Source organism: Prinia subflava, chromosome 7 (assembly GCF_021018805.1).
Source record: "Prinia subflava isolate CZ2003 ecotype Zambia chromosome 7, Cam_Psub_1.2, whole genome shotgun sequence".
In the NCBI taxonomy this organism is placed as follows: domain Eukaryota; kingdom Metazoa; phylum Chordata; class Aves; order Passeriformes; family Cisticolidae; genus Prinia; species Prinia subflava.
In genome coordinates this window covers 33,481,583-33,752,001 of record NC_086253.1, presented here as the reverse complement: position 1 = coordinate 33,752,001, position 270,419 = coordinate 33,481,583, and the positions used below count along the sequence as shown (strand labels likewise).

The 270,419-nt window shown below is 41.2% G+C and overlaps 5 protein-coding genes and 1 long non-coding RNA gene across 13 annotated transcripts; 3 read left to right on the top strand and 3 right to left on the bottom strand.

The window, feature by feature from the left end:
• Window positions 1–1,462: 1,462 nt before the first annotated feature.
• RWDD4 (RWD domain containing 4) lies at window positions 1,463–37,427 on the bottom strand. Of its 2 annotated transcripts, XM_063402156.1 has the most exons (7): window positions 37,270–37,427; window positions 36,945–37,025; window positions 34,440–34,549; window positions 34,215–34,359; window positions 33,335–33,449; window positions 30,991–31,040; window positions 28,501–30,820 (listed from the first exon to the last, which is right to left on the bottom strand). In XM_063402156.1, the coding sequence occupies exons 1-7, from the start codon at window positions 37,291–37,293 to the stop codon at window positions 30,782–30,784; spliced, it is 564 nt and encodes a 187-aa protein (XP_063258226.1). In that variant the 5' UTR covers window positions 37,294–37,427; the 3' UTR covers window positions 28,501–30,781. The 2 variants fall into 2 exon arrangements, with proteins under 2 accessions (XP_063258227.1, XP_063258226.1); XM_063402157.1 differs by lacking the exons at window positions 28,501–30,820; window positions 30,991–31,040; window positions 33,335–33,449; ... (2 more) ...; window positions 36,945–37,025; window positions 37,270–37,427 and adding exons at window positions 1,463–2,600; window positions 3,231–3,435; window positions 4,027–4,073; window positions 4,260–4,369; window positions 5,262–5,739.
• A 150-nt stretch (window positions 37,428–37,577) lies between these two features.
• On the top strand, window positions 37,578–60,983 carry TRAPPC11 (trafficking protein particle complex subunit 11). Its single transcript, XM_063402146.1, has 29 exons — window positions 37,578–38,008; window positions 38,982–39,151; window positions 39,566–39,636; window positions 40,519–40,633; window positions 42,921–43,020; window positions 43,765–43,838; window positions 44,060–44,156; window positions 44,938–45,071; window positions 45,387–45,534; window positions 45,980–46,073; window positions 46,417–46,496; window positions 46,594–46,672; window positions 46,755–46,809; window positions 47,848–47,993; window positions 49,039–49,100; window positions 49,201–49,333; window positions 49,933–50,063; window positions 50,569–50,724; window positions 51,231–51,418; window positions 51,622–51,770; window positions 53,332–53,453; window positions 54,111–54,230; window positions 54,594–54,659; window positions 54,759–54,915; window positions 56,484–56,592; window positions 56,844–56,935; window positions 57,873–58,006; window positions 58,373–58,540; window positions 60,005–60,983. Exons 1-29 carry the CDS (start codon window positions 37,802–37,804, stop codon window positions 60,047–60,049), a joined length of 3,402 nt encoding a protein of 1,133 aa, XP_063258216.1. The 5' UTR covers window positions 37,578–37,801; the 3' UTR covers window positions 60,050–60,983.
• Window positions 58,554–77,140, bottom strand: LOC134552942 (uncharacterized). Of its 2 annotated transcripts, none has more exons than XR_010080977.1 (3): window positions 77,008–77,140; window positions 68,292–68,462; window positions 58,554–59,381 (listed from the first exon to the last, which is right to left on the bottom strand). It is a non-coding gene; the product is annotated as an uncharacterized LOC134552942 (long non-coding RNA). The 2 variants fall into 2 exon arrangements; XR_010080976.1 differs by lacking the exon at window positions 58,554–59,381 and adding an exon at window positions 61,106–62,629.
• A 159-nt stretch (window positions 77,141–77,299) lies between these two features.
• On the top strand, window positions 77,300–110,629 carry LOC134552941 (storkhead-box protein 1-like). Its single transcript, XM_063402158.1, has 2 exons — window positions 77,300–77,840; window positions 110,243–110,629. The coding sequence occupies exons 1-2, from the start codon at window positions 77,468–77,470 to the stop codon at window positions 110,275–110,277; spliced, it is 408 nt and encodes a 135-aa protein (XP_063258228.1). The 5' UTR covers window positions 77,300–77,467; the 3' UTR covers window positions 110,278–110,629.
• A 38,498-nt stretch (window positions 110,630–149,127) lies between these two features.
• STOX2 (storkhead box 2) lies at window positions 149,128–219,549 on the top strand. Of its 6 annotated transcripts, none has more exons than XM_063402149.1 (5): window positions 149,579–149,711; window positions 193,498–193,631; window positions 200,011–200,163; window positions 207,093–209,358; window positions 213,867–219,549. In XM_063402149.1, exons 2-5 carry the CDS (start codon window positions 193,559–193,561, stop codon window positions 214,060–214,062), a joined length of 2,688 nt encoding a protein of 895 aa, XP_063258219.1. In that variant the 5' UTR covers window positions 149,579–149,711; window positions 193,498–193,558; the 3' UTR covers window positions 214,063–219,549. The 6 variants fall into 6 exon arrangements, with proteins under 6 accessions (XP_063258217.1, XP_063258219.1, XP_063258222.1 ...); XM_063402148.1 differs by lacking the exon at window positions 149,579–149,711 and adding an exon at window positions 193,039–193,175; XM_063402147.1 differs by lacking the exon at window positions 193,498–193,631 and having other exon boundaries at window positions 149,128–149,711.
• Window positions 219,550–222,287: 2,738 nt separating this feature from the next.
• On the bottom strand, window positions 222,288–265,275 carry ENPP6 (ectonucleotide pyrophosphatase/phosphodiesterase 6). The gene is made up of 8 exons (XM_063402145.1): window positions 264,566–265,275; window positions 254,552–254,731; window positions 248,669–248,780; window positions 244,360–244,501; window positions 243,292–243,471; window positions 240,879–241,016; window positions 236,663–236,786; window positions 222,288–235,861 (listed from the first exon to the last, which is right to left on the bottom strand). Exons 1-8 carry the CDS (start codon window positions 264,819–264,821, stop codon window positions 235,632–235,634), a joined length of 1,362 nt encoding a protein of 453 aa, XP_063258215.1. The 5' UTR covers window positions 264,822–265,275; the 3' UTR covers window positions 222,288–235,631.
• Window positions 265,276–270,419: the final 5,144 nt, after the last annotated feature.

Sequence of the window (270,419 nt, the reverse complement as noted above, 5' to 3'; positions counted from 1 at the left end):
CACTTACTGGAGAAGGGGAAAGATTTATTTCCTTTTTTTCCTGTCATCATGCCTGTTTTATAGTACATGCCATGAAAGAGTTGAAAGAAGTTTGAAATTCTCTCCTGTGATAATTTTCTGATTACTTTGCAGTCTTTGGAACAGCTTGAGGATTATGCATTGCCACTACAGCTGGGCAGTAAACAATTGTATTTAGTGAAAATTTGGGGAAATTTTTAATAAAATGAAGCTCTTATTTGCTTTTGAATCCAAGTCTCAAGGTCAAGTTAAGATTTCATCTGAATCCTTTCTAAATTTTTGGTCAGTAAGAGTTCTAAAAGCTCAGTTTAACAAATTCTGCGTTTTTCCCACCTAGATCTGCATTCTTTTCATTTACCTGGTATAGGCAAGTTCAGTTTTAAGTCAGCCATTAATGTTTTCACTGCAAGTATTAAACTGAATTGCACTTCTGTTCTACTGCAGCTATGTTCCAGCAGAGCATTACTGGCTATAGCATGGCCAGTTTTGTACTTCTCAGAGATGCACATCAGGCTTTTGGATTTTTTCTTAAATACACATCAAGAGAGTTATAAGTAGCACAGACATAGATTCAAACTGTAATTTCTGTTTCAAAGGCCTGCTTTCCAGTATAGAGATTAGTGTGTGCATAGAAAAAAAATCCTCCCTAAAGCTTTGCTTTCATATACCTACAGAATGCCTTCACTGAAAATGGAAGAACTGGTGAATGAATTTCACTACAGTGATTAGCTGTGCACATTAAGATTAGAAGAAAGTTACAGTTTATAGTAGAAGGAATGGAGGGGAAGCAACTTGGGTACTTTTTAGGTTGAATGTAGTGTAATATAAGAATCTGGAAAGGAAACGTTCATCTCCTGAGAATGAGAAGAAAAAGAATGAATTCTAGAACCTTTGATACTAATGCTAAGCAGAAAAATTAGGATTAAATCCTGCCTCAATTTGAATAAAATTCTATTGAGCAGGGTTCTACCCAGCATACTGATTTCCAGCTTCCTTTGACTAAAGCCTAAAAAAAGATTAAAGCTCCATGGCAACTACTATCTTAACTCCTGACAGCCATAGTATAAATTACATCTTGGAAAAACCTAATACTGAAAAGTTTTATTCAGGTCACCAGTCAGGCTAGGAAATGGAAGGTTTGTGGATGCCACCCCAAACTTCGTTTTGTCCCCCTGTGGTATCAGTGAGGCTGAGATTTTTGTGGTAGGCAAATTGGATGCATATGCAGTATGAATAAAAATCTGACAAGTTTTAGGTGTGTAAACTTGTTTCATACTTCTGGGGGAAAGACTGCAATTTACTTGCAACTGTAACCTTCAAGTAAGGAATACAGGAAGAATAAGGAACTGGGAGACAAGAGCCCAGATAGGGTCAACATGAGGTTGTCCCAGTAGTTGCATTTGCTGGCAGTGGAGGAACAGTATTGAGTTGGGATTTTTTTGGCTTTGGGTTGTTTTTGTGGTTTGGTTTTTTGTTTGTTTTTGGTGGGGGAGGGGGTGGTGGTGGTGTTTGTTTGTTTGGGTTTTTGTTTGGTTTTTTTGTATGCTTAGTTGCTCTTGAGGTTTTGGGGTTTTTTGTGTGTTGTCAGTTTGTTGTTGTTGGTTTAGGGGTTTTGTGTGCATTTTTTTGATTAGTTTCGGTTGGTTTTCTCTTGTTTATTTTTAATGAGATGGAGGTTGTGAATTCATTTGCCCACAGGTGTTTCAGTTGTGCTACAGAAGCAGAATCTCAGACTTGTCTGTAGATACTGCTTTCTTGTTGTTTAAGGTTAACAATGCATAGGGTATCAGTGGTGGGAATGACATTAGAAGTCTAGAGTAAACAACAGAACCTGTGGTGAACAACAGTGCAAGTCCCCCAAATTTCTATTCACATAAAAATTACCTGGTACTGCTATTTACTTAGTTCCCTTTTCTTGTTCTGTGACTATCTTTGACCCTATCCTCTCTGGATTATGTATTTTTCTGGCCTTGAGGAATGCCGTTAATTGTCTGAGGAATGCTTTATTGGATCCATTAAAATAGCCTGGATAGCCTGGTGGCTGACAGAGGGAGGGATTGGTAACCAGGATCATGGATCCTGCCCTGCAGTGCAGGGACAAAGCAGGGCAGAGGCAGTGGTTTGCATAATCCCTAGCCTGTCAGCTGCTGCTGGGCAGACAGAATTATTCCAAGGCTCTTTTTGACCTCATCAGATAGCAAAGTTCAAATCCTCAATATTCTGTTTAAAAGAAAAAAACCCCATCGTTTCTCAAATAAAACCAAGATAATATCAAAATTAGAGATGTACTAGATATGTACTACTTGCATTAAAAATGTAGTAGAGTTGCAGCCCACTGCATTCCTACATTATTGCCTATGCAGAAATTTTGCACTGAGAATGTTTAATGGTAACATGCCATCTATTACTGGAGAAAGATGAGAAAGAAGTAGTGCCAGTATAATCAGTTTTATATGCCTCTAAGTAAGATTGCTTTTGCCTTTTCCTCCAGCAGCTGGAGTTTGATGGTCATAATATAACGTACTTCTTCATAAACTGGATAAATTGTATCCTCATGTTCAAATGGATCCCAAGCTTTTTTCCTGTGAACAGATAACAAGAACATACTCAAATACAGATAGATAGTAAAGTATATAAGAAAAAAACTAAATATATTTTTTCCCAAGGGTGTAATAGTTAGATAACAAACAACTGCCAGTTGAACACAGTAAGTTGTACAAGTTAACCAGTCGAGCTGGGACATAGGAGATAATGTCACTAATATATGGCTTTGGGGAGGGCTTTAAAATATGATAAATGATTTTGTATTTCTGAGTATCAGATCATCAGAATTTCTGCACTGGTGAAGAAGTATTTGTATTAATTTCATAAAACTTGGAAATGTTGAATAATACATGAATTGATATGGAAACAGACAATTGAGATTTTCTAAATAAAAATATATACTTTGGCTATGATTTTCAGTCCAGTAATCTGCAATCTAATGATAGTATGCACCAGCATGGCAAATTCATCTACAGTATGATTACATTTTATGTAGCAATAGAAGGTAAGAATAATTTTGAGTCTTTCCCCTCTTAATTAAAGAGGGGAATTTAAACAATCTAATATTTGTAGTAACAGTTTTTAACCAAGTATTTGTAGTAAACTGTAAAGGTTCTTCTGGATTGTTTTATGTAAAGAACATGTGATAGATGTAGTGATTATCATACCAGAGTAGTCCAGACTCCACTTCAGAAGATGGACTTGCTCCTTTCCAAAGCTGCCAGACCAGGTAAGTTAACAGAGGTGTGTCCACTCTTACCCTGTGCAACTTTTGGCCGTGCTCTCTGTGGGGGGGGTATTTAATCATTGTCTGATGAAGCTTTACAGCTGCAAGATTTGTTTTCCTGTAAACATGCTCTGCGCTTTTGAAACCTGCTTAAGAATAAAATATGATGATTTCTTGAAAAGTGACATTTTAAATATGTAAACTTTTCTTTAGAAAAATCCCAAATGTTTTGTCACACGCTTGTGGCTGTTGCCACAGAGAAAATAAATGGTTTGGGTGAAGCAGATCAAAGATGAGTCTCATATTAATTAATTTTTTTTTTTGCTTACAACCCCCTGTCTTGTATTTAATGACTTTTCATCTGTACTTGCTGGTATGAGGTGCAGTAGCAGAGAAGAAAGCATCACAGATTTAAAAGGCTTGACTTTGTGAAGTGTACCAGAGTAGCTGAACTGCAGCTTCAGTAACTGCCAACTGTAAAAGGCTGCTAAAATTTAGAATTAAGTTAAACAGAAAAGAAATTTAAAACCTACTCATAATGATTCAAATCTTGCAGATTCCTCAGAAGAGAAATGTCCTGAGAGTACCCAGAAACATTTCTGCATCAATTCTGTTGCTGGATGAAGGATTTTAAAAAAAATCTCCTCCTATTTTTGAAATACAACTTTGAGACAGAAGTTTAGTCAAAAAGCTCAGTAGGAAAAAGTTGTTAGCGAGTTAAGGTCATGTTAGTATACCTGCCACTTGGTAAGGCTCCTCCTTGAGCTTTACGGCCAAAGAAAATCTGCAAATAAAGATACATAAAATGTGCCCCAAATACATTTCGAGTTTTCCTTTTTACTAAATAAGGCACAGATTTTAAATGGAATTACCTGATGAATATAAAAATGTCATTCTTCAATTTTTTATAACTCAAACCAAGTTCCTTAGGCTGACTGTGCTTTCAAACACCTTTTACTTTCCCACTTACCTTAACTGATACTGTTTTCTAAGAACTTGTGCCTTTTCACTCTGCCTCTTCCTCCAAAGGTGGTGTGCAGACATGCTCTTCATCAGGTGCTTTATCTTCTATTCAAAAGCCTGTAACAGGTAAGATTGCAGTGAAATTTTAAATCATGGCCTTGGCAAAATATGGAACCTGCACCTAGCAGCTTCTGTCTCTGTTCAAGGACTGGCTCTATTAAAAAAAATCAAAAGCCATGAATGCATAATGCTCTTGAAAGTGGAGGTTTTTTGCCTTGAATAGCAAAAATAAGAAGACACACTGGCTGACGCTCCTGAACTAAAGCCAGGCATGCAAATACTGAGTAATGAGAGGTAAGTTCATTCCTGTACGATACTGCTTGTGTTTTCAGCAAAATGGCCAAGTTACTACTGAAGGCTTGGCTGCATCCTAACTAAGGTATCCTACTTGAAGTCATCTAACTTAAGGTTCTAAAACATGGCTGACAGAATCCATTAGGCATCATGGGTCACTCCATGGGATGTATCTGAGTCGGTAACTGTGGTATTGCTATTTCTGCCAGCCTTTTGAATGATGTAGGCAGGTATTTAATGGAATATTATGAGTTTCAGTTGAAGGTGGTGCTGATATAGGCAACTCCATTAAAATAGACTATATAATAGTTTTTTCATAGTTTTATTTCAGTGTATCATTTCATGAAGTTCTCTGTTTAAACAAAATTCATCAGAGATCACCATGTGAGCTGTTAGGCTTGGCAAGATCATGAGACAGTTGACTGGTCTTCCAGTAGCTCTAAATAAATGGCATGCATTACTTCTCTCAGCTGTCTCTCCTTGCTACTGTTCATGCATTAAAAATACTAAAATTCTTCTAAGTCTTATTGTGATATAAGTATAGCCACTGGAATCATGTCACCTCCTACTGAGATCTCACTGGGTAGTTGAAGATGCCTGGCTGCATGTATCATTAAATTTCACTAAAGCTCTTTATTTTGTTTGATGCTTGTACCTTCTTCAGTCCAGGGCCTCCTTGTGTTGTTTGTGTCACAGTGTTCGGATTTTTAGTCCAGAGTGGAATGGTCATCATCTACTTCAGCTGGGAAAAGAGGGAGTCATTCACAAATAGTCATACCTAAAACCAGAGTCCCGTGCACTGCTTACTAAAGATGACATAAAACAAAGCCTAATTTCAAATAAATCATGCAACTCCTTGTTGATGAGAGCCCAACATTCCTGCTCATTTTCGATACAGAAGATGAGAACATATAAGTAGAAATATTTGTGTCATTATTTAAAGTAGCAAAAACCTGGCAAGATGACTGACCATGGTTTTATCACAGTGAAAGGATGCAAATGAGTGGACAAAAATTACATGGGAGTAATTTTTTTTAAAAAGATAAGTTGAAGTAATTTTTACAAACATTATAAATCCTTGACTTATCAGCAGAAGCACAGAATCTATTAACTTATTCTTTGCATTTCGTGAAGTTACCTTACCAGCATTAGCCAGCTTCCTCATTTTTCCTTTTTGACCGAGTGACATGGTAGAAGAATTTGATGGTTCTGGAGTGTACCATTCATGTAAGAAAAAAGAGGAACATATTCAGGAGTTTACCCATTTTCCATCATGACTTGAAATCCACTTCTGGTGTCATATGTAATTGTCAAGCAGTACAAGTCTGGCTCATTCTTCAGTAATTTTCAAACTTAAATTTAGAAAAAGTAGTAATTTAAAATGTCTGTCAGATAAACATATCTAATATTATTTTGATACTAGTGTTAAGGAACAGCACTTCAATGATTATTTAATATAGTACAATAATCAATAATAAAACCCCCTAGGAGGTGAAGAGATTAAGATCAACACGTTGCTGATTCTGTGCCATAGCAAAAAAAAAAAAAAAAAAAAAAAAAAAAAAAAAAAAAAAAAAAAAAAAAAAAAGCTGCAACAACCCACCAAGCCTTGTGAGATGAATAAATAGGAATTCTGTTTTCAGACGTTGAGTAATTACATGCTATTTAGATTTGGAAATCACACTTAAAGGTGGAGGGAGCTCAAACAAACAAGATAAAGATATAGAAGACAATGACTTCTAATGATAGAACAGAGCCTAGAAATGAGAGGACTGAGGTCAGGAATCCTCAGTAAAGTGAAAGTTTGCTTTCAAGAGGAAAGGGACAATCTGTCTAAGTGAAAAGGACAATAATTAATGTCCCTTAGATGGAGCACTGGAAGTTTAAATAAGACACTAGGGAGAAAACAAAACAAAAACGTGAGCTGTTTGTTCAACCATAGTGACAGTGAAACACTGGAATATATTACTTTGGAAAGTAAAGAACTCTGGTGACGAAGATGCTACAAGGCAGGCTAGACAATTATGTTGACATTGGCTTATTGTAATTGAACCTGTTCTTGGGCAAGGGAAATGGACTGGATCAGGAGTTCTTGAGCTGTAGGAAGACAGTGACATATCCTTGGAGGCCCAGGTAAAGCTCCAGAAAAAATTAATTTGTTATTTCGTTTTCTTCCAACCTTTTCCCTTAGAAGTTCTCTCTCTGAGAGAACTTTTTTGTTTTTTAATAACAAAACAATTATGTTTTCCATAGTCATAGAAAATCTGATGTTCAGGTATCTTAAGCAGCAATCCTGGATACTTTGTTTTAGTTTCAACCTTTTCAAGAAACACTGGAATAACATTTCACAATATTTTATTTGGTAGGTGTTAATGTTTGGCGGAGGGAACCAGCAAATTGAGAATATGAATTTTTAGCTACTTATTTAGATAAGATAGTATGTAATCTTTACTGTGCTAATGATTTCTGGGTAGTGTCATGCAATTACCACTCAAACTTTTTCATAATATAGCAGTCACTTTTTAAGATGCAAAGTGTATTTAAATTTAGAAAAAGTAATACTTTGCATTCCAATTTCTATGTTTGATAGAACTGATTTTGTATCAAACATTTTGTTGGATAAAAAATCAATTGTATTTGTATTTTTGTTTCTGTGTATGATACAATTGATTTTCTCCAGTGTATCAGGAAAGCACCACATAGGGGCCATTGTAAGTCAAGATAGTAATGTTAGAAAGAAGATAGATGGGCTGGTTTCAAGAAGGCAGAGGCTTGCACACTGAACTCAGAGACATGGTGTACATGGCATAAACCCACTGATCTAAGGAGAGCAGACCATGTGGCAAGTCAGTCACAAGCTCAAAAACTTTTCTACAGATTTGTCTGCACTTTTCTATCTCATTTATATGTAATTAAAAATATGTACCTTTTTCTCAATCTTAGCACATTTACTTACATTTAAGTGGCATTGGTGGTGGTCAGTGAACCTTAATACTAAATATACCTCTAGGCATAAGGGATGTATAAAATATTTTGTCTATGTATACACATGCACTTGTAATAACTTCTTCAGCTGATCTGTTTGTTGACCAGATGCAGTGATGGCTGAGAAAAACCAAAGTGAATCATGTCAAATGAACACAGGGCTGAGAATACCTACAGCAGGTCAGATAAAATGCTCACAGTAAAGCCAAGCACATTAAATTAAGCAATTAAAAAGTGGCCTTAATTATGGCTATGACCCCAGAACACTCACCTATTCTTCCTGATACCAGAACTAAGGAGTGAAATCAATACAGAAATTAGTGGCATAATAATAATTAAAAATGGAAGACAAAGTTGGACAAAATAGCTTCTCAGATTTCTAACAGTTGTTACCTAATATATTCATCGGTAAGCACAATATTTTGTGAGCTGAGAGAAACTGTATAAACTTGATCCATTAGGATATTGTTTTACACCTTTTCATCTTCACTAAGCAGGAAGGGTGCAAATTTACCTAATAGGTCGTCACTACAAATATAAGGCTTCTGCAAAACCTGCTTCCTTCTCATCTTTTGTATATTGTAAGCACGTGGTGGCAAAATGCACCCAAAGTAAGTACTGTGCACTGCAGTGGGAGATTAAGTCAAAACATGCTGTCTGTAATTCCAGAACTTCATGAGGTGAATGGAAGTAGTGAAGAAATTTGTCAGTATGTTTACCTCCCATTAATCCAGGACTGCCTTTTCAGTGAAGAAAACTTATGGATGATGGAAAAAAAAGATTGGAAACTACCAATTTAAACCCATATCTAAATGCTGCTGAAATAGTATTTAAGTGAGGTCAGTTAAAATCCCTCTTTTTCACTTCTCAGGCAGCTTGAGTCACTAATTCTTGCAGTTGAAGGAATATAATAATTGCACATCAGTCTGGTCTTCATCTCTTTGATGTCCCAGCTTCAAGACAAGGACAGTCTGGCTTTAGGAAAGGTTAAAATGACCTCATTTAGTTATCTGAGTAATTCATATTTCAGTGTAAATCTGTAGCCTGGACAACTGATGTTTCAGCTTCAGCTCCGCAGTGTTGCAGAAGTTAAAACTGTCACTTGTCTCTCTTTTGCTCATTTTCCTTTTGGGTGGGACCTGCTGGCACAGCTCCCTGGTGGCCTTTGACTGAAGATGGCCTGCCAGAATAGGTTGCTCAGGAGTTTTCTTTGTATTGCAGCTCAGCCAACTCTTTGCAGGCCCAGCCTCTAAATTCCTGCTGACAAAAAGGTCCCTGGCAAAACATCAGGATTCTTTGATATCACATGAACCATGTTCTGGGAACAGCACCAAAAGATCTTATCCAAACATTTCTCACAGACCTCACAAACACTAGGGAAAACCAACTCAGTCCAACAGGCACAGGGAAGAATGAGTTGCATCTTTCTGCTCCAATGAGGTCTTTATTACTATTAGAGGGTTTTATTTCCAGAAAGCGATTTCCTTTGTCTCCCTCTATTTCTGGAAAATGGGGCCTTAGCTCCTGTTTCAGATCCCACAGTAGCTTTGAAACTAAGAAGTAAAGCTGACCTTAACCAGACTTAAAGTTTCTACTCAGTTTCACAAATGTACACCATACAGAATTAGTATTTTCAGATTTAACCTTTGTTTAGAAACTTCCATGAGTATCTGATGGATTTTTTAACTCTTTATGCTAATAACTGTTGTGACTCAAAAAAATAAAATTAAGATGGTTAACTCAACAATCATTCTAATGAAAAGTATTTAGCAGTTACTTGTATGGAGAGTGAATATATGGTTTGTTCTATATATAAAACTTGGTGGATGCTGCAGCCAGAGACAAACTTCTACCTATTCTCAGAGAGGCCAAGCAGTAGCCCTCCCTCAAGAATCCTGTACTCTTTACTTTGGCAAGGAATGACCTGATTGTTTCTTCACATACTTTTTCAAAAGGTCATAAGTTAATGGAGTCTACTAAAAACATGTTTTTAAAATGCCTTGCCTGCTTTGTGCAATTAATTATCTAAAGACATGTATTGTTTAGTTAAGTTCTATAGAAATGTACAAAAAAATTTCCATAAATGTGCACATCTGTTAAACTTACTTTCTAAATTTGTGTTTAGCACCTGAAAAATGAGAGAGAAAAATGTTAGAGAACCTGGAAGAGAGGCAAATCCCTTGTTTGCAAAGACAAAAAGTTTTGTATCTCTCATCAGCACAATTTCAAAGCTTTCTACCTTTTCCATTTTAACAGCATGGCGTTCTGATTTCCCTGTGTTTGACACTGTAACCACTCCAGCAGTGAGATTCCTGCATACATCTCTGAGACAAAAAAAAAAACAAAACCCAAAAACATTCATAATTTATGACTAGTAATTATTCTGCCTACAGAGTTGGCACCATTGTGTTTTAAAGTTTGAAGTTTGGTTTATGGATCTTCTCACCAATTCCATGACAGTGATTTCCAACTCCCCAGCACAGATGTATATGTATCCATTTGCAACACAGGGCTGAAATCCTGGCCTCACTGAAAACAGTGGGCATCAGGAGTTCACTTTTGGAGTTCTGAGCTTTCCTAATTAAGAAAAAAATCCTTTTTTTTTGCTATAATTTGGCTAAGACATGGCCTAAAAAAGTCACCACATCAGGGTGCTGCAAGGATGAGTCCTTTGGCTAATGCTTTATGTTCAACTTGCTTTTAAAGGAGATGATTTCAGCAATGCTCAGCATTGTGTTAATCTACGTAAGTTCTGAATCCCATTGCAGTGTGTAAACAGGCAAGGCAATTTAGGCAGAAATTGCAGAAAGTAGTACCTCTTGTGTGTCCTTTTTAGCAAAACCACTCTTTAAAGGTTTCCGTCATGTTTTCAAAGGCAATATCATGCTTTTCATGTGGTCTTGTCAGCTACCTGTCCTTATCTGAAAGGAAGGCAATGTTTGAACATCAAATACTGATGTATCTTGAACTTGCCTGGAACAATTTGGTGTAGTCACAATTTCTCAAATTCCATTTGTGCTTTTTGCCTGGTTATTGATCTTTTCAACCAAGTTCCATTTGAAGGTAATCTCTCCATCACAAAAAGATAAACGAAGAAGTTCAGGAGAAACACGTACAAATTTGAGGTTAAACTGAAAAAACCAGCATTTGTAGCACAGGAATAGGATATTCTGCATTTAACATGTGTCTGTAGTTGTTCTACTGGGACTACCTTGGGAGTTTGCTTAAGAGTCTACCTGAATTTTGCTGTACACCTTTTTGGTAAGTACATAAAAGCCAGGTACACCAATGTTTGCAGTGGTGAACATTTCACTTTCTAAGTGAAATACAGGGTGCTGACCACTATGTGTAAAGCCTGATGTAATTTGGCTTATAGAGAAAGTAGAAATCAGCAAAACTTTCTGTCTTCAACTGTCTTACAACAAAAGCTGTGTTCAGAAGGAATGTTTCCAGGTAAGCTTTTCTGAGCCAAGACACACAGGGCATTTTTTAAAACATGCCATGGTTTTATGACTGTAGTGCCACCAAATACACAAATTAATCTCTTATTATTTATTAGAAGATCTAAATGTAAATTCAATTATAGATCTTTGATATCAGTATTCATTTTACTGGTAAACTATTGAGATAGAAACAGAAGCTTGAAGTCAGCACTGAAAAGCATACCTTGTTTCTAGAATGTGGAGATTTTTAGGATTAGAATACATTTCATTGATAAGAAGCATTCCTAACATTTGGAACTTAATTTAAATTATCTTAAAATTCCACCAAAAATCCACATTAAATTTGGTTCATATCTGTTGTATTCTCACAATGAGTACATTCTTGCATGAATACACCTATTCACAACTTAAGCCCATCTCCTTTCTCACATGATTTATTCCAGAGCATTCAGCTCATTTGGTATAAATTTCATTAATCAAATAGCATGGTGGTTTTCATTGCAACTTTGTTACAGATGTTAATGTGAAATGGTGGGAAATTAAATAATGTACCATGGTAAAGTAGAAGAGATTACTGAAATAGAATATGGAACGACAATAGCAATAGTTTGAAATTTCCATTTGCATGATCCTTTCAGAAATCAATCAAATCCAAAGAAACAATTCTCCTTTATTAAGATATGGCAACAGAAATGAAACCACTCACCTCCAGGGAGAACTGAAAGTAACTGGGCCATATGCCTGTGCTCTTCACATTCCACATTATTATCTCAGTACTGTCTGCAACATGGATTAATGCCATGAGCTGATAGCCCAGATGATTAATGAAGCAGGTGCAAATAAAGTCATTGCAGCAACCCTGAAGAGTGTGAGAGTAGACAGAGGTGCTAACACTGAAAGGTTCCACTTGCTGCTTTGTAAGGAACAGCAGTGACTCCCTCCAGCTATTCATAGCAGGAGGGAGGCACTTTATAACAGCAATTGTTTTAAACTTTCTAGGACTATTTGAAAAGAAAGCATGCTCTATCAAGAATATTTTAGGGTCAAACTTATGTCAGGGTAAAGTGAAGGCAGCCCTGCTGGCACTTCTGAAAGTAATGGAGTAATACAGGATTTGCTCTTGGAGCAACTGGTGGGCGTGATAGGATGCAAGTACCAGAATCTGGAAGGTTTAATGGATGTGTGAAAAAGCTGAAATCTCCTGCCTTCAGAAAAAACACACCTGGATGAAAAAAATGTGCGTAAAAGTCCAGACTTTTGGGAAGAATTAAGACACCTAAAGTTGTCGACAGGTTTCCAGTGTGGTTTTCAAAAACTCAAGAAGAATTTAGAAAAGATACTCTTGAAGACCTCATGGGCCACTGCCAAAATATTTTTTAAAATCGGGGACAACTTCCTTTTCTGAGGAAGCAAGAATAAAGTTTCTAAACATTTATTAGCTAAAGATCACAGGGAAGTAGTCATTAGTTACAGCTTCTCCCTGAACAGCGGCCGCAGAATCCCAACATATCACTTTAATCCCATATCTCCTTTGCCAACACTGAATACCCAGGCTTGTTTTCTCTTTCTGTACAAAAGAAAAGTTAATTAAAAAGAAAAAACCATACCTGTAGCCGTAATGTATCACAACACTAAATAAGACCTGAAGACTTAAGTGCATATACAAGGAAGACTGAACTGTTTCCAGATGTGTATGTGCTCAACCCACTGCAAGAGTTATGTGGCAATGTCAGCTCTATACTGTCAGAATCAACCAGATGAGCAAGGTTTAGAATAACCCCCACATGCTCTGATGCAGCCAGATGTGGACTTTTCATACCAACTATGACATGACTGGGAAGGGGAGGACTACTCTGGCAGTGACAGTTCAGGAATAAAAACTATCACATTGCTCAATATTCTAGTTAACTGCACATTTTAATGCTATAAAAGATAGTCATGTATGGTAGTTGGGATTTTTAATGTGGTTTGATTTTGTTATTTTCAAAATATTTTGTCCCATCTGTATCTGCCTGCACTGAATCTAGATGCAGTGTTCATTATGATTTGCTGTCCTCTGAGTGTCATCACCATCTGCAAGTCTAGTTTTATATACTTCAGATGTTACAGTCACAAAAAACAGGACTGAATAAGGACCAGCAGACACTTTAGATGATTCCCTTTACAAACTCTTGTATGTATGGTCTATTGCTTCCTTCCTTTTTCATCCATTTTCTTTCTAACACTTTGTCTTAACTCCTAGCAATTAACTCCCGGATTTAGTTTTGCAAATTATTGCTGTCTTTGATGTATAGATTATTGCCAGTGATATTTGAAAAATCAAATTAATGTGAGTGGCAGACACTTGTCCTCATCATTCAAGTCCTGTCAAGCATATTGCATAAGTAATTATGACCATCCTTTCCTAGCATTATATGCTATAGAAGTGGCTACCCTTAGGAAACATCAATTTGTTACATGACTACAGTAAAGATTTATAATGAACCCCCAGCTGACACTGGGAATATGACGCCAACTGAGAGAACACTCCTGCACTGCATTAGCACAAATCTAGTTCTCAGAAAATTCAGTCTGACAATGTCAACAAACATAAAGCTGCATGCCAGATTGGTGTATCAAACCAGGAAAGAATGCTCTTCAAATTATGTCTGGAAGAAGTACTTGAGTAGCAGTTTTTTAGTGGAAGATATAGAAGGTTGCTGAAGAGATGAGAGAACTCAAACCTACAAAATTTATCCCTGGAATCCCTTATAAATTTGAATTTGGTTTATATAATGACAATATATCAATTATATGGAGCAATGATGGAGTAAGTATAAAGAAATTATTAACAGACCTGACTTCTCAAAAAGATAATGTTGGAAGGCTGATATTCAGTTGAGTTATGAAGAGGAACTTTTTAATCCTGAATTCTCAGTGGTGAAAAACATTTTCTACCAGTCTAGAAACACATAGAATACAATCTTTCACTGAATTTCCTGATGTAAGTATGGAGCAATTCCTGTGTATAGTAGTATCTGCTGAAGAAATAAGTATTTCATGAAGCATCTGGCATGCGTCCATCAGATCAAAACCTTGAAATAAAAAAAAAAAAAAAGCTATAGAGCTGAGTACATTCCCTGAGTTGGTAGCTGGCATGTATTCCTTTCCTTTTCCTGACCTCAGAATGAAGTATGAGGCAATAAAATTCTAAGGGGAAGGGAAATCAAATAAGAAAACAGAGAATGTGAAAATTTAACCCACACGCAAAGCAAAAGAAAAAAATAAATCCAAACAAGAGAGAGAATAGAAACAGAGATTGAAATGACAGCAGAAATGAAGTGCAGAGAGAGAAGTAAAAAGCTGTCAGAAATAATTAGGAAGAGCATAAAAAGTAATAAGAAAACCCCTAAAAAAGCGAAGTGAAGGGTCATTTTATAGCTAGATAACTTCTGAAAGAAATTATTATATAACATACCATGTCTTCCAAAGGTGTTGTGGAATTTTCTCTCCATTTTCTTTAATTAAGAAAATCCTTAAGTGGACATACAAAGTATGTGTAATTTATCCAACAGCCACTGCTGAAAGACACAACTGTAAACTGCATAATTTAAGCTTTGTTTTGGTTTTGAAATTAATGAGTCTCCTGCTAATATTTTTTAAATTTTTACCTTTCTCTTTTTATTTTCTACATTTGACAGATTCATTCCCATTGAAATGTTGGAAAATACCTATTAAAAGTCCCAACAAGTTATCCTATTATTAACTAAATTCATAAGCAAAATAAATACAGTAATAAGTCCTCCTCTCTGAAATGCTGAAAAAATGGATAATGAGCCCTTCCTAAGTTAGACATTAAAAAAAAAATATATTAAAACCTCCAGTATATAAGGCAACCTCTAATGGAGGAAGCCACTAAGCAAAGTCCATTAGACAGCAATTTGATATAAACGATCTTGTACCTTCCTTTAAAGGACATGACAAAATACTATCAAGGAACAGAAATCTGAGCTGAAACTAAGGTTATTTGATGAGACTTACCATTTTTGCAAGACGAGATTTTGAAACTGAAAAAAAATCCCTTAGGAAGTCTAAGAAGCTGTTAAACCATAATTGGTGGTGTAGAAAGCAAATTTAACTACTGCCTAGGGAAGTTTCTGTCTCCTGTCAGTCACAAGTCTCATGACCAACAGATTAACCATTTTGCAGAAGTCAAAGGATGCCAAGGCACTGAAAATTACAAATGAGTTGAGCAAGTAGCATAGAGGCAGTAGGAACTAGCTTTGTATCTAATTGCTCAGCTATAATTAGCTATGTGAGTTTTCCTGCCTTTTGTGGTATAAAGAAATCAACTCCACCTCTTTCTAAAGACTGTTTTTGTTTGTGTGGTCAGCTACAACTCAGAAATGGTATAAGAAGCTGTTCTTTACCATCTCTCAGCTGTTAATCTCTGTCTCAACATCTGGTTACTTATCTGTGGATGACTTCTTCCAAGTGCAGAAGGAAATGTGTTGAAATAAGCTCATGTGTCCACAAGGACCAGCACTCCTCCCATACTGTAAGTCAAAGGAATATTTATTTTTTGATGAAATACAAATTGATCTTATGATTTAACGAACTAGAACAAGAAATCCCCTTTCACCTTTACCAACTGTTTAGCAAAAATAAACACCCCAAGGAGTTTCTGCTTCATTGCCCATGTCATTACTGGCATACAGTTTGTAGTCAAGAATTTTGAGAGATTTCCTTTCAAGGACTAGGAGAACCTATCCCTATTTTATTCTACCTGGCCTAATTTTCTTAGGGATGACTAGTTTATTCTCAGTCATTCCTATTTTGTACAATTCTGGTGTCTTTATTCATGTTACAAGAACATACATAAAAACCAAAGAATGATGACCTGTACATCACAAGGTTTTGCTTTGCTTGCTTTGACACTGAAGTGAGGGTTCCCAAAAGAGGTAATAACTTAGCTTAAGGAGGCAAACTTATTTCCTACCTGGTCACCATCTGCTCTCAAGCTAACTTGAGGACAAATGCCCAAATCCAAAGCTCTGTGAAGCGTAAGAGATGACTTTCACCTGGCAACCTCCTGGGTATTGAAAGTTGCTCCAGAAGATGGCAGATTGGATTTTGGGAAAAAATTCTTCACCAAAAGGGCTGCCAAGAATTGGCACAGGCTGCCCAGGGAAAAGGTAGACTCACCATCCCTGGAGTTATTTAAAAGACATGTAGCTGTGACACTTAGGGACATAAGGGCTTAATGATGGACTTGGGTTAATGGTTGGACTCTGTGATCTTAAAGGTCTTTTCCAACCAAAATTATTGTATGAGCCTATGAAAATCAGACCTGCTCTTGCTTTCAGCTCCCTCTGGTGGATAATGCACACTCCAGAGACCAGCAATTACTGCTAAAGGTAACGACCAAAAATGAAAGAACCTGCAGGTTGCTATATTTTTCTTAAAATGCACATAAATACACCGGATGAACAATGATTACAACTGGGATCAGAGTTAAAGCTGCAACTTCACACATTTGTGCTGAGAATTAGAAGAGGCAAAGTTCCTGTCAGAACAGAACTCCCTTTGAATTCAGAGGAGATGGATATTTCAGCGCAGGCAGCAATCTCACACATTAAAATGAAGAACTAGTTAAACACTATTTGTTTTTATGAGAACATTCACTTGGATTTCTGTTCTTGACTGATACTTTGAGCTGTTCTGGCTTCAGCTGGGATGGAGTTCATTTGTTTCCTGGTAGCTGCTGTGGTGCTGTGTTTTTAATTCAGTATGAGAATGATGTTGATAACACACCAATGTTTGGTTGTTGCCAAGCAGTGCTTACCCCAAGTCAAGGACTTTCAGTGCCCCAGGCTCTGCCAGTGATGAAGTGCACAAGAAGCTGTGAGGGAGAATGGCCAGGAGAGCTGACCTGAACTGGCCAAAGGGATATTACACACCATGGAATGTCATGCTCAGGACATAAACCAGGGGTAGTTGGTCAAGGGCCACTGATGGCTGGTCATGGATAGGCTGGTGGTGAGCCATTGGACTCTGCACCTCTTGTCCTTGGGGTTTATTACTCTCTCTCCTTTTCACTACAATTATGTTTATTATTACTGTTATTAGTAGTATATTTCATTCTTTTTCAATTCATCAACTGTTCTTATCTCAACCCACGAGTTTTGGGGGTTTTTTCACTATTCTTCTCACCTGTTGGGGGTTAGATTTGGGTTTTTTTTCTTCTCACAGAATTTCTTCCCATAAGTTTCCAAGAAACCTTAATGACTACTTAGTCAGAACAAAAAGGGGTACTTGAGGGATATGGCAGCACGAGGCTACACCTATTGTTTCTGAGTCCCTGGGAGTGTCCCTCAGAGGGGAGAGATGATGAGCTTTGGGAAAGGCAAAAAGACAGATCTGGGGGAGGGGGAGGCACTCTTGCTCTCAGCACCGAGGAGGACGGTCAGGCTGCCCTCTGCCTCTGCCTCGTCCTGGGAAATCTACAATCATCTGCTGTGTACCCGGGAATCCTGAGCTCGCTTTCTCCAGCCTCCCCCCACCGCCGCTGCTCCTTCGGAGCTTTGAGGTTCCCCTGCTACTCTGTAGCCCTGCCCTGCCCAGCCCTGCCGGGACACCCCTGCTGCTCCAGCTGCCAGCGCAGAGCTCCTCACCTCATCCACCAGCCCAGGACTCTCCTCCCTTCCAGCTCGGCCTCTCGGAGCCCTGCAGGGGCACCGAGATCAAACTGCTCTGGGCTTTTGTAAAGGAAAGCCTTCAAGGTTCTTGGTTCTGTTTATTATTGATGCTGTAGTTGTTGTTTGTTTGTCGTTTTGTCATATATACTAGTAAAGAACTGTTATTCCTATCCCATACCTCTTCCTGAAAGCTCCTTTAAATTTTTTTAATCGGAATAATTTGGAGGGAGGGGATTTGAATTCTCCATCTCTAGGGAGGTCCTGCCCCTTCCTAGCAGGTATCTGTCTTTCAAACCAAGACATCACCATGGGGAATGCGTGGAGTGATGGAGCATTCATGTGATACTTAGTTGTTAGCTGGGATTAAAGCACAGCAAAAGCATAAAGCTTGATGGCCTTTCTAAAAAGCATTTTGTGGGCAGGATTCAGAAAATATTAATTATTTGGCAAATCTCATATCCCAGAGATTGTTTGTTAAAAGGAATTTCGTTTCAGTGAAAAAGAAAACTATGCTCTTAAATCTGTGATATCTTACCTACAAAACATGTATGCCCACATATTTATCTGCTGAAATAACTGAAACTTAAAGCATGTTTTATAATTTATATACTTGGGCACAAATCTAAATCCTTCTACAAGAACAATGTGCAGACTGTATGGCAGTATCCCAAATACATTGGTTATGATAATGGCAGCTTGTGGTAATTCTTATGTTAAAATAAAATCAGTAATCTCTCCTCTAGAAAACAGTACTTAAATTTTGATCACCTCATAAACATGCATGGAAATGTTGCAAACATCAGCAATCTGATAGAAGAGGCTTTGAATGAATCATACTTTTCTGCTCTCACAAATGGCACCAATAAATCAAACTTTAGTCCTTGCATCCCTGTGTTGGTTTTTCTTTCATTCAGAAGCTTGCTTGTTGGTCTGAATCAAATACTGACAGTTGTTTTGGAAAAAAGAAACCCAGTGTTCCCATCAGAAAACTGTAATTGAGTATGACAACATTTGGGATAAGAATGGTCACGTAAATTCATGTTCTTCAACAGACCACAACCATATTGCTCAGGCTGAGGAGCAACTTAAGCAACTGTATAGCCTGTTCATTAAACTGCTTATGGAATTACATTACATTTAAAGACAACTCAGTGGATGAGTGGCTGGACACGACCTGGCAATGTGCACTGGCAGCCCAGAAAGCCAAACATGTCCTGGGCTGCATCCAAAGCAGTGTGGGCAGCAGGGCAAGGGAGGGGATTCTGCCCCTCTGCTCTGCTCTCATGAGACTCCACCTGGAACCCAGAGCATCCAGCTCTGAGGTCCCCAGCACAAGAGGACCTGTTGGAGCAAGTGTAGGGGAGAGCCACAACAATGCTCAGAGGGCTGGAGCACATCTCTTATGAAGAAAGACTAAGGGTTGGAGTTGTTCAGCCTAGAGAAGAGAAAGTTCTGTGGCGACCAGATTGTGGCCTGTCACTACCTAGAGGAGGCTTCTAATAAAGATGGGGACAAATATTTTAGCAGGGTCTGTTGTCCTAGGACAAGGGGTAATGGTTTTAAACTTTAAGAGCATAGATTCAGACTGAATATTTAGATTTTTAACGATGAGGGTGGTGAAATACAGGAACAGAGAGGTGGTAGATGTCCAGTCCCACATTCAAGGTAAGATTGAATGGGGCTCTGTTGAAGATGTCATTGCAGGGGAGTTGGACTAGATGACACTTAAAGGTTCCTTCCAACCATTTTATGATTCCTTGATAACTGAGCTGCAGGCATGTGTTTTACATCCTAACTTTCATTCTGAAAGAAACTGTAAAACTTACAAAGGACATCTCTTTCTTACAAATATTTTTCTCCTTTTAAAAAAGGAAACCATCCAATTTTCAGGTACAGATAAGACCCTGATATCAGAAGCTCTTTACAAGACACATAATTTTAATTGGAATTCTAAGCAATGGATAAAATACCCTAGAAATATCTTCCAGAATTATTTTAATTAGCTCTTCTCCCCTTATGCTGCTTCATATGTTTGCACTTATTTTAAGTAACATAAGGTTTTTATGAGGTGAGGGGCTTACACACAAGTCATATACAGTACAGACAGACATGTTTGTAGACATGTAGGACTGAATCCTCCATGTGGTCTCTGCTGGCTAATTAATCTGGAAATTTCTGAATTCTCCTGCTTCTGTATCATGGATTGGAGACAGTGCACATTTCAGTGAACCTGCTTACAACACTCATAGTTCTATGCTAAGAGAGAAGTACTAAGTGACTTCATTAGCTCTGATGTACAACTTTGAACCTCTGAGAAAATATCTGATTTTCCTTTGTTCTTAAAATAAAACCCAGAAAAGAACTGTTTGTAAGAAGCTCATGAAGTCTGTGGTTTAGCTGATAAATTATTATTGTGTTATTAAGACTACTCTGCAGTAGTAATTTTATTCTCTGCAGTTAAACAGCATTTCACAGCCTGTGTTTTATTTTATTTGGCAAAGCTCCAGGCTTTCTGGTCCTCTAGTAGATCCTAAAAAGTTGCCTGCAGACTGTAAAAAGAGTTACATATGTTTAAGTGGATTAAAAAGCACATTGAACAGGAAAAGGCATTTACAGTTATTGAGACGTAATGTCTATTTTACATATTTATTTCAGTGTTAACATTCTCACTAAAGTATTGCTTGTGCTACCACAAAATTCTGAGGAGTGCCAAAACTGATGACGTCTTCTAACTTGTTTTATTACCAAAAGTAATCTGTTCCCCTCTTTTAGGAAATCATATATTGCTGATAATTCTGGCTGAATGCCCTTCTCCTAATTTGGGGGTTCTAGTCTCACCTGTCTCCAGAAGCTCAGCAGATGCTTCCTCCCCGAGAGCAAGTGGAGCACTCTCTTGAAATATGTCATGCAGTTTCTGGAAAGTGCTCAGCCATTTGCTCTTAGCTTGCTGCCTGTGTGCAGATCTCTGCTGAAAATATTCCTGAAAAATGTGTTACAAACATGACTAAAAGACAAGCTGTGAGAACGTACTGGAAAGTTAAGAAGCTGCTCTAATCATAAAACATGATTAAAGAACACTATTACTTCAGGTAGGTGCAGCTCTAGCCTACCAAATTGCTGCACAGCTTGGCAGATGGACGGATATGGGTTTGAGACTTATTACCTCTTTTTTTAACAAGTATGTATCTCTCAACAGGCAAAGCTACACACCATCTCTAAGACAGGATAAAATCTCATATGCCTACTACATGACAGTGTAACCAGCATCATTAATAAAGGCTCAGGGAATATTTTCCTTCAGATAATATCTTGCAATGCTGTACTTCATGCTATAATGAGAAAAGCGCTGCTGCTTATTTAAATATATGATTCATTTGCACGATAAAATGTTGGAGGAAACTCTTCAGACTCAGTATTTATTCCTGTAAGTGCTTAGCAATTAGATTTCCATTGATTAAAGCAGTGAATCACCTTCAGATTAATGAAGAATAAATTAATCTCCTTAACAGATTGGAAAGAAATGCATATTTATTCCTCTACTGAACAACTTCTGAACAGAAGGAATTCAGCACTCACCTCGTAGGCTGCAGTCTGTAAGTACTTGCAACAAAATGGACACGAGAAGAGCAGATTTCAGGTTACTCAGGGGACTAGTAAGTGAAATCTCCTGGGAAAATGTTTTTGCAGGTGCTGCGATCCATCAATGCTGGTCACTTTTTAAACATCACCTCCTAAGAGCACAAGGGCAACAATTCCCAAATGTTGGAAGTCAGACAAGGCAGAAGGCTAGTTTGGCTGAACAGGGACCTTCTCTTGGAAATAAGGTGAAAAATGCCCAGTGGAAGCAAGGTCAGGTGACATGGGAAGAAAACAGAGAGTGGCTTCTTGCCTCTGTAGAGAGAAAATTTGTGCAGCCAAAGCTCAGTTGGAGGTGAAGCCCAGAACTGTGGGGGATAATAAAATGTTTTTGTCAAATACACTAATGGCAGTAGGCAGTGGAAAGTAACACTGGTCTGTTACAGCTTGAGGATGGCCACCTCCCAAACAGGGACAGGACCAGGCAGAGGTGTTCCACACATTCTTTGCCTCTGTCTTCAACACAGATGATGGACCAAGGCGGTTTCAGTGCCTTGAGATGGGGGATCAGGGCTCATCTCAAAAATGGTCAATTCCCAGTTGACCCTGAAATTATGCAGGATTTGCTGCTTCAGCTGGATCCCTAAAAATCTATGGGGCCTGATAGGATTTATCTGAGAATTCTCAGGAGCTGGCTGATGTCATCACAAAACTTCTCTTGATTTTTGAGTGGTTTTGGGAATACAGAGAGATGCCAGTGGACTGGAAGCTGGGTGATATTGTTCTGATTTTCAAGAAGGGCAAGAAGGAGGACCCTGGAAGCTACAGGCATGTCAATCTCATGTCAGTGCCTGGTAAAATCATGGGAAAGACTATCTGGGAGATATTGACAAACACCTGGAGGACAATGCAGCCATCAGTCCCAGCCAGCACAGCTTCATGAGAGGGAAGTCCTGCTTGACCAATCTGATTTCCCTCTATTTCAGCTTCCTTCTGTTACCTTCTACTGAGGGATGAAGATGACACATTAAACACATCCTGCTCATCTGAAATGTTTGAGTCTAATTCTCTGTTAGAATGAACTCCATTTACACTTTGATGATTTGTTCCCAGAAAGTGTTGAGTAACTCCTGCCATATGTCTGCATTGCTTTTTTGGTCAGAACTATCTCTTTTGATACCTCAGGAGATGCAACACAACAGTGTCTGCTTTTGCATCAGTTCAGTTAGCTTAATTCTTCTAATTATACCTTTAAATAATTATGAGATTTTCTTTCAGAACCTTCCTGAGATGATGGGATATCAGGCTTTTGACCCATAAAACCCGAAAACAATGAAAAAACCCCACATACTCAAGGACACAAATACAAACCTAATCTACATACAGCACAAACCTACCAGGTTTCTTATAGTGTGCATCAGTCAAGACTTTGTATTACCGTCCCTTCCTCTTTTGCATTCTAGATTTACAATATGCCCTATTTTTACATACCAAAACTAATAATGCACTTCCTGTACAATAGGAGTATAAATTCAATAGAATTTCAAAACTAAAAACAAGTATCTGGAAAACCTTACAACAAATCTTCGATATCTCATCTCAGATACTTCCTCAAAATTTCCAGATATGGTGAAACACGACGGTGACGATTTCTGACACCACCTGGAAGACCCCACCTCAGGTCCATCAGCTGGAGTTACAACCTCTTTCTTTAGTAGTAGTAGTTACATAATTGAGGATAGCATCCTTCCATTAATGCATTTCTTTCTACCTCTTTTTGCAGAAAAATTTGTGATTGTAGCAAAAATAAGCATAGTGAGATCAGGTTGTTGTAATATAAAAAAATCATTGCAGTTTTGATTATTTTGCTGTGTTTGATGGCAGAAGCTTTGAATGAGTCAGATATTCTTAAACTTTGTACATTGATACCTTAAGTGAGTTGATGTAATGATGTACCTCACCAGGACTGTATTTATATGCATATGCATGGCAAATCACATTTTAACCATTCTGCTTACAGGACACACATTTAACTGGAGATTTAATTACTGATGAGCTGGATGTAAATTTGCAAAATGTACATCTAAATCCAAATTTCATATACTTTCCTTCCTTCCAGCAGATAAAATTCTGAGCTTTCAACACTCAAAATATTAAACTATTCAGAATCTTCATTCAGAAAGATGAAGTGAGGCTTTAGAATTGTCTCCACTTTTTCACACAAGAGAAACTGCATTTCTTGATATACAAAAATCCCACAACTTCAAAATTTCTAGCTTTGTTCCTGTGTATAACTTTTTTCTGGTGATATTCTTTCCTCCCCTCAAGGGTTTACTATTAACACTTTAAAAAATATTTTTCATCTTTTAAAATACTGTAAGAGATATTTTAACATACAGTGAAACAATGTATGTTTATTAACTGTAATTTTTAGAAGACTAACCAACCATGTTGGTTGATTAATCAACCATGTCTTAAGGCTCCAGACTCAAGGAGGAAGCTGTTCCTTCCTCCTTCTTCTTTCACTCACTCTTCACTTCTACTGTCATATTTTCTCCCTAAACAGATCCAAAGAAGTTGAGTATATGTTTTTCATATTTAGCATGTCTCCTCATAGAATATCTTTTCCTGATCGTGCAAGACAGTGACTTGCCCTGCTTCCTCTGTGTTCACCAGTACAGGATCTAACAGAGTAGAGCTTGTGTCTGTGAAACAAAGATTATTGTGATGATCACAAAGAGATTCTGCCCAATTTTCACCAGTCAGAGACTGTAGTAGAGGTCTCAAGTACATACATTTAAACAAGGAGAAAATAGAAAGGAATGAAACATTGCACCTTATTGTAAATTATATTATATGCAACATGACACAGATTATTTTAACTCATTCCAGGCATGAGGCATAAATACCAGTCAGTAGTTTACATTTCCTTCTTTCCCCACCCAATACACCTTTCTGTATACAAGCTATAAAGGAAACATACAGTGATGCTGAGTACCTTTTCTTGCCCATGCTAGGAAGAAAACAAGGGAGGGATACTACCTGTAGGAATGCACCATGAAAAAGGTTAGAGAACGGTCATCATGTCATGAAATCGGGAAACACAAGGTAACTGTTCTTGCTTATCTGAGTAAACAGTTAGTTACTTTATACATATCCACTCTAAGATAATAAACTAATGTACCACTTGCACTGTTAGCATTTTAAACATCATAACAAGAAAGTTTAAAAACTTAAAGTTTAAAAGTTTAAAAAAGTTTAAAAACAAAACCAAAAGACAACAAAACCAAAACCAAACCTAGGAAATAATGGATCCATCTTAATATAGGCTACTACAATTATCTTGTAGAACTTCACCATTTTAACTCCTTCAGACTGATTGTAAACCACGCTCAGACAGCCTTTTGTTGACAGCATGCATATGAAAATCTTCCACCCACAGCATTAAGATTGTATCTCCTCTCCTTCCCTCAAATGAAAAGAGATGGAACTAGAGCTCATTAATAGTATATTAGAATCTGCACTGACTTCTGTAACAGACATTTATTGAAAGCAATGGTTAAATCACATGGACTGTAGCTGCATAGTCAAGCTAAAATTATCCACAACCATTTGTAAGTCACAAATCCACCACATGAAGACAGACTCTGAAGCAGACAAAACCACTCCGATCCAGTCAGTTTTGTTAAAGCAAATTAATGTGCCTCAATACCTGGCCATCCTGTTCAAAGGTGCACTTTGTTCCAGGGACAGTTCTGTTACTTTATTTGCTAAGTGAAAACATTTTTCTCTTTTGAGCCTTAGAAGAATACTAAAACTCAGTTTTTGTATTGCTCTCCCACTAGAAGGAACACTAGGAAGAAAAGCACTAACCATCTGCTTGGACTCTACTGGGAAAAAAAAAAAACCAAACCAAACCACAAACAAACCCAAAAAAACACACAGTCACAGAAAAAAATCTTCCTATGAATTCTTTTTCATATAAACATCACATAGGCAGCTTTAATTTTGGCACATCCTTACTTCTGAGTAGGATTACTTCCTTTCCTTTAATTTTGGAAATACATTTCTATATGACATCCTGTACTTTTATAATCTTAAGACATATGGCATGAGGAAGGGAAAGGAAAATCATAATTATGCAATATGCCAGTTAACTAAAACCTGGTAATACTCTAGTGCTGATCTTCACGGAAAAATATAAATCTGATAATGCTGGGCAAAATTTGTTAACTGTCTACAGAAGCTGTGTACTTTTTATCGATGGGCTGCTACCTTTTCCCTGAGCTACTATAAAATCTGTGTCTTCAAAGTCAATTGAAGCATCATTTTCCCTATAGGTAGAGATCAAATGGTTCTCTACAGTGGAACAGCAGCTCTTCACATAACACTTTCTTCACATTTGCCTTACCTGCAGGAAATCATAACATGCACTACTGACAGAGATACTTGATTTAAAGTAAGATTCTGCTCTGAAGAGCAAATTCATGCAAGGCTGCATTTATTGTCTTTCAATGACATCATAGGAGATGTTTGAGAAACAGATTTCTTTCTTCCTTCTGTTTCACTCCTTGGACAGTATCTTCCAAAGCCAGGCTTTCCCTTTCTGATCATCAGCACTAGCACAGATACTGCAGAAGAAACACTGCCCTCAGAGACACCCACACAACCTCACTCCTCTCCAGTAAGGCTCTGCACTTACAGCTTGGCTTTCTCTCTCATTGCTATCACCTTTATCCCATCTCACAACATAAACAACTTGTAGTAGCTAACCGCAATAAGAGTTTTCAAATTTCTGCCCTATTTTTAACATAAATACAATACTCAGACACAGTAGTGAGGGACAGCTATGTAACATTTTCAGCCTGACACAGGACACCAGTGCCTATGTAGATTTTCATATGTCTTGTGTAATTAAGCCATTTGGAGTCACTCCTCACTTTGCTCTGAATGAAGAAGAGAGAGGACAGTTAATGATTTTCCAGTGCCTAGTCAATGTTTTGTCTTATTTCAGAGAGTACACCAGGCTTTCAGAGGCTGCTTACATGGGCTCAGAGAGAATAACAGGAAACATAACAGTCAGGCAAACAGAAATTCTTCTCACAACCACAAAACAGACTCATTCTGAGATGAAGCCAAATCCATGTTGGCGAAAGAAACCAGAGCAACAGAAAGAAAATCTACAATCCTAAATCTACAGTCCTCTTGTCCTTTACCATAGCCCAAACTCAAGCCAGAATTTAGCTTTTGTTTTGTTGTATTGTCCTGCAGCAATGAAAATTTATCCCCTATGCTCTTCTAATTTTGCATGAGGGTGTTTTCCCCCATTCTCTTCCTCCTCCAATCCACCCAGAACTCTCATAATTCTGGTATTTTCTCTGTTGAATGAACATCTCCCCACTTCATTCTGTTGTTAACTGCAAGAGCTTAGAGTGCCATACTGTTGAGGGAAACAATTTCCAAAGGGAAATTATTCCTGGTTCAGACCAGTTCAAGGATTTTCACAACACAAATTTCACAGTATAACCCCAAATCATTTGTATTGCCTCAGACGAGAGGAGGATAATATCCTTACCACAGGTCCTCTATGGAGAAATGCTGGCTTTTTTCCTACTGGTCTGTTACTCACCAAAATGTCATTGCTCATCAGCTGGGCACTCTTTATCTATCCACCCCACATACAACCAGTCAGAGCAGGACTGCAGAAATTACCAGCCTTGATTTCAATGTATCCGTGTCAGGCTGACCAAAGAGGTCAGCAGGATATGCTAGGCACACACTGCTGAATAATCACAGCTGTCACCTCTCTGTTCAACATACTTAAAGGCAGTTTGCATTACTCCTGGAATTTGATACATTAGAGTGCAATGGGACATCTTTGGTCATGGTACTGACAGCATTCTGGACATTTGTTACCTTTAATTTACTGTTACTAGTATTGAGGCTTGTCTTCTCAGACCAAACAAAGCTCTACTGCAAAACTCACGACTTTGAACAGGTCGTGTAGCCCTACAATCAAGAGACTCTCATCCCACTGAGTAATCACTGATTTTCCACTGCCAGTAGGTCTTCATTAAAAAAAAAGAAGATGGCAGTGGATTTTTCAAGAGTGTTCAGAATTCCTTCAGGAGTCATGATCTCTTATTTACAATTGTGCCTTGCTTGATAAGAATCATTACATATTTCGTTTCCCTCATTTATCACTGCTCAGGCCTCTCCGTAACAGCAGGTATCCAGATTCTTTAAATGATCCTGTTTCAGCCATCACAGCATATCAGAAAATGGTTAAAACTACACAAATTACCTTTCACAATTTACAAAGAAGCAAAAAACTTGTACAACATTTTCCAATGTACAATATTTCCTGTGAAAGTAGACTTCAAAGTAAAGACATTTACTAACAGAGCCAGAGGAGTGTCTCAGATATCTTCATGAGAGCATGTGATTTACAGGCAGACTAGGAAATGAAAAATCATGGATTTCACAAGGATAACAAATTAGGCACAGTAACACTATAAAAAGGAAGAGATTTAGTTCTTGTTTGTGCTTCCCCCATCCTACCTAACTAACCTGTTCAGATAAATTATCATAGCAACTTGATTTAAGTACCAAGGATGCCAGCAAAGACGTGTCAATACCCCTTGAAAAACTCATTAATAGAGCCCTGCCTGTCCCGGTGCTGACAGAGACTAAAGCTAAAGGCCTTTCCCTGTTACAGGTTCAACGTGTACTGCCAGAGCAGCTTCTCCCAGCACCAGCACCCCATGCCGGGCACTCTTGGCCAGACTGCAGCCAAGAGAGCCTCCCTTACATCAAAGGCAAAGCTGCATCGCTCAGAAAAAGTCCTCCCTTTTGTACTTTACAACATTCTACTACTGCATGAGAGTAGAGTTTAGAAAGAAACCAGACTTTCTGAAATGATGGCTGGTGTACAAAGTGGAGCGCTCTTCCAAAGGGACACTGGACTTGCTGTGTGTGTACTGAACAGAATGCATACTGTCCCATGCTCCTGGTAAAGTGACTGACCCTCCTATCAGTAACAAACACAGCCACCCTGAAGATCATGTAAATGTATATCACAAGAGGGAAGATAGAATTTTTCCAGCAATTTTTAAGAATGTTTTCTTTGTGACAGAGTCCTTTCAATTTCAAATTTGCGAAGTGAAAAGTGCAGTAGGCAATACAGAATTTAAAACAATAAACACATACCACGGCAGATAAATAGGCATTTATTAAAGTTCATCTCAAGACAAACCAAAATAATAAAGGACATTAAGGCATCTTGTATTCAGTAACAGTTCATACAGTAAAGATGACTTCTTCTTCTTATACAAGAGGGCAGATTAGGAAAAAAAAAGAAAAGAGCTCTCACAAAGAAGTTCTCCCAGTACGTTTGATGGATTGCTAACTTTCACTGTCCCACCATTTAGTCAGCAAATCCCTCCAAAGAATGCCTATTTCTCCAATGAAGCAGCTACAAAATCCCAATCATTGAGACATGTGCAAGAAAGCACTTCTGCCCCTCTTCAGACATCCCACTGTCTGTAAAGATGCACACTGGAGAAAGACCAGCAGATGGGATATCGTGGAGAATAAAGAAGCTGCACTCTTGCTATAACCATTCATTTTTGAGCAGACTAGAATATTTGGCCTTGCTTTCACTAGTATTTACTATTTCAGCCAGTAACTAGTAAAAACAAGACCATAAGCTCTAGCCTGTTAGGCAGTGGAACAATTTGTATATTCTCCTTCTAGTTCATACTAGATAAACAAATGACAAAGGTCTTATTTCCATGGAATAATTTATTTTGATGAATTAAGGTGTCAGGTGACCAATCACTGTTATAGTGCTTTTTTCTTCAATTGGAATAAGAACATCAGGAAGTGTTTACAGTATCACTGGGTTCACTATAACAGGATTTTACTACAGACTAAATATAAATTAATAAACACTTCAGCACTATTCACTTCACCACACTGGCTCTCCATATCCTTTGTCACATTCTAACCTTCATTTAAGGCAAGTTTGTTGGTTGATTTTTCTGAAGATGACCACATGGTCTCTAGATAAACTTGTGTGACTAGATTTACAAGTTAGGAAATCGAGCTTTATAAAATGTTTACTTCAACAAATATGAAAGTTATTAAGAGAGATGGTGACCCAGAATTGCACTGTATTAAAAGGTGGAGTTTCCTTGTACCAAAGTCCTTTATTCATCATCTTTAGAACCAGTTTTGCTTAACTATAAAAGAGACACAAAAAGAAAGTATTCAAAGTTTAGACTGCCATTCCATTTATTAGGAAACAAGAATATTATTTCCATCTCACACTGAACATGTGTATACTTAGTTAACAATACAGACTGATTGTGCTACTGTACCAAGAGACTTAAAAGCATCAAAAATTAATTCTTAAGCTTAAGCACTAAATGAGCTTATTTCCTGATAATGAAAGTTGAATTAAAAAAAAAACCAAAAAAACCCCAAATGGTAACCAACCCCAGAAAAACCTCAGGGCACTGTTTCTATTTAATTTGAAGGCTCTATCACTAGCTCTCAAAAAAACAAAAACAAAAACAAAAACAAAAAAAAAAAAACAAAAACAAAAACAAACCAAAACAAACCAAAACAAAACACAAAAAACCCAAACAAACAAAAAAAACCAAACAAAAAACCAAAACAAACAAACAAAAACCCCCAAAAACCCCAAACAAACAAACAAACAAACAAACAAACAAACAAAAAGTAATGGAACTTTATTTTCACACGTCTGAGTGAATTCCCATATAGAAATTTAGACAATATAAAAACAGACATTACATTTAACTTAGTATTTCTCAGCTTTTAAAGCTAGGCTGATAATTATTAAAAGTAGATTTCATGCCTATCATGAAATCTATCTGAAAACCAAGACATCCACTATAAATGGCCACTTGTGACTCAGAAAGACTCTGCCCAAAGCAATCTTCCTCATTTACTTGCTGTTATCTAACAACTGGAACTGGTATTAGGTCTTACAGTGAAAATTACTTCAGTTGTGTAAAATAAAATAGTTTGCTTTAAAAACTGTCAAGCAGTGATTTTCACTGAATCAGTAAAGCCAAGTGGGTAGAAGAAATCAATACTGAGGGCACAAGTAGAAAAGAATTATTTACTGCAGGAGCTGCAGCAGAGAATGAGGCTCATAGGAGACAGTAAGGTGCTCCCACTTGGGACAGCTCCCTTTTATTTCTTACTTATCCACTGCCCTCCAGAACCTGGCAGCACTAATAACTTTATTTCAAGTCTTCTTGTTAGATGAAGACAGAATATTTGCAGTGCATTTGGTTAGCAAAGCCCTCTCATCATAAAATTAAAATTGCTCAGTAAATAAAAAAAACAATGAAGTTCAAAGAGGGAAATCCTTCAGACTAATATTCAGAAGAACTAACTTTTTAAAGCTTTTGAGGAATTTGTAAATTAGAATCCAAAATAAGCAGCAGTTCTTACTCTTTCTAACAGTAAAAAAAAGAGAACTTGAAAATACTTACATGCTGGACACATATAGAAATTAATCAGACATCATAGTCAATTCCAAACATAGTTGGAAAGAAAAGCAAGAAAAAAATTTATCAGATCAGTTTTCTTCAGATATAAGTACAAATAATTTTTAATTTACATACACAGCATGTTCACAATACTGTATATAATACATTCACTTTACCTTGATTACATCAACCCAGTTCCATCCTCGTGGAAGTTCCCCTTTGTTATCTGCAGAAAAAGGTTTTAATTTTAACACACAAACTAAGGGGAATATTTATATTCCTTCAAAATCAATCCACAAAACATCCAAACCCCTCAATTTCTGCACTCAGAAGCCACGAGGACAGAAACACATTTTAATGTCTTAAACACAGTGTGTTCTTTAACCAGCCTCAAAGTGAAAGGAGGAGATGGAATGGCCTTAAGCTGTGCCAGGGGAGGTTTAGATTAGATTTCAAAAAAAACATTTTTCACTAAAAGAGTAGTTAGGTATTGGAATAAGTGGTCTAGGGAGGTGGTAGAGTCACTGTGTCTGGAAGTGTTCCAGAGGTGTCTGGATGTGGCACTTGGGGATAGGTTTAGGGGTGATCATTAGGTGGTGACGGGTTGATGGTTGGAAAGATGAACTTGAAGGTCTCTTCCAACCTTAACAATTCTCTGATTACATAATTCAAAGTAATTCAGTTTAAATAAAAATGTCTCAGTCCACCTGAAATTTAGTTTGGAGCTCAAATATGAGCTGGGCTGACCAGCAATGATGAATTCTGTCAAAGAACTAAATTTTATGCAGCTTTTCCTCTACACAGTTAACATTAAGTGTGCCAATTATACATGAGGTTAAGTAGATTATATGCAGAAATCGCTATCAAAGGGTACAACTTATTGCTATAATAGGATAGTATTATCCAGATGATGACTGAAAACTGAAGGTGAACATGAAAGAGCCATCAGCAAAATTAACTGAAGTAATCAACACTTTCAATCAAAATCCTTCTATTTCACTGAAAGCATTAAATATTTGCAGAAGCACTTCTATTTCTAGAATCCAAACCAAATTAGATGTTTTACTTTGGGTTCCAAAAGAAATACTTCGGTTTAGAAATTACATTTTTAATAATGTGAATTATGTATGAGAGCCCATCAACAAACTGCATTTTTTGGAAAAAAGGAATTTTTAGAGGAAGGGAAGGGAAGGGAAGGGAAGGGAAGGGAAGGGAAGGGAAGGGAAGGGAAGGGAAGGGAAGGGAAGGGAAGGGAAGGGAAGGGAAGGGAAGGGAAGGGAAGGGAAGGGAAGGGAAGGGAAGGGAAGGGAAGGGAAGGGAAGGTTTGGGAAGGTTTGGGAAGGTTTGGGAAGGTTTGGGAAGGGAAGGTTTGGGAAGGTTTGGGAAGGGAAGGTTTGGGAAGGTTTGGGAAGGTTTGGGAAGGGAAGGTTTGGGAAGGGAAGGTTTGGGAAGGGAAGGGAAGGTTTGGGAAGGGAAGGTTTGGGAAGGGAAGGGAAGGTTTGGGAAGGGAAGGGAAGGTTTGGGAAGGTTTGGGAAGGTTTGGGAAGGTTTGGGAAGGTTTGGGAAGGGAAGGTTTGGGAAGGGAAGGTTTGGGAAGGGAAGGTTTGGGAAGGTTTGGGAAGGTTTGGGAAGGTTTGGGAAGGTTTGGGAAGGTTTGGGAAGGTTTGGGAAGGGAAGGGAAGGTTTGGGAAGGGAAGGGAAGGTTTGGGAAGGGAAGGTTTGGGAAGGGAAGGGAAGGGAAGGGAAGGGAAGGGAAGGGAAGGGAAGGGAAGGGAAGGGAAGGGAAGGGAAGGGAAGGGAAGGGAAGGGAAGGGAAGGGAAGGGAAGGGAAGGGAAGGGAAGGGAAGGGAAGGGAAGGGAAGGGAAGGGAAGGGAAGGGAAGGGAAGGGAAGGGAAGGGAAGGGAAGGGAAGGGAAGGGAAGGGAAGGGAAGGGAAGGGAAGGGAAGGGAAGGGAAGGGAAGGGAAGGGAAGGGAAGGGAAGGTTTGGGAAGGTTTGGGAAGGTTTGGGAAGGTTTGGGAAGGTTAGGGAAGGTTAGGGAAGGGAAGGTTAGGGAAGGGAAGGTTAGGGAAGGTTAGGGAAGGTTAGGGAAGGTTAGGGAAGGTTAGGGAAGGGAAGGGAAGGGAAGGGAAGGGAAGGGAAGGGAAGGGAAGGGAAGGGAAGGGAAGGGAAGGGAAGGGAAGGGAAGGGAAGGGAAGGGAAGGGAAGGGAAGGGAAGGGAAGGGAAGGGAAGGGAAGGGAAGGGAAGGGAAGGGAAGGGAAGGGAAGGGAAGGGAAGGGAAGGGAAGGGAAGGGAAGGGAAGGGAAGGGAAGGGAAGGGAAATGTCATTAAATCATTATAGAAAATTGCTGTGACCAGGACTAACATCTCAGGCAAGAATCTCATCTAAAACAAATAAAATGGAGACAACAGACTTAAAGTAGTTCATTTTATAAACAAATTACAAGTTAGCAAGGTGTCCTTGCTATAAAATTTGGATTTTCATACTGATCAAAGCAAAGATTATTATAGCAAACAAACCTGTTTTATCAGCTAGTTTTCGTTTCTGGGTTTTGGATAACTGTTCCTTTTTCTCTTTTTTCTTACTTGGTGGCACATCAGGAGTTCCAGTTGAAATGTTATTGCTTACTGAAGTCTGAGAAGGATAAAAGTGGTTGTAAACATTTTGCATATTAGTTCCATGGATACCTCTGTGTGATGTGATTACTGAACCTGACCTACAGAAATACCTTGACTGTCAGAAAGAAGAAATGCTGTCAGCAGCCTGCTGCTTTTAAACCACATATAATCATGGCTGTACTTTAAAAAAACCTGTGTTAGGGGCTGGAATTATTCTCTTCTAGTTGCAAAGGGCACCTTTTTTTCACTTTTACAAGTTAATAATGGCATGTGATTTAGTCTGGATTCACACTTCTCAAACACAGAAATCATTCGTTCCTCCTCAAAGCAGATCTGCTGCGCCATCATGGCAAACAATGTGCCTACACAGCCTAAAAGCCATAAATTGACCCAGCCTGACTACTTGAAGACCCTGGAGGTGCACTTATGCAATCCCTGGAAGGCTGCAGTAAATAGCCACTTTTTCAATCCTCAGCAGACACATCTGTTTCAGCTTCCTTTAGTTTTGCTTCTGCTCAAAGTCTCCATTTTAGTGTTATCCTGCGGGACATAACAGCAGGCTGCACACATTTTGGTGTAATAGCAAAATAACTATCAAATAGAACAATTATGACCACAGAGCATTCTGGCACCATACTTTGCGTGTCACTTTCAGCCACTAACATGTATAACCAATAAACTGGTTTACAACTTAGAGAGAACTCTGAAGTATTCAGGTTATAATAATCAATTTTTTTTCAGTTTTAAAAGGAAAAATTAAAATCAGAATTTATGTACTTACCACAGTGTTAACAGGTTGATTTTCCATGAATACCTCCTTATTGTCTTTGGCATATTCAAAAAGTGTGTATGTCATTGCAGTTCCAAGATTTGCTTCAACTTCTACCTTTAACTTATCCAATATACTTTGCTTAACAGCTGAAGATCTAAAAGAAATCATTAAACTCAACTGTAAACAAGACAGATGATAAAAAGACAGATGATTGAAGCTGTCACAAGTACTTACATTGTGTTGTTAAAGAAAGCATCCATTGATATGACTGGTGCTGTTTGTGGGTATGTTTCTGGCCAAGAAACTTCTATTAGAAAGGCTTTGGGATCTCCACTTTCACCTATCTGAAGAGAAAAACCACCAACTTTATAAATCAACAGCTTCCACTCACTTTCTGAGGATTACAAAGCCAATACAGAAGCCTCTTTCTTCTTTTAGACCATCAAAATTCCTTGAGACAACTATCTCGATAGTTACCAATTAGAAAATAAAGCTGTTATCTAGAAAGAGAATTAAATTTTGGACATCAATATTTAGCCTTCAGTTTTCGTTCTAGAAGAAGCAGCAGAAACTGTCAAATCTCTTTTTATGGTTGGGGTTTTTTAATTCCTTTATTTAAAAGCTACTTTGTAGTATCTTCAAGCCTAATATTATACTAACACATAGGAGAACAGAAAATATGAAGCCTTTTCTCCCCCTGACATATTTAAGCACAGAGCAACATGAAAAAGCCACAAGACAGAGTTAAAATAAGGATGATAATAAACTAGTAACCTAAGACAGCAAAAATAATGGATAAGAATGTCAATATTTACTTCTCATACCTACAGATCTTTTATTTCTCTGTGCAAAAGAATGAGTAGTAAAAGATTTAAGAAGTCAGTAGAATGAGTCTGCATTAAAAAAAAAAATGCAGCATACTACAGACATACAATCAGAAACAACTGTTTCACACAAGAATTTGGAAGACTAGCACAATAAGGTCTCTAAAATCACCCAAAATTCTTCCTTATTTGTCTCATTATAAAAATCAGCCTTCATCTAATTATGTAGACTAAAGTGTGTTCACAAGAGAAGTCCTAATCAAGGTAAGGCTAGCGTACTTAAAAAAAAATAAAAAAAATTGCTGCTTTCATATTTACAATATCTGTTGCAGATATTGTAAATATCTGTAAATAGCAGACTGGACTAACTGACATTCAAAACCACTTGTTTTGTGGTAATATTATAAATAAGACTTTAAATCAAGAATCTGCAACATTTTTCAAGGCAGATTTACAGTTCATTTTCCACTGCTACCAAGAGCAGAAGTGGCTGCAAGGTTCACAGTGTACTCTCAGGAAAGCACTGTGTGCAGAGCAAATCCTGCAAAGCCATGTGAATTCTATCTTCCCATGCACTGACTTGCATTTTGACTTCTCACAGTACAAACTTTTCTTCATGGGAAAGATCTATCACTGCCTTTGTATGACACTAAATTTTATTGTATATGAGTTATCCTAACTTTTGACAATTATTTTTTGTTTAGTAAAAATCAAAAACAACCAAAGCTAGTAAAATTTAAAATGACATACTTTAAGCTTGTAGGCATGTCATATTTCCCCTTTCAAAGAAATTAAATTTATTAAGAATGATCCAATCAATGAAGAAAGGCTGTTCTTACATGGCTGGGATTCCAAGTGCTATTAATTAATTGAGCTGTATCTCATTACAATTAGTGACATTATTCTTAAGTTATTTCAGAAGTCACAGAAAGGTAATTTTAGATGGTTTCTCCCCAAAACAGGTATATGGCATTTCCAGAAGTCTCCTTTCTGTCCCATGGATGCCTAAGATTTCATCAGTAAAGTTTTCTGGCCATCTGCCTCAGTCTGTGCCCAGAAGAACTTCCAGGTTTTTAAATTTGAGAAGGCTGGGGAGAATTTCATGCCAGTATCTAGCTGTGTACCTTGAGCTCAGCACTCCCTGTATGTCTCTTCTGACCAGACTGTATCAGTGCGCACATCCAAAGCATTTTGTGGATTTGCTCTTTAGCAGGTAAACAAGACATGATCAACTAACTGTCTTTGGTCAAGAGACTGGAACCTTGTAACTGAGATGTTAACAAAGGCTCCGAATTTTACATAGAAACATCTCTATAAATCTCTCACTTTCTGACCTGTTAGGCTAGATATTACAGAGTGGGCTGGCTCCTCAGAGGGCTTGTCAGTTCTGGCTATGCAGGCCACAGGTGGATATGCAAGTGGGATGCCTGGCTCGGGGATAACTGACTTAACCTGGTGCCAAGCAACAGGACAAGAGGCAATGGGCAGAAACTGACGGACAGGAAGCTCCACCCGAGTATAAGGAAGGACTTCTTTACTGTGCAGTGACCGAGCACTGGAATAGATTGTCCAGAGAGGCTGTGGAGTTTCCCTCACCGGAGATTTTCAAGAACCGTCTGCACACAATCCTGTGCTCTGGGACGACCCTGCTTGAGCAGGGAGATTGGACCGCATGGCTCATTGTGGCCCTTCCAGCCGCACCCGCTCCGTGGTTCTGTAATAAACCCATGCTGGGAGCAGGTTCACACACATGGCATCCTGTGCTATGGAGCATCGTTGTACCAAACATCCTGAAAAAACGCTGCCTTCTCTATAGCTATCCTTTACGGCACATCGGATATCTCTTCGGCTTAGAACGCCCTAGGATGGGAAATACAAGGCAGCAAAGTAACTTCAAGGTGCAGTTTCGCCTTACCCTGTACTGGAAGGACACCGGGCTGAGCTCCCTGAAGCACAGGTCTCCCTCGTAGATGGAGCGCAGCGCTTCCAGCTCCATCTGCAGCCAGGGCCAGAGCAGGGGTTACCGACGCTCGCACCTGCCGCGCTCCCTGCGCGACGCCGTGCCGGCCCCACCGCCGCCCGGCCCCGCCGCCGCTCGGCTCCCTCCTCACGCACCCTCGCCCGCTCCAGCGGCCGCCGATCCCCCCCGCCCCCGCCACGGGCGGCCGCCCCCTCTTCCCGCACGGCTCTACCCCAGCCCTGGTTCCACTCTCCCTCAGGCAGCGGGGCCCGGAACTCACCTCCTGGTCCTCGTTGGCCGCCATGGCCGGAGCGCCCCGCTCCCGCCCCGCTCTCTCCGCCCCGGCCCGGCCCCGCTGCCGCCGGGGCTGGGCGGGCCTGGCTGGCGCGGCCCCGCCGGACTCGCACGGACGGGCACCCGGGGGCCCCGCCCCCTACCCTGCCATTGGCCGGCTGCGCGTCCCCCCGCGCTTCCTCCTTCCGCTCATTGGCTGCCTCGCAGTGACGTCACCGCGCGAGCGCTTCTGACTGGCCCGAGGGCTGCAGCGGAGGCGCGGATTGGCCGCTCCCTCTGCCCTTCCGACGCTGCCCGGCGCTCGCTTCCTGAGGCGGCGGCCCGCCCGCGCCGCCTCCCGTGACCCGCGGCCGCTCCCGGCTGGCGCTTCCCGGCGCTTCCCGGCTCCATCCCGCCGCAGTGAGCGGCGCTACGGGGAGCACGGGCCCGGGGTAGCGGGGCGCTCTTGTGGCCGGCCTGGGCCGCCCTCCCGCCGTTGTCCTGTTGCTTGCCTCCCAGGCCGCCGTCCCGGGCGCAGGATGACGCTTCCGACTCACTGGGACTTCCCGGTGGAGCTGTGCTGCCGGCCCATGGCGTTCGTCACGCTCACCGGCCTGGACGTGGTGTACAACGCCGTGCACCGCGCCGTGTGGGACGCCTTCTGCGCCAACCGCAGAGCCGACCGCGTCCCCATCTCCTTCAAAGTGCTGCCCGGCGACCACGAGTACCCCAAGTGCAGGACGAAGGTAGCGAGCGGCGCCGGGCCCGGCTGCGCCCCGTCCTGGTGGGGTCCCAGCCCGCTGCCCCAGCAGGAGCCGCCGGCGGCCCCGGGAGCGGGATGCGGGGCTCGGTGGCTCCCCGCGGGGAAGGGCTGTGCCCCAGTCCGCCTGGGGGGCAGCCGGCTGGCACCGCGCCCTGCCCGACCTCGGCTGCCGCTTACCCCCATGTTGGAGGGGAAACGTGGGAGCTTCAAGTCAGGGAAATTGTGAGGGCGAAGGGGAAGCCCAGGGCATTGTGATGGATGCGCCGTGGGTGCGTAGGAAACCTAGGGGTGCCTTAGCTCGTGATCCAGAGGCAGAGAAAGTCCGTTTGGTTTACTTTTAAAAGTATATGGTACTCTTCTACATAGCATTAAGGTACCTTGTAAAATTTGAGCTTTAGTGAAACACAGAATTTCACTTTGGAGAACGTAGATACTTAATGCATTCTGAAAAAACCCTAACCTATTAAGCTCTTTTTTTTACAAAACTTTTCACTTTAACTGAGTGAAACACAGAAGGAATATCTCTGCTATTCTCCCTGCTTTACAATGGCAAGTTAAGAAGCAATGTCAATGAGTTTAACTATTGGAAAACTACATAATTCCATGATACTGGCAAAGACAAAGAATCTAAACTGGTGTTACTGTTTTGAGACCACTGTTTTCAGCTGAGGCTAGTATTTCATGGTGGTGTATGAGACATGCTCCTGAACTTGACCCTCTTTTCCAGTCTTCCTGGAATCTGTTGTTCTTTGCTGCTAATATCTCAAACATCGGGCCCTGGTGCCTGAGTTATTGAGGGATATGGCTTAATAGGAAGCAAAGGCTCGAGGGGAACACTGTTAAAGGAAACATGACAAACATTTTAAGTGACAAAGTTGGAGGCTATGCCCTTTCTCCTGCTATAAATGTTTGTAAATGGATTTTGTAGCTTACTTCAACATCCTCAATATTTTCAGAGGACATCCTATGAGTGGTATATTCCAAAAGGAATCCTGAAGACCGGTTGGATGAACAAACACCTGAATCTGGTTCCAGCACTTGTGGTGGTATTCTATGAACTAGACTGGGATGAGCCACAGTGGAAGGAGAAACAGTTGGAATGTGCTACTCGAGTTGAAATTGTCAGGTAGACTTTTCTCACTTGGTTCATAATGTACTGCAAGCTAATGTAAGTGTGAATTGCAGAATCTGTTTGCATTCTAGAATATATATATTTTTTTTTAAACAGAAATTAAGGGGGACTTGAACTTTGCTTTTTAATATACACCTTACAGTAAAGAACTTTTGTAATGGTTTATTTGTAGAAGTTACCTAAGTAAAAACAGCTGCTGAAATTTTACTTGCTAAACTCAGCACAATTGTTCTGTCCCAAAAGAGGGAAGACAGGACTATCTGAATGATGGAGCATGTTGTGTTGTTTGGCTTTTTCACCTTTAGCTTTCTTCCAGTGCTTCCATCTAGACTGAAATCTTATTTTATTCTGGTTATTCAGAAATAAGAAGTGAAACCTTGACACTGTGCTATGTTGTCTTTATTTTAGGCAAAGTTTGCAGGGAAGAAATACCAAAGTTGCTGTGGTTTTGATTCAGAAAAAAACACCATTGCCTCCAGGTACTTAAAAACGCTATGCACAGTTGTGGAATTCTCAGTTTTCAGAAGGCCCAGCTGACTAAGCTGACTTTGGTTTGTCACATGATCTGTGATTCTTCAACTGATGTCATCTACATTCATTAAATGCACTGTGAGTGTAGGAAGGTGTAAGGATAAAAAGAGCATTCAGGACAGTTGACCCTAAACATTTGATTCTTTTATCCCTGACTTCTCCCTCTTAAGTCCAAATGCATTTTTTGATGTACAGTATCAGAGATGGTTTAAATGATAATACATCTGGCCTGCCTTCTTGTAAACAAGTTGCATTTTAAACATTCCTTGAGATCAGGAAAACCAGTAAAAACATTGAGAACTTAGAGGAGTATTTGGTACCTACAGAGGTCTTTAATCTTACCTTGGTTAAGATTAAAGATAAATATCTCTGGTAAAGATCAATAAAATTTTGGAGCCATGTGAAACTGTAAAATGTGATACACTTTAACTTTTCTGTAGAGCTACTGCGTGCTTTCGAGTGTCTGGCAAACCATTTCTTGGGTTTTGCTCTACCTGCTATATGTGTTTATCTTTCCTGAATGCTATTGTATTTCTCCAGACATGGGATACTTAATTCTGTGAGAGAGGATAAAAACTTAGATCACACTCGTAATTTTTTTGCTAAAAACTGGTAGAAAGTTTCTGCAATATGTTCTGCTGGATGAAGCACATAGTACTCTGAAAGACGTAAGAATGAATATGCTCTTGGTTTTGTCTTTATTAGATTTTTCAATACTGTTTAGACCTTTTGGTCTACCTAATTTCATAACCTGACCTTAAAGCTTTTAGAACCAGTTTGACATTGCAGCACCACATGCCACTTACTTGTGCTTTCCTTCACTTCACTAGGGGAAGATGTTATTGCATCAGAGAGGGCCGCAGCTTTGTGTAATGCTTGTGACCTTTCTGGAAAATCACTCTTTGTGCTTCCACACACTGATCATCTTGTTGGCTACATTATAAGGTAAGTGACTGTAAACCCCTGTCTTGCTCTGTCTGCTGGTCGTGGGTTGGCTTGCACAGCACCAGGTCTGCTGGCAGCAGATAGTGTACACTTGTCTCAAAGGGGAATAAGGATCTGTATGCAAGAGTTAGCACAGCATACTGGAGGAGCTTTAAACTAGACTTAAAGTGGGAAAGGGATTAAACCAGTTTCACTAAAAATAAACCTGAGGTCAGCATGCCAGTGTTGGACTGTTGGTGTGCTAGCAAGGGCCTTCATTCTGCTGGCTCAGTGGAGGTAGTGGATGGAAATCCGTTTAGTCTGTGTCCAGTTATGGGCACCTCAGAGCAAGGAAGACGCTGACCTGCTAGAGTGTGCCCAGAGAAGGGCAACAGAGCTGGTGAAGGGTCTGGAGCAAAAGCCTTATGAGGATCAGCTGAGGGTCTAGTCTGGAGAAAAGGAGGCTTGGGGAAGACCTTATTGCTGTCTACAGCTCTCTGAAAGGAGGCAGTAGTGGAGTACAGGTTGGTCTCTTCCCCAGGGCCTCCCTTCAAGCCATAGGATGAGAAGAAATGGTTTAAGTTGCATCAGGGAAGATTTACATTGGATATTAGGAACAAAGAGGTAATCAAGCATTGGAACAGGCTGCTTAGGGAAGAGGTTGAGTCACCGTTGAAGGTGTATTTAAAAGACATGTAGATACTGTGCTTAGGGGCAGTAGGATGGGCTTAGTGGTGGACTTGGTAACAGGTTGACAGTTCCATTTGATGATCTTAAAAGTCTTTTCCAATCTAACCAATTCCATGATTCTAACAGAGAATTTTAGAGGTCATAGGTTGAGATAAATGCTATGTGGCATACTCTTTGTAGACCTGTTTGCTGGAATTCTTCATGTTATTCTGATGAACTTCATACAATTTCGTTTCTCTCTGAGGCTGAGTAATGGCAGTCAGAGATGTTGCTTTTGAAGAAATATTATTAGATACCACAAGATGCTCCCCAGGTAGAGGTAAAGTGGGCTTTTCTACTTCTGCAATGATTTTGGCCCTGCTGATTCTAAATGATTTTCCATACAAATATGTTTTTATGTTTAACTCCTGGCAGGCTTTTGGGTTTTCCCCCCTTCCACTTCCTGGCCATGTCGTTCTCTCTTTTTATTTACGCTAAGTGGCATCTATCTGGTTGCAAATATTATGTCTTTGTCATTTTATACATTTCTTTTGCCTTCTGTTTTGATATTTATATGGACTACAAATAATTTAGGAAGGCCTTTCACGAGCAGATTGAGGAAAGGTAGACATTTTTGTGTAGATCTAAAAAGAAGGACTCAAACTAAGGCAAATCATGGTTTACTATAATTAGTTTTAATTTTTCCATGTATTCTCAGGGAGAGGAGGGGTCACAGTCTGAGGCTAACTCTTCTCTCAACCTCATATTTATATATAAACAGTATAATTCTCAAAATAAATTAGTGCTGTTATTGTATCCATGCTGCTCACAAACTGCCACTGGAATTCATCAAAATAAAGTAACCATTACTTCTAGCTTTTCATACTTTTTTTGGTGCTAAATTGAGATTATCCTAACAGAACTGGTACTTCAGCCTTTATTTCCTGCATGTGCCAGTGCTGTTGCATGTATTCCTCTCCTGGTTTCTGATCTTGTTATAGTTGATTTTACTCCTTACGGCTTGATCATACAACATATCCTCCTTAGATCCTCCTCATCCTCATATTGCATTTGATGTTCTTGTCCTCTTTGTCCTCTCCCTCTCTGGGTTGCCTTGGGCTATTTCTCTTGCAGACAAGTTCCACTATTACCTCTGCAACCAAGGTAGCTGTTGATGTTTGGACAGAATGATGAAACCTAGTCTGTGCCCTCATAATTTTATTAATGCTGTTTTGTTGGTCTCACCCCTTCCCCTACAGTCCAGCAAATAAGATCCTGCTCAGACATATTCTGTGAGCCTCAGAAGGTTTTCTTGTTTTGACTTAGGGGCATCTCTCAACTTTCTGTTGCCTTGCAAAATCAGAATAGCTTATCCTGAGACTATCTTAAATTAAATAATAGAGATTCTTGTATGAGAAGTTAGTATATAAAGCTCTCAAACTTACTTGTTCTTTTGTGAAAGGTTTTTGCCTGCAGACTCTTACCCTGTGTGGTGACTTAAAGAGGAGTTTAGTAATACCACAAGGTCCTTTGCCAACACCAAAATAAACATGATTAAAAGTAACTTATTTTGAAGAACTTCAGAATTTCTTTGTATGTGGAAGAAACTTTGTGAAACTTATAAGCAACTTTGTTGCAGGTTGGAAAATGCTTTCTATGAGCATGCACAGACTTACTATTATACGGAAATAAGAAGAGTTAAATCTCATAAGGAGTTCTTGAACAAAACCACTCATCAGGTAATGTTACCCTATTTTTGAAATACTGTGCAAGTTATATTGCATGTTAAAACATGAAAATAATGCATTGTTGCCTAAATGTTTTTTTTTCCCCCTTCCAATTTGAGATGTCCTCTCTTAGTATAGGAAGTAAATCTGGTTCTATTTTCTGCAGTTTAAACTTTGGTTTTGATTGGTTTTGTTCTTACATTTGTCTTTCTCACATCTTCCTTAGAAGAGCTGCAGTGCAAAATTAAGTTCTCAGATTAAAAAAAAAGAAAAACTTCTCATTTATCTACATGGTTTAACCTATTTGAGTGTTGTATCAAGTTATGGGATGTGATTCCCGTAGATAATTTGTACTCAGAGTTGCACTTGATTTCAGTTTTTAACTTTTGCTTTTCAAATCCACTCAGACATTATGTTCTGTTGCGTTTGCCAGCTTCGCAAACAGAACATGGAAGGAAGCTGGAATCCATGTGGTGAGCTCCCAACTACAATCAGCCCTGTTGGCATAGAGATTTTGGGGTGTTACAAAGCCTCTCCCTTGTGCCAGGGTAACAGGCTTTGAAGAGATTAAATCTATTGAAAGGTCACTGCTGCATTGTGGTGGCAGACAGAACTATTAGGAAATCGTTGCACAGTCAGTTTTTCAAGTCAAGTGCTGTATTATGTAAACCTCTGAAGTTACCACCTGTATCTCTTTGTAGGTAAGAAGGTATGTTTGGATGTTAGTGAATGATGTGCACTGGTTGTGTTTTGCAGCTTTTGTTTGTTAGACACCAGTTCAAAATAGCATTCTTCAGTGAGCTGAAACAGGATACGCAGAATGCTCTCAAGTAAGACTTGTTATCTTCCCCCACCCTCTCTGCCCCAAATTACTGCTAAGCCATAAACTGACAAATATTTTCCTGAATGCAAAATCATTTAAACATGTATTTAAGGGGCAAGTTCTTCACTGGGAATAATGCTCTGCTTGGAAGGCTGGTTTTCACTGTTGTCAGTCCTGTTCTGGAACTTTATTATCATGTGTGATTTAATTCTAATTCTTCCTGCTTAGGAATTACAGAACTGCATATAATCTTGTGCATGAATTGAGGGCTCATGAAACAAACATGCTGGAAATCAAGACCATGGCAGGATTTATAAATTACAAGGTAACAACTGTACCTTAAAAGAAAAAAAGTTGATGCACCTTTAGTGGGGAAAGGTTGTAGAGTTCAGTTTTACATTGCTTTTACAGAGATGGATTAGAGTTATCATTGGAACACCAGTTATGCTCAGATTTGCAGAGACTTCTGAATTCTACACAGAAGAAAGATCCTTAACTGAAGTTTGGAATTATCTTGAAGGATTTGAGTTCATTTGAGATGCAGTCTTCTGAAAGACTAGATCTTTACTCTGCACAAGGAGAATGAACATCAGGGCTCCTTGTTCCTTGAATGTTTTTGTCTTCCTGCAAAGCTTAGGCCCATATAGTTCAGTTACTGCTTATTGGAGGGACGAAAGTAACTCTCTAAGAATCAGTCCATACTTCTGTGGTGTTTTGAGGGCTTTTAGGTGAGGCAAAACTATCCCACCACTTACAAGAATCTTGGAGCTGTATTCCATCAAATTCCACTTGCAGACTGCAGGCTTCAAAGTAATGATCTTTCTAGTAGCTCTGAAGTTTCCTGTTATATTTGGCAGTAAGTTACGCACTCTTCCATTGATGTCTTGGGCAAAGAGGGGATGATAAACAGAATTAGATGAAACAGAGAACCACATAGTTTCAGGTGTAGTACATTATGGTTTACTTTATCTACTTTTCTTCCCCTGTTTTTTATGCAATTTTTGCCCTTCAGAAATATGTAAAATTAATTGGGGGAATGGCGGGGTTGAGTGCTAATCCTTAGCAGCCTAACAGCGGTTTTTCATTTTATTTTTATTTTTTCCTAGATCTGTCGCCTCTGTTTTCAACATAATACTCCACTAGATGCTATTGCACAGTTCAGGAAGCATATTGACCTATGCAAGAAAAAAATAGGAAGTGCAGAACTGGCTTTTGAGCATGCTGCCTGGATGTCTAAACAGTATGTTTTGCTAAGTAGTGTTTTAGATAAACTTCAAAAGGTTTACTTGTCTAGACAAGATACAAATTCTTAATTCTCTAAGAGATACATAAGGACGTAAAATACACTGTTGTTCTGTTTTGCATCGATCACTGACTACTTTTCTCTTTGATTGAACAGAATATGAAGAAATGCAACTGTAGAACTTAGATGCAAATGTTCAAATATCTGTTCAAATATAACTGTTTTGAGTAACCAGAACTTTTATTTGCAGGGTAGCTTTCAGTTCATATTGCTGTTCTGTACATAATCTTGGTTATGAATGGTTTTTGACAGGTTTCAGGCTTTTGGTGACTTGTTTGATGAAGCAATCAAGCTGGGATTGACAGCAATTCAAACTCAGAATCCAGGGTTCTATTACCAGCAGGCAGCCTACTACGCACAGGAACGGAAACAACTAGCAAGTGTGCTTTGTAACCATGATGTAAGTTGGGAGGGGGAAAATGCTTTGTAATTAACCAGATAATGAATTCCGTAATGTAGTCTTAAATGGAAGTGGAACAATCTGTAATATGTGTAAATGAAATCCAAGGAAAGGATATGTGCCTTTGTGATGCTTGTTAACATTACATGTATTCATTATGTATGTATTTGCCTCAGAACAAATGCTTTAGTATTTATTTATTTACAAATAATTCTGACATGGTTTTTATTATTTTTTAAAATATACTTTTACATCTCTAGATATCTGAAAACTCACTTTATTTTTCCAGTAACTTTGTATGTGCACTGTATCTGGTAATTTACAGGAAGCAGAGAAACAAGAGCATTAGTATTAGATGTGGGGGGTATTGTTTTAGTATTTTTCTAACTCTTGCCTGGCAGAAAATTAAAAGGAACCCTTTTAATTACTATATTTGAATTTACAGCCCTCTGTGACATATCCCAGTCCGGATCCCCTGGAAACGCAAACTGGAGTGCTTGACTTCTATGGGCAAAGACCATGGCGGCAAGGAATATTAAGTATGTTTCTCTACTGCTACAGAAATATAAGCTTGAATCCTTATTTGAGAGCAGATTAGAAAAGGGCTAATTGGCCTTAACATACACACTTTAAATGTTAAAAGGTGCAGTATAAGGACTAGGTGATTTTATTGTAATTTGCTGATTTTGGGTAGATTCTTTAAAACAAAGGGAAAAATAGTTGTGTTCTAGAGTTTCCCTTCTAGGGAGATACAGCTGCCTGTGAGGCAAAAGAATTTGTGAGTGTGTTTGAATTGAAGCTTGCATTGCTCATGGTACAAATTGTTCCCTTTGGGTCTGGACAAAATTCTAGGTTCATGGATTTTTTCATTGTCTTATGCAGGCTTTGATCTTTCTGATCCTGAAAAGGAGAAGATGGGGATTTTATCCCTACAGTTAAAAGAGAAGAATGTTCTTCACTCGGTAAGTTTTATTCTTAAAAAAAAAAAAAACAACTGTTTTTTAACATGATCCCAATGTTTGCATATATAATGATATCAGTAATGGTTTTATCTGCTAGGAGCTAATAATCACTTTGTTGAGTAATGCTGTCGCACAGTTCAAGAAATACAAATGTCCAAGAATGAAAAGTCATTTGAGTGAGTATAGATCATCAGATGCATTTTTTTTAATTAAATTTTGCACAGGCTTTAAGTAGTGATCTGGAATTTTTTTTTTCAGTGGTTCAAATGGGAGAAGAATATTACTATGCTAAAGATTATGCGAAAGCTTTGAAGTGAGTATCATTCATGATTGCTTCTTTAAGATGCTATCTTCTCACTAAGACCCCACATCTTACTGCTATGGAATAATGTTGGAAGCTTGTGTGAGATGCTCCTTGTGTCTGGCTGTGATGGAAGCACAAGCTATTGAATCTATGAACACCACTTATACTAAAGAAGGTGAAACAGATGAGTCAGTTATTAGAGCATAAAAACTTCCTGCTCTGAACTGTTGTGGGAATTTGCCATATGAGGCAAATATCTATTTCCAGCTCACTGATTGCTATCTGTCTCTCTTGTTTGACGTAAGAGAGGTGTATTTATCTGTTAGTAACTCACTGGACTTCACATGGAAGAGAAGATAGACTAGGATAAGCAGATCAATTTGTGTCAAGCCCGGTTATTCTATGAACAAGCATTTTTTGGTTTTGTTAGGTAGATTTTTTTGAAGTAGGCAGAAATCCTTGTCTTAAATAGCTGAGAAGAGTTTAAAAAAATCACTCTGCTTTGCTAGTAACAGCAAACAGTGATCAGTATTAGGAACTTATTAAGGTATGTGGTTTTGCCTGATTAAGATTGATGCATATGTTGTGGACCTTTGAAACCCTTGAAGGGAGATAGGAAGTAGGAGAGAAAAGAAACATCTTGGCTTAAAGAACACTAAATTTCTTCGGTTTGGAAGGGGACTTTATTGTGTTTGTTTTTCTAAATACTTACTGCATATTCAATAGTAAGGCATATTTTTCATGCAATATTGGACTAAGGCACTTCTGTCCAGTTGCTGTTTTGCTAATTCTTTATGTGAAGACAAATGAGTTTACTTGTTGTTCTCTTGTGAAAAATTTTCTAACTTGAAATAGAAAATTCAGGGAATAAATGTTTCTTTATCATAGTTTCATGCTAATTTCAGTAAGTCTTGTATAAACAGTAGACTTTAATCTAGCTTTCATATTAGTGAAGATGAATTTTGTGTTAATAATACCAAATAAATGCAAGCTTCTAAAGATATTGGTGAGCATAACTTGTTTCCTCTGAACCCTGCTGTGTTGCAGGCTCTTGGATTATGTTATGTGTGAATACCGCAGCGAAGGATGGTGGACCCTCCTCACTTCCATATTGACAACAGCACTCAAATGTTCCTATCTGATGGCCCAGCTGAAGGATTATATAACTTACTCTTTAGAGCTACTGGGCAGAGGTACTCTTTTAGGAATATTTTGATGTATGACATATTGTCAGACACAGTGCTTACAATACTTGAGGTTATTTGACTACATAATAACTATGTACTTGTGCTGGATTTTTACTACTTTCTGTGCTCTACTGGGAGTTGAGTTGTCTTTCTCTTCTGTTATAAAAGAATGTCATTGCATTCAGATAGACTGTGTCAGGATATCTGAGACACACAGCGTCATTTGAGACTGTTCAAATAATGTAACAGGAACTTCTTGAGCTTTGGGATAGCAAATAACTGTAGTATAGCTAAAAGAGAAAAACATTTTTCCTAGTAACAAAGCTAACACGATTTTTCTGGACTTTAATGTCCCAAATATGCTTCTCCCAGGCTGTTTAATAGAACTCTGCTGATGAAATATGTATGCAAGATGTTTTAGGGAAAAAATGTGGCACAGGGTGGCTCCATGATAACAATGCAAGCACTCTGGTCTGTGTAATGCCTGCTCGTTGACATGGCAGAAATAATCCTTCTGGGCCCTAAATTGCTAATGCTACTATTAGTGCAGGTGTGATAAAAATCTGCATCTTCTTAGAGCTACCCAGGCTACTCTGCTTTCTATTGAAGAATAGAAAACAATGCAAAACCACCGTTCTTCAAGAAAAGAATGCTTATTTTAAGTAGCCCTTGTTTCTTCCTGTCATTTTCTGTAGTTGTTTTTTTCTAGTATTATCTGAGCTGGCCTCTCTGCATGTTCTAGACTTGTCTATGCTTTCTTCTGTTTTTAAACATAAACAAAAAGGAGGTATAAGCATTATTCTTCTGAAGCTTTGCTCCAATAAATTACAAAATGCTCGTCTAATCAAAAATATTTTACTTGGTTCCAGTGAAAGTAAGAGAAAACATTTAAAATGAGAATGTGCTTTTTTACTGGTAGATGGATGCTATATTTTTTTTCTCTGGAATGTGTTATTTGAAATATGCAATTTAAGGGAAAGATTTACTGTTAAGTTAAAAAAAAGAGACTCTTGCTTCTGTCTTGTAATCTTTGTTTTGTTCTCTTTATTAGCATCCACTCTTAAAGAGGATCAGAAATCTCGGATAGAAAAAAATCTCATAAAAGTTCTGATGGTAAGGCAGAACTCCTATTGCCCTGTTAAATAATCCTTAGAGTGGTCAGTGGCTGTCAATCTTCTTTTGTTGTTCTTTGTAATCCTTTGACTGCATATAGAATGAAAGCCCCGATCCTGAACTTGATTGTGACACTGCGGCTGTGAAAGCATCACAGAAGTTGTGGGCTGACCGTGTTTCCTTGGCAGGCAGTAATATTTTTACAATAGAAGTCCAAGATTTTATACCATTTGGTAAGTAGAAAAGCAAATTTACACCATATCATAAAGTTGGATGTAGTTATACCTTGAAAATAACTAATTAGGATGAAAATATGAAGGATGTATTAAAACTAACAACAGTGTTCCGGCCTTGCTCTGTTCCTTGTCTAAATTAACAAGAAATTAATTAATTAAGAAATAATGAGAGAAGTCAGCAATCTCTTATCCCTTATATGGATTACTAAAGAATTCCCTGCTTTGTGCAAGACTTCTGACATTCTAGTGTGCTTTGAAGTAGGACTGGGAGGAAATAGGGCAGAATGTGTTCAAAGTAATACTTGCCATTGAAAAGGGGGCATGAGTGACATCCAGGTGTACAGGACTATCTATTTTCTGCTGGACATTGCATCTCCCCTCCTGTGCAAAGCTTTTGGCCAAGTGCTGAAAAGTGGCTTTCTGTGACAGTGTTACTAGCCAAATTTGTCCACTTGCAAAATAGAGTTGTAAGAGTATACACAGAACAATTCTTGCTACAATCATTTCAGGAGTGTGCTTCTGGAATTTAATGTTATAGTTTAACACCTACTTTGTTTCTTTTTACTTTTTCTTTTTCTTCTCTTTTTTAATTCCAGTACAGTGCAAAGCAAAATTTCTTGCTCCTAGTTTTCATGTTGATGTTCCTGTGCAGTTTGATGTGTACTTGAGAGCTGATTGTCCTCATCCTATCAGGTTCTCTAAGCTCTGCGTCAGTTTCAATAATCAGGTACCTCTGTTCTAACTATTTCTGACCTAGTGATCAAAACTGATAATAAAAATGGAATAAGATTTTATTGGTTTTAAACATTAAAAAAAATCAAAAGTTTTTTCCAAAAATTATGTTAAAACTTAAGCTGAAAGATGTTTGGGTTTTTAATGCATTGTCTATCGCTTTTGGCAAGAATATTGATACTAGAATAAGACTCTGAGGTTTAATTAGTTCATTTGTTATATCTGGGTTTTCTTCTGAAGCTTGTTAAAGTTTTAGAAGGATCATTTTAATGTTTTATTTCTTTTGATTCAAGAAGTTACATTGCTATAAAGGATATCTTGTGTCAAAGAATTGCAGTGTAATTGCTTGCTAGTCTAAATTTGATATTGTGAAAAGCAGGAAAAACCCATACAATTTGATCCAGTAACACAGAGCCTTAATATTTGCTATATTGCCATTACTCTCTAAAGATGCCTTCAGCTGGAATGTATGAACTTCTTTCCCCACTCCTCCATTGTAGGATTACAACCAATACTGTGTTGTAGAAGAAGCCTATCAGAAAAGTGATATTCTGGAACAGTCATCACAAGGAACAATGTGCTTAGTTCCCGGCAAAACAAGAAAGTTCTCTTTCAAATTTGTTGCAAAAACTGAAGATGTAGGAAAGAAGATTGAGGTTTGTCCATTTGTTTTGTACCCTTCTTACCATTACATAAAACAAACTCAAACTACAATGTGCCCCTAATCTGGCACTAGTTAAAAAGTCACTGCAGTTCTGAATGTCTGAATTCTTGAAGCTGAGTATCAAAAGTGAGTGAAACTATTGACAATGACACAACACAAAACCACAAAAATTGAAGAATTGTTTAAAAAAATTAAAACTTTTAAAATACATTTTAAACACATTTTTAAATATGTGCAATACTTTAAAAGTGCTGGTATAGTACTATGGGAGGGTAGGAAATTGCAAGTTATTACACTGCTTGCCACCTGAACATGGATGCTTTTTCCACTGCTGTTTCATTAAATGAAATCCTGAGGTGGTGAGGTCCTCAGCTCCAAGCTGTCGGAAGCATTTTGATGGTGCATGTATTTATTACGTCTGTGTATGTTGGACAAGTGTATTTCTACAATAGGTGGTCAGAAGGCTCACCAATAGGTGCTCAAATTTGTGTCTATCAGATCACTTCTGTGGATTTGATCCTGGGCAGTGAATCTGGCCGCTGTGTGATTCTGAACTGGCGAGGAGGAGGGGGAGATGCTTCCTCATCTCAAGAGGCATTGCAGGCAGCACGCTCCTTCAAGCGAAGACCTAAGCTTCCAGACAATGAAGTGCACTGGGACACTTTGACTATTCAGGCAAGCACGATGTGAGTAACTGGGGTTCCAAAATGGTCTTTTTTTATTGAGTTGTTCCCATCATGTTGTTTTTCAGGAGTCTTACATCTCTTAATTTATTAGGCCACCAGTTGTGGGAACTTTTTAAATGATACTGTGTTTTAGCCTCCTTTAAACTAGGCTTAAAAGCAAGTTATTTAAGGAAGATACAATAACTGAGTCTTTTCTCTTAAAGGATTATTTCTAGAGTGCCAAACATTTCTGTTCAGCTCCGTCATGAACCTCCTGCCCTGACTAATGAAATGTATTGTTTGATTGTGACAGTCCAGTCACATGAGGAAACAGTGGCCAAAGATGTCAAGCTTACAGCAGGTTTAAAGCCAGGTATTTCGGGTCATTTTCTTTTAATCCAGCAGCCTCGTAATTGATTCCTTTTTGTGGATGCAATGCAGAGAAATATAGTAAACTGTTCTCTCACAGTAATTAAAAGCCAAACCAAAGTGAAAATTTGGAATGATGAAATACCAGTGGTTAGAACAACAGTGAACAGACTCATTAGTTATGATTATTTTAAGTACTACTTGACTGTGGTGCTTACATGGGTATTTTCAGAATATTAATATTTACAAGTTCAAAAGAAAACATGAAAGCTTTTGTATTCCTTTCTAATTTTTTATTCAATTTGCTTGTAACTAAATTTTTCTTTTCCCAAAACAGAGATCTTTTTCTTGCTGAGCTGAAAGGACTAGACAGTGATAGATAAATGTTTTCTAAGTATAGACTTTGTGGATTTTGTCTCACACCCACCCTGCTTTTTTTGCTTTCCCTGCCCTGGACAGTGTGATTTGGTTTTTAAACCACTTGAAATCTGGGGAACAATGGAGCACTGAAGCAGTATTTCTTAGAGAGCAAAGGCAAAATGCAGATGTTGTATATCCAAGTCCTAGCTATCTGTATATAGATATTGCTGACAGTTTTCAGTGTGTGAACCCCAAATGTTATACTCTGTATGCCTCTTTGTAGCAGTTACCCTGAAAGACAAAGACGTTTTTTAAGCAAATAGCTTGTAGGATGCCATATGTTCTGTGTATTCTGAAATAGAACCTTGTTTTCTATAGAGTTGTATGGTTCATTAAAGTCAGTGGACTATTTTTGAAACTTATTTGGTTGGGTGTTTGAGCTTGGCTCCTGAAGCTGTGTTTAATAGATGGTCTTTGTTTTTCTTAGTTTTTTTTTTTCCCTTGCTCGTTCTAATCTCTTTAACATGGGATATGCAAGGTCAGTGTGGGTTTGCTGATTGCATTAAAAGAACAATTGAAATCTGACATTTCATTTATAGGGAAGGGGATGTATTTTCCACAGTTGTAACTCTTTGCAAGATATGGCTTGTTTTGCTTTGAAAATTATCCCACATAATTGCAGTAATGCCATAATTCTAGTTAAGCTCTGATTGAAGAATGGTGTCATTTAACATCTATGCATTTCTTTTTATGTATTTTACACACTGACTTAAAAGAATAGTTTTAAAAATATGTGAAATCATTAAACCATGTTCTTGAAAACGAAAGAATCACAGAACAGTGAAACTTCCTTTCTACTTCATTATAGAGTATCAAGAAAAACTTGGATCACATAATCCTGCTGTGTTACATAGATGGTAGGGAAATTATATCTAGATATAATTTCTGATTTTTGAGATTTTTTTTTTCCTGGCCCAAAGAGATGAAACCATAAACTTGCAAGGGTGCAAATGATTCAACTTGGAAAATTCTGAGGTGTTGTCAAATCTGTATTCTGCTGGTACTTTTGAAAGATTCTCTTGACAAAATGAACTGTGCTAATTCCTCATGCATTGCTTTTTGAGATTATTATTTTTTTTTACTTTTGGTTTTCATGCTTTGGTGATGTAAGACTGTGTGAATATGAACACTGTTTTTAATCCTAGGGCAAGATGCCAACCTGACTCAGAAAACTCAGGTGACTCTTCATGGAACAGATGCATGTGATGACTCTTTTCCTGCACTGCTTCCTGATATTCCTATAGGAGACTTGCAACCAGGGGAAAAGGTCAAGGCTTAAAACTTTAATTCTATAACACACTCAGGAAAATAGGGACCAACAAATATGACACTTAGACTTCAGTTTACTTTCTGATAGCTGAACCAATAAATTCAATGCTTATGGCATATTTTGCCTGCTGTTTACATGTAGTTCAGTATTCCTTAAATGAGATTACCTTTTGGACTAAATTGGAGGATAAGGTGTGTTCTGGGTTTGATGATACAGCTTGGAGAAATGAAATAAGGAGGCTAATTTCAGCTGCTAATGAAATGCACTGCTTAATGGACAGTAGATGATAGTCAGCAAGTGTGATTCAAGATGGTAGAGGATCAAATATGCACTAAACTGAAGTTGTGACTAGTGAGTTAGAAGTTGGTTATGTCATACATTACACAGTCATGGTTCTTTTTTTGTATTGTTAAGTAACAGGGAAGCATCTGGAACAAACAAATCCAGTGAAGCAGCAGGAGTTGTGCTGCTCTGGTTAAAATCATTTGCTGCATGATCCAGATTGTGCATTGTAGGAGACACCTTATGGTCAAAATAATGCCCATTGTACTGTTGCCCTGTTGGTCCAAGTCAGATGATTAACAACTTTTGGACAGCTCTAGGCCTAATTAATGTAGTTTAGAAATAGCTCATACAGTCTCCTTTGTTTTGCAGCTGGAAAAACCAATATACGTCCGTTGTGGAACAGTTGGTACAAGAATGTTTCTGTTTTACATTTCTTACTTAATCAACACTGTTGTTGAGGGCAAGGAAATCCTCTGCAGGTGTCACCGGGTAGGTCTTAAAGATGCACCATTTGCATTTTATACAGATAAATTTGTGAAATACAAGAAGTAGTCTAAAAGCTGTAATTTTGAGTATCTTAAAACCTTTTCCAGGAGATAGAATAAATGCTAAATCAGCAGTATGGTAGCCCTTTTTAGCATGAGCAGTTCCATAATTATTAGCAGAAGAAAAGTTTTCTATATTTATTCGTAAATATCTTTAAAGATATATTCTTCCCTGGGGAGGACTTGGTTAAAATAATGATTAAAAGTAACTTTACATTAATAATCTTCAACATCAATAGCCAAAAAAATAAATTTTTTTTCCTCTCTTCTTCCTCTCTTCTTCCCATCCCTTTTGTTGCCGCCAAAGGATGAAACTGTAACCATAGACACAATATTTCCTTTTGATGTTGCTGTCAAATTTGTCTCCACAAAGGTATGTGTTTGAAAAGTTGTTCATGTTTTGGAATCACAGCATTTTGGAGTCACACCCTGTTTAGTTAGAAATAGTCAGAGCTTGTGTGTGTCTTGACAGCTGGAGCACTTGGACAGAGTGTTTGCAGATATACCATTTTTACTGATGACGGACATCCTGAGTGTCTCTCCTTGGCCTCTCACTATTGTAACGAGCCAGTTACAGCTCTCAGCTTCCATGACCCCAGTAGATCAACTGGAATCTTATGTGGAGAATGGTAAGTTTTCTTAGACTATGTTCTCCATCAGGAGATTACTTCTTGCATAAATTGGGAGTCATAAAGGGGGACACTTTAAATAGTGTTTGCTTATTGAGCTGTAAATAGAAGAAAGCTGATTAGTACTCTAGTTGCTTGCCAGAATACAACTTGGACAGCAGCACGCTTTAAAATGTAGTTTTGCTTCACTAGGTCAACTAAATAGACTTGGATGATGGATGGTAACAAAATTCTAAATGTAAGAGATGTGAAGGAAAGCACCTGAAGTACTTCTGAAATGCAACTTCTTAGATATCCATATGAAAAGATACTCAATATTTCCAGTGTTTCTGGGCCATGTATACCTTCTGGAATGCAAACACTTCACCTTGTGATAGAGGCAGTATCCAAAGGCCAGTGATGCATGTCCCTGATTGCAGTCACAAAACTGAAAAATGTGATGCTAGAAAGGGTGGATTATAAAGAACAACCAGCTGAAACCATCTTTTTTAATATTACCATAATTGAGTAACTTATTACTTACATTTTAAAAGTTATCTTGAAGATTTCAGCCATTAAAACAGCAGTGTGTTAGCTTTAAAGTTAAATAAGTGGAGTACCTAAAAGTAGAGCTGATCCAAAATCATCCAACAAAGCATTGTCTTTGCATTTGTGGCATCAGAGATGTGAATTATGTGCTCTGGAAAACTTTGGATCCAGTGAGGTATTCTGGGTGGCTGCCTGACTGTGGGAAAGCTGTCCACTCATATAATCAAGGACTTGCAAGGCTCTACTTGCTCTGTTGATTCAAGGGTTGCCTGGCAAAAAGCAATTATTTCCAGGTCCTTTAGTCTTCAAACTATGATATTTCATCTTCAGCTCTGGCCCCTTGTGCTTCATGGCTTCTGGTTGATGCTTCTAAACTATCAGTACATATGAACCCCATAGGTATTAACCATTCAGCTGTTCATCTTTTGGTTGATGGGGTTTTTTTAAATATTAATGATAAATTTTGAAAGACTGAAACCTATTTTCTTAGTACTTTTTTGAAATCACTCTCTATGTGAAAAGACACGATTGGTTTTAGTTTTAGACTGGAGAAAAAGAAAAGAAGAAAAAGTGAGAACTCAGTTTCACTGAAAAGCCAGTAGATTTTTTTTGTATTTCTTGTCTTCCCCAGCTCTCATCCATTTGAGAGGGAGAGGGAATATGTCCATGTTGATTTTAATTTTCAAGCATCAGAGGCTTCTTATGCTGATGTCTTGGAATCTGCTGTAGAAGTGTAGGATTAGGATTGGCAATATTTTGCTTTTTGTGTGTTTATGAACGCTAAATTTGCAATTACTCCTTCTGTGTGTACATTAAAGATATTATAATGCTCTTCAGAAAGTAAAGTGACGTATATTTGTGTATGTTACCCTTTCATGTATTGGAATACTTCCCAGTCTATTGGATTTATACATTATGTAGGTATACTTTGCAAAGCGCTTCAAAGGCCTTTCTGGCTGAATGTTTGTGTTCATGTCATATTGCATTTCTGGACTTAGGCTGTTATTATGCTTTGATTTAAAACAAAATCTTGCTGATAGTTGTTTTACAGACAGATGAGAGTGCCAGTGAGTGCTTTTGCCTTCGATGTCCTCCAGTTACTAATGCTAGTGGAGTGGCAACTGGATGTTATATAATTTCCTGGAAGAGGTAAGCATTTCTTGGCCTTGATAAAGAGAGGAAGTAAGCTGATTTGTTTTTAGGAATGATAGTGGGTTGTTGGGTTTTGGGTTTTTTGGGAGTGGGGAGGAGTGCAAAAACAAACAAAAAAGTTTTGTATTTTCCTGTAACAAGCACTGTCTAGACTTTGGACCTACTATTTACTACTTAGTTTGTATACTTACTTGATACTTTATGTAGTATAATATTCAGCATGGTCTGCATTTGACTTTTTCCTGCAGAAGTTCACCTGTGGAAAGTGTACCTGTTGTTAACACAGTCATCACTCTACCACATGTGATTGTAGAGAGCATTCCCCTCCATGTTAATGCAGGTAATATTAATTTGGCAACATACATATCCCAATTAGACTTTATAAGACTGCCAAAATTTTTACAGCACCCAGAGCTTCAGTTCACTATAGTGAAATACAGAAAAGTGACACTGAATATTGCAGAGCTAGAGAAAGAAACTGCCTCAAGGCTTGCTCTTCTTTCCCCACTTGAAGGGAAGAAGAGGTAGATAGTTACGCAAATGTTGCCTCCTAAAAGCTGTCAGTGGAGCTGACATAATACTCAACCTGTGTTATGTGGCAGCACAGAGACTAGAGTTACCTCTGCTGATGCTGCCTTCCCAGTAGGTTTCTCTAGATGCCTGTGGGTGCAGTTGTTCCATCCACCCACATTCTGGATGCATCCCTGGAAGAAACAGACTGGAGAGCTGGAGATGTTTGTAGGCACGTGAAATGTTTCTCTTCTAGCACTTCACCTGCACAAGAATACAGGGGGATTGAAATGCCCACCAAACACACATAATTTTAATGCTTTCCTTGGCTTGGTTTCATTTGTATTGAGATTCTTCCACAAAGCTCCTATCCTGTTACATTTTGAAGGAGCTTCCTGACAGTATCTGATTAGATTTTGGTAAGCTGAAAATAGTCAGCAGCAATGAAAGTGACTTCCCTAGTGAGTACTCCTGGGCAGTGTTAGCAGCTGGGAGGTTTGTAACTGGATGTTGAAACATGGTACTGAAAATGTAATGAAGCTGCGTTCTGTTGTTTAATCTGTTTCTGTAAAACCCTGCCAGAAGTGCTTTAGATGCTTAGTTCTTGTATCTTTTTTTCTTAAATTTTCACTGCTTTTTGCAATAGACTTTTTTTTTTTTTTTTTTTTTTTTTTTTTTTTTTTTTTTTTTTTTTTTTTTTTTTTTTTTTTTTGAGTGGAACTTGAAGATGTGTTTGGTATTTGAGATTCCTTACTTTCTTTCCAAAGATCTGCCATCATTTGGTCGAGTCCGAGAGTCCTTACCTGTCAGGTATCACCTGCAAAATAAGACCAATTTAGTCCAGGATGTGGAGGTGTCCGTGGAACCTAGTGATGCCTTCATGTTCTCTGGCCTTAAACAGGTACAGAATTGTCACATCAACTAATCCTGCTGGTTTATCTGGTAGTGAAGAATACATTGATTAGACTTACACTGATGTACAGAGAGGACAAACTCATTGTTTTTGGTAAATCCTGTCTGGAAGAATATGTGAATGCAGACTCCATTTTAAGAAAGGGCTAAATGGAAGCCTGGCTAGGAGCTGTTTGTCCTGTCATTTATGGGTAACATGGTGTTCCAGTACAGAAGCAATAGTTTATCTAGAACTGGAAACTAATTGCATTCTTTCCAGCTTCAGAAAGTAACCAGTGCATAAATAGAAAGTAAACAGAGCTTCTGGACATAGAACTTACATATGGTTGTGGCTTTGTTTTCTTATTTTTTTAAGATCCGACTAAGAATCCTTCCTGGTACAGAGCAGGAAATGTTATATAACTTCTATCCTCTGATGGCTGGGTATCAGCAGCTGCCTTCTCTTCATGTTAACCTGATGCGATTCCCAAACTTCACCAATCAGTTGCTCAGACGTTTCATACCAACACACATTTTTGTAAAGGTGAGGCTCTGAGGAGTGACTTGTGTTCAGAGGCTCTCCTTGGGGCTGCTCACATTCCAGGGACAACCACCCCGGCTGTGCTCAAACCTGAGTGTCTCTAAGCAGACTAAAATGTCCAGCTTGTAGCAGGGTTACTTACTTGCTTTGAAAAATCTTGTGTTGTGCATTGGTGTTGTCAGCCAAAACTTTAGGAAATCTGTTTCAGTGCAGTATGTATTTGGTTACCACTAGATGAACGAACTGAATGTGTTTGTTATGTCCCTGTTATTCTGTTCCATGTCTCACTCTGTAAAATGAGCTTCAAAATTGCCTCTCTTTTGAGCATAAGAGTGAGCTAAATAATGTAACACTTTTAATACTATAATTTATAGCACTTCTGAAAAAAGTGTTTGAGCAACCATATGACTGGGTTCAGAGATACTGTAGCATCCCATACCTCTCTAAATAACTTCTGAAAATATGTTCTGTCAGTGAATCAGTCTAGAGTTTTTTTTCAAAAGTGATATAACTGAAGACAGTCCAATCATGCCATGAAAAACAGATCTTTGGATTTCTTAAGATTCATTTAAATCCATTTGCCCAAAACAGTGCTTTCTCATTCCACTGCTGCTGTCTCCAGACTATTTTGTTCACTTTTTATTCACACCCTTAACAAGCAAGGAGCCCAAAGATTTGTTTCTATGATTTGAGATGTACTTGTTCAGACATCAGTAGTCATGTTTCTGGGAAATGGGCCTGGTGTTATTTCAATTTTGTTTTAAACAAAAGAGATAGGCAGAACTTACTTTTTGAGTGTGCTGGTAGTCACTGGCTCTTCAGGATTGGTCGTCAGGGTGTCCTCCTAAGTAAATAGACAAGGCATTTTTTTCTCAAAAGCAAGGTGTTCATAAAATGCCTGTGGACTCTCAAGCTTCAGAATTCTTTGCTTTTGCTCTGGAGTTGTCAGAACCTCAGAAAACCTTATTGTAAGGATGCCTTTTCTTCTTTAAAGCTTCTTCCTTGCTCTCCTGTATCTCTAGTGATGTTGCTTAAAATTCCTTCAAGAAAGTGTCTAATTCCTGTTTTACACATTGATAATTATCAGCTTTCTATACTGCAGTAAATGCTCAGAGCTCTGATCAGCCAGGCTTTGTGTTAAGCTGTGCAGATGTGTGTGGAGAAGGTATTTAGCAGGGCAGTTGAGGAGCTGAGGCCTCTACCAACTACTCATGGGGCCAAACTGAAATTTCAGTTGTCTGTCCTCTGTTTGTGCTGCTACTGGAAACCTTTTGAAGTAGGATAAGCTTAATGCTACACTTGGGTACCAGAGCTACATTGACAACGCAGTGTATTGCAGAGTTAGTTTCCTAGTAGTCTCTCTTTTCTGTCCAGGTTTTTTGGTTGGTTTTGGGTTTTTGGAGGGGAGTTTGTTTGGGTGGTTTGGTTTGTTGGTTTTTTTAATTCTCTGTCTTTATTTTCTTAAAGCCTCAGGGTCGTCAAGCAGATGACAACTCGATTGCAGCTGCCTAACTTTGAGACCTATACCTCTGCACTTAAAGAAATGGGATGTTGCACAGAATATGTACAGCTCACTTTGGAAACTTGGCTTTGATCAAACCATAAGAATTAAATTTTATTTTGAGATTACAACTCTTAGCAGAACTAATGTTTTAAAAAAGCTAGTGTTTCATAGACTTTCTTTAAGGAATAAACACGTGGGGAAATCTTGGTGCTTTATTTAATGGGAACATTCTTTTGAAGTTAATTTTGAATGTCAAACTCTTAAAAGTATTATTGAGGCATATTAAATGTCTTGAGTATTTAAGTGAAGAAATGCTAATTCATTTGACCAAACCTGAAAGGTGTTTTCACAGTTAACAGTTTAAGTGCAAAGTTTGTATTTACGGTTAGAGATTTACAACATTGGAAATTATCATTTTTTACAGAAGCTTGTCCTGTGCCACTTGTGTTGAAGACAGAGCAGGTTGTGCAGTAGCACTGTAAATTACAAATGGTTACATTGTACTGTTGCAATTGAGCAGCTTACTAGTCCTTTAGAACCATAACTCTCAGAAGGCACTATTTCTCCTGGGTAAGCCATACATCTGATTTTGAATTCAGCAGCTAGTCTAAAGAGCAGAGATTCAGTCATACCATTTGGACTATCCAACCTGGAGCTGGTGTGCTTTGGGGTTGTTTTTACACACACAGTTTCCAGGTTAAAGACATGTCTTGGTAGTCTCCTGCTGTGTGAATTTGAAAAATAGACATCCTACTGTTGTACAGCTCTGGATGAACTGGTGTGTAAAGTACAGTAAAATATGTATATATAAAAAATTGCATTGTGAAAACTTGCATTGTTTAACTTTCTAAATAATTACATTTTGATTGCTTGGGAAATACCTTATTTATTGTCAAAGTGAAGTTCTAATAAACTGCTTGTGACAGACTACTTCTGAAACTGTCCCTAATTGCATTGCTTTCACAGTTTTTTCATAACTCTGATCTCACTTGTGGACTGATGCATCCATCTATGGCACTGAAGTCCAAAATAACAGCTGCGATACTTGAAGGAAAGCATGAGTGAAGTCCTGCAAAAATATGTGTGAGGATATACTGTCTTTCCATGGAGTGCAGAGGTAGTTGTATTATGAGGATTTTTCCAAAGTATAGGTGGGGATCAGAAGATGACTGACAAACTGTGCTGGGAAGAAAAAAATAAATCTTCCTTATTGTTTTCTTAAATGTATTGAACTAAGTGGCAGTCATGGAATAGGTATCTTATCTTTCTCTCACTTTTTTTTTTTAAGAGTGGAAAATGTGTTTCTTTTCCAGATGTTTTTTTGTCTTAAGTAGCCACTCAGGTTGCAGCAATGCTGGCACCTCTGTTACTGTTTCTTAAAAGACATGTTGCTGCAAGTAGTGTAAGTGTTTGGTGGAGAATTGGGTGCCTTCCCCCATCCCCAAAGCAGTCTAACAGTGATTTTTATTCCTTTGAGAAAGGGGATGGCATAAAATACTTTCATGGTTACAATAATGTCGAAGTCTTAAGGGAATTTTGTAAATACATTCCTACTTAAAATTGTGAGTAGTAAGAATAATACAGAAATGCAGGAATATCCCACACCATGGAAAAGGCTTGCTACTTTGCCATAGTTACAATTCCTGTTCTTTCATTCACAAAGGGAATCTTTTCTTGTTTTGTATGATCTTACTAGAGCTGTAAACACTACAAAGCAAGTATTTTTGTGTTAATTGTCTCTAAAGTGCTAGGCACACCTTTTATGCTATGTAAATGACTGATGTGAATGAAAACATGCAGCAAGCAGGAACCACCTTGTTAAAAATGCTCGAGAAGTGATTAATGATGACTATCTTTCTGACTCATAAGATTCTAATGCTGAGGGGAATGTTTGTGATTCATAACCCAAATCCCTTTGGAAGTCTTAAGGAGATATATTCACATGTATTTCAGTGTAAGTGCAATTTTTTAATTATTTACTGTATTTTGATGAGCACCATTCATACTTCAGTGTATACTACATAAATGTAGTCTGTTTTAATTGGAACTAATTAAGTATCAAATAAAAGAGAAGCTACCTATAGACTAGTTTAAAAATAGCTTTCAGGGAAAAAAGATTGAGATGAACATGTTCTGCTACTGAGCTGGAGACCTAGACCTAGCACTCCTCCCCTTTTATGCTGCTTGGTGCATGAGATGGGGAGAACTTGTCCCATCTCAGTGCTTGGGAGGGGAAGAACATTTCCCATCATCTGTGATCTGGCCTACAGCGAAGTCTGGAGTGGAGAAAATACTCTGCTCCTTCTTCATTGCTTCGAACCACCAAACTCTAATTATAGGAAGTTAAGGGAAAGTGAAGGTTTAAAAGGAAGATTTTAATTTTAGATTCAATTTTAGGGTCTTGCGTAAAGTATTCTCAGATTGTTGATTTATAGAGGAGTTTGCAGTTCTACTGGCTTCCTTTTTGCATGTCCTAATGAACAGGTTCTTTCTTCATGCTTTCACTGCCTTCACCTGGGAGATTGGAAGCCCCGTGGGGGTAAGAATACTTCTGCTAGGACCCTCCTTCAGGTTTGAGGTTACTTTGTCTAAAGTAGGAAGAAGAAAAAAAAATTTGAAAAACAGCTCCTTCTTTAAACCTCCTCTGCTGCTTCATTTTCTAAAAACAATGAGCTCCTTCCTGTCTCTTCAGGGAAGAAGTTAGGCTAAAGGAGAGCAACATGGATGTCTTACACCAAAGTACCCTCCCAATCCTCTTCTAGGGACAGTTTTGACAAGAGACTTCTAGGGCTAAGAGGAGCAATCCTTGCTGTATTCCAAGGATTAGGCATGCTACCTGGTTAACTGAAGTGGGGGATAGGGAACTGTGCAGGACTTGTGACTGTGTTTAGCTCTCTCAGAGTCAGGATGCCCATGCAGAGTGCTTTGCATCTCTGAGCTTTCAGTGTATCAGGTGTGGCCTGACAGACATGTGGCTTAATGGGCTACTGAGGCAGCTCCTGCTCACCAGGTAGCTTTGTCCCATTGCCCTGCCACACTGGGTTGTAAAATAGTTCATGATTATAGCACTTCTTACCTCACCAGGAATATGGTTGTTGAGTAGATGTAAAGTGAGTTGTCAATATACACTATTTTTTAATAGTGTATATCCCAATTAATCATTGTGCTTAAAGAAAGTTCAGAAGATAAGTTTATATAATGTGTGAAGTAATTTCAGAGTAGTTTCTTTAGAGCTCTCTGCAGGGATGGTTCTGGGTCCTGTAGTCTGATAGAACTAGATAAGGGGGAAAAGTAGTTTCATCTGCTTTGAGGTTTATACTGGAGTTAACCCTAGAGACGAAGAAACCTAGTAGAAGTGTTAAATGCCACCTAGAACCTGTTCAATCCTGCTAAATTTAAGAACTAACATGTAGCTGGGCTACATCTGTCTGCCTGTAAAAATCCACAGAGCTGACTTCAGAAAACACAGAGACTCATCCCAGCTTATTGCAAGTTGGTCAAAACTTACCCCAGATGTTCTCTACTTTTGGATGTCAGCAATATTCTCTACTGACAAGAATGCCATCCATGCAAGTCACTCACTGCCTTTCCCCTTGCTCCCAGAGAGGGTTCAACAGGAGCGAGATCACTGCTTTTCAGGAAAATTGCTTGAAGGTTCCCTGCACACTCAGGCATTTGCCTTCGTGCTTGTTTGCTTACCCATGCAAATAGGTGCTGGCTTCCAGAGGGCACTGGGGCCTTCTCTTTTATGTCTGTATGTTATCGTATTTCTTGACACACTTTTCTCAAAAAGTTCTGCAAATTTCCTCTAGAGTGAACTCTGATGTCTGCATTTAGTCAGGGAACTAAATGCTCTCTGCCTTTCCAGGGCCCCAGAACTCTGTGGCTGTTATGTCCTTGTCACCTTGGATGCCAGACATGCCTTAGCTTTCTGCTTGTTCAGGGCAAAGTACTTCTGGGAAAACCCTTACTTTGTTTCTACAGCAGATCGTTTTGGAACCTCCTGTGAGATTGTGCCCTTGTATTTCCATGATTAAAGCCTTCTGTGAGATAGCTCCCTCAGCCTAGGACTAGGAGTGAATACTGCTTGGCATTGTCCCAAGTGGGAACATACATGTGCACCCTTTTGCTATAGAAATACCTAGGCATGGTGCAGGGCTCAGGGAAGTTTCCAATCTGTACACAGCTCTGAGTCTTGTCTTCGTTTACCCCACAGAGGGTGGTGGATGCTGTGACTGCAGTGCAGCAGGATGAGGTATGGGAACAGCAGCCTTTGTGAAGCTCAGTTTTCATTTGGGATAGATAAGGAATAAATGTTGCAAATAATAATAGGAATGAACAAGATTTTAGGAAACTAAAACTCTACATGTCTCAGTGTTTTTCTGCCAAAGAGGTGGCAAGTGTTGGAGAAGTGAATGCAGGCTTCTATGTATTTGAATAAAAGCTTAAAATACCCCAAAGATTTATATAAGGCAGTATTAATTCCCTTACCTGGACAAAATGTAAATATTTTATTCTAGTTATTTTCAAGAAAGCTATGTCAAATTTTCCATGGCAGATAATTTGTATAATTTGCTGTGGAACACGTTACTGTGCAAAGGCAATCAAGTTTGTATGGCTGTTCTTGTATGTGTTGCATCCATGCAAAACTATGTTAACTATGTGTGTTGGTTACCATTGTCTCAATTTGCCAGTGGGGTGGGAAGATCTGAGAGTCAGAAATTTATACCTGGAAAGTAAATTAAAACTTGTAGGTGACATTTTTTTGCCTGCTTTTCCATTGGATTGTTCAAAGCTGGCCTTAAGGCTGAAGTTTAAGTTAATCTTTCTAGAAGTCTAACTGTTCCTCCTCCAACAGTATTTTTAATTTAGGACATGCACATACTTTCCCCACATAAACCATTTTGCACACAAAAGTTTAACTTTTTTGGCTTATCTATACTCTTTAGCAATTACTGTGGGGTTTTTAATACCTTAAAGTAGATAAGGGTAAATCTTGAACTTTTTTTTCACTTGATTTTTTTTTTGCTAACCAGTGTTTAAACTACTCATTTCCCAAACTATTCTAATAAGAAATTAGCTGAAATATGTTGAATCCAGTTGGTTCTCATTATGTAGCTTTTATATATGCATACATGTATATGTACTCATACATGCATACTCACTCATACTTCAGTGAAATAAATAAATTCCAGTAAAACAACAATGAAAACCCCTTATATTTCAGTTCCCTGTCCCACACAGAAGACATTCCAATAGCCTGCAGCTTGGGATGAGCTTAGCCTGATTTTTCTTCACCATTAGGTTTCATGATGCCATAACAGAAACCTTCTTGGCACCTGTTTTCATGAGCATTAGAGGTGGGGGTGGCTGTCTTGCACCCTTGGCCAGGGCATTCCAAGTGCCTGCTCCAGCCCTAAAGTGTAAACAAAAGGAAGGAGCTGCTTTACAGCAGCAAGTATTTTGTCCCTCCAGGGTCACCAGCTGTAAGCCTGGCATAAGCACATACATACACATACAGATATACAGATAGATATATACATATATATCCTCTGTTTTGTAGCTGACATCAAGGAATCCCATTTCAGCATCTCCTGGAAGCTTGGTACTGGGACATATGTGATCAGTAATGGATTGCTTTCTCAAAATAGTCTACATTTATTATTACACTTGTAATAATAAATATCAAAACATATGTGATCATTACAGAGGGAAGGAAAATAGAAATGTACTCAAAGATATCAGAATGCTCCCTTGTACATACAAACCATTGTATGGTTTTCCATAAAATGGTTTCTCAGTACACCAACATTAGCAAGTTATAAAGCAAAATAAATTTATTTTAATCCAGTTTTCAAGCACCAGCCTCCTTCTAACAGGAAAAATGCCAATTATCTATTACAAAATCACCTTATAAGATAAGACGTTTATAAGATATTTACCTAGCTAGGAGATTGCACAGAGGTCAGACTAAAGTTATCTTTAGCAAAATCTCATTCTCTCTTGGGGTCACTGCTCTTCCATTGAAGACTTTCATGTGGCTAACATAACAATTGCTTGCATTAATTTATGACCTCAGAGATACTCATCACTTAGAGTGGATTTGGACTTGAGAAACTTTTAGTCCGAGTACTCTTACAGCCCAGGAACAAAACGTATGGTGATAAGAATGATTATTGAATTCAGTGAAGGAGCTTTTAAGTAGTGAGAGAGGAATGCTCTTATCCCCTCAGCCATATACTACTATGTACAGGTAATTTTAACAGAAATGTTTTTCTAATACTTAGATTAGTTATTTTTCCCTAAGAGGTCATGCTTTTTGCAGGAGCAACCAGATACTGCTCCACTGACTGGAAAGGACCTGTGCCTATTTGCACGTGGGGAGAGCTGGTACCATGTTCTTTGTGCCATGGTTACTTGGAGAAATAAAGTGTGCACTGCTGAGCAGAGCACATGGGATTTACATGGGCTTTCATTGCTAGAGGAAAACCAGCATTAGTTACATGCATGATCAGATAAGGGCTATCCATGATGGGCAGAGGGCATAGTATTTAATGAAGGGAAATAGAGATGTACAACTATGATTAGGCTTTGTGTTTGTTAATGTAATGCAAATCATTGTGGTGAACTTTGGCTTGTGATTGCTGTCCTATTTCCAGGCAAATTAATTTGATGTTTTATTACTTTATCCATGTGAGGAGATCTACAAATGCAGGCTGTTTGAACTCTGCTGCATGACTTCACTGGAAGTAACCTGCCTTCTTAGACTGTAAAACCAATGACTGTCTCCTGAAAACCACAACCAGGATCTCTTGGAGTTTTCTCTACCCCGTTCACACAGGGTGAAAGGAAAACTGGTTTGATTGAAAGATTATTGCAGGGGAAAACTGAATTCTGGGGTCTGTAGGTTAAACAGCATGAAAGAAAAACCCAACAGGCCATGCAAGAGGACTAGGCAAGGAATTCTGAGGAGCTGTAGACCAGGAGTAGTGATGATGCTGACTCTAAAGCTGAGTCTTCAAGAGTCTGCTTTGGCTGATCCAACCATCCCATCTTTACCCTGACCTGGATGCCACGTCCCTCCTCCCCTTCTTATCCTTTGGCAATGGAGGAGAGGAAGTTAATGAATAGAAACCAAACTCCTAAGACTACCTAAACTTGCACTGGTAGAGCAGTGGATCTGCTAGGATATTCTCAAATTAACTTCTTCCATCCTTGGTTTTCAGTGCCTGCTGGGTGCTCCTGTTGATGTTCTGCTGTCAGCTGTACCCTTTTGTGTTTTCAGGTTTCCCTCAAGGCTGGCCACAGTTAAGGATGAGGGGCAAGACACAGTGCTCTCTGCCTGAGCCCCACGGGTGGCCACAGACTTCATGCACATTGCTCTGCTCATCAGAAAGATCAAGTTTGAAAACAAAAGCTGCTGAGGCTCAGATTAGCAGCAAACCCAACTGTTCCTGCTCCCCTCCATGCAGCACCATCCAGTGGCAGCTGCTGAAGCAGGATTGCCACAGCCACCAGCCAGTAGGAGCAGAGCTACCTCCAGATCTGTTCTGCACAGGGGCCTTTCCAGGTGTACTGCCTCAAGTGTTCTGTACAATGAGTTAGTGTGAGCTAAAAAGAAGCAAGGAAATCCTAAGATTCCTTCTCTCCTTCTCTCCTTCTCTCCTTCCCCCCTCCAATGTCTGGGTTGGTGTGATCCTCGTGGAAACCATCCAGCCTTTGAAAGCAGCAGTAGGTTGGCCTCAAAAAAGGTCAAAAAGTCAAGTGTGGGTTGACCACAGCTGGTTGCTGCAGCATCTCTGAATGTGCCCTTTCAGTGTGTTGAAGAAGTTAGTACAAAAGGTGGCTGTTGGGGTCTGTAACTTGCAGCATTTTTTATGGCAAAGAGAAGGAAAATCCTAAGGAGTTTTTTTTCTAAATTTAACACATACCCTGCCAAAGCTCTTCCCATAAAACCCATGGTAAAAACTACTCATTCCCACCTCTTCTTTGTAAAGAAAGGATCTGATTCTTGGCTACTAACGTGTAACTCTCTTCTGCACATATATGAATTTGAGCAGTGATGTGTCCATTTTTATACAAACAGGAAAACTCATTTCAAAACCAAGATAAAATTGATTTATAGGCATCATCTTTATTACCTTAGCAGGAAACTATATTTTCTCCTGGGTCTGACATTTGCCAATGGAATGGGCTCAGATTTAGTTGCTGAAATGTGCATTGCCAAAGAAATAACCCAGGAGAGCTTACCTGATACGTCTTATGGTCCCACTATTGAGCTCTTGAGCTTTTGATAAAGTTTTCTTTCTGAACTCGACCTTCTTATCCTGGTGGGACTGGGATCTCTCCCCAGAACCACAGCACTGCTGCGGTGATTGAGGTCATACCCTGCTGTCTTCCACAGTGGATCTCAGCTGCATTCTGGAGATGGCAGGGAAACACATGGTATTATTGCATAGAGGTCCCTAGGGAAAGCATGAAAATGGAGGGAGGAGAGAGGAAAGACACTGCCCACCATGCCTGAGATGTTTAGTAAAGTAAGCTGATAATGGCTGATAGAAGAACAAAAGCTAAACTTTCTGGTTTAGCCTGGTGTTTGGTCCATGGATAATCTTCAAAGAGGAGCTACAAAATTTAAAAGGTATTAAGCTCTGGGAAATGTTAAATCTGGCACATCTGGTTTACAAAGGGGTTTGTTGTTTTTTTTTTTTGGATGCTACTGTGTTTTCATTTTTTGTTGGAGTGCCAAAGGCGATTCTCTGTCAAATGTAGACTCTTGACCTTCTAGTTGGGATGACAAGAAAGTCATCCCAGGGTGTGTCCACACCTGTCAGACAATATTAGGCACAAAATAGAGCTGTCTGTCTTCTTTAGCTAAAATGTTTCACAAATAGTTCATAAATGCCTGTCTTCACAGAGAAGTGCCTGTATTATCTTGGTGCATTCAATATTGAGATTGATGACAACTGGGGTCATTGGTTAAAATGTCTAATCCTAACAAGCTAAGGCAAAGAGAAGAGGCAGGAGAGTAGAACAGTGGCTGCTTAAAATTACCTGCAAGAGAGAGCAGTCCTGAGAGCAGGGAGGGCTAGTGAGGAAACTGGCAGATCTTTGCTGTGACTCACTCATTAGATCCCGCTGCATGGAGACACTGCCTCACAGACATGGCTGTACTTGAGGATCAACACTTGGGATACTGGGCAGGTTTACCTCGGCTCCCATAAAATAAAAGCAGAGCTTGCAACTGTAATTACAGCTATTAGAAGGTCTAATACAAGGGAGCAATGTTCAGGAGATGGGAGCCAAATTGCTGTTTATGCAAAAGGCTTAGCTATAATGAAGGGCTATTAAACCAGGAATAAATTCGCTTACATCCACCCCACCACCCCTTTCACCAATTCCTTGTTGCCAAAGGGGGCCGGAAGGTTAGCATCTAGCCCATCAGCCTTCATATTTGTCTCTTTGCTCTGAGTGAAACAAAAATGATGGAGGAGTGAAGAAGCTAGCTGAAGGCTGGCCAACACCCTAACCTGAATGTGTGCCAGTTCTTGGCACTCACCCAACAGGCACAAAACCAGTGCTGGAGGAGCTGTGACAGGTCCTGTTAGAGAAGGGATCTGTTACCTCTCTCCCTGCTCACATGAGCATTTGCTGGGCTATTTTGCCACCCTTCACCAGTTAAAAGAGCAAAAGGCAATGTTTCACAGCACAGTGTAACAGGTATTGGTCTGTTTTTAAAACTCATAGTTGTTTATTGTAGGCGGCTGTAAAGTGCCTGTTTGTAAACCAAACATGGCTTTGACTGAACTAGTTCATCAAGGGGAAGCAATTTAAGGTCTGAAGTGAAAAGAGAAGGTTGTTGAACTGAGCAAACTGAATAAAATTTTCTGTGAAGGAAAAAGAGGAAAAAAGAAACAAACATGATAGTAATTTATTTCTCAGGGATACTTTGTCCTTTCCTAGAGGCATCTGTATCAAGTGAGGAAGCACCAAAAATTGGTATCCTGATCAAGAAAAGGCATAGATGAGTTAAAAGCATGCTGGTGTATTGGTAGTGACTGGAGAAGCAGCAAGAAGAGCAGAGAATCAAAACCCAAAGTGTGCATGTTATCCAGCATTCTTTGATGCCTCCAGCCTTTCCCTACCTGCAAAGCCTGAGGTAGGAGTTGGTTCCACTTCCCACAGGCATTTTCCTATGATTGACTGCAGAAAGCCTCTTCCTGCAAAGCTCTGTGGGTGGGAAAGACAAGCTCTTGGTTTAGTGGGGGGGCAGAGGGAGTCTGTAAGCCTGGGTCACATTTTCCAAACTCGGTGATGGTCAGTGGATCAGTGCACAGGAAGTGGAAAGATGTCACAGGCTGGGTACAGAGAGCAAGCCCATCATTCAGCCTGTGCTTCCCTTCGGGAGGAGCAAGAATACCATGGCACAGGTGGAGCCTCCCTGTATCTTGATATATTGTATCCCTGTGCTGTGTATCAGTATGGTTGTTTGCCTGTCTGTCTGAAGAGCAGGGCAAAATCTCAGCGGGTTTTCACCTGAAACCAGCGACACCAGTCACTTTCCCTTTGCCCAGTCAGAAAGAGAAGCTGCCATCCAAAAACCGGCAAGACAAACGACTGTAGAGCTTTCCCAGCTGGTGATCTGGGAAAGCCTTCCAAAATTTGTGCCACCAAGGGATTCTCAGAGAGGCCAACATGCACCTGCTTGTCCTTCAAGCACCTCATGCCAGCTCCCCCTCATGCCGGTGAAAGTCACTCACCTCTGCCTGCAGGGATGGACTGTGTGGTCCCCACAAATGCAGTTCTTTATAGCTGCAGTTTGAGTTAGACATGTGGGATTCCTACCGTTTTCAAGCTCACATCAGAGCTGTTCAGCTCACACCAATGTCTACTTGTCACACACAGCTGTGCCACCACAGCAGAGCAAAGGCTACTTTCAAAGCCATGCCCAGCTCTGATTCTCTCACCCTGTGTGCTGATCAGCCTGCCTGCAGAGTGCCTTGCGGCACAGAATTCTGTTTTAATTTTTTTTTTACCCCAGATGGGCATTGTAATTGCAGCCCCCGATTCAAATCTTCTGGAAGGTAGAATAGTTCATTTAATTGTCCATTTAGAAGTGGTCAGCTCTGCTTACCTTGCTGTCTTGCTTAGGCACAAAATGTATTTCCCAAATGAAAGTGTGGAGTCACAGGCCATCATTCTCTCCTTTTGGCCCACAGTCTAATGGGGTCCCTACAGGACAACTGAGGCAGTATGGGTTGGAGCTCCTGGCTGTGCATGTTACATGAACAAGGATTTCACTTTATCTCACTTTGCCTATGTAAGCCATTTACATTTGCATACTCTTAGGTGTATAGGTATCTCACTGGAAGTTTTTTCTCCTGATTGCAGTTTTGCACTACCCCCAGCACCTACAGGATTTGCCTTGCACTACATGAAAAGAGACTGTAGGAGGAAAACATTCTATTCAAAGCAGAGAAATTTCAGATTAAAATGCCAAGGCTGGGGAAGAACTTCTGGTCTCCTTGGTCTGACTTTGGTGTCATTAATTTGGAGATATGAGATCTGCCAGGGATTAGTCACATACCTTTGCTAGGCTGGCTCAGGCCACAGGCTGGAAAGGGAAATATGAAAAATGGTGGAGAAATTGATTTTATTGCTCTTTCTTCCAAAGCACTCATGAAAATTAATGGCCATTTCATTCACAAGATCTTTCCATTGCTGGTAGGGGAATCATAAAAACAAACCTTAGTTCTTTTTGTGTGTCAGTGCCTGAGCTGCCTCAATGTGCTTTCAGTGGTTCTTGCAAGGCAACGTGACAAGCAGATATTTTTGATGGCAAACTGGTGTGCAATTTCCATAATTAAAATTGTATGTTTCTTCCAAGTATTGAGTCCTTTATGGGTTCAGTAGAGTACAATTGCAGAATTTGAAATAAATCCTGTCTTGGTCAAATACATCATCTAAGCCCCCACCTTAGTGTCTGACTGTAATCTGGCCAAAAGCAATCATCAATACTGTAGCAGGTAGGGCACAAATCTAGGTCGGAAGGCACATAAAAAACATCTCTAGAAAAAAAAATTTAGAAAGCCATGATATAAACATACCGTTCTTTTGCCTCTATTATTTTACAGTCAAGAATCTCCTGTGCAGAAAATCTATTCTGGCCCCTTTAACCCACGCTGCTGTTGTCATCTGTACACCTTTTTTTTTTTGGTTCAAAAACATCTTCAAGTCTTGTTTCTCTCTTTGCAAATTCATACATAAATAAAATTAAAGGGTGTTCTAATCCAGGTGTTTTAGTGCTGTGTTATTTACATGTCTAAACATGGGCACCTGAGTTTCAGTGTGAGAAACCTGTGCCCTGTATTGCACATGTTCTGTGAGTAAAATCGGAACTTGTTTTCAGTGTCTGCTGGGCGGTGATTTTCCTCCTAGTCAGTTGTAACTTCCCCAGTATGTGTAGGCTATTGTTAAGCAGACAATAGATAACAGTCTACCTACTAGCTCACCTATCCAAGCAGCACTCACCTAGCTGCAAAGGTTTAACACTGTTGCCAAGGATTTTCCTGAAGAGGAAGATAGACACATCTGCCCATAACCTGGGATCTCCTCTCCTCCCTTGGGTCGCATCCTGCCCCCAGGATCCTTCTTGATGCCAGCATGTCTGAGTCAGGTAAAAGCACAGAGCTTAAAAATGGTGCAGTCAGCTATTTCCTTCTCTGTTTATTACTTGGGTGTTTAGTTTGGACCCAGCTCATCACTCTTCACACAGGAAACTCCCATTGACTTCACTGGGAATACTGTCTGAGCAAGGATTTCTGAGCAGGGCTTCTTGATGGAGGATGCAGGACAGGACTGAGCACAGAAGTGCTTGGCTCCTACCAGAGCAGAGCCAGTGAAACAGCCATTCCTGATTTTTGATAGCAGGCTGCCTCAAAGGACTTCCCAAATTTGAGAAGTAATATTATCCCTGTATTGCAAAAACTGGTTACCAAAACAAAAGGGTAAATCTAAACAGAGTAGTGTTTTAGGAATTCTTGGTGGCAAATAAATATCATCATGTGATGCAAACTAGGTGAATGTAGAGCTATATTTACCTACAAAGAATACCACATTTCTGGGAAGAGTTTTATGGAGCAATTACTAGTATGCCCCTTCCAGCATTTTGCTTTCCATTTTGTAAGTCCCCACTGTTCATGACCTGCTATTTTAGGGCATTCACTCTTCTAAGATTGCTCCTGGTTTTTCTCACAGTAAAGAAGAGCAGCATCCAGCCCATGTATTACCAACACACCTGCTGCTGGCCCTTCTCCTGCAGACCTGCAGCAGCAAAGCCAGACCCAGTTTACATTGACTCCATGTCCAGGAAAGACTAGTCAGGCTCACATAAGTCTCAAACGGGGCAGGAGGAGGGCATAACACTTCTCAAAATTTATGATTGAGGTCTGCATTCTCTGGTCCCATCAGGGCTGCAGTCAGTGCCCTTTCTGACAAGAGCATTTGCACTGAGATGTGAGACTGCACCAACAGTGTCTCAAGCTTCAGTCTGCCTTCCACATGGGAATACATGCAGGTATGTTAAAAAAATATATCCTGTCAGAAATATCTTAAAAGACCATCCTGTAGCTGGTGGTTTTGTGCCCAACACACCTCACCTATCTGAAAACCCACATAATGATAAGAGAAGCTTCTTCCCAGGAGTAAGACAACTGGGCTGGGAAGTATCCAGGACTGTCTTGACAGGTGGCAATACTGGATGAACAGTGGGAGGGAAGGTATAATTTCTACTTGTATAAAATGACTAGAGAGATTTTAAAAAAATTTGTTGATAGGAAATAGTCTTTCAAAACCTCTCCTGGAAGGCACTTGCTGACTTACTGCCTGAGTACTGCATCTGAAGCAGACTACTTGCTGACATATGGCATAGGCTGTGAAATTCTGTAGCTTGCCTTATTATGTACAATTCAGGGATGCACAATCACTGTGTATTCCACCTCAGCCTTGTTTTTCCGTTCTGTGGCCTTGGATGGATTCTGGGAGAATACCCTTTTCCTAGGAAGTTTTTAATGAGGCAATGTTTGCAGCAGACAGAGAAGCTACTCCTGAGCAATGGGTCAGTACAGACAGCCAAAGAACACAGCTCGGTCAGGTTTGTTTGACTTTCTGCTCATACCCAGAATGAACAACACCATTTGTTGCAGACCTCCTGCATCACTGATGCATTTCAAAGAGACGTGTCTAAATCTTCTTGGGTTTTGTCTTGTTAGCAACGTAAACTTCTCCCTTTCCAAACACTTCAGAGGCACTTAGGAGTCCCACTTCACCCACTTTCATAATTTGGCCAGAAGAAGATTGTAGGCTGTCTTTCACTTATATTTCTGCTGGGAAATACTGGATGGGCTTTAGTCTGGCTATAGATGTTGATATCTTGGAACAAGTCCCTTGGAGTGAGTGAATGAAAAGGAAAGAGATGCTACTCAACACCAAACCCATAAGCATAAAATTGTAAATAAACAAAAACTAGCCAAACACCCCAAATGACTCAATAAGGAGATGGGAAAAAAGGGAAGTAATGAATGTTGTAGAGTTTACTCTGTTACATATTTGTGTAATGTACATATTGTGTAATGTTACATATTTGTGTCCAGAGCCCATCCCCTGGCCCTGGATATTTCTTAACCAGGCCCTCAAGATCTTGCTTAGGCAATCCTGGCAGTGGCTTCTCTGGGGACAGCACCTAACCCCTAGCACACAGTGTGTTTTGGTTTGTGCCACAGCTTCATCTGGCAAGTGTTGGACAAATTGTTGCATCTCCCTTTCATTGCCTTGTCATCACACTTGTGTGTGAAACTACATCTGTGCAAAACTACATATGTGTGAGCTGCAGAGAGAGGCAGCAAAAAAAGAGGAAGGGTGGAAGGGAGGGAGGGAGGGAAGGAGGGAGGGAGGTCCCTCCTGTGACCAGGGGGGTCCAGCCTGTGAGCACAGAGGCCTGAGGTGGTATGAGGGAAAATGTGCTGAAAGTGGGGTAGGAGAGGACTAGCAGGTTGGGGGCTAGCCTTTACAGGAGAGCAAACCAGGGGTAGAGAAGAGGTTGACAGCCCACAAACGTTACTGCAAGGAGGGGGAAAATGACTATGTGTCATGTTTTGCCACACCAATTGCTTCAGAAATCAGTACTGAAGGGAAAAGGAGCTCAGCTAATGGAGAGAGCTACACTGATGCCGTGTAGACCAAAGGCTGACGGACATGCCACACTGAACATGAGTTTATGTCAGAGGCAGCAGAAGAATCTCAGATTTGGCTAGCACTTGGGATTTGGGGGCTGTAGGCAAAGTGTGGGGCTCCACTTCTAAGTGTTCAGGATGTATCTGGTACAAAAGCCTGAAAACAGTTAAAGGGCTTAATTTGGCTCCTTTGTTCTGCAGGTAGGAATAAAAATGAAAACTCATCCAAGCCCTGAAGTTACCTGGTGACTCTGCTCAGCAGTTGAGATGTCAATGTGATGTACTCCACATAAAAGCAACACAAAGGTGAGCCCTGCCCAGAGAACTGAAATGCAAGTGTGATGGGCAAGATAAAAGGCTGATATAATGCAGAGGAGGAAGGCACAAGGTAAGAATAACACGAATATGACAAGATCATGACAGTAGTTTCAACACACTAAGACTAGGTCTTTCAACAGACAGCCAGTGGCTCAGTTGAACTTTGGGAAGCATTTTGGAGGACAATGAGGGTGCCAGGGGGGTCATCTTGCAAAGCTTAATAAAAGAGGTCCTTTGAAATCCTGACAGCAGCAACATCAAAACTACTCCTGGCTGCAGTGCCGGGCCTCTTGAGATCTTGCTGTGCTGGAGACTTGGGAAGGGATAGAGACTTGCAAGCTGAGTATTAATATTCTCTGCTCCTGGCTCAAAATGACTCATGGTGTTTCTGGATAATTTATTTAACCTCTGATTTCCCCTTTGGAAACATGGGTTTCATACAACTTGTTTTCTTGTAAAACTCTTTGGGATAGTGGTAAATTTGACCTTCCACAGTACAGTGACAGCACTGAATGAAACCCAGAGAAGGAACTGGATGAAGCCAGCTGGAAAGTAGCAAGGATTTGACTGAGATTAGAACCAAATGGGTAATAGTTTATGGGGGACAAATATGTCAAGGGATGTTGATGTGAGTGAGCTCAGAAGCAGCAGGTAAAACATTACTGTTTGTGCACAGCATGGAGTGTTGCAGCTGTAGCAGCTCTCATATTGCTGCCTGGCAGAGCGGCTGCTGCCTGCTCCCTCCTCTCACTCATCTCTCTTCTGCCTCTGCTCTTGCCCCAGCTTCTCTGCAGCTCTTTCTGGTGCATTCTCATGCTTCACTGCCCGTGGCCCAAGTGCCATGGTGACCTGGTCCCTGGGGCAAGGTGAGAGTTGCTGCTGAGGCCACCCAGAATTCACACACCACCAAGGTGCCAAACAGCTACAGACCATCCAGAAACTCAAGCTCTGTTCTCAGAATTGAGACTCAGTTTTGCTGTGGGTTCCTCTAGAAGATAGGAGTGAAGTTCCTAAATCTGCCTTCTCACAAGCATGACCAGCACCTTGCAGCTCAACAGCCACCTCCCACCTTGATGCACAACCCAGCTGCCAGCCTTGGGCTGCCAAGGACCCCTCCAGCTCTGCTTGCACCTTGCTCAGTTTGGCTGAGTTCTCCCTTGAGCCTCACAGGCAGCTGGTGATCGAGAACACAGAGGTGACAAAATATTAAGTCGCTTGAAAAAAGCTACAGAAGTTAAGAATGAACCTTACACTTGCTCCACATTTCAATACCACTAAGACACAAAGTGGCTCAGGATTACAGTGAGTGAAGAGAGAGGCGTTTGGACATAGCAAGGTCAATGCTGCACACTGTATATGCCACTTAGAGATGTATAGCTACAGGAAGAAACAAACCCAGAAGGAATTATAAAACTTACTGGGATAATCTGGATGTGGCTGCGACATACTTCACTCGTGGAAGGAAGGGTGAGCGTGTCCCGAAGGTGGGGAGGGAGGTGATGCCGGGAAACCTAAACCACCGGCCGGGGCAGTGACCGGGCTGGTTTCCTTTCTAGGGATGGTGCTCCCGTGCAGGGACAGGGAAGCGTGAGGCGGGGAACGCTGGGTTGCCGGGCGTGCGGAGACAGCGGCCGGCCCCCGCTGCGGGACCGGCAGCGGCGCGATCCCGTCCCCGCCTCGCCCGCGGCACCGGACCGCGCCGGGGGTGTGCCGGGGGCGGAGCGGGCCGGGCCGGGCCGCGCGGGGCGGAGCGGCGCGGAGCGCGGACAGCCGGCCGCGGGAGGCAGCGCGGCCGCGGGGGGCATGTCCGTACCCATGTCCGTACCCATGTCCGTGCCCGTGTCCGTGCCCGTGCCCGGCGGCGGGCGGTGAGCGGCCATGCCGCGCAGGGCGGAGAGGTGCCTGCAGATCGCCCCGCACTCCCTGGCCATCGTCCTGGACGCCGCGGCCGGGGGGCGACCGGGGGGCGACGGCGCCAGCGGTGCCGGGGCCGGTGCCTGTGAGGGGCCGGCGGCGGAGCTGGGCCGGCACCGCATCGGCTACGAGATCTTCGCGGACTTCAAGCGGGAGAACATGCAGCACTTCTGGGACCGGCGGGCCACGGCGGCGGTGGCCGAGACCTTCTTCCTGGGCTGGATCGACGAGCAGGTGCTGCTGGTGCAGGGCAAGGAGGAGCACCTGGAGGTGCTGCGGCAGGGCTGGGCGCGCCGCTCCCTCAAGCCCCCCAGCGGCTTCCACATCAAGTGCCTGGGTAGGTGCGGCCGGGCCGGGCCCGCGGAGCTGCCGGGGCGCCCCGCGGGGTCCGGAAGCCGGGCCAGAAAGGGGGACCCTGCTCGCCGCGGGGTTTTAGCTCCCAAAAGTAGGTGTGCGCGAAAGGGTGAGCCGGGATGGGCGCGGTGGCATTACGGGGATGCGGCTAATGGGGTTCTCCGGGAGAGCTGCCGGCCCCGGCTGTACGGGCGGTCGGAGAGACGCGTTCCCCCGTTCCCTTCGGCGGGCGAGGGTAAAAACCTAAACTGTAAGAGTTGCAATATACTCCCTGCAGGATGAAATGCCCGCTGGCCTCCTACTGGCCGGCTCCGCCCGCAGCTTGCTCCCGGGGCTGCTTGGTTCGGGAGTTAAAGTTCTGTTTGGTATTTCCAGGTGTGCTGAAACAATATATTACTTTATATTCGACTCTACGTGCTAGATCAAGCTTGCATCCCAGTGTTGCTGTGAAGGTGTCTTTCACGGCGAGAAGCAGTAGTAGGAGGAGATGAGTAACATGCGGTTGTTTGCAGTGCAGGGCAGGTGGCTTTGGAGCTGGGAACGGCAAGGCTGTTATGCCGTGGTGGGCTGAAGTTTCAAGTTACAGTGTGACTCCCTAAGGGAATCCCATCAATGTGCAGCGGCCTAGGACAAAGCACACCTGACTCTGAATTTTCTCTAGGAAAGGAAAAAATCCTAGCATGGAGAGCAAAAATGTTTCAGCACTTATTTTGACATGAAAAAACTAGCAGGCACAGCCAGAAAACCAACCCAAACCCTCCACCACCTCCAAACCCTAAGATATAAAGCTGGGGCTATTTGGTGGGTATACTGGAGAGCTGTTAAGAGCTAGAGAGCAGAAATTTTTCTTAGTATTTAAGGCATTCATCACAGCTTGAAACATGCAGCTTCTCTCAGAGAGAAGGAAAACTGTAAGAATTTGCTTTATTGCTGTCATGATTACTTGCCATGGCTGCTGCAGTGATGGTAAGTCAAACTATCTTTTCCTTGTGTACAGTTTATATCATCTATGTCCTATGCAGCAGGCACCATGAACAGGTCTCAAAGCTAGAGATGCTCTCTGTGCTGGAAGTTTGAGACCCTTAAAACAGGATGCTTCCATGCATTTCTTTAAAAGAAAATTAGCTAAGTCAGGTTCCTGAAAAGAATAGAACATGAATATTCAAGGTTTCCCAGTTTTCTGTTTTTAATCTTGCTTTTGAATGTTTTTAGCTGCCTTTGTCCTTTTGAACAAGCAATGCAGACTCTTATAATTTATAGTTATTAACAGTCTTGTCCCTTGCTGAGTTGGCAGACACTTGTCTGTCACTCACAGTTTCCCCATCAGACCTAATGAATATTACCATTTATTTTCTGTGCTGAGAGGGAAGGTCAAGGCAACTTACCCTGTTAAAAATGAACTGATGGACTTTTTTCCTCATAATAGGCAATTTTCCTTTGAACCTCAGATAACAAGACAGTGTTGCAGAGCAGGTGGTTAATCCTGTTCTGGTGATAGAAAGGTTTTGTGTGGTCCACCACTATTGGGAGAAGGAAAGAAGCTGAGCAGTGGTTAATTCTAGCTGCTCAGCCTAGCTCATCTGAGCTTTTTGGCTGTAGTTGGATGGAGGATGAAGAGCTTTTGAATTGGCCCTGTCACCTGATGGAGTATCAGGGTCAGTGTTTGATTTTTGGGGTGTTCCTGGACCTTGCTCCTTGGGAACATTCCTCAGCCTGCTGCCCAGGGGGGCTGTGGAAAGGTGCATTCTGACCTTGACTTACTAAAGCCACCCAAGGAATGTAAACAGGTCTTTGTGGCCTATCTTAAAATATGGAAACAAAACTTTTGCTGGAGGTTCACGTTAATAAGTAAGCTCACTGGTGTGCAAATAATACGCATTCCTTTGGGGGGTTATCTTTGCTGCAAATTTACAAAAGACTGGAGCCAGAGTTTTTCATTTGGCTTTAAAAATAGCAAATGCCTCTCAGCATCTGATTAAATGCTATGAAAGAAGAGCAGGGACCTGTTGGAGTCTTGCCTGTTGTGCAGTGCCTTAGCTGTGCTAAATATGATGGGAGGAACTGATTGAGTTTTTTTTTTTTTTTCACTGTTTTTTTTTCCACTCCCAGACTGATAATTCAGGTCTTGTATTTAAGTAGATTCAACTTTCACTTACTGTAAATTTAAAGAATTGTCAAAATAATGGGCTTGGCCTGTGGGCATGAGCATCTGCTTAAATGCATGTAATTGTATTTTTAACATAATTAGGTACCTAATGTGTAAATAGCTGTGACTTATTGAGGAACTCTCTCACACTTCGTTATCTACTTTGTTTCATTAAAGCAGCAAATAACACAGACAAAAGGAAAAAGTCTGAATGCTTTTCAGCTTTAAAAAATGTGGTTGGTATCTTAGGCTGATAGGAAAACTTGCCTGCTGGGAGTTGTAGAATAGTAACATTTTACTCCTGTTAATAAATAACTGGTAGGGTCAAGGGGAAAAAGTGGCACAGTGTTTTTATGAAAGTGACGTTGTTTTCTCTTGCTGTGGTCCAGCTGGTAGTCCCCATGTTGTGGTGGGAATAGGGGGTTGCCATGCCTGGGCATGGGGGTGCTGCATGGGGGGACTGACCAGGGGGGATCAGTCTGCACCCCAGGGCCATTGGAATACCTGGACAATGCTGTGATGAGTTGTGGGGGCGGTTCTTGTCTCATTTCTCAGCTGGCTGTCTCTTTGCAGATAGATGGGGACAGACTTCTGCCTCACCTGGCCCTGGAGTCCAGCTGGGATGGAGTAGCTGAACAACCAGGTCCCTGTCCCAGGGTGGTGTGGGAGGAGCGTCCCAACCTCCTGCTGCTGTCTAGCATGGGACAAGGGACAGAAAGGTCTCAGCTGCACAGGTAGTAGAGAGCCTTGGACAACTCTTCCCTTCCCTTATATTAAGTGCTAACATGACACAGAAATCACAGCTGCAGCCTGACTTTCAAACCTCTGCTGATGTTGCTGGTGTTTCTTTTTCATTTTGGTCCAGAGCCTTGGCTCTGGTGGGTTATGGTGGCTGTGGAGATAATAACTGGAGGAAAAAGTAGCTGGTGAGGAGAAGGGAATACTAAACCTCTAGTGTGCATAGCATGTTTTCTGCTGCTGGAATTGTAAAATGTAAACCAGGAGAGACTCGCTGCTGAATAGTCTTCCCACCTTTAAGTCACCTTGGCCTGATAATGAAAAGTTCATAAAAGTATAATCTGTAGTTAACAGGGACTGGACAATCCTATTGTGCTCAGTGCAGGTGTACCTGAGCCACAAAATGAATGGATTAAAATCCACATGAGATTCCAGTGTCTGAAGATTTAAATTATAAAATTAGACCTTAGAATTAAATACAGCTGGAATATGAAGCACGTGAAAAATTTGCTTATAGCGCTGACATCTTACGGCTGGAGGGTACGAGGGATGAAGTGATTCATGTGTGACTTTTAAACTTACTCCCCTGGCAGTTTTCTTAAACTAAATGGTTACACCATAAAAACTTGCTCAGTGATCAGTTTTGCAGTGATCAAAGTTATTCAAGTATTAGGAAATTGTTGGATGTATTGAGGTTTTTAAGTTGACAGATGGGAGGTTTGGGAAATATAAGTAGTCTTTGAATAAACAGAATCCACAAACCAGCACTTGCTTAATATGTTGATTTAGGGGGGTCAGAGAAGCCTTTATGCAAATCTATGGGTCCAATGATGAAATTCATTGTCTTCGGAAGCTCTCTTGTAACTTTGCAAGACTTTTGCAACTTAAGTCTTTAATGAGCGTTAGTATTTTAATAAGATTTCTCTTTTTGACACACCTTCTATTTGCACTCACTAATATTTGCCATCCTGGAAGCTGATTTATTTTTTTTTTTAACCTTTCAGCTCTTCTGTGCTAGGTGCTGTCAGTGTAGCAGGATGTTCCACCTCATTTTCATGTCTTCATTGCCTTTTGTGCTCTCAGATGAGACTTCCTTCTGTATCTCTTGCTCTTGATTTCTGTGTCACGGACAATGGGCATCTTTGAGAGGTTTTCATACGCTTCGCGGAAGGGCCGTGCCCTTTTGTAAAGATTGCTTGAAAAGCAGTGACCAAACTTTATAATAACCCTTTGGCCGTGCCTAGAGCAATTTCTCCAATTAGAAACTGATGTTTAGATGGAGTTTTTGAGAAATGTATGTGCAATAATTAAACTAACTAGCAGGAGTTATAATTCAGTAAAGTCGGCAGGGCCGGGCTGTTGTGCATTGTTCCTGCTTGGCCAAGCATAGGGGGAAAACTTTTTTTGCCATGCTGGGAGTTGGAGCTAAGTGCTTCCTTTCTTTTCTCTCCGTGCCATATCCTCTCCTGCCACCAAAAAATTAAATTAACACCCCACTAGTTTAGGTTCAGCAATTGTCACAATAAGTTTTGCAGTCATTAGTGGATGATTATGGTGATGTGTAGACTGTTGGACATTAAATGTTATTCATTTATAGACATTTTTAAATCATTAATTCCTTTTTATTCCTCCCAATTATCTCCTTTATTTAATGAAAGTTTCTCTTCAGTGAGGGAGCATTAGGTTTCATAGTAATTAAACCTCCCATGACTTTACCCCATACTCAACTACACTTTTGTTTGCCTTGTGGTATTACCATGGGAAATTCAGTGGATTTAAGTGACAATTTTTTTTTCTCCTTCTCTAGCACTCCAACCTAGAGCCAGTTAGAGATTCACTAAGCACTTTTTGTATCTGTGAGGTGGCTATTGCAGCCTGAAAAAAAAGGGTAAGCTTAAGCTTATGGCAAGGCTGAAGTGCTTTTGAATTTACTTCCAACTCTGACTAAAGAACTTCACTGCTTAAAAGTGTTGGGTTGGGCCTTTAATGTAATTTGTAAAAGCAGCTTTCAGAGGCTGGGGAGACAGAGACAAGAGCTAAATGAGTATGGACTGCATATAAAGTGCCTGATTTCTCAGTATGTGGTTTGTGCTTGTGTTGTGGGAATGAAGTCTTAGAGTCAGAATTGCTTTCTACTCTTTAAAGAAAACTGTGGATGGTCTGCAAGGCTAGTGCTAGTCATCAAAAATGTATTGTGAAAGTAAAAAGAACACAAGGGAAGGAAAGATATGGCCTGTTTAATTTCATTTTTTCACTCAAAGCAGCTTCTCTTGAACAAGCAAAGTCAAATACACAGATCTGTGGTATTCATTGTGCAAGTCAAGGGAAGGATTTATAAGGTTAATAGCCAGCTAATACTGTCTCCCCACCTCCTTCCTCCCCACAAAGAACACCATTGTACAGGAAAGCATCTTTTCCGGTGGCAAGTAAGTCATGCAGCCTTGCAAGTTAAGTGCCTGCTCTATGTGAAAAGCAATGCTGTAAGGGAACCGAGGTGGCTGAGAGCAGCCCTTGGCCATGGGGCTTTGACAAAGCAAGAGATCTCTCACTCTCTCCATCTCTTTGTTTGTGCATGAGGGTCTGGTCTTTAATTAAATGCTCTTCATTCCCTTCCTCAAAGGACCCTTGTCTTTGCCAGGGAGCAGCAGAGTGGATGTGCACTGAATGAAGCCCCTGTCAGGTGTTATTCCAAGCACTTAAGTGGGCTCCTGGGCTGCCAGCATCTTGTGCCACCAGACCAGTCACTAAATTACCTTTCCATCTGTCCCACTCTTTTACACAGTCATTTTTGGATTTAAGAAGCCTGAGGTGAATGAGGTGTCCAGGGGCCATGCAATGGATAACTGTGGAGCTGCTAGTCACAGGCATTTCCATCCTGCCCACTCACTTTTACCATTTTGTGGCATGAAAACTCAGTTGTGTTTCCACTTTTGTCCATCTTTGTAATTTGCTAATAAGAGGCATGTTGTTAAATACTTTACTTACCAAATTCTAGTGATTTTAGTTGACAAAGTACAGGCCTTCTATGCCTGTTGCCTCAGTTTAAAATTTTGCTTTGAATGAATTTTGATTCAAAGAATGGCTTGGGTTGGAAGGGACCTTAACAATAATCTCATTCCAACCCCTGTGCCATGGCCAGGGAACCTTCCACTAGACCAGGTTGCTCAGAGCTCCATGCAGCCTGGCTTTAAGTGCTTCCAGGAACGAGACACTCATAGCTTCTTTTGACAATCTGTTCCAGCACCTCACCACCCTCACAGTAAAGAATTTTGTCCTAGTATCTATGCCATGTCTTTCAGTTTAAGGCCATTCCCCTTGTCCTATCACTACATGCCCTTGTGAAAAGTTTCTTTTCCAACTCTCTTGCAGGCCTCCTTTAGGTACTGGAAGGCCTCCCCAGAGTCTTCTCGGTCTGTCTCTATGAGAGAGGTGCTCCAGCTCCCGACCCTGGAGAAATGTGCATTTAGTGCACAGAGAAAGGTGCTAGGAAGGGTCAACTGTGTCTGAAAACACTGCTGGCCCTGGGCTTTTTTCCAGCTCTTTTGTAAAGTTAATGATAACAAAGTTGTGCTCTCTCCCAGCAATTCTGGTGCTGTTTCCTCAAGCCGTGATCTTGGATTGTAAATCTCCTTTCTGCAGGCCAGGAGAATCACAACTTGTCCCCCAACAGAATGTGCCAAAGCATTACCACATTCTTGTCTGCATTTTAGACAAACTTTTGGAGAGTAGCAAAAAAGTTGCAACCCAGGTGGATGGCACATCCTCCAAAAGTCATGGCATCAAAAGCTGCTTCCCAAGCAGCATCGCTCCTTCCCTTGGCTATGGCAAACATGATTGGCAGGCTTCTGTTTTCTTTCAGTAGTCAAGGAAAGCCTGAAGTTCTCAGGGAAAATAAAAACTGCAACCCGATCATGGTTTCCTCTGCAGAACTGAGACTGTGAAATGTGAGGATGGAAGGAACTTCTTAATAGTTTTCTGCCATAACAGAAATTTAACAAGATTCTGAAAATTCAAGCTGTCTCCAAGCTTTTTCTTTTTTGTTTTAAATATAAAAACATAAATGTTTTGATTATTTTCTAATGATGTTGACTGCTGAGAATGTTATTGCAGTCTCTGGTTTCCAATATTGAAGCTGCTCCCTGGGTGGGCCAGATCTGGAAAGATTTTTAAGGATATCACATTCTTGGAATAAAATCCCTTCACCTAGTATGTAAACATGCCTTCCTCTGTCTGCTGTACTTGATCCCTCTATTTATGACCTGGGATTTCACCTGAGACCTGAGATGAGAAGTATCTGAATGTAAAGAATGTACAAACACATATATTTTGATGAAACAAAGTGTTTTCATGTTGATATTTGAGCAGGTCTTCACGCTTCCTTTTTAAATTGAGGTCCTGTTCTGAGCCACAGTAGCAATTGAGCCCACATTCAAAGGTCAGTAAATACCCAGAGAATCTGAATAGGAGTTCTTCTAGTTGCATTTTTTTTTCCTGTAACAGAAAAGCAATGGTGTAATATTACCATCAGCACTTATTAAGCTATATTTGGTTTTCTTAAGAAAGCAAGTTACTATTCTGTGCAGTGAATTAATGCACAGGGCAGAGTAATGACTTCTGTAATGTATTTTCTGGACCTGGATATAATTCTAATCCATGTAATATGAGACTTTGTTGTTGTTCTTGCACATGAGGACAGGATGGGATACCAAAATAGCAGAAGTTGGAGCAAAACACAGCAGCCTCTTAGCTTAACCTTGAATTCCACCGTCAGATAATTAATAAACATGCAGGTGTATCAAAGATTGCTCTTTTAGAAGTGCAAACCAGTTCACTTGAGCTCTTGGAAACAACTCCAAATTTGGTTCTTTACAGAATCAGTATACTGTGACTGTGTAAAATGCTTCTACCCAAAGAGCTTGGTTCGGTATATTCCAGAAGCTTTAGTTTTAAAGCAATTTCTGGTAACTGTTAGTGCTTCAGAGGGTACATATGCTGGCTCGTGCATGTCTTTAGAGGGGGATGAGAATGCTGAAGGATGCATTGCTGGCCCCAGTATGGGGAATCCCACTGAGAGAGCAGACCGGGCTCTTGCATGGTGATGCAGTGGCTTTCACAATTACATGGCCTAAACCACAGAGGCCTGTAGGACTGGGCTGGCCATGGGGCAGGCTGTTTCTTCCTTCTGGTGCCAGCAGAAGGGGAGTAAAGGTATGTGCTGGAGCTGGTTTGTGGCTGAGCAAGTGTCTCAGCTCCCGCATTGGTAGCAGGGCAGTTCATTGGTGTGTCCATCCCCATCATAACTGCAGCTCCAGTTACTCTTGCTTATCTGCTGCCTTGCAGTTGCATGTGCTGCAAGAGTGTTCAGAGGCTCCTGGGAAGGAGCAGAACTACAAGGACCATGTTTTCACTGGAGCTGTAAAACTTGCAATGTATTATTAGCATTAGAACAAGCTGGGTGCTGTAAGTGTATTTGAGATTTAGCAGCAGAGTCTTAGGTATTACTGAGGGGCTGAAAAATGAGTATTTCTTTGCTAAAAAAGGAAACTTTTTTTTTGTTCTTTAAAAAAGCCCTATCACAGGTCTAGCAAAACTTTTAGCTAAAAAAGAAAAATTAATATTCACTTTTTCAGATTACAGTTGTACTTTCCACTTTGGTCGTAATATCTCTGAATATCTTTCTACATGCAAAAAATATGGAAGAAATAAATTTCTAGATGCATCAGCCTTTCTCCAAGTTGTTGGGAGAAAGGCTTAATGGCCTAATAAATATGTCATGTCTACTTACCTTGTGTTAACAGTATCCTTGGGTGCAAGAGGTTACAGAGTACTGAAACTATGCCAGTAACAGTACATACAGTTTATTATTTATGTCCCTTTGCAAAGAGATCAGTTTGACATAAATAAGGTTTTTCATTGCCTGTTAATTTACTGTGTTTGAATTCTAAAGAAGTAACTGAAGTCCTATAAGCTCCATGTGATGCTACAGTGAACTTCTGTATGTTTGGTGGGGCTTTTTTATAGTTTTAGGGGTGGGGGTTAGATTTTTTTGGGAGGGTTGGGTTGGGGTTTTTTTCTGTTTTTTTAAGGGAAAGTGTTTTATTCAAAGGGTTCACCATGTGATTTTTGGGTGCCAGTAGTCCTTAGTCTGCCCTTGAGCCTTCCAGCCACTCTTCAGCATGTGTGGAATTGAACCATGCCTTTGATTCCCACTCTGGCAGACCAGCATTAAATATTTGCTCTCCTGCTTGTGCATATTGCAGGGCTACTGCCCAAACAAGTTCCCTTTTCACTGACAGATGAAATAACAATAGCTGGCATTAAGAGAAAGCCGAGTGTTTTCTTTGGGTTTCCCTGAAGGGCCTCCTTTGTCTCCATGTCTCTGCTCAGGGAAACATGTAACATTGCTAAATCTGAGGATGCTGTTGAGATGCTCTGGCTTGTGAAGTCAGGAGCAGGTCAGCACCCATGTGAAGATTGCCATCCACTTGGTGGGATGGTTGACTGGTGTGCCTGCTCCTCCTGGTAAGGCTTTGCAAGTAGTCCCTGTCCAGTGGGGTGGTCCAGGCTGATGTGGGCAATCTTGAGAGCACAAAGCAGAGGGTGAAGCATCCTCAGCACCAGGAAGGAGAGTAGAGGAAAGGGTCCTGGTGGACTGCCCCTTACTCTGTGCTTATATGGCTCAAAGAAGGAGAAAATTATGGACAGCTGAATGAACCTGAACAGATGTTTACAGGTGCCTGATATCACCTGAGTGGCCCTGGTTCAGCTGTGGGAAGTCAGCAGCTCACCTGGGCTATAGGGATGTCCTAATTAGTCACATGCTCACAAGGTGGTTTAACCAGTTGAAAACCAGGATTTTAAGATCTATTTTAAAGCAAATATAGTATCTAACACAGTAGTAATTATTAGCAGAAGGGGTTACTGAAAATATAAAATGGGGAAGGAATTCTTTCCCTGGTTTAATCATAGAAAAAAGAATTTAAAGGGAGCACATTCATCCACTGTCCCTGAAGTGGGGAGGGAAAAAGCTTTGAGGACACTAGACTTTGCTGCCATCATTGCTGGTTTATCACAATTATCCTATTGGCTAGAAAGAAATATCTTATTGGTGTTACTGATTGAAAAATCCAAAGCAGCTTGAGGGAGAAATTATAGTTTTGTGAGAAGCTGCAGAGAAGAAAAGTCACAAAGTGCTAAAGAGTTGACAAAAACAGGGAGAAGAAAAATAATTCCAAATCTCTGCAATCTTAGATGTTCTAGAAAAAAAAGGTTTTTTTCAAACATTTGTCTTCAGAGCAGATGTCAGCCTTGTAGGGAATCCTCCTTTATGAACATGGAAGTCTGTAAAGAGTGGGAGACCAGAAGAGAAGGGAAGCCAGCCAGCCTTTTAGTGAAATGAACACGTGACTTGGACATAGTGCTTCATATGGTCAGGAGGCAAGGTTGATAGGTGTCAGGTCTGTTTTTATGAAAAGCTGAGATTTTAATTGCACTTAATTCATTTTCTTAGGTGGTCCAGCTACATGATATCTCCATCTTTAAGGAGATTGGGACGTGTCTGCAACATGGGGATAGAAGAACATAGGACTTATAGGGCCATGAAGCTTTGCAACATTTCTCAAAGAAATATTGTGTGCTTAAGTATTCCCTGCTGGAAGATCAGGGCAGTTTTCAGCTGGACTTGCTTGATATAGACATATGTGTGAGGGTGTATATAGTGTTTTAAGTGCTCTACGAACAGAAGTTTTCCATTATTTTGAGTGGTCTTTATTCAACAAGGTACAGATACCCACATGTGGTTATAGTAAGTTAAGTTTCAGTCTGGTGGGAGGACTCACATTTTTGAATATAGGCACATCATATATTCTTGCATTTGCATGACTGTTGGTAAGACATTTGCCAGAGGACTCTCTTCCTGGTTAATCCCAGAGTGGGTCATCTGTGTCTAAACCAGGAGTCCTTTGAGAATTATGCTTAGGAATCTAAGACTAATATTCTTTGCATTTTTATTTTGATGTATATTGTACTCTGAGAAATAAAGAGCAGAAGAGCTTGCCCAGCTTTTGTAGATGACTTTGGGAAAATATAAAGAAGTATTAATTAATGCTTCAACAAAAGTGTGAAGAGGAAGTCTTAACTAATTTCTGTCAATAGAGATAAAGTCATATAAAGTAGGCAACTTGACCTACAATCATTTTGATTTCTTTCCTTGGGTAGGAATTAATGGCTATCATGTCATTTTTTATTTATGGCAGTAGCTTGTAGCCTTTAGCTTATAGATTTCTTATTAATTCAAGGTTTTTGGTTTTGTTTCCAAGGTATTTTTCTATCGTTTGTCTTTGCTAGAGGTGTATGGATAGAGCTCCTCAGTGAAGCTGATGCCAAATAGCTGTTGGAAGGTCTGTAGGGACTTGCTTCTTGGCTGCCTTTCAAGTGCAGTATGACTGTAAAATGTTTTAGTGTCAGAATCACTACATCTATCATTGTTCTGCTTTTCTCTGTCAATAACTAGTTTCATTCAGTGACATATTTGTTCTTAAAGGGGGAAAGTAGATTCATCTGTGTGCCAGCATATGAGTCTTTTCAGTTTTTCTGCTCAGATAATAATTTGGCTTCAGGATTCAGTGGTTACTTAAATTAATCCCAGTGATATCTTTCCAGTCTCTTCAATGTTTGTGTTGAGAGAAAGGCTGAAACATATCCTGTCTGTTGGGAACCACTAGACACCAATCATCTGGTGAGATGGAAGAAAAGTCAGCTACAGTCTTCAGTGTTGATTTTTGTGATGAGTGACTGGGGTAAAAAGGAAATAATTTTGACAGAACTTTTCCCACTACTTAGGGCAATATTTAACAACTGGGATGAGTTATTTCAATTTTTCCCTTCTTTTTGTGCTGGGAGCACTTTTGCTTGTTGGCTTGCATACCCATTTGGGCCATTTATGCTGCTTCCTGTCCTGGTGAGTAACAATCCACTAGTGTGATTATCCTCACCTTTCTTTAGTTCGCAAGTTGCTGAGTTTCCAGTGAAAATACAACAGATGTAAGCGGTGCTTTTCATTTTCATCTTTTTGTGGACTGTTTGGAAAAGAGTACAAATCCCTTGGGGGCCCGCAGACTCCAAGTTGAAAACTCCTGACCTCACCAACCCCAGCATTTTACACCTCAATGTGTAGGTAAACTACACAGCTGAAGCTTGTGCTCCCCTACCAGAATGCTGCAGAGTTACCAAACTTTCCCTTCAAATACTTCACAATTTATTATTTATGACAGTTACCCTCAGCCTCTGCACATTTTCCTCATTGTCTTCAAGGATACCTGTGGTGGTAAGTTTTGGAGCAGCAGAGATGGCTGGGAGTTTGATGACTGCAGGCTGGAAAGCTCAGTCCAAGCATTGTTCCTTGCCTTGTGTTTGAGAGCACAAGTCTTTTGGGACAGAGAACTTGGTGGCTCTGTCACATTGATGTGCTGGGCACTGCAGTGCTGAGCTGGGGCTAAAGTCATTAGGTGCTCTCACAGTGCAAAACCTTATATAATAATACACACTTATGAGGTTACTCTTGAATGAGAGGTAATCTGTAAATAGGCAGCCAGGCAAAGAATTCTTGCTCAAAACCTGCCTGGATTTGCTTTACCTGTTTTCTCACCACTTGGGCAATAGTAATTACTTTTTGTGGCAGTCCTCAGTCTGCTCCATGAATGAGTTGCATGCATAAGTCTTTAAGGCTTTAGTAGAGCTGTGGTGAGTTTGCAATTGCAGATACTTAGATATATGTTTGGCTTCAATCTGGAGCCATAAATGTGTAACAGTTCATAAATGGCTATCCTTGCTTTATTTGCCTCAGTTGTTAACTAATAAAATGAGAGCAGGGCCCAATGGGTCAATAGGTGAAAGAGGAGATGTGTCATACTGTCCCGGTCTGTGGTCTTGGTACACGACATGTAAACACTACCTGTGACTGCACAGAAGGGAACTGGAGCCTCTCATGGTTTATATGGTGTTTCTTTTCATAATCTGAAAGATAGTGATTCTTGTGTGACAGTACCTGTAGCTTTTAGTACTGTAATTGTCTTCTTGCAGGCTTGTTCTTTCCTAATTGTGGTAAGAGAAGATGAAATTTGCCCCTCAAGGCATCTCTGCATCTTCTACTGAAGCAGGTTTGTCAGTGCCATCCTTTTAAGGTTTGTCGGTCGGGTCTCTCATTTCCGTGGCAATGCCCAGAAGTACATCTGTGGTAGTGACCTACTCTTGTCCTGGAAAAGCAGAGGTGGAAAGAGAAGTGGTATCTTGTGGGGTATCTTTCTTTTCCCTTCCTGAAACCACAGGTCTCAATGCTTCTTCAAGACAACTAAGGTTTCTTTCAGCCTTGGGCTCCTTGGTTTTTCCTGCATGTGTTTCAGCCGAACATAAATATATCTGAGTTAGTTTTGAAGTAGCCAGCTCAGGTGTGGTTTGCATTCTTCAACTCCAGCAATAATTATGGTTTTCAGCAGCATCTAACTCCCCTTGCTGCTCAGGGAGCCTGTGATGAGCTGCTGCAGTAAGAGACTTGAGTTCCTAGATTAAAGCCAGCTCGGGCTTATCTAGACTGCAGTGCTGGGATACAGTAACTCTCCTTTGCAAACTGAGCTATTGCAGTGAATTCCTCAGGGCTTTTTGCTTCCTGCCTTTTGAATTTCTTTTTCTGTGAACTTAGCAAGTGTGGCTTTTGCCTTTATCCATGACTGACCTTTTCTCAATGCTATCTCTCTACTTAAAAGCTCATGCCAGCATGTAAGCTCTTGTTATCTTCTCCAGCAATGGCTTTGTGCCAGGATCACACCATCTGATAAAGTGCCTTGAACAGCCTGTCCCGTCTCAGCCTACCTGCCTCACTGCTTGCAGCATCATCGTTCTTCTGTTGGCTCTGCTCTGCCTGCTTCTACAAAATCCAGCTTCTCTGGAGACATCTCGTCTCTTCTGATGGCTCCAGAAATTTCACTGGCTGCATTTGGTGCTAGCTGGGGCTGAGCCTTCAAAAGTTGGCTCTTGGAATGGATATGGTGATACTATGCTTTGAAGTCAGACCATGTGTTTTGTAAAAGGCATGTTTTTGATACTTAAAAACGTGAGATGGTTAAGGCAAGGCATGATGCTAAACAGTGTTGGAAAAATGGGGCTGAGAAAACAAACTGGGACGTACTGGGGTAGGTGTGGGAAGTGCTTGAGTCAATCTGTGCCAGTACTGTCCCTAACTTGCCTTTTTTCTTTCTGTTCACACTTCATTGAGTAAGGCACAGGTCCGTTCCCAGATGTTTGACTGCAGTACTGTAGCCCTCCTTATACTTGGCAGGAACTGAACTTCCCCTGTAGCTGCACTGCCGCAGTGATTTGAGCTGGTGTAGGTCAGCACCAAGGAGGTCACGCAGCCTTTGCTCTGACACGGGAGCACTGAGCCATCTCAAAGGCAAAAACCTAACCTGGAGTGGAGAGACAGGAAAAGAGAGTTCAGGCTAAATTACTGTGGACTTGCTGCCTTATCTTCACTGGATTATAGTCTTCAGACAAATCTGTGTGGAATCACAAGGTAATTTTTGTAGGAAGAGACCTCCATGGGTCTCTGGTCTGACCTCCTGCTTACAGCCCTGACATTGGGTAAATTGTTCCCATTGTCTAACCTGTAATGCCCCACTGAAGGCAGCAGCAGCTCACAGCAGTTCTGGTGGATCTTGTGGGTGGTTTCCCCAATTCCCATGTATTTTGCTGTGGACAGGTCCTTTGGAACCTTGGCCCCTGCCTAACAGGTTCCCCTGGTCTTTCTGCCTCCAGTTGCTTTGTGTAATGGGGACCCGGGAGCACCCAGGGCCGTCTGGCTGTCTCTTCCACCCACACTGTTTGGACACTGGATTTCTGGAGGCAAATGGAATACCTTTTTGAATGCACAGCTCTGAACAAGATTAGGCAGCTGTTGCCTTTAGTTGAAATGTGTTTGCCTAAAAAAAAAAAGTGTAACTCCTCCTTCCCCAGCCTGCCTCAGATATATTTCTGTGTTTTGACAGATCCTTGAGGTGATTGACAGACCTATAGTTGCCAGTAGCTTTTTATAGGAGCTTTTCTTACCCTGCTTGTTTTGGGAAAGCCTTTTTTCTTTTTTTTTTTTCTTTTTTTTTTTCTTTTTTTTTTTTTTTAAACCACTTAATCCATGGTTTAAACTTTTTTTTAAAGTCCCAGCACTAGCTGCTTTAGGTTATCTTGATAGATCTTTTGAAATGTCCAGTAACCCTGCCCTTTAATTTTAAATGCTGAGAAGTTAGGTTGTAATGACGTGGTGACCGGAAATTATGGAAGACATATCATCAAGTGCTTTTTCTCCCTCTCATAACCTCATTTTTCCACTTCTTTTGTGACTTTTCTGTCTGCAGTTGACCGGCTCCCTGTACAACTGCAGTCATTTTACTCAGCTCATTAAATCATGTTTTTCATCAGAGTTTAGACTCTCAAAGTACTCTTAGACAACATTTCCTTCTTATCTCCGTACTTTATTCTTACCTCAGTTGTAGCAGAAAGCACTTTAATAGAGGCTGCAGGCCTTGAAGTTGGTCTCAGAATAGAGGGGAGAGAGGACACGTTGGCCATTCATATTTTTCATACCCTAGATATATATTTTTGCATGTCAGTAAACCCACAGAGAACATACCAAGTTTGTGACCATTTTGGCTAATCTGCTAGAATTTCTAATACAACAGATCTATTAATCTGCTCCTGGTGAGACTGGCTGTGTTCAGTGTGCCTGGTCAGTGGATTTGGGTATTGGCACCACAGCAGAACTGAAAAGGGCCTTGGTAAAAGAAGCAGCAAAGTAGGTGGGTGACCCTTGTGCTTTTAGAAGCTGTCCCTTAAACCCTGGTGGGTAATTGGAAGAGGCAGGCTCAGAAACTATAGACCTTCCCATCCTGTCTTACACGAAAGATCCAACTTTTATTTCCACCAGTGGGAATTTCCTACTGATAGTAGAAGGTATTTTTAGTGAAATGAGAAACAGAGATGCCTCAAGCTAAGAGGAACACAGGAGAAAAAGAATATATGAAACGTAGATTTTGCACTTTGTCTGATTCTTTCTGTAATATCCATTTCCTCAGTTTTCTATTATCTTTTACACAAAAAGCACTGTAGCTTTCTTTGTGGTGTAGAAGGGACAGTGGAACAAAATCAAGGAATTCTCTGTTCATGTGTCCTAGTTACTCTGTTTTATAGTTAAACAATTGAGAAGTTTATATGTGCAAGCAAAGTTTGCTGCCAACTGAGCAAGATTATAAACCCTTTCTGATGGTGCATCTCATACAAAATACACTGTCCAAAGCATTGCTAGAAATGTGATATAGTGGCATTTGCAAGCCCAGGCAAATATATACAGGATTTTCTACATTTCTAAATGTAGAATTCAGAGCTGCCTGTCTGACTAATACATTGGTAAGGGCATGCCTGAATTTATTAGATAGGAGTCTGTGTTTTGTTTTCATTAGATGACACTTTTTTTTTTTTTTCTGACTAGCTAGCAGTGTATGGGCAAGATATCTCACACTGTTAGCTCCTGACTTCTTGAAAGTAAAAGTTTCATTCTGTTTCTTTGGAAATTTGCAAAATTTATTACTGTGCATTATAAACAAGGAGGTGAAATATAGATATTGTGTTAAAAGGATTATTATTGATGCAGTTTCTATTTCCTTCTTTCAGTCCACTTGCCACTCATTTAAATAACTTCCTTACCTGTTCCATGTTTGTGTTGGATGTCAGATTGTCTGTTATTGTTTGTGGTGGTGGCCTGGGCACCCACACTCCTGGCACTCGTGACCAGAAGTTCATGCTGACGACTGGACAATGCTGAGAATGCAGATGCACAACAAACGCAATTAAAATGTCTTCTTTCCTTTTAAGAACATGTTTGTTAGGGTATATTTAAAGGCAAGTGTGCGAATCACCTTCATAACTACAGTTAGGTTTATTTTTTTCTTTGAAGGTCACAGCTTTTCCACTGAGGAGTTCTAGTATTTATTCTGGCTGACCAGACAACAGGACCAAAGGTTTTTGCTCAGCCTTTTTTAGGCAGCAAAGTACTTAGACATTTTATGTCTAAAGAATAGGAAAATATTTGAGAACATACTCAAGTTGATAACAAAAAGATAAATGGAATAGAAATAAATAGAACAAAGGCAGGAACTTAAGCTTCCTCTTTGATTTTTGAAACTTAGTGTTTTGCCGGTTTGGTTAGAACTTGATGTATACTTAGAAGTTTTTTTCCGGCAAACTGATGGTTTAAGAAATAAGTAATAAAATGGAAGGTGGTAGAATACCAACTAAGAAAAGCCAGAAAACAAGAAAGGATGTAAGGACAGTTATTTTAGAGATTTGGAGAATCATTGTTGCTTGTAGCAGCCATATTGTGGAAGCTGACTGAATTATGAATCCTGGGAGAAAATGAATTGAGCAATTATGTTTTCCTGTTTGTTTGTTTGTTTTTTCCCCTGATGTAAGGATTTGGGAGCATCAAATTAAATTTTAGGAAGTAAATCTGAAACAAACAAAAGAGGTGTATTTTCAGAAAACATAATAAAACAATGAATAAACAATGTCTTAGATGTTTTGTATCTTCCATATCTTACATGAAAGATTTCTTGTAAAAAACCCAAACAACAGAACAGCCTTTCTCTCCCCAAACCTGAAACATTTCTCTTCAAAAGCAAATGGATACAGTCACAGAAGAAAAATTTGGCATACACTAGAACTTCTTTGTGTGCTGCCAGACCATTCCTAGCTCCCCTTGTGACTAATTTGGAGCTTTTGTAGCCACAGGTGGCTCCCAGCAGAGTTCACGGGAGCTGTGTGTGGAGATGCTCCCTTTTCTGCTCTGTGTTGTGCCAGTGGCCAGCGAGTCTCAAGGGCCAGGGGAAGCACCTGGTCTCAGAGCCGTGCGAGTTGACTTGGATCAGAGCTGGGCAGTGGGCACAGGATTCAGGGGCCCCTCCTCGATGAAAACCAAAGCACGGGTGCATGGAGCAGAAGATGCCAGCCTGGAAATGCTGGTTTGAGTTCCCATTGTGGGTTGAAGGGGGTCAGTGCACTGGTATGCCGCCTATTATACGATCTTCCTTCTACTTTTACAGACGCATCATTTTCTTCGTCTGGTAATTTGCTTCAAGGACTAGAAAAGTGAGTTTAAGGAATTTGCCCCCGTTGCTGAAAGAAAAACCTGGGGACCTCCCGGGAGCTCATTATAGGGTTGTAAGGACCTACATGGAGCCAGGGGTTCTTGGAGTCAGGGGCTCCTTACAAAAGGAGATATTTGCTACAGTATTGATTTCGAAATGGGCTGTTTTATTTAAAAATGCTGAGCTTGGAACAAACTGAGTTCAGCACATTAGTGGTTTTTGGGTCCTGATCTCTTCAAATGCCAGAAGAGGAAATGAAATGCCTCTTCATAGGGATACTTAAAATGACTGTTATTTACTCATGTGAATATTTTCTATAGCATGACTATGAGGTACAAATATTTGGAGTAACATGCAAATCTAGGGAAGTGCAAAGAATACTTTTGTCACACCTGTTGAATAGCATGAGCAAGACAAGGATAGCAGTTCATTAACACCTCCAATACAAGAAAAAAACACTTTATTGCTACCTGTGTGATGTGAAACTATTTGACAATTAAAAGTATACTTGCTGAACTTCTGTGGAATACAGGATCTCACACAGGGTCTCATTTAGGATTTTTGCTCATTTCTGATAGCTACTTAGGATTTATTGTTGTTGTTGTTTGGTGAGGTTTGTTTTGTTTTTTAAAAAAATTTCCTGCTGGAACAATTCAGCATGGCAAATGACATAGCATGAAACAGTCATAGAGGGCTTTTTTTCTGTTGGTGTCACTCTTTAAGACTGAGTCAGCCAGTAAGAATGACTGCCCAATTTTGGCTTATTGTATGACGCTGTATGCAACACGTAGTAGGAAGGACAGAAGTAGCTGGACTCTCTCTAAGTAATGTATTTCCAAGCAGCAAAATTCTCACTTGAGAGAGGCCTTTCTTATGCCATCTCATGTGATAGTTTGAGAAGCAGTTACTTGGAAATCTTCCTCTGCCCAAATCTGCTCAAGGACTGGTTGAACAGGATGCACTGAGCTGAAGCAAGAGCTTGTCAGTGTGCTCCTGGGACTTTCCTAGAGCAGACACAACCTATAATGGAGTATCCCCAAAAATTGCTTTGCTTTGCCAGCCCTAGAGAAAACAAACAGCTGAGCCATGCATGCCTGAAAATGCCAGGTATGGTGGAGACAGAGGAAGGACTCACTTCCACAGATTGAGGAGCAAGGTCCAGCCCATGTTGGGTGTTGGCAATTTGTTAGGGTAGTGAGAGGGGAAGTGTGGGATTGCATTTTATGGAAATGGTTTGCTCTAGCTCACCCCTGGAAAATGTATGGTTTATCCCCAGTCTGTATCCTCCCTGCAGTATCCTGTGTCTGTAACCTCATTGGCTGGAGAATGTTACCGCGCCCCTTTGAACCTCTGTGATAAGAATGCTAAGGCAGAAGGCTCGGCCTCTTTGCTCCCCTTCCCCTGGAGGCCTCCGGACGTTCCCTCCTCCCCTTCCCCTTCCCCCCTTCCCTTCCCCTGTCCCTCAGTGAATAAACCCTCACCTCATCAGCACCCCACCGGCGTCTGAAGTCTCTTTGCCTGCCAGCGCGGGAACACCACGACCCCCCAGGACCCCGGGGGTCTCCGGAGAACCCTCCCCGGGAGCCCCCCATAAATTTAAACAACAACGGGGAAGCTGAGCATGTTAGGGGCTGCACTCTTAGTCACTGTGCTTGTGTGCAAGACAGACTGATAACAGCTTTAGGAACAAGGCTTGCCAATGTTGGTGTCGCAGACTGAGGAGAACGAAGAAATTTTGGAATGTTTGCTCATTTGCAGTAGTTTTTCCTTGCTGCAGTGGTTTTCAGCATTACTGAATATTTTCCTAAAAATATTTATTTATACCTGCTAGTGTGGCTCAGCCAGACCAAGTGCTACAGTGGCAAGGTACCTTGTGAAATGCTAGATCCTAGGAGAAATCTTTAAATCCCGTGGATGCTTTGGGATAATCACTCCCTTATGCTTCAGTCTGCTGGGCAGTGCACCAAACAGATTGTTGACAAAACATTTATTGCACTGATACCTGCAAACACAAAGTAAGATTGTATATTAAGGAGGATTTATGCTGCAACTGCAGTCAAGACCATGAATCTAATCTTCAAGCTTAAGAAAACTAGAACTCTCAGAAACAAATGCTAATATCAGAGCTTCAACCAGATTGATGGCCAAGAGACATCATCACTGTATGGGTTATAGCTGGTGTTAGTCTTATGGAGAACAGAGGGAAGAGAGAATAAAAAGAAAGAAATTTTACAGAAAAAGTAGAAGTGAAGAGAACAATTGGGTTATAGATTCATTCTGAGAGGAAATCCAATGTAAGTCATCCTGTGGGTCTTGTACATGTGCATGTGTATATTGTGCTGTGGTGCTTGGCAGTATGTCCTAAATGTGGCTGGAGTTTCAGGGCTTTGACTTTTGTGTAAGCAGGATGTCAAAAAGATTCTCTGTCCGGAAGACTTAGAAGTAATCTGTAAGCATCATGTGAAATTGGATATAGAGTATTTACTGATCAAAATGTGAACAGAGTAGTCAAGAGTGGCTTCTTGAGGAGGTGAGTTTTATCACTGCATTTTGGATTCCCATTCTTCTCTTCTTCCAAACTATTCTTCCCCATTTAAAAGCCCAGATGAGGTAAGATGTATGAGTGTGGAATCCAGTGGGTTTCTTTGCCATTGTGTGAGGTCACTTTGCTGCATATTTTTGTGAATTTATCCCTGTGGTGTTCTGTTGGTATTATGGTACTTGCTCTCTGCTTCTAAAATAGCGGCAGAATGTTGTAAAATCAGGTCTTTATCTTTGCTATGGTTAAACTTTATTACAAAGCAGCACTCCAGCCTGCATCTTCACTTGCATTGGACTACATAAATGTACTGGTTTCACTCTCTTTCTTGCTTCTCTCATAGGTTGGACTTGATCTTGGAGGTCTTTTCCAACCTAATTGATTCTGTGATTCTGTAATGGCTTTGTCCAGCTTATTAGTCACCTTGTGGAAGTGAAGGTATGTGTGTCTTGCTGGATGACTGGTAAAGCCTAACTCATTTTGCTCTAAGCTATTTCTTGGGTTTATGTTACAAAAGGTAAACCCCTTTGATGCAGTGCAGAACAGAGGGTCAGCTATTATGGGTGTAATTATCCCAGTGAAGACTGCAGGGTGGTTGTGCTGCTGTCAAGCTGGGCTGTGTTTTGAACCTACCTGACAGGTAAAGAAGGCTAAGAAATAGTTGTATTTTTCTCCCATGACCTTGTTTAAAGATGATACAGGACCTTACTTCTCCTGCAAAATACACATATTGTGTTTTAAGTGCTGATCCCACAGTCCTGTGAGCAGTTTCAGCTCGACAAGGAATGTTTGATGTAATCTTCTGAAATAAGGCATGTAGGTGTCTTGTGCTTATTAGCCTGCTAGTGGCCATTTAGCTATTTTATCTCAGTTCTTATTAAAAGAGTGTTACCAGGAAAGGAGGAAGAGGAGGTGGGTCAGGAAGCTGAAGCTGGATCCAAGGCAGGATGTGTTTGGGCCTGTGGATGGGAAGTATCTGGCAAAGATGTGCCTCTAAGTGTCTTCTAGCTATCAGACTACCTTTGTACTGAAAAGGGAGATTTCTGGTTCTGAAACATTCATTTTGCACTGTTATTTGAAGAGGCTTCTTGTTCCTTGGTGCAAGCTTCTGCAAATTCTCCTCAAATCACTCCCATTAATGCACAGATGAAGTGTGATAAAATGAGATAAAGCATTTTTCTCCTATAAAATTATTTGCTTTCCCATACAGAGAGGTGACAAGGTGCATGGAATTTAAATGTCATCTGCAAAGCATGGCTATTTGATTTAAAGTATTTTGTTTTAGACTCTCACACAGACCATATTTTTCCTTGTGAGTTGTGATTGACTCTTCAGGCTTCAGGAAAACAAACCATGTTTTTGTTTCAATCCTTTCCATCTACAAAATGAAAATAAAGTTGAAGACCTTGTTGCATGTTCTTCTACTGTTATGGCATTCCTTTGGAGTGAATTTGGCAGGGATGTTGATGGAGAGCTCTTGAAAATGACTGGTGCTTTCTGGCTCACTGTTTGTATACCCGTGGAGGATCTGCAACTAAGCCGGTTCAGAATTGCACCAAGAGATAGGCAAATCCCTTCTGTCTAAATTAGTGCATTTGGAGTGATGGAGTTTGTTTGTAGGGGTAAAATGACCACCCCTTTCAAAGTAACTGGTAGTGTCATCAAGGGAATGGTGTTGTAGCATCCAGTAGTGATGAGGAAGATAAACCAAAGCAGTCCTTGCAGAGGACATGCAGAACAGTCCCCTGTGCAGGAAAACAGACAGCCTTGTGTTACTTGTGATGGGCCAGATAGGGCCTTGTGCCAGAAATTAGTGACGGTTTACAGAACCAAATTTTGCTTCTGAATGAGGCAATAATTGTGTAAATGAGATTTTTTAATTGTTTTAAAAATTATTTTAACAAGTGCCAAGGAAATTCTTTTCTTCTGATGGAATTGAGGACTGAGTTGTTTCTGGTAGAAAATGAAACTCTATTTCTTTATGGAGCGGGAGCAGACAGTGAAAAACGCATAAAGGTGAGGCCATCAGCAGGTTTCTGGTGAGGAAGGAAGCCCACTGTAGGTGTTGTTGAGGAAAGGGTGCTGCTTCTCATAACCCAGAGGAAAGGGTGTGAAATGTGGTAATAATTGTAGGAAATAATTGTCATCGTTGTTCTGGCTGGACTGCACCCTGCACAGTAAAGGGAAATAAACACGGATCTCTCTGAATCTTGTTACTGTGCTGGTTTAGTTTAGTGGTGCAGTAAGAAAGGAAATGATGAAGCAAAAGGGATCTTGGCAGGCTTTGGTTTTCCTCTGCAGAGGGGTGGGAAGGAGAGCAGAGTTTAATTGTACCCTGTAAAATGCGTATGTTTGGTCTGAAGTATTTCAGGCTCAGGCAGAAGGTAAAACACCTGTACAAACTCCTGACTTATGCCTGTGGGTTATGTCTGTTTGGGGTTCTGATATTAATGATACATGAAAGTTCTGGGCTTTATCCTCTCTTTTCCCTACAGTCTTTCTGCTGTGCATGAGGAAACTTTTCTCCTTGAACTTTGATTTGTCTTCACATCTCTTCTGTCTCAACACCCTTTCTTGGCCAGGCCACTGTGACCTTTTGCCACCCGTATTTGACTGCATTGCTTTCAACTCACCTCCTTCCTTATTCCCTGATCCTGACCTCTCCATGTGTCCTGCTGGCCCTCCCTGCCCCTTTTCTGGGCTGTCCTGCAGATTCCTGTTGGCTCTCACCAGTCCAGTCCCTTGCCTGCTGTACACCAGCCTGTTCCATGGCCTTGGCTACCCTTTACATATTGCTCACCTGCACTCCCTTGTTCATTTCTTCCCACTTAGCCTTTTATTGCCTTTCTCTTGATGCTCCTCTCAATAGCTTACTGTGGTATGAGCCATTTCCTTACCCTTCCTCCCAAACACCTCTTCTTAATCCCTTCACAATTTTTGCCTGCCCTATCCCTTTTGGACACACAGTGAGTAGTTGTTCAGTCTCTTCCACATCCCTTGCGTCCAGACTACATGCAAAATCTGCGGCTACAAACTTTCGAGGAAATCTAATTCCGTTTTTACGAGCTCCAACCTTTGCAGCCTGTAATTACCTCCTGCCATCATCACTGAGACCTCTTTTCCTGCCAGCTCACCTGACACAGGCACACACACACGTGTACATATACCATGTCCCTGTCTCCCCCAGGTCTTTAGCCTGTGCATCCATTGGCTCACCGGCACTGGACACTCACTGTCGCTGCCCCTTGGCACAACTCCTTCAGCTGCTCCAGGCTCTACCTCATTGTCTCCCTATCTGCCAGGTATTGTTCCCCACGTTACCCTTGCCCATCAAGCTGCTGAAGAAGGGCTTGCTTGTGTGTCTGCAGTGTCTTTCTGGGTTGGCTGGCCTTACTTTTGCTATATTGAAATACCCCCAGTGGTTGCCTCCACTGGATACTTTCATACCTTTGGGTGGAGATGCCACTTCTGTAGCACGTCCAGCCCCCTGTCAATGCCCAGCCTTGACACAACTGCTCTGATTTTATTGTTCTCCTTAGTTCCCCTTGTCTTGCCCTCCTGGTCTAAGGTGGGTGGATACCTTTCTACATAAGGGTGCTTTCACATTTTAGTCTAGCCTAGGAAATAAACAGCATCCTAACCTGGTACTGAAATATTTTTTAACAGCTCTGGTGAACTTATCCCTAGTGTGACATTGCCTGTCAGTGAAGTTAAATTCTTATGCTGATCTTTGTAAGAAATGGAAAAAAACCCAACTACCTCAGAAATTACTTGCAAGGTGTCTGCAAATTTATGGAAGACATAAAAAGTAAGCTTTCATGGAGAAAGAGCCTTTTGTCAGTGTACCTGATTTTTCTACCCCTGGATGCATGGTGAACATTGTCACCACTTGTTTCTTGGGTAAAATGCCCCAGCCCTTAAAATACAGAGGAGAAGAGGCCCCTGGATGTGAGACATGAAGTAGTGTTCCTACATTCACTCTAGTCTGGGCAGGCTTGTCTGATTTCAGAGTCAGTGAAGCAATCATGGTATGTCCTTTTGTCTTCTCCCTGCTTCTCCTTGGAGGCCCTCTGGCAGGTCTTCGAGGGCAGAACTTGCAATCCAGGATTGCTTGATTCAAGATTTGAGGGCAGAAGCCCAAGAAAATGTAATTTTAAACATACAAAAAATCTCTGCATATCCAGCCCATCAGCACAGGACACCCATGTAAAGGCTTCCCTCTCCTGCCCTCCATCTCCTGGTTAATTTTCCTCATTTCTTGGTGTACATGAGTTCACCTACTTCAAGCAGTGGGGCAGCAGAACAAAGCAGTTTTTAAAGGAAACAAAGGCCATTTATATCTGGTTTTCATTTCCTTTTTCTTCTATTTGATAAACTGTACAATATTTAATAACAGAAGACTTGCTCATTCTTGTGTCTCAGACTCTTATTAAATCTCAGAATCTCTGATACAGATAAAGAGTAATTAGTGTGTGCAGTATCTTCCTGACACGTGCTGGAGATGTAATCAGGAACCGAGGTGCCCTTGGCAAATGCTTTGTTAAAGTATACTGTATAGTACCATCTTACTAGGAATGGAAAGAGCCTATAGTCAAAGGAAAAAAACCCTCTTGGAAGCTGAGAGCTTTGGGAAGATGGGATCAGGTATATGTAGTGTTAGAGACAGTACTCATCTGCTGGGTTTATGCTTCATTAAATTTTCAGCATATATCCTCATAATGTGGTGTCAGCAGAAACTCAGGCAAAGCTTAAGGGATTACACTGATTACTATGTGGATGTAAGTTTTGGGTTTTGTTTGTTGCATTAGAGCTGAAGAAGTCATTTGGGTGCTTTGCTTGGACTCATGCCCACGTCTAACCATATGGTACAGCAGTTGATGGAATGCAGATAATAGCTTCATTTTCTTTGCTATTTAGGTTCAAACTTGTGCTAACAGGTCCCCTCCCAAGCTTTGTTTCAACCCACTAGGTAAACCTAATAGGGAAATTCATCTCTCTGTGCCTCAGTTTCCCCATACAGCAAACAGCAATCATAGTAATAACACACTGCTTCTCTTTTAATTTGTTTGGAGTGTACAGATGAAAAGCACCAAATACGAGCTTGCTATTTAATTATTTGGCCTACTATTTGTACTCAGTTTGTGTGACCATGCAGTAGGAACACCCATGTTTGGGAAACCTGGACATACCATACCTATCTGGTCAGTGCTGCCAGCCTGCCCAGTTGGGCTGTGACCTACAGCATGGCAAATACAACTGGCATTAGTCATCTAGCCACTGCAAAAGGTGAGGGGGAGAAGGGAATGAGAACTTGCAGGGGAAGACCATGCTTCAAACCTGAATAAAGCAACTTTTTTCTCTTCTGATCAGGGAGCTTGGATACACAGGCAGTACCGCTTCCTAGGTAATTTCAAGATGTATTCGCATTTCAAAAAGAGAAGTGATTGAAGCCATCTAATCCATGTAAACTGTTGTCATAGGCATGTGGTGAAATCCACATGTGCCAGCCCTTAGCAGTTGCGTATTGGTGCCCCTGTTTCCCTGGGTGGTGTGGGAAGGAAGGTCACAGGGTGTGAGAACACCATTTTCTCTTTCCCTAGCAAATTACTGGTGAATGACTTTTTAGATCTGGGGTCCTAAGATCACCTTGTGAGCGTGGATAGCATGTTGTTATTACTCTTTACAGGATTAAATCTATCCCAGGAGGAATCTGCTTTGGAGTAGACTTTAAAATTTGGAGGCAGGCTATGTGTGTGCTGTCCAGAGGTGTCCTGACCTTCTGAGAACAGGTATATGTAGATAGATAGATAGATAGACTTAATAATAGAGTAATAGCTAATATATCTACAGTATTGATACCTATTTTAAATCTTCCAGTTTAAAAGGAGAATGTTTAAACCTTGAAAATAAACCTGTAGTTTAGGAAAAAGTATAATATGGAGCAATTGTACTAAGAATTGTATTGTGCCATAGCATTACACTAATTCCACCAAGCCTATAGGCAAAGGCTTGGATTTAAAGAGTATCCAGAGTGTCCTGGTCTTACTGTAGAAACCACATGTAGCAGGAGACAGTTTCAAAATGCCTTGGATTTAAAGAGCATCCAGAGTGTCCTGGTCTCACTGTAGAAACCACATGTAGGAGGAGACAGTTTCAAAATGCAAAACTTGTTGTCATTTGTTGCTCCCAGTCTCCTGACTGAGGCTGCTCCACCTGAAAACAACAGGCAATCACTTTAAGGGGTGTTTGAGCTGATCTTCAAAGTTATGTGATTTTTATAATGTGTTTAAGGAGCAACCTGACTGCAGAGTCACATGTTACTCCATGAAAATTTGGGGGAAATAAAAGTTTTGCACAGATACAAATATAAGCACAAAGGTAAAATGAACATTTAAGTGTAAGTGGTTCTTAGTGTCCCTGAATTTACAAGCAAATAAATATTTGATTTCATATCTCTTATCCAGTTCTGCCAATAGCAGTATATTCCAGTAACAAAGTTATGGCCTCCAGATAGAATGGAGAGCACAGATTTCTCTTTTATGCAGCTGAAATATAAATTTTTTGATGCAATCTAAAAAAAGTCTGACTATTGGAGCATTCCAGCTGTCTGTGACCTAGTTTCAGCCTAGCCATTTTCCTGTGTAGTGTAACCTACCTGACTTATTATTTGCTCTTCCCCTTCTGCTTTTTTTCCTTTTCCAGTTTCATTGCTGTTTCTCCTGTTTTGTGGAGATAATGGTAATGATAAATTTTCTCTGTGTGTAAGCCACCGTCTTCCCTCCTTCTGCTCCATAGAGCTGTTGTCTCTTCCATTGACTGCTACAGCTTTTATGTGAAATGGAAGTTGTTAAATGTAAATGGTATCTCAAGAGCAATTAAAAGTTTAAGTACATATAATGAAATTGATTTAGCTGTAAAAGAACAAGATGGAAGTGACCCTCTATTTGGTTTTGTGCCATAAGCAATTGCTTTTTTGTCTGAATGGCCTGAATAACTTAGATCTAGGTTCTGCATGTGGTCTGCAAGTACCTAGGTTTTGAGAATTTTTGCACCAAGTAGTTCATGATGATCACAAAGTTTTTGCAGGAATGGTGTTAGAACATCTCACACTAACTTTTTCAAGCACCTAGCCTACATACTGTGATTTTCTTTTCACAGTTATGCCTAAACCCTAAGCCCAGAACTTGTTTTTAAATACTGCCTAAATATTTTCTTGGTGTGCAAGCTGTCTTACTAATTCTGACTGAAGTCACTGTAGCATTAAATCACAGTGCAAAAAGCCAGAAATATGCAAGATCCAGGCCACTAGTTATACAAGATGAAGGAGGAAAACCCTGTACCATCCCACACTGAAATTTTTCCTTCAGCAAGCCCCCAGTTTAATACCTGATGTCCTCATTTTTTTTATGTGGGAGACTGTTTACATGCCAAGAACTGGAGAAACTTGCTCTGGCCTATGATTTTGACATTGAAAAGAAAACATCATTTCTGGTTTCTCTGCATACGCTTCTTCCAGTGAAGTGAGTCTGGTGGCAGCTCCATGCCTTGCTGCTGCCTAGACCAGATTCTTCTTGGCAAATACTTCCCACTGGTGTTAGCAGTGACGAAGGTGAGCATGGCTTCTGTGCATGGCATCTGGTGTTAGCAATGATGAAGGTGAGTATGTGAGCCAGGCTTACTGGTTTCTGCTCACGTTAGTCATGCCACTCAGGTTATTACTGCTGACCTCAGGAGCTCTCCTCTGTTATCCCTGCCAGCCACCTCCACCTCACGGGAGAGGTATGCTGGGGAAGTTGTAAAACAGTAGGGTAGAGACAGTCTAGGCATGCATTAATTTTTAATTTTTTTCTCCCTGCTTAATAGCTTTTCCAGTATTTTCCAAAGGTCAGGAACTGTAGAATGCTTGCTGTCAAGCTTGCACTTGCTTTGCTGCTTTTGAAATCTGAGCTAATTTTACCTTTTCCCAGACTTTCTGAATGACTGCAGGTCTTGGAGATTTGATGCTTCACATTACTGAATAACTTACCGCTACTTGTGCTGTATTAATCCTGATTTTCGGTCATGATTCTGCAGGCTTGTTTGAATGTCTGCTCTGTTTCTGGGGGTCAGTCACTCAGGAAGCAGCTTTGGTCCTTCTCTGGTAAGAAATGTCTCACATGGCACTTGGTGGTGCTGTTGGGGGCTTCTTGATAGTGTGGCCATGTCTGTAGCAAGAGTGAGTGAGGAGGTAAGAATATGCCTTTTAGCATTATTAATGGTTTGGAGCTGGGTGAACTCACCCCAAGCTCTATGCCTTTTCAAGTGCTGAGATCCTGGGAATGCTGCTGTGGTTGCGCACTGAGAGTCCTACGGCATCGTGACAAATGCCACAGTCTCTGTGAAAGGCATGCAATAATATTTGCAGCTGCTGCAAGCTCCAATCATGACAGCTCTGGCAAGCTCTATGACAGCTGCTGGCTGCAAGTTGGTCTTGTAACCTGTGGGAAGAAAATCAAATGCTACTGTGGAAATCTTCTGTAAACCTTCCACACTGTGTCCTCAGCTTGGTTTTGCCTGGTGCACTCTGAGATTCCAGAGCATAAAAAAGCATTGAGCTCTTGAGGATGCTAGAAAGAGAGTGTCATGTTAACCCAGGGACTTCTGTGTTTTGGGCTGCCTGGGGCAGCCTTTCTGTAGACCATCACATGGAGGGGCTACCTCTGAGCAGGCTCAGCAAGCTGATGTTGCCAATGTCATTTTGCTGATTTCCATGGGAGCCCTCCTTGGTGGCAGCAGCAGGAAGGCCATCCCTGGCAGATTGCTTGTGGTGAAGATGGGGGGTTTTTGGGTCTGCAGAAATCCAGACTGGGAGTGTGATGGGGTAAAAGCATCTGCCATGGGAATGGAGCTGGAGTACAGACTTTGCACAGATCCATATGGGTAGTGCTATGACCATGACCCTTAAACACTGCTGTTTCCCCACTCTTGGGTATCATTAGCTACCAGGAAACAGGTGGAAAATTTGTCCAGGAAAAATAGAACAATGCTTTTGCAATAGGCAATTGGGTTTTGGCAGCTGGGGTTAGAAGGCAAATTTCCATTGAGCATCTGTTTCCATATGAAAAATGGCAGGAAATATGTTTTTTCAATCCTTTTGACACTTGTCTATGCATTGACTCAAGTGCCTCAAATATTTCACAGCTGAGATAATACCAATAACAAAATAATGCTTAATTTCAATGTTGCAAATAACTGAAGCAACATTTTTTTTAAAAAAATGCCTCCATCCAGAACAACCATTGCAAAACCAGCAGTATGTGTAGCCCTGCTACACATATGTACATATGAACTGGTAGCTAGGGAAAGCCTTATCCCCTCTCCTCAACCCCTTTGTCTTTGTCACCTGCTCCCCTGTTTGGATTTGGGCATCCCTCATGTTTCCCCATAACAAATCTTTCCAGTTCCCTTAGTCACAGGAGTGATGCAAGGGAGTTGAAGGATAGTTAGTGGCAGTCCTATCCCACTCCCTTTCTCTCCCTGAAACTTGTGCCTGCTTAAATGTGCTTTGCCTAACTGGCAGCTGGGCAAGACTGTGTTCCCGTGGAGTCAGGGGTAAGAGGAGTACCAGTGTTACGAAGACTGGTGGAACTTCTCAGGTTCTGCTCTCTATTTGTATATCAGGACAATTTCAGAGCTCTAGTGTTTTTGTTCATTGATTAAAATAGAAACTAGGAGTGTGCAGCTTTGAACCCTGTGTCATTTTATGTATGGAAAAATAAAGTGGGCCCTGGAGAGCAGGAAGCAGAACACTGCTCACAGGCTGCCTTGCTTCCATCCCTAGAAATACTTCATTGTGTATTTTTTACCTCTACTACTGTGAAGGGGTTCCTAGCTGCAAGCCTGTGCACTGTGAGCTGAGCAGAGTGGTGGATGTCACACTGCCTGGCCCTGTCCCCAGGTAGTACCAGCTTCCCTCTAGCTTCTCTAGTGTGGAAGTCCTGGGCCCAGCTCACCCCTCTGCAAAGCAATCAGTTTGGTTTTCCTTCACAAATCACTATGAAATCCTGATGCAATACAATACAAATGGCTACACAGCTTTTTTTCTTCAAGAGCAAACCTGGACAGAATTTTGCTTCTTAAGTGTTGAAACCCTGTAAATGTAACTTAAATAAAGAAGGAAAAAACCCCCAATTTTAGTTATTTAAAATTTATGAAACCTTCATTTTCAAAATGCAGTGTACAATGCAGGTGCACTGCCAATGTCCAATCTTTTTTTTTATAGTGAGAAGGTCAGAGCTCTCCTGCAGTTTCCAGCAGGGCTGCATCTTTCAGTACACATTTTTCCACCCCATTTTTTTAGCTGTTTGAACTGCCCTAAAGCAGAGATGAAAACCACTAAAATGACAGCATGATAGAAATACTTCACAGGTGAACAATCTAGGATTAAAAAAAAATGTTTTCCCCTCCTTGACTGACTGCAAAAACAGCTGGAATGAAAAGAATCCAGCTTCATGTTTGGAGAAAAGAAATCTTTAGATATTTCCTCAAGTAATTGCGGCAGCTGAGATTTTGAGCTGGCTGTAGGGCCCTTTGCTGTTCCTGCATTCCTGCTGGTCAGTCTGGATTGACTTCAGTTACGGCATGAGCTGAAAGAAGAGGCTGATGGCAGAGCCCTCTTGCAGAGGCTGTGGATGCTTGCTGAGCCTTCCAGTGCCACAGAGCTTCCAGTGCTCTTCATCCTCCATCACTTGGTGCTAAGCCACCGAGGCACCTGGCAGTGTGGTGATTTGTGTGCTTGCAAATGAGAGGCCACTCCTCTCCAAAGAATGAGCTCAGGAACACTGGACCTATTAATTTATTTTCATTGGCATGAATAGGAAAAGGACCCAACCCCAAACCCTCTGTTGTCAGGATTTTCTTTAAATAGCCAGTTCTGGAAACAGGAAATTCCTTTACCTCTGGAAACAGGAAACAGATCTGACTATTACATACAGTTTTAAATCTTTCAATTATCCCCTGCTGCCCATCAAAACTGCTCTGACTTTCTGCTGCTCAGCAAAGTTCTCTATTTATTTTTGATAAGCCTCTGTCTGGGGGTGTTGTGCAAGACTCACGCAAGGGTATGATACCATGGAGTAAATCAATGTATTTTGTTGTAAAGCTGCAGGGCTGGTGTTTTCTTTGTCCATCATATGTATGAACATGAGAAGCTTTGTTCCCTGTAGTTTGATACAGAGGTCTACCATCTGTTGACTAAATAAAATAAGAAGGAAGAAAATGAGAATTGGCATCACAGAAGTCAATAAAGGACAAGATCTTTTTTTTAAGGTTAATAATCAAAGTCTACTGACAAGAAAGGGCATACCATTGGTACTGGAATAGTCTTAGAAATTTAGGGCCAGAAGTGACTTAAAGATAGCTTCTAATCCATCTCCTTGCCCCCAAGAAGGCTAGATGTTTATCTTCAAAATCTCTAATGAGGGTGATTTCACAACCCATCAGTAAATCTTATGTTAGGGCTTTACTCTCCACGTTGTCAAAAATAGTTTCATGATACCCTCAAAAATTATTAGGTGTATAGTAAGGTTTTGCTCTTTGTGCAGTTGAAAAATTGCTGACCATCCTTTTCAAACAGTTATCTGGCCTCAGATTCCTATATTCTCAGGATGTACTTGCTACCTCAGTAACCTCTTAAGACTCTGAATTTTTCCCTGTAGATTATGGTTCAAAATGTCTTTAGGGTCTTGTTGCTTGCTTCTCGGACTCTATGCTGAATGTGCCTGCCTTTTGTTTGACAGGGTTATTTCCCAGACTGGGCAAAGTCTCCATCTGAAGCCTCACAGCTGATAGCAGAAAGAAACAGCTGCCTTTTGAACTGTGCCTACGATACCCTCCAAGTCTGTGCTTTGGGGTTCCTTGCAGAAGTTGTGTGTCATTGCTGCCTGACCTGTTTCCAAACCCGTTTGTAACTTCGGTGTTTTGGTGGCACTGCTGCCTCTCTCTTTATTCTACTTTTGTTTCTGTGGAGTCCTTCTTTCTGAGCAAAGCACAAAGCTATTAACTGTTCTGGGAATGTGTTGGCTCTTAAATAATCACAGGCAGAGGCACCGTGCCAAGTTTTGGTTTGGAGTAACTGTTTTTTCTGCTTCCAGACCTTGATGTAGCTCCAGAGAAATAAAGGTGTTTACGGATGCATTATGAATTAACACCCTTTGTAGCCAGGTCCCAGCTCTGGCTGGGTGCTGTGACACCTCTCATGCTGTGAACATGCTTGTGCAGGTGGGAGTCTCTCCATTGATCTGTCGTGTTTGTGTTCAGACTGTCTCCCTGTCATGGTGCACTGGATCATTCTCAAAGCATTTTGGTAGCCTCTTGCACACAGGGTGAGATTTTTCTTTGCTCACTCCAGCCCTGCTGTTGCCCTTGACCCTGAATTCTTTACCTCCTGGCTGTTCCTCCAAGGCTGGCAGGACATCAGTGCCACCCAGCCTCTTCCCAAAGCACTCCAAGAAGTGCAGAGCTGCAGGGCTGACAGAGGATCAGCAAGCTGTATCTGCTGTCCAGTTTGTGAGATGTTGGGCTGGAGAGATCTCTGGAATCAGAGGGAAGAGGGCTCCCTGCTGCTCCCCAGCACTGCACCTCACCCTGGCAGAGCCAGGACACAACATTCATATCCATATCATGCATTCCTTGTTTGTACCCATATTTGATGCTTAAATGACTTCTCTTCTCTTAGCAAGCATCTCAAACAGAGACAGAGGTAGTGGTTAACACCAGTTTAGAAATGACCTGCTGCTGATTGTTGCAGCTATTGATCTCCATACACCCTTCTGGGCAGCCAACCAGGAGGTGGCTAACCTGGGGAAATGGATCTTGTACAGTGAGCGACCACCCTAGACTTTAGTTCCCTTCTGGTCCATGCTTTAAACGTCACCTCCCTGCCAGGCACCATGCACTGCACTGCTCAGCCCTGCAGCTGCATCTGATCCCTGACACTGGTCTGGTCCAGGACACAGTGCTTTTGATCTTAACTTCATTAGCTCTCAGCAAAGGGTAGCTGATTTTGGCAAAGGATCCTAAAACAGTTGACACATTAGTAATAAATTAAAACAAACCTGAAACAACTCTTTGTTTTAATTCCAGCATAGCGTGTTGAAGCAGTTCAAGTATGCTTTGGCATGCTGAGTAGTAATGGAGATTTTTTTTTCCCCAAGTTGGTTAGTTTGAAAAATAACGACTGATCGCAGCTGAAACAATAAAGACATGTCTTCCAGATCAAATGTAGTTCTCAAAGAGTCTGCACTGTTCACTGACTCTTCTGATACCTTCATGGTCTAAATAAGTGTGAGGGTTTTACCTTTGAAATATACCCAATGGTGGAAAAAAGTGATTAGCCATAGCTGGGGAGAAGCTTCCAAGTGATGTCCCTGGAAATGTATGGGAAAAGAACATGAAATAACTTTTCTTTCTTATCCAAGAGAGTAGTGATATTAATTTTTGTCTTTGTTGAGTTTCTCTGGAGCCTGTCATGGTGTGTTCTAGAGTTTACCTGAGGTCGATGGGAGCCTTGCTGGTGATTTCATCATATCTCCATGCAGCTCTGTCATGGTGACAGCTCATCTTTCCAGCTCACTTGGGAAGGAGGCTGGAAATCCTGATTCTGATGCAGAGGAGTGGAATAGCCAACTAACCAGTCTGGCTGGGTGGTTTTGGTGTCAGCTTCCCGGATTTCAAAAAGGCAGCTGAATCTGTTTTATTTGATGTGCCTGAGCTGGGATGCTGTGTTTGTGCCAGCATTTGGGTGGCAGCTCTTGACAGTGCCAACTCAAATGTGTGTACAAATGTCATTTTGCACAGAGGCTTGGTTTCCTACTTTTGCAGCAGTGACTTGCCAGGGCCTCTGACCATGTACAAGAGCTGGGCTTGGGCTCAGTACTTGCTCTTACTGGCACTTCCTAGCAGCTCTGCCCAAGGTTGTGGCTTGTGGCTGTAGCAGAGGAGGAGGGCCGCTGCAAGAGTAATGTCCCAGGCTGGCCAGATACACCTCCTGTGCTTTCTTCACCTGGAATTTGTATTCAGAGCTCATAATACCTCATTATTGCTGATCTCATCAACATATACAAAGGCCCTAATCATTCTTGTAGTGTTCCCCAAGTGCTGGGCACTGAGCACAGCCTCTGGGACTGCAGCATTTTATTTTCTAATATGACCTTCCTGCAAATAATTTACCTGCAACAAATGATCATTATACTCCTGTTGCTGTGTGAATCAGAAGACTCTTGGTATAAAGCATGCTAGCAGTTTGGAGCATGACTTCTCTTGAAGGCATTAAGTTTTCCAGGAGTTAAGTATGTTTATGTGTATTTTGCAGAGAGCCAGGTGAAAAATGGTAAGTAGGTTCCCTCTGCTGCCTTGAAGGAGGGTTGCTTTTATTTTTTTAAACACAGATGGCCTCTTCTGTCTGCCTTTCCTTTAAATAAATGCATAGCTTTTTATTGGAGAACTATTGAAATTTGGATCTGTGGCTTCACCCACACATTTTAAGCATTTTTGTTACTTTCTATAAAATATGAGTGGCACACTGTGTGAAAGTCAAATGACTGGCTTTCTGATGGCCAGGGGCCTGGAGCACATACTCTGGAAGAAGAGACTGAGGACAGAGGTTTGTTCAGCCCTGAGGAGATGGCTTTGGAGGAGACCCTACTGCAGCCTACCCCTATCTATGGGAAAGTTGATGAAAAGATGTAACCAGCTCCAAGGGACAAGGACTGCAAACTGGAGTGAGATTTTCTGAAAAAATATTAAAATAAGAAATATCTCCATGAGGAAAACTGTGCATTTATAACATGTCTAAAGAGACTCTAGGAGCTTTGTTCTCAGAGGTTTTCAAGGCCCAGGTAAACCAAGCCCTGTGCAACATCACATGAAGTTGGGGTTGGCCCTACTTTGAGCAGGAAGCTGCAGACTTCACAAGCAGACTTCTCAGCAGTGCCCTTCCCACCTGAACAGTCTTATTTAGTGACATTATCCATAAATACAGGGCTTGGAAGTGAGTGGAATGCAGTGGGGCCTGGGCTTGCCTTCCCTTTGGTATTCCACTTCTAAATGGGATTTTAAAAGTGGCTGTAATGTGATTGTGCTGAACTTGGTTTTGGGAAATTCTGTCACAGCAAATGTTTACATGAACTGTTGACTGCTGCCTGCCTAATTGCATCCCCATGGGGAGACACTGGCAGGGTGAGTGGGGTGTTTATCTGTGATGCAGCAAATACAGCCCTGAAGTCATCCGAGCCTTCAGCCTCACTGTTATCCCCTTTTTCCAAACTAATGGTTGAATGTGGACATACTGTATGAGTTGCCCCAGATTGTGCTGCAAATCCAGGTTTCATTGCAGGAAACTGGAAGAAAAATAAGATAAAAGTTTTCTGGACTGTCTGGAGCTTGCTCACCCCAAGCATGCTGGCCCTCCAGTTGTTGGGGTGCCTCTTCCAGAGGTAAGGGGCTGGGCCATCCATGGCTGGGGATGGCAAACCCTTGGCAAGCACCAAAGCTGGTGTCGCGGGGTTGATGGCAGCAGCGGGATAGCAGCCGCGGGTCGCCCGGCATCCTCCTCAGCGCCGACTGGTTTTGCTGCTGCGTTTTCACCAGTTCGGGCAGCTGCCTGTGGGAGGTCGATGGGAGCCCTGCTGGTGATTTCATCATATCTCCATGCAGCTCCCTCCGCGGGGTGTGCGGGTTTCGGGGGCAGCCGGGCGGCGCTGCCCGCCCGGTGCGTGAGCCGGGGCTGCGCGGGCCGGGAGCGCCCGGCAGGAGCCGCTAGAGGCCCCTCCAGGCGCGGCGATGGCGGCGGCGCGGCCGCGGGAGGGCCCCGCTGTCGCACCCGACCTCTTTAAAGGTTCAGATCGTCTCAGCGGAAGGGAAGAGAGGAGGTGATTCTGCCCTTTTCTCCGTTCCTGTGAGATCCCCACCTGCAGTGCTGCATCCGGCTGTGGCACCCGCAGCACAGGGAAGCCGTGGACACGTTGGAGCGGGTCCAGAGGACGGCCATAGAAATGATTGGAGAGCAAGAGCACGTCTGTGGTGACAGGCTGAGAGAGTTGGGATTGTTCAGCCTGGAGAACAGAAGGCTCTGGGGAAACCTTTGAGCAGCCTTCCAATACCTAAAAGTGGCTTATAAGAATTACAGAATAAGGATCATCGAGTGCAACTCCTGGCCCTGCACAGGACCATCCCCAAGAGTCACACCAGGGGCTGGAGAATATTGTTCGAAGGTTTCTTGAACTCTGTCAGGCTTGGTGCTGTGACCACTTCCCAATACCCTGTGGGTGAAAAACCCTTTTTTTCTAATATCTGACCTAATAAAGATAGGGACAGGGGTTTTTTTTAGCAGGGCATAGGTATTGATAGCACAAGTGGTTATGGTTTTAAACTAAAAGAGGGATTTAGACTGGATACAAGGAAATTTTTACTAGAGTGGTGAGGCACTGGAACAGGTTGCCCAGAGAGGAAGTAGATGCCTCATTTCTGGGAACATTCTAGGTCAGGCTGGACAGTGCTCTGAGCAACATGATCCAGTTGAAGATGTTACTGCACATGGCACGGGTTTGGACCTTTAAAGCTCCCTTCCAACCCAAAGCAGGCCATGATTCTGTGAAAAGGAAGGCAATGCATTGTGGCCCTCTATTTTTGTGGGATCTCAGGCACCAGCCCCCTTTGTGGATCCCCAGAAAAACCCCATAGGTGAGCAGTGGACCGAGGCAGATTCCTTTCCAAATCTGATCTGTGGCTCAGTGTCCACAGATCCCATGTTTTGCACCAATTTCTGCAAGCACCCGTCTTTCTGCTGACACACAATGTGAGGTTGCAGAAATGCGAAGTTAAAAGTATTATCTCTGCCTTTTCAGTCCTTGATTATTATATTCTGCCTCCGCTTGTCATATTCTTTGGGAAATCTGTGCCCCTTCAGGTCACTGCTACTTACTTATTCTCTATTTTCCTTTTTGTCCTGCCTCTCATCTTAGTTATGAGGGTTTGAAGGCAGAAATTACTGGTGGTCTGAAGACTTCAGCTGCAGAAATTTATCATATGGATTGTGTTTGGCAATTGCAAAGTATGTTTGACAGTACTAAGGTAAGTGGCTAAATGCCTTGGTGATTTATAGTCCACTTAGAGCACAAATATAATTATTCATTCGCCTCATCAAAACAAAGAATTTCAGCATTAATGAGGGTAGTTCATCACAGCTCAGCTGCCCTGATGTAGTTTGAAACCCAGGGATCTCAGATGGGCTCTGGGAAGGGTGCAGAGAGCAGAGTGTGCATGCTTGGTGTGTTCTCAGGCAAGGTGCTGCTGGGTGCTTGCCCTTTCCTTGCAGCCTGCTCCATTTGGCCTTGCAGTAATTGCAAGTGAAAGGGAAGGGAAGTATGTTTTTTTCTATCATGAGTACTCCTGGATATATTTTTTACAGTTTTTGGGTACTATTCTGCTAAGTGTAGTGTACATAGTCTATATAATTGCAAGCATTATCCATTTAAAATCTGTCCAAAGGTCTTTTGCAAATGTAGGGTAACCAAATAGTATTGAGATACTCCTTCACTTTCAGAAGCTCTGTTGAATTTTTGGCAAACACTTCTGTGAAAATGGTATATATATAATCACTTAAAAACAAGTGATACGTGATCAACTGATGAAAAGCATGTTTTACACTGTTTTTCCTTTTCTACATCTCCAAATGATATCAGTTTTTATTTTTTTATTTTTTAGTTTAGAGGCATACCAAATTGGCCTTTTCTGTATAGATGCATTATTTTTATAACCTTAAGTGCTGAAACTTGAGCTCCCAACTTTCTGCCTTGCAGTCAGATTTTGTATTTGCATTTTAAGCTTGTAAAAACTAGGGAGTTAAAAGTTGTGCAAATGATGCTTCAGCATATTTCAATAATACTCAGGCTGCCATGTCTGTCTGCACAGCCCACCCCATCTCTTCCCCTCTGCTTTTTTTCTTCTTTGTATTGCTTATGTTGGACTGTGTCTAAATAACATATACAGGCTAACATGTATAGGCTGGCTACCTATACACAGTATCTTCTGCTATTTTAAAGTCTAGATTTACAGTACAGAAAGACAGGGGAAATGCTTCATAGGAAAAGTACAGAAAGAATGGTGAAGGGGAGAAAACCCCTTCGTGATCCATGACTTTTAATGGATAAATGAAAGATATGTTTCTAATAGCTCTACCTTATGAAGATTTTAACATACACATTCCCCATCTTCTTATGATGGGGGGTCTAGGAGAGAAATTGCACTACTCATTCATCAATCCATCAGCAGTAACCTGGCTGTTTCTTTCACAATCCTGACTGCTCAGTCTACAGCAGATGGGTTGCCCTTCCACAACTTTTTTGTTCTTTTTCCGTTTTTTAGGGGTCGACTTCTGTTTCCACCATATCTCTTCCTTCAAAACTGCTTTTTACAGAGCTGTCTGTCCTCATTCTCCATCTCATCCTGCTCTGCAGCTCTCTTGGATGTGCAGTGCTCCATGGCTTGTTCCTGCTTGTATCCCATGGTTGGACATCTTGTTCCTGGGAGGGGGAATGGTCACCAGGATCCAGCAAGCAACCTGGAGGAGTCCAACCAGCATGCAGCCTTTTACCAGCCCGCAGGTGAGCGAGCAGTGCCAAGCCAAGACAGCAGGAATAAAGGGCAGGAGGTGTGATGAAGACAGCCAGGTCAGGGGTAAGGACTGCCAGGCTCCTGCAGCGGAGCTGCCTCCTTACTCTCAGGTGTGGTCCCATCCTGGGACGTGGCACTGCTGCCTGTCTGACCCTCTGGGGGCTTGTCTTAACTTCTGTGTAGCAGGCTGAGACTTAAATGGGCAAAGGGAAAGAAAGAAGACATTTTGAAAAATTTCTCGTTGATTACATGACAGCAAGTCAGAGCAGACTTGGCCTGGGGCTCAGCCCTGATATCCCAGTCATCTTTACTTTTTAAAGCACTAGAATAACAAACATAGCAAAGTGTGCAAGAGAGAACATGACAAGCTCCTCTCCCTTTCCATCTCTCTCTCTACCTGTGCTTTTCTTTGGTCCTGGGAATGTTTCTCTTTGACCAAAGAGGGTATAAATTATGGGATTTACTTCTGAGCAGTTCATGGAGTAGCCTGGGGCAAGTCATTCCTAGAAGATGCTTTCCTCTTCTTAAATGGGTCATTAACATTTGCAGCTAAATACCAAGCAGGGAGAGGAGAGAAACAAGTGGGGAAATAGTTTCCTGAAAGGAGGAAGAAAGAGCTGTTATTCATGTTCACTCATCAGAATATTCTTAGATGTGCGTGGGAACAGCCGAACAAAAGCAGGGAGATAGAGAGAGGCAAGCCGGGTGACAGTGATGTGCCTGGGTCAGTCCTGAGGGAGTTTTAGCCATATCATCCTTAGGCAGAGACATGGTAATTCTCCCTGAAGGAAGTTTCTTCTTTATTTCCCATCTCAGTGCCCTTCTTCCAGTACAGGGAACTACTGTAGGAATGGGAGGTGTTTGTGAAGAAACTCATCAGTTTTGGTTGCTGCTGTGTGAGTGTTAGTTGTGCTTTTGTTATTACTCAGGTGTAAGGAGCTCAAGGGAGACACTGCAATGCAAAGCTGATCTCAGGCTGCTCTCCTGGAGATCCCAAAATGTTCATCTGCTCCAGTGTGCTCTTCCAGGATGGCAGGATTGTGCCAGTGGAGCAGGGGCAATTGTTGTCAAAGTGATGGGGAGAATGTGGCTCTCAGAGACCTGGAGAAGTACCCTACACAAGGAGTTTGTGTAGCCTGTGGGGAGGAAAACAAACTCCTGAGGGCTCTGGTTTAAGGTTTGAGGCAGGTTAGGAGAACAGCAAAGGATTAGAGCTTGCTGCCTCTCTCTGTTCCCTACTGTCAGATCACTTTTGACCCTAGTCAGATTGCATTACTTTGGATAGGTAATTAGCAGCCACTCTTAGTAATTAGGGGAGTGTGTTATTATATTGCTGAGGTGGGGGAGTAATTGTGCCTGCAAAGTCCAGCTGGCAGTTCTGCTTTCATTTGTGTGCAGTACCCCGTGGTACAAGGTCCTAATATCCCTGTAGATCTTCATTCCCATGGCAGCAGCTGTAGGAGGTGTTGCTTGGATGTTGGTCTGGCTTTTTTCTTATCACTGGCCATCTGAAATGAAAGAGTGATAAAAGATTTTAAAGGATGATATGCAAGACAAGCAGTTTGTGGAAACTATGGAAATGCTGGCATTGCTCTGCATGGGTGGCAAGGCTAAGGGAAGTGGGAAGGGTTGTGCTGAACTTCTGTGGCAAAAGAACATGAACAGTTTGATGTCATCTCTCCAAGCTTTCATAAAATACTAGATCTTGGATTACAGTGGCAGCATCAGGATTTAAATGCTGTGTCTATCATGCTGTAGCTAAAAGGAGACAAAGTGTATTAATAGGTAGCAAGGTTTTGCACCTGCCTAATCAAATGATCCTTCTTTGCCATATTTCACTCTTGTAGATGCTTCTAATAGGTGCTGATGGATCTACTGTGGCATAAGATAATAACATTTGTGTTGTCTGTTACATTAATTTCCCTGATAAAATGAGGCTACCAGGATGACCCATCTGACTCCTGTGATATTTCCATAAAGAACAAAATTGAGTACTGTTGTTATGATTAGTGTATTAAAAGTATTAGGTTTGTTGTCTTAGCTGTGCTGTGTTTCCTCATGTTCTCTCTCGTGCTGATTGCAATTGACAGGCTTTGGCAGGAGCTAGCCTAGGCAGCCCCTCCTGTGATGGGAACCAGATGGATGGTTTTGCTCTGGCTGCCCCTCCCATTGAGCACCAGGAGCAGGAGGAGGGGGAGCTCTTTTGGGGGGAGGGGGGACATTTGTAGAAAACTCAGTGAATGGCAGAGAACCAGTTCTTGTCTACTCACCACTTCTCTTCCCTTGAGGCTCCCAGTTTTGCAACTTCTAACCTCACCCTTGGCTTCAACTTCTTGGCTTTCAAGCAATTGTGCTGTATGTTACATTTTCACTACTGGTAAAATTGATGGAAAATCATATTTTATTATGTGAAAAATGCAGTGTTCTTGACTGTCAAAGATCCATTCAGCTGGAAAAAATCTATGCGAGGCACTCTTTTATATTTCATGTATTTTGTGCACTGGTTGGAATGAAAAAATAATGAAAGGCTGTATTTTGTCAACTTTTGCATCTGTCTGACTGGCAGCACTGACTGATTTGTTTTTTAAATGTATTTATTCCTTGTAGTAAGCACTATTATTCTCCACCCTTTCACGATAAATGCAAATAATATGTGGAATGTGCAAATAATATGGGGAAAAAGAGAGATGCAAATTATTCAGTCCCTCCAGGTAGGTCTGAGAAGAAACTGGAAATGTGACTGCAGTGTGGAAACGTGCTGTCTTTATACCAGCTGCAGCAATGATAACAGGGCTACTGTCTGTCTGTATTTCAGGTTTCTGTGAACACATCTATTCTACCTTTAAATTTTTTTTTCTTCTTCTCTTTTTCTGTTTCCTCTCCTGCTGTGAAACTTTAAATGGCATCTGGGCACTCTGAGTATCTGAGGTACATTGCTCTGTCCATAAACCCTTCTGCCCCTCGTGGAACCACTGCTGCTCAGGTGAGGTGAGCCCAAACTGCTGAGGCTCTGGGGCAGAGCACAGGGAATGTGCTAAAACCCTTGGTATCAGGGAGCACAGGTGCATACCGTTCCTGAGATCCAGACTGGAATACCTTTTAGCTTGAACCAAGCTTCCCCTCAGGGGAGAAACGTGACTTCCCTTCCTGCACAGCCATGTGCCAGCTGTGTTAGTACACGGGCATGAGTCAGGTGGAAGGGAGCCAGACTGATTGGCACTGCGAGATGCTGAAGCACTTGGGATGTCTTTGCAGCAGGAATAGGTTTTGTTCCTGCCTTGCCATTGCCCCTAAGCATGCTCCTGCCTGGGAGAAGTTGTCATGCCCCTCTGCACTGCAGAGCAGTGGGGATGTGACCCTGGGTGCCTCAGCCATGCTCTTCAGCACTCTCTGAGGCACTAACAGGGGAAGGATGGTGAGATGCAGCTGACAGACCCATCCTGCCAGCATCCGGAGTGTGCTCCATGGATCAGGCACACCTGTGATTCAAGATCTTCCTGCAAACTGAAAAGAGTGTTTTCTTTCATTACAGCTTTTTTTTTAATGTCAGAATTGTTTTCCTACTTAGATCACTGCAATTGCAATTTCAAGTGAAGAGCCTGTGAAAAGAGGTGTCAAGGTGTTCCTTCTCAGCATTGTTTCATTGTTGCCATTTGTAAAATTCACTCCTAATTCCAGTGAAGATTTTAATGTGGCAACAATTTTTCAGTTATTCTAAATACTAAAAAAGTGCTATATTTTTTCTTGCTACTTCCATGTAGATTTTTCTGTCAGGGAAAAAAAAAAAAGTAAACTCTGGAGTAAAAGCTTACAGACAAAGTGATAGAAGTAAAAGCTTACAGAAAGATCTAGAAAATCCTTCTTTATAACTGAGACATTGTTTATTTCTGCACTTTTTTACTCCAAACCCTGTATGTGTTAGAAGCTGTTTAGTGCATGCTATAAGTCATAAGGAGAACCCTAATCTGGAGCCTTTCCTGGCTGGAGGAGGGTACCTTGCAAAATTTTGAAGCAAATTTACTACCTTTTGTAGTTAATTTGCTCCAAAATCCTTGTGAAGATTTGCTGGCTGGAGAGTCCATGGTCAGTAGCACAGTTGTTTGAGTGAGGTCAAACAGAAGAAGATTCTAGAAGCTCCTGCTCAGAGCAGTGCCAACTGTGAGATCAGGCAAGAATGTTCAAGGCTTGATCCAGTCAGGTCACACTGCAAAGTCTCCAGAGACGTGGATAGCACATCCCTGCTGGGCAGCCTGTTCCAGGAAACTCCTGATATTTTGATGTTTGTTATCACATGGCACTTAGAGTGGTCAGAGTAAACATGTGGCACTGTTCTCTCTGTAGATGATATTCCTGAGACTCTTTGTTTAGGAGGCAGTGTAAGTAATGACCCCACAAGCCCAGGACACTTCTACATGGTGCTCCCTGCCATGAAGAAGTGGGTGCAGGGGAGGAGGACCTGCTTTGTCCTTTTTTAGGGGTAGGGTCAATCAAAGCCATCCTGCCAATCCAGGGGGCAAAAACCAGTCCAACCCCTTCTATCCCTGCTTTTCCTTAATATTTTTGCCACAGCCACATATAAGTGACTCAGTAGGAATGGTGGTGCTTCTGGGCTGTCCTCCTTTCTCCTCAGTAAGTGATACATCTGTTCTGGCTGAAATAATCTGCCCTGGATTTGCAACCTGGTAGCTGTCACTGCCGTTAATAGCAAAGCCAAACCTTGGTGTCCACTGCTGGCACAAACAATTCTCGCTATTTATCTTCAGACACAGGACTGGGACATGGGGACATTGTAGCACCTCACTCAGGGTCTGAGATCCCCAGTGCAAGCCTTCAGAGAGAGGAGCGCCTCCTGCAGCCTCAGCTGGGGATAGAAAACCAAGCCTCACTGCAGGACGCAACCCAGGAGGGGCCTATAGGACTCCCTGCGCATTTGCATTTTCTAATCTGCTGCCTAAAGCATTATCTTGCTTGCTCAGACAAGTCACTCACAGGAACCTGTGGGAAAATAACTCAGTCAGGATAACTAGAGGAAAATAAATGGTTCTGTAGTTGGCCATTTGGAGCTGAGCTAGCTTGGGAAATTTTTTTTCTTTCAGCAACACCCTGAAAAAAATTTAGTGCGAATGGGTGTGAAATATAGAGTTTGCTTCCTTCTTGCATAGGCATATGTCCAAAAAAAGACAAGAGTAAATATAGAGACATCTACTGCTAAATGCTTTGGTAGGGCTTTAAAGGATCTAAAGGCTCAGTGTGTTTGACTGGTAGGACATCGGATCTTCCCCACTGAAATGAGCTTTGAATACCAGGGAAGTCTGACACAGCAGAGAGGAGAAGCCACAGTGATCACCTGGCATGTTTTAGTGTGCTGCTCAGTCATCCAGACTCTACTTTGACCCTTGGTTCTCCATTTGTGCTTGAAGAGAGGATTCCAGACATAATGTAAGTACAGAGGGGGAAACCGTGTCCTATGTTAAGGGCAGCAAAATGAGACTGCAGTGGAGCAGATCCCAAAAGGTACTGATGTTTATTACTGGGGCGTGGAAAAAAAATGTGTTCAGGCTACGGCACTTCTGAAAAATGCAAAATTACTTTGCTTTTGCGAGATGTAAAGTGGATTTCACAGCTACTGTTTCTGTTGCTGTTTAGGAGACATCAACGAAAAAGAACAGGATAATGTCTTCTGCTACCATAGAAATGCCAGTATAAACGATTTATTTCCTAATTAGTAGAGATTGCTCTAATGATAGAGATATTTAACAACAAGTTATTTGTATCATATCAAACCCTGTATTCTAGAGTAGCTTTTTTCCTCTGTTGGGTGTTAAAGCAGTTGCATGGATTAATCACACTGTAATGCAGCCAAACAGCTCATCCCTGCTTGACTCAGGGAGAAGAGGCTTTTTGGCTTTGACATGAGGAAAATCACATCCTAGTTCTACAAAGTATATTTTGAAAATAAAAGCTGAAGTTTAATTAAAGAAAACTAAACAAAACACCTTGTTTTCCCAGCAAATGAGGTCATGCTGCCTGATTGCCTGGCCCATCTGTTGCTGTTCAAAAGCAAGTTATATTTTTAAAGGCCAATATTAAATGGTATTATGTAGTTATCTACATTTTTTAGAATTTTTAATTCCTCTTGGCCTGTCAAGCACTGTCATTATATCAACCACTGTTCTTAAAACAGGATTTTGGTTAAAATAGTATATACCTGCCATCTGGTTGAAAAATGTAAGCTTCCTACACAACTAAGTGGAGTTGAACTACAGTATTAGGAATAGCTCATGTTCTCTTGAAAATAGCAGCTGATGGCAGATTGCAGAAATCAGCCAGTTATCAGTTGTCATTAAGCTATTTGATATCTGACACACATGGAAATCACACTATTTATAAGTATGCAATTATGTTAGAGAAGTATTCCTTTTTTTTGTCTCCTTCCCTTTATTCATTTAAATATGTTGATTTGACTGGACTGGAAAGCAAAGTCTCCCTTAATATTCACAGAATAAATGTGCTGCAGACTGAAGGTGTGCCAGACTGTAACATTTCTGTCACCAGAAAGTGATCTGAGAGGGCTATAGAAATAAACTTGGTGTTCCTGTGCTATAGAGCTGTAGGTGTCTAAAGAGAAATGTCAGCTGCAAAGAGCCCAAGAAACAGAAATATGTGGAACCAACTGGTAAGATTTTAAGATTTCAAAACTAGAAATCACGGTGGAAAAGATGCATGTTACTTCAATATGTATTTGCATTTCTTCTAGCAGGAGCAAGGAACTCAAGTCTTAGCATCAGCTAAAGCAGAAACACTAAAGGCATAATTATTTGCTAAACCTGGGCAAGGCTCCACATACTCTCAGAAGTATAGGTTAGTCACCGACATGAAAGCTTAATGCTAGCCACTGAGCAAGGGCTGGTACAACGCCGGGCAGAGGGTGCTGCTGGAGAGGGCAGTGAGGCACGGTGAGGCCATGACCCGCTCCCTTGTCATCCCTCGTGAGGTAACTGATGATTACAGAAAACAAAGCAGAAACTTCCTGCTTAAAAAGAGGGATTAAGAATTATTTTGTGAGTGGAAATGTGAACATAAAAGCAGTCAAAATAGGATGGGGTGCTCTAAGGCTAATAATTTTATTCAGAGGGGGTGTGAGGAGGTGTTATGTTCATGTGGGCTGAGGGTTAGACCCTGATTAATCTGCAGCAATGATATTCAAATCTTGTGAGCATATCCTGCAAAATTTTGTAAAAAATAAATGTGTATCACATGTAAATAAAATATAATAAGAAATAAAATAAATTAAAATATAATAATATAGAAATAATATCTGAATGTTCTCACAATTTTTTAGTTATATTAGACCAGAAATGTTTTGAGTACAATGAGGAGTTTGTTGACCCCACTGAAAAACCCCCAATCTCTTCTCCTATATTAGTGTTGTCTGAAAAATTAAGATCTATGTTGTTTTGGCTTCAACACAGTCTTGATCAGGTTTGAAACTGTTGGATTTGAATCTGAATCCTCTTGTGTTTTAAATGACATCTGAGATTCTGGTTGTGAAAGGTCTCTAGTCATTTTGCTTTTAAAAGTTACTTCACCCATAACCATCCAACCATAATAAAAACGTGTTCAGCTTCATAATTATAAGTTTTAGGTTTTACAGTCAGCAGAGGTATGTTCTAACAGAAAATTAGCTAGAAAAGGTGTAGGTCAGAGGTTGTGGTTTGCTTTTTATTTGTTGACTTTTCCTCACCAGAGTATTTAAAAATTTTATTGTGGAGACTAATCACATCTCCCTTGCTTCAGGCCTTTGCAGACCTTCTTAGGCCATCAAAGCAGCTTCAGCAATCTCAGCATTTTGGCAACATTGCAACTGTCTTTACCATAAAAAGACTTTTAACTGGTGCAGAGAGCACGTCCCACAATTTGGGAAGGTTTGCAGGAATGAGGGACGCCCAGGAGCGGTTGCGGCTCTCCAGCGCTCCTTCCCAGGTGTGTGTATGCCATGCCAGCTCTCCGTGCTTTCCTGTGAACCAAGCTGGTGTTTCCAGTGAAAATCAAGGTCTGCAGCTGCTGGGGAGAAGCTTCCTGCTGGCATACAGGGAGGGCTGGCAGAGGAGGCAGGGGCAAACCCCCTTCTGAGTGAAAAATGCAGATGTTTGTCAGTTCAGAGCAGTTTGACAGAAAGTGTCTCTTCCTCTTCACTTCCCAGACTCATACAGTTATTTGCAATTCCAAGCTGCTTATTCTCTAATTTAGTAGCTAATGACTCATCTGCCCTGGTGTGCTCCTCCTTCCCTCCCAAGCCACCAGCTCTTGCTGTTTGCTCACTCGCTCACCAGCCGACGGGAGCAAACCTGCTGCCTGGTTTAGTTCCCTTTGGCTCGCCCTTCACAGGCCATTTCAGCTTCCCCAGCCTGGCGAAAGGTTAGTGAAAGCCCATTTATCTGCCTCTCTTTCTTTGATTCGTAATTTTTTCATGTGTTCATCTGCACAGCAGATGGCTAATAAAAAACTCCAATCAAATAATCTGTATCTTGTGGGAGGTGGTTGGCAGAGAAAATTGGGAGGGAGAACAAGCACTCATGGATCAAAAGTAGCTGTGTAGGCAATTTTATTTAAGGATGGAACACAGTATTTTATTTTACTTCTCACATTTCAGAAAAAAACCTGTTTAAAATGCTGACTTATAGTTAAAGAAAACATTTTTAAGTGTATCAAAACTTGTAAAGGTGATCAGGATTGGTCCTTGGTAATTAGGTTTCAATGTGAGAAGCATCCTGGAAGACAAGGATGTTTCTTAAAGGAGCTTGATGGTTTTGCAACTGCATAGCAAAATTTTTCTTTATACTGTAGGCAGATGCCAAAATACTGGATAAGGTGGCATGTTACACCTGGCATTTTTATAAGGAGGTTAGGAAATGATGTAGCAAAAGGCACTAAGAGTATTGCATGTCCAAATGAATTAATTGTGCCCAGTGTAAATGTGAGAACTTACTCTCAGCAGTCCTGAAGTTCTAAACTTTTCCCAGCAGAAGCTTGTCTTGGAAATGACCTTTCTGGGACATTGTTCTGGTGTTGTTCTCAGGTTAAACGTTCCAGGTCAAGTTTTCTTGTGGAATCTTAAGTCATTTTCTCAGCTTCTCAAGTTCTGACCTCTTTATGTCAGTGGGGAATCTGGTAACACCCATATTTAGGCCACCAGATGCACTGCATTATGAACATTTGGGGCTTTTCCTTTTTTAAAGGGGAAGCAGGAGGTGAGAGAGAAGAACTCTAAAACTGGTTTTGTTTGCAGCAGCATATAACTTGCCTTTGGCTTAAGGGAGTATCGTTTCTTTGACTTGGGAAGTTTTACGTTTACTAAAAGAGAGATAGAAAATTAAAATTTTCTTACCACGGCCTACACTCCTTGAGAAACTTTAGCTGTGTCAGGAAATATGTGCTCTGTCTGACCACACAACCTTGAAAGTAGCAGCAGCCAGAAAAGTTCTGGGAGTGCCTAAGAGATGGCAAGACTGAGAACTCCCCAGCACCCCGTGTGTACCTCAGGTACTTTGCTGAAGGGCACCAGTTCATAAAGTAGTCAGTTCCAGCTGGGAGCTGCCCAGGAGCACCCTCCAGGCCTTTAGTGCTGGGGATGCAGCTCTCTCTTGTTCCTGCTTCCTCACAAATTAACCAAAGCCTTTCCCTATCATCTCATGTTGCTCAAGATGAGAACATGTGTGCTGAAGTTCAGGATCAAGTTCCACGTGCAACATCCAATATAATCTGTCTAATCTGATTTTTTAAAATTTAGTTTGTTTTATGTCATGTAGTGGTTGCTGGTGCCAGTAGGTATATTGCATATATATTAGTGAGTATATTGCACATAAAATTAGTGTTATGGGCTAAGCTCAGGAAAGAAGAAAGAATAACTTTTAAAGTCTGTAAATTTGCCACAAAGCAGTCTTGAGGACAAAAATGGTAGAAACAACATGAGGCCCTTTAGGGCAGCATGTTCTGGGATAATGGCTTTCCACAATGTAAGAAAGCAGATATTTAAGGTTGTATGCATGTAATTAACAGTCTTTCTATTTTGTTTGAGATACCCTGGAAATTTATGTGGTGAAACCTAAAGTTAAAATCCCTGAGGGCAGCTGCTTTCAGCTTAAGAAATGGCAGGTATTTAATTTCTGGTACAACTTAAAGTTTTGATGCTCTCCTGCCTGTGGGTTATGATGGACAAAACCTCTTTTGGGGTATATATATGAACTTTGCTATCACTGTACCAGAATGTATGTGACATTTTTCTGTCTGTGATCCCTAAACCCCTTTAGGGAAGGATATGTTACTGTTGCCATTTTACAGCTGACAGCATGACAAAATACATGACCACCTACTATATTTTTCCCTAGGGCTTCTGTTTCATACTAGCTACACAGGTATATGAGGGAAAGTACCTGGGGATTCAAGTGAGGGATGCTTGAGTCTGGGCTATTGTACTGGGAAGGGTGTCCTTGTCCACCAGGCAATGCACTTGTGGCATTATTGCATCACCTCAGGGGCTCATACATCTTCTCGCTGACTGGATATTTTCGTAAGAAGGTACAGGGAGAACTGGAAACTAACATGCTTTACCTGAAATTATGCCAGGTTCCTTATTAAATACTTTCTTTTTGCTGTAGGGGAGACTTGCTTCGTGACTGTGGTTGTTATGTGCAAAAATACTTGTTGTGAAGTACTCAGTAAACCCTGCTGAAGAGGATGGTATTGGGGGGGGGTTCCCATGGGCTCAGGAGGCATTGTGCCCCTGTCTTTGTGATTCTGTACTGTTCAGTGTGAAAGAGAAGTATTTCTGCTCTAGATAACATAAAGAATTATCAAGAGCCTTTAGAAGAACAATGTCCTTTGGACTTTTTAAAAATGAAAGCATAATAAAAATGTTTCCTTGACTACAAGAAAGATGCTGGCATTCATGTGTACAAGTGGTGCATTACATTACCTTCTCAGGTAGCAAGCAGAAGCCCATGCAGTGTTCTACTTGAGGACTGATTTAAGTTGCCCTTGGATCAAGGTTCTGTCTAGATTAAAGGCTCAAATTGAGTCATGTGAGGTGCTGCAACTGCAGGTGCACTCTTTACTCGTGACAAATGTAAAGTTATTTGAATTATTTGGCATCTCAGGTAAAAGCCCTGGGGTTAATAGTGTAGAGATACTGTTCAGCTGATGTCTGGTAGCTTCATTACGAATTGACTATTGAGAAAAAAGCAGGAGTGTTGGTTTGTATGCTGCTGGGTTGCTTTCATTGTGCTGACCACTCCCAGGTAAAGCCTTACTTAGCAATGAAATGCAGGTTAGCTTGTTTTAAACAGGAACGGACTGAATTCAACCAGCCAATACAGATCTAAAGCAGACTTGCCAAATTCTTGAGGGTTGCCTGATGTGTGATGCTTCTCAGCCCTGATTTAAATAGATGTGTGACATCACCATTGCTCTACTCCTGTCACCCAGAAGAGATGCCATGCATTCAGCAGGGCTGCAGATGAGCTGGATGGAGTGGCTTGTGACCATGGGGCAGAGCCCCAAGCATCTTGTCTCACTTTGGATCATCAGAAGGACTTGTAGGAAGCAGGAATGATGACAGTGATCTTTCCTCTACTGTAGTGCCTACCATGCTCTTCTTGCTTGAGACAGACCCTACTGGAACCCCTGGATTTCTAGGGAAAAAAGGTACCAAAAGATTAGGACTGGACTGTCTGGCACAATGCCAGCTCAACTTACAGGCAGGAATGAGAGAAATGGGAGGGACAGCTCCCTTGCTTTCTTCCAGGGGGAAGGAAGCTGGACAAAGGAAGCCAGCTGGCTGTACTTCCCTTTTCTTGTCAGTTTATTCAAAGGAAAAATGAAGGAGAAGCCTGAAACACGGCCAGTTACATAGATTCCCCAGGCAGAACCAAGCACAGCAATGATATTAACTGTCTGCCTGTACTCAGTCTGTGTAAGATAGAATAAGGATGTAGGAATTAATTCTTCCTCCTTCTATGAAATCTCCTTAACCAGGAGAACAGGCTAGAACAGGGGCGATTATCAGTTTGGAAAAAGTTTTTTAGAACAACTTTACTACCATAACATCTTCATGGCAGTTTCAGTTCAAGTACAGTGTGGAGACCTTGAATGCTTCTTATCTCACACAAAAATTAGATACCTTATGTTTTCGCATCTTACATTTTCATGTCTGTGCACATGTGTGACATGCCTGTTTAATGCAATGTGAATGCATGTAAATGACATTTTTTAATCCTAACTTCCTTGAACAGGTTTTAATCATGATCAACTTTGTTGAATTTGATTTTGAGTAGAATGCTAGTAAACTATTCAAAATGCACACACTTTGCTTCTGGAAAATATTCTTCGTTCATGAAATGGATCAGAAATAGTAGACTGCTGCAAAAGAATTTCTGTTAATCTTCTTAAAGGCAGGAGATAAGATTTCAGAATCAGATTAAATATTTGTATTTCACATTAGGAGACCTCCTTGGTTCTGTCTGACAATCAATTAATCCTCTTCAGGGTCACAGTTGCTCCAGTTTGCTTTTACCTCTTTCAAGTTGTGCATGAAGGACCTTTTATAGACTCTTAATGCACATTTATTTGGAAGTTGAAAATTGCATTGGAGGCTTGACCTTCTCTTATGTTTATTTGTCTTTGTTTTGCTTCTTTTAGCTGAGAGTAGGGAGAGATGGGCACTTCCCACTCCTTGAGTTTAGTAGGAGTGGCAGGGGCGGTGTGTAGAGCACGTCCCACGGAGCTGTTGAGCTGTCATGAGCGTCTCATGATTAAATCTCATGCCGAGGGAGCCGTTCGCTCCCCCCACCCAGCATCTCGACTCGCTCAGCATAAATTTCCCTCTGTGTAAGATGTGGGAGACGAGGTGACAGCTTGCTTGCAGGCAGAACACAGGATACTACATGGGAAGAGAGAATGTAGAAAAACATCTGCTCTAAGCTGGTACTGAAGATATTTGGGTAATTTATTAGAATATTTAGAAAACAAGGGCAATTAAGGAAATAAGTATTTGTCATAGATGCAGCATATCGTGTTGCTTAATATCAGATGATGTCATTGTTCAGTGGTGCTTTGCATATTACCTCTGTATGCAGCAGAGGGCACTAAGTGGTGCTTAGCTTTTAAAGTACAAGAAAATTCTGCTTTTTTTTTTCTTCATTACCAGATCTCTGCCTTAAGAGTACTTCTCACCTGTCTCAATTACTGACTACTACTTTTTTGTGTGTCTTTGTCACATTCGTTACATTTTGTCTTCATAAAATTTGGAGAGATGGCCCATCCAAGGGCAGTCTGTCAGCAGGTTTATGTTTTGAAAAAAAAAATTAAATGTTATGTCAACTCATTTTCTGAGTTGATTTGTAGTCTTCTCTGTCATTATGATACCTCATAAGTTTCCAGGCACAATCATGGTGAAACTGGGGAAGACCTAGACAGATTTCTCATCCTACAATGCTGATGTTGGTGAACTCCTAGAAAATCAGGACTTAAGTCTGAAGAATTTACCAACCACTACAAGACTGAAGACAGAAGTATTTTGATGATTTCAACAGCAATGATATTTCACACAGTGACATAACCACCTCTCTCAATATCAAAATAATCTAAACTTTTCTGGAAGCTGAATTATATAAAAAGTGTGTGTGATGACTCATTACAAGTTTCATAGCCCTATACTAAAAAGTAGTTTATATCACTACCATCTTTTGAGTACGTTCAATTGGCCTGGTTAAAAAATAAAACGAGGCAATAGTTCATTGCATTTACATACAAGATATCAGGGATGAAAACACTCTTGACGGTGAGAGCTGAGGAGGTGAACTGCTTCTTCAGTTAAAATAATTTGAGGGGAAATAAAGTTAGATGGAGATGGATTTAAAAGGAGAAGAAAGTAATTCTTCATGCCAGAGGGAGGACTTGCAGGACTTCAGATGATGCTGTGAGTGCAAAAATTTTACACTGGCTGATGGAAAGTCTGGGCAAGCCTTTGGCAGAGAGGCCTTGCAGAGATTACCCAATAGAGGAACTAGAGCAGGCACAGCAAATCCTTTTTGCTGAAAAGGGAGGGAGACAGAGATTCTTATGAGAAGGTGTAAGTGCCACCTTATTCTTCCTTGGCTGTGTACTGTTGGCCTCTTTAGTAGACTAAAGATTGGACTGGGGATGGCTAGGAAGTTTCCTCTATTTTCATGGATTTATAATTATAATTAATTTTTAAAAAAAAACCAGGCTGTTGGAAGCAGTTCTTGTGCAAATGAATTACAAATATAAAGCAATTTCGGGTGCATGACACTACATTCATTGCTTAGCTATCAAACTACAAATCATATTTGTAAACCCCTACCTGTGGAGGAGTTCTGCTGTATTTATTTCAGATGGCTTTCAAGCCTCACTTAAGAATGTGTTTCTCCAAATGTTTCCAAATGCTACCTTCTTGTACTTTTCTTGTTGAATAACATCCTAAAATGGTTTGAACCAAATAATTATGCTATTTGTGTTTCATCCCCGATCTCCCATATTCAGCTGGTTCACTAATATATCTCTAGTGTGCAGAATGTTAGATTAGTAAGGTGAATAGCTGCTTACTTTAATGTCTCATCCTGACAATCATGGTATTTGAGCTGGTTACAAACACCATCTGCTATTCAAATGACCAAAACATAGAATTCTGGACTAAATTAACGTGCATTTATTGCACAAGTCCTGTGGCCACAGTCGTAAGTCCAGTCTTGTCCTCCAGCAGAAAGGCAGCCAGTCCTGGCAGGGAGTTGCTGCCGCAGTCCCACACTGGCTGCGTCTCTGGCCAGCAGAGATGGTGTCAGACACACGGACACCTTTGGAGGGAGCCCTTCCCTCTGTGTCCCTGGGACCTCTCAGCCCTGCACGGGCCGCTGTTCCTAGGGGGGAGCCCATCTGCGGCCGGGTTTGCACAGCAGGGCCAGGGGAAGCAGCCTGTGTGGGGGACGTTCCCCTGCCCGAGCAGCGCTCGGCTCCCGCTGTGCCAGCAAGCGCCGGTGCGGAGCAGGCTGTGCAAATGCCGGGGGGCCATAGCGCTGCGGGTGCTTGGAGCGAGCAGGCGTAGGGGCTCGTGGGTGCTGGGTGCCGCATGTTTGCCGGCCTCTGGAGGAACATCTTTTCCGTCGGCTGGGTTTTTCCATGGCTGGCTGGCCTGCCTGGGCTTGGAGGGTGCTCAGAAGTACATATTCGAGGTTTGATCTGCATTGCTTTAATCATCCCAAACCAGCCAGTCCCGTCCGCATGCAAATGCTCTAACTGTGTCAGCCTTTTGCGTTTCATGTAACAGTTTTGTATTTTTCTTAGTTTGGCAACTTCTGTGTCTTACGAGAATCAGAAACCATCCCTTTGCTTGGAGTTGGCCCTTTTGCTTGTTTGCATACACAATTTCAGAACAGCATCAGTATCTCATGTTCTGCTTTCTCCTTCTTTCTAGCCCTGAGCAGAAAGTGCCCGTGGTGGGCCTGCTGGGACAGTCTAGAGACACAAACACGCCCACTGGGAAGGGGGCTGAGGTGGGGCAGAACCAGTTCTCAGATGTAAGCTGACCTCAGCTTGAGCCTGGGGCTGGTGGGGCTTCCTCTGACAGGTGAAAGGTTTTTGTGTGGTGATGAGCTCAGTGAGCAGTCTTCATTCTTCTTCCGGCCTTAAATCACTGCTGTGTTAAAAGTATGTTCCTTTTTTTTCCCTATGCCTTTCTTCCCCATGTTAAACAAAACAGTTTTATCATGAAGTTGAGCAAAAAATAAATCCTTTCAATTATTATTTAAAGGCATTGTACATGTAGTTTAGCACTAAAGATAGATGAAAGATTTGGATCATTTGCATCTGTATGTGTCAAAAGCTACCTTGTCCTTCAGTCTATGCTTCTTGGTTTGGGGAAAGCTGATATATAGACCACAGACAATGTGTGCCTGAGGAACAAGTTTTTAATCTCTTGTTAAGAGGTAAGGTTGGCACTAGAAGATATGAAGACTTTTTATAACTCCACTCCCACTGTGGAGCTGGGTGAGTTCCCTGGGATGCTCTGGAGAGCAAGCAGTAAGTAATTTAGTACTTTCAGATGGAGCCTGCTGGGAATTGGTTTACCTTTTTTTTTTTTTTTTTTTTTTTTTTTTTTTTTTTTTTTTTTTTTGGTTTGGTTTGGTTTGGTTTGGTTTGGTTTTTGGGGGTTTTTTAAATTTTTTTTTCCCCTGGGATTCTGAAGCCTTGTGACAGCCAAGTGGTCACTTTTGCAATTGTGGGACTTCAGACTTCTGTGAAAAATAAATTTAAAAATATCATCCTTTTCAGTATGAAAGACACTGCAAATCACTGAACAGCTTTTAAAAAGAGACTGTGCTATGTTGAGTGCCTCTGTCTAACTAGCTGTCATTTCTCCAAGAGCACTGGGGGCTATTTCAGTAACTTGCATTCCAAGCTAAAGAAATGCTGTAAGTAATATATATCTTTTCTATAATTAATAGACCCTACAGTTGTGTGTGATTAATAAACCCCAGTGACATGACAACCCAAGTTCTTGCAAATTATATTTTTTTCTTTTCATTTTAAAATGCAGATGTGAATAGGAAAATTATGGTTAGTGATTTCACATATTTAGGAAAAAGGTTTTTTTCCTCATCTGGATGGAAGTTTTTGTTGTGTTTCCATTAATGTATGAAATTTAGTGTTCTTTCTTTGTAGTAGAATGAATAAAGGTACCATGGGAAAAAATTTGTTTCCTCTGTAGAGTTTACATTACTGTGCAGATGTAAGTATTGCATGTGTTTATGTCTGTTAATTTTTATTGAAATCAGAGTTTCATGCTCCTCAGAGTTTTATGTTTTGTTTTTTTTTCTTTTAAGAAACATTGCAAGCAAATCCAGTTAGAAAACTAAAATATATGTTGTGGGAGATGAAAAGTATATTTTGACTTTGTTTTTTGATTCATGACATATAGACATGTAAAATATAGGATTGTATTGGTGCACTTAGACTATCTCAGAATATTACATGCTGGAGGAAGGGAGTCAAATGCCACAGTTTAAGCAGATGGTGTTCATGAGTCTGTCTATGTAGCACTTCCTACACCACAGAGTGGGTGGAATGATGGGAGTAGAATTCTCTGCACTGTCACAAAGGCTCAGATGCTGCACCAGATACAGCACCAGGCTGTCTTGCACCAGATGTTGGTGGGTCAGAAGGGAACATCCTGCTTGAAGTTCAGCTTTTTTTCACTGTATTTGATTCCTTATTTGGAGTTTCAGTCTCTGGACTGCTGCTGTGGGATCTGCTGTACCTGCGGTCCCACTCAAGTCCTCAGGACTGCAGGGGTATTGTTGCAGGAGTTGTTTGGAGTTGTTTATTCAAAGAGACTCCCCTGTCTATCCCCATAGTAATATACATATGAAGAGGATCTGATCCTCAACCAGCTATCAATGCAACCATCCTAAGTCAGTCTTATCAGCACATACTGCTCTGTGAGAGTGCCTGTAAACAGATTCTGTGTCACATTTACATCCTGGCAATTTGAAGAAGTTACTGAAAAATGTCTTTCTCTACTTTCAGGACTCTTCCAGTATACAAAATTACCCTGTCTACTTTGAATCCTTTACTTACTTTAGTTGCACCACAGGAACACAGTGAAACATTGCTAGTGAGAAAAAACCACTGAAGCTCTTGGTCCATTGCCTGCTCTTTGCAGGCTAGGAGGTGGTTATCAGTTACCTTTACAATTGTAAGCTGGTGGTTAACCATAGCTGAGGGCAGTAGCATTACTGTAACTGCAGCTAGAAAATACTTTCTGGTGATTCTCAGGGGGGTTAAATGGTCACACACAGATTTTTCCTGATTTTCAGCAATTTGTTAGCTAAAATATTTTAACTCTTTTCCCAACGCTGTGTTTCTACATAATTGGATTTAAAGTCCTTAGAAAGGCTGCATTATTTTTTTTATGCCTTGAAGATAACTAGAACAATTAAAGCGAAAATAATGAGATCAGTCATAAAGAGGAGGTGAGATGATCTAAGAAGAATCTGTATTTTCAAGGATGGTTCACTTGACAGGACTCACTGACACGCAATTGGTGCCTGTTCCTTCGGGACTATATGACAGTATTTTTGTCATACACCATGCAAGATTAGCGTAGGGGTTGCATCAACAGGGAGTAGTGAACAGAGAGAGGTAGCAGTTCCCAAACAGTGTAAAGGATATAACCAGTAATTACAGACTGGATGGTGTAAAGGGCATAGCCAGTAATTACAGACCCACTTTGCTGCCCCTAAGGACCTGAGCTCTTCTGTCCTGTCTCCAAGCCAGTGAGCAGGGCAGCTGTAGCACTGATCCTTTTTTAACCCTTCCTTCAGCTGTGGTGTTAAACACCAGTCATTTAACTCGCTGGCCCCAGAAGGGTCAAGTGTGACCTTTATGGTTGCAGGAGAGCCCATAATTAGAGGGTGAATACCTGATGCCCTTGTGTTGTGTGTAGGTAGAAGTATGTACTGTGTATATAATATATACATAATTGCTACTGCTAACATAAGGAAAGATACTTTTTTGCAAATATGTGAGTAAATAAACAAGTTGAGCCCACATAAGTCATCAGATCAGGAGTGATAACTAACTGGCCATCTGTTTCTCCCTGTGACTCTGTTTTTGTTGCTTCCTCTTTGGATACAAAAATGTATCCAAATGAAGGTGCTTCAGATTGCTATCCTCACATAATTCTTTTGTTGCAGGCATCCTTGGGAATGTTGAGTGTCCATGTTTTGTTTCTGACTGTGAAAATCATGATATCCAGAAAAAAATGACTTCAAAAATGCCAAGCAAAACATGAATTTATATATGAATTATGAACATGATTTATCCATTTTGTCTGAATAACTATTTTGTTGCTGAAGTTATTTAATTTTCATCCAGAATGAGTAACCTCCTTTTCAGTAAATGTGAAACCCTACCTTGTGCAGGAATATCTTGAAACTTGTGTAAACATCATTAATAGGGACATTGAGTACCTGATAACTTGCCTCCACAACTGGAGAGATATTGCTGCTTGTAGTTCTTGTTGTAATTTACATCCACATTGCTGTATACATCTCTGTAAGTGACTCTAAAGCTATGCCTCTGCTTTGAAAAGGGATTAGGCACCATTAAAGGTGCATAGTATCTTTTTTTTTTTCTTCAAGAAGGCAGAGATAGAATGTTTTCTGAATTTGTTTTTTGTTTTGGCCGCTGAATTCACTCACAGTTGGTATGCTTAACTATCTTATACATTATTATATGACTTGCAAGGTTTCAGTTTCTTACCTAATTGTTCCAGGGTGGTGGAATACTGTTATCAGAAGCTGGATGTGGTGAAATTTGTGCTTCTATCTGTCTTCTCTTGCACTGAAATCTATTGGTTCTGAAATCACCAAGCTTTGCACAGATGTTCAAGGTGTAGCAATCAGGGAGAATGCAGTTTTCTGAAGTGATAAACAGGAATATGTTCAGACATCATCAGAGCCAAGATCTTGCCACTTTTGAAATGGGCTGCTCAGCACCACAGTTCTCTGAAAGAGGAATCTCTGTCATTGTAGTCACATGCTCAGAGATACGTGTTTGTGTTTGGTCTAGGGTTTTTTTCCTTTAAATAGGGACAAAGTAAAATGTGTTGGAAATTTCTTTGACACAGGAACAAGCATACAATTTCATACAGTTATGAAAAAATCTTACTTTTATAATGTTAGTGGTATAGGTCTCATTAAAATGGACAAGTCTTATCAGAAAGATGCAATTTTAAGAAACCCTAATTACTGTTGAGTCATCAACATTCTTTTGCAAGTAATGCATGGTTGGTTACTTTAGTTGGGCACATAGAGAACCAGGAGCTTCATTTCATACTGAAATATTATCTTTTTCTCTTGGATAAACCAGGCAGACTGATGGTAGTTGATACTATGCACAATGTGAGGCAAGGCAAGACTGAACTGTGTCTGTTGAATCATTGCTTCTCATTCCTAGGAAGTTCTATGGACCTGATCTCCTTCAAGAATAAATTCCCTTCCTACTAGGGTTTCTTTAGGGCTGCTTTTTTAGCTGTATGCTTTGCTGAAGCCTACGTTGAGGTTACAACTGCCTGGAGTTTGTTCTTACTTGTTTTATAGGGATAAGGAGTCACACAGACAGGCAGAGATCACTATGTATCTTGAGTTGATTCCTGCCACGAAGAGTGAGGATCGAATGCAAGTAGCATTTCTGGCTGCCAGGGCTATATCCAGCAGTGCCTGTCCTCCAGATACTTCAAAGGCTTTGTGCTGCTTCAGTGGCCTAAAGCAGAGAGTCAGGGCAGAGCCTCTGTTTCAGAAGACCCTCATCTTCTTTCAAACTGTGGAGAGCCAATACTGCCTGTAAGACTGAGTTACTGAGGAATGTTTCTCTGTGTCTAGTTTGGCATGTTATAAAAGATGTCTGTGATCTGTAATCGTAGTTTCTGTGCTTGTTTAATCATCAAGGAACAATAATTCTGCTCACCCTCCTTTGCCTTCCATCCTCCTCTATCTCACTTTGCCAAAAGCATACAATGTTCCTGAGCTTGCTATAACCTTTCAGTCTTTTTTTGTAGCTGGAACATTTCTGTGAACAGGCTTTCCCTCCTGTGAAGGTACCCCAATATTGTACTAATGTCTAGAAGCAGAGGACAACAGCTTGTCAGATACGCATGTAAGGCACAGCAGTGGCAGTTTCTGTGACCTGGGCTATACTAATTTACAAATAACCCAACACTAAACAGCTTAAATAATTCAAAGTGGAGCAGCCTGTTTCTTCAAGATCACCAGTGATTTAAGCCTGCATGTGCTGCTGTCTGGGGTACTTGCTTCAATTAACCACTACTTCTAGTTGGTGGTTTTAAAGTCCTGGTACATTTCATGACATGCAAGTCCAAAGACTCCTCAGACTGTGAACATCACTATGACAACCAGTTACTTTTCTCCTCAAGTAAACAATTTGTGAATTTGGGCAGGGATGTTTTTATGGATGTCTGGTGGAACATCTTGTCAGACACTGCTATGGATAGGGCTCATAAAACCGTATGAGACAAGCGAGCCCAACACAAGTTCTTCAAAATGAATGTAAAACTCTTTTTTTCCATTGAGTTTATGATACCCAAACGAGAAAGGAGAGACACTGAGTGTTCAGGGTGAGACAGGGGATAGAAAAAAAGGCTCCTATCATCCTGTTTACTTCCAGGAGAATGGAAGTGGACAGGAAAATGTAACCACCTACTAGCAGTTTTGAACCACAAGGCTCATTGCTTACAGCTGGGCCCTGTGTCAGTGGCAGGGCATCATTGTGTTTGCCTGCTCCCCCACACTGCAAGCAAATCTCTCAGTGTTTGAGGTGACAGTACTTGGCAAAGCTAGTATGCTAAACTGACTGCTTTTTTTTCCTTTTACCTACCTTGAACATTCCATCCTGCATAATTACCTGGTTTTGTTGAGAAAAGCTGCAGTGGAAAAAAGGCTTGTTAGTTTATGGGATAAGAGGGGATAAAACAGGTTTCTCAATCCCTGTTCCTTTTGTCCATGCTAGAAGGCTCTTGGCAGAAAGATATCTGGATTTCCAGGACAGCAGGGAACCACACTAGCTTCTACTGCAGTAATTGGGCAGATGCTACAGAAGATGATGCAATAAAACCTGTATGTTACTTCTATACAGCTGGGCTTTTGGTAATTGCTATAGGACCATTTATTAGGTAAATAACTAGTTTTTCCAGAGAAGAAGTAAGATACAATATATATATTTGGAGAGATTTACGAGAGCTAAAAAGTAACAAATTCATATATTGGCAGCTGTTTGTAGCACTAATTTGTGTGCTTTATTTAATTCCTGAATTTTATTTCAAAAGCTTCAGATAATGTAGGATTGAGAAAATGGTGGCTGGAAGCAAAGCAACTGAGAAATGTATTTGAAAAGCCTGCATATGATATCCATTCCTTTTGTAAAGAATATTTCCTTTATGACCTCCTCCTGCTTTGTATTCAACATTTCAAAGAACTTTGGGGGACTCTCTGTAGGCTGTGTCTTCACGAAGCCAGTAGCCAAGGATTTAAAGTATTGTCAGTGCTGGCCCGAAGCTGAAAACTGCAGGCGGTTTTAATCTCAGGGTTGGGGGTGGGTGTTTAAACCCAACCTTTTGTGTTCAGATTAGGGAGTGCAGGAGGATAGACTTAAGGGGTGTTAGTGAGATTTTTTTCTCTGGCAGTTCAGTAATAGCATCAGGCTTTGGAAATACTTTTTTCCAATTCTTTGTTATTTCAGTAATTACTATGCGGTGGGTAGAAATCCATAGGGTTTGTGGTTTTTTAAAGCACCTCAGCAATGACATGGGGATATGGGCAATAAAAAGAAGTACTTGTTTTTATAACTTTTTACTCCTTGGATGACTGTGGGCACTTAAATGCCTTTTCAGATAGTCTATCATTGTTTCAGTCCTGATGTCTGTGTTTATTTTGTCTTGGCTCCATCAGCTGGGATAATAGTAAGATCCATCTTTGGAGAGGAACGAAGACAAAAACAATTTGACACTAGCATCATGCTCTGACAAATCTGAACCCTAGCAGTCATGAAGGCAGATTGCCTGATTTACTTTACACTGTCTGAGAGATGGAAAGGTTACTAAACATCTCCTCCATTAAGAAAAAGATCAAAGGCAAGTTGCTGGGCACCTTGCATTTGGAGTTCCTTTTACTATATACAGTAATCTATGAAATGTTTGTCCTGAGTACTTGTTGATTCCTGGAATAGCTGGGGCTACAAAGCATTTGAAATTTTTATGTATGGGAACATGAAACTTTAGACTCCTTCTAAAGTTTCTGAGATGATCGCCATAACTAATAAGATTTACCACAGTTGGGTTGTGTAGGTATTGAGTTCAGCTCAATAGTGATCAGTTTTAATGAAGACTAAAGAGTTTCTAGCTCTTAATTTTGTGCATGATTCTTTCAAGTAGAATTCTAATGTTAGGAAATTTTACTTTCATGTAAATGGTCTCACTGAAGAGAAAGATATTTTTAGGTTTCTGGAAATTTTAAATGTCAGTGGTTCTCTGTGCCTTACAAAAGTTCATTGTAATACACAAAGCATTTTGAAAGAAATTTTATCTTATGCCACTACCATTCATGTGCATTAAAGGATAGAAGTACAGTTTTGTGGTAGATTGTGGTAGAAATAATGAGTACACTTTTCAGAATTAGAAAGAATATTTTTCTTCTTCATTTTTTAAAATTTGATATTGATTTACTTTTCCTAATTTCACAATTTTATTTTGATCATCACAACGATATTCCTTTTTTAATAAGGGAATTATTGTCTTCCTAACATCTACATGTTTCATTTGTTCTTATCCTTGACTCTAGTCAGAAAATTATAGGTTTAAAATTTCACACCAGGGTTGTTTTTGTATCCAGTATGACTTTTCAGTGTTGTGTTAGAAACGTTTTGCTAAGGTGAGGCTTTGGATGCTGCTCCCTTCTGCTTAGCTCCCTAGAGGAGTCAAAGATCTTGTACTGACCTGCAGAAATCTGGGAAGTAACAATGCTCTCCTGGATTTAAGCCTCTCTTTGTGTTTAAAACCAAATTAATTAATGACAAAGCAATTGACAGCCGCATGGTAATATAGAAGGATATATAGAAAAAGAGAGTAGCAGAGCTCTCCGTGGTTGATACATTTGCTTTAGCAGATTGCTACTGTTGTGTAGTGTGTCACTTAGTAAGACAAAAATTATTATGTTGCACTGGACCCCTGAGGAAGAATTTAACTTGCTTACAAGGTGGTGGCAGAAGTTTGAGAACCAATGCTAGAAAATTTCTTTTTCTTGTTCCTCTACTAGGATACAAAAATATCTGCTTTCAGGGGAAGTGCTAAGAACAGCTTCTACAGAAAAGCAAGTGCAAGTAGTGCCTGCATAAACCTTCATCTGAACAGGCCAATGGGAAATTGTCTCTGGTTGCATGCAGGTGGGTAGCGTCAGAGCTTCAAAAGCCAAGTGGAGGATGGCAACAAGCTGTGGTAACCACGGATAGTCAGGGTAGGTGTCCCAGGAGTGGAATTTTCCTTCTGATGGGTGTTACTGTGGAATCAGAAGAGAAGGGACAAGCTCCAGGGTCCCACTGAAAACCAATGACTGAAGAGTACCACCTTCGCAGGAACAAACTGATTCTGCAGTGCTGCAGTCTGGTCCAGAGAACAAGCAGGGTGTTTTTTGGTGGTTTTTTTGTTTGTTTGTTTGTTTGTTTGTTTTTAATTTTTTTTTTTTTTTTTTTTTTTTTTTTTTTTTTTTTTAATTTTTATTTTTTAGAAGCCTTTGAGTCAGGCATGTGTGGAGTCATCTAATTTCTGTCTGTGCTTATGATTCCCCTCTCGAGTTTTTTTCATGCCCAAATGTATGTGCCAATGAGACAGCTTCTAAATCTGAGACTATAATAAAATATCCAAGAAGTGATTGAATTTCTTTTCTGTGAGGTGAGAAATTGGTGCTTTTTCCCTTGTAAGTTTATCTCTTGCTTACATTTCTTTTCAAACTTATTGGTAGAAACCATACATTTTCAGTACTAAACCTCTATTTTGAAAGCCTATTTAATTTAGGCAGAGCTTCATGCACATATGGAAATAACTGAATGCAAGAAGTTGTTTACAAAGGGTGGAGTAGCCTATTTTCAGACCTCCCTATTTTTCTAAGGTTTTAAAGATCTCTGCCCCTTGTACATGCTATATATATGCAGCTGTAAAATATACTCAATATATTGCACAGCTGTATAAGCAAGAATTTTGAGAGGGCCCTTAGTACTGGATTATTCAGCAAATGTTCCACGGTGTTATAGCAGCTGCTGGGATTTAGTTCCCTTGGTATGCTGCTTTTAGGACTGCCCATCAAATATGTTCATTGTCATCTTTGAAGGACAGTGCAAGCCATCCTAGATGCAAAACACTGCCCATTTCTTACTGCCAAGGGCCTTCTTTTCTTAATGGATTTTTTCTTTAAACAGTACCTACCTGACACACAGAATGTCCTCATTTGTGTTGATGTAGCACCCAGAAGTTCCACAAGAGCCCAAGGCCTGCACATTCCTGGTGCCATCTTTGCAACATAGGCTCTGCAGAGGAATGGGAATACATAAGCACAGAGATGTGGGAAATAGTCTCTAGGAAGAGAATCTGTGGTAGCTTTTACTGCTGGTGGGATCTACATTGGCTGTTCACTTCTTGCTTTTCATTGTTTCAACTCCCAAAGCAGAAGGTTAGGCTGTTAATCAAACTTACAGTACAGCTGGCCCCCATATATCAGTATGTTACTTAAATACCAGGATACTAATGATATGTGACACCAGTGGAAAACAAGAAAGTCGAGGCCAACATTTTTGGCATATCTTTTGCTACTATATCCTTTGCAAGAACAGCCAGTGAATAAATTGAGTTGTGATTTGAATTGCTAGAAGTCCACTTCTCCAAGTTTCAGAATTCTGTTGTATGCAAGAAGAAATTTGTGCAGGATTCACAGCTTGTCTTCCTCTCTCATTAGTTTTGTACATCGGGGAGTTACAAGCCCATCTACCACCCATTTTAACTAACTTGCTTTGAGTCAGTGATAATAGGAGATGAAAAGCATGCATCAAAAAAAAAAGCTGTATCTGACAAGTGTTCCTGCTTGTACACTGCCTTTCAGGTAGACTTGGGTATCCAGATTGAAAAACCTTCTGCATCAATTGTCTTCTGAGCAGAGGAAGCACAAATGCAATCAGAAGCCTGGCATGAAAAAAAAAAAAAACAAAACAGGGGAGCCTTTCTTCTCCTTACACAGACAGGTTTATCTTAAAAGTCATGCAAGTTAAAATAAATACCACAGCACATAAGGCAGCATACAGAAAAATTAATCGGTGAACTACAGCATGTGTGCAGCAGCAGCGCTGCATTCCTGTCATCGCACATTCCCAAAGCATAACATTGAGAGAAATATGATCTGAAACTAGTTTAAGAGGTGCTGTAAGTAAGCCAGGATTACTACCATGGTATAACACAACCTGATAGCAAGACTGAAGACTTGCTCGTGATAAGCTTTGAAAAATTTCTTTTTTTTTTATATTTGGAATTTTTTTCACTTATACCTTTGCCCTTGGGATTTTTTTCTTTCCCTTTTTGGTGGAGTTTCTCAAATGCTCTCTTCAACAAGAGAGTTGTCTGGGCAAGCCCAGCTTTTCCCTTGATAATAAATCCATCAAGAAAGGCTGCCTCGTTTTGTGACCTGGACCACAAGCATGGATTACAAGTACTTGGCCTCTCTTGCATATTTGAGTAACAACAAGTACTAGTGAGAGGTGACAAATTAATAGTGTTTGTGTCAGAAGTCTAAGGACTGATGTGAAAGGGTGTGAGTGAGTTTTCTGGTTTGTTCTTGCTAGTATATCTGATTACAAATATCTGGACGGGAAAAGTAGTGCTTCCTACAGACAAAGAAGTTACAGTGTATTGCCAGACCTCCTTAACCCGTAAAGGATTGCTTAAAAGAATGTATTTTAGAGTCTGAGTTTCTGTACCTTTGTTAATACAGAGATACAAGAATCCCCACATACAAATGGTGAGTTTAGGAAGTGGACAGCTTTCTGCTTCATGAATTTATAATGTTAGAAATTCTGGCAATGTATTTTCTCAGGAACACTATTATACAGAGCTGTAAATCTAATAAACCCATAGATTACCAAGGCCTGTGATGTTATACATGAGCTTGGGGTTTTTCACAAGTTCATAATTACATTTTTCCCACCTCTTCTCACACTCCATTTTTCCTCCTCCTCCTCTACTTTACAACTGCATGTACTACAGGCGTTTCCCCCACTTTATTTTTTTATTCCTTTCTGCTCTCCCTCTCCTACTTTCGAAGAGCCTGCAATTCTTTCACAGAATCTTGCAGCATCCTCTCTCCCCCTTTTAAGATGTTACAGAATGTGATGGTTGTGTTTTCATTGGCCCCAGAATGACCCTCTGCTCCCTGTTTTACCTGGTTGCCTGTGGCTTTCCTAAGTGCAAAGTCTCCCGTGTGTCCCAGTATCACCAGTGTTATTTGTAGTGTTTGTTTCTGAAGCTGGGCACAGGCAAAGGACTCCTCTCATAGACCTGCAGAGTGTGGTGCCACAAAAGTCTGCGTGGCACTTGGCATCTTGTGAGTGTTAGCTCCCCCGGTGGTGCTGGGTGCTTGTCAGGCACCAGCTCAGCTGACAGTAATAAGTGAAGCCTTCTAATTTCCTCCATGAGGCAGCCAGTTCAGGCTGTGTGCAACAGGCAAGGTAGTGGCAGGGTAAGGGGGAACCCAGGCTTTGAATGCATAGTTTGAGAGAAAATGATTTTAGAGGTGTAGCTTGTCTTAGTGAAGAGGAGGATTGCTTCCTTCCTTGCATATCCTATTATTTTGCCTTTTTTTATTTTAGTATTTGGCTTGAGTGCTTATTTAAGTTGAAAAACCTCATGCAGTCAGTCCCCAAGCCAGGGAAGTAGCTAAGGCAGTAAAACCAGCCCACCCTCTTACTGAAGTCTGCTGCTGTCCCTATGGAAACTCGTTTGTCATAGGGAGGAAAAAAAAAGTAGTCCCAGCTGAAACTTGAAATACCACATTACATGAGAGCAATTACCATATATGCACAAGCACATGCAGAGAAATATATATACAGCTCACCATACTGTATTCTGCATATTCTACATAATTGTTTTTCAGAGAAGGAAAATAAACCTATGAAATGGGAGCTGAAATCCCAAAAGTTTTAATAGTGCATTTGCCACTGATTTCCTACAGCCTTCTGGGCCAGCTATGTCATTTTTTTATGTGTTTTCCATCTACAAAATGGGAACAGACCTGCTTAGCAGCTAATAAGTGTTTATGAAGGTCAGATGCAATAGATATTCTTAGTAATTTTTTTTTCTCACTTTAAAAAGATAAAATAGTTTTACAGAAGCAAAGATTTTGAATTGGTTCTCCAAAAGGCTTCAGGCTCCTTAAGAACTTGGACTGAAGGAAGGTTGTGATTGAACATATAAGAATCCTTTGTAATATATGATATGGACCTAAGCCTCTTTTTTGAAATTCATATTGTTAAATCTATACCTTTGAAATGGCTACTATTATGTTGCCAATTCCTGATAAGGAATTGTTAGGTTATGAGGAAGGCAGGATGCCTAATTTTGGTTTAGTTCAGTGTCTTTTCCCCAAGATGTCTATGGTCTATTTATCCAAGTGTCACCTCTCCCTCTAGTAATCCAAGATAGAAGTGGTTCCTGTTGGACTTTAAATACCAAATTATAAAAATGAATACTTTATCTGATTCTCAATAAAAAGCTTCTGAGTTTAACCTTTCCCTTATTAAACAAAAAACTCCCCCCCCAAAAAAAACCAAACAAAACCCCCCTAAAACCCAAACCAAAACCCCCTCCAAACAACTAGGAATAAATTAAAAAAAAAAAAAAAAAAAAAAAAAAAAAAAAAAAAAAAAGCACAAGCAATAAGCTTTGATACCATCTCCATTTTTCTCATCACTAGCAAGTGTTCAGATTCCCATTGGTACAATTCCTGCCTGGAAGAAGAATTTTTCCGTACTTCTACCAAGCTCTATCAGACAATTTCCATAGCTGAGAATTCTTCTTTCCTTACTCTGCTCTGGCATAGCCATATGAATCCAGAAATTATTTTTCCTTTATAAAAAAGTAAACTTAAGTGTCTCAGAATAAAATGTTGTGGATTTGTTTGTTCATTTTGTTTGGGTTTTTTTTTTTTAAGTTCTCAAATTTTAGCTTTCAGATCACATGAAGAAAATAGTTTTATTTCAGTTTGGCCACTGAAGCAAAAAAATCAATTACACTCAGTTCTAGCTTTTATTCCAAAGAAAATAGGCAAAACTTAAACTTGGTCTTTAATTATATATTTGATTCATCCCAGTAACAACACTTGACTTCAAACAATTCAAGAGCAGGAGGAAACTTGCTCTGAATTCCTCTCATCAAAGAGGAGTACTCTTTCAGATACCATGTCAGAAGACTTTAAGCTGAAACCAAACAAGAGAACTGTGACAGGACTTAAAAGGAACTTTTTCTGACCACAGGAACAACATCTCAATACTGAGAGAAGGCCTCCAGAATTGTTTTTAAACAGATCTTCCCACATTTTGGGAAGGAAAAATTGACCTTGCTAGATGGTCAAACCACTACAGTTGCTTATTTCTCTCATTCCTTCCTCCTTTCATAGTTGTAGGAGCAAATTATTATTTATTAAAAAGTACCACACAATGAAAATGCGTCATTATCTGTACCCAAAACTATGAACCAGTCTAATTCCTACAACTGATAAGTAAAAGATATCATGTGTTCATTGTATGTACTGTATTACTCTGATGACAATTCATGGAAGTGTACAAATCAAGTCAATTAAAACCACTTGAAAGACTTCTGTGCGCTGTCACCAGTTCATTAGTGCACAGCAAATTGCTTGAAAAGAATTGGAATGTGTGCTTTATCTGACAGTTGCAGAGCCATCCTATCTTTTTTTTTTTTATTTGATACCTGTTAGAATATTTTAGTTGGAAATAATTATACAAAAAGCCTGTGTAAAAGTCACAGTGGCCTTGTTTGTTGTCTTGTTTGTGTGTGTCCTGCTTTGTTCTGTCTACTTCTTGACCTCATTTTTCCTCCTCATTTGGGGAGGAAATCATTTCTCCTGATTCTTATTTGTCTCTTGTCTCATGTCTTCTTTTAATGGAACAGATTGATATCTAGGGCCGTGTCTAGACTAGGAGAAAAGTTGAGTTTAGTTCAGCACTAAGTTAGCTGGCCAGCTATGTTCAACCACTTCTTGACCGCTGGAAAGTCAAAGCCATCATTCATTCAACATTCAGATAGTACAACGTGAATTTGTTCTCCTAGATAGAATTTAGTTTGCTTCCACGTCTGGTAAAATAGGTACATTTTTAAGGTTTGATTTAGCTAGGTAGTGCAAACCAATCTACCCCAACCTCAGCCTTCAAGGAGAAAAATGGAATGATTCTGAAAGTTCTTACGGTTTTTCTGGTCTGACGGTGAAAGCACGCTCTATTATAAGCTTTGCGTAGGTTGATGACTAAATTGCTAGATGAGTAAGTTTCATGATGGAAAATCTTATGTTTTTATTAGAGGAGCTCTAGGCCATCTTTTTTCTCAACTTTCTCCTGTTGCTACCAGTATACAAAGCATCAGTGGAAACATGTCTTTCCTCATAGCTTTTCACAGTTGGAAAAAGATGAGGCTGAATGAGAAAGAACCCCAACAGCAATTAGCTTCCAGATTTCTTGTCGAGTTTCATTAATGTATATTCTACTCATATGAAAGGGACTGCTGTATACAAACCCCTGAGTAATTCTATGGTGTGTGCAGTGTCCGCAGGAGCACAGCCAGACAGGCTGAGGTGGCTGCTGAAGTGATTAACCCACAGCCATGCAGCAAGGCAGCTGAGGGATGATATCTCATGGTCCACTGGCTTTGTTGTTAAGTTCCTTCACTGATGGTTATCCTTTTACTGGTTCACCACTATTGAAAATTTCCAAGTACAAAATCCTCCGGTTTTCAATGCTCTTAGAAATGTGACACAAACCACTCTAAGAAGGATTAATTATAAAAATGTAAATATATAAGTAATTTAACAGAGCTGCAAAAGCAACGTTTTCACATCCCTGCATTGCAGTTGTCCCCATTGGTAACGGTGGCAGCACCTGACAGCAGGCGTGCTCACAGCTGCCTTGCAGAGGAGGAACCGAGTCCCTTTGCACAGTTCTGGATAACTGGAGTTCCTAAAATGCCCAGGTGGCCAGGCCCCACTCAAGAGGGTGCCCTGGGCGTAGATGTGTGAGCCGCTGTGAGAGGGTGGGCAAGCCCCTTTCTGCCAGTGCGGGGGGCAGCCCGGTGTCCTGGACACCCCTGTGGAGTGCGGTGGGTTTGCAATGTGGCGGTGTGCCTGACTAGACCCTCCCGGGGAGAGCCGCTTCTTCAGGCGCCGATGGGGAAAGGCGGCGGAGGACGCGTGGATGAACCCCGCAGGCTCTGCGCGGGGGTGCCCCGGGGATGGAGATCTGTCCCGGCGCTCTTCCCTCGCTTGTATCCATTCGCTCCGCGCCTGGCCCGGGGCGGCAGCGGCGCCGGAGGGGGCCCATGGCCAGGGCCCGATCCGCAAGGCCGCCCTGCCCGCCGCTCTCCTGCCGCTGGCCGCAGCCCGGCGGTGCGGGGTGCCCGGCGGTGCGCACCCGGCCCCGCCGCTCCGCCGTCACTGCCACCGCCAGGAAGGAAGGAAGGACGAAGGGAAAGGAGGCGGAGCGGGAGCGGGCGGGAGGGGGCCGGGTCCCTGCTGTGCACCGGGCTTTGTACGCGGGCGCCTGCGAGCCGGTGCCGCGCGGGGCCCGGCGGGACTGGCCCGGCTGCGGCGGGACTGGCATGAGCGCGGGCGGTGGCGCGGCGCCCGGCGCTCCGGCAGCAGCTGCTCTTGGCGGGGCGGGGCGGGCCGGGCAGGCGGGCGGAGCGGCCGGCGGCCTCCCCGGTGGCCTCGCCCCCCGCGCCGGCCGGCCCTAGCGCGGAGCCGGCGGCAATCCAGCCCCGGGGACGGGCGGGCGGGAGTCGGCGCCGACCATGGCGAGGCGCGGCGCTGCCGGGGACCGCGGGCCGCTGCCGGCCGCCCGGGATCTGCGGGCCTGAGGAGGAAGGAGGCGGCTGTGGCGGCGGCGGTGGGGCGGGTGGGGGAGTCGCGGCTGCATCCGCTCGTCCCGCGGCCGAGAGAGGCGTCTGTGGGCCCTCCCTCCTCTCCTCTCCTCTCCCTCCTCCTTCTCCTCCCGCCGCTCCTCCCGCCGCGCCGGCAGCTGCCGCCTCCTCCCCAGCGCCGGGCGCGCCGCGGTCGGGGTCGCAGCCGGCGGCCGCGGGATTTTCCTCGTTTGTTTGGGCCTTTTGTGTGGGGGCTCACAGTTGGCTAAGCACGGCCGGGCTGAATTGGGCCATTGTTCGGGACCCCCGAGCTCCCACGCTGCACATCTCTCGTCCCCAGCCCCCTCTCCAACCCCCCCTCCCCCCCATTCCTTTTTTTGCCTGAGAAGCCACATAACGTGCCTTTCCTCCACGCAAATCTGGGAGCTATAAGCCGGACCGATTGCAAATGAAGTGTAATGCATTGTGGGACGTGTGTAAAATTGGATCATTCGAGGGGGAAAAAAAAAAAAAAAGGAAGGGACCTGCGGCTGGCGCCCTAGAAGAGGGAGCGGCGAGATGCGCGCAGGTTGCGCCCCGGCGGGGCCCGCGCTAGGCTGATGCCCGGCAGCGCGCACCCCTGACCCATGCTGCGGCGGGAGGAGTAGGCTCGGGCATCCTCAGGATGAAGAAGACGCGGAGTACGACCTTGCGGCGGGCCTGGCCTAGCTCCGACTTCTCCGACCGGGCCTCAGACCGCATGAGGTCCCGCAGCGAGAAGGACTACCGACTGCACAAGCACTTCCCCCCAGCTTTTATTTCCCAGGCATCACGGGGCTACATGACATCAGGTTTGTAACATAATTTGTGTATGCGAGAGAGCTTTATTGCGAGGCTGTTTCGGGATATGTGTCTGGCCAGGAAGGCTGTGTTGGTGGGTACGGAGGGGAGCCTGCGATCGGGAGGCTGAGTTGTTATGAATAATGCAAAAAAAAAAAAAAAATAGCATACATCCACCATTTTGTACCTCTGCAAGATCCACAGCGGGGTCCTCGCAATATGGTGTTTAAAATCTATTAGTCGAGTGAAATAAAATGTATGAGAGAAACGGTTGCATCTGTGTTGTGGAAGAGCAGTCAAAAATGACTGGATGTGCAGAGCATGGAGCCCTTTGCGCCTTTTGTGCGTAAAAGCATGTGCTGGATATTTACTGCTCCCCCACACATTCCTCTTTAAATGCAGTTAACTCTAGTTAACTTATCAGGCTTTCGTGTTTTTCCATTTTGCCAAGGAAAAGGGTTACTTGTGATTGCAAACGCAGTTGCCTTGTTACAGGCACTCTGGCTTTCAGCTGCATGTTTCTGCAATGGCAAGGCATGTGTTGGGGAAAATGACTGTAAACACGTTTGCATTTGTTTTTTGAGGTGTAGAAGGAGACCAGATCTCTGTATGTGGTGGAACACACACGTGCATATATTCATTTGTTAGCGGCTTTCAAGGAAGGCCGTAGGGAAATAATGGACACTGCACCAACATGTTTGTGCATGGGAAAGAGAAAGCACAAACAAAACAAAAAACAGCGCAGGGAAAGGCAGGCATCGGGGAGAGGCTTGGCTTCCGATGGAGTGCTGGTGAGATTTTGGAAAAGCCTCAGTACTGTTAGTGGAATCTGCTCCATCCAGAAATGCATCTTAACGGCCTTGGAATTAAGGCATTCCATAAACACCCAAAAGAAGACTTGGGAAAATGCTGATGGGGAGGGGGCCGGGGGCAGAAAATCCTGGAAACCTCCTTTGTTGTTCTGCTGCCTGTTTATTGTGATGGTAGGACATAACGTTTCATTATTATGATGGCAAATTCTAATTTATCACAAAGGCACGTTTCTCCCTCTGAGGCACAATTTAGGTTGAGTAGGCAGATTCCTTTAAAGGAGAAAACGAAGGTCTTTATAATGCATTACTGAAAACATCTCCAGCCCTCTATTGCTGTCCCCTCCCGCCCCATTTCTTCTGCAAAGGTTGAGCCAAAGGTTGTGGTTTTCAGTTATACGCTCACTTTCCTGTCTCTGGCCCTAATAAACATATCTCTTTAGTCAGGATTGATTTCTCATGTTTTAAAAATGTCTCGTGACTGTTTTTTCTTTAATGCTCAAATACAAGAGAAATAATACACATTTCATTGAAAAATCTGTCCGTGTAAGAATATTGAGCCATTTTGGTAATTGGTGCTCTGTTTCCTGGGAAGTCACATAGTGAGTGGAAACAACAAGGATAATTTATGCTTGAACAGCTGAAGAAGAGGAGAATGGTTGTGGTGGTGGAGGTGGTTGATTTGTTCCATTGGTGTTGCAGGACTGAAGTGCCTGGAAAGCTGAATCTGACAATACTGCAAAGATTTTTGTTGTTCTGGGTGAATGTCCTGATATTCCCAGTGTGAGATACCCTGTGTCAGTTCTGTTGAAGTCAGTACTTTTTAGGCCTTTCTTTCAGTGTGAAAGCCCATATTTAAAAGGGAAGGAGCTCACGTGAGCATTTTGTGCCAAGTGGTGTGGTTCCTGCTTGTTTTTAATTCTTCAGCGAAGTGGTCTGGCTCTGTGAAAGCTTTATGTTGGCAAGATTGGTACAATCCAACCAGACAGTCGAAGACCAGCAATCTGCAGAATCAGATGTGTCACCCTGCATTTGTTGGCAGATTCCTGTGTCCTTGAGGAATAGGAGGGGGGCACAAAATTTTAATCTGCTATGGGTGTTTTATAGTAATTTCCAGACCAAGAACATTTGTTTATGAATATAGAAGGTGTTGATTTCAAGTGCAACAACTGAATAAGAGGGACAAATGTCATGTTAAGTTTCACTAATTTGCTAAAGTTGTTGGAGGGAAAACATACTGAAAATTAAAATCAGCAAATATTTGTTGGTTTTGTTGGAGTTTTTTTTTATTGTTGGTTTTTTAACCCTAACAACAACTTATTAGGCTTTTATATGGAAATGCAATTGTTCTCTCATAATAGATAGTTGCCACTTTCATTTATTTTTAGAAGATCTTTGTCCACTGTCTTTTCAAATATTAGTTTTGGGAGGAATAACTGCTGTGTCTAAACACTTCTCACTATTTGAAGGAAACTCTCTTCCTTTCAGGAAATTTGTAGGAAGTCCAGTGGTGTAAAAATTGTGGGCATCAGGAATACAAATACTTTCTTTGTCCCCCAGAATGTTGTAGGGGAGAAAGTGTCCGGAAACGCATGGGCTTTTCAGAGGGCTGCATTCTGTTTATCCAACCATTTAACCTCATCACCATTGGCATTGTTGTGGTTATCTTTTAATTAAATGCCTCATTGTTTGGAATGGGGGTGGAGGGTGGGAAAGAAACCTTGGGGTTTTGCGTCAATTACTATGCTTGGGGAAATATGGAAATGCATACAATCAACCAACCTTCAGAAAAATGCAAAAAAGCTTGCAATGTTAATATTCAAGTATGCCTGAATTGAGCACAGAGAAGCTATATATATTTTTTCAGCACAGAGAAATACTGAGTAATGGTGCAGCAGTCAATGCCACGGTGTTTTGTATGAGCAAAATACAGTCTCTAATAAGAACCATGTTTATAATGGAAGTGCAGACCTCATGCTACAGTGGTGAAGCACATCTGATTTTAAGCAGCCTTTTCAGTAAAACTGAGTAAGAAGCAGTTTGATATTTGCTTGATTTGAAGCAGCATTGGTGGCTGGCCAGTCACATTTTCAATACTCAGGGAACAAACTGCCCATAATTATAGAAAATTGATGCAGATGCAATTCATATGAAATCTAAAGATTGTGTGACAGATGAATGGAGATGGAAGTAAGGAGGGAAAAAAGCAGACAATTTAGAAAATCACACATTTTTGCTTCTGAATAATCTCTTGATACGTGCTATTAAATAGGCTGTACTCCAGGGTTTCTTTAGGCCTCCTAGCAACCACTAGGTTCAAAGGCCATGCAAGAAGTTCAATGTTCATGCAGAATATTAATTTCCCAGTGGAAGACTGTCTTGGAGAAAAAACATTGAAAAAGAAAATTACAACAATGTAAGGCTTTGACCTTGTGTGAGAAGAGAAGTTTGAATCCAATACAATTAATGTACACGTGTACAATACCTGTTACTGAAAAGGGGGAAATATACTTGAAGTTTTCGATATATTGGTGCTTAATTCAAGGGAAAGAAAAGAAATCATATGCAACAGCCGAGCAGAATTAAACTTAATGCAACTTAGGAGGTCTCCAAACAGTTACATGAAATAATATATGTAGCTTTTCAAATATTGGAAGCTTCTTGCTTTTTTCCCTTTTTTCCCCTCTAAATACAAAAGCAAGTTCTGGATTTTGTTTTAGCAGAGAGAGGAGCTGCACCCTGTGATTGACCCAGCCATTAAATATTACTGGGACTGAGTAATGCTCTTGAAAGAAATAACTTTTCCTGCAGCCTTCTTCAGTTACTTAATTTGACAATTTTGATGTTGGAGGTAACATGTCAGTTTGAGATGGAGATGGTATAGGGTAACAGTCTGACATGCACAGCATGAGGGGGTGTCTGAAGAGCTTTCTGCAATGGTAAAATCTAATTCCAGAGCATGGTCATTTGGAGGTTACCTTCTGAAAAGTGTGCAGTTATTTTACTGCTCTTTGCTTTACATTTTCCTTGCAGAGGTTTCAGGCCTTCAAAGTTGAAGAGTAAAATTCAGTCTCAGGGTTGCCTGCTGTTACTGGAGTTTGATTACCAAGTTCAAGCAGAAAGGAAAGGAGAGAAGTATGTAACCCTGCTATCCAACTGATGGTATCTGTATGCAAATTAAAATTTGTAGGAGGAAAAGATAACCTCATTCTCTCTTTCAGGCATGTTTGATGAAAGGTCTAGGACAAACTCTTCAAGCTCCTTGAATAGTAAGAAGGATCTTGGGAGTCATCTGAGGAAATCTGAGAGTATTTTTTTTTTTAAGCTTGAACCTCTAACTCTAAAGATTAATATTTGGAGAGAATTACACATGAACTGAAAAACTCAGTTCAATGTTATTGAGAAGCACCAGATACATACAAAGCTCATTCAGTTCTCCTGCTCCTTAATTCAGTTATCTAAAGGAATGTGTTGTAGCTTGAAAGCAGCTGTATTGTAATTAATATTTAATGGAATAATCAGTATTGCATCACCTTCTTCTTTTTTTTTTAATGGTGGTATTAAGAGACACCTTCCCATACAGCTTCTTAATGGTAATGTGATCTCTTTCCCTCCCTGAATTCTGAGTAGTTTTGTGTTGTCTTGGGCCAGACCCATTACTGAGACAATAAAAACTGAGAGTGGGTAGTTGTCAGTGGCTAGTAGGACTGGTTTTACCTCCTGGATCCTTCTCTGTCTCATTTGCTTCAGTCTGTGGTGAACTGGTGAACACTGAGAGGGTCACTGTGTTCGGTTAGTTCAGGGGCTGTGCCTACCTTATTGCATGGGAGGTTACTACTGGGCTCACTGTGTCTTTCCAGTCCCTTTTGGTCTCTGTGGCATCCACTTTGACTGAGAATTAGGAACTTTCACTGCATCCTGATATGGGGGAGGAATGAAGTGTTATGTCTTCAAACCACAAACTTGGTTCAAGTTCATGGACCAGCCATTTTTGCACAGTTTTTACTTAATTTTGTTTTCTCCCCAGTTTCTTGTCTATAAGAACACAAAAGACAAGCTTTCCTCTCCTTCTGTCAAGCACTGGTTTTCATTCCTGCGTGTGTATGTGTGGTAGTAACTCACATACCATGCTGTGCCTGTGTGTTATGTCGCATGTATGCTCAGTCCTTGCCCACCAGATACCAAGACATTTTCTGCACACCCATTAGTTCACTTTTCCACCCAGCTGTGGGCAGTGTCCTGAGCACTGCCTGTGTGTTCAGCTGACCAAACTGCAGTTGAGTACCTGTTGCTCTCGTTGGCTGTTGTGACCTATGAGTGTGGGGATCCAGTGTCTCTTTTCTTCATGGCATTAGAATTAAAATCAAAGAGGAATGAATATAACTGAGAAAGAGAAGACTCTGTGCCTATCTTACCTAGACCTGTTTGTGTTTCTATCTCAGTTCAAAGCACTCATCTCTGCAGGGCTAAGTTCCAGGTTATTTTTCCTTCCAAGCCCTTTGTTCCTGCTTGCATTCAAAGTCTCCATGTTCTCTCTGCTGTTTCGCTTGGACCTTTGGCCAGGTTGTGGGGCACAGAGGTGCTCCAGGATCAAGTCACCAAAAGCTGTCATTGATATTTTTATTGGGGTGTCAATCTGCATCTGAATACATTTCTAGTTGTGTTTTTTGGTAGTCCTGTGATTGAAGTAGTTTTTCTACATGCACACCAGGTATCATGATAGACTACTGAAGATACTGGAAGCTCCTCTTTCAAGAGTAGACAAGGTTCAGAACAAACACAGTGCTGATTCATCACAAATAGCTCCCACTCTTTCACAGGTGTAGAAGTTATACCCCGTTGGCACCACTTGATAACCTGAAGGGTGTTGAATATCTTGCCATTTTGGAATTGAATTGCAGCCACACCTTTGTAAAATGCATTATTTGTTGGAGGGGGCTGAAATGTGAGGATTCTGCAGATCACCTTAGGTTAGCTGGATGACCTGCTCAGTTGTGAGCAACAATAGGCCTTCATTTGTATGCTGGAGAGTTCATCCCAGAGTAAACTGCCATCTTTGTAGCATTCTTTGCACAGTTTAAAGACATGTAAGTACAATCAGAAGACCAGAAAGATTCTATTTTGCTAAGCATGTTCTAGAAATCCTCCAAAAATTGGGGGTTTCTTTTCAGTTTTCTGGGAAGCTTCTTTAGCATGACTCTGCTTTATATACCATAGCTAATTGTAGAAAATCTCTGTGAACAGCATTAAAACAAAACCAACATCCAAAATCTGGGCCATGTCTCAGGTGCTGAAAAAATTTCAGGTACAGTTACTCTTGGATACCTGTGAGCATGCTGTTACATAGTTGGAAATGGCCAGACAGTATCAGAGTCAGGACCAAAAATTGTGATCGAAGTTAGAGCTTGTGTAAGAATTGCTAAATAACACAATTTTAATGATATTTGGGGTTTTTTTTTCCTTGAAAAGCATTATACTTTCCATTAGTTTAAATGACAAAACTACCATTAAACTACCAAAACTGGATATCTGATAAGTTTGGTGGTGTAAATGTAAGTCTTAGCTTAAAAATATAGATTGCCCCCTGTAAGAAGTAACTAATTAATACTTCATGCAACTCTGTCTAAGCATTGGGTTTAATTTTTATCAGAAGAGAGAAAAAGAATTGAACATTAAAACTGAGACCTGAGTGCCTGAACTTAAACCGAACACTTTCATTTATAGGTCTTTATTCTAGATGAATTAAACAGGACAGGAGGCAGAAACAAGGACTAAAAGCTTTCCTAAAAGCCTCAGGAAATTGTGCTTCTGTACTTGTTTTTGCAGAATTTTTGGTATCAAGGCCAATAGCAACCAGAGTAGTCCTAGGGAAAATGCTTGAATATTGAACTTGCAAAAATTTCCCAAACCAGAATTTGTTGCTCCCAAGTGACTGCCTGTAGCTGTGAAAGGGTAGGAAAGTTGTTTATAGCTATTGGCTCCTTTTTTCAGCATATTTTATTGAGTTGGCTGCTCTACTGATGCTGTTTTGTATCTCATTCTTGGATGACATCTAGGTGCTGGAATTATCTTGCTCAAATCGCCTGTGGAGGGGTGTGGGGAAAAAGGAAGACCTGGCTTTACAGCAAGTATATTTGGGTGTGCAGCTTGATGGAGTGGGTAGAGCAGTCTACTTTAGACAGAATCCTGATCTGTATTGGCAGCTTTTAAACAGGCTGCAAAAGGTAACTGAAACAAGAAAACTTGATTTTCAACAGGCTTGAATTCATTATAAAGAAGATAGCAACTTTCCTTTTTTCCTTCCCTCAAAGAGAGATTAAAATCACTGGGTTTGAAAGTTAGTAGGTGAGGGAGGTATTCCCAGTTGTATCAGTCATTGACTTTGTTTTCCTGAGTACTTTTAACTGTTTCTGCAGTTCTCTGCACTTCTGTTGTAACCAGTTCAGCAAGAGAATCTTCTCCTTTGTTTTACACTGTAATATTGCCCATCACAAAAAAGGATTCTTTCTCAACCCAGACTTTGATTTGGTAATGTTGGGTAAGAACAGACATCCAATAATAGTTATCTTCAGTGTGAACATAGCAGTCCTCATTCTGCAAGTGAAATCCTGTGTTCAGATCAACAGTGTGTTCTTAGAATTCTCCATCTCGCTTCCTGCAAGCCAAAAAAAGAGTGCCTGTTTATAATACCAGCAGTAAATGATGTGAAATGAGTGTTATTCAGTACTGTTATCACTTCTACCTTGTCATCCAACTCCTCACAACACAAAAGTAGTTCTGTTTTTCATCAAATTTTAGATTATGTGATTCCTATAATTTTTAAAGTCTATGAGTGTTTCTTGCTTCAATGGGAAATACTATTTGCAGAAGATAGCTACAAATGCACAATTCACTAGAAATTTCAATTTGCAATATTGAAAAACAGATTTCAGTGTTTTTATTGAATGTGATAGGGTGAAAGCACCAAAATAAGAATGAACTTGAACTGCTTTTATTTTGTGGATCTTATGTGGGTATTTGGGTATTGTGAAAAAGAATGAAGGAAAAGTTGATCACATTTATACTAGATCTTTTTATTTAACTAAAGGAGCAAAAAGGGAGACAGCTGAGGTGTCTTGCCAGTCTTTCATTTTGTATCTATCTTGCAAAGTGACTCCTAATTTTTGTTTCTGTGTGATACATTAAAGGTATAGGCAGTACAGTGCATTCAGCTTCCAGCTCTAAACAATTAAGTAGTAACTGCTTGTGTTTAGCAGTTTTTTCAAAAGTTGTCCAGATAACCTAGATGAACTGTGGCTCTGTCTCTTCCTGTGCCTTACTGACCAGGGTTTTATTTTGAAAAGCATGTCTAACATGAGAGTAGGACAGGCTCCCAGATACTACTCGCCATTTTCTCAAACATGATCAAGAGTGCAGGTGCAGTTTGGCTGGGATGCTGGAACTGAAGGAATATGAGAATGTCTTCTTGTATTTGGGTGGTATCTGTCCTCACTGTGGTATTTGTGTAAGTGAAGGATCTTGTACATCCTTGTTGAGGTGCCAGGAGTGATAAATTTGCATTTAATGATTTCAAAACACCTTTTCTAGTTACTATTTCCTTTCCCAGCTATATTGTTTAAAGAAGAAACCTGAATGGCTCTTTTTAGTGAATCTGACCTCCGCATTTTGAGGCTTGGAGAGTATAATAGACAGTTCAGAAATACTTAATGCAGCCTGGGAAAGGCAAAGTTCAGTATGAAAGCTGAGTTCATCATAACACAGGAAGCTGTGCTGGGAGAACCTAGATTGTATAAATTAGTTTGCTTGCCCATTTGTGTTCTTTTAATTTCCTCCATAATTTCCTATGGATTTCCTGTTGATGACCTGTGACCTAGTTTTTAGATGAACTTCTGACCATATGTGATAATGTTGTAAATGCTATAAATTGGACTGTCTATCCTATAAGCCAGTAAAGATGATGTACTAAATTTTATTGTGGTACTTAACTTTGCCTCTTAAATTTTCACAGCATTTCAGAGTGAAATACCATTCTTCATTTTCATAGGACATTCTGAATTCTGCTGTCATGAGAATTTGCATTATTGGACCATACTGTCGCCTGTTTCACAACATATAAGCCTTAAACTAAATATTTTTTTAAACAGAGTGAAACGGAAATATTTTTTACAAGGTTTTCTTCAGATTTATGTGTTTTTAGGTGTAATTACTGCATTGGTGGCTGGGTGAGTAGAGTGGCCAGAAACTTCAGAGGAGAAGTTTCTTGGCTTTAACAGGAAGTTTGGAACAGCTGCAGCCTCCACTTGTTAATGGGGCATGTCTGCAGTGCCTTTCTTTTGAGAGATGGAGGACAAATACCAGCGGCCATGGAAAGTTCACCCAAGGCCCAAGTGATCCTCAGCCTGTGGTTTCAGGGCAGTTTCACGGATGAAGAGCTGGGATCACGGGTGGGAGCAGATTGGCTGGCTGTTTGTCCGTGTACTGACCTCCTCCCCTTGCACTAGTCCAGTCAAAAATTATGAATAAAGGAGGTCCATCTTCAGGGAATATTCAGGGATTTGATCTTTAGTGTCTGCTTTCATTATGGATGGACGTAGTTAATTTTCTTTCTCTTTAGATACAAATGTTCCATAAGCATTGAATTGCAAGAGTGAAATCTTAAAATTATATTTGCTTGGGATGTCTGTGTAGGAATGGATCTGACTGAAATGTTTTCACAGAGAAGCAAAAAGTGGTTTTCTGCATTTTTTTCCTTCCAGCTTTAATGAAATTTCAACTTCTTAACAACTTCTTCCACTTTTGTTGGAAAAATAAATAGCCATTTCTAAATGAAACATTTTGCCATTTTTATTTTTTGCTTAAATCATGAGGCATTGTCCTCTGAGTCAATCTTAGGTTCAGTCTGTGTAATTATTTTAATTGCAGAAATATTCTTTAGTAACCGTAGGTGTAAAATTCAGGCATGTTTTAGAAAGCTCACTTTAAAAATCACAATCTTAACTGTCTCTTTTCAAAGAGGCTGGAGTAGCTATGTGAGGTATTGTTTATATTAGAGCCACATGCAATAACTTTTCACCAGATGTGGTCAGCCATGTTGCCTGTTCTGCAGCACAGTAAAAGATGATTTATGTAAGTTTATTGAATTGGATACGCTGCGAGCCTGTCTCTGTGTGCGTGTGCTAATGGTTCTACGTGAGAAGATGCCTTAAAGCCCCAAGGGTCTGGCTGTGTCCTTTAGTGGGAAAAGTACACAAAGTTTTGGTTGACTGTTTAGATAGGAAACCTTAGCACACAGCAGTGCTCCTTCCATGAACAGTGCATGTACCCATCTGTACTGCATATATTCATAGGAGAATTGGAAAGGCTAAGGAAGATATAGCTGTAACTGCTGAGTAATGCTCCCTTTTAATTGAGGTCTGCCTTTGAATTAGGGCCACAGATTGGACAGCTGGAGAAACTGGGGCAGGTTTACCAGAAACAAGGGTGGATATGATGGCAGAGCACAAAAAGAGGAGTCATGGGCAGAGTTGCTATTCTGCCATAGAAGGCTGATATTGTGTTCTGGTCACAGGAAGTATGCTTCACTTCTACCAGCTCACTCTTAGATTTCAATTTAAGTCATTAAACTGGTTGTATTTAAGTCAGGACCATTGCGCCTTCATTTGCATGTCTCTGAGCTCATTTCAAATTTGATACAACATTTTTTCTGCCTACCAGATGATAATCTCATTCACTTTTCATTGCAGTGCTGGTTGTTCCAAACAGACCAACAGGCTCTACAGTATGGTACACTTGGTTTTTCATGGTTATTCTTTTTTATCCTAACAATGATCCCTTTTTCACACCCACAGCAGTGTACTTAAGTACAGTGAAGTGTTTCATTATAGATTGCATTTAGAGTTAAATCATGAAAAGATAAGTTAAAAGAGTTGAGGTAAAAAGCTCATCATAATTCATTCACTAATTAATGTTGCAGTTGAGTAGGATGATGTGGATCAAGCAGTGTGAGAAAGCACACAAAAAGGTGTTGATACTGAATTTTACTAGTGGGTTGGTGTCAAACAAAGCTTTGTCAGTACTAGGTGTGTCAAAATTGTCTGACGGCACAGCTACCCATGGGAAGTGTCATTTTATCTCTAATGGCAAATTAGCTTCAGACCCAGCTTTTCAGATCAGAGCATTTGACCTCTTGTGTACTCTTGAGTGGATGGTTGCATGTATGTGATTGCTGTGCATAACTTTGGAAGGGCTATTTTGCCGTGGGGGACCAGCAAGGAGAAAAAAAAACAACATGTAAAACCTGCTCTGGTATATGTTGCCATTCAATAGCAGGTTTGGATTATGTTTTTCCAGTAACAAGTAAGAGCCTGCGAGTGGCTGTGCCAGTTAAGACCCAGGTCTGTCTTGCCCACTCTGCTGTGTCCAGCTGTAACCACAAATAGGTATCTAAGGAAGTGGCAGGAGAAAGCAAGTGTGTGTGGTGCTCCTCCCTGGCATGCTTCCCATCCTTTGCCAGTTGGTTCAGGCAATACAGTTTGTTTAGCAGTCCTCATCATGTTTCCCTTGCAGGTACACTCTGTGATAGCAGGCAGTGTTAGGTGAGTGGCAACTGCTTGCCTTGCATAAGGGGCCCTGCCCTGTGGCAGCCCCGAGTTGTGTGCATTGTCAGTGCTAAACTAGCATTAGGTCTCATACTGTCCTCTTTTGTTGCTTTTCGTAATAATGAGGAATATATGCACAGGTGAAGGAGGTTTTGAGGTTCTTGGTATTTTTGGTGGTAGAAAAACAGCAGATCAGCTGTTAGGTCAAGAAACAACATTAATCCCATGTCTCCAAAGACAACATACATGTTGCAAATTCCTGTAACTGGGATATTAATAGGATTAATTTCATCATACATTCTCTTCTCAAGTCATGAAAGAAGCATTTGTTCATTATTTCTGTGATTCCATTTGCTCCTTTCACATAGTTTTCTTCTCTTAGTTCCTTTCCTTTCCCTCTGAATTCTGGGCCTCATGAGCTGTCTCATCTTGAAGGTGACACATGCCTAGATGAAAGACTTGCATTAAACAGGAATTTCTTGTTATATCAACTCTTGACATTCCAAAAATGTCAACTCCTGATTCAAGTTGCCAAGGATCTGGTGCCAAGACATTAGTTTTTTCCAAGTCTTTTGCTTATTAGTAAAGTAGCTGTTTCAAGATAGCGTTGACCTGAGAAAATGCTGCAAAAGTGGATCCTAATGGTTCATGTCTCCAAGGTATCCCCTTTCCTTATTTTGGAGGCATTGGCTGGCTTACAAGATTAATCTTGGTTCAGCTGATAGCTAAAGGCTGTAACTTTCCAGCATGGCTTCCTGAGCTTGTGACACCTTTTTTTTTTTTACAGAGACGGGTTTCTCTGTAGAAGTGCTGTCTTTTTGCAGGAGGCAAATGTTCAACTTCTCTGAAGGCTGATAAATTGGACTATATGGATTTCAAAATCCACATACCTGGATTGTCATATGGGCCTGAACTAACCTTATCCATGTGGTCGCTGGGTTGCCTTTGAAAACACTGGTGGAGTGTAGAGCTGAATACAGTCACCATTGTCTTTCTGCAAAGCTGCAGAAGAATCCATCAAAATTATGTTCCCAAGCCCTGTCAATTCATAATGGAAATATGCTCTCTGAAATCAGTTTCAGGAGTGTTGTGTAGAAGTGGATGGACGTAACTGCGTGTGGTGATTCTTCCAGAGATGGTCTCTGTAGGCACTGCACATGGTCCACGCCTCCTAAGAGATCCTCTATGCACATTCAGTGATGCTCACAGGAATCATCTTTTTCCTGTGCATGTATAAAATAACTTTGCTGCATGTACTGCCATAATATATTCATACGTGTTATACAGAATTTTACTTTATATGTATGTTCTTTTTAAGACTTCTCTTTTTAATCGCCACCCTTCTTCTGAAGGTTTCTATATATTACTTTTTAATGTAACATCAGAGCACATCCATTTAGTATGTTTTACTTGAGGAGGCTGGGTTTTATACCAATATGAGCGTATTTTGTTTATGCTTTGTGTACCTCTGCAGGTGTTTATTTCTATGTGCGTGCTGTTAGTAATTGTAATTAATGTTGAAGATGAGTTTCTTAGCAAGAGTAAAATATAAACATTGAAAAAACAATGCAAATGGTAGAAAATATAGGATATAAGACAGTAAATATGATAAAAAGTGATGAAGTTTTCATCTCAGTCTTCAGTTTAAAAAGAAATTGCAGAATTTCCTCTCAGCAGTCTTTGAATTTGTCACTTCTTGTTTTATTTGCAGAAGTGTTCTTAAACACCATGGTAGCTCTGAGATTTTCAAAGGACATTGACTTTTGTCCGCTCCAGTACACGATCCAATCTGTCTAATGAATGCTTAATCAGAGTACCTCCAAAGTCCGTGATTTTAGAGTCTGAAGCTACTATTCCACATGAAAAAATAGCATTTTAAACTCTAGTGCACAATGAAAACATATCAAAAGTTCTTTGCAGGATTTGTAACTTTATTTTGGTGAATTCTTGAAAAAAGTATGTACTTTAAATCTCTATTAGCTAATTTAGAAGCAGCACCAAAGGTCAAATGTTAAATGTTTAATTTGGTTTCTCTAATTGTAGGATCATTAAAAATGACCTAATAGACCATGGGGTCAGATTCTTCTTTGTATACCAGTACAATTCTATTGATTTTAAACTGAGTTATTGCTGGTTTATTGTAGCATGAGAGCAAAAGCAAGGCTGTTGGGTCCATTGCTGGCAACAGTAGAATGGTTTCTGTAGAGAGAGCCAACAAAATTTGACTTCACTTGATGAAGACCAAGGATCATTTGCAGTATGAAAATCAGCAGGCTTTATTCCTGCATTCATTAGTGGTGTTGATTTATTCCTAATTGTCTGATTTAAAGGAAGATCATCACACTGGCATAGAATAATACCATACCTATCTTTGCAGTAGCTCTCATTGAAATGCTGCTGTTGCTGCTGTGGCAGTGGTGCCCTCAGTGTGGCCTCCCATGTGCATGTAGGCTGGTGATCCCCTCCTTACACAATGGTGAATGGGACGATCTACAGCTCTTGGTACTCAGGGGGAGGGGAAGACCCTGAGGCATTTATGTCAAAAGCATGTAGGTGACAGAAAGGGAAGACCTGGAGCCAGAAGTGGTTACTGCTGAGTATTACTTGTAGACTGTCCTAAAGTCAAGGCAAGATGCAGGTTTTGTGGTGAGATGTCATGCCTTGCTGAAGTGTGAGTTGGTGTGACATCATGAAGTCTACCTTCCCATGATTCTGACCTGTGCCTTGCTGTCATTGCAATATGGCAGTGTCCCCCCCTTGATTTTACAGTAGAAAAGCAGGCAGAAAACTGAAGGATTCAAAGGGAGATTTCTTTGACTGAAGGCTGTGGGACTTTTCCCTGGTAGTTACAACCAGCTGTTAAAGTGAAAAAAACCAGGTAGTCTTTGTGAGCTGTGTCTTCCATCCCTTTCTCTTGTCTCTTCCTTCCAGGTAGTTTGATATCTCTTTGTATGTCTGGGCTTTGGCTTCAGTCTTTCCTCAGTACACCTCGTGGTGGGTCACCAAGACTTGTGGGAACATAAGACCTTTGAGGCAACTCCCCTCTCTGTCAAGTCTGCCTGAGGCTGTCCAAGAGCTGTGATGTGGAAGAACTGACAGTGCAGTGCTAAGAAAGACAGCAGTGCCACACCACACATTCCATTATGAAACCAAACCATCCAAGAAGTCTACAGACTGTCTCCTTTGTGGGGACCCTAATTTCAGATGTTTTAATTTATTTAATAGTTAGGTTATAGAAAAATTATGGTTAAACCTAAAACATTTTACTAAATGCAAAAGCTACCTTTAATCACAATTTCATGTTCTCTTCACAAATGAACACATTCTTTTCTGATTTTTCCCTTTCCTCCTTCAGCAGTGGAGAGGAATAGACTAGGTAACTGCTAGCAACCTGTAGGCTATGCCCTCTGTTGTAAAGCAGAAGTGCTCCTTTCTACTTTGAAGCTAGGATAGTATATTTAATTTGGCATCAAGGGGAACATTGGATGTGTAAATATTACAGGAGCAGGGCATAAATAAAGTTGGAACATTCAGCAGCACTCCACAACACTGAAATGAAATATATGAAGTGCAATGTAAGCAAATGTTTATATAAAACATGCTTCAGTATTACGTTGAACAATTATACCTCTCTTATCTCAGGCCCTTATCTCTAGATAAAGCCAAGTGGCTTGCAGGTTTAAGTTACTCAGTATTTTTGAAGTCAGTGTGGTAATGACATATACTAAGCAGCTGCATTTTATGTCTGAGCACTTTGAGTATTTTTGCTGGCCTGACTATTTTTATCTTTGAAGACACAAATGTTATCAGAAGGAAAAGGCCAAACTCTAATGAGTTTAATTGCAAGAACTGATGTTGGTACTTGCATTTAAACCTTCTCTTTAGTACTTGCATCTCAACTTTGTCATTTTTGGAAGTCTTTTGTATAGAAATACTTATATGAGTGTAAATCCTCTCCTGCCCTCTTGTCACCTCTTTCACAGCCAAAAAGGGTTTGGATAGTCAAGGGTAGGGTGTTAGGACTCCGAGACCCCTTGCACAAGGAGCTGATGGCCTGCCACCAAGCCTGTGTGACCAAGCATTTGTCAAAGGATGGGTGTAGTGCAAGCTCATTTGTTGAATACATCATGGCTACTGCTGTGTCGAAAAATTGTAAAAGCTGCCTGAAACCAGTTCAGAACAGCAGTGAATGTATATAAAGAGTATATATATGGCTTGTTTAAAGTAGTCTAGAAATCATAGTTGTGCTCAGATATTTCTTGGTATGTGTGGATTCGTTGTATTGGTTTTGTTCTTTGAAAAGGAAAAGACATAACTTGCTTTTGTAGATAAGAAATTCGTGTTTGCTGCATAGATTTTTTCTTTTAGTGTGTGACTCACAAAAGTTGGAATCTTATGTTGCTTGTCATGCATTCATGATTATAGAAGATGACCTCATTGTGTTTGCAGCTGTAGTTAACACAGAGGAATAGCATTAAAGATCAAATTAATATTGAATTGATAGCTTTTCTTAGGATAGTTCATCAAACAAGATCAGCCAGCTCTTCTTGTGACATTAGCAAATCTCTGTGCCTTGCCACTAGTGCAAAGCTTGGAAATAATGTGGCCTGGCTTTGGAGGTCAAGGGTGGGATGTGCTTTCTGGGGATTCTCAGCATATCAGCAGTACAGAACAAGTGAAGCCAAAAGCACTGTTGTGTGAAGGGATTTACAAGCTGTTTTTGGCAGGATATATAGCCATTTTTTACTCAAAAGGTCATTGACAAATCTTCCTCACACCAAGGAAACAAACTGTATTTCAAGGACTGTGTCAGCAAGAGAAAGAGACCATTTTTATTTCTTTTCTTTACTGTTGTCTCGTGGTGTCTGCTCAAACCCCTTCATACATCTCAGGACTTTTGGTGATCTGACAGTGTCTCTATTCTAAATTATTTTCAAAATAAAATAAAAGTTTTACATCTTCATATGCACTTTACCAGCAATTTTCAGATAGTTTCCTGTGGCATTTGTAGGCAGTTTGACCTGTAAAAAGTTGGCAAGTATGAGAAGAATTTTAGAAAACCATGATTCTATGAACCACGAACCAAAATTTTAGTCAAACCACTGATTTTGAGCTACTCGTATGTGTACTTTACTTCTGGTTCTCAGAGATGAGAGTCCATCTTAGCAACAGCAAAACATTTTTGCTCCTGGCCTTTACCCTGAACTCTCCTGCCTTTATCTCACCCTCCCTGCTTCTGGATGCTTGGCCCCATCCAAAGACCCTGCTTTCAGGGAAACTTCCTTCCCCCAACTTTGTTTTCTGCTGTTATACAGCACAGGCAGAGCTGGAAGTACAAAGCAAGACCAAGTTTACTTTTACAGTGGAATCAAAACAGAACTGTGAGTAATCAACATAAGCAAGGTATCAAAATCTATTTGATTTGGGAGTACAATCAATTTCTCTCCAAGTTACTGTGAATATTAAAATACTGTGTTTGGAGAGAGGATATTTATGATTTTTTTTCATTACTAGGTGGTGTGCATTTATGCATTGTCTCTATATGGATCATTTACTTACACCAAAAAGCAATGGTGCTTTCCTCACATGTAGTCAGGATGTTTTACTGGGATGCCATGCAATGCAAATCAGTGTCTTCTCAGTAGAGATCAACAAGAAGTCATAGCAAGTTCAATATATTTTGATGTTTTCTAGCTATCTTTTTATTAAAACCCAGCTTAATTTAAAAATCAGAAATATTGTGCACCGATCATCAGCAGGACTCGTTTTGTGATTTGTGGGTAAGTTGTTTTGTTGATTTTGCTGATGTGAAGTGTTATGGTTTGAGGGGAAGATAAGGTAGTTGTATTTAGTGTTCGCACAAGCAAGGTGATATTTTGTCTGGAGATGACAGTGGTATGTTCAAGTAACAGTTTAAAATTACTTAAGTAACAGCTTAAAACTACAAAATACCTGTTTGTTAGGGAAAAGTCACTAGCCAAAAGCTATAGCAAAATGATCTTGAATTTTTTAACCTAACTTTATGTAGCAGGTAAAAAGAAACTTAATCCCAGAAACATAAACTGAGATGTAGCATCTGCGATGCTACTGTTTCCCCATTTTTAGGCCATTCATTAGAAAGTAAGAAAATAAAAAAGAAACCAGGAGTGAAAGTCAAAATACTCTGACTTTCAATCTAGTCATTCTTCTGTGCAAAAATATTTTTTTTTTAGATCACGTGGCTCACTTATGTTGCACTTAAGTTCTAGTGGCAAGAGTTCTTGTTCTTATTTAGTGCATTCAGGATTTTAAAGTAGTTGACCTAGACTTTTATATTTGAACTGAAATAAATAGGCATATGGTAAGTGGAAGAACATATAACCACTCTGCTGCCTCAAAATTCTTTTGAGGTCAAGAATTTGAAAACGGGAACCTATAGTGCGGTTTGTGAACACAATAGGAACAGCTGGTCCTCAGCACTTTTGAAAATGAGGTCACTTTATTCTTGGTTGAAATGTGCAAAATGGGTCATCTGGGCATAGGCTTAAGACAAAGGCTGAGCACGTGGCCATTTATAACCAAGTTGTCCATGTTTCCAGAACTAGTTGGTTAAAAGGATTAAACAAGGAAATGCTGAGATGGGTTGCACTTTCCCAACTTTTGGAAGCATAGCTCCTTATCTTCTACCAGGAAAATAAATCATTGCCCTGTATTTTCAAAGATCTGCTCATGTTGAGGATGACGTCATCCATATTTTCCACAATCACCCCTCCCTCTGATGCCTTTCTGCTCGTCCTTCACATAACCTACTTTAGGAAACACTGCTCTATTGTATAGTCATTGGGAACACTGCCTCTTCACCACTCTCAGCCCTGGGCCTTCCCTGGTCCTGCCAGCAGAACAAAGGAGAAAATCCCAAACATGCACAAACTCTGTAACATCACTAGCAAAATCTAACAATGCATTAGGAACACTATTTAGTGTTCTTAATCTTAATCTTAATCTAAATAGTGTTCTTAAGAACACTATTTAGATCTGACTTTCAATTTTTCATTATAAATATTCCATTCAAAATAGACATGGGTTAATAATGGCATTAAGGCCACATTTTACACATTTGTTACTTGAACAGCCGTTAACACATCCGCGGTGATGGCATGCATCATAGGATACAGGTATATCCGAATTGGCAAATTTGAGACTAATACTGATTGCTTTTGAGTGTTGTATGACATGCATAAGAAGTTTGGCATGAGAACTTATATTCAGTAGGAGTGTGCAGGCTCTTCCAGACCCTGCCTCCAGTCATCCCAATAGCCTGTAGAGACTGGCATCTGACTGAACACTTTGAGTATCAAGATCATAGGAAAAATTCAAATTGGAAGGGATCCCAGGTGATTGTAGTCCACCCTCTTCCTTGTGAGGCTATGCCATTCCTCTCAAGAGGAGTTGAATCTTTGTGCTCAAACAATGTTTTTTAAATCAAAATAAATTCTATTAATTTACTTGGGGAGTGCTACAAGAAAAAAGCTTGAAGCCCACGCTAAAATAAGTTGCACTCCTAATTCAAGGAATATTAATTTTGTTATTAATGATCTTACCTAGAAGAGTATTTTGTTAAATCTAGCCATTTATTGCTTCAGTTGCAAAAAGTAATGGTTTTATTGATTGCATAACACTTCTGTGTCTTTGCTCACATTTTTCATTCAGTTTTGTGACTTGTTGATGGAATAACCCTAGAAAGTATGTAGTGACATTGGCAAGAATAAACAAAGCAGAAGGGGAAAACAGCACCCTGTTTCTCAAATCCTGTGTATTTTGTCTCCCAAGGTAGACTTGTGCTGGAATTAATTAGGGCTGCATCTCATAGCTAGCACCACATTTCAGATGAGACCATGGGAATGCTTCTCATTATTTTCTTATAACAGTAAGTTTAATTTATTGAGGCAGGCTTGAAGATCGCCTTTGTATGAGTGAGGTGATCTGCCTGTATAAACCAGGCTTACATTTTGGCTAGTCTTTAACAAGAGCTTTTGAAACAGGCATGGAGGAACACAACAAAGTGGTGATACCAGCAGTACAAGGAGTTCTGGACTGGAAAAGCAGAATGCATTCAGACATTTCCATGGCTGGCAAAGTGCAGCGAGGTCTAAATTGAGATATCAGCACACATTGCTGCAGAACAGTGTTGCTTGTATCATGTTTGTTATAGGTTTGGATTTGAAAAGTGTTTCCCTTTCATTGAAGAGATTTTCACTGAACACTGATGTCACGATAGCTAAGTACTTAATATGAAGATGCGTAACAAGTTGGGGGTTTTTGTCAGTACCATAAGGCAGTCAGAAACTACCTTTTGATACTATGTAGCTTTATTACTTTTAGTTTTAGGAGTAGAGAAAAGCTCTTAAAAAGCAAAGCATAAGATGCCCACAGTGCCTTTCTGTTTCAAAGGTCTGACTTGAATGAATTGCTGCACTGAAGTGTAATTAATCACTAGCTGCGAGATGGAACAAGGGTGGCTGGCATAGCAGATAGAGGAAAAATTGTCCTCAGGATGCACCGATGAAAGGGCCAGGTCTGGAGGAGCATTGGTGTTGTCTGTCTTGTTTTCATGACATGACTTCTGTCTCCCTTTTGACTTCATCTCGAGTTCTAGTAGTCTTCAGGTAATGAGGGATGCTGTTCCAGCTTTTGCAATCACTTTTGCAATTTGTAATTGATTCTGGCTTTGCAGAAGAGGTATTTAAATAGGAATGGTATTTACTAGTCATTTGTATTTTATGTCATCCTCAGTTGAAACTGTTGTTGAACTAATAAATATAACACTCTGTAAGTTACTTCTCTAGTATATCAGGTATAGTCTTTTCAATCCTTGCAGAAGTTGCATGCTAAAGAAGTCACATTTAATGTGGATTCCGTTTAGTAAAGAACCATTTCTGGCATTCATACAGTACCTTTTATGTGACCATATTTTCTTTCTTAATCAGAGCTGAAAGGTTGGTGCATGTGTTATGTGGCTAAAACTCTGTGTCCTATAATAATATAGCAGTGATTTAGGAACTCTATATTTCCCTTGTGATGAGACACTTTCTTTTAAACTTTCTGCACAGCCAAGACTTGAAAGCAGCCAAAGTGTAAATATCAATACAGATAGTTTGCAAGCCAATTCTAGTTCTGCTGTAAAGACAGTCATTGAAAACGTTTGGTCTGCATGTGTCTGCTTAATGTGGAACAGGAGGAATAGAGCTACATCTCAAAGCCTGTGATCTGCTTGAAAATAAACGGCCTTCAGTGCAGAGACCGTAAAGCAGTTTTACGGGTGCCTTTAGAGGACAGTGCACAAGCTGTGAGTTGGGTGACTATTAGGAAAAAATAAGGTGTATTCTGGGATAAAACTTTTGCTTGTTGCAGCTTCAGGGAGAAAGTTGTAATCAAACCTTTCTGAGACCACAGAGCAGGGCAGGGGGAGAGGCCCAGAGGTGATCCAAAGTTGCCGCCACCAATCTTGACATTCTGTGGTAAGTAGCAACAAAATGAGACTAGAGCATAACCTAGAATGCTGGGTGTCTGTGCTGCAACAAGAAAGACTGTAAAATCCATTGCCTTGGATTGTAAACTTAGGCATTTTAAGCATAAACAACTCATGCCTACCAACTGCTTAGATGAAACTTAGGGCACTTTGCTTCCTTAAGGTAATGACTCTGCTGATGTCTTCCCCTGTGAAATGCAGTGTTGCTGCTTGCCACGCTTAGTGTTGGGTGATATGTCAACCCCCTTGATTCAAACAATATTCAGGGTGTATTTAGCATTGGCTGCAATGTTTTAGTATTAGCTGTCATAAGAAATATTACTGAACCTCTTACCTGTGCTAAAATGTTATTCATGTGCTTGGAACCTCTCCCCAACACTTATCTTGACTGTAGAAGGAAAGTTTTCTTAACAAGTAATGCATGTTTGCATGTATGTGTACATATCACAAATACACAGACATGTTTGATGCTGCACTTCTTAACTTTTCTGTGCATTTTTTACATTCTCTACTATTTGGTTTGTTTCAATGCAACTTACTGGGATACTGAACACTGCATCTCCTTTGTTAGGTTTTTGTAGAATTTTCACATTTTTAATTGAAAGCTATAGGGGCCTATGTAGATTCTTTGTCATGCATATGAGCATATTATGCAGGCTTACTTTATATTATCTGCATGAGTCTTGTTTTAAGTGTTTTCTTAAGAAGTGTTGTCTTCTGCTTTTTGTGTGAAGTGCAAAATCACATGCATGATGCTTTTGTTTAGATTTTGTGGACAGATGACTCCCAAACTCTTGAGATCCTTTGTGATTCCCCTTGTCATTATGAATACTTGTATCAATGTATAATTTTTGAAGCATTTACTATGCTTTCTATATTGGCACAAAATTCACTTGAAATACTCTTGGAGAGCATGCACAATTTTTTTAATTACTACAGTGGATTTTTATTCTTATTTCATTTAATTAATACATTTTTGCCCAACAGTAATATTGAGTTCTTCAAATGTTTGTTGTCAGATGCTTTTGTCTTAGTCTTTTTTGAGAGTATTTTGTCCAACAAACTTAAGCCTTTGCTGTTTTAAATGTTTTTTTCAGAGTAATTCTTAGATATCTGTCACATTGTAAAAACACTTTTTGTTTGATTTTGAGGGGAAACAGTGGGAATGACCTAAGACAATTTTTTAGGACCCATAATGATAATGAAGTTTTGGTTTAGCCTGACCTCTGCTGGGTAAGTCTTGGACTTGGCTCTTCTTCACTCCATGTCACTTACCCAACACTGCTCTACTTTTGTATTGTCAGTGACCTGTCCATGACCAGCAGTTCAAGTCTTGACACTACAAGCACAGAGACTTTGCCTAAATTCAGGTGCCTAATGTGTAGCTGAGAAGAAAATGCCCTTGTATTCTTATTGTAATTAATTATTTTTTATTGCAGTTAAGTACCTGTTGTAATGGGCACATAAAATAATGCTGCAAAGCCCTAAACTCTATCTACTGAAACAGAAACAAGATGCAAAAGAGATGGAAGTGCAAAATATATGCAGAATAAAATATTCTCCTACATTTTATATTGCCAGTAAATTCTGTCAGTGAAATAATAGTGCAGCAAAGAAGAATCCAGATTATTAACTATTGTGTGCAAGAGAAACCTCACTTTTGAATTTGAGGAGTGTGGAATAAATCATCCTTTGGGAGCCTGGGAGCTTTTTATTCCCTCTTTTTGCAGCAGAGCCATCACCTCTCCAATCCCTGTGGGGAACAATTGAGTTGAAAACAATTTCTATAAATGATACATAAATTGAATTGATTTTTGTTTTCAAAATATCAACAAGGCAAAAAGGAGTGATTCTTAACCTTGGATTATTCAATCATTTTCTGATAATGAGAACCTCTGTGTGTGTGTGTCAGGGAGTGTGTGTATATAAATGGGGAAACCTGTTGGTAAGACAGAGCCTGTCCACCGTGGAATGAATAGTCCTGTCAGCAGTGAGGATGTAGGATGTTGTTTAGCATTTGGGTCACCTCTTTCTAGTGATTTGATGTTAATCCCTGTTTTCCCAAGACATTGGGAGAGCAATGGGCATTGCCTATCTGCTTCCCAATCATTGTGGCTACCATAATCACCAGAAGGGTCCTACCACAGTGGCAGGTGAAGTTACTCATGAGATCTGCAAGGCGAGACTCAGTAATGTTTGCCTGAGGGTTGTTCGAGACAAGGCTGGGTTACAGACCTGATACCTGTCACCACTAAGATGGGAAGAGGGAAAAAATGGAAACGTGGAGTACCATATTCTTGCATGTCAGTTTGACTTGACTGAACAGTGCTGTAAGGGAAATGGTGTGTATTTGCTGTTGTGGCACATGTTCAATATGGATCACTGTGTTGGGTGGTGGGGATGTAAGTGATACTTGTTTTATGAGGTATTATGAAACTTTGGGAACTTGTTCAAAGCTGTGACTATAACTTGCTGATTTTTTTTTCCCTGAGAACTGACTCTTATAGATTGTGAAACTAGCTTGTTTTTTTAACAAGTAAAAACACCATAAGGACAAAAACCCTGAAAACCTTTCTAGGTTAATTCTAGCTGCCTGTACGCAGTTGTATTTTCTTTAAATATGTAAAGTAAAAGATGTCCTAGTGCATGGTGAAATAGGCCTTCTCATTTGTAACTAAGCTTATATTCCTTGTGTGGAGGTACAAGCTCTACTATGAAGAGAATGGGGTTCAAGGAGATGAAGTGTAATAGCTGGTTGTGTATTCTCAGCAGATGTTATGCCTGTGTAACTAAATGTATAACAAACAATAGAGATCAGTACCCATGGAGGCTACCACTGGAAAATTAATTTACCTCTCAGGTAGATTGTTCACCTAGAGTGGGAGAGATTATGGGTAGATATTAACAGGATTTTGAGCTGATTGCTGTCACAAAGGTGGTTCTCTGTCTTAACTTTGAACCTTAATTGCACACTGAAAGTGGACCAAGAAAGAAAAATAAAATAAAAAAACCCCTCAAAACAATCCTACAGTCCCCAAACCTCACCTACCCCTTCCAAACCAACAAACAAAAACCTAAAAATGACCAAACCTCCAACCCCCAAAAAAGTTTTTGAGAATCAGCTTTGGACAGCGGGTTGTGGGAATGAAGTGAAGGTTCTGCTGCCTGGAAGGAATTCTGATTTTTGCTGTAAACTGGGTAGAAATTCTTCCTCTCCACGCCACCAGGTTATACTGTGATTAGAAGTGCTGAGCAGCATTTGGAGGCTGTGGTTTCCACCCTGCTTCCAGTCCTGCCATCTTTCAGGCCAGCAGCAGAGGCCTGTATCCAAACAGATGCCTGGAAAATGTGTTCAGGATGCTCAACCTACTTAGCAGTGGTTTATGTGTGCCATCCACAAAGGGCCATCCCTTCATTCCCATAGCCAGGTGAAGAGCTTAGTTAGAGTTAGTTCTGACTCTAGTCTGGGTAGCCAAGGGTGCTGATGCTTGTTTGCTTGTAGGTCTGCCCTGGTCATAGACTTGGTTTGCTTTGAAGGAAAAACATTTTCCAGACATCTTCCCCTTTAAAATCCAGGGCTTCATAATTCATGGTGTCCAGCATCATCTGGAAATGTGCTCAGGATAGATCTCTCTCTCACTTTTTACTTTTATCTTTTGTTTGTTTGTTTGCCTTTTAGCTTAAATTTTTAAAAGTTGCATCCATTTCCATAAAGCTGTTGATGTTTTCTCTCCCATGAGTTTAAAAACTGTCTCTATTTTTTCTTCATAATTATTTAGATCCCTTCCTGCTCCCCCTCTACTTCATTATCCATCTCATTCTGGAAGAGCATTTTCCCTTTCTTATTATATTGTGTGTGCTCTTGTGTGCTCTTTTGCTGTCCCCCATCACTATCAGTCCTCCTCCCATCTTTTCGGGCAGGATAGAGCACACTTCTTATCACCTGTACTTATTATCTTCTTCCTGAATCTTAAGCACAGCTTTTCTGATCTCTCTGTGTGTTCTGAAGCAGAACATGCCAGGATTGGGACAGGGTGAGGCTGAAAGTAAAATCACTGAAGCAATGATTGAGAGTTATCTTGAAAGTAAAAAGTTAACTTTGTGATTCATTATCTTCTTTACGAGAGCTGGAAGGTTCTTTCCATGTTTGTATATTTAAAGTGCTTGCATTTTGAATGAGCTCAGGAGATTACTTGAAGATGCAAGGTGCTTGGATGAGAGTTTCAAATGCATTGTTCGAGTGCATTTATGAGCTTTGCAGTCTGGCATTTGTCACATCAAAACATTTAAAGTGTTCTCTGTTTTTTTGGTTTTGTTGGGTTCTGCTTTGGTTTTTTTTTTCTCCTGTTTTTAAAGAGGTGCAAGGGGGTTAGTCAGAGAATAGGGATAATGGCTTTAACAAATGGAAATAGTTTGTGTGAATAATTCCAGAAGCAGGTCCTCATTCAAGCATTATTAGAAACACATTTTAAATCACTTTCACTCATATATTGTTGTGTACATCCTTTGGGTTTATAATAGAAGGTAGCAAGAAAAAGTTAGCTCCCCATATAAGGAATTCTCTTTCTGAAGAGGTTTCATGGCAGCATCTGGAGTATTCCTCCAAACGATGAAAGATCATAATTTTCTTTTTCCTTTTTTCTCTTTTTTTTTTTTCCTTTTCGCATGCTCAGATTTTACCTGGATTATTGTGACAGCTTTCTACAAAAGTAGAAAATCCAGTTAGATAAAGCAGAGGTTCAAGATGAAGTTTCTAGCTAAATTCCTTTTCTGTTTCTGAAAGTTACATGTGTCTCAGTTTACTGCATTTTCAGAAAGCTGGTGCTTCTTTTTAATGGACATTTTATTTTTTTCAGTTAATAGCTGGTTAATGAATAGCCCTGACTGTTGCAAGGTTACAAGAATGATGCATCCAATACAAGAGAGGCATGGGGACATTTCCAGTGGTATGTCTATCTTGTTTTGTGAGACACTATTTATCTTTAAATTACATTTTAAACAGCTACTGTTAGGTGCTTCACTTTGTGAGAGGCAGGAATTATGTCACAGGACTTGCCTTTTTTACATCTTGGTAATAGATAATGAATATTAAATGATGCTATGAAGGATCTGGGCTCCAATAAGAGGCAGTAGAAAGACTTGCAGATAATCTACTCTTGACTACAGAGCTCAGGCATAAGATCACAGAAAGGACAGACAAATGCTTGTATGTTGTGTCCAGGTTTCAAGCATTCCTCTCACAATTATTGTTTATTATTGCTATTTGGTATGTTTATGAGCAGTGAGAAAATGACAGCTTTTCATTGGCTTTGAGCATTGATGAGCTTTAAGACAAAACCACAGCAGATCTTTAAAACAGTTTGGGAGCTTTTGCCATGCAGTAACCAAAACTCTTTTTTTCCAGGGTATTTTTGTATACTTTAGAAATGGGTCATATAGAATGCTTTGCTTAGTATGATTTGTTCACTTCCAGAAAGGTTATCCTTTTTGATCCTTTGAACATCAAAGTAGGAACTGCTGGCAGCCCCTTCCTACCTAAATGCTTGGTTAGGTGCTCTGAATCTTATTCCCAGGAGCAAATTTTCTGCTCCCAAGACTCCTACCTCATTCACTGAAGTTGCTTAATCTGCAGCATTGTACCAGGTCCAGCCTGACCTGAAAAACCCTGCTAGCTCCACATTCTTCCAGCAGCAAGCCTGTGCTGCTAAGCTTGACAGTGTCCTTCTGGGCTGATAAGCAGCTTGCAAGGTGGGGAGGATGAAGTCATGCTCTAGACAACATTGCCATTCTGGTTCCTTTGCTTGTGGCATGATGTTATCACTTCAGAATCAAGACTGAAATTGTAAACAAACATTTTCAAAGCAGTCCTGCAGCCCTGCAGGGGTTTGTCTTAATGCTTGCTCCTTTGTAGCCTGTCTTCCAGGTATTTAGATGCTTTCCCAGCTAACGTTCTTCCCACAGCTGCCTTCTGGTAGGGGCCTGATGCTGAAGACAGATGCACTTGGGGTCTTTGAGTCCCACCTCTTGCACCTGCTGCAAGGTGATCTTAAACCTTTCCATAAGTGATCCATTTTTAAACCAGATTTTGTCCCCACTCTTCCTCTTAAAGGCTGTGCCATTACTCACTGCTGTCATGGGTAACAGTCTTGGTCTCAGTTCCAGTCTGGATTTCCTTTTTGCTGAAAATGCTGTTTTCTGGGTGAAGTATGATGAGTGTCCCCATCAGTGCTGGCTGACTTGGATCCTTACCATTTGTTCTGACTAGATGTATAGCTTAGCTTAAAGAGTAGTAAACTTCTGTGGTGCAATATTAGCTTAGAAGAAGAATTTTTGAGATGGTCACATTAGATGCTAAGTTTTTGGAGAGAATATGTTCTGTAGTATATCATCTGTTTCCTTTTGGTTTATTTCAGTTTGTTTTCTCTGAGTGACTGTGATGAACAGGATCTCTGTCTCAGACTCAAAATGTTCCTGCTTTCTTGTTGAAATATTTCTTCAAGCTTTTTTTTCCTTCTTGCATGCATGAAGTACTTAATGCCCTCCATCTGCATGAAAATGTTTTGTATATAATTCTAAAAGCTCCCTTAGGACTGTAGACCTTTTTAAATGAAGCAATTTAAACATTTTCCACACAAATGGGCACTTGGGGCAAATGTCATTATAAAAATCTTAAGAATATTTGTTATTTTCACTGTTTTTTAGTGGGGTTTTGTTTGTTCTTTTTCTTTTAAGACCTGTCTCTCCAGTCACAGTGGAAATTGCAAGTCAGAGAGAGTCAGCTTGATTTATGTTACTGGCAGAGCAGTAGGGCGTTTGTAAGGCTGGAAAGGCAGAAATTAATAAGAAAGAAACAATAGACAGTCTTCTCTGCTTCAGTCAGCATGGTGCAGGTGTTGAGGCTGATGTAATGCTGTTGCTGCTTTCCTACTCTGAGTTGTACATACATGTTTATAAACACATGCAAGTCAATCAAGACTTGTGTTCACAAGATAAATTAATAAAACACAGATTGAGATGCAGAACAAGGCAAAAACACTTCAATTCTGCTCAGACTGAATGAAAGTTTTCATTTTAAACTAATGTGTTAAGATTCTCAAGTTTCACATGAGGAAATACATGATACTGGATACTCTTGTAAGGACATATGTTGAAACTTGTTTTATAAAATTTGAGGCTTGCCTACAGTTGACTAGTAGACAGAGGCTCTATTTTGTGGAGGTTTTGGGATTCTAAGGAAATTGTTTTCTGATTTGAAACAGAGCTCAAAAGTAGACAGATTTCATGTGGAAGAAAATCCAAAACCCAGTATTTTTAGATCACACAGAACACTTAATTCCAGCAGGATCAGACTGGTTTGTTTCAAATTTGACTGTTTTAATGTTTTAAATATTGCCCTACCTAATGCAGTCTTTTAGAACAAACTAATTTGAAGGGAGAGAAAGAAACACTTCTTGCAGGAATGCCATAACAGGAAGTTCTGACATTTATCAAAATATTTCTCCCTCTTTCTAAAACTAATATGTAAAAACATATGGTTTCTGATACCTTTTAATATCTGTGGAATTGTATTCTACACAGTAGGATGTCTACCATTCATTATGACTATGTCATCTGTGTTTTGGGGAGATATTCCAGCAGTAGATGGAGAAATGCAGGATCCTTCTTGTCTTCTGCATGTTATTTTCCACTAGAATGGTCAGTATCTGGTGTCTAACAGACGATATTTTTTGGGAAGCTCAGTTATTGCAAGTGATAGTTTTTATCAGATCTTTGGAAGTACTGATGAAAATGGGTATATGCTGTCTCTGTAAGAAAAGCACTATTTTAAAACATGTTCTTGGAATGTGTGCTTGCTACTTACATCCTTGTTTATTCCAGCTGCACGTCCTTACTTTGTTCTTGATGGTCTGTCAGGTATGACAAACAAAGCTTGCTTTTGCAAAACTTGCCCTTTGTGGTTGAAACCAGTGCTGATAGACCTGAACACAGATGCCATGAAAACGAATGGAATTTAGTAAGCCTTTTAAAAGCCCTTTGAAAATTCCAGCTGTCACATGGACCTGCTGTCAGGATAGTGACTGTGTCACTCATTTTAGTGGTGAGTGCCCATATTACCATGCGGTTTTGTGATAACTGAGCAGTTCTTACCTGTAACTGCTGGCTCCCAGAGCAGGAGCTCCTGCTTCTCCATGGCAGTCTGCCACAAGCTCTTCTGCTTGTGGCAGACTGCCTTCTACTTTGCCCTGAGACAGGATCTCCTCAGTCTTAACAGGGCACCCACAGGGCACCCAGTCAGAGTTTGACATAATATTTTTGTGGGGGGGGGGTGGGGGGGGTGGGTGGTGCAGGAGTAGCCTTCTGCTAGGTTAGCTCCCTAAACTAATTCCTGAGAGCAGATCAAGCATAAATGTGAGCTGTCCTGGCCTGGATGAGGAGAGCAATGGATAGCCTTTAGGTTGGGTAGCTCTGTTGTGCGGTTAGGCATCTATGACCAGCGCTTTGACAAATGATGTCTTGTCTATGCAAGGACTTTCGTTTTCCTGTGAACAAAGGAGAAATACCACAGAATACCACCAGCATGGTGATGGATTCCTCAGGCCATCTGAAGTAGCAATTATGATATCCAGCAGTATTTTCCAGATTTTCTTGTCAGGTTTTAGCACAGATGAGTACATAATTTCTGTCATGCATACAATGTGAGTCTTTCAAGGATGAGTATGTTTGGTCTTTTTATTTCCTGTTTGACCCTACTGCTCTCTTATAAATGAAAGATTTCCGGCATAGGAGATAGCATTTCGCATAAGCTATTCAGTAAGATTTTTCTAGATATTTAAATTCCAAAATAAATTAAGTCTAAGGGGGCCAAACATATATGGCATGTACTAGGACCAGAGCTCCCTCTGACCTGGTCAGTTCTGTTAATGTGAGCTGAGTAACTGCTGAAGCACGGTGTTCAACACAGACCACAAAAACTATGTGAATGGTCAGTGAGCTTTCCCACATGGGCAGTGTGAATCTGATCCAGACATGTTTCTATTTGTCACAGCACAGAATGCAGCACAAATGTCTTGAGTAGCTTTCCAACATCTTGATCTTTGCTTTTGAATCAAAGCTGTTTTCCTGGTGCTGTTTAGGAACTAAAGTAACCTGCAGGAGTTAGTGGTGTAGCATGTGCTAGATCTGTCCAGGAGCTTTTCCTTGTGGCTGGAAGAATCCAGGTGTGCTCTTTGAGAAACTCCTGGAGTTCTTACTGGTAAGTGTAGAGTCTCAAATTTGGTTCTTGCTGTAACTAATTTGCTTGGTGATCATTGGTTCAATTCAGGTTGACATTTTTAAACCAGCATCTGAGAGATGTAAGACGTTGGAACAAGTTGAGTGCCTAGTCTAGTTAATCTTTGCCATAATCTTTTCCATTTAGCAGTGAAGGAGAAAAGAGAAAAAACATCTGTTAGCTTACAGCTTCAGAGTTTTAGTATCTGGGCAAATCCTATACATGGAGGTAGTAACTAGATGATTCCAGAGTTTCAGTTAACAGAAACTATGTGGAGAAAGCTAAGGAATCCTTTGCTTAGATACTGCAGAAATAAACATGTGAACATCAGATTATTTTGTTGTTTTCTTGAAATGCAAACAAGATTCTTGACCACAGTACACTGCAAATTGTGTCTTACCAGTGTTTGCCCAGCTGTGTCCCAAACACCAAATTACTGTGACTATAATATTGGTTAGCTTTCTTCTAAATTTCCATCAGCTAGGTGTGGTTAGGCTGTGCACATTGCTGATACCTGAGGACCATGAGGTACACGAGCCCTAAAAACCAAGATGTGCATTTGCACTTGTGAAGAAAGTCCTCAGCCCAGGTTCAGAGCAAAGTTCAAATTCATCCTGAAGATGCCCAGCAGGCACCTATTGTTACCCTGTGATTTGCCTTCATAAAGCAATTCTGCTTGCTTTTGGTGAAACCAAGGGAGATGGAGAATGTGGTTTGATTTAGCTTTCTGATTTGCTCTATAGCTATGGTTTTCAGCATGTGTGATGATCACTGTTTCGACAAACCATATTTTGGTCACAGAACCTTCTGCATCCATTAAAAATAGAGGCGGTGAGTCTTTCTACACTTCTTGTGCCAAAACATTTCCATTATGGTTGCCCTTTTAGACAATAACTTCCTTCTAAATATAGGTGGCTGTTCAGCTGAAGTTTTTGCACAAGTTCAGATTCTACTCAGTAGCAGCCAGAAAGAGGAGTATTTTGCTGTTGGTCCTTTGACCCCCTTAAACTCTAAAAACAAAACAACCAAAACCTTGGATCAGTCATGAAGCCATATTGAATTGAAAAGTTGTGTAAAATACTTGATGGGTATTTTGAAGTACTTTTGAAGTGGGAGGTGGATTTAATCGCAGTGGCTGTTCAGATTTATTTCTGGCATCAGCAGCACACGTCCCATCACACCATTGCCCTCAGGGAGGCAAAGGGCTTTTCGTGCCTGTACTGCTTTTTTGGAGTACCAACCCCAGGGTTTCTTGTAAGGTCAGAGTGTTCATAGATCAATGGGACGGAAATCTGCTTTGCCATCATGTAAAATCAACACCTCAAACAAAAACACAAACCCCCACGACCTCCAGGCTGAAGTAACCAATCAGCAAAACTCCCTTTCTTTTATTTTTGTTTCTGAGCTCTCCCTCTCTGGGTATTTTGGCGATTCCTGAGCAGCACCAGCAGACAGGGGTGCATGTCCTGTGAAAGCTGCTCATGCATCCAAAATGGCTGGGACGTGGGTGGCCTGTGCTAGAGGAGAACGCTGAGCTGAATTTTGGTTGAAAATGTCGTGCAAAGGTGGGAGTAGCGTCCCATCTTCCGGCTAGGCGCATATTGCTTTTTCTCCGCGTTCCGGGGGCCCTAAAGCGTTGGCGCCTTTCCGTGAAGGTTGGGAAGGGAGGGAACGGCCCCGCGTTGCCATGGCGGCGGGCGGCCTGCCGCGCCTCGGCGCTGCCGGAGGTGCCGCTCGGTAGGTACCGCGTCCCCGGGGCCGCCGGGCCGGGCCGGGCCGGGATGGGATGGGCGGTCCCTCCCCGTTTGGCTCGGCTGTCCGCCTTGCTGCGCCGTAAAAGCCTCGTCAGCAGCGCGGGGCGGTGGGAGGCCGCGCTGCGCTCCCGCCTCGCCGGCGGGCGGGCCGTACCGGCGGGGCAGCGCTTCCCCCGGGAGGCGCGGGTGGTGCCTTGCCCCGGGTGCCCGGCACTAGCGCGGGCTGGCTCAGCGGCAAATGACGCTGCTGGTACAGGCCGAGCGTCTCCGCAGCGCTTCGGGGGCGCGCAGGTCCGGCTGGGCGCGCTGCTTCGTGTCTCACGGCACGGCTCTTGACAGCCCTAGAAAGCTGCAGAGCTTAGCGGCAAGGCGAGTAAGTCTAGTCCATCTAAGCACTTCCTTTGAGGTTCTTTATTGCTAGTGCTGGAGGGCAAAAGAAACAACGTTTTTAAATAGGTTGCAAAATTTCAAAGCGTATTTAAAACACTCGTGAAACATCTCGTAACTCCGTCTGTGTTTCTTCTCTGTGGTTTTAATAGTTGTCCTGCTGCAAAATGGAAATATAAATTTTCCAGGCTGGTGGGTGAGACTCCAGGTGATGCCTTGATCAGCTGCTGCAAATCTGTCCAATTTTCTTCCAGTTCTGGAATGGAAATCGGTATTAGTGCCTACACTCACGATTCTGGAAGTATCTCCTTCCAGCTCCTGTAAGCTGAAAGGGCCTTAGTAAAAAAATCTTCCTGAAGTTACAAGGTACTCTCACACGCTACAATTGCTTGTACTGGTTGCATCACAGGTCAGACTGAAAATTACAAGACAGGCTGGTTTTGGATTTTTAGATCTTAATCTTAAAATCTGGGACAGTCCCTGAGGGATGAATTATGCATACGTAGGACACCTGATGTGTTGGACCTGCTGCACGTGTGAGATAAGACTATATGCTTATAGTAACTAGTTTCCAGACATCAGGCAGCCTGAGTTTCCAGGCATCTGGAAAAGTGGGTAATTACTTCAGAAAAAGTCTGCATGTGCAAGCATGCGTGGGTCATAAGATTTCTGTGAATAATGTAGTAATTCTGTGGTCACTCGGTATTGTCCTTCCTTTCATTTCTCTTTTGCCCACCAGATATTTCCAGACCTCCTTTTGTATTTTTTCTAGTCACTTTCTGAAACTCATTACTAGCTTTGAACACTTGTGAATAAACTAACCAGTAGACTGCTTGAGGAGAGTGGTCTGACTGATGTCTACACTTGCAAAATCAAATGACTGAGAGTCCTAAGATATGAAAGTTGTTTCAGAATTCATCTCCCATGTAATAACTCAGGAGGTAGCCTGCAGTTCATTCCATTATTTAGGATCTGTTAATGAAAGCAATACCTTATTTTACAGTATTATTGAAAAAAGGGTGCATGCCAGACAAAGACAATTTACAACCCATTTTTTTTCATCATTCTCCTAATGCCCATTATTTGGAGTAAAACTCATCTCCTGACAGACCAGCTTCTTCGTTCCCCTAATCCTGCAACAAAATGATAATCCTTTATTTGTGACCTCATGGGCTGTTGCTACAGAGAATGCTGTGATGTCAGAAAGCCAACGCTGTGACTTCACTGTTGGTGGAAGCTGTAGCTGACCTACTCTGGAGGGCTGGGGGGCAGTTTATATCCTTTTGGTATTCTGCAAGTGCTTCCTAAGGAGCAGTATCTGGCAAACAGAATTGCATAATGTCTGTCTACCTAGGTGAAGAATGAGACAATCAGAGGCTGCGTGTGAGGGGAAAATACGTGGTGATTATGTTTTCAAGGTAATTTCTGCCCTTGAAAGAAGTTATGTTATCAGGAAGAAAACTGTCACTGGGAAGCTACACTAGGCTTTTGTATCCTCGGTCTCCAAAGATATCATGACGAATACCAGAAATATATTCTCTAAATACTAGAACTTCTTACCTGTATACCTCTTAAGAATATAATTTTGCACCCCCCAATCTTTTCTTGGAAATACTAATTAAATCAAAACTTCCATCAAAAAACGTTTGTCAAGAGCAAGGCACAAAAGACATGTAAATCACAATCAAACCTCTATGCCTTAAAATAGACATTTTGGCTCTTGTTTGTAAACTGAAATATGAAGGAAATGTGTCCAAGACTTTCAGGTATTTCCAGATATTTTACATGCCTGGGTTCTTTTTACATTTGAGTGTTAGCTTTTGTGCCATGTTCCAGAAATGAGTGCCTAAAATTAGGCTTCTTAGTAAGTCTTGATTTTAAGAAGTCCTGATAGTACAGCAGCACTCAATGGAGATAAAGGGAAATGAGAATCTACATCAGTTTTGAAACTCAAGCTGTGACTATTATATTAGAAACAACATATGGCAATAGAAGCCACATTTGGCTCCTTTACTATCACTGCCTTTTTCCATAACAGGAAGATTTTACAGTAATAGTACTTGCAACTCTAAATGTCAATGGTTATATACACTTGAAGACTAAAGCTATCAGAATCCAGAAAAAAAAATAATAGTGGAAAGTAAATTCCTTTGTTTAAACATTTAGGTTTTGAATGCATTAGGGATCATATGATTGAACAACAGGAAGACATATGCTTGCCTGTAACAAAACTAGCATTTTATTTTTACTATTGATTATTCAATTTTTAACTGTCACCTTTTTATGCATAATAGAAAAGTTCATGCAGATGAATTTTGCAAGATTGTGCATGTACTACCAACCCCATTGATAAAACTTCTGTAAGTTGTATAAGCTGAATCAGGTTAAACAAAACACTCTTACTCCAGGCTATTTACATAGGTATGGCTACACCAAGATAGATCTGACAGTAAATTAGTCTTTTAGACCAAAGCCCTGAGGTCAGTTTTGATCTTATCCCTGTTACACAGATGTTCTCCAAATTATGTTCTGAGCATGTATCAAACTGGGTACTACCTAACAAATCCATGTTGGAATAACTCAGTTAAATGCAGTACCAGAAATGAAATACCACAGTTTAAAGCAAAAATTCACATGCATAGGCTTTGCAGACCATGCAGGACACCCTTTGGGTAGCCTCACATTTTCAAGTTCTTGTGGATTACACCATCTTTGTATGAAACTACGCATGCATGTGTGTTTTGAAGAGCTGCTCATAAAACAGCAGAACACTTCTAAAGACAGTGTTGGTGTTGACATGCTTAACTGCTTTCACATGTTTCCCTTCAAACTGCCCAAACCATTGACACACTCCCTTAGTGATGTTGTATGTGTGTCTTATTAGCATGCACACTACTAATTTACTCTCAACTTTCTTTACTGTCCTGTAAGCTCCCATCCTTCCCCTAGCTTTGATCTTTCATCATGAAAGCTTAGAAGCAGCCTGGTGGATATGAAGCGAAATGTTTCTTTTTAGCTATTCTGCCTGTTTCAGACACTGGGAGGGGAGGAGGGCTCTTTCCATGGTGGTGTAGTAATATGCAGGTACGCTTGGCAGAAGTGCTGGTGCTCTGCTGGGGATGCTACCTTTGCTGGGTCATTAGTACCTGGGCTCAGGCTTGGGGCTGCAGCACAAGATATGCTTGGTTTTTCGGGCTATTAATTGAAACTTGAGTGGAGGCTTTCACTGAATCCTTTGTGTGGCAGGGGGTGAAGGTCAGCCCAGAAAACAAAACAAAGGCAAGCACCAAGTGGATGCAGAGCACATGCAGATCAGCTGTCACAAAACAACTGTCCTTTGTTCACTTCTTTCTTCACTGATACATGCAGCCATTCCCACTTTGCTTATTCTAGCAGTTCTGTAGATCCTTATTTTTTCCCCAGCCTTCCTGCAGCTGGAGGTACTAATTTTATTTCTTACCACTTGGTTATTATTTCTCTTCCATTTAGCCCTGCTAAGTATTTAGATTCTTTTACCAAGTCTTCTTTCAGAAGTAACATCTCAGAGGCTGCACTGCTTGCTTTAAAAATCAAACAAAAATAGCTTTTCCTCACATTTGCTTTTAACTTTTCCTGTGTTCTTTTTTTCTTATATTGTTTCTTGTTTTTCTCTCCTATCTTTTGCTGCTAATTCAATCTTTATAGCCTAGGTTTTTCTTTAGGTAGCCTCTATATCAACTCTTTAAAACTTGTAGCTGGTTGATAGGAACAACAGCAGGGGTTTCAAACAGTGCATTCAGAATTATTTGCATGCCCTGTAGATGTTTCTGAGGGCTGGTCTGTGCAGCAGTCCTGCCTCACAAAGGGGGTGGCCATGTGACAGAGGGGCTTGTACCATCCCCTTCACCATGTGCAGTGCCATGTTTACTGATAATCAGAAAAGCTTTTGAAGCAGAGAGCCTTCTCAAGCTCTGGTTCCGACAGAGACATTTTTTACCTAAGTAGGAGGTGCCCTCAGGCCCATAAGATCTGGCTGAGTTAAAGCACTGCCTATGAAGGTTGCTTGTTGAAAGAGTATGATAGTAACTATAGGGCCTTTTTTCTTATGGCCAAGCGTAAGGAATTACAACACGGTGACAAGATATAGGGAATTACTTATTTTGTTGTTTTAATGTGTGTTAGAAAATAACCATCTTGCTATGGCATAAAATGTAGTAATTCAGATCTTGGGTTTATATATCCCCTATGCTTTGATCTCAACATTTTTTGATACGTGATTTTTCTCACTGTCCTATGGTTACTTGTGAAATCTCTTAAAAGAAATTACCTTGAGTCTCCTTTTGCTAGCCTTTTGGTTTAGTTCAGTTAAAGGTGAGATCATCATCAGCTCCTGAGATCATCTCAGGAATCTAGCCTTGATACCCTAGTTTAGGTCCCTCTATACTGAATAAGAGGGCAAAGAGACAACTATTTTTATGTGCTCTCATCTTTCAGAAAACTGGGTCATAGCGACACTCAGGGAGCACAAGAACTCCACGCTCTAGTGCTTTATAAATGCTTGGTGAAAGTCCAAAAGAAAAGTCTTGTCAAGCTCAGTTTAGTACAGAGAGGAGAAAAGAGAAGGATGGCCACTTCTGGGCCCTGTAAATGGTTAATGGTGCTTTGTGCAGCAGCAATCAATACTAAATGTTTGGAGTTTAATAGCTATATTAAAAATCTGAAGGATGGAATGGATAATGAAGTGGTAACCCTGTCTGTCAGATCGCAGTTGTTCAGGTTCATTAAGACTGCTGAAGAGGATTTCAGAAGGGACTAGTGACAGCTGAGTGAAACAGCTGAGCAATTCTGCAGAATAGTGACATCAGCACTGTAGTATAAAGCAGTGCAGTGAGCACTGACAAAATAGTGCTTGAATTTGTTAAGTTTTGTGCTTTTTTAGGAGCATGGTCTCTGCGTGTTGCTGGAGTCAGTGGCGAATGCGTTAGATGAGTCAGGAGTGGTAATTAAAAGTCTGAACTTGTGACTATAAATGAGGAGATACATAAGAAGTCATGCAAGAGAGGTTGCTCTGTGAAATCAGTAATTTTATACTTTTGGATAGAATGTTTGGTTTTATGGCTTATGTACAGGGCAATTTTCAGATTCCTGAAATTTCATTTAAAAATGATAGAGCAGTACATAAAGAGGTATTACTGTTTTACTAGCAGCAATAAAACATCTGTTGTAGGTTTTGGTTTACTGCTTCCTGTAAATAAGCGCTCAGTAAAATTTAAAAGTAAAAAATTTGTGAAAAGAACAGGAGGAAATATTTCATCCAGAGAGCTGTTTAATTGTGGTTCCAGGTTCCAGGTCCTGTCATTTATTTGGGGAGGTAGGTTTTGGTTGATACATTTCCTGATAGTCATACTCATTGGGATAAAAAGTCAAAATGTGCCAGTCCCTGAGGATCTCAAAAGAACTGTTTCTGTCTGGAACAAGGGCATTTCCCTTTAAGGTGCGGTATACACTAGTAGTGATTTTTGCAGTTGGCTTTCTGATGCTTCCTCTAAGATGATTGACGAGCATGAGGGAGGCAGCAGATCTGGTGTGTTGCTGAACTGTTGTGCCATGGCGCATCCTCACAGTTCCCATCCTCACAGTTAATCCCCACACTGGTGAGACCAAAGGACAGAATTTGAAAGAATTTTGAACCACTGTCAGAAGCAAGGGGTCATTGCATTTACCTCACACAGGTAGAGCACAGGGGCAGAATATACTAGTATAGCTTCTTCATGTACTGAGGTGTAAAATATTTCAATTTCACTTTAAAGTACATCTTCTTAAAGGTACTCTAGCCATATTGGAAACTCTGCTTTTGACCACAGGGAAAAAAATGACCCAGTAAACTCTTAACTGCTAAGTCTTTGGAGCATCTAACCTTTTCTTTTTAAAAGCACTTTGGCACTAATTTAATTGATTCCAGGCCTGGCCTTTTCATCAGTTCTCTCCTAGCCAGGAAAAACTGGGCTGTTAAAGGCTGCTGCAGTACCATGGGACTTGTGTTCAGTGTTGCAGGTTCTTATTTTAACCTGATGTTATCTGCCAGTCATAACTATTGGTTTGAAAAACTGTAACCACTGCAGTACTGTCTTTGGGCTGAAAATTTTTAATGGTTACAGCAGTCAATATGAAAGAGAGAGAGTTGCCCTGTGTCTTTGGGTTGTGTTGCTAATTATCACTTTACCTTTCAACAGTTTTTTCTTCTGACTAGATTCTTGCTGAATGTTTGCTGCAGCATCTCCAGCCACACTGCAAATGTGTTCTGGCTGAAACTGAAGGGGATTGTGAAGAATATGTGGTTAAGACCTTCAACAGCCATGTTTTGTGCTTTCAGCAGTGTTTGGAAAGGAGTATTTTTATAAGTGTTTTTAAAATTTCTACTCTGTAAGAAAAACATCTAGGTTTATCTTTGTTTGTTGGGTTTTGTTTCTTTTGTTTCTCATTTGCTTACTCCCTCTTGCCAAACCTCCTCTAGTGTCAGATTTTTGAAATGCTTCTATCTTTCCTTGCATTTGCTGTTTGGTGCGAGAGAACAGGCCGGCTTTGTTTTTGAGGGGGTGGGGTGTTCGTGTGGTTGATTACAATATACCATTAATGTTAGTCAAATTAATTTGATAGTAGCAGATTTCTATGAAAAAGCCCCAAACCCTCCTCCCTTCTCATTTTGTGGACCTAGCAACAAAATATGTTAGAGAATTCTTCTGTGTGCTTTAAAATATCACATACTTTCCAATGGACTGTAATTTAAAGAAGCCACATTTAGTAGTTGAATTCTAAAAAGATACAATTGTTTTACCTAGTGGGCTTTTTGAGGGAGGGAGTTGCATTGGTTGCCTTGGTTCTGCTGTTAAGACTTGTTTTCATTCAAATGCTGTTTCCTGGGTGGTTGTATTAGCAAGTGTCACACTGGGTAATGATTCTGTCCTGCATTAGGTAACACTTCAAGCATTGCTTGTTTTTCATCTTAGGTTTTGAGATTCTTTTCTAGAATTGGTAAGAAGAGATGCTTAAAAATGGGTAACACCTGAGAAGAATTTGATGATCAAAGATGCTTAATCATATCCACAGAGCGAGCTGTTAAATATCATGGTCTTGGGAGTCAAATCTAGGAATATCTGCTTCAAACTCACTTGGAGTTAGCATAAAATGGTTAAGTGAAACTGCTTGCTCTGTTGTAGGGTGACAGCGAGCCACCAATAAAATACAGCTGTGGGGGAAAAGGCAGGATATAAGGCAGGGTATTTCCACTAAAAGTAAGGAAATTCCAATTTCCTGGTACCCGATGCAGGTGGGAGGTTAGCTGGAACACTAGAATATGGTGCAGAATTCTGGTTGTTGCTTTTAAAGGAAAGTTATGTAACTTAGAGTAAATGTGGAGGAGTCCTCTAACAGGATTAAAAGGACAGGAAGGGCAGACATACAAAAGAACACTGGAAGAGTGTGATTTTTTAAAATCCATTGGAATGAGATCTGAAGGAGGGGAGATGTGTTCTCTGCTAATAAATTGGGGTGAAAGCAGCAGGGAAAAAAAAAAAGAGAAAGGATATTTAGCTCCTAGACAACTTTAGCACAAAAACAGATGGGCATTATTTGTTGGGATTTTAGTGAACTTAATACCCTGATCATGTTTCCTCTTGTGATTTCTTAAAGAACCAGGAGATTTGTTCAGGTAAGTCAAGCAGAACTTATTAGCATACTGCAAGGAAGTTGTTAGTGGAGCACTAATATGTCAAAATTTCTAGTATTAAGAGATTTCCTAAAGCAACAAAAGTCTAAGTTGGTATCTTTCTGATGTTCCTTAATCCAGTTCTTTGAGGCCACAGAGTTCGTGGGCTGTGTTCCTAGTGTAGTGTCTGGGTGGTTCCTGCTTTGTGAAGTTGGTTCTTGTAGAGGTGATCATGATGACCAACACTGAAATTAGCTCAGTTGGCTGGAACATGGTTCTTGTAACACCAAGGTTGCAGGTTTGATCTCTTTATGAGCTATTTTCTAGTGCTGGACTTGATGATCCTTGTGGGTCCCTTCCAACTCAATATTCTGTCATCCTGTGGTAGACAAATATGGTCTCTGCAGCTACAGTTGCTGAGTCCTGATGGCTGATTTTAGTCTCTGAAATTTGGGTAACTGGTACAGGCAAGACAGAATTACACTCTTGATAACCTTCTTGGCTTCTTTTGACCATGTTCTTTTTTAAGCTTTTTTGTTTCCTGTCATGTGTTATCACATGTGTGGGTGTGTGTTCATGTCTCCATTTTAGCATATTCCTTTCCTTATCTTGAGTTTCCCTCTAGTGATCAGGAAAGGGCTGTGGCAAAGGAAGGGAATACCAGGCCCTGAGTCAGGAGGACTGAAAGATAAATGCAAGCTAATGCAGAGTTTGACAAAGGAGTGTGTGCAAGGAAAGAAATTGGGATTTTTAGATTCTCCTTCCTCTGTGTGTGATGGAGATTGATGTTAGACTATACTGTATTTTGTACTGGTCTATTTGGATGCGCGTGCATGCATGGAGTTATACAGGGAGAAACATGTAGTGTGTTTGTGCTGTACACTGTCAATAAGGCAGCTTTTGTTTTAGTACGAACCTCTGTTGTGCTGCAGAGGGGATATGGGATGGAGGAACAGAGTATCTGCCCTGGCTGGGGAGTGCATGAGGTATTTTGGCTAGGCCTTCCTCCTGTGAGGCCATGGTGATGTAAGATCACTGATGATGGCAGCACTGGTTTGTCCATCAACTTCAGCTCTTCTAAACATTTTCATTTATATTTTCCCCACTGCTGGTCTCTCACTTTTGCTCTCCGCTATGCTTGAGGTATCAGGTACTTCTCGCTGTTGTAAATACTGACTAAAGGGCTGTGTAATGGTGCCATAAACTGATAAATTTGATTAAAGGCATGCCTAGGTGCATGCACACAAGATGTCTATGCACCTTACGCACATGTGCATGCTTGATGCATTCCAGGTATCGGTAGGCATCACACATGCAAGAGGAATTGTCTCAGTGAAAGAGCTCACAGTTGTATTTTTAGTATGTTCAGAATAGTTGAGGTGGTGTTGAACATATGATATGGGTTCCAATGCTAGAGAAATTTGTTAGCGAGGAAAGATATTTGGGCTACAGTATTACCTTTAGCTTTCTTCTGCCAGTGTTGTAACTTTGGAGTTAGTTGCAAGACCATTGCAGCAAGAACTTGTGCATGTCTGTAAAAACAGTGCTGCACACACGAGCCCATTTAGCTTTGCTTGAAGGTTGTCTGGTGCAAAGGGGAAGAAGGCTTGAGCTGTTGTTTTTACTTTCAGTAAGTGCTTGTTCTAACTCTTAGATTTTTCTTCGTGGAGTGGGGTTTTGTTGCTGTAAAGTGGGTGTGTACCTAGCAGACAACCAGCGTTTCTGAAGGACAATCCTAGGGGACCCAAAACATTGTAAATGCCAAGTTGGATTCGTTAGAGGTGTTGTGGCTGATGCTGCAGCTCCAGGGAAGGCAAAAATTCTGTAAAGCTGAAGGAAGACTTCCTGGAAGGAGGCCTTTCAGGGAACACAGAAGTTGTTGACTGTGTATATAGCAAGCCCCCAGCTTTTAATGTTGAGATTATGGCTACTGTGTAACTACTGGTGTAGCAAAGCATCCTGTTAACTTTACACTTGTAAATTAATCTGCTATATGGCTCTGCTGCATAACAACCACCACAGACCTGTAGCCAAAAGTGATGTTTGTTAGTTTTATTTACTAACCAGCAATTTACTTGTCCTTGTGAAACACACAGACCTGTTTTAGGCTTGGTTGGACTCTTTCACTGCCAAGGTTGTTGTAGGCCCAGGAAGTGATGACTTTTGTATTTCCTTCAGTCCTAAGCACCTGGTGTGTTCATTTGGGGAAACATGTAGGAGAACTGCTTGTTCCAGCATAGCACAGCTGGGTCCTAAAGTGTTTCAAAATTTTATGGATTATGTGCCTTCTATGCTTCAAACTATTTCAGAATGCTTGGAATTGTAGAACCCTTTAAAGAACTGCTTTGTGGCAAAACTTCCTTTTTTTGCATCTCCGTTTTGGCATATTGGTCTGATTTTGATGATTAGGTCATGACTAGAAATAGTTCTTTTTCAGTGAATGCAATTTTCAATGTTTCCTTCTTTTAAAAGGAAATCTCAAAACAACTAAAACTGCTCCTCTGAAACAGCAGCATCTGTCTCTCATCTCATACACTATTCCTATTTCTTCTGTGTCTTCCTGATACTTTACCTTAGCATATCCTCACCAAGCAAAGGAAAACCTAGCACTGGGAGTGAGATCCTGACACAGTGACCTCGTTCTGAGCCTTACCTTCTTTGTCAGTGATAGCAGAGGCTGAAGCAGCTCTGCTGGCCCTCAGCACTTGGAGCAGTTTGACATTTTCTGTCTGGCATTGTTTCAGGGCTCACTTTGTTTTAAGCCCAAATGGTGAATGGGGTAATGAAAAATAAGCTTACAGGAACTTGTCCACTGCTTCTAATTTTTTAACAGTTCGCAGCAGCACAACTTTGTACAGCACAGCTGCTTGTTACATTTAGATCTGCGGCATTCTTCAGGACTGACAAAAGAGAGTAAATCTTTCTTTTTAATTAATAAACCTAAAACTGGTAAGTGTCATGATAAATAGTGAATAGTTAAGAAAATGCTGCTCTGTGTAAGTATCTGTATGCCCACATATGTCTGTGCATTTATGTTTTTGTGTATAGGGGGAGTTGTGCATTACATCAAGAAGATATGTTAGGGGTGATTTTTTTATGTTGACTAGAGGGTTAAAGCTTTAACTTGCCTTTGCTAATGCATGTAAATAGCTTTCTTGTCCACTTAATGAGAAGGCTGGCTTGTTATCCTGTACAATGCAGCTGGGCACTGTTCCAGAAGCATAGGCACTTCATTTCAAAGACAAAGAAGCCAGCGCAGACACAGGGAGAAACCTGGAACATTGCGCTGTGGATTTTTTCAGAGCGATGACTCATTTCAGTTCACAAAGGATTCTGGGCAGGGTAGTGAGAAGTCAGGTTGGCTGATCCATTCCTATGACTTCACTTTGCAGAGAGCCAGGGAGAAGAGGAGTGACACTGCAGAATCCTGAGGCACTGCAGTGGAGAGGTGCTTTGCAAAGACTGTGAGTGCCTTCGGAACAGGGGGTGGTATCAGAACGTGATTTCAGCCATTCCATGAAAACAGGGCAAAGAGAGAGAGATGTTTGCAAAACACTGTGTGGGAGTTATATTTGTAGTCCCTTTCAGATTCTTCTCCACCTCCTCTGTAATTTCTTAACCATTTATTTCTCATGCTTATGTGAGAATTGCATGAAATAGTGTTCATTTCAGTGGACCTGCATAGATAACTGCATTTTTTCTTCAGTATGCCCCTATTTCCTGCTTTAAGAGGTGGGTGTTCAGCATATTAATGCCTAAAAGCATTCTTTGTTTTTCTTCTTTCAGGTCCTGTGCCACTGACCTATGCTGCATTTAGCCAGCTTCCACAGTGATATAAAGCCCCAATATGCACAATGTTGTTACATCACAGCTTCTCTGGATACTGTACTGGAGCATGGAACCAGACCATAGGGGTTCAGGTAAGTCCCCCTTTTTTAACATATTGTGTGCCAGGAATATAGACATGGACATTTATTAAAAAATGCATTTGAAAAATATTGTTTGGGGAAGCACATTCTAAAGCACACAATATATTAAAAAAACACAGTCCCCCCCACCTCCTTCGCAGGATGAGCAGCACTACAGGAATCTCCTCAACTGAATCCTCTGGGAAAGTTCCGTGCTCCAGCAGAAACTTTTTATGATCATAGTTGTAACACGTGCTGGGATATCACTTTGGATCAGGAGGCAGCTGGCCACAGGACATGAACAAAGAAAAGGAAAATTAAATCACGGGAAATACACAGGATGAATGCATGTAAGATCAGTCTGCTGACTGTGGGTAATTTAGCACCTGTTTCTGAAAGTTAGTGCCACTTGGAGAACCTGGAAATCATGATTTTAGCTGGGTCTGAATGATTAAAAAGATCAATTTACACAGTTGAAGTTAATAACTAATAAGGAACTAGAACTCTGTTTAGGTTTGTTATATTGGTTATACTAAGTTTGACATGTTTTCTTCAGGCTGTGTAGATTTGGAGTGATCACATTCGTGGAAGTGTTCAATATTTATTTTGGTGGGTGTGCATTTCAGAGATGCACAAGGAACTTGCTGGTTAGTGAATGAATGTGTTACTGCATTTGTTGAGCCTTCGTTTAAGCTGTTCTTAAACAGGAATAAATGGAAAAATCTTTAATGTATTTTTTATTGTTGTTATCAGTCCTCTAATATGTGTAGCTGTCCAGTAAACACAACCTGCAGCTTTTTTCATGAAACACTTCAGGAAATGTAGCTTGAAAGAAGGATTTAGGCTGTGTCTGGAAACAGCACAAGCAAAATTTCCTATAATTTTCTTTGTTTCTGATTTTGCCAGTGAAATGCGATCTTTTCTGTTTTAGTATGCTAGTGCAGATTCAAGGTATTTCATAGTAGTCTGGTTAATACCAAAGATATCTGCATATTATTCCTTTTCTCTCCTTTTGTTCAATCAAATGGGAACATCTAACTTAAAATGACAATTGTATATCCTTGTTGTGAATTCACATCAGAATAGGTTTGCTACATCTATGTGAGTATTCTTTAATTAGCATAATTCAGTCAAGTTGGGATTTGGGGCAAAAAGGGGTAATTGTGCAACCTAGGCCAGACATATAACTTCTTCAGCATCTGTCCCTTCATTAAGTAAATCTGAAAGTGTACTTTTTGTAGAAGAGACTCTTTGCTTTCAGTATTATTGGGAAGAAATAATAATATTCTAGGCCCTCCTTTGCCCATTGTGAAGAAATAATATTATTCTAGGCCCTCCTTTGCCCATTACAAGTAGTTTTGTTTAAAAATTACCTTTCTGTAGTTCTTCCCAGGGTGAAATCATAGGCAAGTGTTGATCAGAACAAGATGTTGGCAAGAAAATGTTTGTAGGGGATTTCTGTTGCAACCACCACTACAATTGTGAGATGCCATGAAGTTACTGTGCTCTCGCTCAATGTTTTCTGATTAATAATGTTGTTCTGTAAGCAGCAAAAGTAGTGAAGTTAGATTTCCCTTGATAAGTGTTTTTTGATTAGATTCTGTCCTATCTAGTGGGATGTTGCTATGCCTGAAGCTCTGTGTAGATGTAACATGTAACAAACACTTGTTTTAGAATCACTACTCTTGTCTAGTGAGGCTCAATCTCCCTAACACATACAAACACACAGGTTGTGATCGTGCAAGCCTCATTTTCTGTGGAAACCAGGCTAAAAAGTATGTTTAAAGATTGTCTTGAGCCATAGGAAACAAAACATTAAAAAGATGTTCAGAGTCTGAAGAAGTGAAACTGGGCTTTGACTTCCTGTACTTTACAGGATGCGGAGTGTAAATCAGTCTCCTCCCTAATTCAGAGAAATAGGGTGTATAAATTCTAATTTAGTATGATTTTGCACTGTAATTTCTTTAACTCATTCACAATGGTTGTACTGAATGGGTTCCATTTGTAAGTCAAGAGGTGATTTTTCAAGTAATCTTTATGCAAAGTTAATGAGAGAAAGAGTTTGACTTCCAGGTCACTTTTTATCAGCAGTAGAATCACTAATAAAAATTCTGTCATCGGTATGTAGTTGATAGTTTAAATGCTGATACATGGTACAGAATGTAGTCTGTCTCATTTTCTCCCAAAATGGTGTTACCCAGACTTGCAGAGAGCACACACACTAGATACACTGACACAAGTAAACTTCTGGGTGGTATGGGTTCAGGATATGGGAATTTTTATTCCCAGCTATGTTAGACTGTCAATTTCTCATCTGTATGTTAAGGATAATTATGGTTCCCAGTTTTTCAGGGTGTTTGAAAACCTTTGAAGAAAAGTGCTATGCAAGAGCTAAGTGTTTATTTTATGTGCTACTTAATCTTTTGTTCTAAGTAATAAAAATAATTTTCCCCCCAGGCTAATGATACAAATCCCCAAGGCATAAATGAGTACAATTCCTGTTCCCTGTTTCTTATGTGCTTAGACATTCTTTAAAATTGAATGTCACTTAATACAAGAAGTCTAGAAAACTTTTTTTTTTTAATTATTTAGAGAGAGGTTTGGAAAGACATTGCAGAAACAGAGCTGAAGTTATATATATATACACATATAGATCTCATATTTAAACAAAACATGCAGTCAGCTGGTGAAAACTGCTCTCTGAGCTCCAGTTTTCATTTAATTGGGAACACAAACATATGAAAGTTGAGGCTAGTAATTTGATTTCAAAAGAAAGCTGCTTGAGACAAGCATCAGTCACAGCTAACAGGAGCCATGTGCTAGATGTTTTATGTAAGTGATGTGGTCTTCAAAGAAATTAGGAAAAACATATTTGCATTTTTACTTTTTTTTAGCAGATCTTTCCTAAAGAAGTTGTAGTAAACCTTTTGTTCAATAGCCTAACAGTATTTATTTGTGTAATTGATGTTAATGTATTATATTATCTTGTAGATGCAAGATATTTGCTGTTACTGTGCATCAAAGAAGTTCGTTGACCTAACTATAACCACAGAGTGCTTGTGATTTCCCAGAGCCACAGGACAGTCAAGATAAAATCTGGCATATTAGAGCTTCCCTGAGTAAGGGGAGTTTGGCTTTCCATCACTAGGTCTGCTCAAAATCTGTGCTAGCCTTTTTTAAACAAGAGCTGGTAACTATCTCCAGCAGACAGTTACGAACAACAAGCTGTGGAGATCATTCCATCACAGCACAGGTGGAATGACAGTTTCCTTGCCATAATGAAGAAGGTTGAAGAGCACTCAGTGGAAAAGAGTAAGGCTTAACTCAGGATATTCCCTAACAAACCAGAAAGGCCCTCACATAAATCAATATTTGTTAAACATTTCTATTTCATTTAAAGCCATTTAAATTATGATTTTATGGGCAATTATAGTAATCTCTGTAGTTAATTAAATGGTTGTCAAGCTCTCAAATATTTGCAAGCAGGATATGTGTTACCCTGGTATCCTAACTATAACATTCTGTGCTAGGAATTGTGTTAGCATTAAGGAACCAATATTGAATGTTTTGTATTGAAGTGTTATGTGAAGTATAGTCAGTATTTCAGTGGAAATTCCTGGCTTGTTCCTGGTGACAAGAGTCCTGCTGGCAGGGGGTCAAATTCAGTGCAGACTGAATGTTTTCAGAAAGCAATTCCGAGCTAAAGGCCTACTTGATAAGGAAGAATTGTGCAAAGTTACTAAAATCAGGCAAATTTTATTATTTCTTAAGTTGTACTTAGCCAGTTTTAGGTTAACAAGTCCCAGCTGGAAGTGGTCTCAGAGTGGATGGATCTCTGCAGGCTCTTGGCAGTCAGGGGAGAGGGATGGGCTGCTCCTGAGCATGAGCAGAGCAATTGGTTTCTGGGTTCTCATCCAAGCATCCCTCTGGGGGTAGCTACAAGGGTGCAGAGCAAAGTTTCAGGTATAAAACTCCTTGAGTGCCTTTCCCATTTCAGGAAGCTGGTTCTTCCAGTATTAAGGCCCATGCTTTACATCCTAAGTATCATTCTGGTTAGCTGTGAATGGGTCATTCCCATGCAAGAGAAGGAAAGAGGTCTTCCTCCTACTTTCCCATCCGGGCACCTGTGGCAGTGGGAGAGCATGGCTGGGAACAGACACAGGGATACTCCTGCCAGGCTGCTTAGGCTTAAGGAAGTTGCCAGGTCTTTGATGATACAGATAAAACAATTAAGGAGTTGCTGCCCTTTACCTGGATGCCCTTAAAGCTACTCAGTCCCAGGCAAGACCAGGACACCAAAGAGGCCGTTTCAGTGCCCAATGAACCTGATAAGATTAAACCTCAACTGTGGCCAATATATGCCAATCTGTATGACATTGCATTGAAGTCAATTTAGTAATTTTCACAAGGATACCCATGACACATAATCTTTGTGTTAAAAACAGTAATTTCTTAAATTACTTAGCTAGATCTGCATAATTCTTACCTTAATTCTGATACTTCTTAGACATGAAAGTAATCATTAAAGATCCAGTATACAAAGTGTATTGTGACTGGTGATCAAAGTTGGTAACCTTATGTATCTGACATATTACAAAGACTTGTCTATGAACAGGTTTAAACTGATAGCAGATATAATTATTAATAAATAGTAATATAATAACTGTGACGTTTATCTGTACTCAAATGATGAGGGAACAAATGGTGTTGCTCCCAAGTCATGTGGAAGCATATCTCTCATGTTTCCCTGTAAGCTGTGTGTCATCTTCTTTGCCCTTGTCTGTTATGCATGTGGCAGGAACTTTTAGGTGTATTTCAGTAAAAAGAGTCCAGAGAATGTTATATTTTAAGGTCATAATTCTGTGGTGAGATAAGAATGAAGAGGATCTTGGGCTTCACTGTGTTGAAGCTGGAGGAAAGCTGCTGTTCTGGGAAGGGAATGCAGCATTGATCTGGTTAGGCCTGATTAAGCAAAAGCTATCAGGAGATAAAACAGCACAAATGTGTTGTTGTAAATCATTCTTGGGTAATGTGTGTCACTGTTGTAGAGCAGATTGTAATGCTTGTGATTGAAAAATATTGCTCATAAGTCTCACTGAGACAGCTTTGCAGTTTACTACTCTCACCAATTTTTTCCCTTGAAAGTGCTGAGTACAATGCCAGAGTAAATGCATTTTGATAATCAATTTTAGAAGCTGCTCTCTTGTTTAGTATATATAATAGGAATATAGAATTAGTGGGGCAAATATTCAATCTTCTGAATTGAGAATGAAAATTTGAATTAATTTCTAGTAATTTGATTTATTATTTGATCACAAAGTGTTGCTTTGTGACAGCAGAAATAAGGTGATTTTCCTGCCATTTCAAAGCCATTTAGGTAGAATTTAATCCCTAGCTATTGACTGACCTGTGGCCAGAATAGGATTCACACTTAAGCACCCTTTGTTCTGTCTGCTACTCTTTATTACTCCTTTTCCACTGGCAAGGAAAATATTTTAGCCTGTTGCTTTCCTGTCTTTGAGATCACTGGGGAGCTATTACCACTTCAAGAAGAGTTACAGAGCAGAATCAAAGATTTATGTACTTGGATAAAGCATGTTAAAATGCACTTGTATATGTGTAGTCATGCTAGTATTATCAAATTGTAATTTCTCCCATAACTTTAAGATCTTTTAATTATTTTTTTAAACTATAGGTTAATGAATAGTTTGTAAGACAACATGAGAAAAGTTATGACAAACTTAATTTTCAGGCCATACTGAAACCATTAAAACTTCTCCTCTAAAAATATATATAGTTTGTACAAAGACATTTGACGTGTAGGTGCAGGAGAGGTTTATTCAGAGTGTCAGTCTTAAGATGTTTTGATGCTTTTGGGCCTCTGAAGAGTGTTCTGTGCTTTATCAGCTGAGTTAAAATGTTACTCATTAACTTTACAAACTTTTTAAAATCTTTGTTACTACTAATAAAAAATACTGTATCAAATGGAAATGGTGGGTGATCTATACTTTGTAAGGGGAGTGAAATTTCCCCTTTTATGTCCAGGGAAATATATGCGACTATTTTGTTTGTGCAGTTACCTAGTAGGATATTAAGCAGGAGGTTTTGCAACCACGAGTGCTAATTTATTGGCATTTTTCTGAGTCTGTCTATTGTACCCTTTAAGAAACTATGTCTCCATAGTGTATATCTCCCATGTTCCAAAGTTCCTGTGTCTTAAGATTTGAAATAAGATGATGGATGGTTCTTCATTGTAAAAGTTTTATCCCCAGCTCAGTACAAAACGTAGAGTTTTGTACTCTGAATTTTCACCAACTGTATCTTACCTCTTTGTCCTATGAGCAGAATTTTAAACAAAAGGCTTCATTGCACATCTTTTGTCTTTTTACAGGTGATGTATCACCCATCAGCATGTCTCCCATCACTCAGTCACAGTTTATTCCACTTGGGGAAATCCTCTGCCTGGCCATCTCAGCAATGAACTCTGCCCGAAAACAAGTCACACAAGAAGCACTAATGGAGCACCTAACCACCTGCTTCCCAGGTAACCAGTCATTAATAAATCATTGGTCAGATGAGCACACGTCTGTAAAAGGGCAGTTCAAGAATCCTCAGTACCTTCTGGATAGGAATATTGACTAATCCTGACATTCTAACCAAAAGGAGACATTAGGGTTCTAATCTTGGAACTTTTTCTTTATTCCTAAACATATAGAGAATTGAGTTCTCTTTGATAAGACCATTCATGTGAAATGCATTTTGCAGGGCAAATTCCCAACTTTATGTAATAAAAGTTATTTGGGGTACTAAACAACAAAATACTGGCTTGTTTCTTTTTTCAGATGGTATCAGAATAAACTCATTCATGATTTTTCTCACAAAATAACTTTTTTAATCATCATAGCCAAAGGAGTACAGGGCTTCTTTAGTAGCTATGGAGAACAAAGCATGATGTGTCATAGCCAGAACAAACTCATTTCACCTTGTGGCTTTCAAGTCAGTTGTAGCTAATTCATAAGGGTTCTGTTGACATCACTCAACCAGTTCAAGTGTCATTGTCCAATCTCCAAAGAGTTAATCTCAGGGAGGTCTCTGTAGAGACCTCTCTCCTAAAGACCAGGTTTCCCACACAGCTGCATGTCTTCCTTCACCTAGAACGGGCTCTCCGTGTGTGGCCTGATGCAAGTAGCAGAGTCCAGTAACAATGATGTGCCTGCTTCAGGGGGAGGTTATACTTAAAGTGAAGGACTGTGTCAGTCTGCTTTCCGGGAGTTCTCAGATTCTTCTTGGACATAGTTCTGGCTTTTGCTGATGTACTGCACTTGCTTGAAAAACAACAACAAAAAGACATCTCTCCATGACTAAGCTAAAAGTTTTGGATAGCCATAGAGACACTTGCTGTGTTCACAAATGCTGTGTACTGTTCAGAAGGTAGCCTTGTCAGCATTTGATATTTATCAAATGGTAAATGGAAATTGCCTTGGATTAAAGATACTGTAACATCACAAAAAGGGAATCCTGTAACAAGAATATATTCTTGAACATGCTGCTTCACTACTGACCATCTGGAGTGGGTGAATGATGGAAAACGCATCTTGTAGAGACATTTTACATTGAGGCACTAAGGCGCTGGGCAGAGGTTTACTGCTCAGGAAAGCAGAACTTTTCCGTTTGTGCTTTGTATGATCCTGGGCAAGATGTTTACCTGTTCTGTGTCTGAGTTTACAGTTCACTAAAGTAGTTGAGAAACTTCTCCACTGTACCTGTTTTACAGCTGCAAAAAGTAGCTAATTAAAAATGCCTCAGTAGGAAAAATACTGATGCATCTAGGCAGCCTAACCATAGCCATGTTTTGATGTCTGGAATTTTTTTGCTTACATTTTACAGCAAGAGTTACTTCAAGCCTTGAAATTTACATGTCTTTTGCTACAACTGATACTGAGTTCGGAGAATTTAAAATATAATTCTCAATTGAGAGCTGTGTTTGGGATAAACAATTGTCTGATATTTAATAATTGCACTTTGAAAAAAATACTGCAGGCATGTCTTGTAAATACTAGCTTTCTCTCTCCCAATTTGTAGTTTTGTATTATCAGGCTGATTTTGAAAATAGTGGTAAAAATTGTTAGAATGAAAAGAAGGCAAAGTTCACAACTGTAATTCTTTTAATTCATTTTGATGATTTTTTCCCAATTTATCTTTTCTATGGATGGTATGTATTAGAAGTATTTCATAGATTGCAAGTATTTTTTCAATTATTCTATCAATATTTTTATATAAACGTTGCATGGTGGAAATTATAATTTATTGGTGACATCCCTTAAGTTTCCTGGGAGCGTGATTATCAGTTCACTCGGTGTGTTGTGCTGTTCTTGTCAGACTGAACCAAACATGAAAAATAATTCAGCTGGCTGGATTATTTTGTAGACATTGCTCAGACAAAGCCTGAGGCAAGTTAGCACATAGTCTCTTGCTGCCTTTTTTTTTCCACTAGCCATTAACATGTGAATTTCTCCAGTCTGAGATTTGAAATAAAAAAAAAGGAGAGCCTCACTTCCCAAAATGTAGAGAAAGTTATTTGAAAAAAAAAAAATCCATCCTTTGTTGACCAGTTTTTCCCCTTCTCTAGAGAAATGCCTTTCTCCCACAACCACGACGTATTTAACATAGCAAGTGTACATGTTCTATCAGTGTATGAGGATTATCCAAAATTTTTCTCCTTTCCAATAAGCAGAACTTCATGTGCTGACACTTTTCACTTTTCTGCCCAAACTCCTCTAATAAATCAGCTGTAGCCTTCTGAGCCCTTGTATTCTTTGTGACTATTGTAAAATATCTGATGTCCTCTCATATTTTGATAGTTTGTTTTTCCCAACTGGGTGCTGATGCTCTGAGGGAGAGAAGAGCATTACCACTGTAGATATGTCTGTTTTTATCACATAACCTCTCCGTATGCAGCACTAGTCTGCCTGTGTTGTTTGCACTTTAATGAACAGATGTTTCTCTGCGTTTCATGGTGAAGATAAATTTCCTAGGACCCCAGATGCTATTCTCAAAAGTGCCTAAGAATAATAAACCTTCTTCTTCAGTGCAGGGTCTTACAGTTGCTGTCTAGCCCTCTAGTTTGCTGAGCCATCGTGCAGGCATAAATCTGGGCCATGGCTCTATCTGAAATAAGGTATGCTAATTATTTATAACATCACATAGCAACCACTCCACGTCTTTAACTAGTATTTCATGAGCCAATCAGAGTATTTCTTTTATCCCTTGTTAAGCCTTAGCATCAGCTCAGGAGAAAATCATTTTAGCAGATTTAACACCATTTAAGTACCACTTCAGATGTATTTTTCATGAATTTATTTTATTCAAAAAGTTTGTACTGATAATGCACATCTCATTTGTGGTTTTTGTTATTTGTTGGGTTTTTAAAACAGCAAGAGGGCAGCTCCTGCATGTGCTTCCATTATTCTAACTTAGAATTAAACAATGAGATGTTTGTACAGCCCTACTTTGTAATTTATTGACCACGGTTTAAATCCCGTACATTAAATGTAAATCTTGGAAATCCAGTATAAAGAGCTAAGAATGTAACCCCTGTTCTGTATTTGGCAACCAGACCCTCTTATCTGTATGAACCTGGACAAAGACAACATCAAGCTTTAGTCTGTGCTGCCTTTCATAAGGATAGTTGTCTTTTTTTTTTCCCTCCCCAATTTTGTTCACATACATGTTTAAATACTTTTAAGACATTCAAAATTTCAGTGTAAAAAATACTTGTGTATTAGCCTAGGTTTCTTTAGAAGCAAGCAGTTTTCTGAAAGCTGACAAATTCCTCTGACAATCACCTTTATAACTTCATTCTTTAAATATATGAATTATATGTGTAGCACTTAAAAGAAGTGTCTTACATTAACCAAGTTCACTCTAGGTCAGTGTTCTTTGTGAGCAGCAAACAAGACATAATCTTCTGTCTGGAAGCTCGGTGGATAGCATAGTAGACTCTCTTGAGATACAGAAAATGTACATGTCTGATGATTCAGTGTCCAGACAGTTTCTGCTTTTGAATTATTAAACCACTACATACTCTTAAATAACACCATTGCTGTCATGCAATATTTTATGGGCTAGAATCTGTCAGCCACTGGGGTTTTTTTCCCTTGTTCCTATTTAATGGAGGAAGGGAGACCATAGGGAGAAATTTGAATGCAGGGGGGTAGGGTAGATTGTGTATAGACATTATGTGGGCAGATTGCTTTAAAGAGGAAAGTCTTGAGAAAGCCAAGAAATCAGTATTCACTCTGGATCCCATTGTTCCTTTTTTAATGTCATTGCTCCTGTCTGCCATGCAGGAAAGCCTAAGCTGAGTTTGGGTCTGTTTCTGCTTTTGTAAGTACCTAAAAGAGCTTGGAATAAAACCCATAGCTACCCTTAGCTGATGGTGCTGAGCTTCCAAGATATGCATTTGCTGTCGTCGCTGCTGGCTTAGTGAACCACAGCATGGACTGTATGCTGGGAGTGATAAAAGTGATAGGCTTCAACTCCAGAGAGAAGGCTGACACTATTAACTTTACAGCATCACTGACTGTTAGGCATGCTGATTTTTTTCCTTGGTGTTTATCTGCACATTCTCCATTCACAGGAGTTGCTCAATAAATGTAACTATAATAATGTGCATCGAGTGTTTAGAGACCCATCCAGCATATGGTAGCCCTTATGGTTTACTGGGTGAAAAATACGTGTTATTATTTTTACCACATATTTGCAGTGCACTTTTGCCTAAATTGCTGTAAAACATCAGTACATTCATTTCAGTCTCTTTCCCTACCTAACTTTTCTCTAAGCTCCCAGGAGAAATACTCTCATCCCTTTTATTTGTGTTGTGATGTTTTTGAAACAGTATGTTAAGAAAAGTCTCTTTAGTAAAATAAGGATGAAGAACTAGGTTCTCACAAAGGTAAGTACATGTTGAAGTCTTTGCTTGTAAGCTTCTGAAAAGCACAATGGATGGGGCAGGTTGTTCACTTAGAGGAAGGGAGGTTGGCTGCTGCAGAGCAGGTGCACCAGAGTTGGACCATGGGTGGACCCTGCAGTGCATTTTCAGCATGGGATGGAGAAACAAATGAGCTTGAGTTTTGTGGTCATCCATGTCTTGTTGTGATGCAAGTCATAATGTCAAAGGGGTGCCATTGCTTGAGCAGACACAGCAGCTCCACTGCAGGAATGAAGAGTTAGAGGATCACTAGTTGTTACAGGGATTGAAATCACTCTTCATGTTCCTGTGTGCTATCAAAAGCTTGTGCAGAGGACAGTCTGCTTTGCCTCATAATCCATGAGAGGAAGCTCACATGTTGTTTACTTCAGTCCAGAGAGATTCAGAATTCCGGGCTAGGGACAAATAGTCCTTTTTTCCCCCCAGCGCTCTGGATTTCAGCTTTTCCCACCTGTTGCTGTTTCTGGAATGTTAACTCATCTAGAGGTTCTGGGGGTCTTCGTTACTCTCACTCAGATTATTACAGAAGTTGTGGATACCTGCATGAAAAGGGGAGAAAATGCAAGCTCCTGATTCTCCATATCTTTTTCTAATTTTCATTCTCATTTATGCTCTCAAATTATATCCCATTGTGTCCTCTCACTTCCTGCATCCAAAGTGGCCCAAATATTTCAGCTCTATGGACTGTGCGTGAGCTATATTAACTCTATCCCAGTCAAAACCAGCACATGCCCCTGTGTACTTCTCTCTGGTGCCTTCTGTGTTGTAACTGCTTTCACTCATGTCCATGTTGTTCCTAACCTTTGCTGTTTCCATTTTAAGGTTTTAGTTATGGATATGAGTAGTACGGTCATGTCACTAAGTTCAAACAACACTCAAAGTCAGACATAAGAATATGTTGCCTCCAACCCAGTTGCAAGAAAGAGGATGAGTTAAGGAATTAGTACAAATTGGTTTTTTCTTGTTGCTTTTAATGGGTGTTGCTGTCACAAGGAGATCCGCGAGCTTGCAGGCTCCAACCTTAGACGTGTTGGAGAAGAGTTAGTGACCAGACACTGTGTGCTCCTGGAGATACTGTGTTTGTTGCAGGTACCCCAGCTGAGATTTCTCCATGAAGTGTTTATGTAAAAAGCATATGCTTCACTGAAATGTTTTTGCATGCATTGAAATTCTATTTTTCAAGACAGAGTTTGACTTGACGAGATCCTAACCAACTTCATATTAATTGATTTGAGTAGAGGTGCTGACCAGATGAATTCATGAGTTCTCTTCCAGCCTAAGTTGCTCCCTGATTTCTTTTCCTAAATTACTTTTGTTTAAAACTGAGACCCAGAATAAATAACAATACTGTTTTCTTTTTAAAATAGACCATCCAAACCTTTGAAAAAAATCTCTAGTTCTAAAAAGGTAAACCAGACTAGTACTCATAATTAAAACACATTTTAATTAAACAAAACGTATTGGTTGAAGAGAGCTTTTTCCACTGATACTTCCATGGAAGTATTTTAATTTTTTATTCAACATAAACAGACTTTTTAAAACAAGTTTGTGAACTAAAGTTCTTTCTTCCTTAGCTCTAGATGGAACTTACTCCTGCTAACAACATGCAACTTAGTGTTTTATCTAATAAAGTATTGAAGACTTGGTCAAGCACCACTGTATCCAGCAGGTGAACTGGTAATGGGAAGGATTGGCTCACAATGCCTAGTCTGCCAAATGCCATTGATGCAGAGTAGTCATAGCTGTCCCTCTCTCGGTATGCCATACATGCACTTAGATAGTGTCCCTCACATCTCACCTGAAAGACAAGGAACTCTGAGAAGCAAATTTTTGGGACCTATATCTGTAACTTCCAGCCTAATGGAAAAGACTTTCTGGGTAAGATGAACTGTATCATTCAGGATGTCTCTATTTTGGAGCAGCTGATGTAGTTGAAACATATTTTAATGGGAGAGCAAATCAGTTAAATCAGATTTGTGATAAAGGGACGATTTGAGGAACTGCTTCTTTTCTGTGCAGTATTTTTGGGAAAAGCAGCTTAGGCATCCAAAGTCACAACTGCTTTATATGTGACAAGGCATTATAAGAATAGTTCTGTTGAATTTGGATATAAATACTTTGTTGGAAGAAGAATAAATGTCAAATATTTCCCTGATTTTCAGTGACACTCTGATTTTCAGTGATTCCATCTTGTAGCTTAAGGTCACCCGCACATTGAAAGTGACTAGAAGTTCTCTTAGGTTTTTTAGGCACTTTATTAATGGCCTACTATTTAATTAATAATTGGTATGTCTGAAGTGTAGGAGATAAGTGGAAAAATAAACAGAGAAGAGAATGCCTAACTAAACGTTTTACTGGAGTTATTTGTTCAGCATATTCCAGCTTGCACATTGGGAAAACTAACTTTTTGTTGGGGAGGGGGAAACCAGAAAGTCCTACATAGTTTTATGCACTTCCTGATATGTGTTTACTGTTATTTCTAGGAGTTCCAACACCCAGTCCAGAAATCCTTCGACATACTTTGAATATGCTTGTACGGGAGAGGAAAATATACCCAACTCCGGATGGTTATTTCATTGTGACCCCACAGACTTACTTTATAACACCATCTCTCATAAGAACTAACAGTAAATGGTACCATTTGGATGAGAGGATACCTGAGAGGTCTCAATGTACCTCTCCACAACAAGGAACTATAACTCCCTCCACCTCGGGTTGTGTCAGGGACCGAACACTACCCAAAAACCACTGCGACTCCTGCCATTGTTGCAGAGAAGACATGCACAGCATGCATGCATCTACCCTACAGAGGAAATCAGCAAAAGACAGTAAAGACTCATACTGTCCTCCTTCATTATGTCAGGTCCCACCTACTGAGAAAAGTAAAAGTACTGTCAATTTTTCATATAAATCAGAGACGCTCACAAAGCCTAAGGATGTAGAAAAACAGTCTAAGAAATTTGGACTCAAATTATTCCGATTAAGTTTTAAGAAGGATAAGACCAAACAGTTGGCAAATTTCTCTGCCCAGTTTCCTCCAGAGGAGTGGCCACTAAGGGACGAGGACACCCCTACCACTATACCTAGAGAGGTAGAAATGGAGATTATTAGACGCATTAACCCAGACTTGACTGTGGAAAATGTCATGAGACACACTGCACTAATGAAGAAACTTGAAGAAGAAAAAGCTCAACGAAGCAAAGCAGGGTCTTCAGCTCACCACAGTGGACGAAGTAAAAAGAGCAGAAATCACAGAAAGTCTCATGGGAAATCGAGGTCGCACAGCAAGACCCGGGTGTCCAAAGGAGACCCATCAGATGGCTCTCATTTGGATATACCTGCTGAAAGGGAGTATGAGTTCTATGATCCCTTGACTCGATCCCCACGGGAAGGCTGTTTTATAATAGAACACAAGGGAGATAATTATATAATGCACAGCAATCCTAACATGATTGAATCTCACTTTCCCATGACACCAGAGTGGGATGTGTCTGGTGAGCTGGCCAAAAGAAGAACTGAAATGCCTTTCCCTGAACCTTCCAGGGGAAGCTCCCACTCCAAGGTCCATCGGAGTCACAGCCATACACAGGATAGAAGATCAAGGAATGAACGGTCCAGTAAGGCTAAAGAAAGGTCTAGATCCATGGATAACTCCAAGGGACCTCTGGGCTCAGCCACTTTAGGCACACCTGAAGATATAGGTGAAGGCTGTAGCCCAGATGACCAAACAACTAGCCAAACCTACATTGATGACAGTACCTTAAGGCCATCTCAGTCGCTCAGTCATCAAAGGGCTCTGATTTCATCCGCAAGCTACAAAGAGACTTGCATCCCTGAAATAGCTGGTGGCAGTGTAGAAACCCCCAGTTCTTGTAGCCTATTGGAACAAGGCAAGCCTACAGAGAATTTGCCACCATATAGTGAGCTCAACTCCTGCACAACAAAATCTGCAGTTGATGACTATTTTCAGTGCAACACATCCAGTGAGACTGTGCTTACTGCTCCATCACCACTGGGAAAGAATAAAGAGGATCATGATACACTAACAGGGACAGATGGGCTAAAAAAAATGACTCCCACAGAAAGACAGTCTCAACATATTGCTAGGGAGCCTGGGGTGCACAAGGAGGAGTCCCCAAAGGGCCCAAGCAGTGGTTCAATGATTGCTAGCCAAACTCCAGAGGTGATTGCTAATGGGCGGCTGGTTCAACACCATAGCACTGAATCAAGCAGCCTTGATAAAAGGAAAGAAATATTTAGCAAGGACACGCTCTTTAAGCCTCTGCACAACACTCTTTCTGTGAATAGTTATCATAAGTCTAACACACCTCTGCTAAAGCCCCATCAAAAGACCCCCTCTGACACATTGCCCGTCAGATGTGAGAAACTTGAACAAGCGATGGTAACCTCAGTCACACAAGTCATGCCTGTTTCTCAGAGACAGCAAGAGACAACCGGGAACCAGGAGGCCTCCTTTGACTACTACAACGTATCTGATGATGATGACTCAGAGGAAGGAACCAACAAAAATGCTGAGGAAGAAAAGAACAGGGATGATGTTGGTACGATGCAATGGCTCCTAGAGAGAGAAAAGGAAAGGGATCTACAGCGAAAGTTTGAGAAGAATCTTACTCTTCTCACCCCGAAGGAAACAGAAAATAGCAACAACCAGAGAGCTACCCACTCAGCCCGCCTGGACAGCATGGACAGCAGCAGCATTACTGTGGACAGCGGGTTCAACTCTCCACGGTAGGACTGTCACATTCATTGCAGCTTTACAGACTAGGAAGTTCCATTTCTGGTTTTACGGGTGTGTGGTATTGGTGACAGAATGTAGGGCTGTATTAAAAAATTTCACACTGTTTTCAGACAGTGTTTTTTTTCTACAGCTTTGGAATCCTCTATTCAGATGTGTGGGTTTCCCACCATACAGTAAGTAACCAATGACCATTTGCAGCATTAACTCTGTATTAGTTCATTTTCTGTTTGCTGAAAACCTCCCTGTATCCTTTTATTTCTGTATTAAACTTGTGTTTGCTTTTAGAATAAAAGGGATGAGCTCCTGCATACTCTTCCCTTCCCTTTGCCTCTAAGATACCATCAACAAGACTAATGGAAAGACTAGGCATGACCAGGTGGCATAATCTTTGGCTCAGACAAAAGGAAAACAAATTATATTGTTTTGTGTTTGGGCTTCCTTGTTTGTTTTCTTCAAAAATTTTGAAAGTGTATCTAGTCACCATTCCAGACTGGAATAGCCACTCCCCCTGCAAGTTAAAAGTGCTCAGGATGTTTGAACTTCAGATGTGACTTAACACTGCTGAGAGAGAGGTGCCTTGTCTAAGATACTTGGGAAAAGAGTCCAGATGTTTGCATGCGCTGGTGCATTACTGTAATTACTGTTCCAGGGATTTCAGGCATTGTGGAAGTCTCATTATGCTACAAGTCTTACAAAGGTAGGGAGGAGAGAGTTTTTGGTGCATGCCCTACCCTGGAGATTTCACAAGTTCATTTCCAGGTTAAGAATACTTTACGCCAGCCTTCTTCTTTGTCTGTCTGACCTTTGGCAGTCCTAGGTCCTTGATGGAATGGAGCATGACCACTTTTGTTTGGCCTGCATAGCAACTCATCAGAGTTCAGAACAGTGACTCTAAGAACACAGAAATAATTTACAGTAGTAGTTCTCTTAGAGTGGTGACTTACTTAAGCTTAAATTATTTATTGCCTGTGTTTAAAAATAAAACCTCCAAGACTGATTTTGTATTATGTGAAAAAATGGGGTTTTGTTTGGGTTTTTGTCACTTTTTTTATTTGCCCTGTAAATGGTGTTTCTTATTCCTCAGAAGTATATATATGTATATATATATATATATATATACACATCTATAGCAAAGGCTCTCAGGAAGACATGTGAAGAATTTCTTGTTTCTACACAGGATTAAATTTCATTTTCAGTTGAAGTCCTGTCACTCTGGAAGAAATTCCTTTGGATTTGATGGTTGCTCCCACTTATGTTGATGACAAGACAGAAGTCAGTGAGCCTGATGCAGCTTGCAGTAATGTATTGAACTAGAGCAGGCTTCTAGACAATGTATATTTTTTTGAGTAAAAAACCTGAAAAATAATTTGAGTAAATCGTACCACTAAGACCGAGTCCACTCTAAAAAAGAAGTTTGAGAAGGCTTTGAATTTATGTTATTGATTGTTCTGTAGATGCCTGATATTGTTCTCACATAGAACTGTTGTATTAAACTGCACTTTTCTTTTTTAAATGTGATCTCTTCCAGTAGCTGAAGTCAGTTTTTGTGGGGGAGCGTTTTGCTGTTTGCCTCTTGCTCAGCATGTCTCACTCCACAGAGTATGGGAGTCACCTCCAGGACAGGATAGCGACTGGATTAAAAATCAGTTCTTGGACTACTGTTTTCTATGCTAGTTGAATATCAAACTTTTGTTTCTGATTAATGCAATGGTAGACATTTTCTTCCCTAATTATTTGCACAAAAGATAAAATTTCTGTTTACGTTAAACTTAGCTAGCAAGAGAACAGGACGTAGTGAGCATATTGCTATACCATTATGTTTAAATCAAAAAGGAAACAGATGAGTAACTTTCAATTATGTTTGTGTTCCACAGATCCTTTTTTAAAAAAATTTTACTGTTTACTTATTAACAAATACTATTTTTGGGAAGGCTACATAAAGTAAGCTTAAAAACCCCAACCCAAAACATTCTGAAGGTTATTTTGTTTTGTGAGACTGGCATATAATCTAGATATTTCAAAGCTTTCTCATGAGCTTTGCATCAAAATTATTAAATTTGATGACTTTGCTGAGTTTGGGTCACTTTTTGGTATAAATCTCCAAAAACAAATTGAGCTGAGGGTTAATTCAGCCCTTTGGCTAAAACTACCATGTTGTTACTATTATTGTACCTTATAATAAAAAATGTACTCCACAGCTCTTTTCCAGGCAATACAAAATAGCTATCCAGCATCCATCTGGTAAGATTCAGGTAGTTGTGACAGTGTCCTTTAGCAGATGCCATGGGAAGAACATAACAGTTCTTGCATATAGTGATATTCCTCAGGTGTATTCTACTTGCCTCCACTGATTATGTAACTCTGCTTCCTGAGGTGGGGTGGTATTTTTTCATTCAAACTGAAGTATGCAACATTGTTTGGGTAATCAAAATTACCAATTTCATATTATAAAACAAAAGAAATATTTTTAAAGTCTGATAAATTGAAAAAAGGACAGTAAAAAAACTTTAGGAAGAAATGGTTGCAGTTAAAGAGATTTGCAGTGGTCATTTGACTTCCAAACTATTTGTGTGCAAAATGTGTGAACATATTAATGACCATTGGGAAAAAAGCCTCATGATATTTCATGCATTGCTTTTATATGCAAGTTATGCTTTTTTATGCAAGCTATATTAAATGTTAGCTGTCAAGATTATTCTTTTATTTTTAGGGCTTATATAATGCTGTTGCTCATTTGTCACCTAAAGAAAGCTAATTTTGGCATTACTCTGCATGCATAATTTGCAATGCAGTTTTTGTGTATACGTGTTGTAATGGTCAGTTTGTAATAGCAGGGTTGAGCATGTCTGAAGATCTGGAATTGGTGATCCCATAAAGAATAATAGAATACTAAATCATCTCTGAAAACTAAGATTTGCATCTATTTTCATTAAAAAGCAGAGGGAGAGAAATAAAAAAATGAGCAATAGAAGTGCACTGTACATCATTGCAGCTCACAGGATCATTTACCATGTGTGTCACCCATCATAGCTCTTAGGAACAATGAACAATAAAACAATCATTGGCAGAAGAATATCAGTACCATCCATTTTGACCAGTTTAAAAGATCAATGAGAGTTTTCCTAAAAGCCTCATTGATTTTCCAGACTCAGCCAGTTTAAGGTTATTTAAATCTGTCCTACGACTAGAAAAGTGATTTTTCGTTCCCCTAAGCCATGCACTGACACGTTTCCCCTGCCACATTTAAGCTGTGAATTCCTACTCTTCCCTTGATGCTAGCACTAATATTTTTTTTTTCTTAGGGCTAGTATTTAACTAAGAGTATTCCCTGATCTGTCTGGCTGCCTGCAAGGCTTAGTCAGGGAAGCAGCAGAAACATGTGGCAGGGTCAGGTCCACACAAGGCAGGCAAGAGCTACCCATTCAGTAGCAGGTAAATTTAGGTTGACTTTGAACTGACTTTTTTCATTAGTATCCTTGTTTATATTGCATTGAGTCCTCTAAATTTATTCTGTAAACATCTCCATAGCAAGTGGTGTTGTCATTTTATAAAGAAGTAGGGTACACATGAAGGATACGTGACCGGGGGGCCACATGGATGTTTGAAAGCAAATCTGTTCCTGAGCAGGCACATGTTATTTAGAGATCAAAAATTATATTTAATAGTGTAAAGACAACAAAAACAGTAGTACTGATAAAAGTAGCCTTAGCATGTCATGGCTGAGCTTCTTAAAAGCTGTAGACTGAAATACAAGCTTCTCTGCATTCATAATTAGATGTATCACTAAAAGGCTTAATCTTTCGAAGTGTTAAGTGTCCTGTCACTCTTGCAGTTAAATGATATGTTAGAACTAAAGGAATGCTGTCCATTTTCTTAAATAGCAGCACTAGTTGTTGTCCAGGGCAAGATCACAGGCCAGGCAGTTAAGACATTTCATTGTCTTGGTAAGTTGCAATCACCTCAGCTGCAAAGCAAAATTGAAGTGTTGCATTTAGAAGTATCATGGGTTTAATGTGAGGTAAAACTTTTATTTAATATTTTGTGTACAAAAACATAGGTAGAAGAGGACACAACAGAGGATGCTGTGTTATATGATTGCTGTCCTAACTCTGCCTAAATCACAGAGCTGATTTGATGAAGCTACTTTGTGCAAAAAAGTCAGGAAAGAAAACTAGCACATTCCAAGTGTGAGGTGGAAGCTATTTCCTCGGGTGAAAAATCCAGATGCTTGGTACTGGTTCAGCTTACAGTTTGTGTGACAGTTTCAGCTGTGCTTAGTGGTATACCTGTGTTATGGTAGAACGACTGCTGAGCACCTCTGGGACGCATTTTGGAGGAACATATGTGTACTGTCAAAATGAGATGATTCATTGATGTGACATTACATACAAACACAGGAAACCTATTATAAAACACTCTGTTCTCCTTTCCTGTCTGGTCGAAAGATATATAGGCATGTCATAGATGAATGTGTATATATATTTCTTTTCCATTCCAGTACTCGTGAGAGCCTGGCATCCAACACTTCAAGTATTGTTGAAAGCAACAGACGTCAGAACCCCACTCTGAGCCCTGCACACGGTGGCGCAGGCCCAACATTCAACTTCCGAGCCACTGCAGACCCACCCACGAGTGAAGCTGAGAAACTGCAGAAACCTGGTAACTGCCTGCAAGCTTCTGTCACTAGTGTCTGATAGTCAGCCTGCCTCAGATCGTCTGTCTCATCCTATACAGTGAAGTTTACGACACTGGGACTGATGTTTACATCTTTGGGGAAAAATAAAACAAGCATCTCAACCACAGTTTTAGTGTTCACTTAAACTGTGCTGCTATGTAGACTAGGGGCAACAAAGAAGTCTTTATTTCAAGGTATTGCTTTTCACATTTGTGGCTCTGTAGCAACAGAATAGCAGTAGGGATAATATGTACACTTTTTGCTTCACTTAATTGTAACTGAGCACATATATGAAAGTCTAGACACTGTAAGTGTAATCTGCATTTTCAATGTCCATGCAGTTGCCAACTTCATTTAAAAAAATGCCACAGATGTGTGATGCCCCTGGTCAGAGGCTAAACTCTGCTGCAGAGTTCATAATTTTTTTCTTCAAAAACTGAGCCACTGCTAAAGTAACCAGTCAGGATCACCATGAGGAAAAACAATGCCAAACATGACAAGTCATGACCTCAGCTCTATATGCGAATTATTAATACTAATCAGTCATTTTCACTGTGCATTTTTGTGACACAATTTTACAAATACTGCTTAAGCAAGTAAAAGGAGCTTTGGGGTTTGTTTTGATTAGCTTTTTTCCTAGGTATGGAGGGTCTCTAGGGTGAGAAGGGACACAGCTCCTCCTTTTGTTTCAACAAAAGAAGAGATGTTTACTTAATGAGACTTGCTACTTGACCTTCCATAATCACCAGTGAGGAGGTGGGCCTTTACATGGAGGGGGGAGTGGGGAGGGAAAGATGTAACTGTCATGAAGCCACAATGTGGAGTGACACGAAATATATTAAATGTTTTCAATATAATTCACTTATTTTAAAAAGATAATCTAATTCTTGTGTCACTTCTGGTATTGCAACTTGCCATTAATATAGGAATCAGGATAACTAATTTCTTGGAACAAAAATATCCTTTATGATATAAATGACAAGTATGGCCTGAAGAATTGATTTCTTTCTAGTGGAAGGACATAAATCTATTTTATGTAGCTTATTAAATAGAGTGCCTAAATTAGGCTATTAAAAATAGCATACAGTGTAATGATTATCAGAGAACAAAATTTAGAGAATTATAAACTTCTGGCCTTTTTATTCAGTGGATGTTATTTGCAATTTAGCATTTTATGGACATGTCTGGTTTCTAGAAATTCAATGTGTCCACTTGGTTTGCAGTAGAAATTTGAGTCCTGCAGCCATGGTACTTCGTAATTGCTCTCCCTAAACTGTTACTCCAATGTAATTAGTACTATGCTAATTATGGCTGAGTAAATTCTACAGATAGTTAAACTCCAAGAGTAATATTAGGTATATAGTCACATTCTGCTCTGTTACTCATACAACCTGGTAGTGCAACAAACTGACTTATTTTATCAGAACAGACAAATTGGTGGAAGAAAAACAAAGATACTGAAATGTGCAACAGCCCAAATTGTTTCATAGAAAAGGGACATTTACCCTGTCTAGCTCTTGTAGTACATAGGTATGAAACCCAACTGTACATATTAAAAGCCAGTATTTTCATCATGTTCTGGTGACATTTATTACTTGGTATACAAATTCATTTGAGCTTCACTTATGTTCTCTATCGTCATCAGAAGTCTTTACTGATGATTCAGCCTTATGTTACACCATCAGATATAGTTCATTTACTTGTAAAACAGCTTTCTAACTCTGGACACAATCATTTTCCAGTTCTGTCAAGAATACCCAGTCAATGACAGGACTCTTTTCATTGATTTCAGTGTATAATTTCCATTTCATAGGAGCAATAAGACCTTTCAGTGCACATTAAAGGAAATTATTGTGCTTTTGGTTGGTTATCAAAGTCACTTGGCCTTTAGCCTTCTGCCTTATCATACCTTCCAAGATGTGCTCTAATTACCATATAATGCTTTGCATGATGCATCTTATTATTCGATATGTAACTCCAGCCGTACTTATTCCATGCGAACTGTAGAGTCAGAGTTTTTGTGGGGAATTGTCATATACTATGCAGTGGCTGACTGTGATTTTGTTTCTGAGATGAGCTCTGACATCAGTAGTATGTATCAATTCAGTAAATAAAAATGTCAAAATGGTAAAAAAAATTACAGTTATGATCTGAAGTACTAATGGCAGTATGAAAATGTGAAGAGCAGAAACAGGTTTCACCTTTGGGGAAATAATTGTTTGTCGTAAGCTAATCAGAATTTTTGCAGGCAGCTGGTTGTACAGAAGACATAATTCCAACCAAATGTGATAGTACATACCTATAAACTGTATAGTATATTATTTCCTAAAGTTCCCAGAGACCAGCAGACAACATAAATGTCATATTAATGTTGACATGGCATTGTAACAATATTAATGTGACTCTTGGAATATGGAATGTAAACAGAAGTTTCAAATAGAAACGTTCTAATCTTGATTTTTTTTTCCTTTTAAAATCAACAATGGAAAATAAGAAAATTCCATCTTGAGGTTCTGGTAACAAAACCACGAGAGTGGAGCTTGAGTGCTTTATGTCACCCTAATCTTTTGATGAAATCATAGCCTTGTATTATGTGGTTGCTTATCTATCATTCTTCTAATGTATCAATTTAAAGGTTTACAGAGTTAGATTAGGTTGAATCTGTGTTGTGTTCAACTGTAAAGGGTCAACACAAATCTGTCGGCATTTTGCACACTTAATATGTATTATTATAATACAACATGTTACTTTTATGGTAATTTTTTTTACGCATATAACTACCTCCATGAATTTGATGAAATGCAGCAACATGAAAAGTGTATTGTACAAAGCAAGGTTAGAAACTTTGAAGCATTAGGTCATGGCGTTCTCTTGTGTGTCAAAGCTTGCATACAAAGTCATCCTGTTTCCATTGCCACAATTTCCTTCTACAATGTTAAAAAGATGGCTTTCAGATGAGTCACTTAAAGACTTTGACAAGGCTGCATAATTGGGATAAAAGTGAAAGGGAGGCTGAAATCTTCCATCCTCTCTCCCCAGTTACTGCTAAAATTTCTGCCTGGTAGAACTTGAAAATTTATTTGTAATTTAGCAAATTAGAAACATCTACAGTCTGTGAAATATGATTGACAGTTTGGGGTTTAACAGAAGACACTCTGGGTGTTTTCTTGGCAGCCTTCAGATACTCGGGGCCCTATTCTGCCTCCATCTTTGTCAACATTAGTACGTCATGGTTTCTCTGAACTGGCAAGGGTGTTAAAACAGCTCTTCCATTAATGATATGCACTCTGGTCTCTGGATTGTGTGCATCTAAAACATTTGCTCCTATAGAAATTACCAACAGCCTTTAACTGACATTGCTGGGAGCAGTATTAGGGTCCCTACTCGAGCTATGTGCCTATTGTTCAAAGAACATGGGCCAGTTTCCAAGAAAAATTAAGCTGGGTTTTGAAAAGTAGCCAGCTGCAACAAGCCACCTTTCAAGAGGGAAGAAAGAGAGATTTTTCCAAAAACCAAAGGAAGAAAGTGGCAGTTGAACCTAAGCAGATCACATTATATACAAATCCCGATTTATGAACACCTTTCAGCAAACCTAGTACCATTATCCTGATGCAAATTAATATACAATCATCAGTTGAGCTAATTTTGCCATTTTAAGTATTTCAGTTAAAATTTAGAAGAAATCATTAGCCATTTGCCTCCCAGCACCATGTAAAATGACTGTTATATGCGAAACAACATTCACTCAATTTTAAAAAATAAAAATGTATTGGAAAACAAATATTTTAATGAAAACCATGGCCTAAGTGCTTGCCAGCAGTAGTCATTGTTAGGAAAGAGAACAAGCAAGCCAGTATTCAGAGGCCATCATGAACAGAGATAATACTTTGCACTTAAATCACACCTTTTTGCCTGAGGGTCTTGAAGCACTTGACTATGAGGTAGGCAGAGTTCACTGACCCTACTTTTTGTCCAGGTCCACTGGAAAAAGCAAAGGCTGAGAGTCTGCAGACTAACTTACTAACTAGTTGCTTCTTTAAAGTTACTGAAGTAAGTTTAACAGTTAACCAAAGTGTTTAATATTTATATTCTGAAATTATTCTTTTGACACATTTAGTTTATTTAAGTAATAAACTAATTTACCGCCCTGCAGACACTCTTGGATTAGCAGTTCCAGAAACAAGTTTAGTGTCATACAAGTACTGGCAGCAGTGGTTTTAGCAACAGTCTTGTTAATTAAAAATTTGTTTTTCAAATACATTTTGTAGAGCTTTTCCCAACACAATTGTTCAAATTTTTGTGCTGAGAAAGCAAATAACATTCCTAATCTGGTGTCATACCCACAGTTTACAATTCTCTTTGCTCTTGTGAAGAAAACTGTACAGTATTAGAGAGAAAAGTTCTATTTTTTACGAAATTCTTAAAAAAAAAAAAGGCTATATATCTAAAATGTTCCCCCCAGCATAAGTAAAGTGCATCATTACTGCATGGGACACATGCAGTGAACCCACCAAAAGCCAAGCTGGTGCTAGAAGAAAACGGGACTATCACACTTCTTTTATAGTGGCACTCTAAACGTTGGTTTCAGTTATGCGAGTGTAAATCTGGCATAACTCCCCTGATCTCCGAGGATCTGAGAGAGATGGGAATGGGTCGTTAACTCCATTGAAGCTCAGTTCTGAGCTGAGGGTTTCCGTGTTCCTCCCCCCCACCCTGAGACACTAAATGCAGAGAAAGAGCAGAAGGCCACGCACCTGGCTCTGGAAGGGCAGCCTGGGCTGAATCCCTGCTGAAATGCACAGCCACCCAGCTGGGATCCATGTGCCCCACCTTGGAAGGGTGATTTTCCATGTGGTGCACTGCCCTCGTGTTGTATATCAGTTAGAGCCACTCAAAGGATACCCATCCAGAAGTATGAAAGGGCCCTTGGAGTAATTGGCACAGATGTTACTTTTATGTGTGGAGGAGATTTTAAGTTTAAAGGGATCATAATTCTGCAGGTAATTTTCTGTGAGTGACTGAATGTGGCTGTTGCATTAGGTTTAAATGAGTTAATAAATGCAAGTGGGACTTACTGTATGTTAGAAGGGAGTTTTGCAGCCAAGACTGCCTTGTATAAATGTGTTTGCACTGAAAAAAAAATTTAAAAATTACTTGGTCTCTGGTTGCTGTAAAGGTCATCCAAGATGGATGTTCTGTTTATATTGTATAGTATTTCATATGAAATAATTGCAGTTCATGAAATGTCTTCCCTAACGTTACTGATTTATAACAGCACATTTGTAACATGGTTTTTATTGTGTCAGTGTACCATATTGTAAATGATGATTACTTGTCATGCTTAGTATAATAATTTAAAGGAAAAAAAAGGACAGGGATTTTTGTAAGTCTATATTTGAAAGTCCCTCCATATGGTAATATTGTGTTCATGTTGTTTATGTAGTGTTGTGTGAAATATCCATTTTGGATTGTGTTACTTTTTAAGATATTAAATAACATTTGGTTATATGTTCTAAGTGGATTCTTTGCACTCATCGGTGTTTTTAGAGAGTATACTTAGATTTCCATTTAACATGCTGTTTCTCTCCCTCACTTTGGAAACCTTGCACAACAAACCAGAAATCTCAGATAAACAAACAGTGAGTAACAACTCACTGTGTTCCCCTATGCTTTATAAAAGCTCTTTGGGCCATTAAGAGTGCAAGGGAGAAAATACACTTTTTTTTCTGGCTTGGACTGGACATGAAGTTGACAGCTGCAGGGGGAGTGTGATCTCCACCGAATTTGGGTGCCCAGCTAAGATGCACCCAAGCTCCATGAAATGAGAAGTCCATTAGGACCTCCTGATGCCAAGGGCAACAGATGTCAGGTCCCTCTTTTCTCTCCATCCTCATGAGCCAAAGGAGGACCTGGTGCACACCCAAGAGAGAAGGTTCTAGCAAGGAGTTTTTTTCACATTCTGCAAGAAAACTGATAGCTGCTGATTGGAAAGGCCCCAGTGGACAATGTCACATGCAAGTGCCATTTTCCAACATTGTACCACCACCTGGAAGAAGTTTTGGAGGAAGTTTAGGGTCCAGAAGATTTGCCAGAGCTGTGCCATAAGAACTGCTGTTTGCCAAAGTCAGCTATGAGAATTTACAACATTCATAAGATTAAAAATAAAGCAGCATCTCTTGCAGGTAGGTGCTGTCTTAAGCACTTTGGCTTGTCACCTGCTAGTGGCACATACTGCTACTACACTGTTCCTAGTCTTAGCTCATTTCCCTTCATCCATCTGCTTCCACTGTAATCCATCTTCATGAAATGATGCATTTTGAATTACAGGGAAAATATCCCAAAACCAGACAGGATTTGGTTAGAGCTTTATGCCAGCACTGACCTAGTGCTTTGCACAAGCAAAGTCAGTTTTGGGTTTTGGTAGACTCAGACTTTTGAGGCCTTTTCAGTATTACTGAAAAGGTTTGCAAGAACTGTTTCCTACTCATGGAGCACTTTGTTTTTGTTCCTCTCCTTATTGTGTGCTTGTATTTTAGGTGCTAAATCAGACTAATCATTAATTACCTATAAAGAAACTACTGTTGTCCAAAGCTACCACACCTTGCACTTCAAAATTTGCTTGCAAGCTTGGCTTGAATTCTCTTTATACTTACTCTGCTGACAGGTAAATTGAAGATCTTGAACAATGACACCTTTTGGTCAAACATGGCATGTAACATCCTGAAAATGTCTAGGGCCACTGCTTGGCTGAAGAAATTCTCTCTTGCTGTTAGGTCACGCTTTGCTACTGAGAGCACTGAGTAGATTTACAGCTGTCTGTATCTATGGATATCCTACATATGTAAGATAGCTTTTTTGAAACATCTTCTATTCAGATTTTTCCTCCATCAGCTTCTCAGATGTTTCATTGATCTGTTGTTTTCCTCACAACTTGCTTTTTATAATATCCTTCTTCTAATGAAGCCCCTCTTCTTCTTTTTTGACATTTATTCTCCTTCAGGTTGGGGGTGCTTTTTCCCTGCATGTTACTTGACACAAGAGTTCTTCTGGACCATTTCTCATCCTTATCTCTCAAAATGTCATTCTAATCTTAGAGTTTCTTTCTCCCACTTTTCCACTACTTTTCCTTTTTCACTTTTCCCTGCTCATCAGAAAGACCTTAGAGAAGAAAAGGTGGTCAGCTGCTTCAGGACAGGTGCTCCTGTTAGCAATTCCCTTCAAGCGATGCTGTTGCAGTTTTTAATTTTAAAAATGTTTAAGAATGTAAATATACCCCCCATATTTTAGTCCTTTCTGTTCTCTTCCTCCTTTTGGCTGCTGCTCCTGGTTTTTTTAAAGACTATGTGCTATTCTGTCCAGCATCTCTGTCATTTGAAGGCTCAAAGACACAAACCCCCAAATTGTACTGGAACACCAGGCAGTCTGTCTTCCTCAGGGCATCAAGCAAGACCTCAGATAAATGCTTAAAAAATCAATTTCTTCAGCTGTGCTTTGCAGAATGGACATGAAGAAAATGGCCTCTACTGACCAGCCTTTCTCAAACTGCAGGCAGAGCCCATGGCTCTGACACTCCTGTTCACTGTAGCTGGTACTTGAAGAGAGAAGGGGTTTGAGCAGTCAGTGATGCTGGAGCTTTGATAACTGCCTGTGGTTTTGTGTGGAGATGGCTGAGCTTGCGTTTATAAGCAACTTCCTTCTAGGTTCTCATGTTTAGCAAAGTATTTTTAGCCTAGCTGTCACAGAAGTGATGAATGGGGACAAGGAACAGGAAATCCCAAGTACTTTTATTTAACATCTTTTTTTCTTCTCTCTCATCCTAATAAGCACATAAAACCTAGCCCTGTTCTGCCAGCTAAAAGTAAGCAAAAGGAAATAAAAGTAAGCAAAGACAGTACATAAATTTACCTATGTAGCTGTGCATATACTGAAATAATTATATACTTTGGCTGCTTGCTTGCTTAGGGAAACCTGAAGCCTTTTGTTTTGAGTTCTCTCAATCTCTTTCCTCTTGTCCCTCTGCTTGTTGCTGGTAAAATTAGGCCAGTTCCCTTGTAAGTGTCAAAGAGAGTCACTCTGGCAGGAAGCTGCAAAGTAGCAGCTTCCAGTGTGTTCAGTAGTGTACCAGCAGGAGAGGACAAGCAAGAGCCAGGAGCCTCTCCTGTGGATATAGGCTTTCCTCATGCAGAAGTCAAAAGGTACACCAGCACTGGCATTTCAGCTGCAAGCAGGGCTGTGCTCCAGCAGGGGCTGTCCTGGGTGCCCACATGCACCTTGCTGTGGTTCCAGTTCCAGTCTCAGCACAGATGGGCTGCACCACTTGCTGATGAAACTTCTGTACCAGACGATGCACATCAGGAGCAGAGCCACGGCACTACAGCCTTTTTGGGTCCCATTAGCTGGGTTTTTGGAAAATGAGGACCTAAGTAATTAACTTTACAGGGCAGCTTGTGCACTGCAAAGGTTTGAATGCAAACCCCACCCATGACCCTTGTACCTGGAGCCTGCTGTTGCTGTGTCTTCACCTTGCACACACTGTGCATCTACCACTGGGCAGTGACTGCCTGGAGCAGCCATCAAAACTGCAAACTGAAGGACTCAGAAGTGCAAACCTTTGGCCTTGGTGCGCCTTAGGATTATGAGCAATAACAGTGTCAAGGACAGCAAAGAGGGACATCTGACTTTCTAGCTATGGCAGATGATAGATGTCCCTGCCTCTACAATGTCTCCCTCTTCCCTCCACACCACTGTTCCTTGCTCAGTAGCCTTGAACCAACTCCCAGTGTCAGCTTCCTCTGTGTAGAGCTGTGGGGCCTCAGCTCCTTGCTGCCGCTCACCCCCATCATGGGGTGGCTGTGCTCAGGGAGAGGCTCTTCTCTGTCCATTTAGTGCAAGTCTCTGGCTCAGACCCAAAGTGAACCTTTCAGGGAAGTCCTATTGGGCATCCAGCTACCGCAGTTTAATGTGTTTCTTTATGACATAAGCTGGTGATAATGTTCATATACTTGTAACTGGTCCAACTGTAAAACTCACCTAAAACATGACATTGGCAGAGCTCAGTAAAATGATGATCACCTATTTTTTCCCTTTTTTTTTTTAACCTAGACAAAGCAGTATATTTTTTTCTTTTCTTCTAAAGGAGTGCTGAAAATTCCCAGGGGACTCTGGGTTGAGGCAGAGATCAGATGAAATCTGTGGCAGAAGCGTCAGGGCAGGCACCATGAGGAGAAGAGAGGCAGGAACTATTTTGTCCATCATGATGCAAGTGCACAAGGCCACCCTGGTGAACAGAGGTGCCAAGTCCACAGAGGGACCCCGACTGAAGCCCTCTCCACTTGCCTTGCCTCATGGAGGATGAGGACACATCCAGCCCACAAAGTAGAAAAGGAAACCTAAAAAGCTCCTCAGCTCTACTGTTCTGCTGTCCCATGGCTACTGTACCTGGCAGGGCTGGCAGCTCCCCAGAGCCCTCCCTGGCATCATGGGCTGTGTCCCATCTAATATAAATGGGACTAGTGTCCCATCTTCTCCTCCCCACTTACTTCTTATTTACGAAGAAAGTCATTCTATCTTCTAACCATAGTGCTTTATTTGTAAGTAGTTGCCAGTGGACCCTGGAGATTTATTATTAATGCATGATGAAGAGACTCTGGAGTCCTCAGACCTAAGGCAGGAAATACATTTATTGTTCCTCCTTAAAGGTAGACCCCTTTGCCTTTATGGTTTTACTGTTATCTATAACCCAATATTGAGAGGCAATTATCTCTCATGCTTTGCTGTTAGGCAGCGCACATGTTTCACCAAAGCAGAGTTTGTACAGGAAAAGAACAAAGTGAGAGAATATCATGGGTTAGCACTGGCCAGATGTTAATGCACTCATGAATATATGTTTTTTCTCTAACAACTACTGTGGGATGTGATCAGGAACAGAGCAGAGCAGGCTTAAATCTTGAAAACAAAAAAAACCAAAACTTTATTACATTACATAAGAACAGAGACAGAAAACTCTTAAACACACACAGAGACAGAAATAAAAACTTCTCAGAACATTTCTTCTCTTCCCCCAGTTTCTACCCCCTACACATTACTCTCTATAGACTAAACCTTTGGGTTTTAAATCAAACAATCACCACTCAAAAAACCCCCTAATCTTCAATTCAGCAAGGGAGAGAGGAGTCTCTCTTGCACTACAGACTGCACCCCAGAAAACACAGGTCTACCCCTTATGTGTTTCCATGTCACCCGTGGCACTGCCTAGAGAAGTCTGCCAGGGTGACACTCTCTTTTCCATGTCCAGTGCTCTCACCACTGTCTGTGGACTGAAGCTGCATACAGGGCTCTTTTAAGGATACTTGCATGCCGAGCTCTCCCTATTTTTCCCTAGGTGCCAAGGGTTCTAAGAGCAGGTCTCTCCTGAGGGCAGAGGGCGCCACCACACCCTCCCCCTCTCTTCGCTGCTAGCTCTACTCTTACGGTGTCAGTCACTGTAGCAAAAGCAGAGGCAGCTGCATCCACCCAAATGCAGTTTATGTTCAAAGGAGGCTTGAGTTCAGTCTATGGCTGAACATTATGCAAGAAAAGTCTAGCTCAGAAGACACTCTTCTTCAATTTCCTGCCCATCAGGTTCTTTCCAATCGTGCTTTATCACCTTGGTCCCAGGCTGTTTTTCTCTCTCTTCCGAAACCACCAGTCATGAGAATCAATGTCTAAGAAAAGTTTCTTTCTGCCAAGCAAGGGTTAACAGTTTCTAGCTCTCGGCAGGGCTGCAGGCTCAGGCACTCCCAGGCTCGGCAACTCTCACGTGGCTGGGCACCTTCTCCCGGAGCGGGGCGGGGGAGAAGGGTGAGCACACACGGAAGGCACTTCTACAGTTTTCCACCCCTCCATCCTGGATGGGGCAGCTCAGTTCCAGTCCTGTCCACTCTCTTCTCTCCCCGGGGCCCCAGCTTACTTCAGTTCGGCTGCATGGTTTTCCTGAGCCCAGCCACATGGCTCTCCTCCCCCACTCAGCCCAAAGCTGAGCAGGGGGTAGATGTTTCTTAGCTGAAACCGGAACCCAAAAGAGGCCGAACCCCCCTGGAGTCCTGCTTTTAACCCCTTGTGTCCTCAGAGGCGTGTCTAAACCTCTGAGTGGCCAATCCAAGTCCCAGCACAAAACCTGATCACTGATTGGCCTGCCTAAATCCCCCTGGAAAAATTCACCTCCCCCCGCAACCACGACAGAGACCCACTTATTTTTGCAGTCAGAAGTAAAAAAAAACCAAAAACAACCCACCAGAAAACTAAAGCTTTACAGAATGACAAACAGTTTTGAAAAGCTCTTTCACTGAATTTAAAACATTTTCCTAGAGATGGGTCGACCTTTCTTGATCCAGAAACTAATGAAAGATTATTGCCTTAAAATATTTAGACCATTGCAGATTTCAGAACTGTTTGTCTTTCTAAAAATTAGTTACTTGAGATGGTGCAGAAGAGGAAACTGCCTTTTTTGACACTGGGTTAGTAGCAGATCATCAGGTCCAGTCAGCTCAGTCTCTAGACAGAGAATAGGAAGTGGGTTTGTCTCACCTGGTGGTGGTGGTTTTTTTGTTGGTTTTTTTTTTGTTTGTTTGGTTGGTTTTTTTAATAATAATAATAAGAATATAATCTCTAGACTATATTGGTATGTACTATGTGAATTCTGTGTCTCATGACTGCTGCTTTGTGCCATGCAGTAAGGGGTGCAACTCTGGCATGGGTCTCCATGAACAGAAGGATCAGCAGGCCACCAGCTTCTGCCTAGATTTCTTCCAAACTGGGATCTCTGCAACTCAAGGGGAAGAGAAGGAGGGTGGATACTGTTCTCCATAAGGAAAATGAGGGAATTGGAATATCAGGGCTTAAAATCCTGAGACGCTTCACCAAAATAAAGAGGGAAACTCAAGCGCAGAGAAATGTAAGGATGTACTTCAGTAGCAGGGGAGTCATAAGACCAGCAGCTGAAGAAGGAATATCATCAGTTCAAGACTGAAGAAAAAAATCTTTGCATTACTGGGAGGCTGGAGGATGCTGAACTCCCAAAAGCCAGCTGAGCTGGGGAACGATATGTACCCGCCTTCATGGTTTATACAGAGTTATAATAAATAGCAGTTGATACTGGAATGTGCTGACGTGTCTGTGGTTGTACTGTAAGCATGTGGTGTCCCTGAGCGATGCCTAGCTGGGGCCAGGAGATGGTGCAGCCACTGAGCGCAGCAGGGGTTCGCTTTCCTGGAGGTGCCCCATTTGTAGGCAGAGTGGGGTTGTGGAAAGAGCCCTGTGGGAAGGGATGGAGAGAGATCTTGGTAGGAGCCATCTGGCAGTCCTGTCATGCAGACTCCTTCTCTCTGCTGCCCAAGTGCTATGGCCCTCCTTACTCCTGGTTAACTCCTGAAGAACTGGTCTGAAGAACAATTTGCCACCCTTCACCCACTAGGTAGGAACTAGGCACATCTTGCAAACCTGGTGAGGTATTCCCCTCTGCTCAGGCAGCCCCCTAAAACACAAGTCGTTATTGCTTGTCTCAACCCATCAGCCTCCTCGTCCTCGTGTGCCAGAGGTTCCTGTGCCTCAAAGTTTCAGTCACCCTCACGGTGACCCTATTCATCTTATAATAAAATCTTCTCCCTTTCCCCCCCAACTTTTATCATACATGCAAGAACTTGCTGTTCATTCCCTTGCAAGGCCTGCAAAGTCCCTCAAAACTTACTTTGTGTTCAAAAAACCATCTCCTCTCTCCAGCAGAAGGTCTGTGATGCATCGCAGATGTTTGCATGTGGCCTCAGTCACCAGACACAACAGATTACAGGACGGAGATGGATGAGCACTAAGCAATTTCTTCTCCTCTTGTCCATTCTTGGAGGCAGGGTTGTTTTGCTGTTGGCTCTGTTTGCCATACTGGCACGTGAAACCTTTGAAACATCACAGGCTTCTCCATTTCTACCCATGATTGTGAGGGGAAATGAAATGGGGATGTAGAACAGGTTCAGATAATTTTATAAGATTCATCTTATATCTTCTCTTTCTTTACCTATTGCCAGTTCCGACTTAGCCCATTACCATCCTTTAAACAGAGGAAAACTGCTGGCAGAGATCATCTCCACCCTGTGGCTGCTGTTTGTGTGCTCAATACAGCCTCAGGCTGAGTTCATGGCTCTCTCTGGTTGCATCCTTTCTCCCACTGTTGCAGGATTTTGGAAAAAAAATCCTGCTTTTTGAGGTGGGTTTGTTCCTGGCCAGCTGGGGCCCTTGTCCCTGGCTGAGACCCTGGATGCTGAGCTTGTTAGAAAATAATTCATTTGGTCTTAGGATGCATTTATCATATGAAAGCTGTTAGGCCAGAGAGGGTGTCTGTGCTGCAATGAGTACCTGTGCCCATGTACAGAGTTACTGTGGATGGTACTTTCTCACAGTGAAGCTGCCATCCGGCCTTATTATTTGGCATTCTGGCTAGGATGGTGCTGTTAGGACTGTCACAACCCACACTGGTGACAAGCAGCAAGTGTTGGAGGGGAACACAGAAAGAGAGCTTCTTTTGCACAGAAAATTTCCTATGCTTCAACACTATGCTGGAAATATGGCCACCAAAACAAGATTTTTTTTTTCAAGAGAGAAGAGAATACTCAACTTCACAGAGTTGGGCAAGTGGCTGAGCAGCCCTTCCCTAGAGAGATCTTTTTATTTTGGGTTGAAACTGGTAAAGACCCTGTCCACTCTGCTGTTTTGTCAGCTGTCTCAAATGAAATCCTGTTTTGCTCAGCTGCCTGGAAGGATGCCAAAGCTTAATGTTACCAGGAGTACACCTTTCCTATGCACAAGGGGGAAAAAACAACAAAAATGTAATCTATAGTGATCTGTGCTGACAGCTTTTTCTGAGAAATAGTCCATATTATTCACAGCACGAAAGAGATTTTTATCAACAAATTACTTTACAAAAACAGACTGATGGGAACAGTCCCCCAGCCTGCACTTTGGTAGAAGGTAAATTCTGTCCCAGTGATAACTCACACACACTGGATGTGTGGAGAAAGGCAGGGTAGGAGTAGATGTGTGAGGAACAGCACTGAGAAATTGTGATGACAATCATGGGGACATCCTTTTTCAAATGGGATGAGGAGCTCTGGCTTGTACTCATACATAGTTTGCTGTAGCATGGCACTACTTATGATCTTGCTCACACTTCCTAAATGGTACCCTTAACAGAAAATGACAAATTCCTTATAATCTGTCATGCATCTGAATTATTTTCTGTATTTTCAGTGGGACAAACTATCATTTTCCTGACTGATTCAGAACAGTGAACACTGGAGACAATGAACTGACCAGGAACAATGAAGCACTGTATGTGAAACCTGCCTGGATATTACCTGTTGGATTGGAGCTCATTGAAGCTGATTTGGGAAAATCTGCCCTTGATCTCATCCCTTGCCTTTTTCATCACAGGGTACCACAGGCAATTTCAGATGTGCCCAGACCATCTGCTTCAGTCATCCTTGAATGCAGCTGTGCCCTGGGCACCAGGGGAAACGGTGTGACACACAGAGCAGCAGCTCCTAATGTTTTAGGTGTCCTTCAGTGAGGGATTAATTTGAAGCCTGTCTGTGGCAGCTCTCCAGGGCAATGTGGATATGTGACTGTCACCACTTTGCCCGTCCCACATGATGAGGCACTTCACCTGCCATGGAGCAACCCCCTGTGGAGAGCAGGTCCTATTTCTATTGCCTCAGCTCCTACACCATTTATTCCTCCATCCTCCTCCTTTGTATTAATTTCCTGAGCTACCCTAGCTGTCACATCTGCACAGTTACCAGCTGGTTTCCCATTTTTAATTGCCCTCAGAGGGCTTCTTCAAGAGCCACACCTGCTCTTATGGAGGCCTTAATTTGTCACTGTCCAAACTGGAGCAACAAGCATTTAAAATTCAGCTTCTATGAGTGTGTTGTATTTCTTCAAGTGTGTGATTAATTGCTAGGCCTTTACAGGCTGCACTCAGCTATTTCTGCATAAAACAGAGTCTGTCTTCTGCTGGAAAGCTCCCCTCATTATGGGTATTAAATATCTTCTCTCCGTTCATCCCATTTGTTCTTGATGAAAGAAGTATGAAACACAAAGCAAGCTTGGTACCCTCACAAGTTTATTCTGTTTAAAGGGGGGAAATAGTTATTTTTCTTTGTCAGAAGTGTTCTTGTAAGGAACCACTTAATGTAAAGGCAGGAGGGGATGTTTCAAGATGTTTCACCCAGCCCCTGCAGCAGTGTAAGCAAGCAGTGTGTATAATCCACCTCATAAACTGCCTGAATTCCACCTTAAAAAATTCAGCTTTTTTTTTTTTTTTTTTTTTTTTTTTTTTTTTTTTTTTTTTTTTTTTGTCCTCTTTCACAACTGCTATTTGAAGGATAATTTAGAATCTTAGTTTTTAAGCCCAAAATTATTTTCTTGTTATAGCTGTGCATCGAGAATCCCTCCATGGATGGGCAAAGGGCTGCTTTCCCTCTCTCTTACAGAATCTACTCAGTTGGGATGTGGTCAGCAGGGTTACCCCTCTCTAATTCTCATGGACAGTGAATGGGCTGTAATATGAAAATCACATTGCTGCCTACTCTGACAAGCAAGGAAACAAAGTCTTGCACCCCAAAGCTCCACCAGTATGGAGTAAAAGTATCAAGGGAGAGTGCAATTTACAGATGGATGGATGGATGGACGGATGGATACATTGGGAGGCAAATAAGCTCTTCTAAAAAATTATTTTTTAATTTGTCAGAGCCTCCTTCTGCCCAGGGATCATGTAGAGGGAGTCAGGCACCTCTCAGAAATCAGAAGCAGGCTCCTGCCGAATCACTTGGTATGGTCATGTCCTTGCAGGGCTAAAACTAACCTGAATAGGAGGTACAGTGAGTGCCAATGCACTGGTTGTTTAGTGATGTAGAATGAGCACCATGTGGAGCCACTAAAGAAAGGTTAAAAATGCCTCTAATGGACACATGGCCCATTTATATACATTTATGTGGCCAGGAGCCTTTGCATGGAGGCAGCCCAGTGAGGAAGCAGGCTGAGTGAGTGTTCAGTAGGAATTGTAAGATGATCCCCTGCAAACCTGACCTGCATTCCACAGCCTTTGCAACAGCTGATGCCACATCAGCCTCCCTTTTTCTATCTGGCAAGGAAGCAATGGCAGTGTCTCCAGCCAATTTTGAGGCTTAATTAATATTCACCAAACAATATATCTAAGTGATGAGTAATGTTTTAGTGTGTTATTGATTTCTTGGGAAAAACAGAAGTGTTATTGCCCACTCTGGCAGCCACAGAAGCCACAGAAGATTGGTTGGACATGTGTTCCCAGCAGAGAATGCTGACATTTTGGGGCTGGCTGCCTGCAACCCCTTGGTGAGAGATGGAGGAACATCTTCTATGCATGCACTGGTGCCCCTTGCTCCTGAAGACTGATACTATCGTGATACTAAAATGCCTCATGTGCTGCGGCCAAGGGAGGATCACAATCAGCTCCCTGGAGCTCAGCTAAGCCCTGAACTGTCTGGTGTGGAAAGTGGGCACTGAATTTCTCCCACCTCAGCCCACTCTTCATATCCCTCCTCATTGTTTCTTTGCTACCTGTGGCTGTTTTAGACAGAGTTCCCCTGTGCTGACAAAAGCTCAGAGTTGCCAGTGTGGCGCTGCTGGGACATCTGACCCAAGGATTCTGCGTTCCACCTCAAGCCAAGCTGCAAGTGGACACACGTAGCAGAGCAACAGGTGTGTCACCCCCCCGCTCCCCTCCCGTTCCAGCTTTTATGTGTTTTGTTTCCCACCAGTGGGATCAGGCTATAATGATAACAAAGGCAGCTCGAGATGCAGCCCAAGTCCTGAGAGTGGGGAGTACATCCAGCTGGTTCATCTCTTGGGCCACGTACACACGAAGATCTTGCCCACTCATCCTCCTGTAGAAACAGGAGCAGGAGCGGGTGGGAAGCTTGGGAAGTGCCACATGGAGGCAGCAGGTTTGGGGTGGGGAGGGATCGGCCTTAGCACAAAGGGTACCGGGGGAGTTACAGGGGAGAAAGACGAAAAGTTGCGATGAGAGACACAGAAGCAAGGAGAAGTCCCAGCCTGACTCTCCTCACTAAAGGCAAGGATCACTCTTGTCCCCAGTGCGCTGTTTGCGCGCAGGCTGCGCCGGGCCGGGCTCCGGGGCTCCTCCCGCCGGCGCTGAGGGGCTGCGGCCTCGCCGCCGTGGCCTGGCGGGCTGTCCGCGCGAAAAGGGGCCAGCCAGGGCGAGAGGCGGCGTGTGGGGAGATCTGTGGGCCGTGCTGGGCTCTTCAGTACAAGGAGGCCATGCAGCCCCTGGAGCGGGTCCAGCGGAGGGCAACAGACATGCAGCAGCCTTGGTGGGTGGTGTGGCTGCACAAGGCATTCCCGCATCTCGGACAGACACCTGGCTGGCCTAGGGACGGAGCAGGGCAGGCCACCCGGCAGCTCACAGTGCTCAACTTCCTGATGAAGCTGGGCTGGCAGAGCTGAACCGGTGTCATTGGTACAGATTTGGGATAATGTCATACTCTTTTTAAAGTCCATAGCAATTTCCATGTATTTAAAACATCAGAATAATCCGCACAGTCCATATAATCCATACAATCCATCTCTATGAAGCTTGAGAATTACTGTGTCCAGTCAACTGTAATTCTGAAAGGTTCTTATTTTTCATCCTTCCCTTAACTTAGATGTGTTTTGATACTTACAGAAAAAATGTTTTTCTGTGTATGTGAAAGTTGTCTTTTAAAACAGCTGTTAAAGACTTCTTATGCTAAAATGCAAGGTTTCAAATCTTCCTCTTCATTAGGCTATGTTTTCTTAAAAATTCCTATTGGATTTTCTGCGATCTGCCCTCTCTGCTACAGCCCTACAAGGAAAAGAAGGTGAGGAAATGTTACATGGAGCTTTTCCAATGCCTTTCACTTCCCAGAGGCCAGAGCTCATCTGGTCTGCTGAGGTGCATGGGTTAACATCGGAGAGATGCCACAGCACCAAGCCTGACAGAGCTCAAGAAGCATTTGGACAGTACTCTCAGGCACATGGTGTGATTCTTGGGAAAGGTCCTGTGAAGGGCCAGGAGTTGGATTTGATGATCCTTGTGGTGGGTTCCTTCCAACTTAGAATACTCTATGATTTTGTAATATATTGTGATGTATTAGTTAGGAGACAAGGAAGGTAACCAGCACTGCAAAACCTCCTCATTCACCCCTTATTTGAGAAGTCTCTGTACTTGTGAACGGTGCAGGCCGGCATGTGGGCCAATGAGAAAGTGTCTCCACAAGGCTGCAGCCTGTGCAGGCAGTGCAGGCTGCATCCAGAGGGATGCTGGAGGGCTGGCCTGCTGAGCCCTAGCCAGCCATGCCATTTGCATGGCTACCAAGGTCATTGGTAAAAAGGGCTCATCTTTAGCTGTGAAATTGCCATTTTTGGCACTGTTATGGGGAGCTGACTGAGACTTATTCCTGTGCAGGCAGTCTCTCAGCAGCTTCCTAGCTGAGGACCCATGTTCACGGAACATGAGGGGAGCATCTTTGGCAGACCTTGGCAGTTCTACTGGTTCAGAGGGAGTCCTGCTGTGAATTAAAAGACTGGTTGGCATACCTGTACTGGTCCTCCTCCATCATCTACTCCCTGCTCTGTGGTCAAAAGGAGATAATTTTTTTAAGGAGAGTAGGCTTGGAGATTTATTTCTATAAAATTAGTCTCTTCCATGAACATGGCTGGTTTGTGGAACTTAGAGTGGAGTAGGGCCCCCTTGTCCTTGAGGCGTGTAGCATTGGTTTTCAAGGTCTTGTTGATATTTGCACCACATTCCACTGGGAAAGGGGGGCTCTGGAGAGAGCTTATGTGTCACCCTCATACCAGTGACAATGCTTTTAATTTCTATGCAAGCAGCCAATGTGATGGTGACAGAGTGGGCTTAGAGAACTGTCTGAAGAGAGCATACAGGGCTCACATGTCTTCTTAGACGTGCAAAATGTTTTGTCATGTCCATTGCCTAGTGGGAATGACACGTTCCTGAATGAATGTTCAAAAGGTTAAACAATGAAATACATCTGGAAAAAAGGACTGCATATACCAGCTACATCATCTCATGTGATGCATTTAATGTACTTAATTTACATGCTGACAACTTTGCCATTTCTAAACAATGTTATCATTAGTCTTTCTGATAATTAATCAGCACAAGCTTCAAACACTGTTTATCACACTTTGATGAAGCAATTAGACAAGAAAGGCAAAGTGTTGAAGGAAGGGTTTTGGGCTGGTTTTTTCTTCAAAAATCTTACAGTATTTACAAAGAAGTGCTTTTTCTAACACCATTTTTAGAATTATTCACTCATTCACAATCAGTCATTGTATAAAAACATCATTCAGAAATAGGTTTAAAAATACACCCACCTCCATTGCATAGTATACAGAAAAACAGGCGAGAATTAAGACACTTGATTTTTGAATGAGAACATGAACTGATTCAGAGGTATGACATTTCTGAGGAAGAAAGATGCACTTTTCAAAAAATAATGAGCTGCAGTTCTTCTGAAGCTAATGAGCTTCTTGAAGGTCTATCAAATTTTCCTTTTACAGACCAAGTATCTTTTACCGTACAACAATGCTTGCATTAAGGTCAAAGAAATCACATTGGAATTGGATTTACCCCTCAGTAGTTGCATGTGGACACTGACAAAAGTGAGTTACACAAAGTAGTCACAAAGATCAGTGTTGGTTTCACGTGTCATGACCCATCTGTGGAACAATTCAAGGGACCAAATTTGTTATTTTCAATTTCTGTTTCTATAACTCAGGAGCTGAATATACCCTTATACCTTTTGAAACATTGCTTCTGTAAGAAGATCTTGGCTTCTGCTTGCTGGTAAGACTTAAAATTGCACATTGTGGAGGGGTTAGCAGGCACTGATGGTGTCTATCCTGATGATTTTCAGACAAAACTTGGTAATTTGGTTATCTTGTATGCTGGGTTTTTTTCCTTTAAAAATGTGCTCCAGTTGTTTCATTGAGCCTGGTCCATTAAAGAGCAACAGAGAACTCTGAACAATAGGTGCTTGTTTTACAGCTACTGCAAATGCTTCGAAAGCACTAAATTGCCTTTTATACTCAACAGTCTAATAACAAAGCCTGATTTTTCCATTTTTCTCCCAACTGATTTAATGGTTCACTTGAGCTTTAAAAACACATTACATAAATCTTTACAGCTTTTACAGAAGTCTTTTGTCAAGTTTAATTTGGTGTTTGGTTTTTTTTTTTTCCCCACAGTGTAATCATTCACCCTTAAATGCACTGTATCACACATGTCCTGATCGTGCTTGTCTCTGGATCCAGAAGAGTAGTAAGTCCTAGAGGTTTGTTTTACCTGGGGAGGGACCTCAATCCTTCCAAAGGCAGTTTGTTGCTGAAAGCTCCTGGTTCAGAGGTATATCAGATAAAGCACTCCTGAAGGCACCTCTGGCAACAGCTCTATCCTCTCCTGCTGTTTAATTTAACTTTGCTGTTACAACTTTGCTTGTGCTTGATGGAAATAATCACCAGGATTAGCTGGGAGGGTGGAAGAACTATCAGACCTTTCTCCCTGCTGCAGAATAATGGGAAATGTGCTGATCACCAGGCAGAGGTATAGAGTGCAAAATCTGGTAGAAGAGCAGTAAGTGTGGAAAAACCTTCAGAAATGTAATTGGGTATAAAACATCAAAATGTGATCAGATGATATTATCTTCACCAGGAAAAGCAGGGAGGCTGGCAAATGCCAGGCGTCCTCATCCTATGTTCTCCTGACCCTTGTGTGTCCAGATGTCCATTCATTTTCCCACTGGCTTTGAACTGGAGGATTTCTGTCACTTTGCTCTTTCCCAGCCCACCCTTCTTCTGTGGTCCATGAGGAAAGCCTGGCCCTGGAAATGGGCAGAGTCAGTACTCATGTTGGTGAAAATAAAGAAGGAAAGGCTGAGAGAAGTAGGATGCTCTCACTGCTCTCCTGCTGACCCACCATTGTGGTCTCTCAGCAAAGCTCTTGGCTCTTTGAAGACTGTCTGTATAGACAGGGCTTGGCTTGCCCTCTGAGGAGGAGATGGGGCTCTGCTGCTGGTGGAGCTGCAGATGAAGGAGTGACCCAGGATGAACCCAGCTAAATGCAAAGAAGTTGGTCTCCACTCCTGAATTTCTCAGTATGGCGGACCAGGGTGAACTCCTCAGTGAAAGATGCTGGGGTGAGATGTGTTTGATGCTCTGAGATCCCCGTGTACACCCACCAGAAAACTTTGTGGATAGCCAGACAGGATTCTGCTCTCACTGCCAGTGCTGTAAATCTAGGTGGGTGACACCATTGTCCTTGGCTGTGTTTGGAGCAGCACAAAACCTGGCTTCATATGTTAAAAACATTATAAATGCAGGATGGGTCAGATTCATGCCTGGTGGAGCACAATAGAGGAGTGGGAGACAGCACTCTATTAATGAAGCTATTATTCAGATGAAGAACTTAAAAAAAAACAAGCAGAGAAGGATGGAGTTGCTGGTGACACTGACTGACATTGTTCAGGGATCACAGTGAGGAATCTGCCTGGCGAACAGGGAGAGCAGAGCTAATGCCAGGACACAGCTGCTGCATGGGGGGAGTGGTGCCAAGGGGGCTGTGTTTTGGAGCATGCACTCCACCCTGGACCAGGAGCCATTGTTGGGCAGTGGTTGTACTCCTGCCAGGCTGCACATGATGTTGTAAACATCCACGGATCTGATGGGAGGAGCTCGGTAATTGGATCGGAAATCTGCAGGGAAAAGAGAGGAGTTGGCATCATGCAACTTGGGGCTCAGCCCCTGGAATGTGGGGTGCTGTGGGGCAAGGGCTCCTTTGCCTTTCTTGGGACTTACCCACCAGGCTGGGATGTGGCATGCTATACGATTTACAACATAGCTCAACAAAAACATTTTAAACCATTTTATTCATTATTTTTACCTCTAGACCTATTTTATTCTAAAAAGTAAAAAAGGCCCTGAATTTTCAAGTACTATACTCAACAGCTACTTTACTGTATGTGCTTGATAGATGCAATAGCCTGACATGATTGGATTGCACATTCTGCTTTCCTCCTGTCTGCAGTTGCAGCCTGGTGCTCTGCCCTGTTTAAAGGGCCTGATGAAGTGGAAACCAGGAGTTTTGTGTCTGCCCATCAGACAAGTGGGTGAGGTATGCTGCAACCTTCCCAAAGAAAGTGCCCTGCTGTAGTGAGTCTGAATCCCCTAACAAAAGCAGGATTCATGTGTTTCAAATAGAATTGGAAGTTTAGGCCAAAGTTTCAGAAAACAGGGCAAAGAGATAGTAACTACACTGGGACATTAGAGAGGCTGACCAAATCCCTTCACATCTCTCTGCCCTGTTTCTTCAGCTTATAAAATAGATACAGTGCAACAAAGCCTCCACAGTGAGGAAATCCTGCCATCTATTTGTAATTTTTGGATGTCGCAGAGTGCTGCATCGGGGTCCTGATGTGCCAGGGGCTGCAGGGATGCAGGGGTGAGGACCATGGGGCTGCAGGGGAAGTGGAACACCAGGGATGGTAGCACTGTACCTGGTCCATATGCAAGGAAGAAGCCTCTCATGTCCATGAGTTCATTGTCGTAGCCATGCCAGCCATTCTGCCAGGCCTCCTTCCTCCCTGTCCCATTCTCCCAGTAGGGCAGCTTGTCCCTGCTCTGGGTGACAACAGCAGAGCGTGGTTAGTGCCTGTCTGCCGGGCTGTGTTGGGGCACTGTGGGGAGGCATGTTGTGTCTCCATGTGCTGCACCACCACATCAGGTCCCACACTGTGCTGTGACCTGCACAGCAGCTCATCCCCAGGAGGGGTGACCTCTGGCTTTGCTGTCTCAGTGAGTAACCACGTCCCAGCTGGGAGGGGAGGGCAACCCATGTCGATTTCTGCCACAAGCACAAAGTACCACAGTTGTATGTGACATGTGTAAGCAAGTGGCTGTCCCTCTCCCCATGCCTGCAGCACTGCTCTCCTACACAGCACCATGCACTTCTGTGGGTTTAGTGGGGTGTTGTTCTGCCCCACGTGCCATTGACATCTTAGAAAAATAAGTCATTTTTTGCTCCATTTAAATAGTCAGCCTAACAATACAAATATCACTCCTACTAGTTATTTTCTAATTATTATTTCTTCTCTCTCCTTGTTTTCAAACAAATGAGGTTTGTTCCAGGGAACTGTGGCTGTGACCTGAGACAATCCCACTCTCTGTGGCCTAGACTGTTTTATTTTCTCACTCAGTGGATCTATGGTTTATTAATTTGTCATTATAAATCTTGTTCTTCCTAACCCATATTGCACTTAAGATGTGCTTTTAAATTCCTTCCTTATTTTCTCCTGCTTTGTATTAACAGCTCTTACCCACAACAGCGCCGTATCTGTCAGAGCAGCAGGTTGTAGGGGCTGATTAAAATGCCAACAAAATCAAACCAAACCTGTCCATGAGTTTCTCCCATCCCACGCTCCTTAGGGATAGCAGCAGACAGATGTGGCACTCCACATTACCCCAAAACCATAGCAGTAATTTCACTTAAACAAAGAACATCAACTGACAGTTCATCAGACTCATGACATTAATTTCTCTGATAATTACAGAGAAGGATCTGCACAGTCCTCTAGAGTGTCCAGGTCTGGCCTTCACACTCGGGCATAGAAGGACAGAATATGCCTCAAAAGAGTTTCCCACACTTCAGGCAAGTGGTGCCGCAGCTCCTGCAGATGGTGAAGCAGATTAACTGAGGATCCCTTTCCTTTTATTTTGTCTGATTTTTGTCTTCTTCCTTAAGAAAGAAAATTGACTGCGTACTGAGGACAGCAGTAATGATGACAGAGAGGTGTAGCTCTTCCAACAATTTTCCAGGGGAACCCCCTGTGTCTTCATATGTAATACTTGGCATATGTACCAGATAATTCCAGAATACTACAGAATGGGTCAGGTTGGAAGAGATCACAGTGGATCATCTGGTCCAACCTCCCTGCTCAAGCAGAGTTGTCCTAGATCACATTGCACAGGATTGTATCCAGATAGTTCTTGAACATTTCCAGTGAGAGCGACTCCACAGCTTCTCTGAGTAATCTGTTCCCCATTTAAATGAAACTATTTTAGCTGACAGAGTTCTTTTCCTGACCCCATCTATTTCCCTGCTCAAAGCAAACCAAGGAGAAAACAGACTTCTTCTCCTCTTCCTACCATAGCACTTCCTTATGCTGTAACTTCCTGTGATTCTTGGGGGTTAAGTGTGCTGCTTGGCATCAGACAGCCTGCAGAGCATTTGCCAGCATCAGCTTCAGATGAGTAAAGTCACATTAAATTTGCAGTGATTCTTTGGCAGCATCATGACATTGTCATACCTACACCCCTCCATGGTCCTGGCAGACGTCCTGGACACAGTTGCTTCCCCAGAAATATCAAATGCAGGAGGAGGTAGTGTGCTTTCCATAACCCACCTGGACATAGGAGACACCTACTCACAACAAAATGTGCAAAGGCACAGTCATCTCCATCATTTCTGGTGCCAGTTGAGTCAGAAAATATACTACTAACTTTCGTAACTGCAGCTGAAGTGAGAGCTTGTGGAATGGAGCCACTAACGGCAATAGCTTGAGGGACAGGGCTGTGCAAGCATCCCAGCACTGCCCTTCTGGAGCATCAGGCTCTGCCTTACAGCAAACCCCACAAAATCCAGGAGCTTCTTTATGCCCAGGACACTGGCAGCACACTAATGTGCCTGCCTGGCAAGTCCAAATGGGATGAAGAACTCATCTGAGATGTAATTTTTCATAGTGAGTCTAAGCCTGGGCTAGCAATCCTTGTCAAAGATGAAACAGACATATCCGAGACTGCGCACAATGGACTTTTCCCTGTGTGTGTATGTTTAGAAAATGTGCTGCAGTTGATCTCTAAATGCTGGGAAAGTACACCGGGATGGGTACAGCATGAGTTGTGCAGCCCTGGAGGCTAACACCATTGTTGCACACAGGAGAGCAGCTGGGGATCTTAGGCCCAAAGGATGGGCACCACTCACTCACAGTAAGGGAACAAGGTGTTATCAGCAGATCAGCTCTGAGACAGTGGGAAATCCCTCCTCACCCTGCTTTAACCAAAATGTAGATGGGCTTTAGTTCCTATGCCCCATGATGAGGAAAACAACTTTCCAAGTACACCCCCATTGTCTCTTTCAAAACCCACCACCACCAAAATCCCCCTTTTCAAACAGCTTTTAGCTATCCACTAGCCAACAGAGAGTTAAAAAAACCCTGGGAGCATGACAGGGAAGAGCTGCACATCCTCTCTTCAGTGGTTTGGGCAGGAAGCATAGTAGAAGGCTCAATCATTTCTTTAAAAATATGACAGGAAACTTTCATTTTCATATCCCATTCACAGATAATGAAAATTATCTGTGAATAAGAAGGAAAGAAGAGAAGGAAAATCTGACAGCATTAATGAGAGGACATTCTTGAAAATCAGAAACAATGGGAAGGAATGGGCAGAGAAACAGAAATAATTATCATAGCAGCAGTGTTTGCTGCACTGTTATTAAGGTTTGTCAGAGTTTCAATGATTTTTAAGTGCTTTTTTATTTTCTACAGAATATGTAAAAACATTCTGTTTTGGACTTTTGCATGGAAGAGTTTAGTTATAATTTTTAAAAGTAATTTTAGGAAAAAATGTTTCAGATTCCTACTTTACCTGTCTAAATCTTAACTCTGTCTTTTTATACATTTTTTTAAAATCAGATATGTGGTACTCACCCAGCTATATTCAAAAGCCATCAGGTTTTTTAAGAGGTGCATTTTTATTCAGCTGTAGAAACTATTATGCTAAATTATTAGATAGATATAATAAATTATTAGATATAATAATAGCTGTAGAAACTATTATGCTAAAAGTTGGCTCGTGAGAAATGTGGTAGTGTGGACTATCCTGAGCAAAACTTGGTGAGCAGTAGCTCTGAGGGCCATGAAAAAAGATGCTCAGATGAGCTACAGTAATCTGCAAGGCAACGAAGTGCACTGACTATGCTGGGACTGAAAGAAACCGAGGACTCCTTGATTCTGTTGCCAGCTTACTGACTTCATGCATGGCTTTGGGCAAATCACTTAATACCACTGCTCAATTTACCTCCTTAGAAGATACACAGTTGTCTCACCCTCTGAGCGGTGCTGAGCTGCAATTAGTATCTGTAATGTGGATGTGCCCTGTAGTGACACAGCACAAAGTAATAATAACAATTTATAGTAAGAAAAAAAGTTAGTATGAAAAATCTCTTAATGTCTGGGTTCTCTGCTTAACAAGTTTCCAGGTTTTCAGTGTGTGCACTGGGCATGTCTGAGGAGTAAATCTCCAGTCTGACCCTTTTGAGACTGGTGGGCTTGGGAGAAACGGAGAATTTTTAGGACAGTCTAATGGGAGGAAAGCCAGACAGAAGGAAAAATTACCACAAGGTACTGCTGAATGGAGGGATAATAAGGACTTGAAATGGAAACACTCTTTTTGTGCCTGAAATGAAGGTAGATGGCAGGGGGAAGAAGAATGTGAAATACAAGAGCTACTGCTTTATAACAACAGAGAAAAAAGAGGCATCTTGACTATTTAACTGTCTGTCTTTAGGACAGCTGCAATACCTTTAAGTTCTTTTAAGCACGCGGCAGAATTTGACATTAGTTTTGTAGTCAGCCCATTGACCTTAACTCAATGATCAGCAATATATTGCACCTTTTCACACTCCTGTCTAAGTATGTTGCTTCTATACTTTACCTCTACTATGAACCATCCTTCTTCAGCCACAAGAGTTAGTGGAGACACAAATTTTCCTTTTTTGTAGTAAAACCTCTTTGGAATATCCTCTATGTTATAAACATCCATGTGTTCCACAGCTTTCAATTTCTGATATATCTGCAAAACAAATTAATGACTGTAAAGACCATAAATACACTCTTGGGTACGTGAAAACACCTGATTTTGCAAAATGGCTAATCCCCTGTAACGGATGATCATCAGCACATTCAAACGAGGACTTGTCCAAAGTCCAAAGATCATGGCTGGACAAAACTTGCTTATGTGGTTTAGGAGATTCCGAAAACTCGGATCATAAACACATAGGAATGCATGAATTCATATATTATGTGTATTTATTATGCACACATTCACAAATGTATACATGTGAGTGTACCAGCCTACAGAAACAGACTAGGAGAAAGTATACTTACACAGGAGGCAGTGAGTGAAGTGGTGAGACACTCAAAGACACCATGTGGACTGTGTACAGATGTGGAAAAGTAATATCATCTTTAGCATCTGCCACTCATTCCCTCTCTGTGCTCTTGAGTGGAGAGTGAATCTCACCTCACCCGTGTTTCAGGAATTTACCCAGTCAATCACTACAAGGGATTGATAGTGCTCAGTTATCTGCTTCGTTAGTTATCTGATGTGAGATTAATTAGCCAAAGCCTGCAGCTTTGAATCTGCACAATGCTGTGCAAGTGGTTTATTAATATTAATCATACTGTCTGGAATATAATCACACAAATGTCATTACACCCCAAATTATTCAGAAAATAGATTTTAAATGCCTGAAAAAGATGTTCATATGCCAAAGAGAGGGAAGCTGTTGGAGTTCCCAGACTCTATATTGTTCTTTAACAAGTTAAATATAAATAATTTTCAGGAATAAATAACTCAGTTCTCCAAAGAATGAAAGGTTCTTCACTAGCCTTTCAGCTCAGTCACCCTTGTGTGTATATGTGTGCAGATATGTGCACTAATGTGCAGTGACCATAAGGACAGCACCAGAGTGTGATGGCAAAATTCCTCCCACCATGACTGGGGCTAGACAGTGGTCACCAGTACATCTGGTGAATTGAAATAGGGTAATTCTTAGAGATGATAACCCCTATATTATAATACACTCCAACTCATAAACATAGCTCTTTAAAATTCATAAGAAGTAGAGAATCTAGCTATCGGGAAACTGAAAATCAACTTTATTTTGCTTAAAAAGCAGCCCTCCAATCCTAAAGAAATCCTAAAAAGAAATGAAAGAAGGAAACAGAACTATAACATGACATTGTACTTTTTTCTCCTTAGGAATATTAGGCTGTTTAATGAGAGAGAAGATGTGCTGAAGAGCTTTGTGGTATGAAACCCCATGACTGAGTGAAGTTGCAACTTGCCCATTTGAAGGTCTGGCCTACAAAAGCAGGGAGCTCTGGGTTAAGCATATCAATGCTGTGATCCCCTGTGATGCACTTGCAAGTAAGTTGCTCTTGCATGCCTCTAAGAAAACTTTCAGTTCTGGCACTAATTTGAAACTTTCACAATATCACAGACACACAGTTCCTGAAGAGACCATTTGGGTGCAATGATCAGCAAATATTATCTTTTAAAAAATTGCACAGGCTACAGTATACTGTAACTGGATAAAATACAATGTAAAAACCAAAACTATTTGCTTGGGGAACGGCTTGCCCATTTTGTACACCCACTCATCTATATTTTGAGGACATCAGTAATGACTTCTCATGCATTGGTTTCTGGTTAGACTATAATGTCCTAGTCTATTAGTCAGAGAAACTATATTTTCATTCTTTTCAAGTGATTTTCAAATCTTTTCTCTATTGTTTTAATTTATGCCTCAAAACCCTGAAGTTCTAGCATTGAGCTTTTATGGTTGACTCAATTAAACATGGTTCATCAAAAATTCCTCCAAGGAAAATATTGTAAAAGAGTAGTTTTTGCAATTCTGGTCTAATGGACTTGGTTCCCCAGTGGGAGTTTACTGGGATATGAATGCCTGAACCTGCTCCAGATAATTTGAAAATCCTAGCTAGAGTGTCAATAAATTGACTAATGTATATAAAATCTGAAAAGTACATTTTGAGCTAAAATCTTTTAGCTGTTTATCAGAAGTTAATAGGGGTGGGATTTAAATGCACATGTCCTTGCCATGTAGCAGTGAAAGTTCATGCTTTTTGATTTGCTTGGTGTGACTTTCCTTTGGAAACCAGCATCACAAGGGTGTCGCAGGATCCAAGTCTGACCCCTGATAAGAGGTGATTTTTGCACACATCTCTGAGAGCAGTATTTGGATGTTAAGAGAAAACAGAAGACACAACAGGCTTAAAAAACTGAGAAAACACAAAACTGAGAGGTGCAACTAGGGTGTACTCACCTCTGCATGCTTCTCTGGAGTTGGCCAGAGGCTCACAACAGGACCTCGGTCCTTCATTTGTATGGTGTCACTCATATTGATATAGTTTTTCAGCTCAATCACTTTATCTGCCCAAGAGATGTCTGTCATCCCATGATCAGAGAAGAGGAGGACGTTGATATCATTCTGAAGGCCTTTTCTCTGTGAAGAAAGTGCATAACAACTTTTAGGGCCATGTAAGAGCTTTGCACTGTCTGTGCCTGCTGGAAAATATAAATCACCTTTTGACCTCCACTGATTCTGTGAAGTTAACCAGAAGGATCACATCCATGAATGTCCTGCAATGTGCTTTTGCCACCACCCATAATGATAGACATCCACTTTTACTTGCTGCTCTGGAAGAGTCTGAGAGGTCAGCACCAGTCGTTTTTCCAAAACGAGTCCACGCAGCAATTTTGCTGATACCACTTGTGGAAAGGGTGCTTCTTTCCCTCCCAAACATGAGCACTTAGCACTAGAGCTTTTACTATTTAGTGAAATTGAAGATACGTATTCCTCTCTTCACTGAAACACATAAAAACTCCAACATGCATTTATCATTGTCAGAAATAGTCATAGAATTGCCATTTACCGAAAAGATTTTCTCACTGCAAAATCATTTCGATAATGCTTTTTTAAAACCAAGTTTGAAGTACAGAGTTCTGAATACTCTCATAAAAACTGCTATAAAAGTTAATTGTCTGATTCCACAAACCTTAGGAAACACAGTTTTGATTCCTTCTCCTACAATGAAGTTCAGCTGACAACACAGGTCATAAACAGAGCAATACATATATTGGTTTGTAATGTCCTGGGGCTACTGGTATAAATCCACCAGGAGGGTTATAATGCCACCAGTGAAAAGAATAATCAGGGTAATGGTGCCGTGACTACCACATGATCTCAGTAGCCTGTTTCTCAGGAAATAAAAATTTACAGCCACTACATTCAGTTACAGGTATTAAATATGCTTTCAAAAGTGCCACAAAGATCAGTTTTAAAAGTCTTTTCCAAAGGCACCCAGGAGCTGGGTTTGTGGATGCCACTCACCTTGATGAGTGAGATCATGTTGCTCAAGGCTTTGTCCACTTCCTTCAAAGCGTTCTTCCGCTGCTGGGACGAGGGGCCGTAGTGGTGGCCTTCCACATCAATGCGCTCATAGTACACCGCGGCCATCTCGGCGCTGTTGTTGCTGCATGTGGGAGAGAGGGCAAGGAGTGAAAGGCTGATACATATGGAGACCTCTTGGCTGCTGGCCTTGTTGTCTTCACCAGCTGTGCAGCCAAACTCCATTTCCTGCTTCCAGCATGTGCTGTCCTACCACCTATTGCACTGCTGGGCTCACTATTCACACCCCAGAATCTCCTGAGTTTGCCTGAGACTCCCATCAGAGGCAGCAGGTAGAAACTGCCATGTGCAGGCACAGGCTGGCCAGGCAGTCCTATACTAACCTCTTTGAATTAGGAAGGCAGCTTCCCCTTGAATGACAAAGAAATTCTGTTCTGAATGCCCCTATTAAAAGGATTATGGGAATTACCAGTCAAATGTGCTTTAATTAAGGTTTGGCACTTCTGGCTTTCTCCTGTGTGAGGTCTTCCAAACCACGGAGTTCAACTCAGGATGTGCTCTGCCTTACAAAATGCTGAGCAGTATGAACTGGGATGAGATTTTAGAAGGGGGTTTTATTCAGGAACATGAGCAAGAGAAATTAAAGTAATCTCAAAATTGCACAAGTTTAGCCGATCACACTTTTCTGCACTGATTGCTCTCAGCCTAATTAGTGGGGATAGTGCACACATCAGTGCTTAATTTTATTCTCATGACCACTTTACTGTTCACTGTAAATCTCCCTGAGAGAAGTTGTGTGGATAAAATCACAAGCCTATACTCATGAGGTTCAAACCCAGTCTTTTTGTATTGTACTTAATATAGGGCAGAGTATGCCATCCATATTACATGTGCATATTACGGATGACCGTGTCAAGATCCCTACAAAAAGACTTGTTAGTCCAGTGTCTCTGATTAAAGACACCTGTGTAGCCTGGTATAATGAGTGGGGCAGAAGAGGAAAAATCAGAGGCGAGGGATTGAGTGAATGAAATAGGGTCTGTCATTTGCATTTCTCAGTTTGCAGAAGGCCTCAGAGGAGCAGTCCTGTGAGAAGCTGAAGGTATCTGCTGTGGTGGGAATTTCCCCACTGCTGGCCCAGTGGTTCCAAGTTCTTCAAGACTTTAAAATAATTTAAATGAAGTAGTCCTCCCCTCTCCCGAGTTTCATTTTAAGCATTACTTTCCATCTGTATGAGGCATAAATTATTTTCTAAAATTTAACCCTGTAATTTCTCAATTGCATACAGTCTTTTAACCTACTGAAACAGTTCTCTTCTGCTGCAGTGCCTGTATTAAACTAATATGTATTAAACTAATTTATGCCTTCTCAACTGTAAGTAAATGATCATTTTCATCAAGATAGAAGCTAAGAAGGAGATTTATTGCATAAAACAAGTGATCTCATTTAGGCTGTGCTGAGATTTCTCAGTGAGGGCTCAGTGCTGTAAGGAAGAGTATTTAATTACTTCAATGAGACAAGCTCCAGTAATGCAGCATGCTTAGGAATATACAGGATTTGGTACAGCACACCTGGAATTTGAATTTGTTTCATTTTGCCTGTATTTCTATGGAAAAAAAATAGTTTACTAAGAAAACCTTTATCATGGCTTGCATGGGAGAAGTGTTCTGTCTTTATATTAGTCCTGTCTTCTTGCATCACCAGTAACTTTGCAAATAAATTACTTCGAAAAGATTGCTGAAGAAAGTTGGACAGCAATGGCAATAACAAAAGTATTTTATATTCTACCAGCACAATTTGCAAGTACAAAGCAGACTTCATGACACCTCTCCAGAAAGGTAGATTACAGCAACCCTTAAGTTACTGTTGTTGAAAAGATGCAAGGGAGGTTTTAGTTTCACTTGCCAAAAACAGATGCTTGAGTTTGTTTTGAATGTTCTTGGTCCAAACAGCGGTCTTGAAGCAGCTGTTTGAAGAGACTGGAGAATATTACTGAAGGATGATTTCCTTGGGTTGCCAGAGAAGTTCAGTGACTCCCTGATGAGTTAGGTACTTCACCCTGGAGTTCCTGCAAGGTTTGCTAATGGTGGGAGCCTAAGTGCAGTTCTTTAACTACTAATACCTGCCATTAGGGCTACTGAGCAAGGCACTACTCCAGGCTGTGCCCTTGCCACAGGCTGTTTTCTCACAAACTAAGGACAGTCTCGGCCTAATGGGCTTTTCCAATTCCCTGGGGTGTGGAAAAGAAACACTGCATTTGCCAGCCTTTGAACAGCTTCAGAATCAAAAGCACTTGCAATAGATATAGATGACAAACTCAAGACTCTTCTATTCAGAGATGCTAAATCCTGCTAAATGAATATGCCTACAATAAAGCATTTCAGTGGCTTTACTTCTTATGGGCTGGCTCAGTAGCATGGAACTGTTTCTTCTAAATCTTAAAGAAATAAACAAAGACTATGGATGAGACAAAGAATAAGGAAAACCTACCGGATTTTTAACCTCTTCATTCTCTACCTTCCGTTCTTACTTTAAGTCCCTGCAGTATTTACACTCCAACCTGATGATTAATTTTATCTAAGATCATTCCTTTTTCCTCTTTCCTGCCTTGTTGGAGACAAAGCACTTAGTTTAAAGAAAAAGAACTCGAGAAGAAATTCACCAGGGATGATGTGTAAACAGACACCAGAATCAGGACCTCCTGCAGTGCTGGGATGATCTGTAGGATTTGGGCACTTCAGAAGACTGTAGCTGTTATTTATGGCAGACTTCTTGGTGGCAGGTATTTGCACTTTTCTTGAAATCATCAGCTTTCACCTCTTGCAAGTTCTTCCACCAACATTGCTGTGTCCCTTTCCTTTTCCACCGCAGACAGCAACAGGCAGTCTTGTGGCTTGGGCTGAATTAGCTATTGAAACTCTCCAGCTACCCAAAATAACAGCTTGAAGAGCTGGTACTTTTAGGAGTTTGTGTCTCATTTTTAACAATGTTCACAATTACAGAGTTGAAGAACAGCACTGAGCAGCCTTATACACTGTGCTTCACAGAAACCAGGCAAGAAGCTTTAAGTATATCTTGACCCATCCCAAAATGATACCAGACCAAAAAGGTTTCTACAGTAATTCTGGGTTTCCACCAGAAGTCAGAGCCAATGTCTGTATTACATCTTCCATTCCCTTTTTTATTCATTGAATTAAAAGCATTGCAAAAGCTCCAGAAATCCTCCTATGGCACATATGACTTCCTCATGCCACATGCAGGTAACTTTCTTTAAATCTAAGCTAAATAATTTCAGGATAAAACCTCTCACATGGTCTCAGACACCTTCTGTCTAAGCCCATGCTGCAAACAACACTTATTTGTAAGCATGAATGCAGCAGGACCCAGAGTGCAACTGGGAGCAACATTCCCAAAAGCGCTCTCATCATTGTGGAGCCTTTATTTCAAGAACAATCAACACTCAGCATCTGAATACAAAACATTTTGGATTCAAATTGCTATGGCAGTTGCATGTAATAAAGTAGAAGGGTTTCCTAGGATTGGATTAATTATGGAATCAACAAGGTTTTTAAAGAAGGAGCTTCGTTATACCCAAGGTAAGGCATTGGTTCTGCATATGGTGATGCGATTTTCCCCGATTTTGCAGCCTATGTGAAATTGTCTCTTGTAAATGTTAGGATGAGAGATGGTGGAACTTTAAAGCTAGCTCAGGAGCAAAAATTTTCCTGGGAGTTGTCTGAGAGATAGATTCCCATCTGTTGAACTACATGGTTGTTGTAGGTCCCTTCCAACTGAACTCTTCTGTTCTACTCTATTCTATACTCATATTTGCACAAAATGGGTGCCCTCTCCAAAAATATTTGTCTTCGGATGTTCTAAAATGAAGAAAAATCCAAAGCATCAGTCTTATAAACAAGTGACTGGAGCTGAATTTCAGAATTTCCAAATTCCCTCTCTAAATACAAGCATTTCAAAGCCTTTTCCTGCAGGTCACTGAATAGACATGCACAGGCTCATCCTGAAGATGTCTGAAAGAGCAAATTAAAAGTAGTAAGTCAAGATGTCTCTTCCTTGTTGCAGCCTACACAGAAACAAAGGAGCACAACTTTCCTTCTACTCTTAATGTAAGGGCCTATTTCTGTTACCGTGTTGTTTCTGTGATGGTACTACAAAGCAGTCTCAGCCTCCATCTGCCTACCTGGAACCCCATCCTGAAAATCACCCTGATAGTAAATCCAATTATTTGTCCTAGAGAGAGGAAACTCCACACCGCAGAAATCTAGTGACGTACCACAGAGACTCGAGGGCATCGCTGATGGCATCCGCGAAGTTTTTGTCTGTTGGGACGCTGAAGTACTCGCGGCAGTAACTTGGTCTGACTCCAAGGATTTCGACCTCACAACCTAAAAGCAAAAAATGAGGTAAGCTCTGCTATTTCGCCTTGATCACAGACCCCACACCCTGGTGTCCAAGTTCAGGTCTGTAAATTCCCTGTGACATTACTTACCTTATGCCTTCCCTGCAGGAAACCATGTGGCTGGCAAGGGAGAAGGGGAGAGAGGTTGGTTTGACAAGTGCTTGGAGCAAACTGTACATTGGATCCTTTTATTTCCTTCTCTAAAAGGAAGGTCTCTGTGTGACCTTCCCATACTAAAATGCTCGATTCCCTCATGGCAGACCATTTCTACCTAAATCATGAGCTTGTTTATATTTTAACTTCTGTGGCCATGTAGCCTCATTTCCAGGCTTCCAACATAATAGATTTAGATATTGTTCTCTGAAAGTTCAGCAAATACTTTCCAGTTAGATACACTGTAGCTTACATTGCAATATCCTCTATAAACTGTATTTTATTATGTGATACTGGCTCTCCACTATTATATCTGTTTCCCAGGAGGTCTTATTAAAACAGTGTAAACCAATTAACTCTCTTGGTAACATACAGCCTTTCTTACAAAATAAAGTCTGTTTTGTGGCCTAAAAATTTATGGCAACAAATCCTACAGGAGAACCTGGCCCTGAACATAGAAAAACATGTTTTTGTGAGGTTTCTTTGCCCTTTTGCTCTCCAGTTACTATGCTGCTGAATAATATTAATATTTAAAAGAAGTATGCTTCCAGAAACACTGGATTAATGCAAATTATCATTCCAGAACCCCAGAGTCCTCCCATCACAGTTTTCTGATGTATTCCTGGGGCACAAGGATGAATCAAAACAAAAAAAAGCCAACACACCAGCTTTTGCAAAATGGCCTCTGTATACAGCAACAGAGTCTGGTCAAAAAGGCAACTCTAAGCCAAAGCCTGAATCTGTCTATATCTGGGTCCCTCTGCTTCTCCTTTGGGAGGGAAGTGGTAGGCATTAGGGACTGTCATAGGTTGACTTATTGCTCGGGGTGTGAGAAGGAGGTGTAAGTACACAGAGGGCCCTAGAACAAGCAGAGCTACTATCAGAGGTGATTTACAGTGGTTTGCTTACTGGGGCACTCAGTGAAGAGAATCTGTCAGCCTTGCATCTTGGCTCCCATAAGCTCACATCACTGAGGTCCAGTACTGGGACACAGGGAAAAGCACACTGCTTGCAGGCCAAGCTGGCCAGGAGTCTTCTGATGTGATGGCTCAGGAGTACCACGAAAAAAATAGTAAAACTTAAATGTTTACACTTAGGAAATTTTTTAAGTCTTCACTGATTTGCAGAAAGCCATGTAAGTCAGATGGAAAATATCCTTTCCAAAAGTTAAAGGGCCATAGCACACATGACAGAGTCAGTCTCTTTGCCTGTGGTAGCAGCTCCTGGGTCTCCACATGCTTTGTGTGTTTCAAGGTGTGCTGGAGGTTTGTGCAAGAATGGGATGGGACTAGTGCTAGACATCCTTTGAACTTTTATTGCGCCATCAGTCTCATAACAAGGATTATGTTGAAAGATGGCAACAGCTCACGCCTGCCAGCAGCAGCCAAAGATTTCTTTGTTACAGGGCATTTTAAATGTTTTCTAGCCAATAGCATATTGCTAAAGCTTACAGACAATTGTTCTAGCCAATCTAGACTAAAAGCACATGTACACCTGCTTCAAACAATGCTTGCTTGTTAACAATGAACAATATTCCATTATTAAGCTTAAAACTTTCTACTGTCTTGCTAAGCATATTTTTCTGCAGTCTTAAGATCTACCCTAGCCAAACTTAAGACTCAAACTATTGTTTCATGTCCTTGATTGCTGTATTATTGTAACTTTTCCTACTTTCAAGCTTTGCAATTTCAGCTAATTTTAAATTCTTCTGCTCTTCCTGTTTCTGAGGCCTGCTTTCACAACTTTCCGAAAGCCTTATCTTTAGTACTTCCCACACAACTGACCCCATCTATTATGATTAATCAGTTATTTGCAATAATAAACATCAAATGTAGTCAACTGATTCACTTCCCTGTAAAAACACATTTGTTACTCTTGAACCTGTATCTAATTTTTATTTCTAATAAAATTGTGGGATGGTGCCTACTTTTCATTCTTCTTCTGTTGCCCCAAACATATGATTTAATCTTCCACTTTCTGCACGAAGGTACTTTAGTGTTCATCTCTCCACCATGATCCATCGTGACAGTTGTCTGCAGCCTGGATAAACTGCCAGCAGATTACTTGACAAGAACTGACTGTCTAGATCATCCCACAATAAAACTTCTATACATCTGCACACAGCATCCTCAAGAAATTACACTGTGCAACAGAGATAGGTCCAAGCTGATACTTCACCAAATCGTCAGAAAAATGTATTTCATGAATGGCCTGAAGTCATATCCAGAAAGTCCCTTTCCCTGAGGGTACAGAGTTCCAGTCTTTTGTAGGATGTCCTAGGTGCTACCAGCAGCAAAACAAGGGCTTTCAGCTACATCAGATGCTAGAGGTGGTGCAGTAGTCCTCTCTGGGCTTTGCTAATATTTCAGGATTGAATTGGAACTTTGGAGCCAATTTCTCCTTTCATACTTGAGTCTGGCTCAACATTGTCTCCAGGCAAGAAGTTAAGAATGCATTTGGAAAGTTCCTTGTGCTTTACTTCAGGTGGATGACTGCTCATAGCCAGTGACTAATATGATCATTTTGCCTATTTTTTCTTCAGATACTGACATCAGATTCTAATTTTCTCAACATTCCTCAGAATTACTCATGGGATAATTTTAACTGGGAGCATTAACCTCTTGGGGATCTGGCATATTTTAGTTGCTGAGATATCTTTGTTATTTCTAGATTGTCAAGTGATGAGCATGATGTAGAACACTACAGAGCAGCAACAATTAGAAATCATTTTGGCCATGAGATAGTGGTCTTCAAGTGTGCAGTTCATTGGCAGTACCACTGGAAATTCAAGATGCTTAGACACCAAGAGCTTCCTTGGTCCAAAATACTGGCCATGAAGACCCTTTAATATTTAAATTTCGTTTTGGTAGAGGCCAGGACAGATGGTAAATTTTCTGGTTTAGATATTATGAGAAAGGAAATTTAAACAGATTTGGAGCCAGCCAAAGAGAATACTAAGTTTTTCTTGGTTAAACTACAAATATTTAAGCTGTGTTTACTAAGATATAATGCTAGATACCTTTGCACAGTTTTGTATCATGATAAACCTTTATTTAAAAACCTAAGCTACTGGAGCAGGAATAAGGATTTCTTTCAGAGTGATATATAGGCCCCTCTTTATTTATCTGACATGGAGACCTGAATCTTTGCCAGCTTTAAATTACATTTCTAAACATTTATTTAACAGTTGGACACTTCATGTCATAACAGAAGATTTTGAAAACTTTCCAGACTAGCTGTATGGTCTGCTAAATATTGTGTTTAAATAGCAAAAGTTGAGTTTAGAGTCTTTTTTCTTCCCCCCTCTGTATCTCATTTCAGTGTTTAGAGAAGTTGTCCCTGCATTTCAGCTGAAGTAGCTGCATCAGCAGCTGGAAAATGAAGGAGCTTAAGCATCTGGGATGATGCCACTTAGTTGGCTCAGGGTAAGGACCACTCCAAAGCTTTGATCTCAGTGGTACTGCCAGGATGCTCTTGCACTCCTCTGGGCATTCTCCACCTGCTTTGGACAGGCAACCTGGCTGTGAGGCTGCACCTTTCACCCCATGCACAGCATGAAGAAAGGAGAAAAACATCCCTGCAAGCCAAGGCCGTATGTTTTGGCAGAAGTTGTGTTCAGGACCCCCAGCATGGCGATAGTTTGGCTCCTCTGCTTCTAGAATCAGGAGATCCCAGGTGCATTCTGCCCATGAGCAGTCTATGCTGGGTTTATGTTGGGTTCACAGATAAAGCTGTGTGATTGTTGTTCACATTGGAGAGCTCTCCTGTTCTGTGTTCCTGTGTGCTGGGATCTGGATTCTATTTGTTTAGGCAGTGACTACACGTGAGAGAAGAACATGGGGAAGAAAATGAATCAGCAGATTTTGGGTTCAGACTTTGCAAAGCTTGGAACAGGCACTGAGGAGGAAATGGCACTGGTAAAAGTTAATCCTGAGAATCAGCACTGTGGCGTTTCCAATGCATTCCTGCTATGGTTCATTGATCTTGTTTGTCTTTACTGCTGGCTGAAGAGCAAATAGCATCTTCCAGAACAAAATGTGATGAGTTTAGCTATATACTGCTGTTCCTATTAAGAATTTCCCAAACTTTTCCTGTTTGGATCTTTATCATAATTGCAAGATTCATTACTAAGCAGCAGGGAAACACACATGTACAGGGATACATATATATACACCTCATATGTTCTCTCCCTGGGAAACACTGCTCAAATGGCAACATGAACGATCTAGGTAAAGTCCAACGGCACTTAATGGAAAGTAATACTGGGGTTTTTTGGATTTCAGCAGCTCTCTGTAGGCTGTTACATCTATTCAGTACATAATTATACCTATTGAGAACAATTACAATAGTAGTTAAAAATGAATAGTCTACAGAAAGAGATATTTTTTAAAATTTTTAAAAGAATTCCTACATTCTTGTATAATTTCTATATCCTACTATTTGCCTTGCCATTAGATCACTTGAGACCTCTTCTGTAGGAAGCAGCATGTTTTCAGGGCTGATGTAAACTCTTTGACTGCCTCTGAGTCCATAAGGCAACATTGTCACCCTCAGATCTTTTTGCTCTCCACTACTGCAGAAACATTCTGGATGGCTTTTCAATGTTTTTCATCTTGGTTCTCTCTTTCTTCCCATTCCTTAGAATCATGGGCTTTTTGCCAGGGCACCGTTAGCCGCATTGCATGGAAAGACTGTGGCCAGGCACATGTGCATTAGGATGCAGAGACAAGCTGGCCAGGAGCCCATGGCATGAGTCAGCTGCCACTGCCCTGCTGGCACTGGCTGCATTCAGTACAGCTCTTCTAACAGCTCTCTGGTCCTCCAGCCTGTGCTTGCACATTGAGGATATCTGCAGACTGCTTAGGGTAGGCAGCAGTTAGAAGATTAAAAAAGGTTGAGAATCTGGTTGCTTTGCAAGGGATTTGGTCTGGTTGCTCAGCTGGAACATCTATTTCCATGTGAGTCCCTAAATGTATAGCCTAAGGGGATACAATACTTCTGTTTGTATTATTACACATCCCTAGTCATTCCAGTGGTCTGATATCTAACAAATGAGGAACAGAAAGGCCAAGTCCCTCCAAATGAATGGCTCAGACTCAGAGCAACTGGAACCACAGATGAATTAACAATGCAGGATGACCAGAGGACAAGGATGCTTTACTTTCAGCTGGATTTTCTTGTCCCCACAGAGCAGATCATCTTCAGCTCTCAGCTACAAATTTCCAAATTAAAGCCAAAGAAGCATTGGAGGAGGGTGGTTACTGTTTAACTTTGGACCATGAACCATGCATAGAGCAACCACTCAGCATAGCAGAAGTTACAGGTGGGCAAGAGGAACAAGCAGTTGATGGAGGAGGGAATGCTTTTCAAGTCAGCACCCTCCTGAAGCTAGCATTTAGTGGAAAGCTGCCTCTAATGACACTTCAGTCTTTTCCTTTTATGCAAATTATCATGACCAAAGAAAAGCAAATCCATTTCTCTGTCTGGTTAGTAAAGCACATAAAATTCTTATCTGTATTTCAGAACTGTATTAGAGAGTCATTCCTACAGCATATGGAGTGCTCAGATGTCAAGGTGTATGATAGCAATTTTTCACATACTAACCTGGCCAGTAGTACATGGAAACGTTCTTTTTAGCTTTCATCATTGTGACCCACAAAGGCTCTGATCCATTCCACCAGAGAGGCAGCAGGCTTTCTTTATTCACACCAATATCAAAAGATACATTTGCCTTCTGGTCCCACATGTAGTTCCCAGTCATCTGATGGACCTCACAGTGGCGACCTTTAAGAGTGGAGAAAAAAGCAGACACAATCAGATTGGTGTTCTTCAGTAGAAGGATGCTGGCAGCACCACCACTGGATACTACTGGATCATCCAGCAAATCAGCTGAAAAGCCTTGTCTTTGTCTTAAATTCTGGGATCTCCTCCCTTGCAACCATTCATAAAATCTCACTAACTCTTACCTTTCACGGAGGTGCTCCAGCTTGCTTACTAAGTCCTCCAGTTCAGACGCCCAAAAGTCAGTTGCTGAAGCTTGTCAGCCCCCTGTGTTCCCTTCACAAACTATGGATAAGAAGAGTCATGTCTAGAAAGCGATTCATGCCACCCTAAAACAGGCATCTCAGGTATCTGGAGCTGATATGCCCTTAATTATTGGTAGAGAAAGATCACAGCCTTTTCTCAGCTTCAGGCAGCCAAATTTTATACAGCTGAGGCCAGAAGAAACAAACCTTGCACCCTGTGTTCTGCTCAACATTTCAAACTCAGTCCCACACACAGACTATGTCAGCAGCAGCCCACAGGTGCCACATGTTTGGCTGATACCTGGCTCCTTCTACACACCCAACACCTGCCAAGTCTGGGGCCATTTTAAGGTACCCATCAGCACTCACAGCCAGAGGGCTGTGGGAAGCAAGCTGTGAACAGAAGGTGATAAGAGCACAATCTAGAAACATAGAACAAAGATTGAGAAACTTGCTTTTATTCTTCCTTGATCTTTATGGCACATAGTTTTTCTGCAAACGGGCAAAAACTAGGCAAACACATTTATATGTCACTTTTATTTTTCATTATTCACTTTTCTTTTATTTTTCCTGTAATGATCAACTTTGTCCTTAGTTGTGGGTACAGCAATAATTTCATCAGACATGTTCAGGCCTCTTACTGTATCTGAGGGATCCTTGGGCAACTTCATATTACAAGAAACTAGTATATTATAACTGAGAGATATCTTCTGCTTCTTGTAATTGTCAGAAGAGAAGATGCTATATATTAATAATTATTCTGAAGATGAATTAACAGAAATGGGGAAAGAAATGTTGAAGAATAAGTTGTACTGGAAGTTCCTTATTTACATATCTTAAAAAGCAATGACTGAAGCATATGATAGACACTGTGCTCATTAGCTGGTGAGTCATGTTATTGCAGGGATCCAGATAACAGGCTTTGATTATTTTGAGCCTGAGCATGGTGATCAGAACTGAAATAACCTTGGTATTCTTGTTCTGAAAAGACGTCATTTTAAGCAGAGGACTCTATACTTTGGGTGCATGTGATCTTGAAATGGATTTTGAACTCTCCCTCCCTACTAAAATGTATTTCAATTATGCAGAACATTTCCTTCTTCCCAGAGGAAAAATGTGGTCCCAGTTTGTGGCAGTCGCTACTTATCATATTAACCCATACAGGTTTAATATAGGAGAACTGGTGGATTGGATGGGCAGTAATCTGTTCTCTTCAGTCTGCTGAGTGCTCTCTCTTCTGTAACTCTCAGAAGAGATAGAAGGAAGTCTCTATAGAGCATCAAAAACACAGCCTTACAGTTTACAGGACAACCTCAGCTTCTTAAAGTCTATGTATTCCTAAGCATCTATCAACCTGATAAACTGCAGCAGCCAATTTGTGCTGGCCTGAGAAACTTACAAATCAGTGCTGAAACTCTATCAAAGTGCTACCTACATGTTAGGGATCTGTATGATGTGTAGCGCAGTCTTCATACAGAATCGATGAGCTCTAGCTGCTACTGATCATATATGATGTAAGGTCTGCTGTCTGTCCACATTTTTAAGGAAGTGATTGGAGATTGTTCTTTGTAGTATTTTTGGGAAGTTTAATTAACTGTTTGAACTAGTACAGAGGACAGTGTTTGGTTCTCTGCATTAGATTAGTTAAATTTGCTATGGACTCAAAATCTTTTTGTTTACTGTTGAAAAAGAGGCTTCGAGTTTTCATTATAAGCCATCAGTTTTCATTGTGGACATGCCCAGTTCACAGGGTCAGAAAAGAAGTCCGGGTGAGCAACAGATCAAAAGACATGACCATTTAATGCCATTTAATGTCTGCTTACCTGAGACCTGTGTCTCACAAAGACCCTAGGCCTTCTTGGAAGACATCAATAATCAGCCAATTAATCTCTTCCTTGGGTTGCCCCTCCCAATATTTGTCATCAGTAAACACTGTTCAAAAGTATGCCTGATATCTAATTCTATTTCTGACCTTTGTTAATCTTCAACCATGGCTATTCTGAACCTTGCTCACTAGATTGAAAAGCCCTGGAATAACTGGCAAATTTGCCCCTGTCCCACCCTCCCCCAGGATACTTGAACACAAATTAAGGCCATTTCTCAAGTTTCTTTTGGGTCATCTGTCCAAGCCTTCTTCTTCATATCCTGTTTTCACTTGTTTTCTCCAGCTTAAGAAAATTACCTTTGGTATGCTTCTTTTGAACCATTATCAAAATAGCAACATGATGTTAGAGAGCCACCATAACATTCTGAATTTATTATTTCTTCCATTACTGCAACTTTTCTCTGTAATCAAATGTTATCTTGAAAGTTTCAAAAATAGAAACAGGGCAGAAAGCAATTTCAGCATACAGATGTCACTATTTAAACTCACTGTGTTGTAGGAAAAATTACTCCTTCCTCAAGCAAGAGAGGAAAACAAAGAGGGTATAGTTTGCAAGAATATGATAACTACTATATCCTTCTGGAGGAGAGCCAGCAAAAGCATTTGCAAGTCTGCATGCTACAGCTTACTTGGACACTACACTTCATACAGCATTTGTCTAAAGCACATTCCCATGTCTCCAGGCACTTTTGTCAGCATTCAAATGAATCTCTGCATAACAAAGACGAAATTTAAAAAACCAGCAAAACACAGCCACTTGGCCACCCACAGCAGCAGCACAGTAACGCTGAGAGCTGTGCACCCTGCACCGACTGCGTGTGAGAGCTGGAAACCAGAGTGTGTGCTCCTGGGGCATTTGCCATCTCTGCAGCAAGCAAATCAGATTTATCAGAGAGCCCACAGTGTGTGTATTCGCCAGTGCAGCAAAAGTACTGTAATCTGATGGTGAACATCAGCACACGCATTTAACTAAATGTACCATGCAATATTATATATATGCCTTGCACTATGGTGGGGCCTTCCCTCTCGTGTCCCACCAAGATGTCCCCAGTCTCTGGAAAATGACAAGGGCCAGGGGAACAGATGCAAGCACAGGCTGCCACAGGTCTATACATTCTGGGGAAGAGTTAAGTTCCTCCATGCAAACAGCTGGATGACTTGCCTTGGAAAATGCTGCCTCCCATAAGGATGAAGAAAGCAGGACTTAAAAGTCACCAGCACTGTTTTGGAGCAGATATAGTGGTTGCTGCCCCAGGAACTGAGCTTTGATATATGCCCTGCTCTACTGTTCCCCTGATGGGTCTCACCTGCTCTGCTTTGAAGAGAAAGACCACAGAGTAAAAACAAAACACATGTGCTAAACCCTAAGTAGCCTGGAGAAGGCCAGAGCTCATGAGAAGTCTGGGGGGAACGCTGGCTGGGGCAAAGTGGCCCTGCCATCTGCAGATCCCCAAGTAAAAACAGTACTTGCATGATGTGCATGGACAATTCATGTCCCAAAGGAGTTTGCTGACAAAATCTTTCTGAATTTTTATGACCTCTAATGTCAGACAGAGCCAAAGCATGAACACCTTAGCCTGCATCAGGCAAAACTTTGCAATTCAAGTAGGAGCACATCAAAAAGCACAGAAGAAATCTCTGCTATACACAGCATTATTTTTTCCCCTAAAGGAGATTCATTCAGTAAGAGCTTGAAACTCTTAATTCAATGCTTTCATCATGGGGCCAAGGCTGGGGTACACAAAAAGCGATAATAAATCATCCAGCAGAGGTTTTGCAGATGCTTTCTTGTGTGGGAAGTCAGGTCTTGTGTCCCTGGAGAGCCAGGGCTCTGAGCTGTTGATTGTTTTCCTGAATTGTGGTGGGCTCAGAGACCACTCTAGGACCCATGAACGCCCTGAGCTGGGTGTGGCTCAAGGGCACTGAAGCTCCAAGCACTGGACAGAACAATGGACAAAGCAGCTGCCTGCACTATTAGACAGAGTATGAGCCTCTGGCAGTGACTGCAGCTTTGGGCTAAGGAATACATTGATACGTGAATATCTACTTAGCTAACAGCTGGTAGTAGGTACAGTAGTTGTGAGCTGTGAGATTGTAGCTAGTAAGAAGGAAAAGAGTCTGTATATCAATTTGTAGCATTGTAAACTTCTGTTAGAAAAAACTTGCTGTTCTACATTTTAGAAATGTTTCCTTTTTTTTTAACTGATAGAAAGCAAACACAGATTTTTGCAGTATTTTGTGAAAGAGAAAAATCTTGACGGTTGGCATTGCAGCTCTTCTGCAGGTGGTGAGTAAACCAATTGAGAGGAAGAATGTGAAAATGAAAATCCTCCTGGTCCCACTATTTTTTCCAGTCTGTTCTTGCTGGGATAGTACCCTTTCCCTGCCAGTTAACAGTATTACCACAGACTTATTCATGCTCTTTTGCTTCCCAACACAGTTTTAGAAATAGAAAGCTAATGAATCCAAGAAAAGGAAGAGACTTGATTAGAAAAGGAAGAGACTTGATTTCAAGTTGTATATCACAAACAGAAACTTTAAAATCTCTGCTGCTGCTGGCATCTGTAGCTGTTTGAGAGGACCAAAAAGAAAAGATAATTTCCCCTTGTTACTCATCATGCACTTTGTGTCCTTCTGGATTTTTCTAAGCTTGGACAGTGAAGTAGAGATAGTTTTAGTTAATGTGTATGTAACAAACTTCCCTCTTGTACTCCTGTTCTTCCATTTTTTTATGCCTCAGAAAACATGCAGACATCACTTACATAGTTATGAGCTTGCTTAACTGCTGAACAGAAATTGTCAGTATCCTTTTCTGGACCAGGCTGGAGTCAGGATTCCATTAACTGTGCAGCGGAAAAGAGGCATCCACTAGAATCCTCACCAGGCTGGGCTTCCTTCAGGTACTGAGTGGAAGGAGCTGGGAACTGCTGTGCTTTTAATCAGGAAATCTCTCACAGTAAACAGTAAATATACTAATCTGTGTGCACATCAGCCGGACTCCAGAAGATTCCAGGGCTGGGAGCTCAAAGGGTATTTTTTCCCAGAAAACATGGAATAAATGGGGTGCAGTGTATGTTGATTTGCTGTGTTCAGGGGAGAACAGATGTAAGCTGTTAGAGTTTGACATCATCCACCAAAGCCCCTCAGCAGTTAAGTATGCAAATGTCAAGAATGAGGAGTGAAGGGAAGACTGCTGAAACACGGAAGATGGGTGAAATCTTCAGTTTGGCAGAGTGGACCTTGATGTGACCTATCTGTGGGAGCTCTGCCATGTTGCCCCGTTCTCTACTGCTATGCAGAGGAGGTGATGGTGTATGTAGGGATGAGCTGCAGTGGCTGAGAAAACAGCACACACCACCCCTGTATTTTAGGCAAATCCCAAACACGTCATCACTGTGTTACAGCGAGTCTGGGACACCTTTGCAAAGGCCATGGCCCTCACTCTGCGTGTAGGAGACTGAAATGCCCTCTGGTCTACCTTCTCCTCCCCACCTCAAGCTTCAGGGAACCTCATAGCCCCTCTGCCACTTATTTAAGTTCATGTCCTGTCCAAAGAGGCACATGGAAGCTCCTTGCTGGCTCCTCTCCAAGCAGTTCCCCACCCATCTCTGCAACCAGGAGCTCCCTTTGCTTCACATGGAGGCCAAGCAAAATATGACACTTGGATGTGGGGCTGCACAGCTGACCAGGCAGCTGGCACATCCACATGGAAGACCTGCCAGAAAGTCTTAATTTCTAGTTTTGATCTTGGAAAAGAAATCCTTTCTCGATTTCTATCTCATATGTGACACGGTCTGTTCATGTTTATGCTGGCTGGAAATGTGAGGTGCCCCTGAGTGCTCTCAGCTGGGGAGACTTCAGGAAAGCTGGGCTGCAGGGAGTCCTTCATCACCCCTCCAACACTTGCAGGTTGTCAGGTAAGGAAGACCCAATGAGAGCACAAGCAGCTTTTCTTGACAGATATGGCACAAAGTGCTCTGAAGCAGTAACTCCTGCTTGCCGTGGTTTCAGGGGAGACCTCAGACTTTCCACTGAACTTGGCATGAAAGCTCCCTGCAGAGCCAGGCCACAGCAGGGAAAGGGAAAAATTAAAAACTCCCCACAGGTTAATAACCCAAGGTGGTTTGTGGTCTTAATTCCTTCCTTTCCAAAACAAATAGCACATAGTATGATTAAGTGAGCCTTTTTGAATAGACTTACTTGGACTCCTTCTTCCCTCCCTTGCCAAGACCACAAAGAGTCCTGCAAAAGCTCTGTCACAGCTGCAACATCTCCTTTTACCTAATTCTTCATTTCATGTTTATCAATAAAACATGAAACAATTCAGGGCAACAATTGCAATATTGTCACTTCACCGTGGAGAGCCAGGACACCGGGTAGGATTCAGTCTAGCAGCTCAGAAAGCAACCCAACCACTTAAAAACAAGACTTTTTGCCACAGTAGCGGCCAATACTAAGAAACATGGCATAAAGGAAGTTGATAGAGAAGACTGGAGCTTCATCCCAAAATCTGAATTACTTGGTGACTTTTCATTTTTCTATGCTCTGGTCTTTTTCTCACAATTGTGGTAGATGTGCAGGAAACGAAAAGACCATTAAGCAGGCTCTGGGCTTTGGGCTGAGGCTTTCTGTGTGACTTGGGGAAGTTCCAGCAAATGTCTTCTCACAGCTTAACAGCAGCAGGAGGAAGACCCATGATGAACTATGCCATAGCCCTGCAACACTGCATGACCACAAGCAAGTCACCTCCCTCCCATACTTCCCTTCCAAAATTTCACCAGGCTGGACCCTATTTATCCTGCTGTGCCAGTGCTTCACCCAGCACCTCACCTCAGCAGAAAGAGGTGTACTTCTCATTAGCATATGTTAGTTAGTTGTTTTTAGATAAGTGGCTTTTGGTCAACAGTTACAGTTGCATCTCTCTGGCGTCTGCCCTGAGAAGCACTAGGGCCATGCTGCTGATCTCCATAACCTCTGCCTGCAGGTCTGGGCAGGAGGAAGAGATGAGTTCATGTCTGAGGGGGCTGACCTGTCCCAATAGTGATGGTATCTGAGAGGCAGAGTCCACTGTCCTCCTCCAAAGCCACAGAAATGAGGAAGAAGTTCTCTCATTTAGTAACACCTCTGCTGCTCTGGAGTCGTTAAGGTTGTAGGGATGTGGGGTGAAAGGCAGTAGGCAGAAGGGAAAGGCCTTGCTCACAAGAATTAATAGAGGCAAGTCAGATACACACAAACTACAATGCTTTTATGCACATGTTGTCCAAGACCTGGCAGCCATGGGTGCTCCTGAATGGATGTGGAGCCATAAGGCCTTGTGAATGAGTAGAGAAAGAAGGGACAGGAGTATCTATCAAAACAAAAACAAACAAACAACCCAAAGTGGGATATAATGAACAAGGCAGGGGTGGGAATGTGCAATTTCTTAAACTGATTTAGCTGAAAGATGCCAATACACTACGAAGACAAATACATTTTGGAAGTTGAAATATGACTTTCTTAGCAGCTCCTGAAACAGCAGTGTAGGACAAGACACAGAGAATATTTTTTTCCTAATTTCCCAGAAGAAATTTTGGCAGCATTTAACTACCAGACATCCCAGTCATAAACAGAAATAAAACCAGTTACAGTCATGTCTGCTTGAAGCAGAGGGGATGCACGGCTGGTGAGATGTGATGAAAGCTTCCCCATGCCCATACAGCAACACCAGGGAGACAGCAGCTTGCCATTCCCTGAGCAGGTCACTATGGCATGATGCCTGTGTCAACCTGCCATGCCGAATTTTCTCCAAAACATGTCCCAGCTTTTGCAAATTTAATGGATGCAGACTGAACACAGCTTAACACTACATCTACCACATGCTCTGCACTCCTAACCCCACCACCCCACAAAACTTCCTTTCAGTGGAAGTGGCACCATGGCCCCAAAGGGTAAGAACAGTGCAGCTATGGGATTTACCTGCTGTCATGCCAAGACACAGTCATGGCATCCACTAACAGCCCAAGGGCAGTCTTGGATCTTCCTCTGGGCAATGTTGATTACCTAACTTTAGTCCTCAATTGGTTCCTGACCTACTTAACACTACTGTGACTCATGTGTTAGGAAGGTGAATTGCTATTTACAATTAAATTGTATTTGCATAGATATCCTTATCATAAAGTCTGGGAGAATTGCAAGTAGAGCTGAGTTTGGTCTCACAGACTGTCTTAGTGCTTCAGGCTAAGGTACAGAACTCTACTAAAAATAGGAAAAGTCCAGTAGTGGTGTTTCATCACCTAAAACAAAACTCTTTGTGAGTTCAAAGTAGGAGGTTTTCAAAACTCTTCAAAAGGCTGAGGACTATAGACTTCACTTTATGTAAACACATTTAATAGTAGTCATGACTAAATGTGGTTAGGAGCAAAATGTCACTCACTTTTCTTCTTCTCTTTAAGAGCTCCATCCAAAGATTTTTTTGCACCTATAAAGTGTTAGGTCGGTTTGCCCAGGTACACCTAAAGAATGTGTCCTGGACTGGAACACCTTTCTTTTCAGTCACTACATTTATTCTGCATTCATACATTTGCACCAAATAATGAAAAATAGTCAAAACCAACCCTATGATGGTTTTATACTCTTCTCTGATCAGAGATGAGCAAGAGAAAAGTGTTTGCTTGAGAGAGAAGGAAGAAGGGGTTAAGCAGTTTCAAAACAAGCTGGGCACAACTGATGTCAGATTTTTGCCTTACAATGGCATCTATTTGCTTTCCCAGCAAGCAGTATATGAATCAACTGGGCACTGCATTGTTCCAAGAATAGCAGAAGATGCCACATATCTTAGAAGATGATAGATTTTCTTACTCCTCCTCGTTTGGTGGAAACTCTTGTTCATTAAATAACTCCAGGGAAAATTCCAAGTAGAAACTCCAGGGGGAAAAAAGTCTGTTTTGTTGGTTTTTCAAACTTAACTTTTGCTTCCTTGATGTCTGTCTCTGAAGGAATTGGTCCAGCTCTACTCTCTGCACCTTCCTAGTGTCACTGTAATCATGTTCCTCAACATAAGATTAAAAGAAAATCAGCATCATAAAAACTATATCTGTCCTCTCCATTTTCTAAAAGCCTCCTGTGGACAGTCTGAAAAACTGCAGGGGAGTAAAAGCAAAATCCTAACTGTTTTTCCATTTGGCTACTTTGAATTATTACAGATATGAGGACTTAGGGCAAAGTTAAGAAAACAGAAAAAAGTTTTAAAAGAAATGTAATGCTGAACTTGCCAAAACAGGCCTGCTGACTGAAAGTAAGTTCTCAGTGTAGCTATACTCAGTTCTCATGCATTTTTATTAAAGCTCTGTACTCATTTTCCATGCATTCCCTATTGTTTCTATGTTCTATATATATGCAGCAGTCCCCATTGGTGCTTGTGCCAGTGAGCCCCAGCTGGCCATGGTGCTGAGGTGGCAGCAGGTGCCTGGCTGCACCTTGGAGGAGCAAAAGGGAACTTCAGAAATTAGTTCCAGGTGGCATTTCCAAGTTTGGAACGCCGTTCAGAGAAACAATTGTGGGCTGTAATGCCACAGTGCTTTTTAACTCCCAGCTAAAAGGACGACCTGTGTTATTTTTATATCTTCTGTGGAAGAAAAAGTCACAGAGAGCTGCCTAGCTGCCTTCCACCTCGACACGGGGAGCTGGCAGCTCTGAGGAGCATCACGGCATAGAAATACAAGTACTCACCCGTCATCAGTGTGTAGTAATTTGGGTAAGAGAGGCTGGGGAAGTCTGGGGTCATGTAATCCACCTTCACCCCCATGTTCACAATGTCCCGAAAGCCCGGCAGACCCTCCAGCTCGCCGTCATCAATGTAGTCGAAGCGAAAGCCATCGAGCAGGAACACCAGGAGTTTGCGGTGGGCCGAGGAGGCGGCGGGAAGCGGCAGGAGGGCGGTGAGGGCAGCGGCCAGGAGGGCGGCGAGGAGGCTGCGGCTCTCCATGGCAGGCGGCAGCGAGGGATCTGCGGCAGCGAGGGATCTGCGGCAGCTCCGGGGCCGGACCTGGCACCGCGGTCCCCCTCCGGCTGCCTGCGCCCGCGTTAAAGCTACAGCGCTGCCCCGCGCCGCGGGCGTGGGAGGTCACAGGTTAATTGCAAGCAGATGATTAACCTCGAGCTGAGGGAAGAGCTTGGTACTTCCCAGCTGCAGGAAAAATTGCTTCGCAGCGGTGGGGACCACACAGCATGAAAGTAACTGGAGCCTCTCAGGACGCTCCGCAGACTCTCCCGAGGCGCTCGGGCGCGCTGCCCGCTGTTCCCGGCCAGGAGGCGCCGCGGCGCGCAGCGCGCTCCCGCCGCCGGCACTGAGCGGAGCCCGCTCTCGCCGGCCCAGCTCCGCGCCGGGGCTGCGCCTCGCAGGGGGCTCGCAGGGACGGGCTGCAGCCTCTGAAACACAGCCTCACATCCCCAGCAGCGCGAACGCGGGCTTTCTTCTCATCTCCCGGCAGTGCCTTCTGTTAGGACTCAGAGTGAGATTTAAACAAAGCATCTGCCCAGCTGGGATGTGCAGTATGTGTGAGCTGAGGTCCAGAATTTCGACGGCACGGCGGTAACGCAGAGCACCAGCTGAGCAAGCTCACCTCTCTCTACATGGATGGGAGTCCCTGCAAAGATCCCTGTCCTCTCTGCTTCCTCTGTGCTGCCCTGGGACTAATTCAGCTTCTGACACACCAGCAGAAAAATCTAGCTTCGGCTAGATAATGATTGATACATTTGTTTTCTGGCTGTTGATATTATTTAGATATTCAGTGCTGGATCGTGCCTAGTTTCATACTCAAAACAAAAAAATGTTCACATTTTAGTCATGAGTCACCACCAGGTTCTTCTTCACAGAAACCTAACAATAGCTCTCAGGCAACACCAGCACCTGTTGTACATCATAACTGCACATTGCTTGCTTTACTTTAGTTCTTTTTCCCAAATAAAAGAATTTCATAGCATCCATAACATTGTCTAACTGTGGGAAATGCCCTTTGCAGATGTTTCCACCTGGGGAAGGTTGCAATACCTGGCCACAACCCCAGTGTGAGCGTCTGAACTTCGCTCCTTACAAAGCTTCCCATTGCACATCCAGCATGTCCAGTTACTTCTTAACAAATATTGGGCTGATGTAGGCTCAGCAAGACTGCTTTCAACCCTCTTGACCCAAACATTCATCTACCCCCTTGCAAGCCCACCTGGTGTCCTGGCTTGCCTTTTGCACAGTGTTGTACTGGGTGCTGGTGTCCATGAGCCAGAGCTGCTGCCTGCAGGTCACTGCTCCCAGGACATGTCTGGACATGTGCTATCCATGCCCTCCTCCCACAGGCCTTCCAGCTCAAGAAAGAAGATGCCCTGTCAGGGAAGGGGTGCTGGGACTTTCTGTAGGAGATAGTCATTCCAGGAAGGTGGAAGAAGATGGAGTAGGAGCCTGCAGCCAAGTAGAACTGCTCAGGCCCTTCAGTTGCCTATGCTTGTATTCACCTTCTCAGTAAAATTCTTCACGCGTCCTCCCTATCAGTGGACTAAATGCACTCTTCATAGACATCTCCCTCTCTGTGATGTGCCCAGACACTTTTTTCTTCCCTTTTTATTTCATGTGCCCCTTTTTCCATTCCTATCTTGGAGTCCAGCACTTGGGATGTACCCTCACATCAGTTAAACCTGCGCCAAGGACTTCGAGCATTTCTAAGCTCCAGCTCAGGGAGCTTTAAAGCAACATAGGGAACTAACCCTTCAGGGCTTTATCCCTTTTCACATAACATTTACTTTTGAAGCCTTGTATTGCTAGCTATCACCATCTTGACAACTTTAATTCTATGTTTTGACTTTTCTTATCTTGCTTGGCTGTAGTTAATTTATTGTCTCACAGTGCAGCAGCAGTTCTCTCAGCAAAAACCAACCCGGGGTCACACAGGTGTGCTGCACCTTGTGTCAGAGACAGCTGAGCCCTGGGGCCATCCATAAAACTTCTTGCTCATGAGAGAGAAATCTGGATTGTGATCCCCTGGGATGATAAAAGGTCCTGGTCCCATGAGCATTGTCTGTGAGAGCCAGGAAGTACTGGCATGCTCTAGCCTGAACTTTGAAGGAAGACACAGAGATCCTGCCATACAAGGGAAAGCCACAAGGCTGCGTGACCCGGGCAGTTGGTCTGTGCTCTGACAGCGTCCCAGCCCGTGCAAGGCTGCCACTGCCCTGCCCGCAGGGACCAGGCTGCAGCTGCACGCCAGGCTGCTGGGGACGTGACAGCCTGGGCAGTGCTGCGGGCAGCTGCCTGCCTGAGGGATGGCACGTGCTGCGTGTCACACCTGCGGAGAGTCACCACTCTTCTCAGACATCTCCAGACTCTACAGGGTCTCAGCTGAGGATCTGCCACTTCATCCACCTCCTGAAGGGAATATGCACAGCCTTCTCCTGCTGCCCCTGGCTGGGCTTCCAGGATGGGAGGTAGCCCTGCAGAACTTTGTTGTCCAGAGACAGCACTTCTACCAGTGCTTACTGTGGATTTTCACCATAGTAAAAACTGTGTGTTATGGGCTTGGAGCCACCTGTTGTGTCATGTCTTGGCCAAGCCACTGTGGTAATTTATTATGTCCATACTTATGTTGAATGAACTCAGAAATGTGTCCAGAAATGGGGAGGGAAATATGATGATGCACCTCTGGGCAGACCCATGAGGTCATGCATGTTGGTGTCTTGGCTTGTCCTCTAATGTGTGGCCTCTGGGCTTACCAGCAGGACCAGCAGCTGCTGCCCATGAAGGAATGGGATAACTAAGGAGAGAGAGAGTAAAGCGTCTGAGATGGACTCTCACCTTTAAAGGATGACCAGTTTTTTGAAGTGGTTAGAGCAAGAAGCCAGGCTTCCATCATGAGATGGTACAAAATATATATCTTAACATTTTAAGACATTTAAGATACAATGCCTTCCTTTCAAAAGGGTTGCAATCTTTTATTTGACAGCCCCTTAAGAGACAGCTCTATCTGAGCTGATAGACTGAGATGAGTGACAATTAGTGCAAAGTACCAAAGCTCAAAGTCTGCCTTAAGAATTGGAGATATATAGGTTTCCACTCAACAAATAAGAGTAAGGCCCGAGAGGGGTTAAAGAACTAGTGAACCATGTAACTATGATGCTGTATAATATCAACTTGTCTTTTGACAGACAATCCCCCTGAAGAGTGGGATTGGAGCCAAACAGTCTAGCTTGGCAGAGACAGATCCTAGCAATACATTTCATTCATGCCAAGCAATGTTGATTTGCTTTGGTTCACATTCATTTGTAAGCACTCTGTCTGCACAAAGCCCCAGATGGCCGTGGAGACTCCAGCACAACAATATTTTGATACAAATGGTCTTACAAAAGCTATCAGAGCCTGAGCTGGTGTCCAGGCACAACAGTCCTCACTAGATAGCTGTTAGACAGGGTTTAGGAAGAAACATGCATAAAGGAAAGAAAATCTCTTAACTCAAATTGAACATGAGGAGATACCCCATTGATCCAAAATTGTTTGAGAAAGATCCTCAACCACTTAGGTTGTTCAAGAAATCCTCTTACCAAAATCTGCCTCCAGTGTCCTTGAATCTATCTGTTTTTTCCAGTCCTACAGAAATAACAAACATGACAATAGAAATGAAAGAAAATTCTCTGGGCTCACATCAATAGTCCAGTCTGACTTGTCAGATATACCAGCCTTCCTGACAGCACAACTCTAGCTGTGTTCTTAGGGCCAGGTGCACATGCAAGAGCAACAGCCTCTAAAAGTAACACATCCTTTCCCTTTTCCCCAGTGAACTAGAAAATCTAAGAGGAAAACTTGTCCTTCTTTCTCTTCTGAAATAAAGATAAGAAACCATAACTTCACTCATTGTCAGCTTGTAATTCCTTTTCAGTTCCTGTTCTCCTTCACACACAGTAGTAGTTAAACACTTTGGCCAATACAGCCTGACTTACTAGTTTGGTTGTTTCTCTTCTGTTGTGAGAAAAGGCAGGGCACATCCAGACATAAAAGCCTTGAGCTGCTTGCATTTCTTTGAATAAGAAGAAGAGGGTTTGTGCCAGTCTGAAGTTTTAATTCTGCTGGTCTAAGTTTCTTCTTCCTCTCCTCCCCACCAAACACAAGATAAAAAGGTCTCAGATGGTACTAGCCCCTCTGCTGACTTCCATGCTGACTTCCACAGAAAACCTCTGGCAATATGTATATCAGCCTTCTGAGCTGACAGAAGGTCTTACCTTGGTAGAAGTCACTGGCTGCAGAAGTCACTAAACTGGAGTTTAGTTAGTATCAGTTTCTTTGCTCCTGCTGTGTGCATTCTCACAAATGCTTCTTCATGGGGGTGTGCATTAGGCAAGGCATCTACTGCTTCTTCAGATCTTCCTGGATGATACTTTATGTCAAGTCAGTTATTTCTGTGTTCTTGTGATGTGCAGTAGTTCAGTCACGAGGAATTAAAGACATAAGAAGTGGGTTGCTCTTGCTGTCAGTCATGTACAGATGTATATGATAAAGTCACACACTTGTTAGATACAGAGCATTTCAAAGGCAGAGACTCCAGCTTTCCTGGAGAAAAGCAGTGATCTTTCACTGACTCTTGAGGCAAAGTTTTCTTCTAACCTACCTATCTGGTATGAGACTTGCCTTACAGAAAACATTCACATGCTGAATAATGAGTACATCAAAGTGGGACAGTGACCACCCTGATTGACAGCCAGGGCCTGTTTAATGTTCTTTGAAGTGCCTCAATTCAGGCAATTGTGATGTTTAGAGAGCACCTCTCCAAATCTCTTACTCTGTCCTTCACTGCAACTGTCACAAGTCATATCAATATCTTTTCTAGTTCAAGAATATCTCTTGGAGATGAAGAAATTTAATGAACTAGTGGAGACCCCTCAATGGCTCCCAGTTTTCTTGGATGGAGCTGTATGAGCTTGGTGCATCATTATCAGCACTGCTCTGTGGATGCTCCCTGACAATGGTCTCCTTGGGAAACAGGCTGTGCTTTCATTAAATGTAACTAGAATGAACAAAGAGAGTGTCTCTTTGCACCACAGCACTATTTGGGTGTGCAAGGCCTTTTCCCTGGAGATCCTGACTGTTAAAAGTGAAGGTCAGACAAATTCACAAGAAGAAAGTGCACCAGGGCTGGTAAACACATACAGCACTGACTCCAGCCATCCTAGAACTTTATGTCTTACAGAGGGTGAACAGGAATATTTAATCAGTGGGAGTACATTTCAAGTGTTTTGCTTTATACCTCTCTTAACCCAGCTTTGTATGATCACTACCCAGACATCCAAGGGCACCTTCTCTTAATGGTTTCTCTTGGGTAGTAACTGCAGCTCGCTCTCACCCACTTTACACAGATATCTGAACAGGAGAGGAGAGGAGATTCGAGGAGAGGAGAGGAAATTCGAGGAGATTCGAGGAGAGGAGAGGAGATTCGAGGAGAGGAGATTCGAGGAGAGGAGAGGAGATTCGAGGAGAGGAGATTCGAGGAGAGGAGAGGAGAGGAGATTCGAGGAGAGGAGAGGAGAGGAGATTCGAGGAGATTCGAGGAGA

Bases quoted from the DNA above. Each gene is read 5' to 3' on its own strand.
- RWDD4 (XM_063402156.1), bottom strand. From the start codon at position 37,293: ATGGCGGCCAACGAGGACCAGGAG. The intron at 37,026-37,269 runs GTGAGTTCCGGG...CCCTGGCTGCAG, and splicing joins CGGCCAACGAGGACCAGGAG to ATGGAGCTGGAAGCGCTGCG. The intron at 33,450-34,214 runs GTAAGTACATAA...TATCCTTCTCAG, and splicing joins ATCAACCTGTTAACACTGTG to ACTTCAGTAAGCAATAACAT.
- TRAPPC11 (XM_063402146.1), top strand. From the start codon at position 37,802: ATGACGCTTCCGACTCACTGGGACTTCCCGGTGGAGCTGTGCTGCCGG. The intron at 45,072-45,386 runs GTATGTTTTGCT...GGTTTTTGACAG, and splicing joins GCTGCCTGGATGTCTAAACA to GTTTCAGGCTTTTGGTGACT. The intron at 47,994-49,038 runs GTACTCTTTTAG...TCTCTTTATTAG, and splicing joins TTTAGAGCTACTGGGCAGAG to CATCCACTCTTAAAGAGGAT.
- LOC134552941 (XM_063402158.1), top strand. From the start codon at position 77,468: ATGCCGCGCAGGGCGGAGAGGTGCCTGCAGATCGCCCCGCACTCCCTG. The intron at 77,841-110,242 runs GTAGGTGCGGCC...TTTGTTTGACAG, and splicing joins CTTCCACATCAAGTGCCTGG to GGTTATTTCCCAGACTGGGC.
- STOX2 (XM_063402147.1), top strand. From the start codon at position 149,546: ATGAAGAAGACGCGGAGTACGACCTTGCGGCGGGCCTGGCCTAGCTCC. The intron at 149,712-200,010 runs GTTTGTAACATA...GTCTTTTTACAG, and splicing joins ACGGGGCTACATGACATCAG to GTGATGTATCACCCATCAGC. The intron at 209,359-213,866 runs GTAGGACTGTCA...TTTCCATTCCAG, and splicing joins AGCGGGTTCAACTCTCCACG to TACTCGTGAGAGCCTGGCAT.
- ENPP6 (XM_063402145.1), bottom strand. From the start codon at position 264,821: ATGGAGAGCCGCAGCCTCCTCGCCGCCCTCCTGGCCGCTGCCCTCACC. The intron at 248,781-254,551 runs GTTAGTATGTGA...TTTTGCTTTTAG, and splicing joins TTCCATGTACTACTGGCCAG to GTTGTGAGGTCGAAATCCTT. The intron at 236,787-240,878 runs GTAAAGTATAGA...GTTGTCACCCAG, and splicing joins AAGGATGGTTCATAGTAGAG to AGCAGGGACAAGCTGCCCTA.